The sequence below is a fragment of the Chenopodium album genome, chromosome 3, assembly GCF_948465745.1.
Source record: "Chenopodium album chromosome 3, dcCheAlbu1.1, whole genome shotgun sequence".
In the NCBI taxonomy this organism is placed as follows: domain Eukaryota; kingdom Viridiplantae; phylum Streptophyta; class Magnoliopsida; order Caryophyllales; family Amaranthaceae; genus Chenopodium; species Chenopodium album.
Genome location: NC_137836.1, coordinates 9,859,946 through 10,143,389, shown reverse-complemented (window position 1 = coordinate 10,143,389; position 283,444 = coordinate 9,859,946). Strand labels below are relative to the sequence as shown.

The window sequence follows — 283,444 nt, the reverse complement described above, 5'->3', positions numbered from 1 at the left end:
CCTTCTCTTCTCCAATTTCTCTTTCTCTTCGCCTCCTCTCTCCTCCTCCATATCTTTCTATCCACCATCTTCTCCTTCTTTCATCTGTTTCTTCATTTCTCTTCTCTTATTTGGTGTTTTCCATGGCCGAAATTAATGGTTTTTTTTGTCAAAATTTACCATGAAAAGTGTAAATCCACACTTTTCATGGTCGAATTTGGCCTATTTAAACCAAATTCAAGAATTCAAAGCCAATTTCAGTTAATAAGGTATGTTTTTCGAGTCTTTAATTTTTTTTTTTTTGTTTTTTTTTTTGTTAATATTTTCGGTTGTTGGCTGTTCGATGTGGTTGTGGTGGCTTGGTGCCATGGTGGTTTGGTTTTTTGGACGGATTTGGGTCGGTTAGGAGGGTGGGTCGGTTTTAGGGTTAGGTGAGTTGGTTTTTGGTTTGGGTGGTGTGGGTCGGTTAAGTTGGTGATTGGGTTGATTAGGGTGGATTTGGGTTTGGATGTAGGTTTGGTAAAGTGGGGTGGTGGGTTCGGTTAAGGTAAAGTGGGGTGGTGGGTTCGGTTGGGTGTAGGGGCCGGTGGTTGTGGGGGATTAGGGTCAGGGTTACAGGTTGGTGGTGGTCTGGTAGGGTGGAGGGGCTGGTGGTTGTGGGGGATTAGGGTTAGGATTACGGGTTGGTGGTGGGCTGGTGGGGTGGAGGGGCCGGTGGTTGTTTAGGATTAAAGTTAGGGTTAGGGGATGGTGGTGGTTTGATGAGGGTGGTGGAGGTGGTAGCATGACGTTTTTTTAATTGCAGAAAATAACTTTCCGACGGATTTTCCCAGTGCCTGAAAATCTCATAAGACTGAATATTCCGTCCAAAAAGTGTTTCCGACGGAATTTTGGTCGGAAAAGGTGGTTTTTCTTACCAAGCAGTTTCCGATTGACAACCACTTCCGACGGAATTCCGTCGAAAACCCCTTTTTTCGACGGATTTCAGGGTGTTTCTGATGGAATTTTTCCGTCGAAAATGGGTTGTTTTCTAGTAGTGATATTGGTTGCTATCGCACCCAATAGTTTGTGTGATTAAGTAAACATTGGGTATTACTTCGTATATGAGTGATATCACTATTATAGAAAAATCCACTAGATAGTAGATACCTTATATCTTTAATTTTTCATCCTAATCACACAACACAATTAACTATTTAAAGTGATGTACAAATAATATAATATCAATAAGAGTATAATTCTTAATTAGTGATTGTTTTCCAACGGAACATAACGACGGAATTCTGTCGAAAAGGTGATTTCTGACGGAATTTCATATTCCACCGACGGAATTTGTTCGTTGGAAATGGGCTTTATTCTAGTAGTATATATATACGGATAATGTCTTGTGATTTTATAAATGAAATGCTGGCCAATGCTCCTAAATACTACTCGTACGTATATTAAAGCCATGATTAATTTTACACTTTTTGGACCTTTTTCTCTCTTTATATAATAAGCCAATAATGCATATATATCTGATTTAGACTAAAACTTTAAATATTACTTCTAACAATGAGGAAAGAGAGATTAATTAGTTGAATAACGAAAAGCTTACTACTATAATATGCTTTTGCTTTTATACTGTATATGAATTTGAAGACAATGAAGATGAACAATTCTTTTATAGCCTTTTTAATGGGAGTAACTACCGAAATAATGAATCATGAGTCATGGCAGAATCATAATTAGTCACCTCAAACCTTTTTTCATTGCCATGTGACTCTTTAATTGATAACACAACCCAACTACTAGTCAACTAATTATCAATAATTATATGTTCACTAGCAATGATTCAAACTAAATTGCTTTTTTTTTTTTTCCACAAATATAATTTATCTTCATAACGGTTAATTTAGTTAAATTACAAAAATTACTAGCTACTCCATATTTTATCAAAACAAAAGTATTCATTGAGGCGAGCATTGTGCACTCGGAAGAATATAAAGCTAGATTCGAAGAACATGGATAAAATTCAACTAGCATAAGGCTAAACTAAAAGAAATGAACCCCAAAAACATAAGAGCAAATAAAATAGAATAAAAAACTTAAAAGAACATACTCTATTAAGTATAAATAATAGATAGTTTAAATTTAGACAAACTTTTTAAAAAAATCGGATGTATAATAAAATATTGTACCTCCGTTATAAAGTTACCCTAAAATGAGCAAAAGTTGCCTCTGAAATGAAGAAAAGTTACCCCAATATGAAACCCTATACATGTAAAAAATTTCTACGCTTTATTAGTAAAGAATCGCATTTTCTTCACCAAAAAAAAAAAAAGTAAAGAATCGCATTTTGAATGACTAAAAAACAATTATTAGTGATTGAATGTAATTAAATTGTCTTTATAAAATTTTTCTTGTTATCCATTTATATAAAAATTGTATTATGCTTAAAGTTATCCAAAAAAAGGCAAAAAGTTACCCTAAAATTAGCTAAAAGTTACCCTATATTAGGGGTGAGTAAAAATTCAGGGTACCCTGACCTGGAACCGGAACCTATTCGGAACCGCAGGTGTTTGGAACCTATAGATCAAGTTCCGGGTAATAAAATTGGGAACCTGTTGCAACAGGTTCCGGTTCCGGGTAATAAAATTTTGGATCCGGAACCTGTAGGGTACCCTGTTAGTACAGGTTCCCTATACGGTACACAAAATCAGAACCTATCATTTAAACCCAAATATAATGCCTTACATCAAAATTGTATAAAAGCCATTACATACCTCTTTAAAAGGTTTAGTTAATGGTATTAATACAAGTATTTATAATATTGTATAAAATATTCTAGACTATGAGTATTAGTTTGTTATATTTGTTGTACTATATTTAAGTTGTAAGCTTTTACTGTGAACATCCTTTTTTTTTTTTTTTTTTTTGTTAAAATTTATCAAGTAATTATTAACCTTACTTTGAAAGACAGGGTACCCTGTTGAGGAACCGAAACCTGCAGGTTTCGGTTATGGTTCCCAATTTTTAGGAACCTGTTGAACAGGTTCCGGTTCTGGTTCCTATCTTTAGTAACCTGTTGCAACAGGTTCCGGTTCTGGATCCTGAGAATTTTACAGGGTATCTTGCTACGCTCACCCCTACTCTATATTGCTCGATGTACACTAATATTAGTGTAAATCGGGTGTATACAAAAGTTTTTCTTAAATTTAAAGAACATAATTAAATCCATTTATAAAGGAACAAAGTTCATAATAAAAATAAAGTAATAGAACATATATATATATATTTCAATCATAAAAAAAAAATTAATTTCTCAAAATTTGAAGAACATAGATTGTAATTTTAAAATATATATACTTTGTACTATCTTCAACCCCTGAAACACAAACCAAAATAATAAATACTTTTTCGACCTGTTCACTTTTTATTCACATTTACTATTATATTATCAACGTGTAATCCCTATAACGCTAACAAAGTAACTCCTGTAATACTGACCAAGTAATCCTTGTAATACTGACGAACATGAAGGGTACAAATTAAAAACCTAAATTAAATTGAGAAATAAGGGTACAAATTAAAAACCTAAATTAAATTGAGAAATACTTTCTCTCACCAAGGGTGCGTTCGATTCACCTGATTTTTACTTATATGAACTAATCTAATTCTATCTGATTTTATCTGAACTTATTAACCCTTATTAGAACTTATTTTAGTTATAAATTAAACTTGGTAGCTATGATTAACCCTTGTCACAACTTATATGAACTTATTTTTCCTAAACTTATCTTATCTGAATTTATTATTCCTAAAATAAGTGGAAATAACCAGGCCTAACTAGCTCACCATTTGTTGGTATTTATTGGAATCGTCTCAAAAAATAGATTATTTATTTTCAATTGTTATATTATCAGCGTGTAGCCCCTAAAACACTAAACAAGTAACCCCTATAATATTGATTGAGTAACTCCTATAATCTTGACGAAATAACCCCTATAACTAGGGACGGAGCCACCGGGGGGGATGGTGGAGGCCCGGCCCCCCATGGCCCAACTGGTGATATATGTAATATATAGTATGATCCCCCCTAAAATAACTAATAAATAGCTAATATTTGTCCTACATATCATGATGTTAGTGATAGACCAGTTGGTTTGTTGGAGTTTTTCATCGCAACTTGGTGAGAGAGAGGTTTCAGGTACAATTCCCCACTTTGAGCATTTTTTTTTTTTGCTTTTTTTTTTGGGTAACAATATCGTTTCTTGGCCCCCATAGATTTTTATTCCTGGCTTCGCCCTTGCCTACAACATTGACCGAGTAATCCTTATAACACTAACGAATTAACTTCCATGGTAGCTGGCCACACTGTATGGCCAACCACATATCAGAATTTATGTCACATATAAGAATTTTATGTTATATTATATACTTTTTGATAGTTAAAGATATTATTGATCAAAGATTTGTATCGCATTACATGTTAAGGAGAAATAGAGCACTTATTAAAATACGACGAGAGTATATTAAAATACGACGAGAGTATTACATATACTTAGGCCCCCCCACAAAATGGATGATAAAAAAAATGAATAAAAAGTTGTCATATAAGGAATAAAGCAAAAGTGGGTAGAATAAAAAGTTGTCATACTCTCCGTATAAGGATTCTCATGTGAAGGGACATGATAGAGTATATAAATTGATAGTGCTTCAACCATTAGCTTAGAATTGGTCTTTTAACAAATATGAATCTAATCAGACCTGTTTTTTTTTTCCTTTATAGACTATTGTACATATAAAGTCAAAAAATTGATCAGAGTAGATAAGTTCAGATTAAGCTCCATAAACAAAAATAAAGTAAAATAAAGAAGGTCGAAATATGAGATTATTAGAGAGTATCACATTAATCGATTAATACTCGAATGTGGTAATCCAAATCTCCAATAAGCTTATTCAAGAAGTGATAATTGGTTATCCTATAGACCATGAAGTGTACTATGTACTCGTATGAAGTATTGTATGGAGGCAGGAGGGCAAGAGACAAAATAACAAAGGAATGAAGCAAGAACCAATGGAATAAGATGAATGTTCCACGAGATGCCGGGAAAAGCATGATTAAAAAATTGTGAAGACATAAATCAGCTTTTTCTTTCTTTACAAAAGCAGACAAATTAAAATTGACTCTCTGTAATCTTTAAACATCTGCCAACTGTGACTGTGACTGTTATTGTTACTGCTACTGTGACCAAACACTGAAATTGAGTCACTCAAGGCGGGATTGGCGTTCAAAAAGATTGCATGTCTTGAGTCTTGACAAAAGAATCACTGTTATTCTATAGAATCTATACGTCCAATTTTACCACATGCTTCATGCTCAATCTTTAGTTCTTTACCCGTGTGAAACTGTGAATCATTGTTGTATGTTGGTAAAAAGAGGGGTAGTTCTTGTAAAAACTAAAATAAGAGGGGCTATTTTCTATATTTTTTTCTTTTTTCTTATTTTTACAATGAGAACTTCATAAATAAAGGGCAATTACAACTTAATAGAGCTAAAACAAGAAATTAAAGACAACCAAATACATCTAGCTAAACACACAACTACAACAAGAAAAACCTTAAAAACTGAAGCAGAGCCCACATACCCAACCAAACCCATGTATAGGGTTTGCCACTTACCCTAAGAGGGAAACCGAAGTGAAAGAGTAGACCTAAGAAGTCGCGCATCAAACCAATTCCCATGGAACCTGGATAACCTACAGGTTCCTACCAAAACCTTTTCTTAGATCAATCGTCGCCCGAACCAAAACCACATAGATAGACAGAGAGTCGTGCAAGCCATCACTAAAGAAGGGAACCGAAACTTGCAATGACACCAATGCAAATTCACGAAGGACGTTATGTAGAGACAAAACACCCGAAAGTCGAAAGCACCCTGTTGCCAAAAAAAAAGACCCATAATTAACACGACTCCACTTCTAGGGATCGAAAAGCATAGCCACCTCCTAAGAGTTCAGGAGCCAAACCAAGAGAGCCATATTTTTTCACAACTCTGCTATGAGGAGCCTTGCACCATTACGCAGCTTCCTTTCCTGCAATTCTACGTATTCAAGAAAATTGAGGATTTTGCTTACCTCAAACATTAAAGATGAAGAGCCTCCTTCAATGTCGAAATTTTTAATGATGACTGACTTTGTCATCACCAACACCGACACTGGTATGATAGGAAGAGAACGAATACCCAAATTATCCCGCAACCAAGAAGCAACAGGAAAAGCAAACAAATCTACCCCCTCAAAACTACCTTTTCTCTACAAACACCAAAAGCAAGGAACACTTTCTACTTACACAAATAACTTCAGCCTCTAGAAACTAGCACACACACACACACACAGAGGACAATACCCATACTGCCAATGAGAGGAGCAACAAATTCAGTGTGACCACTCCTCGTAACACAAACCCACCCCGAAAGAGCAACCATAAGGACCAACAAGCCAAAACCCAAGTATTGTTAAACCGTACTACCCTTTAAATCCAAGGGCTTGAACAACCAACCAAACTCCGGAAACAACATACACACTTCATTAGCCTCCAAACAAACTAACCTAAGCAACCCCAACTCATAAACACATAGAGCAAGGGAATTATAGAAAACTAGAGACCCGAACAAGAACAAAAGCAAAGAAAGCGGTAAAAACATACTTAAACTAAGAAAAAAACAACTAAATAACAAACCAAAGCAGAGATAACAAATACTCACAAACTCACTAAGCAAACTCAGTGAGACTTAAGAAGAAGCAAAGTACCAACGGACAGCGTCACCGGCAGAACCAGAACCGACCACTACCACCCATCATCAAGGCCAACGCGAGAAGACCTCCTCACCTAAATCTAACCTTTGATTAAGGGGGGAAACTCTAGTCTTAACTTCATCTTTTTCGTCGGGAACAATTAACGAAATTCCTTTCAACGGCGGCGTTAAGAGTAGCATTGGCTCCTCGAATCATTAGAAAATTAGAATCAAAACACTTGATGACACCACCAAACTAGCTTAAACTTCCGATGAACTTAAAAGAACCAAACCAAACTGCAATCTTCTGTGCTTTCTCCACCAAGGAACCAAAAAAAAAATAACAAAAATACCGAAAGGAGAAGAGCTAGACTCGCCGGCGATTGCTAAGAGAATAACGCCGATCGTCGGCGAGCAGGGGAGAAGAAAGGTGGAAACAGTGGGAGGTTAAGAACAGGGGTATCAAGTTTCTAGAGAGAGAAGCGGTGGTTTTAGAATTTTTATAAAAACATATATAGTAAGATTCGATGTTTGGAATAAAGGTTAAGTGGGGCTAATTATAAGCACAATTAGAGAAATTATCTTTGGTAAACCTCTAATTTTTACTTTTCTTAGTGGTAAATTGCAAAAATTCTTATTATCCTTGGTAAACTTTAATTTGTTATATTTTTTCAATGGTGAACTTAATGAAGCAATTTAGTTAATATTTAACCATGGTTAACATTTTTTTTAAATAAAAAAAAAATCCTAAAATATCCTCACTTAACTCATCATCATCATCAAGATCACCAATTCATCATCTTCATCTTGTCATCATCGTCATCCTCAATTCCTCACCTTTCCAACAACCACCACAATACATTAAAACCACCCACCTACATTGTCCACCACCAGATTCATCGCCTCACGCCAACACCGAACAACCACCAGTTCAGCCACCACAATTAGCCACCTGCTACACCTTGTTGTGCGCTACACCACTTCAGCCACACCAATTTTACCAAAATAAATTCCCCCAAAATAATTCAAGAGGGTCGAAAATCTTGAGCTATTGAGCTTCCCATAGCTCAGATTTTCGGATTTCTCTAGAAGTATTTAGGAAGATTTAGTTCGGTTTAAAGGAATAAAATAATTGTGTAAATAATATAGAATAATTAATTAATTAAATACCAATTATTCACCAATAAATAACTAAGAAAAATCAAATTTTCCATACATGGAAAATTTGAAATCCCTAGCTAAATATTGGGAATTTTTGTCCATCTAGTGTAATTAATAAAATATTATTTTGCGTTAATTAAATTATCCGAAATATATAAATAATCTGGTTTTTAAAATAAGATAAATGGATAATAAATCTTATCCAAAATAATGATTAGTTTTCAAAATACTCTTGGCGCCAAAATTCAAATATAATTTTGGCTCCAAATATTAAATTTACTAAAATACCCTTTTTATAAAATAATTCCTAATTAATTAATTAGAAAATATGTATGAAAATACGGGGTATTACATGGCGTCCCTCCCTTCCCCCACCTTAAAACCACCCACCAAACCTTAAACCCCACCAAAAAAACACCCTAACGAATGAACATCAAACCCAGAAACCACTTTTTGGGTGGGGATTTCGACGACGAAAGACAAATTGCGAGGGAGGAGGAGGATGAGGGGCTGGGAAGGCCGGTGATTGTAGGAGAAGGGTTGTCGGCGCAAGGGAGGAGCTATTCGTGGTTGAATGCTTTTGGTAGGAAAACTAGAGTTTAAGATTAGGGTCAATTTAGTCATTTAGTGTTTAGTTAACTAGGGTTAGGCTTATAATTTCATTAATGTTACCATTGAAAAATTATAACTAATTAAAGTTTACCAAGGATAATAACTTTTTTTACAATTCACCATTGAGAATGTTAAAAACTAGAGGTTTACCAAAGAGAATTTCTCCCCAATTTATAATTAGACTTGGTTATATAATTAAAAAAAATAATTAGACTTGGTTATTGGGCAGGTTGGGTCATTATTGGTGTGAGACCATGAGTTGATAATAGATCAAGTCAAAACAAGACCATCTTAAATGGACAAAAACGGATTGGGCCATTACAGGTGGCCAATGAAAAACAAAAATAAATAATAAATACACATATACATATCAAATATGACTACCCAATTTGGTCTTATACGTTACTTCATATAATAGTATGGAGGAAGTAGACATGTGAGATGTTTTAACAATTGGTCTTGGCTGCACTCAGCCAAGATAGCTACAACAAGTGAGGCTCAAAACGCGCGGCCCAAATAAAAAATGAACATTTAGTTAAAAAATATGAACATGAAAAAAAACTGAATATTTAATAACAAAAAATGAACACCTAAAAAAATGAACATTTAATACTAAAAAGTATATATGTTATAAGGAAATGATCATTTATTAAAAATGAATCTGATTATCATATAATCATAAATTTGCTAGACCACGACCTTAAAAATGAACATTTAGTTAGAAAAATGAACACATAAAAAAAATATATTCAGTAATAAAAATGAACACGTAAAAAAAATGAACATTTAGTAATAAAAAGTGAACATGTCAAAAGAAAAAAAAATGAACATTTAATATATTAGAAATGAACATTTATCATACAACCATAAAATTGGGATCATATACATCAGAAATTCTCCAACTTAAAGGCAAATTCGTTGTAATATCATATACTTCTTCATCACTTCTTACTTGTTTCTTCACTAATTCAGAGTCTTTGTCTTCTACAAATACAATTAATCTGTACTCACTAAAATATAATAAATAATCAAAATTCATAACCATCACAACATATATTCATAATAATTATTTAGAATGTTAATAATATATAATCATCAATACAGAAGTTAAAAATATAAATAATAATATCTGGTCCAGCAAAAAAAAAAACTTTCTCTCTCTAAAAAACTTTCTCTCTCTCTCGACTTCCTCTGCCATGGCGAAGAAGAAAAAGGGTAAGCAGAGTTCGACGAAAGAGGAAGGCATTGATAGATTGAATTTGAAATCTGTAAATTATGGAGCTTGTTCTGGTAATCAGAAGACGAAATCGCGAGGAGATGTTGGACAAATTCCGTTGAATTTTGACATTGAGGATGAATTGGATAGGTGTATTCTGTCGCCTGAGCAATCAATGGAGGAATTGATTGTCAAATCTCATGAGAAATCGAAATTATCGGAATGGATGTCGAATTTGAAGGGAATTGAATCTGGGTCTTGTCGATTGGAAAACAGAGCATCTGGGTTTCAGGTATCTACTAGCTCAGTTCTTCCCTCTTTTTCTGCTCCTGCAGTCAAATTGCCAGATTGTGTGTTTAATGAGAATGAGAATCATTCATTGCATGCTGAACCACTGTTAAAATTGTCAATGGATGATATTGTGGATGAACTGGATTATTGGAAATTGGGGGTTGTTGCTTTTACTTTGGCTGCTAATCCTCATATCAAAACTTTTGAAGGGTTTTGCTGGAGAATTTGGGGTAAAACAAACATTGATAAAGTAATTCCATTAAAAAAGGGGGTCTTCTTGATTAGATTCTTGAATATTGAATCTAGGGATAAGGCCTTAAATAATTTGAACCTTTTAATGGATAAGAAACCTGTGTGTTTGAAGCAATGGGAGGATGGTATGGAATTAAGTGTGAATGATATCACTAAGTTCCCTGTTTGGGTGCAACTCCCTGGCTTACCTTTGAAGTATTGGGGGAAAGGCTGTCTTGAGAAGATTGTTGGGTTGATTGGGAATCCTATTAGGCCAGATAATGCTACTCAGACAAGGGAAAGGGTTTCTTATGTGAGGTACTTGGTAGAAGTTGAGCTTAAGCAAACTCTACCAGAGTATATTGAGTTCTATGATGAGAAGGGTGTTATCTTCCAGCAAGAAGTTTACTGGGAGTGGAAACCTGTGTGTTGTGAGGAATGTGGTGAGGTGGGGCATGAAAATGCATATTGTCCTAGTAAGAAGGTGAAGAAAGTCTGGAGGAAGAAAGATATTCAGGGAAGTCTTCCTGTAACTGATAAGGTGGATAAAGTGGATAAGATTCAAAATGACAAGGTGGTTAATGCCTTGACTGAGAATGATACTGTGTATCTTCCCCCTGAGAATGTGAGAAGAATGAGTCCTATTACCAGATCCCCTAAGAATGATGTTGTTCCAGTGCAGAATTCGTTTGGTGTCCTGGGAGATGATCCTGTAATGGTGGGCAGTGTTCCTTTGAAGGTTAATTCTCTTGGAAGTGAGCAGGGCATAACCCTTGAATATGGATAAAGTGCTGATATGGAATGTTAGAGGCCTTAATAGGCATGAGAAGCAGCTTGAGATTAAGAAGTTCTTGATTCAGAACCATATTGGTCTTTGCTGCTTAGTTGAGAATAAGATTGCTAATGAGAATTTTGCTGCAGTATATCAAAGAATGTTTAGTGGCTGGTGCATTACTACTAATTTTGATTCTATAAAAGGAGGTAGAATTTTAATAGCTTGGTTGCAGGATTTTTTAGTGTTGATATAATCTGTACTCTCCCTCAGGTTATCCACACTAGGATTCTCAATAAGACTCTACAAAAGTCTTTTGAGTATTCTTTTGTATATGGTTTTAATGATGCGGTTGATAGGTTGGCTTTATGGGGTCAGCTCCAGATGTTTGCAGATAATTGTAAGGGTCCTTGGATTGTTTCTGGAGACTTCAATTTCCCTTTACACATTGATGACAGGATTGGAAGAAGAGTTAGTAATTCTGAACTAGCTCCTTTTAGAGATTGTGTTGCTTATTGTGATCTTATGGATATGACTCAGATAGGGGCCAAGTATACTTGGACAAATAAACAATTGGGTGAGGCTAGGGTCTACAGTAAGATTGATAGGACTCTTGTTAATTTTGCCTGGGCTCTTGCTTTCCCTGGATCCTTTGTGCATTACCTTCCTGAAATCAGGTTTGATCATTGTCCAGCCATTATTTCTTTTGAGAATGAGGTTAAGAGTGGCCCGAGACCTTTTAAGTTCTTTGATATGTGGGGCAGCTATCCTACTTTTGGGGATATGGTTAAGCAAGCCTGGAATATCAATGTGGATGGGAAATTTATGTTTCAGGTTGCAAAGAAGTTAAAAGAGGTTAAGAAAGTTTTAAAAAAGTTGAATAGAATGGAATACTCAGAAATTGGTGCTAGATTTCTTGCTGCCAAAGATGAAGTGTTGAGTATTCAAAAGAAGATTCAAGCTGATTATAATGATGTTCACCTTCAGAATAAGGAAATAGAGGTTTTAGCCAATTATGGTAAGCTTAGGAAAGACTATTATTCTTTTCTACAGCAGAAAAGCAAGCTGACTTGGTTGACAGCAGGTGATGACAATACTAAGTTTTTTCATCAGAGCATTAAGATGAGAACTTATAAAAAAAAGAATTATTTCTGTCCAGGACATGAATGGTAACTGGTGCAGGGATAGTAATTCTGTCTCTGATGCTTTTGTTGGTTATTATAAATGGCTATTGGGTTCTCAGTAGGACAGTAATGTGAAAATTGATCAAAGTATTATTGCTATGGGTCCTTTGGTTAATAATGAGCATCATGTTCTGCTCCAGACTCCTGTTACTAAGGATGAGATTAAGAAAGCTGTTTTTGGTATTCTTGGAATAAAGGCTCCTGGGCCTGATGGGTTCAACAACTCTTTTTTTTTAAGATGTGTTGGGATATTGTAGGGGATGACATCTGTAATGCTGTTCTTCAATTCTTTGACACAGGGAAAATGCTGAAAGAGATCAACTGCACTAATTTGACTTTGATTCCTAAAAGTGATCAACCTGTTTCAGTCATGGATTTCAGACCAATAGCATGTTGTAATGTTGTTTATAAGGTCATTACAAAGCTTATTTGTTCTGGGCTTAAGAAAGTTCTGCCAGATATAGTTGCTCAGAATCAATCTGGCTTCATTACTGGAAGAAGAATTTGTCACAACATCTGTATAGTGCAAGACTTGATTGGTAGATATAACAGGAAGAGTTCCCCACCAGGTTGCATGTTCAAGGTTGATATTAGAAAGGCTTATGACTCTGTCAGTTGGTCCTTCCTGGAAGATATGCTGGTTTCTCTTAAGTTTCCTGCTCATTTTGTCAAGCTTATCATGGAGTGTGTTACCACTCCTAGCTTTTCCTTGCTTATTAATGGTGAGAATAAGGGTTTTTTTCCTGGCAAAAGAGGGTTGAGGCAAGGAGATCCTCTCTCTCCTTTGCTTTTTGTCCTTTGCATGGATTGTCTTTCTAGGATCCTTTTCAAGATTGGTTATCATTCTCTCTTCCAGTTCCATCCTAGATGAAAAGGTGTTAAGATCAATCATCTGGTTTTTGCAGATGATCTTATCATCATGTCCAAAGGTGATATAGATTCTGCTAGTCTTCTTATGAGGGGATTGGCTACTTTTGCTGCTACTACTGGTCTTGTTGCAAATGAAGGCAAATCAAATGTGTATTTTTGCAACACTTCTGAAGACATAAGGGAGAGTATCATCAGAACTTCTGGGTTCAAGGAAGGTAGTCTTCCTTTCAGATACTTGGGCATAAAGGTGAATGCTAAAAAGCTTTCCTCTGATGATTGTCAAATTCTTATTGATCAGGTGGTTGCTAGAATCAGAATATGGGGTGGGAAAACTCTTTCTTATACAGCTAGAGTAGTCTTAGCTAATTCTGTTCTGCTTTCCCTGCATACATACTGGGCTAATTTGTTCATTTTGCCAAAGAAAGTTCTAGATGGTGTGATGGCTGTATGCAGAAATTTCATTTGGGATGGCAAAGCTATTTTCTCTAGATCCCCTCCCATCTCTTGGGACATTATTTGTAGACCTAAGAAGCAAGGTGGGTTGGGCATTCATGACTGTTATACTAGTAACATTGCTGCTATGGGAAAGTACATATGGGATATTGCTCACAAGAATGATAGCCTTTGGCTAAAGTGGGTCAATCACCATTATATTAAAGATAGGAATTGGAAGAGAATTGGTTGTCCTAGTCAAGCTAGTTGGCAATGGAAGCAAATTTGGAAAGTGAAGGAACAAATCAAGGATGGTTTTGTCAGAAATACTTGGAAGCATGATAAGAAAGGGTATATTGTTTCTAGTGCTTATCAATGGTTAAAAAATGTGAATCCTGATGTTAACTGGTGCAATCTGGTTTGGAATAGATACAATATTCCTAAACACAGATTTATTATGTGGATGGCCATGTGGGGAAGGCTTCGTACTAAGGATAAGCTGCTGAAATATGGTACAGTTAGTGATGACCTGTGTCCTCTATGCAATGACAAGGAGGAAACTCTTGGTCATATTTTTTTTGATTGCCTGTATAGTAGACAGCTGAAGCAGATTTTGCAGGACAGAATTAATATTCAAATGCAGTTTCACAATTTGGAGGAGTGCAATGGTTGGTGTTGGAAAGCAAAGAACAGATTCAGGAAGACAGTCTATCAGAGCTTGTGCACAGCTTTGGTTTACAACATCTGGCAGCAGAGAAATGAAGCAGTTTGGAAGGGAATAATCTATAGACCTGATATAGTTGTCAATAGATTTTGTCTTGATGTGTATAATAGGATTAGTGGTATAGTTACTTGTAAAATTAGAGCTAGTGAGCTAGGATAGATAAAGAAGATTTGCTTAGGGGCTTAGTAGCCTCAGTGTAACTGTTTGTGCCTCTTTGTATTTAATAAAATTTGCCTTTTCTCAAAAAAAAAAAAAAATATAAATAATTATCACTCTATATGTCATATGTGTTCATAATCAATAACAGATATGTTCGTAATGAATAACGAAACATATATATTCATAATAAATTGTTCATAATTTCAACACTAAATGTTCGGATAATTTAACTTTCAACGTATTATATTTTACTTTCAACTTAATAAAAATGAACATTTAGTATTAAAAAATAAACACTTATAAAATGAACATGTAACAAAAAGTTATGAACATTTAGGATATTAAAATGAACATGATTTTCATAAAGGTTCAAATTCATTGTATATAATTATTAATGAAAAATAATGATAAAATAAATTGTTGAAATATGTTCATTTTTTATGTATTTAATATTCATTTTCGGTGTATTAAATGCTCATTTTGTAAAAGTTGTTCATTTTTAAATTCCTACGTGTTCATTTTTTTTACAGAAATTATATTCAAGATCGATTGTAATTATTGAAACTCTAAAAAAATTGAATATACACCTTAAATCTAATCTTGATTCATCATAGAGAAATTAATTATTGATTTGTAACATGATTAGAAATCAAAAGAAAAAGAGAGAGAGCGAGGGGGGGGGGGGGGAGAAAATAACTACAAATTAAGCAATACAATTGATATTCATTAACAATTAAGCAATTTAATTGATATTCATCATAAACTCATCATAATTTCAAACAATCAAACAATAAATCATCATGCATGGTCAACGAAATCATACAAAATACAATTACAAATTGATAAAATCTAACCTCTATTGTTTTCTTTGACCTTCAACTTTCTCTCTCCTCCATTTTTTTTCTTTCCTCTTTGATAAAGCCAAATGATTGAATCTGAAACTCATAGATTTAGAAAGAAAGAAGTATACCCATCAAAACACGAATTAGTAACTCAAAAATATATATAAAGAAGAAGAAAACTTTAAAGATTAAAGGGAAATGAGGTAAAGAGGAGAGAGAAAATGTTAAATTGAGAAGAAAGTTGAAGAGAGAGAAAAATAATAGAGCTAAGGAAGAAGAAGAAAGTGAATTAAGATATAAGGAAGAAAAAAAACGTATATTCATTTTAATGTACTATATGTTCACATTTAATAGTGTTGCAGCTAGCTTGGCTGCACTAGAATGCAGCCAAGAATTTGCAATGTTTTAATTCGATAGGGCCTTTTTCTAACCTACTTATCTACAAAAGAAAAAAGTCCTTGTACTGGTTTGAAAGACCATGTCATATAAAAACCCATTAATATTAGCCCAAGCCTTATACTCGTTGCTCTACTTCGTTTTTTTTTTTTTTTTGACGGGAACACTAATTCGTATCTAATAACAAGGTCTATTTATAACATATTCAGTTATTCACTATTAAATCTTGCACAAATGCACAACTGTCTATACATTCGTAACACTACTATTCAAGTTGGTAAAAAAAAAAAAAATCAAAAATGAAAGTAGGCAACAATTTGGTGATAAAAATAGTGAATGCCACAATTGTAATACTCCTTACTCCCTCCGTCCCATAATATAGTTCTTATTTGTGTTTTTTCTAAATATTTAAGAAATAGGAGGAGAAAGTGGATGAAATAAATTAATTAAAGTGAAAAGTACAATCATATACAAAAATTAGAGAGAAAAAGTGAAAAAAGTACAAAACATGTGCAAAATTCAAGGGTAAGTTAGGAAGTACATTGAATAAAGTTAAAAAAAATGAGAATATAATAGACTTTACATACTATCCAAAAATGGAAATCGAAGTAACATGTTGAATCTCCAAAATAGGAAAACAAAAACTATATTATGGGAAAAAGATAGTACAAAATAAATCCAGTGACAATTTCATGATAAAAAAAATATTATAAATGGTAAAATAACACTTAAATCTATATACTTGCTACCCTAGTTAGGAAATATTCTATATGATAAAAATCCATATTAGGGCTTGATTATTCACTTAGGGCTTGCTTAGTTCACCTTATTTTTGCTTATCTGAACTTATTAGATTTGATCTGATCTCATCTAATTGTCTGATTTGACCAAACTTTGACATTAAGTGTACGATAATATACAAGAAAAAATATATCAAGTGAGGTCTGATTAGATTCGTAATAATGTGTATTTTATTAATGTGTATTTCATAATTTTTTTCATTACAGAATTAAAGATAATTAGCAATAAAAAACTGCACATAAAAAGATGATCTGATTTGAATTTAATTTTCTGATCGTATTGGTCTGAACTTATTTTTTCTAATCTGAACTTATTTTTTCTAATCTGGACTTATTTTTTCTTAAATAAGTAAAAATAAAGTGAACTAAACACGACTTTAGTCTTATAATCAGATACTACAATAAACATACTGTAGTAAAAATATGACTTCCATTTCCAATTTGCATATAACTGGCCTAATGTAACTCGTTATCTATGAGTAGTGTAAGCACCAAGTGTTAATGTAACTCTTTATCCATGCTAAGTAGTGTAAGCACCAAGTGTTAATGTAACTTGCTATCTATGCTAAGTAGTGTAAGCTCCAAGTGTTAATGTAACTCGTTATCTATGAGTAGTGTAAGCACCAAGTGTTGTAGTATACACAGATGGTTAGACCAATGAATAGATTCATCTGAGTCATATAATGCGCATCAGCGCATGCCACATGTTATGGAAAACTACAGGACTGTTCTGTAAACTAGCAATTGAGATTCAATGCAGAAAGCAAATCAGACCAAATGAGAAAGTAAACTGACGAGCAAGCCAATCTTGCATCTTCCCTAGCGCATGAAAAATAGTATGCCTTGAAAGCATTTTAGTTAATACTCCGTAATGAACAAGCTTTTTTTTTTTTTTTGACAGCAAAAGAAAAGGGGAGGTTAACCCCTAGAATTTATAAATCTAACAGTAATACAATGAAAAATAGGCATAATCTTATTGATTCTTCTTTTTATCATCCTATCTCCTTGAATGCTTTTGTAATCAGGTTGCATCCATTTTAGGATATTTCGATCAGAGGACTCAATTCGCAGATGCCATAGTTTCAGTCTGATGGTTCCTTGCAGTCCTTCAGAAACAGTTTGTAGAAAATTTGCCTCTTTATTCTGTCTGGCCTGCTGTAACTCCCTTTTCTCTAGTGTAGACCCAGCCTGTTTCACAACCCAATACCAATTCAAATCTCTTCCTTTGCTCCTTTTGCGAAAGATTTCTAAGGTTCCAACATTGCAGACTCCATTCCCTGCTACTAATTCCAAACTTTTATGGTGGTGACCATCCTGCCCTGTACCCGTCTCCTTTTTCCTTTCAAACCCCGGTGGTTCGAGATGTCTCTCATTAGAGCTTTGCAGAGTCCTCCTGTCCATATCCCCCATATTGTTGTGTGTGTAGCTCACTCTTCGTTCCATGCTTAGGATGACAGATTCTGGACTTGTCACTGAATTTTTTAAAATTTTATTATTCCTTGCTTCCTAGATGCTCTCGAGACCTGCTAAGAAAAATTGATAGCTCAACCCTAAATCCCTGCTCTTATCACTTAGAATTCTCATCCAGTTGAAGATCCATTCTGATATTGGAATGTTATTTTGATTGCTCACATTAATCCCCAATCTACAGCCCTTCGAGACATGACTAGCAAAGCTACAGTCTCGAAATAAATGTTCCAAAGTTTCTAGATCACCTCTGCTAGAGTCCGCATCTATATAGCACAAAATGCAATGGTGATGCACCCCCAATCCCCTCTTCTTCCTTTCACTGCCCATTGAGAGTGCACCTTTCAAAATTTTCCATAGGAAAATCTTTTGTTTAGGGCTACCACCCTTTCTCCAGAACTGCTTCCAGTTGATGTTGTGCTTTACAATTGTTCCTTGTTTCTTGATCTGCCTGTGATTTTCCTCAAGGAGGGTTCTATAGCCACTTTTGACAGAGTATGAACCACCTCTATCTTCCTTCCAAATGATCAAATCATCATAGCCTTCATCCATGGCTATTATAGTTGATATTTTTTGTACTGAGTCATCACTGAACCATTCTTTGCATGCTTTCAGATCCCAATCTCCATTTTCTTTTCTTAGTTTGGCAACGTAGTCATTATTTGAACAGCCCTGATACCTCCAAGAAGGGGGAGTACCATAGACCCAGGGATGGTGAATCTTAGCATAGCGACGATCACCTATGGACCAAGCACAACCTTTCTTTAGCATCTGCAGTCCCCATTTGATACCATTCCAACCCCACGAGCCCAAACTTTTCCTACACCACGAGTCTTCAAAAAGAGAGTGTTTGTCAATGCCATATTTGGCACTGTAAGCTCTGCTGATAAGTGAATCTTTATCATGAATGATGCGCCACCCTTGCTTAGCAAGAAGGGCTTGATTGAAGAAACGCGCATCCAATATGCCTAGACCCCTTTTCTCCTTTGTCTGAGTAAGATGAGACAATTTTTCCAATGCACACCCTTTCCATTTTTATTGCCTAGCCACCAAAACTGTGCTACGATGCTGTTAATCCTCTTTAAAATTGAAACAGGGCACTTGAAAGCCGAGAGGACATAGGTTCCTAAATTCGAGAGGACTGATTTTATCAAAGTTAGTCTACCCGCATGAGAAAGGAAAAACGAGTTCCAGGCATTCAGTCTCTCTTTCACCTTGTCCACTATGTATCCGAAGATTTGTTGTTTCGAGACTCCAAACTCCGAAGGTATTCCCAAGTAAACACCAAAATTGTTGCTTCTAGTAATACCAAGAATCTCACTGAGCTTCTCTAAATCCTCTTCATTCGAGTTTGGGCTAGCTAGAAAAACCAACTTTTCCTTATTAATCACCTGGCCTGAGGCCTTACAGTAAATGTCTAGTACTCTTTTAAGAGTTAAGACATTTTCCTCCTTTCCTTGGAGGAAAAAGGCCGAGTCATCCGCGAAAAAAAGGTGACTTATTTTCGGAGCTTCTCGTGCAATACTAATTCTGATGATATTACCTTTTGCTTCTTCTTCGCGAATTAGCCCTGAGAGGCATTCCATGCATAAAATAAAGAGGTACGGGGACAAAGGATCCCCTTGCCTCAATCCACATTTTGGATTGAATTTTTCCTGAGGTGAACCATTGATGATAACAGAGAAGGACACCGTCCTTACACAACTCATGATAGTTTTGATCATAAGATCTGGTAAGCCAAACTTTAGGAGCACATGTTCTAAAAAATCCCAATCAATTCTATCATATGCTTTACTCATGTCTGTTTTTATTGCTAATTTCCTCCTTCCCCCTTTTTTTGTTTTCCTGATATTTTCAGCAATTCATGAGCTAAGAGTATATTATCTGAAATTGCTCTCCTTGGAATGAAGGCATTTTGGAATTGACTCACTAACCCATTAATCACTTTCCTTAGTCTATTAGTGATACATTTTGAGATAATTTTGTATACCACATTGCAAAGCCCAATTGGGCGTAATTTGTCCATTGTTTCTGGATTTTCGCATTTTGGAATTAAGGCAATGTTCGTACAATTTAATTCTCGTAGAATGTTACCTGATTTGAGGCTTGATAACACTGCCTCTGTGATATCATCTTGCATCCAACTCCAATTTTTTTGGTAAAAGCCGGCAGACACGTCATCCGGCCCAGGAGCTTTCCATGGCTTCATAGAAAATAACGCATTCCTCACCTCTTTCTTGGTATACGGTTTGGAAAGTAAATCCTTCTAATCCTCTGTTAATGAAGTCTTGATACCACTCAGGGCTTTCTTGAGGTCCGAATTTCTGTGTTGTGAGTGTTGCGAGGGGGCAGGGAGTTTGCACCTATATAAGTCTTTGAAGAAATTCCCAGCAATATCGGCGATGCTCTTTTCATCTGTAACCCAATTTCCCTGCTCGTCTCTAATTGCTTCCAATTTGTTCCTGGCCTTTCTTCCTTTAATAAAATTAAAAATATCGTGAACAAGTATCTCTTGCGTAATCCCAATTAATTTTCGCTCTCTGCCTCCAGTATATTGCCATATTCCTCGAAAACTCCTCAAACTGCTTGCTAACTCGTAGGAATTTCTCATCTTCTCCTTCATTTTCCAACCAAAGTTGGGCTTCCAAAATGTCCTTTTCGAACTTATCCCACTCTCCATTCCACTCCTCTCTTTTATCTAGAGTCCATTTCTTGATTTTTTTCCTTAGCCTTTTGTGTTTTTTTCACAAGCCTATACATAGGGGAGCCGTTTTGGTGTATATTCCAGCTATCTTGGGCAATTTTGGTGCATTCATAGTAATCTAGACTCCATTGCTCTATTTTATAAATGGTTTTTTTTCTCTTGATTTTTTGGGTTGTATGAAATAAGATTGGCGCATGATCAGAAATCTGTATTGGTTGGTGCACAATAAAAGCGTGAGGGAATTTAGTAAGCCAAGGGGAATTTGCGTAACCTTTGTCTAACCTTTCTAGTACTAGGTTTTCACCCTCCCTTCCGTTCGACCAAGTGAATCTAGGCCCTTCGTAGACTAGATCGTGTAGGTCATTCGACTCCTTCCACTCATGGAAGGTATGATAGCCTCTAATGTTGGAGGCATTGGTGCCTGTTTTGTCTAGATATGAATCGACTTGGTTAAAATCACCAACAATAGTTGTTGGCAAGTTGAGACTTGGGCTTGTCCAATGGTTGAGACAATCCCAGACATCCTTCCTTAGGGAGTTGCAAGGTTCCCCGTACACCAAAATCAATCTCCATTTTCCATTCATAAGGTCGTTTACATCCACTACAAGGAAATTGATACAAGCAAAAACTACTTCTAATAAATTTTTTGTTTTCCATCCTAATCAAAGGCCGCCGCTTAAACCTTTCGGGTTGACGCCTTTAAAGAAATTAAAACCTAGAGACCTAAGCCGATTAAAAACTAAGTCCGGATTGCTTTTTGTTTCTGAAAGGAAAATAAACTCCGGATCAAAAGACCCAACAAGTCTTTTAATTTTAGGAATTATCGGGGTTGTTGGGCTTTTTATCCCTCGATAATTCCAAAGAAGGCCAATCATTGGCCCGTAGGTGGTTGATTTGGGTCAACCACCTCAAACTCGTCACCTGCAAAATGTAAAACAATGTTAGCCTCGAATCCAAAATTCCTTGAAGGCCCAAGCCCAGATATTGAGGTAGACGGCCCTGCTCCATTAGTATCATTGTGGATTATGCTCTTCCCCTTTTTCTTCTTTCTTGACAACAACGAGTCAGCATCGTCTTCCTCGTCTTCAATAAATTGGATGGAAGCAAGATCTAGGTCAGAAATCGCCTTTCTCTTCAAAGGGCAGTTTTCCTGCTTAAAGCGTCTTTTTTCTTTTCTCCTCTTAAACCTCCTGTTCCTCACTAGCCTTCCTCTCCTGTCCTTTTCCCCCCATTTTGTGAAGAGGATCGCACCATCAGACATGGTTTCGGTGGGTGCCACTGATTGGAGCTCTCTATTCCCCATAATCTCAATTTCAACCTGCTCAATTCTGGGTTGCGGAGTAGCTTGAATCTCTAGTCGTGTTTCGACACTTCTTTGTTCCAATTGATCTTCCTCGTCAATGTCAACCTGTTGTTCTCCCACCCAAGGACTCATCGGATCTTCCGGTATTTGCCCCAACGGAAAGGCATCTCCCTCCTCCTCTCCTTGGTAGTCCATTGGTTCACCAATCGGCGAATCCGGTTCTCTAATTTCGACAGCCCTCGGGTAGCTTTGGCTATCGAATTCTATGAAGAATCTCTGATTGTACCCGGCATTGTCCACCCTTCTCCCAACAATTTCGTCGTTAGCTTCCACTCTCGATTGTATCGCCGTGTTCATCAAGATGTCAAAACGGAGGTTCTCAATCTCCGGGCCGTACCTGGGCACCATCTCTAAGTCCAAAATTCCTGTATTGTTATTCTGGATTGGAGTAGCCGCCGTCACAGCCCTGTACGGATCTTCTCCGATCCCGCCTCCCTGGTTGTTGTCATTGATGCCGCCACCGACCTGTTCAGCCCCTGTGATTGTTGGGCTTATATGAACCCCACCTTCTGCTTCTACCTCCACTTCCGCAACATCGGAGTGATTTTTGCCCTGAGACGGAGCACCATTGATCCCAACCACCGGCCCCCTGAAAGGGGCTCTCCTGCTATTGAATCTGTCACCTGATTAACTGTTCTGCCCCCCTCCTGAATTCCTAAATCAAAATCAACCATAATATCTGACGCTCTGAAATTCGGAGAAGGGGGTTGATTAGAGACAATTAGCCTAGCTCTAGTGGTTATGGTTCGTTCGGACGCAGGCGTAGCCCTCATATCCAAGTTAAACATGGAGAATCCCTCCTCTGTTTCGAGAGTTGGGACTCCCCGAGTTAAATAATACATCATTCTGTGATCAATATCTTGTTTAATATGATCTTCATGCCTAGTACACCTAGTATACTTGTGACCAATTCAACCACAGCGAACACAATATTTAAATAAATTCTCATACCTTAGTTGGATCCAAATCACCGAATCATCATCAAGTTTGAGGAAGAACCCCGGTACGAGTGGCTCTCCAAGGGTGAGTTTGACTTGGATCCGCAAATAGTCGTTACTTCCTTGGCACAAAGTTTGGCTCAAAGTCAACTTCGAAAGGCATGCCAAGCATTTCCCCAACAGTTTCCGCCATGTGTGAATTTAAATATTCACAGGGGAGCCCGCAAATTCTGACCCAAAACTTGGCACGTCTAAACCTAACCGTGTGTGGTACCTGATTTGGCAGCCACGGAGCGAAGACCATTAATGCTCCATCAAAATTCGCTTTCGTCATCTCTAGCATCTCTCTTTTGTCCTCTTCGTTCGAGCACTTGAAGACATAGAGATCATTCATTTTAAAAACATCAATGTACCCTCTTTTCCTCCACCTTGAATTAACAAAATTTCGAATTGAAGCAGGGCTTAAATTGCGGTAATCCATAAGATAGCCATACACACACAAACTCCAAAATGCCCTGTTTCCCTGTACTCTACTCGGTTCAATTTCTGCCAGGGCTGCAGCTCTATTAATGTTTCTGTTGACATAAGGAATATTATTCATGTTGAAAAAGATTGATTATGTTGATGAAAGAGTAAGATTTGAAGGGAAGTGAATGCACTGGTTGTGAGATAAGTTGTGCTTTTAAACTACCACCACAGCAGGGAGGCGTTTCAGCTTCTTGCCTCAATGCTGGCGACAAAACCATGCAGATAAACTTTGGTAAACACGAATTACTAACGTAATTAATTGGTTGGTTTAATTAACCAAGAAAGATCAAAATTAACTCTGTTAAACTAGAGCATCCGATTCTGTTAAGAAGGAGAAACTCCGTTAAACAAGAAAAGGCGAAAGAGTTAACGGAGGTATCATTTAGGATAACGGAATAAGAAGCTTGGGGAACTGACGTTACTAAGGTAATGATTGTAGGGTGGAAAGCTATTGGCCTTTCTACAAGGCACCAACCAGGCTTGCCACGTGGCGGCACAGGGTAAAGCAAGGCAAAGTAATTACTGTAGGTAATTCTTTCTCCCAGGACAAGTAATGATGAGATTTTGTTTTCCTAGTAAGCTAATTGGCGGACCTCCACCACCAAACCCCTAAAGAGGGTGGAACTCTATTTCTAGAGTGAGAGGCTCTCTATTTCCAGAGAGAGAAATTTTCTGAGATCAAGATCCGTAATGAACAAGCTGATGCACTGGAAGAAAGAAAAATAGAATCATATGCAAGAAAGAAAAATAAAATCATATCCAAGGAGAGAAAGCTCTTATAATTACGAAGAATACAATTTCCTTTCTTTTTATATTGGTAATAAAAGGTCTTCTCCAGCCATTTGTCAAAGCCCACAAGGTAACCAGTGTCCACGTGCAGGGGAGGGGTATAGGGGCACTCAGCGCAGTTGAGTCTCTAGGCGCAAGGGCTTAAGATTCTATGTAATAGTGGAGGTAACCATGGTGGAGGTTCTAAAAAACAAGGCACCAAAGGTGGTCTATACAGTACCTCACAACACTTGTGATTACCTAATTTAACCAGCCTATAAACTCATAGAAGTGTTGTTTTAAAATTGTGATTTTTATAGCTAATGTAGTGTCTAAGTGTCCTACCATATACGAGTGTCGAGGGTCCGACACGGCTATTTGAGGTGAAATGAAGAGTACGAGTAACATAGATTATAATGAGAAGCAAAACGTGAGAGGACAAAAATACTACAATATTTACATATCTTTGTTTCAGTAAGAACAAAATACTCAACTGTAGAAACTTTGTATCTTTTGAATGCAGAAACTTCCTTCGAATTGAATATTTACATATCTTTTTAGATTTCCAGCTCAAACAGGAAGCCTTTTAAGAATGAACCAATCAAGTTGTATCCACACACGTGAGAGGATCCCAAAAGATAGTGCATGAAATGCTTGTTTTGCAGCTGTCTGCCGAGCTTCCAATTTAAGGGGATCACTTAGGAGTTCATGGAGGGATTTTATTAGCTCTGCTTCTCCAGAAACCTGCATAAGACAATGAGAGATGAGCGAGCTTTTACAATCGTAGGTTCAAAAGGGTGGACGTCATAATAAGCTTTAAAAAGATTGAGATGTAAAGAGTTCGGAACGTCAAGAAATCAATTTTTCTGAAATTATATAATTGACATCAAAACAAAATAATATCTTGATAACCTAAGCCGATCTATTTTCCCTTGGCAACGTTCAACTCAGGTATAATTTTCTTCACATCAGTTAGTGAGCTTCCTAATGAATATATTGAGAAAAGAAAGGAGTCAGGACAGTACTAATGATAGAAGAATGCAATCATGTACTGGAAAGACAAGCTATTTAACCTATGAAATACACAAGATAAAATAAGTATTTCAAATTTCAATTGCTCTCATTTAACCTGTCTCTACATCAATCATGCTGATATCATTTTTTTTTTCCCTCAATGCATAATTATAGATACTTCATCTGAGATTGAATGGGGCATTATGCATCGGTATAGATTTCTCAATGCATAATTGATCGAGGCAGTGCAGGAATTGTCCTAATGAAGATAGGTCCAATAGCTTAATGCAATTTTAGTAAGATTAAGCTGAATGATAAAAAATGATAGACACAAACAACTAACAGATATTGATTCATTTCATTACTCCTTCCACCCTTCATTGTCCATGAATAAATTGTAAAGGTTTTAGTGGAAAACTCTAATAATTGCATTTAGTGATTGAGGTTGATAAGCATAACAAATATGTAGTATATAGAATCCAATATAATTCTTCCTTAATCTGCTCTTTGAAAAACAGTGTTTATAAAACCCTTCATTCATGCCATACACCAAATATCTAATAGATATTGATTCATTTCATTACTTCTTCCACCCTTCATTGCTCATGAACAAAATGTAACACTTTATTTGGATAGAAGGAAATGGAAGGAAAAGAAAGGAAGAGAAAGAGAGGGGGACAAACTCTCTTGTTTGGGTGAAGGATTGGGGGAAGGAAGGGAGTGGAGAGGGAAGGATTCTTATCCCTCTCTCTTTAATAAGCATAATCCCTCCAAAATTGCAGAGATTTGGAGGGACAATGGAACTCACCTCCCCATCCCTTTCTTCTCTCTTCCCTTCCTCTTCTATCCCTCCCCTTCCTTTCCTTCCTTGTTTTCTATCCAAACAAAGCGTAAATGTTTTGTGGAAAACTCTATAATTGGATATAGTGGTTGAGGTTGATAAGCATAGTCAACTTGTGGAATCCCAAATTATGCTTCCTTGTTCTGCTCTTTGAAAAACAGTGTGCATATAAAAGTCTACATTTACGCAATAGACCAACCAACTTGGACAATAACTAAAGTGGAAGTCATTCATTTTTAAAGACAATGTAGCCCTGACTGGATACATTAGGAAATAAAACACACTTCCAATGTCTGCAATTTTTCTCTGTTTCTCCCAAAGCTATGTCCGTCACTAAAACCTGTATAATTGAAGGGGTAACCCATTTCTGTACACATTCCAGTTACTTTTTACTTCCTCTGCCCCTTTTATTTGCTCCATTGGGGCGAAGTTAATTTTAAATTTTTGGCTCGGAGGAGTTGATGACAGAGAGATGTGGTGGGTCAAAATGTAGTGGGTTGTAGTATGGGCAAACTCAACGGGATAAACAATACGGTACACAGGGAGTATAAATCAGTATAAATCTTCCTAATCCATTGATCTTTACCATTTGAGAGACTTATAGTAACCAATTAATAGACAAAAAACCAACAATCATAAGGCTGAATAAATAACAAAAAAATTAAGCTCATCCAATGAAAAGCTACAAATAAGATTATTCTGTTTTTCGGGGATAACCAGTCACATGAAGTCAATATCTGACCTCAATTAGCTTCTCTTAGATCTAATTGGAGAATTAACACTGTAACACAGTGATACAAAGTATGTTGCACACACCTTAAATGATCATAAATTCTAGCCATCAGCCAATAAACATAAATTTTTCAAGAGACACAGAGCAACTAACAAGTTTGTTACACACACCTGTAGAATGGACAGAGGATTGAAGCTCTGCATTGCTGATACCATGTGTGAGAAGTGACCAACATGAGGACCTGGATTTAGAATACAAATGCTTTAATCACAGAAATAAGAGTTCTTTTTTTCAAGTAATGAAATTAATTACTTATTATAGTTAGAAGGTATCCCACATTACACTGACACTGTTATGGCCCAGATACTCGGATAGCTTCTGGACTTTTAAGCTTCTCTGATGTAGCTAAAAGTCTAAAACAACTGTCTATGTCCCAAAAACCTTGTTTGTCAAGAATTTGACGCATAATCTGGTGAATCATGAGTCACATATTCCGACTCAAACAATATTTTTTTGCGAAATAAAGTATACTAATCAAATTATTTTGCAATTTGTGAAAACATGTCATGACACTATAGGGTAACCAACAGCAGAATCAACCTGTGATAACTGCAGATCCAGCTGCCATGGCTTCTGCAATATTATGACCAGATGAAGTTGGTAAGAAAGACCCCCCAATAACCGAAATGGGCATCAACCTATAAAGCTCTCTTAGTTCACCTGCAAAATCAATCATTTCGAAAACAAATATAAATTTACTGACAGAGTGACACCCCTCTAGTCTCAGCTGTAAGCAAAGAAACTTTTCCTTTTTATGAGAACATATTGGACTACATCAACAAGCTTTGGAAGGTAATTTCAACAGTGAAATGGTCAACATCATGGTCGTAATCACAAAAGGACATGCAAAAACTGCAAGCTATGGAGAAAGTGTCTATACCCTCCGTTTTTAAAAGTGTTCTACTTTCAAAATGCGGCCGTTTTTTTTAAGTGTTACAGTTCCTCTTTTTTTTGGCAAACTCCTACCTTATAATACTATCTCTCTCTTCTCTCATGGTCCCCAAACATACCTACAACTACTAAATTTTTTTCACTCCTCACATCCCTTACTTTTAAATAAGCTATTACCTTCACTATTTATTCTTATAGCTTTTTAATACCCCAATGTAATGAACGACCTAGGGGAGGGGCATTAGTATAATAAGGGAAAATATGCAATGAAATAAGAGTGGCCACTTGTGCACATGAAGCAAAAGCTCAGTCTAAAATTATCCAAGGGTTTGAACCATGTAGAGAGAGAGAGAGAGAGAGAGAGAGAGAGAGAGAGAGAAAGAGGGGTAAGGAATAGGCAAGCCAATTATGAGCTACCTCCTAGGAGAGTTTTGACCTCAAGTGACTTTTTGGAGAGTGGTAGCCTTAAGCTACCGTTGTAAGAAACCTTTTGGCTTAAGCTTAATTTAAGACTCAATCTTTCCTTCCTAACTCTTATTATTTTCTTTGTTAGATCTTGATTATGAGCTTGAATCCATTACACCCAACTACCCACTTAGATCTTATTATATTAGGATAAATTAAACTACCTAAAACTATGTGACAGTCAAAGTGTAACACCTTTTAAGAAAAGAAGTATTTGTTACATCTTTCAAACACTTATTAAATTGCTTATGATCTGCTCTTAGAATTATTAATCTTTACCAAGCATGGGTATCATTCTCCTCAGTGTAAGAATGAACCAATCAATGAAATCAAGTATAACTTTTCCATAATATAAAACAAACCTGTAAAGTGATGAGGGAACTAGGGAATCTTGAAAGTTCAATGAAGATTGACAAATATTCCTTTGATTCTATTTTACCGTGATTTCATTATTTCAAACAAAGAAAAATGTTTGACAAAAATTTAGCTTATGGGAAGCAAAGTTTGGGGATTTTAGGTTTAGAACAAAAATAAGCAAGAAGTTGCTTCACTTATTCAAAAAAGGAGATCAAAATCACCCAAAAGCAAAATGTTTAAGTTTAAGACAACCTTACGATGATCATGATCACAACTCACCAGCAAAGATGTTCGAGTAGAATCCAGTGATTCTCAAATAAAAGTTACCATTTACAATTTTTGTTATTTGTAAGGACAAATAAAGGAAGTGAATCATCTCAACTATGGGACAATCCCACTCATTCCCATCCCAACCGTAAGTCATAAAAATTTTACACTCACCATAAAGGAAAATGTCCAATACTATCATAGTCAAGGAACTTGAGTGGAAGAACAAAAGAAGTAAGTCATGCACGTGTGCAATGTTTATGGTTTTGCCGGTGTTACATTAGCTCTAATTTGTAGGTGCAAAACTGATCTAGGAATTCAACAATCAAGATAGACTAATAGAGGAAAGATAATTAGCAGATTTTAACCATTAAATATCTTAAGTATGCTTTGTACAAAAAGAATTAAAGCTAGATTCAGCAGGCTACATTTCCATTTACGAGAAAGAGGGAAATGGTATAATAGCACGACTAGGAGGTTGCATTTCTATTTATGTAGAAGATGGGAAATGGTATTATACTATGGGTAAAGTGCAACGGATCAACCTAGGCCCTAATTCAATCAAAAAAGGTTGTAGAAAAGAAGCTTGAGAGGATGTTGCTATTGTTTCCCAAGGGGCATCTTATAGTAACACTGAGATCAGACCCATTTAATAAGCATGGAGGAGATGTGATCTTAGGTGATTTTGAAATGTGGCACAGTGAGACCAATGGAGGATCAAACAAATTTATATTAAATAGGTTTTTCAATTCCTCTTGTAAATTTGTGTGCTTTATGTTCTTTAGATACAATTTTACTAACTCTGTTTCATATTATGTGTAACAAATGAGCTTGCACGGACTCCTAGTAGGTGTTGATAATGATACATATGATGAGGAGAAAGATAGAGAGAAATGACAACTTAAAAAGGAAAGAAAACATTTGTTTTACACAATGTGTAACAACCACTTTTTGTAAATGTTGCACATAATATAAAACAAACGTACTATATGTTTTTATGTTTGCATGATTGTACATTGCCCAATGCATATAGAAGTAACTAGCTTGCTACTTGTTGCCATAAATCTTGATGTCTTTTCAATTCCCCCTTACGAGTGGGTGATAGATTAAAGGTCACGGACCTCACTATTACACTTTAAGGGGAAGACTTCTATGTAGGTTGAACACTTAATGGATTGAGAAAGACTTAATTAACATAAGATAGTTGTACCATGCTCTCAACTACTACAGTAGGCAAACATGGTTTTGAACTCTTGATCTCAAGTTTAAGCATTAGAACCTTAACCATTGAGCTATATCATAATATATGTCTTTTATTGCAAACAAAATAAATATATGACAACATAATAAGCATAAATCAATAAAAGTAGGATTGAATCATAAATTTCATGCACAATTATTGTAACACATGCAAGTTTATTCATGATTTCATGGTAATTAGTAAATAAGGAGTAAGGACAACATATTGAAGCCTTTTAAGAATAAGGGTAAGTGGAGGCAAACACCCTAAACTAGGGATGTCCCCGGCGGGGCGGGGATGGGTCTCGGTTTGGCGGGTGGTGGGGCGGGGATGGGGATGAAAACCATACCCGCCATGAGTGATGGGGCGGGGGTGGATTTTAGGTTGTACTCGCCCCATCCCCGCCCCACTTCGTATCCACCCCATCCCCACCTTGTACCCACATCTATAGATCTTTTAAAACAAAATTATATACTTTTATACTATTTTATAAAATATTTATGTAAAATAAAATATTAATTAATAATACTTTGTAATACACTTATATTAATATACAAAAAAATGTGTAATATTAAGAATGATTTTTTTTTTAATATAATCTATATTAATTATGTAGGATGTGTATTTGAAAGGTGGAGATTAGGTGGGTCTTGGGTGGGGATTAGGCAGGTCTTGGGTGGGGATTAGGCAGGTCTTTGGCAGGGATTAGGTGGGGGTGGATAGGGGTGGATATCTAAGTGGGGGATGGAGTGGGGATGGTTTTGAAATTGTACCCGCCGGGGCGGGGATGGGGATGAAATTAAGACCCGCCGCGGGGATGGGGATGGGGATGTGAATGCTAACATCTGCCCCACCCCGCCCCATTGACATCCTTACCCTAAATTAAGCCAGAAAGTTCCAACAAAAGTTGGTTTTATATCCTTTGGAGTTAGAGGTCATCTAATACTGTGGGTGAAGTGCAACAAATCAACCTAAGCACCTAATTCACTTATGCAAAGAGGAGACTCAAGGATAAAAAAAAGGAATCTAACTCACAATCAGAGTTAGTTATGATAATGTGATCAGCAGAAACAAAGGGAATCTACATCATAATCAGTGTTAATTATGATAATGTTATCAAGGATATCATTGGAGCTAGAGTGAGATTTCAAAAGTTGAGAGTATGGAGGTATGTGTGGGAAATGAAATAAAAGTATAGCATAATTTAGTGATAAGTCATTGGAAATTTTTGTAGAGAAAAGTAGCTTGGAAGAGAATCCACCTCTCAAATGTGGATTGTTGTATTTCGATTAATTACTCTAATGAATTGAATATCATTTTCCTTTTTTCAATAAATTCAACACAAGAAATTTACAAACACTCAAATCACCTATAAATGACCTGATTTAGGTGATTCCAACAAAAAAGTTCGATGATTGCATGTATTCAAGTATAGCTGTACAGGACATATGTGATTATGTGGATGATAGTGGCTTGACAACCCTTGGAAAAACTGAAAAACTTTAAATTTAAGTACTACTTTTTTTTTTTTTTTTTTTGGTAAGTGATTTACATGATAGACTATGACTTTCCAAATTTGCTCCACACCGAATGCATAATTCCCTTCATTGTCTATAACTAAGGTTTACAGGATCCAGTTGGCTAGTGAAGATGCATCAAAAGTCTTAACAAAAAATGTAAGTCTTAACAAAAAATGTATTAATGTGATTTTTTCGTTTGAAGTTGAGATCAGAGTTGGGGGGTGGGGGGGAGGGACTGAGGACTGCAAATGTAACTTCTAGGGTAAGTTTGAAGCACTATCACTTTGACAAAACTAGCAGGAAAAGCGAGAGCAAGTGTTCACCTAATGTATTAGCCACATAAATATTTGTTGCTGATGTAAGTTTACCACCATCAGACCTCAAAGCTACTGTTAACCATAATTTCTTTGATGCCTGCACATGATTGAAGCAACGGTATATTATTAGATAAAAGACGTAGATACACCTCAGAAGGATAATCAACTCCGCAAATATCGATCAAAATTTGAAACCTTGTATAGGTATGCAATTTGAGAAAGCAAAGGATTGAATCAGTCAAACTATAAAAATACTAAGCTCAACAATTAAACCTTTATATTTAAAACCAACAAATGTTAATCAGTCTAAATAGGTGATGGATGCAATTCAAAGATTACAATAGGTGATGGATGCAATTCAAAAATGACAACAGACATAAGAAAAATTTTCATTCTCAACCATGATAATGCTGGATGAAAAGTCAATGATGTTTGATCCCCAATAAAGCTTATGTTAATCCGTTTTTTGGCGGGACAATAAGTAGTGGAGTAGTGCATTATAAAATAGAAATTTTGTAAAAAAACACCCATCAAAAACACTTTTTTGTGAAAAACACCCACAATAAAAAAATGTTGTAAAACACCATCCAAATTAAAAAATGTTGCAAAAAGCCACCCACTGCCGAAAACAGGTCGTTGACCATCCTCCCCCGGCGTTGACCACACTCCACACCCCTAGAAAACCCCTACAATTCACCCTAAAAGTATGGCCGCCCTTCCCCCTCCCCCTCCCCCTCGAAAACCCCTAACATTCAATCCCCCTCGAAAACCCCTAACATTCACTCCCCCTTGAAAACCCCTAATATTCACTCCCCCCTCCACTTCGAAAATCACTCCGACCACATTTACCGGTGGTGGTCTAGGGTTTTTCATTGTTTTCAAGTGAATTTTAGGGGTTTATGAGGGGGAGGGGGGAAGGGCGGTCGGATGTTTTTCGGTGAGCTAGGGGTTTTTAAGGGGATGGGGCGGGTGGTCAACGCCATGGTAGGGCGGTCAACGTCGGCAAATATGGTCAGCAACCTGTTTCTGGCAGTGGGTGGCTTTTTACAACATTTTTTTTAGTTTGGGGTGGTTTTTTGCAACATTTTTTTTTTTTTTTATTGTGGGTGGTTTTTCACAAAAATGTCTTTTAAGTAGGTGGTTTTTGACAAAATTTTCCTTATAAAATATAGAATTAGATTTATATAAGAAAATAATATTTACATAATGCAATGTTTCAAGTGTCTTATATTATCCATGTGAAAATTACAAGAGTTGGGCACTTCTTGAAATTCATGGTCCAATCGAAGTGGTCACATAAAACAACCACAAGTAATAGGAGGATAGAGAATTACACATAGATAAATACTCCACCTTGGAAAAGTCTAACCCATGATGTGGATGTCGAGGCACGATAACAGTTAACAATTTTGGGTGGCTTTTGACCAGTGTTTTATGAACTCGAAGCATTACTGAAAACAAAAAGTCACAAGACTTAACACAAACAATTATGATAAAAGACATTTTTGGAGAAATATAATTCAAATGCATGTAGAAAGTAGTTAAGGAAATTTAAATATAAGTAAACCAACAAAAAAGCTCACTAAAAAGAGTATTGATTTTAACTTTCAAGTTCAACTCATGTTTGAATCAATTTCCCATGCAATTCCTCCAAGGCTAATCAACCAATTTCAATACATATTTGTTGCAACTCACAACCCGTTTTTATAACTATCTTTATTGCTTATTCCTAAATCTAAAGTGAGAAATTTTACATGTGAGTTTTTAATAAAAAATATATTAGGATTGTCTAGTTTAAGTTTTGCGGTGTCTTAACTAATTATAGGGCTACATTAATTCATTAGTTAATTAACTAATTTAGATTTATGTTCCCTACATACTTTGTATATTGTTTAATGTTAGCAATTATAGATAAAATTAGATTGTTGAGCTTTTGGTTGAAGAGAACTTTGTTAAGGTTTGAATTAGTTGTTAACTAGGGTTTTCGGATCATTGCTTTTAAGGTCAAACTTAAAGGTCATTGCCTTTTAAGAATATCCTTCGATTTTACACAGGTAATACCACTTAAATCTTTTTATAAATTTAAGGGTCATGAAGATCCACCACAAAATTGTTAGTTAGGAGTATGTTTTAGCTCAACAATATAATGTTTAAGACTACATAAATTTATAATTTTTTATCCTCACATTTTTTTCACAAAATATATATGAGTTGCTCCAGATTTAGAGATATGAAATTAAAGACATAAATTAATATACATTTTTAATAACTTTTGTCTCATGTTTGTTAGAACAAAAACATACTAATTAATTATTCTCATGGTGAATGTATACATTAAATGGACATGGATGCAAGTAATCGATACAAACAATGTTTGCAACATAAAAATGCAAGTCATTAGATGGATTAAATGCACTGCAAATAGTACTGTCAAATCGGTTTGACAGTTCGGTTTCGGTTCGGTTTGAAATCGGGTCGGTTTGAAATTGGGTCAGTTTGAAATCGGTTCAAGTTTCTTACAGCCGGTTTCAGTTCGGTTTAATTAATTATCAGTTTGATTCGGTTCCAGTTTATTCTTGAGTGGTTTTACTTCGGTTCGGGTTGTAAACGGTTCGGTGCAGACTGGTTGCGGATTGTTAACGGTTCGTTGCAGACTGGTTTTATATCGGTTCAAAAAGTCTGGGTTGGAAACGGTTTGGAGTTAAAAACGGTTCGGTTCTTTTTTCGGTTCAGTTTTATTTTAGTTCGGTTTATAACTGGTTCGGTTTGTTAGCAGGTTCAGATCTTATACGGTTAAACGTTATTCGGATCAGTTCCATTTCGTGTTTTTAAATTATGGTTCGGAACAATTTTTAACTTCAAAAAGTCGGTTTTTCATCGGGTCGTTTGGATTTGGGCAGTTAAACGATTTTGGTTTGAAATTTGATAGCTCTTACTTACCTTTTACTGGTTAACAAGTCTTTTATTAAGCCAAGACTTCATCACTTCATATTTAGGCATCATATTACATACAAATTCTCATTGATTTTATAAATACATATCATGTTATTTTCAAGTTTAGTCATACTCATCTTACTAGTTTATTACCAAGTAGATTATAAAAGTTTAGTGTATTGATGTATTATTATTGTTTTACTATCAGATTATTAGTTGCTTCTTATTTAATCATCTAATTGATATGTCATAATCATGATTTGATGAGTTCTTGAGACATCGAAATTACACTTTGATTTATAGACGGTATGGTTTTTAAGTGGTTCGATTTATAAACAATTCAGTGCAAACAGGTTGCAGTTTGTTAACGATTCGGTGTAAAATGTTTAACCTCGATTCAAACGGTTTGGGTTGGAAACGTTTTCTGGTTAGAAACGGTTCGGTTCTTTTTTGATTCGGTTTGAATTCAGTTCGGTTTAGCACTGGTTCGGTTTCTTAATAGGTTCAGTTCTTATACGTAACATTATTCAAATCGGCTCGGTTTCGGGTTTACTTAAATACGGTTCGGGTCGGATTTCGATTTTTAAAAAATATGTTTCTAATCGGTTCGGTTCTCATTTGGGTCGGTTGGTTTCGTCGGTTAAACGGTTTTGGTTTGAAATTTGACAGCTCAAACTGCAAACCATCATGATTCTATATTCAAGCCTACATGTTGGGGACATTAATGAATTCATTTGCAATGAAATCCCCACTAAGAATGGATCATGTAGGCATGTTTAATTGATGAAAAATATTTTAAACAATTCCCAAAAAAATTTCTAACGGGAACTACTTTTGATGATATTGACCGTCTAGTATAATCGTACACAAAATATGGATTCCATCAATGCGGTAGATAATAGTTTGGTGGTTACATAATTTAAAGACATGTGTTATATATAACCCACACATAATATTGGGAGAGTTACTGTAAATATGTGGAGAAGTAATTGTACAAGTATGTCACTACAGGACATGACCATGTAACTTTTACATGGAAGAAGACAATTCAACCACACGACATGATTAAGAGGTACAAATCGTACAATAACTAAGGATATATGTTTCATCCATCAGAGAATGTTAGAGAATATTTGAGTTTGGCTTGTAGCATCAATATCATTCATTTGAATTATATTGAACATGGGCGGTGTGACCGGCCACATGGCTTGAAAAATTAGGAACCCCCGGTAAAGGCAGTGTACAATGAAGCGGAAATCCCAGGATCGATTCTTGGGATTCCTTTTAATTTTTGTTTCTATTTTTTTTGCCGTAAAACTGTCCTATTTTATTGTCTTTTTCCGAAATATTTTAGCATATTCTGAACCATTCAATAACCACTTTTACTAACTTATTTTCTTTCTCAGAAGTAAGACACAAAATTTAAATAATTAAAATTACTTCGTCTACAACACAAAATAAGAAGCTCATATTATAATTATAAATTACTTTTATATTCCTTCTGTTTTCCCAAGTTCTACTCACTTCTATTAAAAAAAAAAAAAAATTCTACTCACTTTTACTTAATTCCTTTTATGACAACCTTTTATTCATTTTTTATCCATTAAAACTCCACTTTTTGGGGGCCTATTATTTTAAACAAATCCCCTACTCTCTATCTCTCCTCTCTTTAAAAGCAAAAGTAGTCACATGCAAGATCTACCATTTCCACTTTTCCTAACTCATTAAACGGAGGGAGTACTATCTTTATAATATTCAAACCATATTCTCCATGTTAGATTGATTCATGTTAGATTTCAGGATGGATTCATGTTAGATTGACATGTGGTTATATTCTCAATTAGCTTGGGGTTGTGCTAGCCAATAAAGTATATACTACCTCCGTTTTATATTTTTTGCAACTTTGGAATATTTTATATCTCACAAATATTACCCCAAAGTTGCAAAAAATATGTAACGGAGGTAGTATTTTTTTTTTTTATAGACAGTGATAAATTAATTTAAAGGGAATTTTAGAAAATAAAAATATTGGATTCTTACATAACATTTTTTTTCTCCAAGGTTTAAATTAAATCACCTCCTATAATTACTAACTTTTTAAGCTAATTGTGTTTTGTTACTTGCCCACTATAAAAACGTTCATTTCATCCCCATGCTTCTCAACCAACTTAGTATTAATGGATGCCTAAGTTTTAGGAGCACTAGCCATTGGTTGGGGGGATTGAAGGGGTTGGACTTTAGTTCATTCCAAATGATTCAAACTTTAAAGTCATTCCAAAAGGTGGAATAATATCACAAATACAATGAATATGAGATGAAGTCAAAATTCTGACCAACCTTCATGTTCACCTTTATGTACCGAAGAAGCCATCCAAACCTCCCTATGATTAAATTGTGCCAAAAACTGTTCAACGCCTTTCAAAGCATTAGTTGAAGTTGCGATTTCTCCAACACCTAACAAATGCACAATCAACACTAATAAAGCCTTAAAATAGCCCCCTTTTATCTATTACAAATTATAATATTTATTCCATTTTAGTCAGAAGCACATGCTGAAATAAATCGTCATTTTTATTCGTCACATAAAAGGAAAATAACCACTCCTCCAACACCTAACAAATGCACAATCAACACTAATAAAGCTTAAAATAGCCCCCTTTTATCTATTACAAATTATAATATTTATTCCATTCTAGTCAGAAGCACATGATGAAATAAATCGTCATTTTTATTCGTCACATAAAAGGAAATAACCACTCCTGTCCCATATTTAAGTGCCCGCTTCATAGAATTCTGCTACTTTCTTTATATTGCAAAATTATTGTGGTAACCCCCCCCCCCCCCCATCCCACATCCCACCCAACAGCTTTGGGGCCAACAGGAAGCAAACAGGAAGGGGAAAAAAAAAAAAGACAAACACAAACACTCACGAGTTACGACTAGGTAAATTAATTTGGAAGCTTCCAATATACCTCTTGAGCAGTGGCACACAAAAGGATGCTAAAGAAAAATTACAAGACTTGCATATATATATATATATCAACACAGATAATTTACCTTAAGACAAATAATCCAGTAAATCAAGGCAGGAGTATTCTTACAATATTTCAAGTCAGCCGATATGTTGACTATAAAAGGTGGTGCTTGCAGTAGCTGAAAGCGAATTGCCTCCGCCGTGCTCTGTGAACAAAGTTAAACTTGAGAGATAAAATGAGAGCAGGAAGTTGTTTTTAAACATAAAGTTTGATGGTATACCAATGGCATGATCAAGGAAAACTTCGACAGCATCAAGGCAATTAGCGGAAGAACTGCGGGTGCAGACCAATGTTTGAAAGATCTTTCAGACATTCGAGCATTTAGCAAAACTAATGCCATCTGGGAAAAAAAAAAAAAAAAAAGTTGAAATTTCAATGACATCATCATGTAAACACCAGATAATGATCAACTAAGATACCATATGTGGGCAATTAAATTTGTTTCCCAATTGTGTTTAATCTTTGTTTTTTTGCAAATGAACACAAGCAGAAACTATACCCCCATCTCTCCTCTCCTTTCCCATGGACAGGGACCAGTAGAACTATCACATAGAATTACTACATATTAACACTAAAACCCTTGATATATGAAATTACTTTAAAGTTTCGTGCAGGCCAATGCGTAACGTTAATCAAGGAGATGAACTTGGATTTACTCTATGAAAAACATGCAAGAAAAATAAAAATGTGAAAACTAGCATACAATATACTACAAATAGCCCTAAAAAAATTGTAAATCTAAAGCAAATTGCCAACCAATGATTATGAACAAACTTTCCAAATAACAATGAACTAACCTTACTTTTAGATGCAACCATTACAACATTTGGCCACAGTTCACTTTCCATGAGTATAACAGCATTTGGCTTCCAATAGCCAAGAAAAGCTTCCACAACAGCAGGTAAATCTAATGGAGCAAACTGGTATAAGGAGTAAGCATTGATTAACAAAGATGAATTATGATATTCGTCTCTGGACTTCTAGAAAGTAAACTAAAGATGGAAAAAAAAAAAAAACAAACAATTATTAATATAAAAATTGACCAAGAATATTAAAAGGATTGCAATATACTGATTAATTATGTTGATAATAAAAACAAGGCTAAAAAAAAGTTCTTCATTCTCTTTTAGTTGCAATAGTTTGACTTGTACACGACATTTCATAATTTCAGCCATTGATATCTCTAATTACAGATAAGTAAAACATAAAAAAATTTGATATTGTAAAAATATAAAAGACAAATATAATAAGATCCCACGTGACTATAATTTACCCAAATAGTAATTGTACAATTTTTCAAAGGAAAATTTGTCAAAACAACTGTTTAAAGCACCATTTTTTGCAAAATAAAACCAATTAAAAGGTTTATTGTAAAAGAAAACCCGATTGTGAATTTTTTATTTTATTTTTGCTGAAGACAACCTAGTACTTTTAATAATACTCTATTAACCTCTAATTTATTCTAATTACCCTCTAACCCTCACTTAACCATTTAATTAAATTAATTTATAATTAATAAAAAAAAAACTACCACGCCCTCTCTTAACAGCAACCTCCCTCCCCATGGTGCCGCCTAGAATCCCCAACCCCAGCGACCCCCTTCCCTTTCTTACAAACAACCCATGACCCGCCTATGTATCCTAGTACTTCTAATAATACTCAATTAACCTCTAATTTATTCTAATTACCCTCTAACCCTCACTTATCCATTTAATTAAATTAATTTATAATTAATAATAATAATAAAAAACCACCACCCCCTCTCTTTCCTCCTCTCTTAACAGCAACCTCCCTCCCCCAAGGTGCCGCCTAACCCTCAATCCCCAACCCTCTTCCCTTTCTTACAAACGACCCATGCCCGCCTATGTATCCTAGGTAAGTGGGAAGAGGCGTAATTATGTAACCTTGGTAAGAGATAAGTCTAGAGGCCGGGTAAAACGGCAAAATTTTTTGTTTTTTTTTTAAAAAAAAATACTACTGTTAGAGCTCTCGCAACGGAAATGTGGCTTCTACTAGATAATATGAAACCGATAGCTCACAAAGACAAATAATATTTTGGGATAGACAAATAACCATTATGAAGGAAATAATAAATATAAGAAAATAAACTTTCTTAATGCTAATAAACTTTTGACGTGAATAATGATTGAATAATACATGCATACTAAGAGCATCTCCTATGGTGTTTTCAAGGACTTGCTTGCAAATTTGAAAAATAATATAAAAGTGTTGCTTAACCATTGGAGCACTATTGAAATACTTGTTCTCTTGAGTACACTGCTTGGAAATTTTAAACATTTATAAAATTAAATTATAAATATCATTTTTTATCTTTTTCTATAAAATAAATATTAAAATATTATTTTCATTATTATCAACTGACATATAAGTAGGTGATATTGACTATTTTTTTTTAATTGACTATAGTTTACAAGATTATTTATTTTGAATAGTAGTTTACAAGATTATAGGTTTACACATTACACGTTTGTAATGTATGTTGTATGTTTCACTTTTCATTGATTTTTTTTTTTTTTGTTAGATTTAAAATTTTTGACTACTTTATATAATAACAAACTTGACTTTGTCAACATAAGATTCTAAAATTGCTTCAAAAAAAAAAAAATAAATAAGATTCTAAAATGTTAGCCAACGTACAATATTTGGTAACCATATTTAGCTTTGAATTATTAGCTAATGCATCTATAAATAAGTTTTTAAAAATTAAGAAAACAATCAGTATATTGTTTCATAAAAACATAATCTTAAAATACTTTCATATTTACGATTAGTTCCCCGTAAATTTAGATGGATGATACGGATAATCCATTTAGACAATATTTTGGTTTGGGAAATTCATCAAACAGCCACCTCCGAAAATTCCTACCATCAAACACATTACCACCTTGGCTATTATTATCCCAATACTACAATGCCTAATTTGCAAGACGTCATGTCAAGCTACTATCCTCAACCTCCATTTTCAAGTGAATCTAATGTGATTCATGATGCTACAAGAAGAAAAAGTGTAGGGGCCTCTAGCATGCACCAAGAATCATCACTCCAAAGGTCTCAAATGGAATCTAACACTCCTTAAAGTGATTATATACAAGAGGTAAATGCACAAGCTACTAGTAAGTCGTCAGATAAGCTTTCGTGGACCTAATACATGGATGAAGATTTATGTAATAGTTGGTTACAACCGATTCAATCAAAGGCACCAATCAAAGTAAGGCGGTTTACTGGAAAAAACTTGTAGAGTATTATAACAAGTGGAGAAGGGAAGGTCCTCCAATAACCATTGAGCAAGCCAAGTGGCAATGACGATGACCGCAAATGGTTAGTAATGCCCAAAAACCTTTTACTAGCAAAAGTGAAAACAAGAAGAAAAAAAAATACTTATTTACATTCCTGAAAAATTCTTCGAAATGCCCCAAAGTGGAAGGATTATGTTTCTACACAAAGTAGTTCTACAAAAAGAACAAAGATTTCTATTCCTACCGATAACACTACCTCTTCCTCAAATCCTAATACTAGTGAAATCGATAACGTGGAAATGGGAGATAAACGACCAATGGGACAAAAAGCAACGAAAGCAGTTGCGAGGAATAAAAGTAAAGTATAAGGCAAAATAGCTCATCTTGAGCGAGAAATGGGGTAATTATCAAGAAATACAGTAAAAAGACTTTCATTCAACAACAAGATTTCGTGATACTTTGCAAGGACACATCTAATATGGACGAAAAAGCTAAAATAAATCATGAGCAAGTTTGTGAAATCATTAAGGCCAAGTATGGAATGTCATAATCACAAATCAAATAAATATGATGACTATTAAGTCAAGTAATTTAAGTTATTGTTTTTATTAGAGGGGAGTAATTTAGGTGTTATTATGTTGAACTCAATAAACAAAACTTTTCCTTTTATTATGCAATGTTTAATTTATTATTAATGTTATGTATTAAGTTTCGTAGCATTCTTAACCTCTTTGTTATTTTTCTATCATTAGTTGTTAAAGCTTTGTTTTTAATTTGCTACTTTCTGTTTTGCCTTCAATATTTCATTTCAAAAAAACGAGTAAACTTTTGTATATATATAAATGAACCAACAACACTCGTGGCTAAACAATGAAAAGCACAAAAATTTGGAGAAAGAAATTGAATGGTTCATCATATCATCATTAGAAGAGTTAAGTATCAAACTTGGCATAAAGCTAAAATTGTGATTGGAGGGAATATAGAACTAACTTTAATTTATCATTTATATGCATTTTTACAAAAGTTAATTATATGTATACAAAAACTTGATTGAATACAAAACTTTATAACTATATATATATATATATATATATATATATATATATATATATATATATATATATATATATATATATATATATATATATATATACACAACACGAGTATATCTTTTACATTATTTATAATTTTTTTACGAGAGTATGCTATATGTATACAATGACATCTTTTTCGGTTGACACATTTATGTTTTTATGAGAGCATTATATATGTATACAACAATTTTTTTTTATTTTTTTTTATTTATTTTATTTATTTTTTTTTTATTTTTTTATTTTTTTTTGTGAAGATGTTTACAGCAACTTTAATTATTGCTCAACTAACTTTTGTTATTATAAATCATGCACGATAAATCTAAGTCATCAAGTAAAAATGATCGGGATAGTACTTAATTATTCTAGCTCATCCAATCCAAAGTAGAGTACATGGTCTTTAATTATTTCGTATAATTTTTAAGAAATATACATTTCATGTGTTAGTTATGCAAAAGAAATTATCGGGTCATAGAACACTATGTTTAGAGAACGAATTTACGTAGTACTAATTCCTCCCAACCCTTTTGTCTCCTAGATTTGTGGAGCTGAATTAGCACTAACATTTGAAGGAAATTAACTAACATAAAATGTATCTAAACAATAGTAAGTAGCATATATACTTGTATTAACGTGTATGTTATCAAGTTTATATTTTCTTGCATTTAATTTCATCATGTAAAACTTCATTCTATCATTTATTACTCCACTAATATTTACATATTCTACCAAATCAAAATGTTTGAAAGTCCTAATTTTACAAGGTAATAACTTTGTTTGGGATAAATTTTGGGAAGAGCACTTATTTGATGAATCACATGAAGAAATCGGGCGATACAAAGATTAATTTTCTGAATAGTCCGGAACATTTTTTTCGAAGACATTTTCGTATGAGGAGAGAGGTCTTCAATCGAATAGTGGAGGCCTTAAAAAATCATACTAAATATTTTCAACAAAGATTTGATGCTGCAAAAAGAATGGGTTTGTCCCCTCTTCAAAAATGCACTGCTGCTATCCGCATATTAGCTTATGGAACTTGACGAGTACATCAAAATTGGTGAGAGCACGACTATGGAGTGTCTATAAATTTTATTGTAGTGTTATTGAAATATTTCGAGAGGTGTACATGAGAAGTCCCATTGCTAATGATGTCCTTAAAATGCATGAGGAATACCATGGATTTATAGGCATGCTTGGAAGTCTGGATTGTATGCATTGGGCATGGAAAAATTACCCTAGTGGATGGAAAGGACAATATACTCGAGGCGATTATGGATATCCAACAATAATGCTTAAAGCTTTGGCATAAACTACCCTAGTGCAAGGAAAGATGTTGAAAGGGCATTTAAGGTACTCTAATCTCTATTTGCTATAGTTTGTGGGCCTACATGTTGTTGGCATAAACTCAATATCCACAATATTATGGATGCGTGTATTATATTACACAATATGATTGTTGAAGACGAGCGTCACACTTATAACAAAAACTTTTCTAACGATAAATTTTCACCGAGTGTTGTTGATGATGTGCATCAAGGACATGAGGAGAATTTCGAGTCATATCTTAAAAGAGATGCAACAATCCGAGATAGACAAATGCATCATAAGCTAAAGGCTAAAACTTGAAGTGCTCCTAGTTAAGTTTGATTTTATTTTATTTTATTTTATTTATATATTTTTTAATTTTAATTTTTTTAAGGAATGTTGTTTTGTTAATTAGTGTCATTTAGTGCATAGTCAAATGTTGATTACAAAATATGTAAATAATAAATTTAGGGAGAAAAGTTATCAAAAATCTTGATGAAAATATTTAATACTCCGTATAAGTTCAAATAATCAAATCGCAGGCATGTCATCTCATAGTATGAGTACAATACAACTTATATAAAATTATATTATTAGAGTAAATTTTAATATTAATAGTGGGCATAACTTGTGAAATTATATTATTGGAATTTTTTTGTAAAAGTAAGTAAATTAGCAATGAAATTTTCAGCTCACATAGTGTCGTAAATAAAGTATTACATGCAAGCTACAAAATTTTATAGCCAACCATTGGAGTACTTTGTAGCTTGAAATATTGATGTGGCAAATCAGGCTACAACTTCTTGTAGCTTACCATTGGAGTACTTTGTATCTTGAAAAGGTTGTAGCTTTAAAAGTTGACGTGGCAAAGCAAGCTACAAGCATTTGTAGCTTACCATTGGAGTTGCTCTCCAATGGTAAGCTGATTAGCAAATTAGCTTGTAATGCCACATAAGATTTTAAGCTAATATCTTTTGTAGCTAGTTTTTGCTCCAATTGTTAGCTAATAGTTTGTGATTTAATTGAGCCTTCATTTGCTAATTAACTAAGCTAATTTAATTTTTTTTAACTTCAATGGTTAAGCTAATAGTTAGGATATTTTCTAAATTGCAAACAAGTCCCTAACTACAACCATTGGAGTTGCTCTAAGCCTTTTATAATTTCTAAGGCACTAAATATAGAATGTCTACAAAAGGAATGAATAACGCACTTTTCTTTTTCCATCCTAAATTTTCTCCATCTCCTTAAAATTCTCCCTTACTTCCATCCTATTTTTGTTGAAACAAGAAAAAACCATTTCCGTGGTCATTAATATATAATCATATTTTACCATAATTCTCCACCTCGTTTATAATTTGAAAAATATTCAAATTTTGGACGAACGAATTTTTGTTATCCAAATCTGGTTGCACCATTTTTACAACGGCTATTTCACCAAGTACTTACAAAATTCACCAAATGCCATTAAAGTTTTCAAAATTTACCAAATGCCACTGACAAACAATACAATGACACCCCGTGCAACTAATAGTATATGGACGTTAGTTTTCTGTTAATGCAATTCTTATTTCACCGAATGTCATTATTTAGGAAAATTATTTCACCAAATGCCATTACTTTTTAAAATTAATACTCAATTATTATTTATTTTAATGAAGAAAAATAATACTTTTTTCGATTTCGTGTGAATATTGTTCGGATAAGATTTTAGGGTCATTTTGATCCTTGATGGATACAAATTAAACTCGAAATTGGAAAAAATAAATTAAAAACAAAAAAACAGGGAAATACCCCGTTTCGCTTTTATTCCAAAAAAAAAAATTACGATATCGACATACAAATGGGGCACATATGTTACTCCCTCCGTTTCATATTGTTAGTCCCATATACTATTCTGGACGTTTCAAAAACATCTACCCATATTGAATATATTTTATTTATAACTTGATTTTTTTTGGAATTAATTGGTTGTGAATTGATGACATGACTCTAAGTAAGGAAATATTTACCTTAAATTATGCAATTATGGCTTGTGCTTTCCTAATAAAAAATCAAAAAAGTTAAATAAGGTAAACTAATTATGAATTATGTTGTACTTTAATGTTAGATTCCAAATATATTTCTTTTCTTATTTCATATGATTGATTCCATATGGGACTAACATTATGAAACGGAGGGAGTATTTTTTAGTCAATTCCGGACTTAATTTGTTACCATAAAGGATCAAAATGACCCCAAAACCTTACCCAATCAATTTTGATGATTAAAAAATAAAGACACGCTAATCGAAATAATTTTCAACACACAAATCGAAGCATTTACCTTTTTTTTTTGTTAATTTTGAGCTTAATTTGTACCCATAAAGTATTAAAATGACCCCCAAAACCTTACCCGAACAATTTTGATGGTTAAAAAATAACGACATGCTAATGAAAATATGTTTCAACACACAAAACGGAGCATTTACGTTATTTTTTTGTCAATTCCGAGCTTAATTTGTATCCATAAAGGGTCAAAATGACCCCCAAAACTATACCCGAGCAATTTTTGCCACGAAAATGAACAAAAAAAATTTATTTTTATTAATTAAAATAAATAATTAAAATGGCCAATCATATTATGACACGTGTCAAGATTTAATCTTAATGACTAACGGAGTTAACGGCCGTTAGTCATTAATGACATTTGGTGAATTTTTTAAAAGCTCGATGGCATTGGGTGAATTTTGAAAACCTTGATGGCATTTGGTGAATTTTTTAAGCACTCGGTGGCATTTGGTGAAATAGCCGTTTTTACAATGACTAACTACATACCTTTGACGGGGATCAAACCAATCATAGTTCCACTTATTTCTTCATGTAACCTAACATGGGACAATGTTAAGCAATTCCAAACAATACTGGAACTTGCTTCCGGACACAACATTCATTAACATGTCTGCATGGTTCTCATTTGTATGCACTTTCACAAGAGATTTACTTCTTTTCTCTATGACATACCGTACAAAATGATACCTTACATCTATATGTTTGGTACGAGCATGATGAACCTTGACAAAGTGAATAGCACTATGGCTGTCATAATTTAGATTCACACTATCCGTAGCCTAGCTTGTAACAGTTATCGCGAACTAACTGGAGCACCATGTATCTTAAATAAATAACCAGTAGTAGATCGTCTTCTATCTAGATCACCACCATAATCCGAATCAACAAAGCCGCTTGTTTGACATGTATTTCCACTAAAATTTGTGTCAACTGTATCTTTCAAGTACCGTAAAATCCATTTCACTGCTTCCCAATGTGCTTTACCCGAGTTCTCCATGGCGTACATTAAACTGCCTACTGCACTAGCATAAGGCTGTTGTAGTCGGAGATTGTTTACCAGAGAGCCTAAAATGTGGAGCCCATGGAGTCACCACTGACTTAGTACCTTTCATTCCAGATCATCCTCCTCGTCTTGAGAAACACCAAAGATGCTCCACCTGAACATTCTAGATTCTATCTCCACCACTTAAGTATTTGTAGTCATTCCAACATCACCAGCATTAGGTACCATAGCTTTCAATAATGCTACCATAGATCTTTCATCCAAGGTCACATCCATGCTAATCACAAATTTAGAATCTTTTACACTCCAAAGACGATAACCTTAAACCCCTTTTAGATACCGCAAAAAAACTGCTTTCTTGGCTCTTTCATCAAGCTAACATGATAATAAACCGTGCACTCAAAGACTCGAAGTCTCGTGTAATCTACATGTTCCCCTAACCAGACCCTATAAGGCGTGTCACCATCTAAATAAGAATGTGGGGATCGATTTACTATAAAACAAGATGTAGCAACCGACTTTGCCCACCAAGCCTAATCTAGAATTAGAGCACATACACCTTGCCTTCTCAAGTAGTATACAATTCAATCTATACGCAACTCCATTCTATTGTGGTGTGTCTCTGACCATCCAGTGTCTCACAATGCCTTCCTGATCATAAAACGGAGCTCTCTTTGTGTATTCAGTACCACTATTAAACCGTACAGTTTTTAGCTTTCGACTAGTTATTCTCAACATTGCTCTCTACCGCTTGAAAATGTCGAATACCTCATTCTTATGCTTAAGAAAATAAATCCAAGCACATCTAGAATGATCATCAACAAATGTAACAAAATACCTGGAACCACCTTTGGAAGCAACTTCAGCCGGACCCTAAACATCCGTATGCACATAGTCTAACAATCCTCTACTCTTGTGCTTGCTTGTAGAGAACTTCACCCTGTATGCTTTTCTATACATACAATGCTCACAAAATTCCATTTATGGCTTTTTCATGTTCTTTAACAAACCTTGTCCACTAAGCAATGATAGACCCTTTTTCGACATATGCCCAAGACGCATGTGCCATATCCTCGTGCATTTTGTTTGGTCTTTACTTCCACTAATTTCAACTACTAAATCACCTGTAACAATTGTCCCCAAAAGAGGATAAAGATTATTGTGACGAATTCCCTTCATCACTACCAAGGAACCACAGACAACTTTTAAAACTCCATTCTCCTAAGACTATTTTGCAACCATTTTTCTCTTATAACCCAAGAGAAATAAGGTTCTTCCGCAAATATGGGATATGTCTCACATCCCTGAAGGTTATTATTGTTCTATAATGCATCTTGACTTGGATAGTATTTAACCCGATAATTTTAAAAATATGATCGTTTCCCATCAAAACAATACCACCATCCAAACTCTAGTAAGCTGTAAACCACTTCCTGTTTGGGCACATATGGTGTGAGATGCATCTGAATCAAGGATCCATTTACCGAATATCTCATTGCATTGTTCTTAAACTAAGATACAGTAATCATCCTCATCATTTGAGATAAAACTAGCTTCTTGTTTTTCATGTTGTTTTCCTCTGGAGTTGTCGTTGTTCTTTCCTTGAATATTACCTTCTTATTTAGGCAATTAGCTTTAAAATGACCAAGCTCACCACATTTGAAACATGGCCTTTCCGTAAGAGGTCTAGATATTTATCTAAACTTTCCTCCATTGCCTCGCTCTATATCATTAGTCCTTCCCCTGTTTGCAAACAATCCATGAGCTTGTTTGTTGTGTTCTCTTCCATTACAAGACATCATTCTACTTGTAGCAACCTTTCGAAGGTCATTCGCTAAAAGTGATGTTCTAGTCTCATCCATGGTTAAAGTATCACCCAAAAGCATCAATGTTGGAACCAGATTTTCATAGGATTTTGGTAATGAAAGCAATAATATGAGTACTTGGTCTTCCTCATTTACCTTCACAGCAATTCCTCGTCATTTGAGACTAGCTTAGAGACCTTGAAATAACATAAGTCATCGAAGTTTTGTTTGAAAAAAAGCATCTAAATAATACTTGTTCAATTCTCTTCTATCTTTTTCTCCTACAACAATTTTCCTGTGCTTAAAAAAGCCCTTTATATTGTCATAACACAAGAGTGCAACTCATTTTGGCCAAAGAAACTATCCAAAGATTTCCTAATATGATAATAATGACCACAAAAACTAATCAAGGTTTAAATTTCTTAGTAATAAACATATAATGATTCTAGACTGCTAATTATGAGAGATACAAACTAGCTTGCCTACAATTACAAATTTCCAAGGATAAAGCATCGAATAATTGTTTTTAAAATAATGAAGGGTTTTTTATTAGATTATACTCCAAAGTTCAAACCTACCTACCCCAAAATGGAGTTTATTTTTATGGAAACTGGTTATGAATGGTTTGACTATCAAGTCCAACTTGATACAACGAGGGGTGGACATCGATGGAGACTGTGACTCATGCGGCATGGAAGAAGAAGATATTCAACACATCTTTAGGTTTTTCTCTTTTACGAAGTATGCTTGGAAGAATTGCGCTTTGCATATCAGCTCTAAAATTGATTAATCTACTCCTTTGAGACATTGGATTCAGCAACATATCCTGCTTTTTCATAGCGAGAATGGGAAACAAAGTGATCGGATACATATTTTTAAAGAGTATTGTAGAGTCTTTAGTTAACAAGGAATGGGAGAGTCTTTAGAAATGAAAGGGGTTATCTTCACTACAGACATTTCAATCTCACAATGAATAGTCTTGAATCTTTCCTCAAACCAAATGTACGATCTAAAGGGGTCTTACGCAATTTGGATAGTAGGGGGGAGCAGCCGCAGGATTTAGCAGAAGGATCTCCCTCATAGCCCTCTAAAAGGAAATATTGAGGTGATTATTATGCTGGATGGGTCTTGGAAGAAAAATACGGGGCACACAGGTTTTGGATGAGCATATTCATCTGATGTTGTCAACTTCTTGGATGGAGGAGGAGAGTTTGGTATGGCTCTTTCGGCTTTACATGCGGAATTGTTAGCTTGCTTAAAAGCTACCAAATGGGCACGCTTAAAAGGTTATCAACGCATTACAATTTTCATAGACTCTATAGCTCTCATCCATCTTTTGCGTTGTCCTAATCGTAGGGAGGTGAGACTACTTTGGACTATTGGGGAATTATTGAAGGAAGGAGGACTCTTTGATATGTGCACTATTTGGAAAGTAAGTAGGGACCAACTAACAAAAGTGCATAATATTGTGGGTTGGTGTAGAAGCAATTTATTTAGCTTTTCGTTTAGTTGCTTTTGTAAAAAAAAAAAAAAAAAGAGTTTTTTATTTGTCCAACCTACCGGGAATAGAATTTTTTTTTTTTAAAGCTTGTCAATGTCAAACAATTGTCCATAGTAAAGGTTACTAGTATTAAGTTACCAAACAAGAGTTAAGATATGTCAGAACATTTCATGTAATGCATCATATCTAGGGGTGAACATGGTTTGGTTTGGTGCGGTTTGAGTCCAAACCAAACCAAACCGCAAAATGCGGTTTGGTAAATTTTTCAAACCAAACCAAACCATATTAGTATTGAAACCAAACCAAACCAAACCATAATAATACGGTTTGGTGCGGTTTGGTTTGCGGTTTATGATGTGATGATATTTTTTCCTCAAATATTGTCAAATAATATTTTATTAATTTATAATAAAGTTTAAATAAGTAGCCCAAACGGATTAAATTGTACTACAAAGTTACAATAAAAATAACAATCAACTAATCAAGTGCTAATACATAATAAAAATAATACATAACAATAAAAAATATTCATATAAATTACTATAAAGTTACAGTAAAAATAACAATAAATTAATCAAGTGCTAATACATAATAAAAATAATACATAACAATAAAAAATATTCATACGGAGTACTACATTATAGTCATTAATTATATAGTATTGACCATATAGTTTTTATTTATTTTTCATGGTATTTTTATTTATTCTTTAATTTTTTTTAATATATAATAAGTAATTTTTTATTTAAAAACTATATAAATTTTATAATACGGTTTATTGGTTTACGGTTTGGTTTGGTTTATAATTTTTGCAAAACCAAACCAAACCATAAACCATATTTACAAAAAAATCGAGACCAAACCATAATTTTATAAACCGTAAACCAAACCAAACCGCTAAAATACGGTTTGGTCTGGTTTGGTTACGGTCCAGACCAAACTGTGTACAGCCCTAATCATATCAAAGAAATCACACAGCAATGGATGATGTTAATTGTTAAATATATATCTTCTCCACATCTAGTTTCTTTTCCACGTCATTTAAAAGACACTTTTACCTTTTTTGAAAAAAAAAAAAAAAAAAAAAAAAAAAAAAAAAAAAAAAAAAAAAAATTTAAGGCATCCATCTAAAACATAACAAAGCACATATGAAACTATGGATAAAAAGATATACCTGATAGATTATGGTTAGAGGGAGCTTGTGTTTCAAAACCTCACTGCAACACAAGCAAGCAGCAAATTCAATCTTAGAGTTAAGTTAAATAAGCCAAAAAAAAAGTGAATATGTTAAAGTAATTTGTGCCAAGTCAAAGTTACATGTGTATTCTCAAAGTAAAAAAAAAAAATTAAAAAAAAAAAAAAAAAAAAAAAAAAAAAAGGCAATGTTACTTCTACCAATTTTAAAATATACTTGCAAGTTACATGGGTATTACCAAAGTGATTGTAACACTTACTCCATTTTTTTTTTAATAACTACCTCTGTTTCATATTATTTACAATGATTAGACATTTTTCCTCTTTACTTTATGTCAAATCGATGCAAATAATATGAAATGGAGGTAGTAGCAAATTTCTATGTATGGAAGTTTCTTGTTTATAGCAACGCCTTTTTTTCGCATATGAACTCTCATTACACATTTAAATCTCTCCTTATCACATGAGCTCCTTAAAGTTAGCCCTTACATTCTACTAGGTACAATATTGAAGAAGAAGGCAGTTAATAAAGAAAGCACCAACTTTTCTAGAATTCAAAGTATAAAGAAACATTCTGTCTCTAAAAAGAGAGCTTCTCTCTCTAGAATACTAAAGCCTCATCCCCAAAACCCCAACTTTTTCCACCGCCTTCCACCATCTTCCACTGTTTTTCAACTCTTCCATGACTTCACAAACCTCAAATTTTAATTACAAAAGCTAGGATCAGATTAAAGTTCACAAAAAACCTCTTTAGTTCTTCAATTCCATGTTCTTTTCGGTGATCCTCCTTCAAAATCATAACCCCTTTTTTATTTTCCCCTGTTTCGTTTAAGATGGCAGTTAATAAATTCGCTCATTCGAGCCGGCGACGCTCATCAACCAGCTATAATCCCTGTTTCCGCAATCATTTTGTACTGGGCAAGTTCATAGACTACAGAAATTTCTCCGAGACTCGAATCCAAAAGTGGGTTTCCAGCCAGTGGATTACCTTTGGGGAAATTAAAGTCCAGAAATTCAATAGTATTTTCTTGTTTCTTTGTGAGGACGTTCGTGATCGAGAAGCTATGCTACAACAAGGTTCCGCGGCGTACCAAGCAGCTCTCTTGGTCTTTACTCCGTGGACTCAGGGTAAGTCAATCAGAGATGTGAAATTTGACGAGGTTGCTATTTGGGTTCATCTTGATGAAGTTCCTTTGAACTTATGTGAGATTAATGTCGTTAATTCAATACTTACTACGGCTGGAAAGATTTTGTGTTCCGATGAACCTGATTCTGGATCAATTAGATGTGTGGTTAGAGTAAAACTTCACTTTCATGTTTTGGAACCATTATTTTCTGGATTTTACTTGGACCTTGGACATTCTGGGTTTAAATGGATTAATTTCAAATATGAGAATATGTTTATTTTGTGCTCTAACTGCAATAGAGTTGGCCATAAGAAGAATGCTTGCCCTTTGAATCATTATAGCCCTGCTCCTTTTGTTGTTGATAAGAATGGGTTGTGTAAGCCTGCTATTTTACATTCCCATAATCTCTTTAATTCAAATATTGGCCCGAAAAGAATTGAAAAAAATAGAACAACCATAGTGAATCTTAAGAACTTTTCTAAAAACATTTACCCACCCCAACCCCAGAGTAGTCAACCCTTCAAAAGACCTCCTGAGTTTACTACTCTATCTTTCTCACCCGTGAAAAAAAGGAAATCACAATCAGAAACAACAACACACATTGACCTTACTCCAAATGAATCATGCCAAACACCAAACCAACCTAAACTCTCCACCCACAAGCATCCCTTACACGATCCAGGAAAAAACAAACTTTGCTATGACTCTTATCAACCATCACCCACCAATACTACTACCCAACTTGCTCACTCTCCTCGACCCCTCGAGGGTCAAAAAGAGATTCTACCCGCTTAAACGGCCAAATTTATTTAGTACTTTGTCAGTTTCAATGAACAAGGCAGCACGATGCTCTTTGCCGTTACAGAGGATGGAATCAGTGTGTTATAAGAAGGGATCGGCTTCAAGATCCTTTATGGATTTTCTGTTCTGCTTTCGGGAAAAAGGTTCGGAGATTGTTGCTACTAGCAGTTTATCCTGCCTCCCGTTTAAGAAGCGTAAAGGAATTGGTACTTCTTTTTCACAACAGGTGTCTCATTCTGGTTCTTTTTCTGAGGGTTCGGTGGCCGCGCGTTCAAGGCCACCAGGTGATAGATGAAGACTATGGCGTGGAACTGTAGGGGTTTGGGTCAGGCGGACTCCCCTAAAGTTCCTTACATTGCGTCCTTAGTCCGCTCTTGTGGTGTAGATGTTATTTTCTTGGCTGAAACTATGGTGTCTGTAAATTCTGTAATGCATAAATTATCTTCCTTGTCATGTTCAGGTTTTGTAGGTATGGATTCGATGGGTATTAGTGGTGGGATTTGTGTGTTGTGGTTTGCCCAGTTTTGATTGACCCTCTCTTGGTTTCTTCGCATATAATATTGTGTCGAGTCGTGGAGAACTTGGTTATAAAATATGTCCTTTTTCTGTATGGTGCGCCTCAAGTTTCTGATCGTATGAATGTGTGGTCGCAAATTTCTGATATTTTAGCCTCTTACCCGAATGTTGTGTTAGTTGGCTATTTTAATCAGGTTGAATATTTATCAGATAAGGCCGAAGGTAATCTGGATATTCCTGGCCGTCATGATTTTATACAGTGGAAATTAGATAATGGGTTACTTGATATTCCGTTTTCTGGACCATCTTTTACTTGGACTAATGGGAGAACAGTTATGGACCCCACTTTTGAGAGATTAGATAAGGCATATGCTACTTCCCATTGGCTTCAGGATTGGCCGGTTTTTGTTTTCTGATCATGCGACAATTATTTTAAGTGACTCTTTGCCTTCTGATAGATACAAACGTCCTTATAGAATTGAAAACTGGTGCCTACACTCTGAGGATGTTGCTAATATGGTTCGGACTACTTTTGCTGAACATATCCCTGGGTCTCTTATGTTTTCCTTATCAAAAAGACTTTGTGTTCTTCGTCATCGTCTACTAGCTTGGTGTGTTTCTCATAAAAAGGCGTGGGGCATTGATTGGAAAGCTTTGGTTGCCGATGTCACTAATGCTTCTTTTAATCTTGATTCACGAAATAGTCGTTGTTTGTTTAGTACGTTTAGGAAGGAAAGAATAAAGGAGGCTGAAGCGGCATTTCTTTTTTTGGAGACAACGAGCAAAAGTGAAGTGGGATGCGTTTGGTGATGAGCATTCTAAGTTGTTTTTTTCTGTAGTTTAGGCCCAGCGGCGTCGGAAGAACACTATTATGGGGCTTAAGGACAATGAAGGTTCCTGGGTTTCGGATGCGGGGGATATTCGTTCTTTGGTTCTCAGTTTTTACAAGTCCTTATACAATAGGAATTTGGATCGACCTTCTGAATTCCTTGGGATTCCCTTCAGCTCCCTTCTTTGTCTGATAGGCATCGTCAGTCCATGCTAACCCCCTTTTCAGCTGATGATATTAAACAGGCGATGTTTAGTATTGCTGATGATAAGTCTCCAGGGGCCTGATAGGCATCGTCAGTCCATGCTAACCCCCTTTTTTCGAACCAATTGGAGTGAGGTGGGTGATCAGGTGGTGGTGGTGGTGGTGAATGTTGTCCAGTTCTTTTTTGCTCATGGTTATTTGCTTAAGGATTGGAATCGGACATTCTTAGTTTTGCTTCCTAAGGTAGATCACCCTAAACTTGTTTCTCAATTTAGACTGATAGGACTCTGTAATGTTCTTTATAAATGCATAGCTAAGTGTCTTGCTCGTCGTCTACGTTGGATACTTCCAAACATAGTTTCAGATTTTCAGAATGCCTTTGTTCCGGGTAGGTTAATGTCTGATAATTGTCTGATGGTGCACGAGATTCTTTCATTTATGAATGCTTCCAAAGCCAGGAAACGTTTTTATGCGGCCCTAAAGCTAGACATGAATAAAGCTTATGACAGAGTTGAGTGGGACTTTCTGTGTAGGGTTCTTCAGGTTTTTGGGTTTCCTCCCTACTGGATTCATCTGATTATGCAGTGTGTATCTACAGTGTCATACCAGGTATTGGTTAATGGGTCACCTACAGAGGGTTTTCGTCCTCAGCGTGGTCTACGTCAAGGAGATCCGCTATCTCCATACCTGTTTGTTTTGTGCATGGAGGTTCTTTCGGCTATGTTGCGTAAGGCAGAATCGGAAGATCTTTTTCAGGGTATTAAAATTGCTAGGGGGGCTCCTACCATTTCACACTTGTTCTTTGCAGATGACTCTTTGCTATTTTTCCAGGTTTCTCCTCCAGCTTGTGAACAAGTGTTGAATGTGCTTTCTGCTTTTTGTGATATTTCAGGTCAAATGCTTAATTTGCAAAAGTCATTTGTCAAGTTTAGTCCTAATACTCCTGAGGATTACCGAGCTTATCTATCTGGTTGTTTGAAGATGCGATCTGAATCTAGATTGGGTTCATATTTGGGGCTTCCTGTTGATTTAGGTCGTAGTAAATGCTCTGAGTTTGATTCCTCTTGGATAAGGTGGCCAAACGTCTACAGCTCTCCGGCTTTCGCCGGCGGCTAAGCTTGTTATTATTAACTCAGTGCTCATTGCCTCCTTTAATCACATCCTGTCTGTTTTCAAAATTCCTGAATCTATATGTTCCAAAATGGATAATTTGTTAGCCGGTGGAAATCTTCTTCTTCTAATCGAGGATTTGCTCTTCGGTCTTCGTCGTTGCTCCATCTTCCGAAGGGTTTAGGGGGATTAGGAATTCGTAGTATTTCCCCTTTTAACTCTTCCCTGTTGGCGAAGCAAAGTTGGCGACTTATTCACTGCCCTCAGTTGTTGGTTTCTCGGCTTCTGTCTGCGAAGTATCCAACTCTTTGTTCTACTAACTCCTTCTCGACTTCTCGTCCCTCGTGGGGTTGTAGGGGTCTTATTTCGGGGATGTCCTTGGTGTCGAAGGGTTTGTGTTGGAAGGTTGGTTCAGGTTCTCGAGTTCGTATTTTAGAGGATTCTTGGGTTCCGGGGGGGCCAATTCATTTTAAGAATCTTCCGTCCGAGTCGGTTCGACCGACTCTTGTTTCTTCTTTACTTGATCCGCGTTCTTGCGCGTGGGATGCTACTATTATTCACGGGTTGTTTGATTCTAGTTCTGCTGCTAGAATTCTTTCTTTGGATCGACCTGTGCGTTTAATGGATGATTTTGTTTACTGGAAGTTTACTAGGGATGGAGTTTTTACAACGAAATCTGCTTATGTTGTTCTTTGTGAGCCTAGGGTCATGGCTGGTAGTCCATCTCAAATCTCTCAAGCATGGTGGAGGAAGTTCTGGGCTTTACCAATTCTTCCTCGTTGGAAAATATTTGGTTGGAAATTGATGCACGACGCTCTTCCTTTAGCGACTACTCTCAATTCTCGAGGCCTCCCTGTTGATCGAGTTTGTGCATTTTGTCATGCGGATGTGGAATCTGTATCTCATACATTCAAAGATTGTCCTGCTATCTGTAGTCTTTGGTTATCTAGGGCGTTGGGAATCCAATGGGATCTTATGCAGTTTCCTTCGTTTAGTATTTGGTTCTCAGGTACAATTTCTCTTTTTTCGTCATCAAGAAATTGGAAGGGCATTGCTTCATTTTTTTTCTCTCCTTTGGGCGATTTGGATTTCTCGTAATCACTAGAGGTTTAGGAATGTTGTTTGGTCGCCTGGGTCAATTGTTGGTTTGGCGTCAGATTGGGTTATTCGTAATATGCAGGCTCTAGATTGGAAGAGGTTTACGAGGTCTTCTAGTTCGGTTAGTTTGGAGACTAGGCATGATGTCAAGTGGCTGTGTCTGCGGGGGTTACCTTATATTTCTCCAACGGCATGTTTGATTGTAGACGGGGCCTGGGATTGCTCTACTTATAGGGCGGGCTGGATAGTGCGTGATCTTCATTCTTCTGAGGTTGTGGGAGGTGGTTGTGGGAGGTAATTGTCGGGCTTTTATGGCAAGTTCAGCGTTGCAGTCTGAGATTCAAGCTTGTATATGGGGTTTGGAGTATGCTATTCGCAAAGGTTTTTTAAAAATCCGGGTTTATACAGATTGTGCTGCCCTCCTTACTCTTCTTCCTCCTTCTGGCTCAATGGAAATTTCTGCTTGGTGGCTTATCCAGGAATTGCGGGCTTGTGTTCAGTCTCTTTTGGCCTGTCATGTTCAAAAGGTTCCTCGTATGTGAGTTACTCCTGCTCACTGGTTGGCTGGTTGTGCTCGGCGGCGTCAGCTGTTATATTTTTTGTTTTAGTTTTTTTTTGGGTTGACATTTGTTGTTTTGGTTGTTTTTTTATTTGATAGCTCTTTTGTCAACAAAAAAAAAAAAAAAAAAAAAAAAAAAAAAAAAAAATGAAGAAGAAGAGGTAGCATTTTATATCATCTAATTCAGATCACCTATGAGCAAATTTAACAAATTTTCTTGTAGGGAAGTCATAGCATGTTCACTTTAGTCTCTTCCTTCAAAGAGAGACAAGTGTTCTCCTATTTTAAGTTTACCATGTCACATGAACAGCCGACTCTTTTTATGGTAATAGGCCTAGATCACACCTTCATCCAGCCCCTTTTTGCTTGTAGTTCTAGACCAATGGTTTGAATTAAATAGTTTACGTGGTATTCTTACTCGTGACCTTTTTATCCCCATCCATCCAATCGTATCCCAAGAACTCATACCCGTGACCTTTTCATCCCCATCCTTCCAATCGTATCCCAAGTTCTTTGGACTTTGGAATACGACCAATACTTTTGTTAATTTTGTCATTTCAAGAAACATATTGTAAGGCAAATGGTTTCAGGATCAAGCAAAGATGATGACTTAAAGTTTTATTTGTTGTATTAGTATATTTCCAAACAATTTCTATAGTTTGTAATGCATTATTGTTGATTGAGCAAATCTGAAAAAAAAAAAAAAAAAAAAAAAAAAGGTACTAATTAGTTGAGAAAATTAGTACTCCGTAACCCAAATGGTTTCCTTCTTAATGACTTTCAAAATTTCAACAAATTCATTCCAATTAGACTCCGAAAATGAATATTAAAACACAAAATTCAGAAAATTAACCTTGAAATCATAACCAAAATTAGATTTCACTATGCAGAATAAGATTTTCAGGCAATTGCAAAACATAAATTGGGTTTGAATGAAACTTACAATGCAGCAAGTGTAGTAGTAGTCATAAGAATGTTAATATCAGGTCGTTCTGTCAAACAACGTCGAATCACCGGAATCGCCGCCATTCCTTCTCCTATCCATTCATTCAACAAATTAAAAAATAAAAATCAAATTCAATTACAATAACATTTGTTTAATTCTTTGAACAACAATGGAGGAGAGAATAAACCTAGAGAAACGGCGTGAAACCAGAGAAGTGGACCAGGAGGGCGGTTGAGAGAAGGGCGGCCGAGACGCTCCGGCCATCGAAGAGAATGTTCTAGACCTCGGAATTTGCGAAATCGGAGATGAAGGTGGATTAATGGAGTTAGAGAAAAGGTTACTGCTCTGTATAATTTATAGATGAACTTTCCCTTCTCTCTCATCATCATCATCGTCGCCGATTTCATCTCCGACAATTTTTTGAATTTTGAGTGTGGGAGTGAGGAAGATTAACGGTAATGAAATGTGGATTTCTGAATTTTGAGAGAATGTGTTCGGGCAAATGCAGTTTGTGCATTTGGAATTTGAAAAGTTTCATTTTTATAGGAACCTTTGAGAAAGAATGAGTGTGTGTTAGTGTGTACAGTGACTACAGTTCAATAGTCCACTACAATAAATTTCAATTCAAACGGAAAACCTAAAAATGGATCGGACAAAAATGGATTCCATTCTACAAAAAAATGTAATTATTCGTGTAAAATCAAAGATACACCAGGTTAGGCTACTCTAAAGCATAACATATTTTATCGTAAAAAAAAAATTCATACCTAGGCACAACACGACACGACATGTTATTGTATGTGTCAAGCTTTTTATATGTGTGAATATTGTGTAAATATTTCCTAGAATATTTTGTGACTTATCTTAGGATACTTGGCCTTGCCCTCCAAGTATACCTAGCTATATATATTGTAGCCGCCGTATTATTGTAAATAAAAAAATATACAGAGAACACATTGAAATCTAAATTTAACAGTTAGGCATGTGCCGCCTTTACTTGAGAAGATACACGCTAAAAAAACTAAATTAATATAATTCAACATAGACATGCAGGCACAACATTGCCTAGTACGATGGCACGTGGGTTTGAGTTGTGCATGGGCCCCACCTTTTAAAAAATTTGGGGAAAGGTCTAATTAACCCCAAAGCATGTGGACTACGCACAACCATCTTTATAAAAAATGGTATGTATTTCGTGTAATATAACATGCTCATCAATCACAAGATTAACTTCCCATAAATGCAATGCAAGTGTTCACCAATTAGATAGAGCTATAATCAATTGGAGTTAGAAAATTGGATGTATAATACTTGAGTTGAAACTATAACATTTTATCTTCCATCCAATCTATACCAAATCTTTTTAAACTAATTTTAGACCTGTTTTTTTTTTTATTAAAATTATGTATCAAATCGTTCAAAATAGGTGAATTTATCCTCAAATATGCATGGAAGTTTTTATATTATGAAGTATTCAAATATGCCTTGAACAATTAGTTTTCTTCATTTTGTTTTTTCGGTTTTTCATATTGTTGTAATTTTTTAAAGATTCAAAATAGAATTTCTACTTCAAATCCAAATCGATTAGATCTAATCCTAGCATAATTAGTCCATTCTCTAAATTTTAAAATTTCAAATCATAAATCTTCAGTATGGTCTAATTCGATACATTTTTGGACTAGTAAATAACCCTATTTGGGTCACTTGGATTTGGAAAAGAAAAAAGTTCTTACATGTTCACCCCTCCAAAAAAAAAGTGACCCTTTGCAATAGGAAAAAGCATATATTGGAGTAAAATTTTTACACCTAAAAAAAGTAATATGGAGTACAATATAATTTTAACCCTTGAAAAAAGTATATACACTATGTTCGGAGCCATAAAATATTAAAATGACATTACAATTTCTTTAAATAAATAGAAATTATAAATCCTACGTTAAGTTAAAAAAAAAAAATTATACACATTCATGTACTAAAAATTTGAGATTACTAGGAGCTTAGGAGGGTTATCAACTTAATATACATTTATACACAAGACATGTAGGCCTTCAATAAACTGTAATTTCATAACTTCAGTTTTTTCAGTGTTCCACTATACACTGGTGAAACAAGACTTACAGGAGTATTTCATGGCTGGTAGAGTTAAAATCCAGTACAATAGAAGGCAATGACAAAGCTCCTTGCAAACCCCAATTCAATGCCTAAAGTAATCGGAATTTTATCATATTGTAGAACAGCAAAGACAGTTGAAAGAGGCTGATATCAACGATCTCCCATATTTACAGGCAGTGATCAAGGAAATTCTCTGATTACATCCTCTAGTCCCATTCCTTGTAGGCTTGTACCAAGAAAGGAGGTTTCTGTAGCACACAAGTTTTTTGTGAATACATGCGGAATCGAAAGACTCAGAAAGCTGGGATGATCCATTATCTTCAAGCCTGAGAGTTTTATAGGGTAAAATTATGACAGAATAAAATAAAGGAGCAGCAATATGAACTACTACCCTTTGGAGCAGGGAGAAGAATGTGTACAAGGAATCTGCTAGCTCAAAATAATGTTAAATCTCAGATCAGGTGCTCTACTGCGCAATTTTGACTGGAACTAGAAAGTTGAAAGCCCCCTGATACAATTGATTGGGAGGATAAGATCAGGTTGACAGCACGAAAACTTGTACAGCTGAAAGTGATACCGAGGAAGTATTATGTCTAACTAAATTGCACCAGGAAATGAGTCATTTCTGTAACGATCAAACTCTCGTCGAGTCCCAAAAGGAGTATGGAACATCAAAAAAGAACAAAATATACACTTTTCTCATTTCTTCTTACACCCTTTCCTAACATTCTTGTCTTTTCTTTCTCTACCCGATCCAATCTTAATTCTACTTCTAACAATGGTTTTCAAGTCACGTGACAATTCCAAGTGTGAATATCAATTTAGGATCAAAAGAGTAATAAATTAGGCAATCACAGGTTTGACAGGGGATAAGTGCTGAGCCTATCTAATTGAGTTATGTAAGCTACAAATTTAAACATGTCGAAATTGCTGAAGATGCAAGTTATAACAATAAAAATTGAGAATTATGCGTCTACCTTGACATGGTCTACATTTACTAGTTTTCATTCCACATAATAAGACTATGTTTGCACCAACTCCTCTCCCTTTGTTCTATTAAACCATGTCTACGGTTTCTTCCTTATAAAGAAAGTAAAAGGCAAAAACATAATGCTCTTTTAGGCTTATAGCTTTCCCTTAAAAAAAAGTGATCTTTCACATAATTATCAAGCAGATAAAGAAAATTGGCATTTACATTTCAAAAGATAAAATTAGGGGCATGTAGTAATTCTAGTAATTTTGTAAGACATTTCCGCTTCAGAGCTCTCTGCAACAAGCTTTAATACACTTAAGGTCCATAAACAAATAGTATGTCTGGTTAATAATTGACGGAAAGGGAGGAGAAGGATGGGAGAAGTAGGATTGTATTTCCCCTTGAATTTTCTTTCTTCTTCTCTTCCCCAATAAATATCCAAATACAGAAATTTAGATCTGTCAATACACTTCCTCTTTCTTTCCCTTCAAGCACAATTATCCAAAGACATTATAATATACAAAGTATGAGTAGAAACATTCTTTAAAAAAAAAAAAAAGTATTTATAGAAACACTCAGGTCCATGACAATCCAAAACTAAACTAACCAAAGAACAAGACAGCTAGGAGACCAACAACAAAGATGAGTAGCTATCTGAAAAATGCACTTCTCTTAATGAGAACCATAATGGTCTTCATCAGCAAAAACTTAGTACTAAAAACAGCAGTCAAAGTTGGGACATGTGAACCTACAAGGCAGCTCACAAAACTCATTATACCATCACCAGACAGAAGGCATTTTTGCCTCAGCACAACCACTAAAGGACTGAACGCTAAAACTGAGATGGCATGTGGAACAAGCCTTATATGATGTAGGTCTACAACAGAAACAAAAACCACCACTCAACATCCGAGTTTGAAAATTAAAAAGACATTCTATTCCTATCAAATGAAATGTGGCCTTCTCCCCATCTCCACCTTCCAACAAAAAAAATCAGCCTGTTTTACCCATCACATTAAAAACATTCAACCAACAAAATTATATATATTCAAATGAGAAATAAACTGAATTTGACAAGATAAGAGCAGAAAAGATGAAAATCTGCATAGTAGAAGCCAGACTGATACTTACACAAGTAAAGGATGTAAAGGAAGAAGACATCAAACTTAAATTCTGAGGTTACACATCACACATCTCATGTTAAATATAAACTATGCTTTACAACAGTCTAATATGATGGCAAGAAGAACAAGTTATGCAATCTAAGATACAGTTAAACAATGTATAGCTATTGTATAAAAAGATGGTTAACTCATCTGCTATTTCTGATGGATTCCTCGTTATGTGAAACAAAGGTTTCTCCATACAACTGAGTCCGGCATGGCCCTTTACCAACTTATAGTGAAGCTTCCAAAAATACAGCACTTCTCTGTATGTGTACCACTATCATTAGATAAACCAAGAAGGTCTGCCCCAATTTTATCAAGCATTGCAAGCAATAGTATCTGCCTGAATTGCATATTCATCATAAACTCGGTTACCACTCGCTTCCAAGAAAACCATCTCATTCACGTCTCTGCCAAATCTGTATAGATAGTTCAAACCCAACAAAAGTTCGATAATTGCAGCTTCAGCCTTTGATTGATTTGCAAAATACAAAGTCTGCACTAGAAGAAGATTCCCACGGGAAACAATATGCTGCTTCTCATAATTCCTTTCAGAGTGCCATCTAACTGTGTTATGCGCAAGAGGAGAAAGCCATTCTAACATTCTTGCTATAGCCAGACTCCATTCCGTAGCAAGGGCAGAATCATAGGCTGAGGAAGCAAAGGATTTGGTGTAAAGTTTTAGTCTAGCCCTCAACATGCTCCTTATGCTTGTTGTTAACATATCGTACAGATCCTCCCTTGCATCATGGGAAATCAGGTGAGGCGATGAAGCAAGCTTTTCAATTAATATAATAATATTTGCATAATGGAGACTTAAGGCAGCACTTCCCAGAGAACATGGAGGAGTATTTGACAATATACACTGTGAAAGATAAACGGAGCTACTTGTGGGAAATGTGCTGTCATGAGAAGAAGGATCCAAATTGTTCAATTTTCCATCCACATCACTCAACACAATAGCTGCGGAACTTGAAGGCCCACTGCTTGTTGGCATACAGCTCTCAACTACTGGAGAATTACTTCCACCAATCATGCATCCTTTAAATGGTCCTGATTGAGCAAATCGTTTTGTGTTTAAAAATGGGAACTTTTTGTGTGGATTATGTTCATTCTGAAGAGTCTGTCTCTGTTGCCTTTTGCTAGCTCTCTTACTTCTGGTTGGCAATCCCAGTAAAGAGCTCGATCTAACCAAAGGTCCTGAATAAAAGATAGAGCTATGAGTTTCAGAGGGATAAACAGAAGATTGTACAAATGATCGACTCCGTATCAGGGATCCAGCTGTAGGCTGAAGCCCTGTCGTGTGATTTCTGTCCAAATATATCACTTCATTAATTCCAAGCAGAAATTTAAGCCTCTCAATTATAGTAACTAGACATCTTGAAAGAAGCTGCACTATGTAATCATATGTCCTAGACCAAGGGGACATTTCTCGTAAGTTTTTCACCTCCTGACGCTGCCAAATGACCTTCTGCTGAAATTCAAGCAATTTTACTCGACTGGTTTCTGGATTGCACTGCATTCTTCTCAATGTTTGTTCAAGCTCCACCAGCACCTCCATCTCTTGATGCAATTGTGAAGTAGCAGCAACAAAACTCTCCAGTTTCTTAACTTTCTTCTCCATCTTCTTCCATCTATATTCCCATCCATACAATTCGGTAGAGTTCTCAAGAGGGCTGCTTAAAAGTTGGTCCAAACGATGATATACAGGATTAGAGCATTTCTTTCCTAACCTAGTGACAGAGTGTGCAGCGTACCACAAATTCTCAACGATTTCCGCAAAAGCAAGGTTCATGAGAAAGTTTTCATCATCTGATACAAGTTTTACAATCCCAGGCGAGTTAATAACATCTTCCCTCAACTGCGATATATGATTATCACTCAAACAATTCCATAAGTTAGCAACCTTAGACATCAAAGTCGACACCTCAAAAGCTAGAATTCCCATTACAGCTTTCTCAGAATGCGAACCATTTCTTCGTGAAATCCCCCATAAACTACTAAACCAGGACTCTTTCACTCCACCTCCCATCCTACACAAGCATACCAAAAACAAATTGAATTTAGTATGCAACAACAACATAAATGTGAAGGTAACGCATAAAAAAACATGATTTATGCCCTAATACAGTCACTTTGCCAATATATGACCCTTATTAACTACTCAAATGCCTACCCACAGTCTTGCAGAATACCAACCACAGGTGTTTTTACTTGTAGGGCCAATGTATATGTAACTACAAAGTGCAAACTACTTACATGTCTCATAAACAAAAACACGAAAATGGATCGAATTTAACTTATTCCTATCAACCCAAATCTCTTCGAAAACATACCAGAACATATCCTAAAATCCAACAAAGGCAATAGAATACCCAGGGGCTCAAAGTGTTGCATTCAAGTTCAACAAATTGGTAAAACCCATAAATTTATGGACATAATATAATGAAATTATGAAAACGAGCTTTGACAAAATCAATAATTCAATGGCATTTCATGACAAACAGAAATTACTACCTAGTTCACTAGTTGAGCCAAATGAACAACTTTGACAATGCAACATAATTACTATCCAACTTACTTCAAATTAATTCTAATTCATGATATCACTTTAACCAAATTCAAATAATTAAAGGGGACAAAATTGAAAACATAGAAAACCCAAATTATTTCTTCAACCCCACAATAAAAAAAGCTTTCTTTTAAATCAAAGCAAAACAGTGACCATTCAAACACACAAGTGAAAAAATAAACCAAAACAAACACCATTATTAGCAAAAACAAGCATAAATCTGAAATTAAACAAATTAACAACCAAAACTAGTACTGTACTAAAAATGAAGTGAGAAAAAGACTAACCCAGAAAAGAAGTGTTCCTGAAGAGAGAGAAAATGGGATCCGACCCAAAAACAAGAAATGGGTAACCGTGTGGGATAATGAATTAATAATTGCAAAGTGAAGGAGTGTGTGAATGAGTGAGAAGTGATGATATGATACTGCCAACTTTATTATTGTTGCGTTCAATTTTGAATGAAAGGGAATGAAATGAAATGTCGTCCAAATTGTAAGGCCCACATCTATCTGTCTTTAAGCTTATAGGTTCATCTCTTTTTTTTACAGTAAAGCTTTATAAAACCAGGGGGTCACCGCGTCAAAGTATATCCCTTTATTTGGATATAGGCGGCCACAGCTGCTCACAAGGCTCCAATTATCTTCTTACTCTTTTCTTCTCGGATTAGTTTCACTGATTATATTGATAAAGACTCAAATTTGGTCCATTTGATTGTGTATGTATGCAAATATGCAATTACTTCCTCCGCTCATTAAGCTAGGACATGTTCGGTGTTAGCATTTGAGTAGCTTTTAGTGGTTTGGTCAAATCACTACTTAAAAAAAAATGTAAGAGCACCCACAATGGTGGGGTGGCTCACAATTTTCTCTTCCCTACTTTTCCCCCTCCACATCATATTCCACTATCTTGAGTCACTCCCTTTATTTTTCCTACAATGGTGAGTAACCCCATTGTAGGCGTCGCTCGAAGTGCACCTACGTTAAAGCATGTGTCAATATGTTTGGCACTCATAGGAAGTGGGAATTGACATATATGATTAGGGACGAGGAAAGTAGGGAGCCGCCAACAAGTTTTTAAGGAACTTGTAAACCGTTCACGGATCATAAAAGGCAACCACGATTAAGAGACAACGATTGACCCGTGAAGGTTACACCCCATTCATAAACCATGAGATTACTAACTCCATATGGTTCGGAACCACGAAAGGAGGATCGGGGATGATGGTACGAAGTGAGTTATGGAGTCACATTCGCCCGTATTGGCCTCTACTCGATTCTTATAGTGAAAAGTGATTCCTGCGATCTCAAAGGCATACAAACAAAATATTCAATTTGCTCCAAACTATTATTAGGCTAAATTGGTTAAATATTAATGCAACACATAATTCTAAAATATTTGTGATCACTTGAATTAAAATAACAAGATTAAAAAGGAACCTAAACCGGTTGTCCAAATTATTTTATTAGGCGTGATTTTCAATTACATATTCCCTTTAAACATGCAATATGGTGATCAACAAAAATAATAGAATAAACATTAATATTGGAAGCAATTCAACAATAATAGTGTTAGTCAAATCAAATAATAATAAACCTAATCATGATATTAGCAATATTAAAAATAAAATAAGTAATTAAATTAATTAATTACTCACATTCCGCGCCTTCCTTTAAATCGCTACATTATGAATAAATTGTTAGTAACTTCAATAAAAAATATAAATCAAATAGAAATTAAATTAATTTAAATAAAAAGTAGAGTTGATTTGGTCCAAACCCTCAGTTATGTGTACCTTTCACGCCTTGGTTTAAGGACGAAACCTCGGGTTAAGTATGGACTCCTTGGAGTGCTTAAGGGAAGAATGGTGTAATTAGGAATATAGGTTTAAAGCTTAGAATATGGGAGAGAGAGAATATAATAATTTTTGGTGTAAAAGAGAGAAAGAGAGAAGGATTTGATGCCCCGAACTGTAGAAATGGGGGTTGTATTTATAGGAAAATTGAGTAGAGGGAACACACGGAACCCTAAAAAGATAAAAACCCTAAAAATTAACACCGCGACACGTCAGAAAACACCATGACACGGTGCCAGGCACCGTCAGACGGGGGAAAATCCCGCGACGCGGTGGACAACTGGAGTGACATGGGAAATATTTGACCTACGGGTAGTGAAAACGCGTGAAGGGTTTACGCGGAAAAGACACGAGAAAATTCCATGACACGACACACGTACCGTGACACGGCAGTGTCCATCGTGGCACGGTACAGTACACCATGTCACGGTATGGGAAAACGCGGAAATTACATTGAAAAAGCACCGTGACATGAGAAATATCGTGACACGGCAGCAGGTACCGTGTCACGATAACAGGTACCGTGCCACGGTGGAATTTGACGCAAAAAAGCTTCAAAGATGGCACCGTGACATGATGTACAGTACCGTGTCACGGCACCAGGCACCGTCAGACGGGGGAAGGCACCGTCAGACGGGGTACACTCCCGTGACACGGTGCTTTTGCACTGTGCGGGATGATTCCAGTTTTTTTTACCCATTTTAAAAATATTATAACTTTTGATCCGTAACTCGGAATAAGGCATATAATACATCATTGGAAATCTTATCAAGTCTACTTTCCAACCCAATTAAAATCAGGTCAAAATAATTTGTAGATTTTAAGATATGGCCATTTTAGTGGAAAGGTGTCAGTTTTGGGCCGAGTTTAGTGTTTTGCTCATATCTTTTTCGTTATAGCTCGGAATTGGGCTTATGATATATGGTTGGAAAGATTATTTCAAGGACTATCCAACAAAATAATAATTGGATCAAAATTATATATCCATAAAGTCAGTTTCTCTCGGTTTTGCGATGTGGACACGAAAAGTGAAAAATAGGTTATGGTTTAGGGAAATGAGCTAGAAATTGGATTGGTTCATGAAATATATTGGATAGAACATGGATTTAAGCACTCCAAAGATTAAATACTCAACTCGATCAATAATGGCGATGAAAGGTGTTTATCATCGGGTTTGGTTTTGGGGAGACATTTTTAGGTGTCTACACCCACCATTCTCTCTCCTACTTTTATCAATACCCCACCATGTTTTGTCTCTCTTACCAATGGAGTTTATGTTTAATTATTCTTCTAATAAACATATTAGTCGAACTAATGACATCTATAAGTTCTTGAATTTGTCATTGATTATTTAGTTTACGTAATAATTATTTGTAATAATTATCAAAGTATTCGTAATAATGACATGATTAATTTAAATATTATTAAAAAAAATATATTAAAGACTTAACTATTATTACTCGTAAAATAACAATATCACATTTAATTTATGTATGGAACTGAAAAGAACACGGGAAAACATAACAATGAAAAAAAAATATTACATAAGAATAATTATCCGACTACTTGATATCGTCATTCATTACCAAAACGACTCCATACGTGCTCAACCAAGTCTTTTTTCAATGACACATGAGTCTCCCTGTCTCGGACATTATTTATGTTTGTCATGTAACTCGCTAAACTGAGATTACGTAGTCGTCCTTCTCTCACAGTGAATGGTTGGTTAATATCTTGGTTTGAAGACCCGGCTATATTTTGAGGTTGATCAGTGATAAATTCAGATGCATCGTAATGCAAATAGTTCTCTCGCTCATCTTCAACAATCATATTGTGCATGATAATGCATGCCATTATAATTTTCCATAGGATTTATGTCAACCATGCGAGAGCTGGTTGTTGTATTATTGCGAATCGAGCTTGTAACACTCCGAAGGCATGCTCAACATCTTTGCGATAACTTTCTTGCTTCCTCGTAAATAATCTTTGCTTAGCAGTTTGTGGAAGCTTGATGGCTGGGATAAATGCTGCCCAATTTGGATATATACCATCTGTAAGGTAGTATCCCATATTGTATCTATTTCCATTCACATTAAAACTCACCTCTGGGGCTCGACCTTCACAAATATCATTGAACATTGGCGACCGTTGGAGGACATTTATATCATTTAGTGAACCAGGTGTGCCAAAAAAAGCATGCCATATCCACAAGCCTTTGGAAGCAAGAGCTTCTAAAATTATGGTCGCAGTTTTACTTCTTCCTTGGTACATTCCTTTCCATGCACGTGGACAATTTTTCCACTCCCAATGCATGCAATCAATGCTCCCCAACATATTGGGAAATCCACGAACATTACTTTCATGAAGAAGTCGCTCTACATCTAAAGGTGTTGCCCTCCTCAAGTACTCTCACTAGGTGAAAAAGGGGCTTTGGCAGCGGTTCAAACCCGGTCTAAGGCACCGGTTTGAACCGCATTCTATGTGGGGGTGCCAAATACCCCCCTTTTTAGCACCGGTTCAAAACCGGTGCCCTATACCTGATTTGGCACCGGTTAACCGGTGCCTAAAATAGTCTCTCGCCATTTTTTTTTGGTGGTACCTAGTTTTGGCACCGGTTAACCGATGCCTTTTTACTCAAAATTATTTTTTTCCATTTTTTCGTGCAATAATATTTAAAAAAAAAACTTGTTCCCAGCAATAATAATAACCTGTAATTCTAGCAATTATATTAAATAAAATAATTATAATAATTATATATATATATATATATATATATATATATATATATATATATATATATATATTCCCAAACGCAATACAATAAAAAAAAAAGTGTTATATATATATATATATACAAATGATAGTAAGTAAATAATATATAATGAATAATAATATACATAGTTCAAAAGTTAGCATGTCACGAACTTCATTAAGCTCCTTGATTGTCAACGGACCATCCTTTTGGACCTTGCAAAACTTCAAATACAAAAACATTATGTTAGAATTAATTAATTAGGCAAAACAATATGTATTTTATCAAATATTACCTATATGACTTCTATGTAACCCATTTCCTACATTACTTATTGTAGACACCTAAAAATGTCTCCCCAAAACCAAACCCGATGATAAATAACCTTTCACCGCCACTATTGGTCGGGTTTAGTATTTAATCCCGAGAGTGCTTAAAAAATCGTATTTTATTAAATTCATATTTTTGAATGGTCCATGGATTAGTCTTGTTGTTTGGTAAAAGCATAGTTTTAATTTCAGCCCAACTTATTTTAAGACCAAACCTTTTTATTTTATTGTTTTATTATTTATTTTTGGCCCAAACCTTTTATTTATTTTTATTTAATTATTTTCTTATTTTAGCCCGAATAATAAAAGTCAGAAAAAGCCCGAAATTATCAATCGGCACTTAAAAAGCCGAAAGAAATTAGGGTTAAAAATGAATTTAGACGGAAAATGGACTGAAAAATTCCCGCGCCACGGCAGACTGCCACCGTGTCACGGGAATGCTTCCCGTCTGACGGTGGGACTTCCCCTACCGTGACACGGGACGTTCCGTGTCCTTTCCGCGTAAACCCTTAACGCGTTTTTCATCCCGTTTTCTGAAAATTTCCCGCGTCACTCCAAAACTGTACCGTGTCACGGGAAAGTGTACCGTCTGACGGTACAGTCTGACCGTGTCACGGTACAGTCTGACCGTGTCACGGGATACTTTTTTAGGGTTTTTATCATTTTAGGGTTCCGTGTGCTCCCTCAACACATTTTTCCTATAAATACCCCCTCATTTCTGATGAACGGGGCACCGAGAATTTTATTATTTTTACTTTCTCTCTTCTATGCTATTAACCTAAACACTAGCCTACCCTTTTCACTTAAAAATTCCTTCTTCAAGCACTCAAAGGAGTCCATATTTTACTCGAGGTTCTGTCCTTAAACCAAGGCGTGAAAGGTAGAATTGTTTGAGGGTTTGGCCCCAAAATCAACTCTATTTTATTTTATTTAATTTAGTTATTGTTTTATTTATTTCCTTGAAGTTACTAACTCGTTTATTATTTTGTAGTTGCAAACAAACATAATCAAAGTAAGAGTCATGCTCCTTTTATTTTTATTATTTTTCTAACGATTTTATGTTGTTGGAATTGTGATTAAATTGGTTTTAATATTAATGTTATTCTATTATTGATCACCATATTGCATGTTTAAAGGGAATATGTAATTGAAAGTCACGACTAATAAGATAATTTGGACAACCGGTTTAGGATCCTTTTAATCTTATTATTAATTGAAGTGATCACCAAATTTTTAGAATTATGTGTGCATTAATCTTGAACCAATTTAGTTAAATAATAGTTTGGAGCAAATTGAATCTTTGTTTGTATGCCTTTGAGATCACAGGAATGCTTTTCAATATAAGAATCGAGTAGAGGCCAATACGGGCGAATGTGACTCCATGACTCACTTCGTACCATCATCCCCGATCCTCCTTTCGTGGTTCCGAACCATATGGAGTTAGTAATCTCATGGATTATGAATGGGGTGTAACCTTCACGGGTCAATCGTTGTTGCCTTCGTTGTCCCTTATTCGTGGTTGCCTTTTATGATCCGTGAACGGTTTACAAGTTCCTTAAAAACTTGTTGGCGGCTCCCTACTTTCCTTGTCCCTAATCGTGTCCCTTATCGTATATGTCAATTCCCACTTCCTATGAGTGCCAAGCATATTCACAACATGCTTTAACGTAAGCGCACTTCGAGCGACGCCTACACTTATCAAATGAACTATTTCTTTCTCATAACATGTCAATGACACCTAGTTTTATGTGTCTAAGCCCTAAAATTGAATCAAAAGAGCATTTTATTAAGGTTTAAGACGCTTTTTACTCAAAATGGCCCGAATATGGCCTATATGACTTTACTTTGCCCATTTCCTACATTTCTTATTAAATGAACTTTATTTATCTCATAACATGTCAATATTATCTACTTATAGGTGTATAAGGAAAGAAATCACATCAAAAGAGCATATTAACACAAAATGGCCCAAATATGGCCCATATGACTTCTATTCAGCCCATTTTCTACCTTTCTTGTCAAATCACCTTTTTAATTCTCATAACATGTCAATGTTGGGTAATATTAGGTGTCTAAGGCTAAAAATCACATCAATATATCGTTTCAATAAGTTTAACAACGCATTTTACTCAAAATGGCCCAAATATGGCCTATATGACTTTTATGTAGCCCATTTCCTACATTACTTATCAAATGAATTGTTTCTTTCTCATAACATGTCAATGACACCTAGTTTTATGTGTCTAAACCCTGAAATTGAATCAAAAGAGCATTTTATTACGGTTTAAGACGCTTTTTACTCAAAATGGCCCGAATATGGCCTATATGACTTTACTTTGCCCATTTCCTACATTTCTTATTAAGTGAACTTTATTTATCTCATAACATGTCAATATTATCTAGTTATAGGTGTATAAGGAAAGAAATCACATCAAAAGAGCATATTAATACAAAATGGCCCAAATATGGCCCAAATGACTTCTATTCAGCCCATTTTCTACCTTTCTTGTCAAATGACCTTTTATTTCTCATAACATGTCAATGTTGGGTAATATTAGGTGTCTAAGGCTAGAAATCACATCAATATAGCATTTCATTAAGTTTTAGGACTTACCTCATGTAGGCGTCGTTCGAAGTGCGCCTACGTTAAAGCATGTGTGAATATGCTTGGCACTCATAGGAAGTGGGAATTGACATATATGATAAGGGACAAGGAAAGTAGGGAGCCGCCAAAAAGTTTTTAAGGAACTTGTAAACCGTTCACGGATCATAAAAGGCAACCACGAATAAAGGGACAACGAAGGCAATAACGATTGACCCGTGAAGGTTACACCCCATTCATAAACCATGAGATTACTAACTCCATATGGTTCGGAACCACGAAAGGAGGATCGGGGATGATGGTACGAAGTGAGTCATGGAGTCACATTCGCCCGTATTGTCCTCTACTCGATTCTTATAGTGAAAAATGATTCCTGCGATCTCAAAGGCATACAAACAAAATATTCAATTTGCTCCAAACTATTATTAGGCTAAATTGGTTGAATATTAATGCAACATATAATTCTAAAATATCGTGACCACTTGATTAAACAATAAGATTAAAAAGGAACCTAAACCGGTTGTCCAAATTATCTTATTAGGCGTGATTTTCAATTACATATTCCCTTTAAACATGAAATATAGTGATCAAGAAAAATAATAGAATCAACATTAATATTGGAAGCAATTCAACAATAAATTGTTAGTCAAATCAAATATAAAATAACCTAATCATGATACTAGCAATATAAAATAAAATAAGAGTAATTAATTTAATTAATTACTTACATTCCGCGCGTTCCTTTAAATTGCTACATCATGAATAAACTTTTAGTAACTTCAATAAAAATATAAATCAAACGGAAATTAAATTAATTAAAAAGTAGAGTTGATTTGGTCCAAACCCTCAGTTATTTGTACCTTTCACGCCTTGGTTTAAGGACGGAACCTCGGGTTAAGTATAGACTCCTTGGAGTGCTTAGGGGAATTATTATGGAAGAATAAGGAGGCTAGAAATTAGGTTAAAGAGGGAGAAAAGAATGATATTTGGTGTAAGGTGAGAGAGAATGATTATTGGTGCCCCGAACTGCAGAAAGGGGGGTCCTATTTATAGAGAAAATGAGCAGAGGGAACACGCGGAACCCTAAAAAGATAAAAACCCTAAAAAATAATATCGTGTCATGGCAAAGAGAACCGTGACACAGTGACAGGCACCGTCAGACGGGGGAAGATCCCGTGACACGGGGAAAAACTGAGTGACGCGGGAAATAATTAGGTTACGGGAAGTGAAAACGCGTTTAGGGATTACGCGGAGAAAACACGGAGCAATCCCGTGGCACGGGATGTGCACCGTGACACGGGAAGAAATTTCGTGACACGGCATTGTCCACCGTGGCACAGAGCAGTATGCCGTGTCACGGTGTAAAAAGTACGCGGAAATTACACAGAATATCCCCGTGTCACGGAATGGGCACCGTGACACGGGAAATTGCACCATGACACGGTGAAAAATCCCGTGAAACGAGAGAAAATTGTGCAGAATTAAAAAAATGGGCACCGTGTCACGGGAATAAGCCCCGTGACACGTCAGCTTTTGCCGCGTCGCGGCATTTTTGCTGTTGCGCGGTAATTTCAGATTTTTACCCGTTTTTAAAATAATCATAACGTTTGATCCGTAACTCGGAATAAGGCATATAATATACCATTGGAAAGCTTATCAAGTATACTTTCCAACCCAATTAAAATAAAGTCAAAATGATATGTATATTTTAAGATATGGTCGTTTTAGTGGAAGGGTGTCGGTTTTAGGCCGAGTTTAGTGTTTTGCTCATATCTTTTTCGTTACAGCTCGGAATTGGGCTTATGATATATGGTTGGAAAGATTATTTAAAGGCCTATCCAAAAAATAATAATTGGATCAAAATTTTATAGCCATAAAATCAATTTCTCTCAGTTTTGCGATGTGGACACGAAAAGTGGAAAATAGGTTATGATTTAGGGAAATGAGCTAGAAATTGGATTGGTTCATGAAATATATTGGATAGAACATGGATTTAAGCACTCCAAAGATTAAATATTCAACTCGACCAATAATGGCGATGAAAGGTGTTCATCAATGGGTTTGGTTTTGGGGAGACATTTTTAGGTGTCTACACCTCATCAAGCTGTTGGGTGTCTGTACAATGAGTCACAATGTCAAGCATGAATCTCATCACATACAAAGCACAATCAAGTCCAGTTTCTTGTTGTGCGCACTAGCATATGACAAACAAATCACATCAGTGAAACATGCAAAAGAAATTAGCAAATATTTACTAACATAGATTTTAAAGATAATCACAATATCATGTAAATTACCAACGGTGACTTCCATGTTGGACCCTTTGGAGCACGACAATGTAGCTTCTTCATAACACTGTAGTAAATAAAGTACATTCAAATTTGATTAGTCGTATGACTACTAAATTAGTTATTATTAGCAATAATCATCACTAGGTAGCTATATATATTTACTTTTGCAATATAGACTTCACGATCCACTTCTCTGATGATCGAGCTGAATCAAGGTGATAAATTGTGTTATTGGAATTACAAATCACCATGAGGCTCTATAGGCGTCGCTCGAAGTGCGCCTACGTTAAAGCATGTGGTGAATATGCTTGACAATCATAGGAAGTGGGAATTGACATTACGATTAGGGACAAAGAAAAGTAGGGAGCCCCCTACAAGTTTTTAAGGAACTTGTAAACCGTTCACGGATCATAAAAAGAAACCACGATAAAGGGACAACGAAGGCAACACCGATTGACCCGTGAAGGTTACACCCCATTCATAATCCATGAGATTATTAACTCCATATGGTTCAGAACCACGAAAGGAGGATCGGGGATGATGGTACGAAGTGAGTCATGGAGTCACATTCGCCCGTATTGGCCTCTACTCGATTCTTATAGTGAAAAGTGATTCCTGCAATCTCAAAGGCATACAAATAGAGATTCAATTTGCTCCAAACTATTATTAAGCTAAATTGGTTGAACATATTAGTGATCACTTGATTTAATAACAAGATTAAAAAGGAACCTAAACCGGTCGTCCAAATTATCTTATTAGGCGTGATTTTCAATTACATATTCCCTTTAAACATGCAATATGGTGATCAATAAAAATAATAGAATAAACATCAATATTGGAAGAAATTTAACAATAATTCTAATAATACAAAATCGTTAGAAAAATAATAGAAATAAAAGGAACATAATTCTTACTTTGATTCTGTTTGTTTGCAACTACAAAATAATAAACGAGTTAGTAACTTCAAGGAAATAATAATAAAACAATAATTAAATTAAATTAAATAGAATTGATTTAGGGCCAAACCCTAAAGCAGTTTTACCTTTCACGCCTTGGCTTAAGGACAGAACCACGAGTAAAGTATGGACTCCTGAGAGTGCTTGAAGAAGGAATTTTGAAAGAATAAGGGTAGACTAGTGTTTAGGCTAGAGCATAGAAGAGAGAAAAAACAAGAGAATTAATTGATGCCCCGTACATCGGAAATGAGGGGGTATTTATAGAAAAAATGTGCTGAGGGAACACACAAAACCCTAAAATGATAAAACCCTAAAAAAGTATCCCGTGACACGGCAAAGTGTACCGTGATACGGGAAATCCCACCGTCATACGGGAAACATTCCCGTGACACGGTGCACATTTTGTGTGACGTGGGAAATATTTAGTGAACGGGGGAGAAAACGTGTTAAGGGTTTACGCGGAAAGGACACAGAAATTCCCGTGTCACAGCAGATTTCCCGTGTCACGGGAAATCCCACCGTCAGACGGGAAAGATTCCCGTGACACGGTGGACTGTTGCTGTGACGCGGGAATTTTCAGCCCGCTTTTCAGTCTAAATTCATTTTTAACCCTGATTTCGTTCAGCATTTTAAGTGTCGATTGATAATTTTGGGCCATTTTATGATTTTATTATTATTTAGGCTAAAATAAATAAAAATTTTGGGCCAAAATAAATAATAAAACATTAAAATAAAAAAAGGTTTGGGCTAAAATTAAATAATAAGTTTGGGCTGAAATTAAAAATATGCTTTGACCAAACATCAAGACTAATCCATGGACTATTCAAAAATATGAATTTAATTAAATACAATTTTTTAAGCACTCTCGGGATTAAATACTGAACCCGACCAATAGTGGCGGTGAAAGGTTGTTCATCATCGGGTTTGGTTTTGGGGAGACATTTTTAGGCTCCAATGCTCCCTACATAAGTTCACAATAGACAAGCAAATTAATATTTAGGAGTCAACATATAATGAGGCCAAATCGATTGAATTTGACATGGTTAGACTTACTCTTTATAACATGGGGCGAATATGAACTTGTCTCCCGCACGCGCTGATTCCCTGATACTTTGCTCAGCATAGTACAACACGTCATGGGGGTTGCTTATGATTCTAGTAGTGGATAACTTCTCGGGGCATAACCACCCAACTTTACAAGGAGAATCAATTTCAGTTAAGTGCTCATGTAGTACTCTGCGTGCATGAACATTGAATAATTAATCACATGTAGGATAATCCCCATAAATTTGAATAACTTGAAAAAAGTGTAGATTATGTGGGCATTGAAGTACCTCATGAATGTTTGGATGAGGGAAATGTTAAGCTTTGTACCACGTAGAAATTCCTTCACATTTTCTTTGCTGATCCATGCAACTGCATCCTCATGATAGTGGAACATTGCCTTAGGAAGTGCAACTTCCATGGGATCGACCAAATGACAAGCACGGTTGTGAAGAAAGGTCATGTCAGCAGAGAGCGATTGAAGAACAATGTCTTCAACTAGTGGTGTAGGTTGCATGGGTGAACCTTTCGAAGAGTGCAACTTCGACGCTTGTTCACTCTTGGACCTTTGTTCACTTAGCTTCTTCTTAGGTTGATCAATGTGCTTTTAGGCTTGTCCACCCTCTTTCTCTTTGAAGTTTTGCTTCCATGCGAAATCTGAAATAGTTTGAGAAAGAATAAGTTTATAAGTTGAGAAATGAAGAAAATACGCATATTATAAGTTATTTCGGCTCAAAATGGCTTTATTTTGATGAAATGGGCCCAAAAACTTTAGAACTTTGCTTCTTTTATGTAATTTCAACTCACAATCACTTATAAATATGTAATTATGATATGGTTTGAGAATGAATAAGTGTATAAGTTGAGAAATGAAGAAAATAGGCAAATGAATAAGGGTCATTCTCCACACTTGGTTCAAATTTGCCCTCCACTAGCTCTTGAGTGTGCTCAAGCTATAACAAAAGGAAAAATGAGGTCAGTAAGACAGTTAATTGTTTGTATAGTGATTTAGATGCAAAAGTGACTTAAAATTCAACAGTTCATATATAGGTAACTTACAAGCTTATCTGCCATTTTTTTGGTTTCCGGACCCTTAATGACCCATTTTCCGGTTTCCTTATCAAACGTATGGAGAGAACAAAAGAAATCACCAACACGACTCACCAAAGTAGTGATCGTGGAACTAGAGGGTTCCTTCGATGTCACTAGAAGCGATTTAGGGTATAAACAAAGGAGTTGGGTTAAGTAGAAGCTATTTAAGCCATTTTCACCTACTTATGGTCCTATAACCTTGTATATGCATGATAATGAGTACACTTAGACAATTTAAAACTACAAACATGTTAAATATAATGAACGTAGGTTGTTAGAATGAATAAATGTTAGTTCATACACAAAACAAAGGAGTTGGGTTAAGTAGAAGCTATTTAAGCCATTTTCACCTACTTATGGTCCTATAACCTTGTATATGCATGATAATGAGTACACTTAGGCAATTTAAAACTAAAAACATGTTAAATATAATGAATATAGGTTGTTAGAATGAATAAATGTTATTTCATACACAAAACAAAGGAGTTAGGTTAAGTAGAAGCTATTTAAGCCATTTTCACCTACTTATGGTCCTATAACCTTGTATATGCATGATAATGAGTACACTTAGGCAATTTCAAACTACAAACATGTTAAATATAATGAATATAGGTTTTTATAATGAATAAATGTTAGTTCATACACAAAACAAAGGAATTGGGTTAAGTAGAAGCTATTTAAGCCATTTTCACCTACTTATGGTCCTATAACCTTGTATATGCATGATAATGAGTACACTTAGGCAATTTCAAACTACAAACATGTTAGTTTATGGTCATTTTCGCCTACTTATGCTCCTATATACATGGTAACTAAACTATATTTGCAATGAAACCATTACTAACTTTTAATCAAACTACCTCAATATGAAATTCCTTCGTTGTGGTCTGATCGTATATAACCTGCTTCGTTGTCTATGTCATTTAGTACAACAGGTCTAGGAACAGTGAAAGGTGCTAAATCATCAAACGCATCATATTCTTCCTCATCCTCAACATCTCCAATGCCTAGGATTCTTCTTTTGTCAGCTAGCACTATAAGCCATTTTGAATCCACTGGGTCAGTTACGTAGAACACTTGCTTAGCTTGAGATGCAAGGATAAATGGTTCCGCACTATCATTCAAGTGGCCAAGATCTACAAGAGTAAAGTCCTCATATTTGACGTTATGCCAGATATTATCAACCCACTTACACTTGAAAAGAGCAACCGTGAAGTCACAATAATCAAGCTTTCATATTTCTTAAATTCGACCATAGTATGACAACTCTGCATCGACAGGTGATTTATCCTTAGAACTTGCAAACTCCCTTGACGACGCCACAAGCGTTACACCACTGTTTTGGGTGGAGGAAGATTTCAAATCACGACCCTCGGTCCAAAAAGTGTACCCATTGATGTCATATCCCTCAATGGACGGACATCATCCCTAGGACCGTACGCAAGCCACCGTACTGTATCGGTCACATTAGTATCATCCAATCCACTCATTACTCGATCACGAAACCAATTAACAAACCTCTTATTATGCAACTGCATAAGTGCCCTTTCAACTTTCGATGGAAATTAGTCACGCAAACTAGCCATGTGCTCGTCTAAATATGGGTGCACATCTGAAACATGGTGCAACACATAAAGGTGTGCTTGTAAGAACTGATCTCGGTCTGGTGACATTTGTTTCGACCCAATTGTGCCATGACCATCAAGTCTACCTTCATGTCGAGAAGTAGGAAGACCAATAGGTTGAGCAAGGGTTATGTAGTCCGCCACAAAGTTACCTATCTCCTCACCCACTGTCCCTTGCATCATACTTCCTTTAGGGTGAGCCCGGTTCCGAACTTTATCTTGTAATGTACCCATGTGTCTTTCAAAAGGGTAGCACCACCTCATGAACACTAGACCGCACAACTTAATCTCATGCACCAAATGAAGAACCAGATGAACCATTATATCAAAAAATGAGGGTGGGAAATACATCTCAAATTTGCACAAAGTCACAACCATATCTGCTTGCAAAGCATCTAGTGTACAAGGATCAAGAACTTCGCTACAAATTGTATTGAAAAACGAACAAAGGCTTGTAATCGCTTCCCTCACGTGTTTTGGTAGAATACCATGGATTGCAATCGGTAGGAATACTTGCATCATAATGTGACAATCATGGGATTTCATACTTGTCTGCTTCAATTCTCCATTTAAGGTTACAAATATTTTCATGTTAGATGAGTACCCTGATGGAACCTTAATGCCGTACAGACATGCACAAAACATACGTTTCTCTACCCTTGACAATGTATAGCAAGCCGGGGGTAAATAATTCTTTTTATCCTTCCCTTTACCCTCAACTTTCTTCTTTGACGCATCTTTGGCCTTTCCCTTTCCCTTGCTCTTCTCCTTCCCTTTTTTCGAAACATTTTCATCTTCTTTTCTCGGTTCCTTCCCCTTTATAACCTTTTCTTGAGGCCACAATTCTGGACGAATCCCCATCCCTTTCAAATCTAACCGTGCACCCTTTCCGTCCTTTGTTTTGCCTTGGATATTCATAAGCGTTCCCAAAAGAGCATCACACACATTCTTCTCTATATGCATCACATCAAGACAATGCCTAACGTCATGTTCTCTCTAGTACGGAAGCTTCCAAAAGATTGATTCTTTCTTAAACAGAGCAGCCGAGACCACAGTTTTTTTCTGATTTTCCAAACACCGTTCGTATCCATTTCACCTGAGCACAAATCTCAGCACCAGTCAATGGTCTAGGCGCAATATCCTCTTCCACGGTTCCATCGAAAGCCTTTATCTGCCTACGATACGGGTGATCATGCCTAAGGAACCTTCGAGTCTGTAGGTAGACATCTTTGTGAGAATGAGTAAGGTATACGCTTGATGTGTCATCAATACATATAGGGCATGCTTTTTTCCCTTTGACCTTGTACCCACACAAGTTTCCATATGCAGGGAAGTCATTCATGGTCCACATAAGGGCTGCACGCAATGTGAACATCTCGTTCTGATGAGCATCGAAAACGGAAACCCCTTCGTCCCACATCTTTCTCAAGTCGTCTATAAGCGGCGCAAGGTAAACATCTATGTCGTTTCCAGGTTGCTTAGGACCAGTTATTAGCAATGAAAGCATTACATACTTACGTTTCATGCACAGCCAAGGAGGCAAATTATAAATCACTAAAAGTACCGGCCATGTGCTGTGTTGGGTACTAAGAGTGCCAAATGGATTCATCCTGTCCGTGCACAACCCAAGCCTTAAATTTCTAACTACATCACCAAATTCCTCAAACTTCAAATCAATGTTCTTCCACTGTGGAGAGTCAGCTGGATGCTTCAGCATTCTGTTTTTCTTTCTTCCCTCTGCATGTCACCTCAAGTTTTTAGCGTCTTTTGGTATTGAGAACAAACGCTTAAACCTTGGAATAATGGGAAGATACGACAACACCTTATCAGGAGGTCCCTCCGTGCCAGGATTGCAACTCATGCGCTTGTAGCGCGACCGCTTGCATTGTGGACACTCCTGCAGTTGTTCATACTCATTTTGATACAGAATACAGTCATTAGGACATGCATGTATCTTCTTATACTCCAAACCAAAGGGACACATGAGCTTCTTTGCGTAATAGTAAGACTTAGGAATTTCATTCCCATCAGGCAACATATCACTTAATGCGGTCAACAAAGAAGTAAAACTAATGTCCGTCCACCCATGCTTCGACTTAATGTTGAAAAGTGTTAGCACGACCGATAGTTTGGAGTATTTTTTGCACCCGGGATACAAAGGCTTTTTGGAAGCCTCCGATAATAACTCAAATACTCCACCTTCAACACCATGCAACATCTCTTCCACTTGTTCATCCTCGACCTCATCCGCCTGATCATCATCGGCTCCATCCTCACCATTATCAACAATATAGTCATCATTCTCGTATTCCTCGTCCACATGAATCTCATTGCTTCTAACACGCACATCATTCCGATCAAGATCCCCACTGTACTCTCCACTTTCTTCGTGCCAAATCCACACATGGTATAAATGCCTAAACCCACGACATAATACATGATCTCTAATGATTTCAACACTATCGACCACATTCACATTATTACAATCAACACAAGGACAATAAAGGCCTTTGCCACCCAGTTTGCGTTGATAAGCTAAAGCCCTCTCGCAAAACTCTTGAACCCCATTCCAAAATTCCAATGTATCGCGTCTACCATACATCCAACCACGGTCATTCTCCATTTAGTAAATTGTCTCTAAACATATATAACAACATATAATGAATAATGTGTAATTGCTACATATTTTATGTAAATCAAATTCAAGTACAAAACGTGAATATACCATTCATATAGTGAAAAAATGCATGTTTCCAAAGGGTCCTTATCACTCCAACCTAACCCATCCTTGAATATCTACTCTCACTAGTGAATGTATGTCAACTTTCCAATTTTAAGGAAAATCCGACAACATTTCCCCTAGTTCTCCAAGTACACGATGTAGATAATTAATTACCCACATATGTACCCAGAGAACATAGTGAGGAAATGGTAAGCCAAGATGTTCCTTAAAGTCGAAAAGAAAACATACATTCACCACCTAAGTGAGAGTACACATTCAAGAACAGTCCCAACCGGGGACTATTCAAGACTTTCTCCTAATGAGAAAGCCTTGAACGGGTATCTAGGCATATGATGATGCAAATATTCTATATATTGTTGAATTTATTTGCAATTAAACAATACACAAGTTGCAATTTCATGAATAAACTTTTATTAAATGGATAAATAGAAAGAAATATAGCTAAGTAAAGTTTATAAGTCATACCAATATAGCAACTACCCACTTGAGCTCAATATGTAGTCCTCAAGCTAAACTCGTGCTTCAATTCACAAATCTATTAAAAAAACAAAAATTAGCAACGTCACTAATTCTCTAATATATTCACAATTCTCTAATGTATTCACAATTCTCTAATTTATTCACAACTAATTAAGTGGAAATATCACTATTTCTCTAATTTATGCACAATTCTCTAATTTAATCACAATTCTCTAAATTATTCACAATTCTCTAATGTAATCACAATTCTCTAATTTATTCACAATTTTCTAATTTATTCACAACTAATTATTAACAAGGTCACTAATTCTCTAATATATTCACAATTACCCATTAAAACAACCTAAAATTACACATAATAACATACCAAAATTCAACTAATTAAGTAACATTTTTACTAATCTCTACTATATTCAAAAGTACTAATTAAATCAACCTTAAAATAATCCATTAAAACATACAAAATTTTCAACTAAGGAACAATGTAATGCAAAATTACTCTAATTTACAATATGTATTCAAAATTTCTAAATAAACAACCAATTCAAAAATTAGGGTAAAATTATATACATTCCTTGACTTTAATTTTCTTAACAATAATTGTTCAAAATGCTATTTAAAATAATAGAATTACATATTTCAAAATAATTGTTCAATTTTTTAACAAAAAAATAAAAACTTACCCTAAACTAGTTGGAGGTGGAAGAAGCTAAGGGGAGGAGAAATTGAGGACAACCCTTGGTGGTGGAGGAAGCAGCGGTGGTGCGCAATGGTGGAGGCAGCGCTGCGGTGGAGTGGTGGAGGCGGTGCGCGGTGGTGGAGGTAGCAGCGATGGTTGTTGTTTTCGAACAATGCTAAGGGATTGAAAGAGAAAGAAAGGGAAAACAGAAGGGCAGGGGAGGATTGAAAGAGAGGGGCGGTGGTTTTCGACACCTTTGGTGGCCGGTGAAGGTGGCGGCTGTGGTGGAGGGAAAAGGGGAAGGGTGTTTAGTTCGCTCTAATGAAACAGTGAAGCTAAGGGATAGAATGAAGGGAATGAAAGAGAAAGAGAGGAAGAAGAAGGAAAAGGCCGCGTTTTTTTTAGAATTTGGCACCGGTTCAAATCGGTGCCTTTTTTATTTTTGGCACCGGTTCAGGCCAAACCGGTGCCATATCTCTTGTTCTAAAATCCCGCCCATTTCTAGACCGGTTTTGGCCACTGGTTTGGCCTGAACCGGTGCCATATGGGGGCTGCCTATTGCTATTTTTCTACTAGTGTCTTGTCCAAATTTAGAGATAACCCCTTCAACAAAGTGTTGGAGACAATCTCTTGCTGTACTTGCCGCAATTTTGAGGTATTCATCAACTGCATCGGCTGCTATAACATAAGCCAACATCCTCATTGCCACAGTGCATTTTTGAAAAGTCGAAGCACCAAGTCTTCCTGTGGCATTAGCCCTTTGTCTCGTTACTTTCGCTTAGCTCCTCAACAATGCGCGTGAAAACGTGTTTACGCATGCAAAATCTTCGATGAAACATATCGTCATTATAAAGTGGTTTGGGACTGAAGTAGTCGTTATATAACCGTGTATCAGCATCTTCACGATCTCTTGGTACGTACCACCTTTGCTTCTTAGGATTGGGAGTGAATGGGACCTGAAAAGTAGAGGTGACAAGGGGGGACAATAGCTGAATTGATCGCTTCCTCAATTAATTCCTCTTCCTTACGCCTCTGAGTAATTGATTCGTGCCACTCAGCATAGTCATTCACCATATAATCGAAAATACCTGAACTTGATGAACTAGATGAATTTAAGTCAGAATTCCTTTTTGGGTATATATGGTAAGAGTAGTGTTTAATGTGAGACTGTTTTTGTGAGGAAGAGTATTTTTGTTTGTGTGTTGAACTACAAAGTGAATAGGCCTTACATAGAAATTTGTAAATGATTTAAAAACAATTACAGATGAGATAATGTATGGGCACAAAAAGTAGAAGACGAGATTTCTGATAAGGTTTTCAGATTTCCATCCAATTACAAAACAAAGCATGTATTGGCACACAACTCTAGATGATGAGATGTTCTGATCATTCTGATCATATATCCTGATTTCTATCCAATTACGAATTATTATATAGGCACGCAACTCTAGAAGATGATATTACTGATAAGGTTTGCAGATTTCCATCCAACTGCAAACCAATGTTTGTGCCCATATCTCTAGAAGATGAGATTAAAGAGTTTCTTCATTGACAAGTCAATGACTTTAATTATATTTAAATAGCATTAATTAAAACAAGTTTTACATATGATCAGAAAACAATTGTTAAATCATACCAAATGAACAACAACATAAATTAAGGCAAACGTTGAAGAAGCTTAAACTAACTTAAAATAATATTAAACTAACAACATGAATAACTAGCCTAAAAGGTGGCTGAACTCCTCTTTCAATTTCTGAAATAGTTGTTGGTCGTCCTCGGAGAGGTTTGGTTTTGCAAGTAGAACACTAAATAACTTGAACCTCTTTTCCTCCTCTTTCCTCTTTTTCTTCTTAACATCTCGCTCCTTTTGATAATCCAACATTTGTTGCGCTACATTAGCTCGCTTCTCATCAACACTTTTGTATTGCTCCTTCATCACATTCATCTCTAATAGGGCTTGAGTAAACGAATCTAAACTACTAATTCCAGAACTAGCTACAGATTTATCTTTTCTTTTTGCCTTTTTCACCCCATCTAGACGTCCACGCCGACCTACTTCCGTTGGAGTATTTGGTTATGAACTTTTGGAGCTATCACTTTCACTAGTATTCGGCACTTGCTTGTTTGTTAGCCTCCATTTATCAGATTTTTTTAACACATCCCATATACTGATTAAAGTGAACCGGGTTCCGTTACATGATGCACTATACATTTCTTGAGCTTCAGTCATGACATTGTAAGTGTTGGTACCACTAGCATTTCTACGTTGTGCCGCAGCATAGCACCCAACCCATAGGTTCACATCTTTGTCTATTCTACCCCAACGACCTTTCATAGCTCTCAAGGTTCTGCGGCGGATAGTGGAAGAATTGTCTTTCCTAGCTTGATCATACAAATCATATATGGATTTCCACATCATAGCCAATCTCTGATCAGTTGCTGTCTCTGGATCTTCAATCGCACATTCTATCTCCAAGCTGAGACAAGTGCGTCGTCTTCTTGTGCACCCCACTTTGAATTTGACGAGGTGGTGTTGCTATATTGCGGATCTTCACCATCAACGTCATCATCGTCATTTTCATCATCATTGGCATTTCTCTCAGGAGGAGTTTTGTTGCTACTTCCGTCTCCCCCAAGAGTTGTTGGACTGTTCTCCACTTGGTTTCCAACGTGTTGAGACATTGGGAACATTAAACCAGAAGAAAATTTTTGGGGAATTTGATTCATGAATTGTTGTTGGAATTGGTTAGGAAATTGTTGTTGAAACTGGTTAGGAAACTGATAATTAAGATTTATAATTGGTCGGTTAGGAATATTATAATATAGCATTCTTTGAACATTTGGATTAGCAAGACCATTTGAATCAAAGTGGAGATTAGCTTGAAAATTTGGAGAATAGGAACTAATTTGGTAATTTGGATTATTTGGGTTATGTGGGGAGTAGAACTTATTTCCTTGATTATTAGGAATATTAGGATCCATAATTAGGACTACTATTATTTTTTTGGGTTTAGATAATATATAACTTAGCTTTTGTGGGTTAGTAGAGGGATGGTAAAAAAATTAAGTGTGAATAATATAGGCAATATTGGTCTCTTTTTATAGGCAAAAATATAAGAAAGCCTTTGGTAAATTTTTTTTTTTTTTTAAATTCAGAGCAGATTTTTTTTATTACTGTTGAAAGTTTTTTAAGAGATAAAAATCATTTGAAAATATAAGCTCCAACAGCTATAAAATCAATGGCTTCAATTTAATCAACACAAAAGTAAGTGGACACATGGCGAAAATCTGGCGGACCGCATCCTCCCTGACGCGCGTCAGAAATTTCAGATTTTTTTTTAAACAATCAAACGGTACCGTTTTTCAGCAATAAATGGCAAAAAAATATGAAACGCAACATTCAACTTCACGTGGGTCGAGGCGTCAAGTGACCCGCCAGAGAGGGCATCCCCAACCTATGGGTTACCCATGAGTCACCTCCTACAATGGTGAGGTAGCTAAAATGGAGGAGAGAGAGAGAGAGAGAGAGTTGTGGGGAGGGTGCTCCCCACCATTGTGGGTACTCTAAGTGTTTGGCAAAGTAGTGGTTAGGGTAGCTTTTAGTGGTAATGGTAGTTTTTATGAAAAGTTAGAAATATTAGCTTTTGAAATTAGAGGTAGCTTTTGAGGTAGTTGTTGAAAATTTAATCTATAGTATTAAATATGAAATATTGATTTTTAAATGTAACATCTAGTCAACTGCTACTTTACCTAACACTCATACCTAAATTTTCTAACTTCACAGCTAACAGCTTGTTGACAATTGACAGAGTGACAGCTACCTACACAACTGACAGCTACCTACACAGTTGACAACTACCTTCACAACTATATTTTGCCGAACACGCTCTTAGTGGGGAAAAAAATACACCTTTTAACTTTAAGATTAGGGATTCAATCCTCACATGAAACAATTTATGGGTGAGGATCTGTTATACTTCCCCTTTTACTATCAAAATATCTAACCTGCAATTATCAGATAAAAAAACCGTGAAAGTTAAGGTACGGTTAGAGTCTTTCTCATCCATTTAAAAAAAATACAAGTGGTTTGAAGGGGAGAAAATGCGCGCTATACTATTATTTCTTTTGACCCTGCCTTTGTCCCAACTGATTCTTTTTCCTTCACTACGTTATTATCTCACGAAATTGTTCCTCGAAGGGTTTTAAAGTTCAAAAACTTATTTTGGTATTTACTGTTGGATATTTATTCTGTAAATATTTTTTGTATTAATGAAGAATTACTTACCTAATGTAGAGTCGTGTTGTATGATAATTTGTATGAATATTGGATTGTATATTTGGATAATTGTAACTTTTCATTGATAATTGCTAATGTGAATAGTTGTGTTATTTTATTAACTCTTTAGTAGTTATAATGAATAATTGTGTCATTTCATTACTTATACCTTTTCATCCATGTTTCTTTGTCTATATATAATTGTTGGTTGTTTTGGTTTATGGGGATTGAATATATTAGTTTTTAATTAATCTATCTAAATGCACATGCATATAGTTGCGGTTACTCTAAACTAGTTTGTTCGCTGGTTTCTTATAATTACAATACCATTTTATAAGAAACGAAACCCGTTATATCCTGGGTGACAAATTTTGCCTTTTTTTATTTTATATCTTTGTTGCTTTTCGTATTACAATATATTATAGTTTCTAAAGTTCATTGATGAATTAGTAATAGGAAAAATTGACAAGAATAATCCCAACTTTGCTCAATTCGCCCAAAATAATCCCAACTTTTGATTAACTTTTAATAATCCGGACTTTAATGTGCATCTTCTTCCAATGGTCCCAAGTAACCTTTAACCTGTTGAATAGATAATTTTTTTATATATATAAATTTAATTTACACGTGTCATTAATTGATTGGTCGAAAATAAATTTTTTTAAGAATAGATAACTAATTACTAATTGTAGACACCCATTTGTGTCTCCCCAAAACCAAACCCAGTGATGAGTACCTTTCGCGTCGAATCATAATTGAATGAAGTGAAAGTGTGGAAAGTCTAGTGTTGCGGATAGTTTTAATTTCTTTTATCTTCTCTCTGTTTTTGAAAACTTATTTTAAAACAGCCAATCCAGTTTGGTTGGTCCATGATATGGGTCCAATAGTAGTGTAGTTGGATGGGGCTTGCAAAGACCTTTCCAACGATATATTATAAGCCCAATTCCGATGAATATTGAGGAAGTTATGGCCAATTTACTAAACTGGGCCCGGTTTGAGCTTTATGTACGACCCAATGATCTAGGGGAGGGCCTAATATGATTTATCATTCCTAATGCAATTAGGAATGGTTTTAGTCTTCTAGATTCTTCTAGAAGGTTCTTTTCATTCCTAATTCAATTAGCATTGATAAATTGACTTTTGTTGACTTTTCAGAGTTTTAATCAAAATCGAATAGCATTTTCGAAGAAATTATATTATTTTATCCTCCAGTACGGTAAACTTATCGGATTTTCGAAAACGCGTTGGAATCATGCTTGGCGCTTAACCCCAGGCCTTGACGCCTGGAACCAGGCCTGGCGCTAGCCATTGGCGCCTGGCGCTAGTGTTGGTGTCTGGCGCCAGCTAGCCAGGGTTGGCGCCAGCCCTGTTTTCTGAGCGTCAGACTCTGTTTTGTTAATTTATCTTTTTGGCTGATTTTCTCTATAAATGTCGTATTAAAAACTCCGTTTTCATGGACCAATTGTTTTCATTCATCATCAACAATCATTAATTCTTTAGCATTCTCTTAAATCAATCATCTTTCTAAAAACATTCAATTCTTTCTTTCTAACTTTGCTTTTTTTATACAAAATTCCGCATTCGCAAGATTTAGAAACACCTAGCCATATTCGAAGTTGCCTTCGCCCTAGACGTGAAAGAAAGAGGTACGAGGCATCAAAGTAAGTACTTTAATTGATTTATTGATATTATGATGTAGAAATCATGTTTATATTGTTATTATGATTCCTAGTATCATGTCTAGGGTAATTTTAATATTGAATATGATTGTTACGATGCTTCCTATGTTCTTCCTAATATTTATTCATGTTAGTATCATGTCTAGGATCTTGCTATTTTTATTATGCTTTAACATGATTATTATAATTATTATTATTTTGATGATGATTATTTTATAATTCTATTATTCATGATATTGATTATTTATTATGTTGCTTGATATATATTTTTTATTGCTTGATCACGCCTTTTATGCATGTTAAAGGGAATTTGGTACTTGTAATCACGCTTAATAAGATATTTAATAATCTTGTTTAGGGTTAATTGTGATTATAATTCAAGTGATCACCAATAATAGTTTATTTGTGCATTAAATTCAACCAACATAGATTAAACAGGTTTAGGGTTAATCCTATTGATTGCATGTTAATTAAAAAGCGCACATGAATACGATCAGAATAAAGTAGAGGCCTATTATTAGGGCAGAATCAATCTCTTTTAGGTTGGATTTGTACCATCATCCCCGAACCCTTATATGGTTCATGACCTTATGGAGTTGACGATCTCTTGGATCGTTAAGGGGTGTAACCTTCACCTCGTGAACGGTTTACAAGTTCCTAAAAAAACTTGTTGGCGACTCTTTTGCTCTATCTTCTTCCCTTTTGGACGCCACCGTACTTTAGTGTATGATCACAGTGGGGTTCAAGCTAGTGGGATTAAAGCTTGAAATTATTCCCTACACTAATTAACTTTTAACTAACAATTTTAAAACTAAATTTTTCTAAAAATAATAAAAAATAACTAATTTAAAAATAAGTAAAAAATAAAAAGGAAAAATGGAAATAAACAATCCTACCTTTCCCCGAACTGAAAATAACAAACCCCCCTTTTGATATTTACGAGGCAAACCCACCTTTGTATGTCATCTTCTTTTAATGAACCTTTTTACCTACAACCTATTAAACAAGTTAAAATGTTTTATTTATTTTTTATTTTTTTAAGCCACGTGTCGCTCAATAATTGGTCCAAATAAAAAAAGTTAAAGACAAAAAACAAAAAAAAAAACCCACCACCCACCAGCCGCCCCCAAGCCACCGCGAAACCCTAGCCCTTACCCTAGGCCCACCTAAAACCGGCCGGTTGCCACCCTAACCCCCTAATACAAACAACCACCTCGCTGATCACCCCTAAGGGCCCTAACCTAAATCCTACCCCCAGCTCGTAACCACCATAACCACCACCCTTAAAACACCAGCTAGCCCTGAAAAACTCCTCTAACCTTCACAAACGGCCGAAAACATCCATCCCATCCCCCGATTAACCTTCTAACCTTCGCAAAACGGCTGAAAACCTCCATCACATCCCTGATTAACCCTCTAACCTTCGCAAAATGGCCGAAAACCTCCATCTCAGCCCCGATTAACTCCTATAACCCTACGCAAATCAGCCGAAAACCTCCATCCCAGCCCCATAAACTTTTCTAACCTTTAAAAACAGCCGGCCGATTTTTGGCGGTGGCTGGGGTTTCAAGGTGGCTGGTCGGACGAAGTTGGTGGCTGGGTTTTTTTTTAAAAAAAAAAAAATTCTATTTTCTATTTTTTTTATTAAATAATGAAATTCACCAATTAAGATTTGACACGTGGCATACAACCCTCTAAACTCGGTCACCAACAGGTTAAAGTTCATTAAAAGAAGATGGCATATAAAGGTGGGTTCGCCTCGTAAATATCAAACGGTGGGTTTGTTATTTTCACTTCGGGCAAAGATGGGATAATTTATTTTCATTTAAACCATCTCCACCACAACCAGCATCCACCTCAATACCCCAGCCATCCCCCGCCCCAGTGACCAGCCACGCCGACACCCAGATTCACCATTTCCACCGTCAGCCAACCTACCCCTCCCTTTCCCCCTTACCCTACGCCCACAGCCATTGTCGTTGCCCGAGCTTCCCTGCCAACGCACCGATCACCTTCTAAATCACCACCAAATTAGCCACGCACAAACACCAAGTATCATCATTGCAGCTTAACAGTTCTCGCACCAGCATCCACGCATAGCATCGCAGCTTAGGGGAGGGGAGCTATTCGTGATGGAGAAGGGAGGGGTGGGTAATTGGGTATTAAGGGATTCGAGTTTGGTAGGGTGGTAGCGCGGCGAGAAAGGAGGTCGGGGATGGAGAAAGGGTGGTGATGGGTCTTAGCCGGCGTCGGAGGTAGGGGAGGCTGGTCGGCAGCGGTAGCAGCAAGAAAGGAGGTATGGCTGGTTGGGGAGGGTGGTGGACTGGTGGTACCGGTTTTATTTTGTTAATAATTAAGATTTTTTAAAAAAATTCTGTACTTTTATTTTAGATTTTATTTATTTTATTTTTATTTTTTTGAACCAGTCACATGCTGACACATGTCAGGTGACTTGTGATAACAAGTTATATAATTGGTTAGGACCATTAGAAGCAAATGCACATTAAAGTTCGGATTATCTACGTCATTTGGTCCAGATTTTCTAAATTTCGTGTTAGAAGATGAGCCTAAAACTTTTAAAGAGGTCATGTCGTCTCCAAAATCTTTTCATTGGAAAGAAGCTGCCAATAGTGAAATCTATATACTATTTTAAAACAAGAACATTTACAAGAAATCTAGAGTATCACGTGGCTTTTTCCTAAAAATTTTATTTCTTAAAAAAAATTAATTTTTTTTTTTATAAAAGACATAACTACTTTTTTTGTTTTTTGTTTTTTTTTTTTTTGGTGGGTGTTTCTTTTTTATAGTAGTATTGCATAGTATCGATTTCCAATTTCCATTCCAAACAAAAAACTTCATTTTCCAATTTGGAAATCTCTTTCTTTCCCTCTTGCTTCTTCCTCTCTTCTTTCTCTTTCTCTTCAATAATTTTATAATTTCGATCAAACCACGTGATACATTTTAAATTATTATTCCTTGCAAAGTGGCTACGACGACTCCTTAGTTTCATAAAGCACTTGCGACAAAGTTCCTATTCAGCTAAGACGACTCCTTAATTTCTTTGCTGTCGTTGTTATATGATTTCTCAAATTGCAATTCAGGTACTAATTATATGGTTGAATCAGACAAATTTGTTGGTTTAAGTTTGGGTCTTAAAAAAATATATAAAAATGTTATTGTTGCATTGAAGATTTAATTTGTGGTCATCACTTAGTGTACTCATACTTTTTTAATGGATAATTATGTATCCAGTATTAATCGTCATACTTTCGGATAAAATTATTTTGTTCAACAAATTATATTTTGTGCTAAAATGGATTCTTTCATTCAAGTATTTTACATACCGATGTTGAAAGTTCCATATTTTTTAAAGTTTTGGTTCACATATCAATTAATTTATATTTCATTTTGAAATATAATCAATTATCATTGGCTTTTTTTTCATTATTAATTTGTTACAATTTGCTTAATGTTGGATTTTTTGGGTTTATATTGCATTTTTTATTTTTATGTCAAATATCTTCATTAACCAAGCCAATTTTAAAACTATAGTTAATCAGTACGTAACTTGTTATTTGATGCTTCATATAGGACGTATCAATTTATGGTTATGAGAATTTTGATTAGTTTTTAATAAGTTTTGTTTGTATGAATTGAGTATAAATATCTATAGAAATATTTGACATTTTAATGGTATTAAAGTGTATGGATTTAAATTGTTGTAAGTATCTGTATGAAAATAGATGTTCAATTAAATTCGATAACCATATGAAACAAACATTAATATAAGTATAATTGCACATGGTTTTAATTTGTTTCATTTCGCAGCCAATGAGCATTTTAGAATTTTTTAGTTTCATTTCGCAACCAGAGGGTTTTTTAATTTAACACTACTATTATAATTTTTTCTACTATTCTTATACGAAATTGAAATACTAGGCAAAAATACAAATACAAAAACAATTATTATAATACATTAAACCGTCGTGCATCACACTGATTTAAGACTAGTTGAATCCATAATGCACAATAAATACTTGGGAATTAACAAAAATTTGTTCTCTGGTGTTAAGCCCTTGAGTTGTAAATGGATTTTTACGAATAAGAGAAAAGTTTATGGATCTATTGACAAATACAAGGCAAGACTAGTTGTAAAGGGTAACAACCAATGAGAGGGACTTGATTATTTCGATACCTATTCTCCGGTTACCCGAATAACATTCATTAGAATGTTAATTGCTTTTGCAGCATTGAGTGGCCTTGAAATACATCAAATGGATGTTAAAACTGCATTTTTGAATGGCGATCTAGAAGAAGAGATTATATACAACAACCGGAAGGGTTTGTTGTTCCCGGACAAGAAAATATAGTTTGTCATCTTGTTAAATATCTGTATGATTTAAAACAAGCACCGAAACAATGGCATAAAAAGTTTGATGATGTAATAATGTTGTCAAATGGGTTCAAACTTAATGAGTGTGAATGTGTTTATATTAAGACAACTTATAATGGATATGTTATTGTGTGCTTGTATGTTGATGACATGCTTATAATATATAGGTAGTGATATTTATCATATTAATGTCACTAAGCGCGTGTTGACTAATAGATTTGAAATGTAAGATATGGGTGTTGCAGATGTAATTTTAGGGATTAAAATTCATAGAAAATTTGATTGTTTAGCTCTTTATCAATCTCATTACATTGAGAAAGTTTAGAGCAAGTTTAAGGGTTTAGGCATAAATCCTAGGAGGAAACCCATAGACATTAATTTACACCTTGCCAAGAACAACAACTAAAGTGTATCTCAAAAAGAATTTGCTCGTATTTCAGACATTTTAATGTACATCATGAACTGTACTATGCCTGATATAGATTTTGATGTTAGTAAATTAAGCCGTTTTACGAGTAATCCAAATGGAGATCACTGGAAAACACTAAAACGTGTATTGATTTATCGAAAACAAACTCAATATTTTGGTTTGCATTACACTAAATATCTTGCTGTACTTGAAGATTATAGTGATGCAAATTGGATAACCGGCTCCAAGGATACGAAATCTACCGGTGGATATTTATTTGCACTAGGTGGAGGGGCAATGTCTTGGAAGTCATCTAAGAAAACTTGTATTGCTTGATCCACCATGGAGTCTGAATTTATTGCTTTAGATAAAGCTGGTGAAGAAACTGAGTGGCTTCAAAATTTTCTAGAATATATTCATAATTAGCCAAAACCTATGCCTGCTATTTGCATACATTGTGATAGTCAAGCTGCTATTGGAAGGGCAAGAAATGTCATGTATAATGGAAAGTCTAGACATATACATCGTAGACGTGATACCATTATACAACTACTCTCTAGTGGAATTGTCATGATGGACTTTGTAATTTAAGGTCAAAGGATAATATTGTGGATTCGTTAATAAAAGGTTTAACTAGAGAGCTAGTGGATAAGTCATCATAGGGAATGGGGTTAAGACCTATCAATTAGTTATTGTAGCGGCTACCCAACCTAGTTGAATGGAGATCCCATGATCTAGGTTCAAAGGGACAACGTAACCAAGTTAACTGTTAAAGCACAATAGAGTACAAAAACTCTAATCATTCCTATATGTGACATTAGTGCTTATACGAGAAATGTTAAGTTTAAGCTTAATAATAAGCTTAGATTTTTAATGATTTCTATTGGAAGGAATAGAACTCACCTATATGAGTGTGAGGACGGGCCGCCTCTATGAAAATTTTGAGGTCAAATTTTCTAAGACACTTGCAGAACCAGGAGGTCCATGCCAAAACGGACACGAACATAAGAACAAACTATTTTAGAGAAATATTTGTGTGATTTCTATTGTATTAGCTTACATTTAAAAGTTGGCTATTCAAAGTTGAAAAATACTACTAATCGACTGAGTAAGCTCGATGGACTTCACTAGGGGTGGTTCAAAGTCTTTGACTACTATCCCAATGCACATATTTTTCGTTCAGTAACCGCAATTATTGCATAACATATTATCATGTTTCATAATGAGCAGGGGCGGACTATAGAAGGGGCATGTAAGGGCTTGGACCCTGATACATTTGGAAGAACAAAATTTGCACCGAGTAGGAGTATTATAAAAGCTTTAAGTGTGAGCTCTCAGTCCAATAAGGTAAAAGAACGTGTAAAAAGCCCAACAAATTGCATAATGAGTATGACTAAATTCCTTTAAATTTTACCTAGGGAACCAATTCCATTTCCCAATTAAAAAGTTTGACACATACTTGATATGTTAATTTTATATGGTATTTTACTCCCGTCCCTTGGTCGTAATTAGTAGTGTTTTTGGCTCGTTAGAGCCACTTTTATTACTAATTGGTGTTTTCATAGTTTTGGTTTAGTTTTGTAGGGAATTGCATCTTTGGAGATTTTTCCCGGGATTATTGCGGCACAACTACGAGCATTTGAAGGCATGAACGATTGGTTTTGGACACCGAGTATTCAAGACCCGAAGTGGAGATTCGAATTGGGCCAAGAATGGAGCCCAATCCAAGTCCAGCATATAGCCGGGCCCGATCGAGCGAGCTTTAGCCCGAGCGGGCAGATGCCCAGAACAAGAGGGTGAAGAAAAAGGCGGGCCCGATCGGGCGGCCCTTCGCCCGATCGGGCGCGTGTTTCTGGGGAGGCTTCTTCTACGATTACTTAGTTTCTAATTAGGAGTAATTTTGGGTTATTGTATAAATACGATTTTAATGCTTTTTCTAAGTACCTCTCTTCTCTTATACTTTCCCTCTCTAATTAGCTTTAGATTAGTTTCTCTCTCTACAACATTGTTCTCGATTTTTATTCTTAATTCAAATCCTTAATTACGATTACCTTGGTAACGATTTCTTCTACTTTAATCTCATTTATTACTTTATTTCTTTCATCATGTTTTCTTTAATTGCTTTTTTTAGTTTATATTCAATTATGTCTACGTAGTTTTCTTTCTAAGGTTTATGGGGATCCATAGATAATATGAAGGGGTAATTTGTTATTGTTGATTATCAATGCTTGATTAATTTCCTATTGATTGATTTAATGCTATGCAATTAGATTAGGCCTGGTTTAATTATATCAGTTTAGCAATATTGATTCGAGATTCGAGAGATGAGAATTGATGTTTAGGCTTAGTTTCAATAGGCGGACTAAATTATAAATGGTTAAGTCGAGATTCGAGAGATGAGATTTAATACCGGTAAATTAACTCTGTGATTGTAATACGTAGCGAAAGCCCATTATGATCTGATTAATTATGCATTGATGATTGATTGTTATGTTTTATCCTGGAATATTATTTATTGGTGAACCTATGCCCTATGTTTTTATTTCCTTGATTTCCCTCCTACTTTTATTCCTTCCCACTTTTACTCTTAGTAGTTTAGTTCCCTTTTATAATAACAATTTGGTTACTTTATAATTTAGATTATTTTGATTAATTAGGAATAATTTAACTTGTTTCCCTTTGGTTCGACCCTTCTTCCCTATCTGCATAGTTAGTGGATTTTGGTATTATTTTTTATTGGGTGATTACAACTTTAGCCTATCAAAATTTGGCGTCGTTGCCGAGGAAACGAATTTATTTTTATTTTTTGATTATTTTTGTAGTCTAGATTATCCCCTCTTGTCTCAGAGAACGTTATTTCTTTGAGGCAATTCTCATACTTGTCTTTTAGTTCTTTGTTTATGCCTAGGTGTTCCAGATCAGGTTACATTCCATTCGATCCTATGATCGAGCGCTCTTTCCATAGACAAAAGAATCTCTACAGACAAATCCTGGCGGGCTCCGAGGAAAACAATAATCCAAGAGATCCTCCAACTGATTCTAGTGATTCAGAAATCCCTTCAGATTCAGAATCAGAGATGATAGCACCTAAGAAGCTCAACGATTATTTGCAGCCATCCCTGATAGATTTTCCTCACCTTACTCCTACTCCAGCCCTTGATGGAGTGCAATTTGAAATCAAACCCCAATTTATCACAATGATAGAGTGGAAACAATTCAGTGGAGCTAAGGGTGAAGATCTAATCTTCACATTGTAGATTTCTGCCAGTATTGCAACACCATTAGACAAGTTGGGGTCACGCAAGACCAAATCAGGGAGATTCTTTTTCCCTTTTCATTATGTGGAAAAGCTAAATTGTGGTTTAATGGTTTGAATAGAACTGCACTTGGTATTACTAACTGGGAAACTCTTGCCTTGAATTTTTATAATAAATATTACCCTGCAAAGAGAACAACTTTACTAAGGAGTGCTATTCAGAACTTTGCCCAAGAGCCAGATGAAACTCTATATGAGGCTTGGGAGAGGTTCAAGGATCTACAAAGAGAATGTCCCCACCATAATCTGGCACAATGGCAGTTGATCCAAGCCTTTTACAATGGACTTGGAAATTCATCTAGATCAATTCTAGATTCTGCAGCTAGTGGGAGATTCATGAATCTTAATGTGGAAGATGCAGGTCAGGTTATCGAAGATATGGCAATACACAATTCCCAATACGGGAATCCAAGAGGGTTTACTAACAAAGGAAAATATAATGTTGATTCCGTATCCGTTTTTGCAAGCTCAGTTAACATCTATTTGTTAGAAACTAGATAATCTTACTGTTGTTCCTAACTCTGTAGCTAATGTTTCTGCTGTTGCTAACAATGAAGCTTTTTTGTGAAAATTGTGGAATTGTAGGGAATTGGGAGCAAGATTGTAGGAGTTCCATAGAGGAAGTGAATGCCTTTCAAACCTATAAGAAAAATAACTCATACTCCAACTCTTATAATCCTAGCCTCCGGAACCGCCCATATCTTTCCTACTGGAGTACCAATGTACAAAACCCTCCACCTCCACAACAAATACAACAACAACCCCCACCACAGCAAAAATATTACCATCCTAATTCTGGCAAGAAAAACCAACCACAATCCTCCTCATCTTCTGACCCTGCTATGACAGAAATTAGAGCAATGCTTTTAAGTAGGGTTGTGCACCGGTCCAAAATCGGACCGGGACCGGAATGGACCGGAACCCGAAATAAGCAATTTTTAAGGACCGGAGACCGGACCGTAATCTACCGGTCCGGTCCCGGTCTGGACTTGTTTAATACGGTCCGTTCCGATTTTGGACCGGTTAGGACCGACTTTATCCTTTTTTTTCCTGCATTTTAACAGCACTGCTTCGAGTGCTTCCTGCTATTTTTTAACCTGTTTTTTAACAGCGCGGTGTCTATTTTTTTCCAAAAAATATATAAAATACAATACATAAAAAAAAGGCAAAAAACAACACACTCAATACATCCGATTAATCTGAATACAAACCAAAACAAGTCCCAAGTTAAATATAACACCAAAATAATTCAAGTTTAATGAAAATGAGCTATGTTCTTCAATCTTGATAATTTCTCATCTCCATTTTCTATCAATTCTCCATCACCCATATGCCATATGCACCTCTAGGCTCTAGCAAAAAGTAAAAAAAAAATAATAAATAAATCATCAACATTAAATATTAGAACTTTAAAGATACTTTAAATGAAAATAAAAGTTGGAAACATTACCTCCAAATCTTAAATTATGCAAAATAGTCCACAAAAATGACCTCATGATCTCCATCATCAACTTCCACCTCTAATCAAATGTAAAAATAAACATTAAAATTTTCAAAAAAATAAAAAATGCAAGTAATAGTGTAGGAAATTTGAAGAGAAATGATACCTTTCTCAATCTCCTCTAAATCTTTTACTTTTTCTTCAACATCAACTTCCATCATTCCCTTTGGTTTAAGCCAATCTTGAGAGCAAATCAAAGCTTGAACCATCTTTCATATACAAAGAATAAAAATAAAAAATTAAATAAAAAAACCAACATAGAATATGAGATTATAAATATGTAAAAATAAAATTACTTAAAGCAAAAAACATTACCTTAGGTGTCAAAGAACTCCGAAAAGGATCGAGATGGCGACCTCCCGTACTAAAGGCGGATTCCGATGCAACGGTAGACAATGGAATGGCTAGTATGTCACGTGCCATACGTGAAACAATAGGATAACGATGTCCATTAATGTATCTATCAAACACTATTTGCAAATGCACTATCCGCTCTCATCTTTTTATTAACTCTACCCTTAACTTTTGCAAAATAAGCCTTATTCTTACTCTTATCCACCACATCAACATCTACATCAATAGGCACATGATCTTCACTATGGCCACTTTGAGGAATGAAGGAAGAATACAAATTTTTATACTCTTCAAATAAAGAGTAAGTAAATTGCTTTACTTTAACACCAAGTCTTGTCCCCTCTTCCTCTCCATACATATCCCTAAGTATTTCCTCAACAATACGAAATTTGGATTGATGATCAAGAATGGCAGTAACATATATAAACATATTCATATTGGCCACTTTTCCCCAATATTTATCAAATTTTTTCTTCATTGAAATGGCCATAGCTTGAAAATCCAAATCATCACTTTTTTTCCCATTCATTTAACAAATCATAAACATATGCAATGTCAAACAAACCTTTATTACTTGTCACATAAAGAGAACCAGAGATATTACGAGTCAAATGATAAAACTCCTCCAAAAACAAAACTAACCTTCCCACCTTAACCCAATCATCATGGTCAGGAGGGTTTTCATTATCCTTCACACCTTCTCCATCGGGAAGTGACACACCACCAATAACTTTTTGAAATTTCAAAGTTGTTTCCAACATCATGTAAGTTGAATTCCATCGAGTAGGGACATCAAAGCGTAAAGAAGATTTGCTTTGTATATTAGCCTTTTGAGCAAGATCTTTGAACCTAGCAATTCTAGCAGGAGAATTCTTGATATATTTTACAGCATGTCTAACCCTATCAATGCACACACCATGCTCCCTAATACAATCCCAAACAATAAGATTAATAATATGAGCTATGCATCGAACATGAAGAGAATTTCCATTATTAACACATCCAGTTCGTTGAACCATTTTTTTCAAATGTGCACAAGCAAGATCATTAGAGCTAGCATTATCAACTGTAACAGTGTACAACTTATCCTCAATACCCCAATACTCTAGACATGCCTCAACTGCTTTACCAATTGCCTCACCCTTATGACTAGAAATAGGACAAAAATTTATAATTTTTTTATTCAATTTCCAATCACTATCTATGTAATGAGCTGTGAGACACATATAGTTGATTCTTTGAATTGAGGTCCAAGTATCAGTTGTGACACAAATTTTTTGACAACCCTCGAATGATTTTTTAAGTATTTCTTTTTCACGATAATAAAGGCGTAAACAATCACGAGCAATAGTAGTAAGACTAGGAATGGTAAACCCAGGACAAGCTACTTCCACAAAATACTTAAAACCAGGTTTTTCAACATGTTTGAATGGCAGTTCATCAGTAATGACCATACGAATCAATGCTTCTCTAACCTCTTTAAAATTTACAACCCCACACTTCATTTTTCCAGCCTCATTTTCATTATCCCCGTGTTGAAAATTCAATTGTCTTTGCTTACCCTTACCCTTGTCTTTATTTTCAGGATTACCAAAGCAATTTTCAGAATGGTTTTTAACATTTTTAGTACCATTAACATTGCCATTAGCAGCAAAAGTTTTTGTACAAAACTTACATTCAGCACGTAGTTTGCCATCATCATCTAAGTACTCAATGTAGTTCCAATATTCAGCCTTCCTCTTGGTTTTTGTTCTGACCAAATACTTCCGTTCCTCCATAAGTGTCTTGTCCGGAGGCAAGGATTGCCGCAATAAATCAATGTCAGTGTTATTAGCAGCATCCGAAAGTGTATGTGCCGTTTGATTAGAAGAGTATATAGGTGCCCTTTTGGATTGGGAGCTCGCCATCTACAACATTATAGTTAATTCTATGTTAAGAATAGAATGAAATTAAATAGATGATAAATTAAAATCCCAGAAAAAAAAAGCATGAATTTAGACCCATATATCCCAGAATATACAGCTTGAATGTAGACCCATAAATTTCAGAATTATGACAGAAATCAGTCAATCACAGAATCATAACTTCATAAGAATAGAAATAAATGAAAAATCAAAAACATTTTTAAAAACAAAAGAACCCGCAAGCAACTTACATTGCATGAGTATGAATCCGTTGTTGTATTCTTGTTATCTTGTATACTTATACTTGAACAATTGAATAGCAATACTCTGGAAAACAAATTAAATACACACAATGACACAAATACACAATTACATCCAAAATTGCCTATCAATTTATGAAGCAACAAAAACGAAAAAAAAAACACACAAACCTGACTTCCGAGTAGGAATGACTTCCGGTGAGGGTCGTGAGGCGGCGACGGTTGGAGTGATCGGAGCTGCAGGTTGCGGCAATCGGAGGAGGCTGATTTTAATTAATTTTAATTAAACAAAAAAAATTTAATTAAACAAAAAAAAACGAAGAGGAGGCTGGAGGACATACCTGGACTCTTGGAGGCTGGAAGTCGAAGAGGAGACGGTGATGATGTGCGACGGAGCTGCGGCAAACGGAGGTGAGGAGTAGAGGAGGAAAAAGAGTGAGTCAGTGAGAAGAGGAAAGAGAGTGAGAACTGAAAAGAGGCGTGGTGTCGGATTGAATTTTAGGGTTTTTAGGAAATTAAAAAAAAAAACACTTTCCCCGGGTTTCCGGTCCAGACCGTAATATTCCGGGTTTTGCCCGAACCGAACCGGAAACCCGGAATTTCTCTTTTCTAAGGACCGATCCGGTATCCCACGGTCCGGTCCGGACCCATTCGGTCCCGATCGGTTTTTCGGTCCAGGTCTTAAAATGCACACCCCTACTTTCAAGCATGCAAAAGCACATGGAGAGTAGGGATGCACAAATTGATTCAATTATAGCCCACAATAAAATCATGGGTAATCAAATTGCGAAGATTTCATCTACCCTACAAACCCGTCTGCAGGGAGCTCTACCATTGCAACTAATTCATCCCACATATCATGCCAATGTAATCACTCTGAGGAGTGGTTCACATTATGATGGACCTCCTTTGCCAAAGGAAGATGAACCTGTTCTTGTTCCTGATCTTGATTCCTTTATACCAAATGTTAATCCTATTAACCCTGCAGGGTTACAAAAAGATACTAACCCTTCTAATGTTTCTTTGTAGGGTAAATCTCAGGATAAGGGAGGAGAATAGGAGATGTTCAGAGCCCAGTTATCAAACTACCATTCCCCAATAGACATATGAAGAGTAAGTTTGATAAACAATTCGGTAAGTTTTTGGAGGTTGTGAAAAACTTGCAGGTAATAGTTCCTTTCACTGATTTAATCACTCAGGTTCCTGCGTATGCTAAATTTATGAAAGATATTTTGACTAGGAAAAGGGCCTTTGATGAGGTAGAAACTGTAGCTTTTACAGAGGAATGTAGTGCTTTATTGCAAAATAAATCCCCTCCTATGTTAAAGGATCCTGGTAGTTTTTCTATCCTTTGTCATATAGGTAATGCCTTCATTGATAAAGCATTGTGTGATTTGGGTGCTAGTGTCAGTGTTATGCCATCGTCTGTATGTTCTAAACTTAATATGGGTGATTTAAAAGTTACTAATATAACTTTGCAAATGGAAGATCGTTCTATTAAGTACCCTTTAGGTATTTTGGAGGATGTCCCTGTCATAGTTGGTAAATTTTTTATCCCTGTTGATTTTGCTGTTTTAGACATGGCCGAGGATACAAAAATTCCCATTATATTAGGTAGGCCTTTTCTCCATATTGCAGGAGCCATTATTGATGTTAAAAATGGTAAACTAACCCTTTCTGTTGGAGATGATAATATCACATTTAATTTAGGGAAAGTTTTGAAAGGACCTATGCTAGAGGAAAATTGTTTTGATTGATGTGATTGATATAATGGATGATATTTGCGATGAAAGCTTGCCACAGGTTCTTGTAAGGGATCCCTTGGAGGAAATTCTTTGTGGAGATTTATCTGCAGATAATGCAAGTATCTGGGGTAATGAGGTGGATGTCATTGAAAAAGCTCTTTCCTTAGAAGAGATAGACCCAAAAGAAACCATGAAGGTAGTGAATTAGTTCAGGAATCAAAACCTGCAGAGGTTAAGAAACCTGAACTAAAACCTCTCCCTTCTCATTTAAAATATGTTTTTCTTGATAAGCAGGAACTATACCCTGTGATCATCAGTACTGCACTTGATGACCCACAAACTTCCCAACTTCTAGAGGTTCTTCGAACCCACAAAAGAGCAATTGGGTACAGTATTGATGATCTTAAGGGTATTAGCCCTGATTTTTGTATGCACATGATACATCTAGAGGACAACTATAAGCCCTATATTCAACCACAGAGAAGGTTGAATCCTAATATGCAGGAAGTAGTCAAGAAAGAGGTTATGAAATTACTTGATGCAGGTATTATCTGTCCTATTTCTGACTCAAAATGGGTAAGTCTTGTTCAGGTGGTTCCTAAGAAGGGTGGGATGACCGTAATTAAAAATGATAAAAATGAATTGATTCCCACTAGAACTGTTATAGGGTGGCGTATGTGCATTGACTATCGTAGATTAAATATCGCCACTAAAAAGGACCACTTCCCTCTCCCCTTTATTGATCAAATGCTTGAGAGGTTAGCTTATCATAAGTTCTTTTGTTACTTGGATGGGTACTCAGGATTTTTCCAAATTCCGATTCACCCTGAAGATTAAGAAAAGACTACATTTACATGCCCTTATGGTACTTTTGCATATCGTAGAATGCCCTTTGGTTTATGTAATGCACCTGCTACTTTTCAACGTTGCATGATGAGTATTTTTTTCTGATTTCATAGAGTCCATTATGGAAGTCTTTATGGATGATTTTAGTGTGTATGGGTCTTCATTCGACGCATATTTAATAAATCTCGCTAAAATCTTGAAAAGATGTGAAGAATGCAATTTGGTCCTAAATTGGGAGAAGTGTCACTTTATGGTGACAGAGGGAGTAGTTCTTGGTCACATTGTATCTGATAAGGGTATACAGGTAGATAAAGCTAAGATTTCTATGATTGAGTAATTGCCTCCCCCTGTTAATGTTAAGGGGGTTAGAAGTTTTTTAGGTCATATGGGGTTTTATCGTCGCTTTTTCAAAGACTTTTCTAAAATTGCTAAACCACTGACCCAGCTTTTACTCAAGGATGCCCCTTTTGATTTTACTGACGAGTGTCTTGAGGCTTTTCACAGGTTAAAGCAGGCATTGATATTGACACCAATCATATGTGCACCAGATTGGACTCTTCCCTTCGAAATCATGTGTGATGCAAGTGATTTTGAATGCTATTTATTATGCAAGTAAAACTTTGGATGAAGCACAAGTCAACTATGCCACTACGGAGAAGGAGTTTCTTGCTGTGATTTATGCTTTAGAAAAATTTAGATCATATCTAGTTGGTTCTAAAGTTATTGTTTTTGCTGACCATGCAGATCTGAAGTATCTGATAGCCAAGGCAGAATCAAAGCCTAGGCTACTCCGTTGGGTTCTCTTACTCCAGGACTTTGATGTTGAAATAAAAGAAAAGAAAGGTGCAGAGAAAGTTGTGGCAGATCACTTGTCACGTATCAGGTATGATGAGGGTAAGAATTCTCTTCCTATAGATGACTCTTTCCCTGATGATCACTTGTATGCAGTTGTAGAGCAGCACCCATGGTATGCCGATTTTGCTAATTATTTAGTGGGTGGTACTCTACCCCCTGATGTATCCTACCAAAAAAAAGAAATTCCTTTATGATGTTAAACATTATTTTTGGGATTATCATTTTTTGTTTTGTGAGTGTGCAGATGGATTATTTCGCAGGTGTGTTCCCGAAAGGGAAGTCCACGGCATTCTTACTATTTGCCAAACTTCACCTTCCGGTGGACATCATGGCTTTACCAAAGCGGTTCCTAAGATTAATGAGTCAGGTTTCTATTGGCCCACCATGTTCAAGGATGCTAACACTTTTGTGCAGGCTTGTGACTCTTGCCAAAGGACTGGCAACATTTCGCGGCATCATGAGATGCCTCAAACCGGGATTTTGGAAGTAAAAATTTTTGATGTTTGGGGTGTTGATTACATGGGACCGTTCCCTTTCTTCACATGGGAATCTCTATATACTTGTCGCCGTTGACTATGGATCCAAGTGGGTTGAAGCCATTTCCACCCCTACCAATGATGCCAAGGTGGTCCATAGACTTTTCAAGAAGACCATCTTTCCACGATATGGAGTACCTAGAGCTATAATCAGTGATGGAGGATCTCACTTTCATGAGCGGAAGTTAGACACCCTTCTCAAGAAGTATGGTATATACCACAGGACAGCTCTAGCCTATAATCCCTAAACTAGTGGCCAAGTTGAAGTTTCCAATAGGGAAATCAAGGTCATATTAGAGAAGGTGATAGCCAAATCAAGGAAAGATTGGAGCGATAAGTTGGATGATATCCTTTGGGCATACAGAACTGCATTTAAGACCCCAATAGGTACTACCCCCTATAGACTTGTGTACGGTAAAGCATGTCATCTTCTGGTGGAACTAGAATACAGGGCATATTGGGCTATTAAGGAGCTCAATTTGGATGCTAAGATAGCGGGAGAAAAGAGGTTACTTCAACTTAACCAACTCGATGAGTTTAGGTTGATGGCCTATGATAGTGCACGAGTTTACAAGGAGAAGACCAAGAGATGACACGACAAGATGATCCTTCCAAGAGAGTTCAAAGAGGGTGACAAGGTGTTGTTGTTCAACTCTAGACTTAAACTTTTCCCAGGAAAGTTGAAATCAAGGTGGTTGGGTCCCTTTACTGTAAAAAGGGCTAATAAGTTTGGTTCTGTGGAATTGTTTGATGAGCAAGGTAACGAGTTAGAGGTTAATGGTCAAAGAAACAGGCTATACCATGAAGGGGCTACGATCGGTACGGTTGACCTAGTTCACCTAACCGGTTCCCATTCATCTTGAGTTACATTGTGGTAAGAGGGTCATGCGGGACCTAGATAAACCAGCACTTTGCGGGAGGCAACCCGTATTTCTTGCTTTCTAGACTAATTTTATCTTTCTTTTATTTATTTTTTATTTATTTTTATTTTGAGAGGTGAGGAGAGTGCAATTTTACCTTTCAAAGTGTTTTTTGCATAGGTTTTGAACGGGTACAAAGTATTCAAGAGAAAAATTTAATGAAGATTGAGTGTCCCGAGCTAGGCAGGGGCCCGATCGGGTGGACCTCGCCCGATCGGGCGCGAGAGTAAGGTTCAGATCGAGCCTTATCCTCGCCCGATCGGGCTATCACACCCGATCGGGCGCGAGAGTGAGCAAAAAATCGCCCGATCGGGAGACACCTGCCCGATTGGGCGGGCAAGTGAAGAGAAATCGAGTGAAATTTCTCCTGATTGGGAAGATGCGCCCGATCGGGCGCAAAATCGGAGAAATCGAGTGCAGAAAATAGAAATCTCGGGAGAAGCTTGCCTGATCGGGCGAGGGAATCAAGCAAAATTCGACCCCCTCTCGCCCCTGATCGGGCGGAGCTCGCCCGATCTGGCGCGCAGGCTGAGAACAGGAATGCTGAAGATTCGCCCGATCGGGCGCGCCTTTTACCTGGGTTATCAAACCCTCCTTTCCCCTTTTTATTTTCACATTCTTCCTTATTTCTCCTCCTTCAAACACTCTTTCTCTCTCTAAACTCCATTTACAAACACTCCAAACTCACCTTCTCTCCAAGATCTCCTCAAATTCTTCCATCCAAACTCAAATATTTTTACATGTTCTTAATCCTCTCACCTTCCTTTACATTCTCCATATATTTTCCACTACTTTCTCTCATAATTTTTTAAAACCCTAAGAGAGAGAAAGCTTCAAAGTTTGTCAATTCACCTTCAATGGCTCTCAAGCGATTAAGAACACAAAGGGGTGAGAGTTCAAGGCAACAACAACCACCTATGGTTAACCCGGAGCTCCAAATTCCGGGGTGGAGCGAGGTGGTGGTCACTTCCGCCGAAAAAAAGGCTAGGATGCTCAACCTCATTACGAGGTAGGTAATTTCTACCCATTTTGTTCATCATCCCACTTTAATTAGCTAGATTAGGAATTGATAAACCTGTGGAAAAATTGTTTAAGGGTATTGGCATGAGTGGTTTCTTTCAAATGCATTATGATACATATGATTATTTGACCGTGGAATTTATTTCTAGCTTTAATGTGATTAAATCTAATGCTATTATTACTCACGTTCAATTTCGATTGCTTAACAATGATGTGAGAAGGACCTTGAAGGAATTTGGTAAATTGTTTGAGTTAAAATCAGATAAACCCATTGAACCATCCCAAGACCATATTGTCGTGGTCTATCAAAAGCTCACGAGGGAAGGTTTAATTAACCTCCAACATGCCAAGGGAACTTGGATTCAACATCCCGTGCCAAAATTTTGGCAACGGTTTGTTGGCCTCACCATCTTTGGGAGGCATGAACCGGCCAATGTAAGGAGGGACGAGCTAGAGTTGTTGGCCTCCTACGTGATCCCTAGAGGTCAGAAATTGAACATCCCGTATAGGATAGCCCAACACTTCCAACGGGCGGCTAATGTGGCCGAGGGTGGTAGTGAAGGAGTTATGTCTTCGTCGTGTGCAATTACTAGATATATAATTGGATCAAATAATGGAGATAATTAAGTTCATACATTTGGGTCGTCGTTTTGCCATAGCTAGAGGTACTAACGATCTTTGGACTAGTAAAATAGCCCAAAGCCCAATTGGACGGATCCTATAAGGTCACATAAAGGGGCTAGATCGAGCATTAAAGGACGAGGCCCATCACGGGCCTCATCACTCTAGGTGGTCGGCCATGTAGTGGATTAGAAAGAGTTTTGGGCTTCGTGCCCTAGTCTAATTATAATGAGATTATAAATAGACTAGGTGCCTAGGTTTACAGTGAGGAAGGAATTAACTGATCAGTGTGATCAAACCCTAATTAGCAAACACGAAACCCAACCCCTCTCATAGTCCTCTCTCTCACGGCTCTCTCCTCCTCCTAGGCGCCGGAGGTGTGTCGCGGTGGTGGTGGTTCGTGCGGTGGTCAGTTGTCCATAAAGGTGGTGATCACGGTTTTCCTCAATCACTCGACCAATTTACTATTGGTGGACGGCTCGTTCGAATCTCGTGGACTAAGTAGAGGAGCAACGCTTAGGGCTCTATTCTCTCCCTGATTTGCCTGTTGAATAGCTTCGTGGAATTCACGCGTCAAAGGTATGATTATGTGTCTTGTGTGTTATGCATGTGATTCTTGGGAATGGTACTTATTTGAATATGATTCATGTTATTTCCGCTGCGTAGTACCTATAAACTCCTACAGTGGTATCAGTTAGCCTCTTGCATGAACGCGCTAGATCATAATAATACGATTATTGATGTCCACGTTAATTTTATAATCAATTAAGAGGGAGAAATTAATTTAATTATGGTTCAATTATTATATTTAATGTGATTAAACTTTTGAAATCGATTAAATGTGATTTAATTATGCTCAAAATAGCCATGAAGACACCGAATTTTATCCCTAAATTGTTCGAAAATTTCGAACCTCATAAACCCTATTTTTCGAAAATCCTAGCCCTAAAATATGATTTTTGTGCTTGATTTTGATTTAATTCGATTTATTTTATGATTCATAATTTTAATCGGATTGATTTATGCATAAAAGTGTTTTGTGTATGATTATCAATTTAATTTAAAAGTTAGAATTAAATTGGGATTAATTTTATGGAGAACCCTAATTTTAAAGTTAAATGTGATTTAATTTTAATCTTTTGGACTGATTTAATTTAATTTTAATAAGTGTTATTTTAATTAAATTAAAACACAACAAAAAAAATTGTTTCAGGTGGCCGGCAACCGCGGCTGGGTGGCGCAGCCACGGCGACTGCCAACCAGGTGGCAGTCCGAGAGGGAGGGAGGGAGGGCAGGCGGTCAAGGGTGGTTGTGGGCAGCAGTGTGCAAGTGTTGCACGGCTGCTGCCACGGCTGTCAGAGCAGCTGCCCGCTGCTGCCTTGCGGCAGTGGCTGCTGTTATGGCAGCTAGCCACCGTGGCTAGCTTCGGCTAGCCAACCACGGTGGCCGACGGTGGTGGCTGGCGGTATTTCAAAAAAAAAATTATCTTATTTTAAAATTATTTCAAGATAATTATGAATTATTTTGGGATAAAATCAGTTTTATTTTGGATAAGTTAAAATATTTTGAAAATATGATCTTTTATTTTTAAAAGATTAAATTGATTTTATTTGGATAAAATCTTTTATTTTAGGATAAAATCAAATATTCAAAAGTTGTTATATTTGATATTATCCATATTTAAAGTTGTTAAATTGGTAATTATCCTAATTAAAGCGGTTAATTTTGGATAAGATTGACTAGGATATTATGAGCATATTCCAAAAGGATAATAATTGATTTAAATAATGTGATTATCGCATAATTAGATTAGAATATAATTGATTTTAAAATTATTTGATTGGCTAGTAATTAGGATAGAATCTCCTAAATTTGTTAGGATAATCATGAAAGATTAAATATGATTTATCTTTCTAGATTAAAATATGATTTGATTCTATCTCATGACTAAATTAAATATATGATATTTTGTGAACGGTCATGAATAATATATGATATTATCTAATTATGATTAAAATATGAGATATTTTAGGAAATGCGTTGACTTTATTATGAACATTCGATGTTGTAGTTTAGACAAGCATGTTGAGTGATTTATTATATGGCACTTTTATAATATATGATATTATGTTGCTATATATAGACTAGTATGGCCCATAGATTCCTAAATACGATCTGCGCATCGTGATGTATTTTTGTAATCTAAATACGGTCTGCGTACCGTTAAGTATTTTTGTAACTTTTATTTAAAGTAAATAGAATAGTTATTTAAATAGTGTTAGTCCAAAGAAGCCCATGAAGTGAAGGCTCAAAGGAGCAAGGTGGATGGAGATCCATGACGATTCAAGTAGGAGCTTTTTCATTTCTAGTTTTCTTAGGACTAAGGGGTCATACTATGTCATGATTTATTGCATTAGTAGATTATGCATGTTAGATTTTATTTATGTTTATTGATGATGCGCTAGAGTTCACTAAATAATCACAACATAATAAATCTAGGTCCCAGTAATATTGAGATTGCTTTTCCAATTAAAAACCCGATGAAACCTTTGATATTTATGATGGGTCATGCCAAAGCTGGGTGTCATATTATATTTTAGGGGAGTGGGGGTAAAACAAATTTTACACTTTTAATTGGTTATGCTCAACAAGGTTACCTAAAGAGTTTAGAATCTTGAAGCAAAGGGAAATAATTAAACATGTGATGATTAATTATTCAACCAAGAGTTACAAGAGTTGTAATCAGTAAAGAGTTTACTCACCTTGAAAATGTAATGGTTGATGGTAGGGCCAAAGTCCAGTCAATTATTGAACAAATAAAGGATCTTGGAATCACTTAAATTCAATTGGGATCAATTAATTATTGAATAAAGTGTTTTAAAGTTACCAAATGGATGCGTTGATGGTACTTTAATTTTAAGTTAAACATAATTATTGAACTTTGCCTTATTTTGACATAGATGGGTAGCCGTAATCACAATGGCAACAACGTTTACAACCTTCGACCATTCCTTGAGAAGGATAGGTTGACAGGGGATAACTTTTCCACTTGGGAAAGAATGCTAAGACTTGTTATGAAATCTGAGGGTAAAGAGGATATCATTGACACCCCATTTCCAGGACCTTTGTCAGAAAATCCAACTGCGGCAGAGATCAAGAAGCACAAGGAAGCTCATGACAGAGCTATACCTATCACTTGCTTAATGATTGCTACCATGGAGCCTAGTCTTCAAAAGCGTTTTGAGGACCAGGATGCCTACTCAATCATGCAAGAACTCAAAGCTTTGTTTAAGAAACAAACTAGAGTTGAAAGGTATGAGCTCCATCGTGAGATTCTGGATTGTAGGATGGAGAAGGGAGCCACAGTTCATGATCATGTTTTCAAAATGATCGGCCTAATTCAAAGTATGGAAAAACTAGGGCACCCATACAGTGATGATTTGGCAACAGACATCATTCTCCATTCACTACCAGAAAGTTTCAACCAGTTTATCATGAAAATTAACATGACTTCCACTGCAAAGACTATGAATCAATTGCATGCAATGCTGGTTAGTGCTGAGAAACAAATCCCTAAGGAACCTAAGAAGGAAGTTCTTATGATTCAAAAGGGAAAGGAGTTCAAGAAGAAGGGGAAAAAGGCTAGTGCCAAGAGCAAGGGCAAGCAAGTTGCCAAGGCTCCTGAAAAGCCTAAGACGACTCCAAAGCCCAAGGCTGCAAGTGAAAGTGAATGCTTTTACTGCAAGAAGAAGGGGCATTGGAAGCGAAACTGCCAGAAATACCATGACTTCCTCGAGAAGAATGGAGCATCAACCTCAGGTATAATGTTATAAACATTTTAACTTTCACTTAGGTATGTGATACCAAGTTGCAGAGCTTAACATAGTGATGTTGCGCAGGAACTGCAAATAAGTGAAGCTAGCATGGAAATGGAGCTTGAAGGTGCACTAGAAGTGTTAGAGTGGCCAGAGATAGCTTCATAGTTTTAAATCTTAATTAGTTTATCATGATTTTAGAACAATTTCCAGTTTTGATGAGACAATGTTTCGGTTTTCTTGTTTTAAATACTGAATTTGGTTTACTTGGCTTGGACAAGTATTGATCCATGACCAAAGTAATAAATTGTTTTCATTTTGCTAGACATGAGTTAATTTTGTTTTATGACATTGATATAAGTAGATCAAAAAATAATTTAGATGATTTAAAGTACACTTACTTATAACAAAGTAAGGTTGGGTCACATAAACCATTTGCACATCCAAAGTTTTGGATGGACTCTCATTCTTATATGATTATGAATCACTTGAGAATTAGAAATCATGCTTGATAAGTTAAGATGACCAAGTTGCCTTTTAGTAGAAAGGGTAAAAGAAGCTAAATGACCTTTTGGAACTCATACATATGATGTATGTGAACCAATAAGTTCAAAACTAGCAAAGGGATTTAACTATTTCATCGCTTTTACTGACGATTTAAGTAAATATATCGATAATTACTTAATGAAGTAAAGCTTGGAAACATTGAAATGTTCAAAATTCCAAAAATGAAATGTAAAATCAGTTTGAGATAAACAATTTAACACCACAATATGATTGTTGTGATAAATATTTAACTCAAAAAGGAATGATCATCTAAAGGGAATTTTTGAATTAATTCACAATCCAAAAACATTACAATTAAAGTGTATGTTTATGAAGAATGAATCAAACTTTGCTTGCCATTGTTCGATCCAAGATTTAATGATTTACAAATATCACTTTGAGGATATACATTACAACAACAATTGCGAATATACTAAACAGGAAACTTAACCAAAGCAGTAGAAAAGATGTCATAAGAGTTATGATTTGGAAATGTTCCAAAAGTTATCTTTTCTAAATAGGATTAAGGGTTATGAAATCAATGTAAAATGTTTACAAAGATAACATAATACACCCTAAATCAGAAAAGTAGTTCTTCATGGGTATTCTCATGGAAACTAAGAGGTATTATTCCTACAATCGCGTAGAAACAAAATGTTTGTTGCTTGCGATAGTGTCTTTATAGAAAGAATGTCTTCCTACAAAGCGAAGTGGGAGTAAAGTTAGATCTCGATGAGATTCGAGACGAGCAACAAATGGATGTGGATAACACTACATCAGAGACGAAGGCATATGAAATCAGCTAATTTGATAAACCATGTGTCGAAGCAAGCTAATTCCACTAGTGAGACTTCTATTGTCCCACTAGAATGAAAGGCTTCAAAGAGTTGAAGAGAATAATTCTATTGTCGCTCATACCTATCGTAGGTGACTTGGGATCAAAACAAACAATTTGTTGAAATTCTGAGAAAAGGTGGATTCTAAAATTTTCCTATTGGAATGGTTGGAACCCATGCCTACAAGCAAACTTTGGATAAGTGCCAACTCAGGAAATGGCTTAAAGCCATGAAATCCAGTATGGACTCCATGTTTATAAAGATGTGTTAGTCCATAATAGTCTTACAAATAGGGTCAAACCTATTAGTTGGGTAAGCCTATTCTGATTATTCTAGTTATGGATATCAAAATCACTTTCATGAAATGTTCTTGATAGTGAACATGTATATGATACTTCCTAAGAATTTTGAAATCCAAAAATTCCTAGAAAGTTTTTGCAAACTTCATAAATTCATTTTATGGATTGAAGTAAGCATCAGGGAGTTGGAACATTCGTTTTGATTAGGAAATCAAACAGTTTGATTTCCTTAGTAGAACAAAAGAATTCTTGTAGAGACAAGAATTTTAGTGGGAGAAATTAGTCTTTTAGTCTAGTATGTAGTTGACATACAGTTCATATGAAATGATATATCAATGCTTGAATAAGTCAAGCAGTGGTTAGAAAGATTGTTTCAATATGATAGACTTAGGAGATGTTGAGTACATATTGGGAATTAAGATCCATGAAGTGAATCTTGAAGATTGATTGGAAAGAATCAATAGACTTATGTTGATAAGGATCTTGACAAGTTCATGAAGCAAGACTCTAAGATAGGATATCTTCCCATGTTTCATGGTAATACACTCAGTAAGACTCAGTGCCTTCAAAAGCTAATAGAGTTGAGTTGTATGGATAATGTACCTTATGCTTCTGCAAAAGGATCCATTACATGTGCCATGAAATGTACAATGCAAGATGTTGCATATGACTTGTACATGTGTAGCAGAATTCAAGCAAATTCAGAATAAGCATACGAAGAATTCCCAAGAACAGATCCTTGAGTACTTGAGAAGCACTAAAAGGAATTCTTCTAGCTATTGTATTAAATAGTAATTTAAGCAAGTTGTCAAAAGGTTACACGAATGCAAGTTTTTCAAACAGGCAAGATGATTCTAGATGGTGATCTAAATGCATATTTGTGTCTGGATGGAAAAGGACAGTGAGCTTGAAGAGTTCAAAGCAGAGCACTGTTGCATACTCAATGTCAGAATATGTGTATTAAACTATAGTAATATAGTTAGAGAGAAAGTTCGGATTAAAATGTCATGAGACTAACAGGTCACCTTTGCCCAAAAACAAAGGAGCCAGAGTCACATCACAAATCCAAACAAAAGGATATGAGATATCACCTCAATTATGAGATCATTGACCAGCGGAAGGTCGTGTTCTGCAAAGTTTTATTATGAGTGAGAAATCACTAAACCCCTTCCATGGACTAAGATATGAGAGTCATATTAAAGTCTTAGGATTGAAGCAAGTTATGTAATTTAAGTTGTATATGTTTTGAGAAAACATATTACATGAGAAATGCATCAATTTGCAGAATTATGTTTAAAATAGAAATTATTATTTCTCTTATTTAATTATGGTTTTGGAAATTAAATAAAATGTCCAAAATAATTATGAATTGATGGTCTCATCAGGTTGATGACCTGGTGAATTGAAACCCCACAGGTGAACAAAATTCATATATTATTTAAAGTTCCTAGTTCGAGATCATTAAAGTGGACATAAATGATTTCAATAAATGAAATAGCATGTAAGATTGATTGGATAGCGCAGTTTCATGGGCTATAGGGGCATGGTGATACTCGGTCAATCACTTGGATATGCATGAATGATGCATGATCGAACTATTGACCTACTTTGAAGTTCAAGTATAGAGCTTCCGTATATATTAGTGGATTCCTTTGACATGAGTGGAACATTGATTTCATTCAATGGATGTTGTGACTGTGGTACACTCAAACGTCTAGCCGTAACTGGAGATTATAAAGGGTGTTTTCCCGGTTATTTCAGAAGTTGAGTGGGAGTCATGTTACCACAAGATTGGATAGAGTCTACCTATTAAATTAGGAAATGTGTCATGGCCGCTTGAAGAGGGAGAATTCAGAAAATACGTGGCCGCGTTCAAATGCATTACACATTAATCATTTGGTTTTGTAATTCTAACTCAGATTTCAAGAAACGATTTGTAAATTAATATGATCTCGACATGTGATGCAATCATATTATCAAATCGACACATATATTGACTTAAGGAATTTGCATATTGCACCCTTGTCTCAGACAAGTGGGAGATTGAAGGAGTTATGTCCTCGTCGTGTGCAATTACTAGATATATAATTGGATCAAATTATGGAGATAATTAAGTTCGTACATTTGGGTAGTCGTTTTGCCATAGCTAGAGGTACTAACGATCTTTGGACTAGTAAAATAGCCCAAAGCCCAATTGGACTGATCCTATAAGGTCACACAAAGGGGCTAGATCGAGTATTAGAGGACGAGGCCCATCACGGGCCTCATCACTCTAGGTGGCCGGCCATGTAGTGGATTAGAAGGAGTTTTGGGCTTCTTGCCCTAGTCTAATTATAATGAGATTATAAATAGACTAGGTGCCTAGGTTTGCAGTGAGGAAGGAATTAACTGATCAGTGTGATCAAACCCTAATTAGCAAACACGAAACTTAACCCCTCTCATAGTCCTCTCTCTCACGGCTCTCTCCTCCTCCTAGGCGCCGGTGGTGTGTTGCGGTGGTGGTGGTTCGTGCGGTGGTCGGTTGTCCATAAAGGTAGTGATCGCGGTTTTCCTCAATCACTCGACCAATCTAGTATTGGTGGACGGCTCGTTCGAATCTCGTGGACTAAGTAGAGGAGCAACGCTTGGGGCTCTATTCTCTCCCTTATTTGCCTGTTGAATAGCTTTGTGGAATTCACGCGTCAAAGGTATGATTATGTGTCTTGTGTGTTATGCATGTGATTCTTGGGAATGATACTTATTTGAATATGATTCATGTTATTTCCGTTGCGTAGTACCTATAAACTCCTACAAGTAGGTCTAGGGAACCTATATATTTTGGTGGGTTGGTCACTTACATTGCGGTCAAACATTTAGGTTTCACCCCTACCGACCATAGGAAAGTAGAAGGATCTACCCTTATGGATCTTGCTTACCTAGGAGGCCTTAATTGGATCCAACCCATTGGTGGCGAGACGTGGTGGATAATCCACCGAGAGTCGGGTAAGAGGGACCAAGCCTTTAAGCTACCTAACCCCGCCTTGACTAAGTTTGAGAAGGGTAAGCCTTCCTATACATTCGAGTTAGATGGTCAAGGGGAGGCTCAAGCGGCTCACCATACACCACCCCACCCACAACCTTAATTCCATCCACCACCCCAACCCTACACACATGACATCCTTACCTCTTCCGTAGATTATATCATTGATCCTAATGCCCCATATGACTTCTCGGCTTTTAGGAGCCAACTTGATAGGATTGAGAGGGGACAAGGAAGAGTAGAGGGTTTTGTGCAAAACCTTGACACTAGAGTAGGTTCTCTAGGTAGACGGGTTGGGTATGTGGAGAGAAACCTAGAGAGGGGTTTATACCCCATGTATGATGACTATGCTCGCCAAGGGGCTATTCCCCCCGAGGATCTTGTTCTTGATTGGTTTTAATACCCCAAAGGAGGGTATTCAACCCCCGGTGCCTATGGTAGTTATGTGGACTATTCTTCGATACATGGTTATGGGGCCGATGCTCCTTTTGGTGGGATTGGGGGGAATGTGGACCCTAACTACTTTACAGGTGGTTCATGTTATGGTGGCATTGTTTTGAGCCATGGAGGTGCCGGCTCTAGCCATGGAGGTGGCTATTCTACCATGGATGGGGATGATGATGAGGAGTAGCTACTCCTAGCTACACCCCCAAGTCAATGAGGGCATTGCTTTATTTGGCTTAGGGGAGATGATCTTGTACATATGGTAACTCTCTCTTTTCTCTATTTAATGCTTTCTAGTATAGATTTATTTGCTTTCTAGAGTAGTTTTATTGCTTTCCTATATGAAAAATATAAAAAATAAATAAAAATCCAAAAATACGTTCCAATGAATTGTAAACCATGCTTCCCTGTGCCCCATACTTGAAAAATATTGTTTTGATTCTTGGCATATGATAACGAGCATTGTGAATTTGTTGATCATGATTTGAAGTTTGATTTCTCGGATGCCTAAACATGCGTCAATTTTGCCCAACTACTTGTGAATATAGTGCTTGACTAGTTGATTTGGTTAGGAATTGTGTGATAGTTCCTGGTATGTCAATGAATTTGAGTATTGGTTTGCAACTATGAGTAATGTTTGTATGGCTCAATATTATGCACATTGAAGAGGACGAAGGCATTTATTCTTTTAGGTAGCTTTCAAACGATATTAGATACATTTGTTCTCTTCTTGCTACCCATGTTGTTGCTTGTGCCCTTTTTATTGATTATTTAGACACATTACAAGCCTATATGAGCCTCATTGGTTACTAGTCCCAAGCTTGGCTTGGGGGAGCTATTAGTTGGTGAGGTGAGGGAGTTGTGGTGTGCATATTATTTGCACAATGTGGGAATAAAAGAAGAGTGATTGTTCTTTTGATTTTGTGGTTGGAAAAATTGTTGATAGTTTGTTGTTCAAGATTGAAAAAATTTCCAATGTGAGATAAAAAGAAAAAAAAAAGAGCAAAAGGAAAAAAAATTGTTTCAAATGTCCTATGTGAAGGTTGCTCAAGAAAAAAAAAATTCATGACAAAAAAGAAGTTCAAGTTTGAAAAAGAAAGAAAAAGAATGAGTTCAAAGTTTGTTTTATTTCACTCTAATTCTTTATTATCATATTTTTGTGAGTGAATTTGTAAGTGATGGGATTGTTGTTATGTTTGGAGTTATTTGGTGAATTTTTGGTGGAGTTGAGTATGATGGAGATGATTGGTCATCATTTTATTTTTGATCATTGGTTTTATTAGGTGTTGCTCCCTTAAGCATGGCTTTTCTCCCACATTTTCCTAAATATTTCCTACCCTTTACCCTAACCTTACATTACAAGCTTTAAAGACCTTCCGACCGTTGTGCATAGAGTTGTATGAATGTGAAAGTGTTGTTTATCAATGCAAGTTATGATTTGTCATATTTCGAGTCGACTAGTAGGTTGAGTGTATGTCTTTTTAAACACACGAGAGTGTGAGTTGGGAGGGCATTGTTCACATTAAAGGGGTTGGGATGGAGAGCGATCAAGTACATCTTTTACTCGCCACATATATGAGAGTTAAGTGTGTGAGTACTAGTCTTGAATTCTATATGCTCATGTGGTTTGCTCTACTTGACAATTGTTGGGGAGAATGAAATATTAGATGAATGAGATTGATTGACATTGAAGCATGTTTATTAGATTTGCCTTGAATTGTTTGTTCTTGATCGATTTTGATTATTTGGGGTGAGGCATGTTTTATGTATTCATTGATGAGCTCTTTGCTTAGGGACAAGCAAAGGTTCGGCTTGGGGGAGTTTGATATGTCTATTTTATATGGTATTTTACCCCCGTCCCTTGGTCGTAATTAGTAGTGTTTTTGGCTCGTTAGAGCCACTTTTATTACTAATTGATGTTTTCTAGTGTTTTCGTAGTTTTGGTTTAGTTTTGTAGGGAATTGCATCTTTGGAGCTTTTTCCGGGATTATTGCGGTACAACTACGAGCATTTGAAGGCATGAACGATTGGTTTTGGACACCGAGTATTCAAGACCCAAAGTGGAGATTCGAATTGGGCCAAGAATGGAGCCCAATCCAAGTCCAGCATATAGCCGAGCTCGAACGAGCGAGCTTTAGCCCGATCGGGCGGATGCCCAGAACAAGAGGGCGAAGAAAAAGGCGGGCCCGATCGGGCGCGTGTTTCTGGGGAGGCTTCTTCGACGATTACTTAGTTTCTAATTAGGAGTAATTTTGGGTTGTTGTATAAATACGATTTTAATGCTTTGCTTAGTACCTCTCTTCTCTTAGACTTTCTCTCTCTACTTAGCTTTAGATTAGTTTCTCTCCCTACAACATTGTTCTCTATTTTTGTTCTTAATTCAACTCCTTAATTACGATTACCTTGATAACGATTTCTTCTACTTTAATCTCATTTATTTACTTTATTTCTTTCATCATGTTTCCTTTAATTGCTTTGTTTAGTTTATATTCAATCATGTCTGAGTAGTTTTCTTTCTAGGGTTTATGGGGATCCATAAATAATATGAAGGGGTAATTTGATATTGTTGATTATCAATGCTTGATTAATTTCCTATTGATTGATTTAATGTTATGCAATTAGATTAGGTCTGGTTTAATTGTATGAGTTTAGCAATATTGATTCGAGATTCGAGAGATGAGAATTGATGTTTAGGCTTAGTTTCAATAGGCAGACTAATTTATAAATGGTTAAGTCGAGATTCGAGAGATGAGATTTAATACCAGTAAATTAACTCTGTGATTGTAAAACGTAGCAAAAGCCCTTTATGCTCTGATTAATTGATGCATTGATGATTGATTGTTATGTTTTACCCTGGAATATTGTTTATTGGTGAACCTATGCCCTAGGCTTTTATTTCCTTGATTTCCCTCCTACTTTTATTCCTTCCCTCCTACTTTTATTCCTTCCCACTTTTACTCTTAGTAGTTTAGTATCCTTTTATAATAACAATTTGGTTACTTGATAATTTAGATTATTTTGATTAATTAGGAATAAATTAACTCTTTTTCCCGTGGTTCGACTCTTCTTCCCTATCTGCATAGTTAGTGAATTTAGGTATTATTTTTGATTGGGTGATTACAACTTTAGCCTGTCAGTACTCTTCCCTCTTTGCTTCCTACTACTCTCACAAATCAGTATATTTTTTGTCCACTTATCCCAAAATTGCACTCAAGTATTTACCATCAATTATTAACGGAACAAGTATTTATTTTCTTTAATCAATTTCAATATTTTTTTTTGTTTTTTTTAATTGATAATTTTAGGTGACGCGACATTATCAAAATTTATCAATATCTCACATAAAAGTATAGAGTAATATCTATTATGGAGTAGTTGACAGCGTGTTTTTAACTTTTTCAATACTTGTGAATTAAATCGTGATGCATAGATGGTAAATAAATTAAGGCATTAACCTATGACAAATTCATTGAAGACACAACATCTGACGAATATAGTCATCCAATTAAGTTGAAAATTATCGGCCCCCAAAAGAAAATTTTTCAAGATCCGCCACTGATAATGAGTCTTTTTCATTAATGTGGGGGATGATAAATTTCAATTGTTTGTGAATGAGAAATTCTTCATTAATGTGGGGGATTGTTGGAAATTTTTTTTTGTAAATATTTTGTATGAATGAAGAATTACATATCTAATGTAGAGTTGTGTTGTATGACAATTTGTATGACTATTGGATTGTATATTTGGATAATTATAAATTTTCATTGATAATTGTTAATGTGAATAGTTGTGTTATTTCATTAACTCTTCAGTAGTTATAACGGATAATTGTGTCATTTCATTACTTGCACCTTTTCATCCATGTTTCTTTGTCTATAAATAATTGTTGGTTGTTTTGATTTATGGGGATTGAATATATTAGTTTTTAATTAATCTATCTAAATACACATTTATATAGTTGCGGTTACTTTAATCTAGTTTGTTTGTTGGATTCTTATAATTACAATACCATTTTATAAGAAACGAAACTCGTTCTATCTTGGGTGACAATTGCTTAATTAATAACCTTGGGTATCATAGAGGTAGAAAAATTTTCTTAAGGATACAACGTGATTTGTTGGGCTCGAGTCATAATAATTTACATTTGAATCAAGAATAAAGGTATATGTTATGTTTTATTTGTTTTATATAATAGATATATTATTATTTGATTTTTTAACACTAAGTTTCCTATAGTATCAATAACAATTACACTTTTCTACTCCTATGAACCATTTTTTTTATAAGGTAAAGAGAAATATCTTGACCGTATCTCAACCCTCACGGTTTTTTTGGTTTTGGTCTTTGCGAGTTAGACACCTTGAGAGTAAGGAAGATATCCCCACTCTCCAAGCATCTCTAGTGAGAACTAAACCCGCTACCTAAAGATTGAAAGATACTTCCTCTGTTTTTTTTTTTTACTTGACCTGTTTCTTTTATCACGCTTGCCAATGCAAAAATTTAACGGTCAATAACTTTAATTCTCCATAATTAAAAAATATAAAAGTTATATGTCATGATAGTTCTTATTGAGACGAATTCAAATTGATCTAATATGAATATGTTTTTCCTTACATATTAATCACAAAACACGGTCAAAGGAGAGGGGTAAATAATGTAAAAGTTAAAGCGGGTCAAGTAAAAAAAAAATGGAGAAAGTACAATTTTTACCAGTAAACTAAACTTAGCTTGATTAATCTTACAAATATTACCTAAGTCCTTTTTTACATTTGACTGAATCCTAAATTTAAAATTTCAAACCATAATAACCCTCACTGAAATTTCCTTCTTCCAAAGTCCCAGCCATAAACCCTAAACCCTAAAATCCAATTTCTCCAATTCATTTCTCAGCAATTGTTCTGTAATCTTAACATCATCAATAATGGCGTTTGCTCAGAATCTTCGTCAAATCTTTAGCAGAGCTTCTTCTTCTGCTTCCCCGATTCTATCGCAGCTATCTTCAATTCGCCTCAACACCACACTCACTTCTCCTAAGCTCTTCGTCAGCGGTATGATAAACTTTTTTTTTTTTTTTTTCTCAAAAATAAATTAATTCCTCTGTTTTTTTTGGTAAATGATCAATCTTTGCTTTTGTTTAAAGTTCATTGCATTACTTATTTATGTGTAGACTGATTTATTCTTTTCCATTTACTATGAATCGATGGATTGTAGGTGTTGAGACCACTCGACTAGCTTAGTTGATTAAAATCTTAGGGTAGTATTCGAGACATGGCATCGATTCCGGTCTATACCAAAACCTTTGTGGCTCATGGATATGTTAAAGATGCACTTGAATGGAATAGTTAATTGCTATTTTGGGTTGGCACTTGGTAAATGTAAGGATAGCGAGAAGAAGATAATTTTAAGCGTAGCTTAGAGTTTGGTTGATAAATAGGAATATTTAACAATTTCAAAATTACATTTTTAAACATTGGATTTGGATTTTCAGTTTCAATGGAGAAATTTAGAACTATGCAAGATTCAAGATATTTCGGTTTCAATCGAGTAGATTCTCGTTATATATGTTTGATTAGGAGAATATATGTGTGATTTAGGATTTGAGTTGTGTTTGAGAAGTTATGAGAGAAAGAAGGGTAAGTTCAGATGCATTTGGTTTCTTAATTCTCCGCTTTTGTACATTTTGATTTCATAATTTCTAATTGGAAAAGGTGTGGGATGAGTAAAAATGCAATGGACATAACAAGCTTGATTGCAAGAGATTGCAATATCACTACAATAATTTTAAATTTGGTGCTTTTTTGGACTTGTTAATTGTCTCTAGGATATTTGACAAAGGAATACTGTTAAGTTGAAGTGCAAAAATTATTAGGTTTGGACTTCAAAAGGTTTTTTTTCTTCTTTCTTTCTTTATAGCCTCATTTTATTATTTGTGTGTCACTCTGTTATCGCCTAATATCCTTCCTGCATCAACATGGTAAGGAATATTGCACTTGTGTTATTTAGTGAAATTACTGAAGTTCTGTGCCATAGCTTTAATATGCAAACATACGGTCTTTGTAATTTTCATATTTATTGTGAATTTTATACGGTCACTTGTTTTTCTTCTTCTAAAAGCGTAAGGAATGTTCTTTTTAGTAAGCAAATGGCACATTGGCAATCATGGAACATTAGCAAGAAGTATCCTCTCAACCCCAATAAAAAAAGGGGGAAGTTGTGGGTCAATGCATATATATTAATTATATAATGTTCTTGTGCAAATTTCAAATTTCAATTAAATAACCCTCATAATAAGAATAATAGTTACCCACCCTCCCCCTAGTGTAATAGTTCCCCATTCTTCACTTATTATCACCACCACTACATAAAACTCCTTACAATCACACCATCACTATCTCCTCCTCCCCTATATTTACGTTCATTTTGTTTAGTTCGACTTTTATTACCCTGGTAAAAAGTAATACATTACTCTCAATCCAAGCATGTCAATATATGAACTTATAAGAACAGTTTTTCCTTGAAAAAAGAGAACATGGCAATAATCAACTTTGAGGAATTTTGAGGCTATTAGGTTATTGTTGTAAAATTTAAGAAGAGTCCTTGCCTATTTTTTTGGTTTGTGTATTTCAGGCAGCCTTTGAAAGGAATGTTGCCTTTCTTAGCATAGCCAGCATCAACGTTAAAGATGTTATATCTGTCAAATTGCAGCTGTTCTTAATACATAAAGAAAAAAAAAAAAAAAAAAAAATCACCTATTTCGTGCTTGTCATTAGTTATAATACACTCTATGATAGCTCGTATAATTGTCTTCATTCTACATTTCATTGTGAAGTTAATGTATAACAGTGAGGTAGTTTATTGACCATTCCATGATGATCATACTAGTACCAACATTTTAACTTGCCTGGTTGTAAGGACTCATTTTTATTATCAACGATGAGCTAATTGTGTATATGCTAGCATCTAGGTTTCTGTCTGACACTCTTACAGAGTTACAGCTTGTGCCACAATGCAGAACCAGAAAGCTACATACTCTTGATCAACTGATTGTTATATTGATCTCCTAAGTTGATGTGATCACTTGCACTTTGTACTGTTGTTGCATGCAACTCATTATGAACCAATGTACTAAGCAATCATATTTAGAGAAATTGAACAATATGTACAACTCCCTCCATACTGTTGTTGACCAAGTTTTATGTTAGACCATAGAGTCACTTTTCTTTTCAACAATAGTTGCTAACTAACTACGGAATATATTAACATGTTCATTAACTTAATATCACTAAAGTAATGGAAAGGTGGCAATTTTCTCTTTGCAATGTCCCCAGTGCCACACACCAATCTACAATTTACTTAATTGAGGATTTTTTATTATTATTATTATTATGAAAAAAAATTTAGAATTCGTATTCACTGACGACTAATCACTAGGTGTTGGTTAACTAAAAAATTTAAAGAATTTTCTTTTCTCAGTATTTGATATACCTATTTTTAGTGAATGACTAATTTCATGAGTTTCCAATTTTGGATAAAAATATTGAAAGTTACAGCTGCTAAAAATTGTATTTATTGGCTATATCAATTTTGAGAGTGTTTATCTTTGGACTTTGTGGTACAGGACTTAGCAGAATGACTACAGATGAAAAATTCACAGAAGCATTTGCTCCCTTCGGGCAACTTGTTGAAGGTATCTTTGAACTTTTGAAGTTGCTTGTCTGAATTTCAATCAGGTTCTTGGTGTTTTTGTAGTTGGCAGTTAATCAATTCTTTATGATGAATGCAGCAAAAATCATCGTAGATAGACCTACAGGAAAGTCGAAGGGATTTGGTTTTGTAACATATGCCACTATAGAAGAAGCCGAAAAAGCACGTGAAGCAATGAACGCTAAGTTTTTGGATGGATGGGTTATCTTTGTCGATCCTGCCAAGCCAAGGGAGCCTAGACCGCCACCTCAACACGAGTCGCAACCTCAGCACGAGTCACAACAAAATGGCTATTCTGTAAACAAGACTGTCGGATATTACAGGCAATAGAAGTCTGCTTATAATCACAAGCAGAATTAAATTAAAAAGATAGTATATAGCCAAGGTACTGATGCATTATTGGAAATGAGGGGCAAAAATGCCCCAATCATTGTTTGATGATTCATTTAAAGTGTACACTAAAACAAATTCGGTCAGTTTAGGCCCTTTGCTGTATAATTGTTGAACCTTTTTCGGTTTTTTTTGGTATCATTAATGCCTGCAGTTGCACCATGTACTATACTAACTGTATGTTGTTGCTGATAACGTATGTCGACTGGCAGGTGATGGTTATGAGAAACAGGTTAGCTAATCCTCGCTAAATTAGGTCTAAATTAGGTAGTAATTAAGCTTTAGTATCTCTTTTATACTTGTGGACTAGAGCTTGGATCCAGAATTGAATTCATTTGTAATCTACTCGGCCTACTTGATTACGTGTATGAACTACACAATCCAAGCCTACTTAGACACATAGCAATTGAAGTCATATGATTTGATTTTGCGTTGAGTCTAAGTCTACTAGGTTACTAATGATTCAATTCAAAAATAACAATGGATGGATAGGTCATGTTAGCAATTAGACTATCGTGAGCAAGTAACGCGCGCACCATAGCTAGCTGTATTCGAAACTCCTTCGGTTTGACTTTACTTCACAAATTTATTTCTTGGCACCATTAATGGGAAAAAAAAATTAAACTAATATGATTAGGGGTGTAATTGTCCATGCAATATTCCTAAGAGTACAAAAAAGGTAATTATCACTAATAAGGGTAAATAAGTAAATAATCTTAGAGGGTATAATTGTCCTATCACTATTCATTACACAAAACTTGTACATATTAATGAGGGTATATATATAAATATATATGTGTAAGGGTATATTGGCAGCATACTATTCATCAGAGTAATCTTGTACTCTCTCCGTTTTTTTATTATTTGCATTACTTTTCTTTAGTGGTTTTTATTTTATTTTATTTTTTAATTTATTTATTTGCATTACTTCTATATATGGTAACTTTATACTATATTTTATATTTCTCTATCTTACTTTAAACCCAATTTATCATTTCTCTCTCTCTCTCATGGCCCTTACAACTCTCTCTCACATACCTTTACTTTCATGGTCACCACATTACTTTTACTATAATATATTCATCCACTCACATTATTGATTAACTTGGAACGAATTGATTATTGTTTATATGTCTTTTAGGTGGCAGTTAATACATTTCGAGTAGAGGTTAATACGAACGAATTGACTTAGCGACTTAATCCATACCAACATCTCCAAATATCGATCCAGTCATGATTGATGACCATTATGGAATTAATAATCTCATGGATTATGAAATTGGGGTGTAACCTCATGGATCAAATTGTTATTGCCTTCGGTTTGTCCCTTTTTGTGGTTGCTTTAATGATCTATGAATGGTTTACAAGTTCCTTAAAAAAAACTTGTTGGCGACTCCCTATTTTTTGTCATTTTCATTATATGTCAAGTCCAACTTCATATGATTGACAAGCATATTCACAACATGCTCCACGTAGGCGCCATTCGAGCGATGCTACATTTAGCAAGTAAGAATTGGATTATGGAAACTAGTGGATTGCCAAATGATCATAAAAGTGAATTAATAAAGGAAATAAAAGCATACTTGGAAAATAAGTATAGGAAATTTAGAATCAAAATATATATGATCTAATATAACTAAGATTTTCTTTTCAAAAAAAAAAATATAACTAAGATTTTATTGTATGAAAAAAGAAAAACCTAGGAATTTAATTAATTGGAATAATTGTCTGGAATAATCTCAACTTTGCTCTATTCGTCCAAAATAATCTCAATCCTTGATATTTTTTAAATAATCAAAACTTTAATATAAATTTGCTTCCTTGATCCCAGATTACTAGTACCTATTGAATAGGTAAATTTTTTTAGGAAATTTGAATTTAACACCAGGAAAAGCACAAATTTGATTTTTAACACTACAAAAAAAAAAAAAAAAAAAAAGTTTAATTTTAACACCAACAAAATTTTTAAAAATTGGCTTTTGCCACCACTTAACTGATTCATGGATGAAATTCGTTAGTGGGGCTTATAATGCCTAAGTGTCAGCATATTATTGGTCCAAAAATAATAATTACTTTTTAATTAAAAAACCCTAAAACTACCTAGCCACCCACCCCCACCGTCAGCCCCACGTCACCCATCCTAGTACTACTCTCGCACAAGCACGCTTAACTGTGGAGTTCTGATGGGATCCGGTGCATTAGTGCTGGTATGATCGCACCCATTTACTTATAGCGCTAATTTGTATATATACCCTTTCCGTACCTGATTTCCTTCGTAATGCCTTAACTTTGTGCCCGATCGTCAAAATTAAACATTTTTTTTTCAAACTTATTATTTTTTCGAGATCTACGTGCCTCAAACCATTTCTCATCTCCAAATAACCAAAAACAAATTAAAATTCACAATTCGGCAAAAAAGAAGTGCAACAATAGGACTTCTCAGAAGGTCACCCATCCTAGTACTACTCTCGCCCAAGCACACTAAACTGCGGAGTTATGATGGGATCCAGTGCATTAGTGCTGGTATGATCGCACCCATTTACTTATAGCGCTAATTTGTATTTATACCCTTTCCGTCCCCTGATTTCCTTCGTAATGCCTTAACTTTGTGCCCGATCGTCCGAATTAAACATTTTTTTATTCAAACTTATTATTTTTTCGAGATCTACGTGCCTCAAACCATATCTCATCTCCAAATAACCAAAAACAAATTAAATTCCCAATTCGGCGAAAAAGGGGTGCAACACGAGGACTTCCCAGGAGGTCACCCATCCTAGTACTACTCTCGCCCAAGCACGGTTAATTGCGGAGTTCTGATTGGATCCGGTGCATTAGTGCTAGTATGATTGCACCCATTTACTTATAGCACTAATTTGTATTTATACCCTTTCCGTCCCCTGATTTCCTTCGTAATGCCTTAACTTTGTGCCCGGTCGTCCGAATTAAATATTTTTTTTCAAACTTATTATTTTTTCGAGATCTACGTGTCTCAAACCATTTCTCATCTCCAAATAACCAACAACAAATTAAAATTCCCAATTCGGCAAAAAAGGGATGCAACACGAGGACTTCCCAGGAGGTCACCTATCCTAGTACTACTCTCGCCCAAGCACGCTTAACTGCGGAGCTCTGATGGGATCCGGTGCATCAGTGCTGGTATGACCGCACCCATTTACTTATAGCGCTAATTTGTATTTATACCCTGTCTGTCCCCTAATTTCCTTCGTAATGCCTTAACTTTGTGCCCGATCGTCCGAATTAAACATTTTTTTTTTCAAACTTATTATTTTTTCGAGATCTACGTGCCTCAAAACATTTCCCATCTCCATATAACCAAAAAACAATTAAAATTCCCGATTCGTCAAAAAAGGGGTGAGACACGAGGACTTCCCAGGAGGTCACCCAAGCTAGTACTACTCTCGCCTAAGCACGCTTAACTTCAGAGTTCTGATGGGGTCCGGTGCATTACTGCTGGTATGATCGCACCCATTTACTTATAGCGCTAATTTGTATTTATACCCTTTCCGTCCCCTTATTTTCTTCGTAATGCCTTAACTTTATGCCCGATCGTCCGAATTGAAATTTTTTTTTCAAACTTATTATTTGTTCGAGATCTACGTGCCTTAAACCATTTCTCATCTCCATATAACCAAATAAAAAATTAAAATTCCCAATTCGGCAAAAAAGGGGTGCAACACGAGGACTTCCCAGGAGGTCACTCATCCTAGTACTACTCTCGCCCAACCACGCTTAACTTCGGAGTTCTGATGGGATTCGGTGCATTAGTGCTGGTATAATCACACCCATTTACTTATAGCGCTAATTTGTATTTATACCCTTTCCGTCTTCTGATTTCTTTCGTAATGCCTTAACTTTGTGCCCGATCGTCCGAATTAAACATTTTTTTTTCAAAATTATTATTTTTTCGAGATCTACGTTCCTCAAACCATTTCTCATCTCCATATAACCATAAACAAATTAAAATTCCGAATTCGGCAAAAAAGGGGTGCAACACGAGGACTTCTCAGGAGGTTACCCATCCTAGTACTACTCTTGCCCAAGCACGCATAACTGTGGAGTTCTAATTGAATCCGGTGCATTAGTGATGGTATGATCGCACCCATTTCCTTATAACGCTAATTTGTATTTATACCCTTTCCGTCCCCGAATTTCCTTCGTAATGCCTTAACTTTGTGTCCGATCGTCCGAATTAAACATTTTTTTTTCAAACTTATTATTTTTTCGAGATCTACGTTCCTCAAACCATTTCTCATCTCCATATAATCAAAAACAAATTAAAATTCCCAATTCGGCAAAAAAGGGGTGCAACACGAGGACTTCCCATTAGGTCACCCATCCTAGTACTATTCTCGCCCAAGCACGTTTAACTGCAGAGTTCTGATGGGATCCAGTGCATTAGTGCTGCTATGATTGACCCATTTACTTATAGCACTAATTTGTATTTATACCCTTACCGTTTTCTGATTTCCTTCGTAACACCTTAACTTTGTGCTCGATCGTCCTAATTAAATTTTTTTTTTCCAAACTTATTATTTTTCGAGATCTATGTGCCTCAAACCATTTCTCATCTCCATATAACCAAAAACAAATTAAAATTCTCAATTCGGCATAAAAGGGGTGCAACACGAGGACTTCCCATGAGGTCACCCATCCTAGTACTACTCTCGCCCAAGCACGCTTAACTGCTGAGTTCTGATGGGATCCGGTGTATTAGTGCTAGTATGATCGCACCCATTTACTTATAGCGTTAATTTGTATTTATACCCTTTCCGTCCCCTGATTTCCTTCGTAATGCCTTAACTTTGTGCCCGATCGTCCGAATTAAACATTTTTTTTTCAAACCGATTATTTTTTCGAGATCTACGTTACTTAAACCATTTCTCATCTCCATATAACCAAAAACAAATTAAAATTCCCAATTCGGCAAAAAAAGGGTGCAACACGAGGATTTCCCAGTAGGCCTGTTCACGGATCGAATATCCGATCCGAAATCACATTTCGGATCGGATATTCGAACCTTCGGATATCAGATTTTGATATCCAAATCCGATCCGAAAATTTCGGATATCCGATATCCGAAATCATTCGGATCGGATGTTTCGGATATCCATTATCCAATATGAAAATTGATTACAACTATTTTACAAATCACATTAATTTTTATTGCTTTATGTATCATTAAGCTAAACAGTATGCTATCCGAAATCATTAGGATCGGATGTTTCAAAGTCTAATCAATTTTCACAAATACAAAACGCCTACTCCATTATCCTTCAAAAATAAAAAATAACCTTCTCCATTACAGTAGCATGCTAGCAGCTTTTTCATTTGGCGAGAAGACCAACAAATTGGCAAGCAAGCCCATCATCAGAGGAGATCGACACATACACATATTGAAAATAAAAATTCCCAACAACTAATGAATCCTTTTAACCTTTATTAGAGGATACCAATGAATGACGATTTGGTGAGCAACGGAGAACAAATTAGCAATTGGCTACGGCTGAACGAAGAAAATCAAAAATTAAAATAGAAAATTAGGACAACGACTGAACAAAAAAGAAGATATGAGTGGTGTGAAGTGTGAGCGCCGTGAGCAGGAGCCGGTGGCTGTGAAGGGTGGGGTGGCGGCCAACATAGAGAGAGAAAGAGGACTTTAGGGTTTTTTAGTGAGAGTGAGAAAGTGAAATCTAGAGTGTCGTTTTGGTTTTATTTGGTTTTATTTTTTTAAGAATATCATAATTTTTTTAATGAAAATATATTTATATTTACTGTTGTAGCCTTATATTTCGGATATTAGTCCAAAAATTTGAAAACAGTATCCGAATCCGTATCCGATATCCGATTTTTCGGATCGGATATCCGATCCGAAATGAAAACTCGGATCGGATATCTGTAGACACCTAAAAATGTCTCCCCAAAACCAAACCCGTTGATGAACACCTTTTACCGCCATTATTGGTCGAGTTGAGTATTTAATCTTTGGAGTGCTTAAATCCATGTTATATCCAATATATTTCATGAACCAATCCAATTTCTAGCTCATTTCCCTAAACCATAACCTATTTTCCACTTTTCGTGTCCACATCGCAAAACTGAGAGAAATTGATTTTATGACTATACAATTTTGATCCAATTATTATTTTGTTGGATAGGCCTTTAAATAAGCTTTCCAACCATATATCATAAGCCCAATTCCGAGCTATAACGAAAAAGATATGAGCAAAACACTAAACTCGGCCTAAAACCGACACCCTTCCACTAAAAAGGCTATATATTTAAATCTACACATTATATTGACTTGATTCTAATTGTGTTGGAAAGAAGACTTGATAAGCTTTCCAATGATATATTATATGCCTTATTCCAAGTTACGGATCAAAAGTTATGATTATTTTAAAAACGGGTAAAAAATTTAAATTACCGCGCAACAGCGAAAATGCCGCGACGCGGCAAAAGCTGACGTGTCACGGGGCTTATCCCCGTGACACGGTGCCCATTTTTGTAATTCTGCACAATTTTTTCCCGTGTCATGGTGCAATTTCCCGTGTCACGGTGCCCATTCCGTGACACGGGGATATTCCGTGTAATTTCCGCGTACTTTTTACACCGTGACACGGCATACTTCACTGTGCCACGGTGGACAATGCAGTGTCACGGAATTTCTTCCCGTGTCACGGTGCACATTCCGTGACACGGGATTTCTCCGTGTTTTCTCCGCGTAATCCCTAAACGCGTTTTCACTTCCCGTAACCTAATTATTTCCCGCGTCACTCAGTTTTTCCCCGTGTCACGGGATCTTCCCCCGTCTGATGGTGCCTGTCACGGTGCTCTTTGCCGTGACATGGTATTATTTTTTAGGGTTTTTATCTTTTTAGGGTTCCGCGTGTTCCCTCTGCTCATTTTCCCTATAAATAGGACCCCCCTTTCTGCAGTTCGGGGCACCAATAATCATTCTCTCTCACCTTACACAAAAAAATCATTCTCTTCTCCCTCTTTAACCTAATTTCTAGCCTCCTTATTCTTCCATAATAATTCCCCTAAGCACTCCAAGGAGTCTATACTTAACCCGAGGTTTCGTCCTTAAACCAAGGCGTGAAAGGTACAAATAACTGAGGGTTTGGACCAAATCAACTCTACTTTTTATTTAATTTAATTTCCATTTGATTTATATTTTTATTGAAGTTACTAACAATTTATTAACGATGTAGCAATTGAAAGGAACGCGCGGAATGTAAGTAATTAATTAAATTAATTACTCTTATTTTATTTTATATTGCTAGTATCATGATTAGGTTATTTTATATTTGATTTGACTAACAATTTATTATTGAATTGCTTCCAATATTAATGATAATTCTATTATATTTTTTATGATCACCATATTGCATGTTTTAAGGGAATATGTAATTGAAAATCACGCCTAAGAAGATAATTTGGACAACCGGTTTAGGTTCCTTTTTAATCTTATTGTTAATTCAAGTGATCACTATATTATAGAATTATGTGTTGCATTAATATTCAACCAATTTAGCTAAATAATAGATTGGAGCAAATTGAATATTTTGTTTATATGCCTTTGAGATCGCAGGAATGCTTTTCACTATAAGAATCGAGTAGAGGCCAATACGGGCGAATGTGACTCCATGACTCACTTCGTACCATCATCCTCGATCCTCCTTTCATGGTTCCGAACCATATGGAGTTAGTAATCTCATGGATTATGAATGGGGTGTAACCTTCACGGGTCAATCGTTGTTGCCTTCGTTGTCCCTTATTCGTGGTTGCCTTTTTATGATCCGTGAACGGTTTACAAGTTCCTTAAAAACTTGTTGGCGGCTCCCTACTTTATTTGTCCCTAATCGTATTATGTCAATTCCCACTTCCTATGAGTGCCAAGCATATTCACAACATGCTTTAACGTAGGCGTACTTCGAGCGACGCCTACAATTTGGCGACTCCACTGGGGAGGATTCTTGGTTATTTATCGATTTGAGTGATCGCTATCTAATTAAGATGAGTGGATGAGACTTGAAAGATTCTTGAAAAATATTCCTGTGATTAATTTGGCATTTTTGCATAAGCATAGACGTTTTAACGTTGCGTTTAGGTCTGTCCCGTAGGAAAAATTGAATAACTTGATTGCGTATGAAGGAAAACAGGGCACCGGTCAGATTTTCTGACTGCCGTGCCACGACAGAATCTACCGTATCACGGTGCAGTACACCGTCTAACGGTGTGCAGTACCGTGGCACGAGAATATCTGCCGTGTCACGGTAGTCCTAAAATCAGTCCGGTGGCTTATTTTCTCTTCTCACAGTCAACTTTCTTCGATTTTTCTGAAAAAACGTGTGTGTTTTACATACGTCTTAGCCCCGGGGGATTTAAGCTCTATCAACCCAAAAACGCTCATGGCAATAAGGGTTCATCCGAGTTATTAAATCCACCCAAACCATGGAGTCAAGTTCGATTTCATCACGAACTCGCGGAGCCGCCCGTTGGCATACACCCTAAAGGGAGGCTGCCTTGCTAACGCGTCCAAACTCTTAACCATGGTACCCTATTGACACCAAATAAACTTGACCATAGTCGAACATAAAACTTGACCTTAGGTTGCGAACTATTCTTTGCACCATTGTGCCTACGTGTTTTATGTTTGGTCGTTTTGATCCTAACCTTAACGATCTTTCTTTGTCTATGGTGGATTATTTTATGACTAGCTGCCAATGGACCGTACTCACTTAGTAATTAGCAAAAAAAAAAAAAAAAAAAAAAGAAAAAAAAGGGGGAAGGGTTGCCGCGACACGGGACTGTCCACCGTGTCACGGCACATTCCACCGTGGCGCGGTGGACCTGCAGCAAAAAAAAAAAAGTCTGCCGCGCCACGGGAAACTCTACCGTGTCACGGAAAATTTTCACCGTGACACGGTGGATTTCAAAAAAAAAAAAAAAAAAAAAAAAGTCTGTCGCGCCACGAGAAACTCTACCGTGTCATAGCAAATTTCCACCGTGACACGGTGGATTTCCGAAAAAAAAAAAAAAAATTCCCGTGCCACGGTGGCAATTTCCACTGTGACATGGTGGATTTCCAAAAAAAAAAAAACCACCGCGTCACGGCAATTTCCACCGTGACACGGTACAGTTTTCCGTGTCACGGTGCCCTTGAAATAAGTCCAGTCAGCTTTTTTAAGCCTTCCGTGTTAATTTGGTCCTCGCGTCAGTCATTTTGGTTATTATTCACATGTCTAGCCATACGATCATACCACGAGTCTTATAACATCACTTAGTCACTCACGAGTCAAGTATAGTCCACACACTTTCTTTATGTTCCGACTCGAGTCGTGCACCAGGTCGTTTATGATCATATACTAGGTTCATGCACCCTTTTTTCGTCATAATAAAAAAATGAGTGGAGTTTTCTCACCTGTTTTCAAATGTCTATTTTTTCCTTCCTTTCCTATCTTGAGCAATAAATTAAGTGAATTATTTTATTTCACAGTACTTGGTCAAGGAACAGGGATAGATTAATACGGTTCGAGTCATTACCGCAACAATCTATCAGATCTAATAGGCGTTCAAAGAGAACTTTGCCATCTCCACATTACTTATCACCTTTCAATGGCCACTAAAGAAGACATTGAGAACATCAAAAAATCCATCGAGACACTGTCTTCCATGATGCAAACCCTTACCACTAGGGTCACTACCATGGAACAAAACAAGGTCACTGTTTCCACCCTTGACAAACTGAAGGAACAAATGAGTAAGATTTATGAGGATTTCACTTATGTGGAACGGCCTCCCACTCCTTTGGATGTGAAGGACAGACTCCCTGAAAAGTTCTCCACTGCTGATATTCCAAAGTTCAAGCCTACTGACAATCCAATATTCCATTTGAAGGCGTTCTCTGCAACCCTGGCTCTTAAGGGATTGGACGTAACACTCTTCCCTACGGTGTTCCCTCTCTCCTTAGAACATGCTTGCCAACAATGGTTTTATTCCTTAGATGCCAAGCATACTTCGACTTGGCAAGATGTCACCGACAGTTTCATGAATCGTTACAAATGTAACATTCAAACCAAAACTTCTGAACGTGAACTCTCCATTCTCAAACATAAAGAGAATGAAGGCTTCACCGCTTACCTGAACAGGTGGAGGGAAACAGCTTCACTCTTGGTAGATCCTCCCAAAGAAAGAGAGATGGTTCGCCTCTTTATTCAAAATCTGACTTATAAATATAGGGAACACCTCAAAATTCTTCCACTTAACACTTTCAAAGCTGTATACGACATCGTCTTCTAAGCACGAAAATACTACCAACAATATAAGCTAAGTTGATCTCAATGAAGTGTTAGCTCTTGATAATCCATTGCCCAAGAAGAAAAGAACTTACACTCCTTTAGGAATGACTTATGATGCGGCCTTTGATCGCCGTTACAGTCAAGGCTTGATCACACCTATTGGGCCATTTCCAGAGCTAAAACCTGAAGAAAGGAGCGCCAAATGGAATCCCATTGCCCATTGCAAGTACCATCAAGGAAGGGGCCACACTACGGAGCAATGTTGGAATTTGAAGGACGTCATTCAAGACTTTGTGGATTCAAACAAACTTCCTATCCCTCCAGGCGGCAAGAAGTAATGAACACAAGGCGCACAGCAGATCCTTCGTGCAAGATTTCATGATTTCTTTCTTTTTCATCTCCATTCCCCCATTCATGTCTAGCATAGGTTTTCCATTTTGAATTTTTATACGTTTCATGTGTTTCGTTCACCTTTTCCATTAATAAAATGATCAAATTTCCTTCACATCTTGATCATAGAATTTTTCATTCATTCATTCATTCTCAAAAAATAAATATATAAAAAAAAACCAATTACCGAACTACACCCAAGGTACACCAATGACTTGAGGCACCTTTGCAACCCTGTCATTCCCTGTTAACCGTTCAATCACATTCCATTTCTTCATCAACCATTTTGAGCCTCGTCTAACGTTTGGCCTTCATTTCTTCAACCCACATTTACTTAACCCTGGGATTGGAAGATGTGTAACTGTATAACATTCAAAAAGCAAGTAAAAAAAAAAAGCAGCAAAGCAACAATAAAACAATGTCTAAAGGAAAGTGTTCCAATGTCTTTGATATGAACACGTCTCAAATTGCATCTCTCATCGAGTGCTTGGCACCGTGCCCGAGAAACATGAATGCTAAGTGAGTGATGGACCGCATGATCTGAGATTGCCTTCATTGATTCAAAAGAATGAAAAAAAAAAATAATCAAATAAAAAAAATGTGTTGAAAATAAACTTGCAAAATTCAAAATTTTCAAATTCACAATTACACATCTTGGGGGCTTCTCTCGGATCTTGAGCCTTTTACCTCATTCTTCCTTATACCATCAACTTAACCACATTAAAACCCTTGAAAGACCTCTTTGAGGTGTACATACACTTGTGTAAAGTTCGGTTAGAGCTACGTTCGGCCTGATTCCTAACGGATACGTAGGCAACCTCACATTGAGGTGCGGCCACATTCATATTCATATCTATGCATGATCGAGTAAAAGAATATCCAATGCTTATCTCTATATCCCTACCCATTTAGAGCTAGACTTGGGGGCTTGAACCCAAATCACATTAGCTTACCCAGCCTGAAGAGTCATCATCTTTAACTCTTCTCACATCTCTTTCCATCGCCATAACCCTTGCAGCCAGCCTTAGTATAACATTCAAACACTTCACTCACACATCCATTTCCATATCAATCATCCTTCCCTTTAAGAGCCCTTTATCATGAAATCTTGTTTCAACACTGTGCATGTTTCATCATATTTAAAGACAACATTCATTAGAAGAAACATTGTATACTTGCTTAGCTTCCTGACTTGAGCAATATTCATTGTTTCATGCATCGCATAATGTGCTAAGAAACATTTATATATCAATGATTTTTAATCATACAAAGCATATCGTGCTTAGCTCCTTGACCTAAGCAACGTTCATTATGCAATAATCACTTCATCTTTATACGTGCTTAGCTTCCAGACCTAAGTGATGTTCAAGATCGCTTCTTTACACCATATATGATGCTTAGCTCCATGACTTAAGTTCATTTATCTATCGTGTCACATGATGTAATTGTCCTTAGCCTCCTGGCCTAAGAACATGCATCATGCATACATTATTTTCAGGACAAGCAATTCAATCCATACGATTCATTTTGTCTTGCTCAAGGAGGAAGTTCAAAACTTCTTTCCTTTTTAATTATTTTATTTTGGGGAAGTTCAAAAACAAATCCGGTGCATTAGTGCTGGATGATCGCACCCATTTACTTATAGCGCTAATATGTATTTATACCCTTTCCGTCCCCTAATTTCCTTCGTAATGCCTTAAATTTGTGCCCGATCGTCCGAATTAAACATTTTTTTTCGAACTTATTATTTTTTCGAGATCTACGCGCCTCAACCATTTCTCATCTCCATATAGCCAAAAACAAATTAAAATTCCCAATTCGGCAAAAAAGGGGTGCAACACGAGGACTTCCCAGGAGGTCACCCATCCTAGTACTACTCTCGCCCAAGCACGCTTAACTGAAGTGTTCTGATGGGATCCGGTGCATTAATGTTGGTATGATCGCACCCATTTACAATAGCGCTAATTTGTATTTATACCCTTTCAGTCCCCAGATTTCCTTCGTAATGCCTTAACTTTGTGCCCGATCCTCTGAATTAAACATTTTTTTTTTCAAACTTATTATTTTTTCGAGATCTACGCGCATTAACCATTTCTCATCTCCATATAACAAAAAACAAATTAAAATAACCAATTCGGCAAAAAAGAGGTGCAACACGAGGACTTCCCAAGAGGTCACCAATCATAGTACTACTCTCGCCCAAGCACGCTGAATTGCGGAGTTCTGATGGGATCCGATGCATTAGTGCTGGTATGATCGCACCCATTTACTTATAGAGCTAATTTGTATTTATAACCTTTCCGTCCCCTGATTTCCTTCGTAATGCCTTAACTTTGTGCCCGATCGTCTGAATTAAACATTTTTTTTTTCAAACTTATTATTTTTTCGAGATCTACGCGCATCAACCATTTCTCATCTCCATATAACCAAAAACAAATTAAAATTCCCAATTCGGTAAAAAAGGGGTGCAAGATGAGGACTTCCCAGGAGGTCACCCATCCTAGTACTACTCTCGCCCAAGCACGCTTAACTGCGGAGTTCTGATGGGATCCGATGCATTAGTGCTGGTATGATCGCACCCATTTACTTATAGCGCCAATTTGTATTTATACCCTTTCCGTCCCCTGATTTCCTTCGTAATGCCTTAACTTTGTACCCGATCTTCTGAATTAAACATTTTTTTTTCAAACTTATTATTTTTTCGAGATCTACGCGCCTCAAACCATTTCTTATCTCCATATAACCAAAAACAAATTAAAATTCCCAATTCGGCAAAAAAAGGGTGCAACATGAGGACTTCCCAGGGGGTCACCCATCCTAATACCACTGTCGCCCAAGCACGCTTAACTGCGGAGTTCTAATAGGATCCGGTGCATTAGTGCTGGTATGATCGCACCCATTTACTTATAGCGCTAATTTGTATTTATACCCTTTCCGTCCCCTGATTTCCTTCGTAATGCCTTAACTTTGTGCCCGATTGTCCGAATTAAACATTTTTTTTCAAACTTATTATTTTTTCGAGATCTACACGCATCAATCATTTCTCATCTCCATATAACAAAAACAAATTAAAATTCCCAATTCGGCAAAAAAAGGGTGCAACACGAGGACTTCCCAGGATGTCACCCATCCTAGTACTACCCTCGCCCAATCACTCTTAACTGCGGAGTTCTAATCGGATCTGGTGCATTAGTGCTGGATGATCGCACCCATTTACTTATAGCGCTAATTTGTATTTATACCCTTACCGTTCCCTGATTTCCTTCGTAACACCTTAACTTTGTGCTCGATCGTCCTAATTAAACTTTTTTTTTTCCAAACTTATTATTTTTCGAGATCTATGTGCCTCAAACCTTTTCTCATCTCCATATAACCAAAAACAAATTAAAATTCTCAATTCGGCATAAAAGGGGTGCAACACGAGGACTTCCCATGAGGTCACCCATCCTAGTACTACTCTCGCCCAAGCACGCTTAACTGCGGAGTTCTGATGGGATCCGGTGTATTAGTGCTAGTATGATCGCACCCATTTACTTATAGCGTTAATTTGTATTTATACCCTTTCCGTCCCCTGATTTCCTTCGTAATGCCTTAACTTTGTGCCCGATCGTCCGAATTAAACATTTTTTTTTCAAACTGATTATTTTTTCGAGATCTACGTTACTTAAACCATTTCTCATCTCCATATAACAAAAAACAAATTAAAATTCCCAATTCGGCAAAAAAAGGGTGCAACACGAGGATTTCCCAGTAGGCCTGTTCACAGATCGAATATCCGATATCCGAAATCATTCGGATCAGATGTTTCGGATATCCATTATCCAATATGAAAATTGATTACAACTATTTTACAAATCATATTAATTTTTATTGCTTTATGTATCATTAAGCTAAACAGTATGCTATCCGAAATCATTCGGATCGGATGTTTCAAAGTCTAATCAATTTTCACAAATACAAAACGCCTACTCCATTATCCTTCAAAAATAAAAAATAACCTTCTCCATTACAGTATCATGCTAGAAGCTTTTTCATTTGGCGAGAAGACCAACAAATTGGCAAGCAAACCCATCATCAGAGGAGATCGACACATACACATATTGAAAATCAAAATTCCCAACAACTAATGAATCCTTTTAACCTTTATTAGAGGATACCAATGAATGACGATTTGGTGAGCAACGGAGAACAAATTAGCAATTGGCTACGGCTGAACGAAGAAAATCAAAAATTAAAATAGAAAATTAGGACAACGACTGAACAAAAAAGAAGATCTGAGTGGTGTGAGGTGAGAGCGCCGTGAGCAGGAGCCGGTGGCTGTGAAGGGTGGAGTGGCGGCCAACTTAGAGAGAGAAAGAGGACTTTAGGGTTTTTTAGTGAGAGTGAGAAAGTGAAATCTAGAGTGTCGTTTTGGTTTTATTTTTTTCAGAATATCATAATTTTTTTAATGAAAATATATTTATATTTACTGTTGTAGCCTTATATTTTGGATATTAGTCCAAAAATTTGAAAACAGTATCCGAATCCGTATCCGATATCCGATTTTTCGGATCGGATATCCGATCCGAAATGAAAACTCGGATCGGATATCTGTAGACACCTAAAAATGTCTCCCCAAAACCAAACTCGTTGATGAACACCTTTTACCGCCATTATTGGTCGAGTTGAGTATTTAATCTTTGGAGTGCTTAAATCCATGTTATATCCAATATATTTCATGAACCAATCCAATTTCTGGCTCATTTCCCTAAACCATAACCTATTTTCCACTTTTCGTGTCCACATCGCAAAACTGAGAGAAACTGATTTTATGACTATAAAATTTTGATCCAATTATTATTTTGTTGGATAGGCCTTTAAATAAGCTTTCCAACCATATATCATAAGCCCAATTCCGAGCTATAACGAAAAAGATATGAGCAAAACACTAAACTCGGCCTAAAACCGACACCCTTCCACTAAAATGGCCATATATTTAAATCTACACATTATATTGACTTGATTCTAATTGTGTTGGAAAGAAGACTTGATAAGCTTTCCAATGATATATTATATTCCTTATTCCAAGTTACGGATCAAAAGTTATTATTATTTTAAAAACGGGTAAAAAATTTAAATTACCGCGCAACAGCGAAAATGCCGCGACGCGGCAAAAGCTGACGTGTCACGGGGCTTATCCCCGTGACACGGTGCCCATTCTTGTAATTCTGCACAATTTTTTCCCGTGTCATGGTGCAATTTCCCGTGTCACGGTGCCCATTCCGTGACACGGGGATATTCCGTGTAATTTCCGCGTACTTTTTACACCGTGACACGGCATACTTCACTGTGCCAAGGTGGACAATGTAGTGTCACGGAATTTCTTCCCGTGTCACGGTGCACATTCCGTGACACGGGATTTCTCCGTGTTTTCTCCGCGTAATCCCTAAACGCGTTTTCACTTCCCGTAACCTAATTATTTCCCGCGTCACTCAGTTTTTCCCCGTGTCACGGGATCTTCCCCTGTCTGACGGTGCCTGTCACGGTGCTCTTTGCCGTGACATGGTATTATTTTTTAGGTTTTTTATCTTTTTAGGGTTCCGCGTGTTCCCTCTGCTCATTTTCCCTATAAATAGGACCCCCCTTTCTGCAGTTCGGGGCACCAATAATCATTCTCTCTCACCTTACACAAAAAAATCATTCTCTTCTCCCTCTTTAACCTAATTTCTAGCCTCCTTATTCTTCCATAATAATTCCCCTAAGCACTCCAAGGAGTCTATACTTAACCCGAGGTTCCGTCCTTAAACCAAGGCGTGAAAGGTACAAATAACTGAGGGTTTGGACCAAATCAACTCTACTTTTTATTTAATTTAATTTCCATTTGATTTATATTTTTATTGAAGTTACTAACAATTTATTCACGATGTAGCAATTTAGAGGAACGCGCGGAATGTAAGTAATTAATTAAATTAATTACTCTTATTTTATTTTATATTGCTAGTATCATGATTAGGTTATTTTATATTTGATTTGACTAACAATTTATTATTGAATTGCTTCCAATATTAATGATAATTCTATTATAATTTTTATGATCACCATATTGCATGTTTTAAGGGAATATGTAATTGAAAATCACGCCTAAGAAGATAATTTGGACAACCGGTTTAGGTTCCTTTTTAATCTTATTGTTAATTCAAGTGATCACTATATTATAGAATTATGTGTTGCATTAATATTCAACCAATTTAGCTAAATAATAGATTGGAGCAAATTGAATATTTTGTTTGTATGCCTTTGAGATCGCAGGAATGCTTTTCACTATAAGAATCGAGTAGAGGCCAATACGGGCGAATGTGACTCCATGACTCACTTCGTACCATCATCCTCGATCCTCCTTTCGTGGTTCCGAACCATATGGAGTTAGTAATCTCATGGATTATGAATGGGGTGTAACCTTCACGGGTCAATCGTTGTTGCCTTCGTTGTCCCTTATTCGTGGTTGCCTTTTTATGATCCGTGAACGGTTTACAAGTTCCTTAAAAACTTGTTGGCGGCTCCCTACTTTATTTGTCCCTAATCGTATTATGTCAATTCCCACTTCCTATGAGTGCCAAGCATATTCACAACATGCTTTAACGTAGGCGTACTTCGAGCGACACCTACAATTTGGCGACTCCACTGGGGAGGATTCTTGGTTATTTATCGATTTGAGTGATCGCTATCTAATTAAGATGAGTGGATGAGACTTGAAAGATTCTTGAAAAATATTCCTGTGATTAATTTGGCATTTTTGCATAAGCATAGACGTTTTAACGTTGCGTTTAGGTCTGTCCCGTAGGAAAAATTGAATAACTTGATTGCGTATGAAGGAAAACAGGGCACCGGTCAGATTTTCTGACTGCCGTGCCACGACAGAATCTACCGTATCACGGTGCAGTACACCGTCTAACGGTGTGCAGTACCGTGGCACGAGAATATCTGCCGTGTCACGGCAGTCCTAAAATCAGTCCGGTGGCTTATTTTCTCTTCTCACAGTCAACTTTCTTCGATTTTTCTGAAAAAACGTGTGTGTTTTACATACGTCTTAGCCCCAGGGGATTTAAGCTCTATCAACCCAAAAACGCTCATGGCAATAAGGGTTCATCCGAGTTATTAAATCCACCCAAACCATGGAGTCAAGTTCGATTTCATCACGAACTCGCGGAGCCGCCCGTTGGCATACACCCTAAAGGGAGGCTGCCTTGCTAACGCGTCCAAATTCTTAACCATGGTACCCTATTGACACCAAATAAACTTGACCATAGTCGAACATAAAACTTGACCTTAGGTTGCGAACTATTCTTTGCACCATTGTGCCTACGTGTTTTATGTTTGGTCGTTTTGATCCTAACCTTAACGATCTTTCTTTGTCTATGGTGGATTATTTTATGACTAGCTGCCAATGGACCGTACTCACTTAGTAATTAGCAAAAAAAAAAAAAAAAAAAAAAGAAAAAAAAAGGGGGAAGGGTTGCCGCGACACGGGACTGTCCACCGTGTCACGGCACAGTCCACCGTGGCGCGGTGGACCTGCAGCAAAAAAAAAAAAGTCTTCCGCGCCACGGGAAACTCTACCGTGTCACGGAAAATTTTCACCGTGACACGGTGGATTTCAAAAAAAAAAAAAAAAAAAAAGTCTGTCGCGCCACGAGAAACTCTACCGTGTCATAGCAAATTTCCACCGTGACACGGTGGATTTCCGAAAAAAAAAAAAAAAAAATTCCCGTGCCACGTCAGCATCCACCGTGGCACGGGAAAGTTCACCGTGTCACGGCAATTTCCACTTAGACATGGTGGATTTCCAAAAAAAAAAAAACCACCGCGTCACGGGAATTTCCACCGTGACACGGTACAGTTTTCCGTGTCACGGTGCCCTTGAAATAAGTCCAGTCAGCTTTTTTAAGCCTTCCGTGTTAATTTGGTCCTCGCGTCAGTCATTTTAGTTATTGTTCACATGTCTAGCCATACGATCATACCACGAGTCTTATAACATCACTTAGTCACTCACGAGTCAAGTATAGTCCACACACTTTCTTTATGTTCCGACTCGAGTCGTGCACCAGGTCGTTTATGATCATATACTAGGTTCATGCACCCTTTTTTCGTCATAATAAAAAAATGAGTGGAGTTTTCTCACCTGTTTTCAAATGTCTATTTTTTCCTTCCTTTCCTATCTTGAGCAATAAATTAAGTGAATTATTTTATTTCACAGTACTTGGTCAAGGAACAGGGATAGATTAATACGGTTCGAGTCATTACCGCAACAATCTATCAGATCTAATAGGCGTTCAAAGAGAACTTTGCCATCTCCACATTACTTATCACCTTTCAATGGCCACTAAAGAAGACATTGAGAACATCAAAAAATCCATCGAGACACTGTCTTCCATGATGCAAACCCTTACCACTAGGGTCACTACCATGGAACAAAACAAGGTCACTGTTTCCACCCTTGACAAACTGAAGGAACAAATGAGTAAGATTTATGAGGATTTCACTTATGTGGAACGGCCTCCCACTCCTTTGGATGTGAAGGACAGACTCCCTGAAAAGTTCTCCACTGCTGATATTCCAAAGTTCAAGCCTACTGACAATCCAATATTCCATTTGAAGGCGTTCTCTGCAACCCTGGCTCTTAAGGGATTGGACGTAACACTCTTCCCTACGGTGTTCCCTCTCTCCTTAGAACATGCTTGCCAACAATGGTTTTATTCCTTAGATGCCAAGCATACTGCGACTTGGCAAGATGTCACCGACAGTTTCATGAATCGTTACAAGTGTAACATTCAAACCAAAACTTCTGAACGTGAACTCTCCATTCTCAAACAGAAAGAGAATGAAGGCTTCACCGCTTACCTGAACAGGTGGAGGGAAACAGCTTCACTCTTGGTAGATCCTCCCAAAGAAAGAGAGATGGTTCGCCTCTTTATTCAAAATCTGACTTATAAATATAGGGAACACCTCAAAATTCTTCCACTTAACACTTTCAAAGCTGTATACGACATCGGCATCAATATCGAGGATGAGCTAATAAAGACTGCTGGTAGTAACAATAATAACACTTGGAAAAACAAGAAGAACGACCATCCTTCTTCGTCTTCTAAGCACGAAAATACTACCAACAATATAAGCCAAGTTGATCTCAATGAAGTGTTAGCTCTTGATAATCCATTGCCCAAGAAGAAAAGAACTTACACTCCTTTAGGAATGACTTATGATGCGGCCTTTGATCGCCGTTACAGTCAAGGCTTGATCACACCTATTGGGCCATTTCCAGAGCTAAAACCTGAAGAAAGGAGCGCCAAATGGAATCCCAATGCCCATTGCAAGTACCATCAAGGAAGGGGCCACACTACGGAGCAATGTTGGAATTTGAAGGACGTCATTCAAGACTTTGTGGATTCAAACAAACTTCCTATCCCTCCAGGCGGCAAGAAGTAATGAACACAAGGCGCACAGCAGATCCTTCGTGCAAGATTTCATGATTTCTTTCTTTTTCATCTCCATTCCCCCATTCATGTCTAGCATAGGTTTTCCATTTTGAATTTTTATACGTTTCATGTGTTTCGTTCACCTTTTCCATTAATAAAATGATCAAATTTCCTTCACATCTTGATCATAGAATTTTTCATTCATTCATTCATTCTCAAAAAATAAATATATAAAAAAAAACCAATTACCGAACTACACCCAAGGTACACCAATGACTTGAGGCACCTTTGCAACCCTGTCATTCCCTGTTAACCGTTCAATCACATTCCATTTCTTCATCAACCATTTTGAGCCTCGTCTAACGTTTGGCCTTCATTTCTTCAACCCACATTTACTTAACCCTGGGATTGGAAGATGTGTAACTGTATAACATTCAAAAAGCAAGTAAAAAAAAAAAGCAGCAAAGCAACAATAAAACAATGTCTAAAGGCAAGTGTTCCAATGTCTTTGATATGAAAACGTCTCAAATTGCGTCTCTCATCGAGTGCTTGGCACTGTGCCTGAGAAACACGAATGCTAAGTGAGTGATGGACCGCATGATCTGTGATTGCCTTCATTGATTCAAAAGAATGAAAAAAAAACAATAATCAAATAAAAAAAATGTGTTGAAAATAAACTTGCAAAATTCAAAATTTTCAAATTCACAATTACACATCTTGGGGGCTTCTCTCGGATCTTGAGCCTTTTACCTCATTCTTCCTTATACCATCAACTTAACCACATTAAAACCCTTGAAAGACCTCTTTGAGGTGTACATACACTTGTGTAAAGTTCGGTTAGAGCTACGTTCGGCCTGATTCCTAACGGATACGTAGGCAACCTCACATTGAGGTGCGGCCACATTCATATTCATATCTATGCATGATCGAGTAAAAGAATATCCAATGCTTATCTCTATATCCCTACCCATTTAGAGCTAGACTTGGGGGCTTGAACCCAAATCACATTAGCTTACCCAGCCTGAAGAGTCATCATCTTTAACTCTTCTCACATCTCTTTCCATCGCCATAACCCTTGCAGCCAGCCTTAGTATCACATTCAAACACTTCACTCACACATCCATTTCCATATCAATCATCCTTCTCTATAAGAGCCCTTTATCATGAAATCTTGTTTCAACACTGTGCATGTTTCATCATATTTAAAGACAACATTCATTAGAAGAAACATTGTATACTTGCTTAGCTTCCTGACCTGAGCAATATTCATTGTTTCATGCATCGCATAATGTGCTAAGAAACATTTATATATCAATGATTTTTAATCATACAAAGCATATCGTGCTTAGCTCCTTGACCTAAGCAACGTTCATTATGCAATAATCACTTCATCTTTATACGTGCTTAGCTTCCAAACCTAAGTGACGTTCAAGATCGCTTCTTTACACCATATATGATGCTTAGCTCCATGACTTAAGTTCATTCATCTATCGTGTCACATGATGTAATTTTCCTTAGCCTCCTGGCCTAAGAACATGCATCATGCATACATTATTTTCAGGACAAGCAATTCAATCCATACGATTCATTTTGTCTTGCTCAAGGAGGAAGTTCAAAACTTCTTTCCTTTTTCATTATTTTATTTTGGGGAAGTTCAAAAACAAATCTGGTGCATTAGTGATGGATGATCGCACCCATTTACTTATAGCGCTAATATGTATTTATACCTTTTCCGTCTCCTAATTTCCTTCGTAATGCCTTAAATTTGTGCCCGATCATCCGAATTAAACATTTTTTTTTCGAACTTATTATTTTTTCGAGATCTACGCGCCTCAACCATTTCTCATCTCCATATAACCAAAAACAAATTAAAATTCCCAATTCGGCAAAAACGGGGTGCAACACGAGGACTTCCCGGGAGGTCACCCATCCTAGTACTACTCTCGCCCAAGCACGCTTAACTGCATAGTTCTGATGGGATCCGGTGCATTAATGCTGGTATGATCGCACCCATTTACAATAGCGCTAATTTGTATTTATACCGTTTCAGTCCCCTGATTTCCTTCGTAATGCCTTAACTTTGTGCCCGATTCTCTGAATTAAACATTTTTTTTTTCAAACTTATTATTTTTTCGAGATCTACGCGCATCAACCATTTCTCATCTCCATATAACCAAAATAAAATTAAAATTTCCAATTTGGCAAAAAAGGTGTGCAACACGAGGACTTCCCAAGAGGTCACCAATCATAGTACTACTCTCGCCCAAGCACGCTGAACTGCGGAGTTCTGATGGGATCCGATGCATTTGTGCTGGTATGATCGCACCCATTTACTTATAGAGCTAATTTGTATTTATACCCTTTCCGTCCCCTGATTTCCTTCGTAATGCCTTAACTTTGTGCCCGATCGTCTGAATTAAACATTTTTTTTTCAAACTTATTATTTTTTCGAGATCTACGCGCATCAACCATTTCTCATCTCCATATAACCAAAAACAAATTAAAATTCCCAATTCGGTAAAAGAGGGGTTCAAGACGAGGACTTCCCAGGAGGTCACCCATCCTAGTACTACTCTCGCCCAAGCACGCTTAACTGCGGAGTTCTGATGGGATCCGATGCATTAGTGCTGGTATGATCGCACCCATTTACTTATAGCGCTAATTTGTATTTATACCCTTTCCGTCCCCTGATTTCCTTCGTTATGCCTTAACTTTGTGCCCGATCGTCCGAATTAAACATTTTTTTTTCAAAATAATTATTTTTTCGAGATCTACGCGCCTCAAACCATTTCTTATCTCCATATAACCAAAAACAAATTAAAATTCCCAATTCGGCAAAAAAGGGGTGCAACACGAGGACTTCCCAGGAAGTCACCCATCCTAGTACTACTCTCGCCCAAGCACGCTTAACTGCAGAGTTCTGATGGGATCCGGTGCATTAATGATGGTATGATCGCACCCATTTACAATAGCGCTAATTTGTATTTATACCCTTTCAGTCCCCTGATTTCCTTCGTAATGCCTTAACTTTGTGCCTGATCTTCTGAATTAAACATTTTTTTTTCAAACTTATTATTTTTTCGAGATCTACGCGCATCAACCATTTCTCATCTCCATATAACAAAAAACAAATTAAAATTCCCAATTCGGTAAAAAAGGGGTGCAACACGAGGACTTCCCAGGGGGTTACCCATCCTAATACCACTCTCGCCCAAGCACGCTTAACTGCGGAGTTCTAATAGGATCCGGTGCATTAGTGCTGGTATGATCGCACCCTTTTACTTATAGCGCTAATTTGTATTTATACCCTTTCCGTCCCCTGATTTCCTTCGTAATGCCTTAACTTTGTGCCCGATCGTCCGAATTAAACATTTTTTTTCAAACTTATTATTTTTTCGAGATCTACGCGCATCAATCATTTCTCATCTCCATATAACAAAAACAATTTAAAATTCCCAATTCGGCAAAAAAAGGGTGCAACACGAGGACTTCCCAGGAGGTCACCCATCCTAGTACTACTCTCGCCCAAGCACTCTTAACTGCGGAGTTCTAATGGGATCCGGTGCATTAGTGCTGGATGATCGCACCCATTTACTTATAGCGCTAATTTGTATTTATACCCTTTCCGTCTCCTGATTTCCTTCGTAATGCCTTAACTTTGTGCCCGATCGCCCGAATTAAACATTTTTTTTTCAAACTTATTATTTTTTCGAGATCTACGCGCCTGAAATCATTTCTCATCTCCATCAAACGAAAAACAAATTAAAATTCCCAATTCGCCAAAAAAGGGGTGCAACACGAGGACTTCCCAGGAGGTCACCCATCCTAGTACCACTCTCGCCCAAGCACGCTTAACTGCGGAGTTCTAGTAGGATCCGCTGCATTAGTGCTGCTGTAGACACCCATTTGTGTCTCCCCAAAAACCAAACCCACTGATGAGTACCTTTCGCGTCGAATCATAATCGAATGAAGTGAAAGTGTGGAAAGTCTAGTGTTGCGGAAAGTTTTTATTTCTTTTCTCTGCTCTCTGTTTTTGAAAACTTATTTTAAGAAAACAGCCAATCCAGTTTGGTTGTTCCATGATATGGGTCCAATAGGTGTGTAATTGGATGGGGCTTGACAAGAGCTTTCCAACGATATATTATAAGCCCAATTCCGAAGAATATTGAGGAAGTTATGGCCACTTTACTAAACTAGGCCCGGTTTGAGCCTTATATGCGGCCCAATGATCTAGGGGAGGGCTTAATATGATTTATCATTCCTAATGCAATTAGGAATGGTTTTAGTCTTCTAGAATCTTCTAGAAGGTTCTTTTCATTCCTATTTCAATTAGCATTGATAAATTGACTTTTGACTTTTCAGAGTTTTAATTAAAATCAAATAGCATTTTCGAGGAAATTATATGATTTTATCCTCCAGTACGGTAAACTTATCTGATTTTCGAAAACGCGTTGGAAATAAGCTTGGCGTCTAACCCCAGGCCTTGGCGCTTGGAACCAGGCCTGGCGCCTGAAGCTAGTGTTGGTGCCTGGCGCCAGTTAGCCAAGGGTGGCGCCAGCTCTGTTTTTTGTGCGTCAGACTCTGTTTATTTATTTTATCTTTTTGGCTGATTTTCTCTATAAATATCGTATTAAAAACTCCGTTTTCATTCACCAATTCTCTTCATTCACAAGTTTTCATTCGTATTCTTTAATTCATTCATCTCTTTCATTCATCTCTTTCTTTCTTTCTTCCAAACTTTGTTTTCTTATACAAAATTCCGCATTCACAAGATCTAGAAACACCTAGCCATATTCGAAGTTGCTTTCGCCCTAGGCGTGAAAGGTTTTAATTTCTGAGGGTTTGGTCCCAAATCTCTCTTTCAATTATTTAATTTAATTGTTTTGATTATTATTTTCCTTGAAGTTACTAACGTGTGTATTTTGTTATTAGAAAGAGATACGAAGCATCAAAGTAAGTGCTTTAATGGTTTTAATTGATATTCTGATGTAGAAGTCATGTTTATATTGTTATTATGATATTCCTTGTATCATGTTTAGGGAAAAGGTTATAATATCAAATATGCTTATTATGATTCCTGCGATGCTTCCTATGTTCTTCCTAATATTTATTCATGTTAGGGTTCAAGCTTTGATTTTTAATGCTTAGTGACATGCTAGGGTTTGTTATTAATCTTGTTAGTATCATGCCTAGGATCTTGCTATTATTATTATGCTTTAATATTTACATGAACATGATTATGATTGTTATAATTTATTATTATTTTGATGATGATGATTATTATTAAAATTTATTATTATTATGATATGATTATAATTATTACTCATGATATTTATTTATTTATTATGTTGCTTGATATTTATTTTTATTGCTTGATCACACCTTTTTATGCATGTTTAAAGGGAATTTGGTACTTGTAATCGCGCTTAATATATAAGATATTTAATAATTTTGTTTAGGGTTAATTGTGATTATAATTTAAGTGATCACCAATGATAGTTTATTTGTGCATTAATATTCAATCAACATAGATAAACAAGTTTAGGGTTAATCCTATTGATTGCATGTTAGTCAGAAAGCGCACATGAATACAATCAGAATAAAGTAGAGGCCTATTATTAGGGCAGGTTCAATCTCTTTTAGGTTGGATTTGTACCTTCATCCCCAAACCCTTATTTGGTTCTAGACCTTATGGAGTTGACGATCTCTTGGATCGTTAAGGGGTGTAACCTTCATCCTATGAACGGTTTACAAGTTCCTAAAAAAACTTGTTGGCGACTCTTTTGCTCTATCTTCTTCCCTTTTGGACGCCACCGTACTTTAATGTATGATCACAGTGGGGTCAAGCTAGTGGGATTTAAAGCTTAAAACTATTCCCTAAAGCTGGTATGATCGCACCCATTTACTAATAGCGCTAATTTGTATTTATACACTTTCCGTCCCCGTATTTCCTTCGTAATGCCTTTACTTTGTGCCCGATCGTCCGAATTAAACATTGTTTTTTTCAGACATATTATTTTTTCGAGATCTACGCGCATCAACCATTTCTCATCTCCATATAACCAAAAACAAATTAAAATTCCCAATTCGGAAAAAAGGGGTGCAACACGAGGACTTCCCAGGAGGTCACCCATCATAGTACTACTCTCGCCCAAGCACGCTGAACTGCGGAGTTATGTTGGGATCCGATGCATTAGTGCATGTATGATCGCACCCATTTACTTATAGAGCTAATTTGTATTTATACCCTTTCCGTCCCCTGATTTCCTTCGTAATGCCTAAACTTTGTGCCTGATCGTCTGAATTAAACATTTTTTTTTTCAAACTTATTATTTTTTCGAGATCTACGCGCATCAACCATTTCTCAGCTCCATATAACCAAAAACAAATTAAAATTCCCAATTCGGTAAAAAAGGGGTGCAACACGAGGACTTCCCAAGAGGTCACCCATCCTAGTACTACTCTCGCCCAAGCACGCTTAACTGCAGAGTTCTGATGGGATCCGATGCATTAGTGCTGGTATGATCGAACCCATTTACTTATAGCGCTAATTTGTATTTATACCCTTTCCGTCTCCTGATTTCCTTCGTTATGCCTTAACTTTGTGTCCGATCGTCCGAATTAAACATTTTTTTTTCAAACTTATTATTTTTTCGAGATCTACGCGTCTCAAACCATTTCTTATCTCCATATAACCAAAAACAAATTAAAATTCCCAATTCGGCAAAAAAGGGGTGCAATACGAGGACTTCCCAGGAAGTCACCCATCCTAGTACTACTCTCGCCCAATCACGCTTAACTGCAGAGTTCTGATGGGATCCGGTGCATTAATGCTGGTATGATCGCACCCATTTACAATAGCGCTAATTTGTATTTATACCCTTTCAGTCCCCTGATTTCCTTCGTAATGCCTTAACTTTGTGCCCGATCCTCTGAATTAAACAATTTTTTTTCAAACTTATTATTTTTTCGAGATCTACGCGCATCAACAATTTCTCATCTCCATATAACAAAAACAAATTAAAATTCCCAATTCGGTAAAAAAGGGGTGCAACACGAGGACTTCCCAGGGGGTCACCCATCCTAATACCCTCTCGCCCAAGCACGCTTAACTGCGGAGTTCTAATAGGATCCGGTGCATTAGTGCTGGTATGATCGCACCCATTTACTTATAGCGCTAATTTGTATTTATACCCTTTCCGTCCCCTTATTTCCTTCGTAATGCCTTAACTTTGTGCCCGATCGTCCGAATTAAACATTTTTTTTTCAAACTTATTATTTTTTCGAGATCTACGCGCATCAATCATTTCTCATCTCCATATAACAAAAACAAATTAAAATTCCCAATTCGGCAAAAAAAGGGTGCAACACGAGGACTTCCCAGGAGGTCACCCATCCTAGTACTACTCTCGCCCAAGCACTCTTAACTGCGGAGTTCTAATGGGATCCGGTGCATATGTGCTGGATGATCGCACTCATTTACTTATAGCGCTAATTTGTATTTATACCCTTTCTGTCTCCTGATTTCCTTCGTAATGCCTTAACTTTGTGCCCGATCGTCCGAATTAAACATTTTTTTTTCAAACTTATTATTTTTTTGAGGACTTCCCAGGAGGTCACCCATCCTAGTATTACTCTCGCCCAAGCACGCTTAACTGTGGAGTTCTGATGGGATCCAGTGCATTAGTGCTGGTATGATCGCACTCATTTTCTAAAAGTGCTAATTTATATTTGATACCCTTTCCGTCCCCTGATTTCCTTCGTAATGCCTTAACTTTGTGCCCGATCGTCCGAATTTAACATTTATTTTTTTCAAACTTATTATTTTTTCGAGATCTACGCGCCTGAAATCATTTCTCATCTCCATCAAACCAAAAACAAATTAAAATTCCCAATTCGCCAAAAAAGGGTGCAACACGAGGACTTCCTAGGAGGTCACCTATCCTAGTACCACTCTCGCCCAAGCACGCTTAACTGCGGAGTTCTAGTAGGATCCGGTGCATTAGTGCTGTTGTAGACGCCCATTTGTGTCTCCCCAAAAACCAAACCCACTGATGAGTACCTTTCGCGTCGAATCATAATCGAATGAAGTGAAAGTGTGGAAAGTCTAGTGTTGCGGAAAGTTTTTATTTCTTTTCTCTTCTCTCTGTTTTTGAAAACATATTTTAAGAAAACAGCTAATCCAGTTTGGTTGTTCCATGATATGGGTCCAATAGGAGTGTAGTTGGATGGGGCTTGACAAGAGCTTTCCAACGATATATTATAAGCCCAATTCCGATGAATATTGAGGAAGTTATGGCCAATTTACTAAACTGGGCCCGGTTTGAGCCTTATATGCGGCCCAATGATCTAGGGGAGGGCTTAATATGATTTATCATTCCTAATGCAATTAGGAATGGTTTTAGTCTTCTAGAATCTTCTAGAAGGTTCTTTTCATTCCTATTTCAATTAGCATTGATAAATTGACTTTTGACTTTTCAGAGTTTTAATTAAAATCAAATAGCATTTTCGAGGAAATTATATGATTTTATCCTCCAGTACGGTAAACTTATCTGATTTTCGAAAACGCGTTGGAAATAAGCTTGGCGTCTAACCCCAGGCCTTGGCGCCTGGAACCAAGTCTGGCGCCTGGCGCTAGTGTTGGTGCCTGGCGCCAGTTAGCCAAAGGTGGCGCCAGCTCTGTTTTTTGTGCGTCAGACTCTGTTTATTTATTTTATCTTTTTGGCTGATTTTCTCTATAAATATCGTATTAAAAACTCCGTTTTCATTCACCAATTCTCTTCATTCACAAGTTTTCATTCGTATTCTTTAATTCATTCATCTCTTTCATTCATCTCTTTCTTTCTTTCTTCCAAACTTTGTTTTCTTATACAAAATTCCGCATTCACAAGATCTAGAAACACCTAGCCATATTCGAAGTTGCTTTCGCCCTAGGCGTGAAAGGTTTTAATTTCTGAGGGTTTGGTCCCAAATCTCTCTTTCAATTATTTAATTTAATTGTTTTGATTATTATTTTCCTTGAAGTTACTAACGTGTGTATTTTGTTATTAGAAAGAGATACGAAGCATCAAAGTAAGTGCTTTAATGGTTTTAATTGATATTATGATGTAGAAGTCATGTTTATATTGTTATTATGATATTCCTAGTATCATGTTTAGGGAAAAGGTTATAATATCAAATATGCTTATTATGATTCCTGCGATGCTTCCTATGTTCTTCCTAATATTTATTCATGTTAAGGTTCAAGCTTTGATTTTTAATGCTTAGTGACATGCTAGGGTTTGTTATTAATCTTGTTAGTATCATGCCTAGGATCTTGCTATTATTATTATGCTTTAATATTTACATGAACATGATTATGATTGTTATAATTTATTATTATTTTGATGATGATGATTATTATTATGATATGAAAATAATTACTACTCATGATATTTATTTATTTATTATGTTGCTTGATATTTATTTTTATTGCTTGATCACACCTTTTTATGCATGTTTAAAGAGAATTTGGTACTTGTAATCGCGCTTAATATATAAGATATTTAATAATCTTGTTTAGGGTTAATTGTGGTTATAATTTAAGTGATCACCAATGATAGTTTATTTGTGCATTAATATTCAATCAACATAGATAAACAGGTTTAGGGTTAATCATATTGATTGCATGTTAGTCAGAAAGCGCACATGAATACGATCAGAATAAATTAGAGGCCTATTATTAGGGCAGGTTCAATCTCTTTTAGGTTGGATTTGTACCATCATCCCCAAACCCTTATTTGGTTCTAGACCTTATGGAGTTGACGATCTCTTGGATCGTTAAGGGGTGTAACCTTCATCCTATGAACGGTTTACAAGTTCCTAAAAAAACTTGTTGGCGACTCTTTTGCTTTATCTTCTTCCCTTTTGGACGCCACCGTACTTTAATGTATGATCACAGTGGGGTTCAAGCTAGTGGGATTTAAAGCTTAAAACTATTCCCTACAGCTGGTTTGATCGCACCCATTTACTAATAGCGCTAATTTGTATTTATACACTTTCCGTCCCCGTATTTCCTTCGTAATGCCTTTAATTTGTGCCCGATCGTCCGAATTAAACATTTTTTTTTCAGACTTATTATTTTTTCGAGATCTACGCGCATCAACCATTTCTCATCTCCATATAACCAAAAACAAATTAAAATTCCCAATTCGGAAAAAAGGGGTGCAACACGAGGACTTCCTAGGAGGTCACCCATCATAGTACTACTCTCGCCCAAGCACGCTGAACTGCGGAGTTCTGATGGGATCCGATGCATTAGTGCAGGTATGATCGCACCCATTTACTTATAGAGCTAATTTGTATTTATACCCTTTCCGTCCCCTGATTTCCTTCGTAATGCCTAAACTTTGTGCCTGATCGTCTGAATTAAACATTTTTTTTTTCAAACTTATTATTTTTTCGAGATCTACGCGCATCAACCATTTCTCAGCTCCATATAACCAAAAACAAATTAAAATTCCGAATTCGGTAAAAAGGGGTGCAACACGAGGACTTCCCAAGAGGTCACCCATCCTAGTACTACTCTCGCCCAAGCACGCTTAACTGCGGAGTTCTGATGGGATCCGATGCATTAGTGCAGGTATGATCGCACCCATTTACTTATAGAGCTAATTTGTATTTATACCCTTTCCGTCCCCTGATTTCCTTCGTAATGCCTAAAATTTGTGCCTGATCGTCCGAATTAAACATTTTTTTATCAGACTTATTATTTTTTCGAGATCTACGCGCATCAACCATTTCTCGTCTCCATATAACCAAAAACAAATTAAAATTCCCAATTCGGAAAAAAGGGGTGCAACACGAGGACTTCCTAGGAGGTCACCCATCATAGTACTACTCTCGCCCAAGCACGCTGAACTGCGGAGTTCTGATGGGATCCGATGCATTAGTGCAGGTATGATCGCACCCATTTACTTATAGAGCTAATTTGTATTTATACCCTTTCCGTCCCCTGATTTCCTTCGTAATGCCTAAACTTTGTGCCTGATCGTCTGAATTAAACATTTTTTTTTTCAAACTTATTATTTTTTCGAGATCTACGCGCATCAACCATTTCTCAGCTCCATATAACCAAAAACAAATTAAAATTCCGAATTCGGTAAAAAGGGGTGCAACACGAGGACTTCCCAAGAGGTCACCCATCCTAGTACTACTCTCGCCCAAGCACGCTTAACTGCGGAGTTCTGATGGGATCCGATGCATTAGTGCTGGTATGATCGCACCCATTTACTTATAGCGCTAATTTGTATTTATACCCTTTCCGTCCCCTGATTTCCTTCGTTATGCCTTAACTTTGTGCCCGATCGTCCGAATTAAACATGTTTTTTTCAAACTTATTATTTTTTCGAGATCTACGCGCCTCAAACCATTTCTCATCTCCATATAACAAAAAACAAATTAAAATTCCCAATTCGGCAATTAAAGGGTGCAACACAAGGATTTCCCAGGAGGTCACCCATCCTAGTACTACTCTCGCCCAAGCACGCTTAACTGCGGAGTTCTGATGGGATCCGGTGCATTAGTGCTGGATGATCCCACCTATTTACTTATAGCGCTAATTTGTATTTATACCCTTTCTGTCTTTTGATTTCCTTCGTAATGCCTTAACTTTGTGCCCGATCGTCCGAATAAAACATTTTTTTTTCAAACTTATTATTTTTATCGAGATCTACGCGCCTCAAACCATTTCTCATCTCCATATAACCAAAAACAAATTAAAATTCCCAATTCGGCAAAAAAAGGGTGCAACACAAGGACTTCCCAGGAGGTCACCCATCCTAGTATTACTCTCGCCCAAGCACGCTTAACTGCGGAGTTCTGATGGGATCCGGTGCATTAGTGCTGGTATGATCGCACCCATTTACTTATAGCGCTAATTTGTATTGATACCCTTTCTGTCCACGTATTTCCTTCGTAATGCCTTTACTTTGTGCCCGATCGTCCGAATTAAACATTTATTTTTTTCAAACTTATTATTTTTTCGAGATCTACGCGCCTGAAATCATTTCTGATCTCCATATAACCAAAAACAAATTAAAATTCCCAATTCGGCAAAAAAGGGTTGCAACACGAGGACTTCCCAGGAGGTCACCCGTCCTAGTACCACTCTCGCCCAAGCACGCTTAACTGCGGAGTTCTAATAGGATCCGGTGCATTAGTGCTGGTATGATCGCACCCATTTTCTAATAGCGCTAATTTGTATTTATACCCTTTCCGTCCCCGTATTTCCTTCGTAATGCCTTTACTTTGTGTCCGATCGTCCGAATTAAACATTTTTTTTCAGACTTATTATTTTTTCGAGATCTACGCGCATCAACCATTTCTCATCTCCATATAACCAAAAACAAATTAAAATTCCCAATTCGGCAAAAAAGGGGTGCAACACGAGTTTAACTGCGGTGTTCTGATGGGATCCTGTGCATTAGTGCTGGTATGATCGCACTTATTTACTTATAGCGCTAATTTGTATTTATACCCTTTCTTTCTCCTGATTTCCTTCGTAATGTCTTAACTTTTTGTCCAATCGTCCGAATTAAACATTTTTTTTTCAAACTTATTATTTTTTCGAGATCTACGCGCCTCAAACCATTTCTCATCTCCATATAACCAAAAACAAATTAAAATTCATAATTTGGCAAAAAAGGGGTGCAACACGAGGACTTCCCTAGAGGTCACCTATCCTAGTACTAGTCTCGCCCAAGCACGCTTAACTGCGAAATTCTGATGGGATCCGGTGCATTAGTGCTGGTATGATCACACCCATTTACTTATAACGCTAATTTGAATTTATACCCTTTCCTTCCCCTGATTTCCTTCGTAATACCTTAACTTTGTGCCCGATCGTATGAATTAAACATTTTTTTTTCAAACTTATTATTTTTTCGAGATCTACAAGCCTCAAACCATTTCTCATCTCCATATAACCAAAAACAAATTTAAATCCCCAATTCGGCAAAAAAGGGGTGCAACACGAGGACTTCCCAGGAGGTCACCCATCCTAGTACCTCTAGGGAATAATTTCAAGCGTTAACCCCTAGCTTGAACCCCACTGTGATAATACACTAAAGTACGATGGCATCCAAAAGGGAAGAAGATAGAGCAAAAGAGTCGCCAACAAGTTTTAGGAACTTGTAAACCGTTCATAGGATGAAGGTTACACCCCTTAACGATCCAAGAGATCGTCAACTCCATCAGGTCTAGAACCAAATAAGGGTTCGGGGATGATGGTACAAATCCAACCTAAAAGAGATTGAACCTGCCCTAATAATAGGCCTCTACTTTATTCTGATCGTATTCATGCTTCATATTCAGCAGCATTGTTGGTAATGTCAGGGAAGTCTGGCGCCAGGCACCAATTTCATCGGCTGGCGCTGATGGTTGTTGGCTGGCGCCAGGTTCTACTCTGCGACGCCGATATTTTGCCGATCTTCTGTTTAATTTTTAATTAATTCTAGGACGCGGGGATGTCGAAAAATAAGGTGGCCGCACTCGTATAGGGTTGCCTACGTATCCTTTCTTAAGGAATCAGGCTGAATGTAGCTCTCTTGAGTATCCTACTCAAGTAATTATGGGTAGTATTTCTTACGTTGGTCAAGATTTGTCATGTTCGAGAATTCATTGCCATCCATATCAGTTAGTTTTGCTGCTCCTCCTGACAGGATTGTTTTGACAATGTAGGGTCCAGACCAATTAGGTCTAAATTTACCCCTTGGATCTAAAACATTTTTCCTTAGTGCTTTTAACACCAAGTCTCCTACTTTGATGTTTCTTGTCTTGACCTTATTATTAAAATGCCTAGCCATACGAGTCTGTTAACACTTAGCGTGATGTAGAGCTTCTAGTCGTTTCTCATCGAGTAGAAATAATTCTTCATATCTTGCCCTAGTCCATTCAACTTCATCGAGTTTACTCTCTAATGCAATGCGTAGAGATGGTATTTCTAGTTCGACAGGTTGTACGACATCCATTCCATATACCAAGGAAAATGGCGTATTTCCTGTTGATGTACGGATTGACGTGCGGTAACCCCACAATGCAAAGTGAAGTTTGTCAAGCCAATCCTTATAATTCTCCGTCATTTTCTCGATGATAGTCTTTAGGTTTTTATTAGCCGCCTCGACTGCTCCATTCGCTTGAGGTCTGTAAGGGGAAGAATGATGATGTTGAATGCCGTATTTTTGTATCAATTCTTCACATTCGGCTTGAAAGTGAGTTCCATTGCCACTTATCATTTCATGTGGGACTCCGTATCGACAAATAATATTTCTCTCGATAAAGAGTGCTACATGTTTTGCAGTGAGTTTAGCGTATGATTGCGCTTCGACCCACTTTGTGAAGTAATCAATTGCTACTAGGATATATTCGTGGCCTCCTGTTTCTGGGGGAGTGATTTTGCCAATGATGTCAATTCCCCATGTAGAGAATGGCCATGGCGATGTGTAGAGCAAGGATGGAGGGATATGTTGTAAATTGGCATAAATTTGGCACTTTGGGCATCTTTTTACGTATTGATGGCAATCCCTATTCATTGTAGTCCAATAATATCCTTCTCGCATTATCTTTTGGACTAACATCTTGCCATTTATATGAGTGCCACAGATTCCTTCATGGACTATTCTCATTGCTCTTTGTGCATCCTTCTTTCCTACACATAAGAGAGCTCGACCCTTAGGTACCCTTTTATGTAGCTCGTTGTCTATGAGTACATATTGGGAAGCCAAAAGCCTTAATGCTCGCTTTGCTCTTTTGTCAGCATGCGGAGGGTATTCTCCTTTGGTGACATAATTGAGTATGTCCGTGTACCACGGTTCTTCTTCTTCTTCGCCTTGGACTACTTCGTCGTCTTCTATAGCCTGGATGTATGCTGGTTTGTGTCTTTTTTCTATAGTTAGAGGCATTTGCTCGATATCCGTGGGAATCCTAACCATTGAGGCTAATCTTGCCAAGGCATCAACAAATTGATTTTCCTCTCTAGGTAGATATGTATATTCCACCTTGTCTAACTGATCGGTAAGAGTTTCCAGATAGGTTTGGTAAGGGGCTAGACTTTCGCTCCTTACTTTCCACCTTTTAGATATCTGATTGATAATCAAAGAAGAGTCTCCGAATATCCTTAACTTTTTTACTCCCAATGCCAAAGCTGTTTCAAGGCCTACCACGCATGCTTCATATTCAGCAGCATTGTTGGTAACGTCGAAATCAAGCTTTATGGAAATTGGAACATGTTCTTCTTTAGGTGATACTAGTAACACTCCAACGCCACATCCCTTTTGGTTCGAGGCTCCGTCGAAGTACAAGGTCCAAGTATCATCTTCAGTTACCATTAGGTCTTCGTCTGAAAATTCATTATTTTGTATTGGCGTCGAGTCTTCTATTGGAAAATCTGCTAGAAAGTCTAACACCACGGATCCTTTGATAGCTTTTTGTGGCATGAACCTTACATCAAACTGGGCTAGATTGACTATCCATCTTGATATGCGTCCGTTGAGTGTAGATTTCTCAAATAGATACTTGAGTGGATCTAATCGGGAGACTACGAAGACGGTATGCACCAACATGTAATGTCTTAACTTGGTTGTGGCCCACACCAAGGCGAGGCACAACTTCTTGAGCGGTGTATAGCGTGCTTCGTATTCGAGCATCTTCTTGCTTAGGTAGTAGATTGCGTTCTCTTTGCCTTCTACTTCTTGTGCTAGCATAGCTCCCATTGTCTCTTTGGTAACCGTCAAATATAACCTAAGAGGTATTCCGGGAAGTGCTGGTGCTAATACGGGAGGGTTTGCGAGATAGGCTTTGATCTTTTCAAAGGCTTTTTGACAATCTTCATCCCATATTATTGGTACATTCTTCTTGAGTTTTTTGAAGATTGGTTCACATATTGTCGTTAATTTTGATATAAACCTACTTATGTATTGCAACCGGCCAATAAATCCTCGAATTTGTTTCTCGGTCTTGGGCGGTGGCATTGACATGATTGTTTTGATCTTGGTTGGGTCTACCTCTATTCCTCTAGAGCTTATGACGTAACCCAAAAGCTTGCATGAGGTGACTCTAAAAGCGCACTTAGATGGATTCAACCTCATATTATATTTTCTTAGCCTTTCGAAGAATTTCCTTAAGGCTATTTGATGGCCTGGACGGTCTTTTGATTTTACAATCATGTCGTCGACATATACCTCGACTTCTTTATGCATCATGTCATGGAGTAAGGCAGTTGTTGCACGTTGGTAAGTAGCACCCGCGTTTTTCAACCCGAATGGCATTACCGTGTAGCAGTAAGTGCCCCATAGTGTTATAAAAGTTGTTTTTTCCATGTCTTCTTCTACCATGAGAATCTGGTTGTAACCTGCGTACCCATCCATGAACGAAAGAAGCGCGTGATTTGCTGTGTTATCTACCATAATATCGATGTGTGGCAAAGGGAAGTCGTCCTTTGGACTTGCCTTATTTAGATCTCGATAGTCGACACACATTCTTACCCTCCTGTCTTTCTTCGGAACTGGGTCGACGTTGGCGACCCATTCGGGGTATTTGGATACGTTGATGAAACCTGCAGTTATTTGTTTTTGAACTTCTTCTTTTATTTTAAGAGCTACGTCAGGTTTCATTCGACGTAACTTTTGTTTTACAGGTTTCATTCCTGGAATTAGTGGTATAGTGTGTTGAGCTATTTCTCTATTAATGCCTGGCATATCTTCATATGACCAAGAAAATACATCGATAAATTCTTTAAGTAAGTTAATTAAATTGGTTCTTTCTTGTTTATTCAGTGTTAATCCGATTTTAACTTCTCTTTTATGAGTTAAATCATTTGAGATATCAACTGTTTCAGTTTCTTCAATTACTGGTGTTTTCTTTTCGAGTGTTTCCATTGCTTTAATAATTTCTTTGTCTTTTTCAGTGTTAGTTAAGCAATGCTCGTCATCTTGGGTTAGAGAAGAACACGAGAAGTAAGGAGGATGAGAAATATTATTATACTCTGAGATCATTACATCAAAGAGTGATATGTCCTCAGGGACTGGATCACTAACTATCCTAGGAGAAGAAATAGGAGGGGGAGGTGTTACTACTAAAGACTTAGAAGACTTTAGAGGGAGAGACTCCGACTCAGACTCTGACTCAGACGACTCTTCAAACATCGGTCCTTGCCCTGTCGTGATGGATATCTTCCTTCCGCTTGGAGTAGTTACCTTGATAGTCTTGCGCCACCCTTGTAGGGATCCTTCAGCTGGAGTGATTAGCTTCGAGGGATCGAAGTTTTCACTTTGTAGGACTGTTTGAATGAGCGAGGAGTTATCCTCTTTACAGGTTGGCTCATTCTTTTCTTGCCCAAATAGTAATCCCATGACATTAAAGTCAAAGCATGGGGGTGCTTTCTCCTTGTAGACGGGAGTTGGGATTTCATCAGTGAAGTAGCAATCCAAGAAAATCTCGAACCCCGGTTGTCTTATGCCGTTTACAACAAATGGCTCGGGAAATTCATGGCATGGATAGTCCTCTCCTTCTTTTATAAATTGACCATTAAGCGTAATAGGGTACTGATCCATTGGGATTGCTTTCTTTTGAATGCGAGCATCTCTACGTGCTTTTGACTTTTCCTGGGCTCGCTTGATATCTTTCCGAGTCGGTTCAAAACCAAGTCCGAAAGTGTCTAACTTAGGGAGGCCAGGTGACTCCAACGGTTTTGCCATTTCTTTCTTCTTTCCTAGGGTCATCCCAGGAAAATGTCCTTGTTTCTTCAGCGTGGCATTTACAATCATGTTGGAATGGGGGTCATGGTAAAGAGGGGTCCTTTCATCCTCCTGGATTAAGGAAACTTCTTCGTTAAAGCCCCATAAATCTTCATCATCCTCGTCGTGCTCCACATTAATGATTGGATTCTCTATAGATTTGATCCTCATAGGCGAAGCATCGATGGTGATTGGAATTCCTCCAACTATAGCTTTTACTTGTTGGTGGAGAGATGAAGGGACGGCCTTTAGATCATGAAGCCAAGGGCGTCCTAACAACAAGTTGAACGAAGCTTTAATGTCTACTACTTGAAAAGTAGTAGCATGTTCTATTGCTCCTGCCATTATATTTAGGGTAATTTTGCCAAGAGCTTGACGACGAGTGTTGTCGTAGGCCCTTATTCCTTGTGTAGATGGAGTTAAATCTTTGTCCCTTATGCCTAGAATCCTCACAGTTCTAAGTAGAAAAACGTTGATGGCCGATCCATTGTCTACAAGAGTCATAGGAACATTCATCCTCTTGCAAACTACTGTGAGGTTTAATGCCTTGTAATGTTTGTCACCTTCTGGGGGTAAATCTTTGTCAGAAAAGGTGATCAAATTAATTGAACTAGGAAGGTCACTTGTTAGGAAGTTGGCTAATCCCTCAGGAGTAGTGTCAGAATCTATCCCAATTTTGTCCAAGGCATTCATTACAGCCAGCCTATGTTCTCGAGATTTTGCCAAGAGTTTCCATACATTCATCTCGACTTTTGTCTTCATAAACTGTTTAACAATATCATTGTCTTCAATGATAGGTATGGGAACCTGTTGTATGGTTGGGATAGGTTGTGTTGAAACGGGAGGTTGCATTCTCCCAGATCTTGTGAGGACATCTATGGATGAGTCTTCTCAGCCCAAATGTCATCTGTGGTGTATGACACAGAAGGTGGAGGTCCTACTAGGTCCTTTAGATAGACATCTTCTTCATCACTATCCCAAACTCCATTAATGGTTGCATCCTCTTCTTATTGAACTTGGACTAGTATCTTTTCATCAATCATTTTCTGAACCAAATCCTTGAATTTGAAACAGTTTTCTATAGTGTGACCCCTTGATTGATGATAATGACAGTAATATCTTTCTGTTCTTTTCAACGATTTGAATGGTCTCGGTTCGAGAGGTTTGATCTCGCCACTCTCGGAGAGCATTTCGAACATTTGTGCATGTGGGATCCCAATTGGAGTGTAGATTCTATTGCTCTTCTTTGGTTTTTCAGTGACTTGTAAAGGAAAATGCTTTGCCTCATAAGTCGTTCTCACTGGTGTGAATTCCCTTTTAGGTTCATCTTTCGGAAGTGGAACCTCATCACATTTCTTTTGGGATTCCTTTATAGCCTTGAGAGCTTCACGTAGTAGATGCGATACCTCCATCATAGACAGTGTAAGCAATTGTATATCTTCCTTACTTGCCGGTTCTGGAAGGTTATCCTTGACATCGAAAAAGATTTCCTCTTCCTTTTCTGCAGCATGGATTTCTTTGAAAGGTCTAATGAGAGATGAGGGGTCAACCTCGTTTTCCTCATCAGAGATAGCCAGGGTATGAGCGAGAGGTTCATTGTCAATGCTTGGCTTCTTACTGGCAGGGGACAACGGCAGCTTGTTGTTGTCGATTAAGTCTTGGATGGCTTCCTTAAGCTTCCAACAGTTTTCAGTGAGATGGCCCCTACCTTGGTGATACTTGCAGTGTGCATTGGGGTTCCAATTAGCCGACCTCTTCTCAACTGGTGGGTCCCCAAATGGTCCAATAGGAGTTATAAGACCTTTTGCATTTAATCGATCAAATGTAGTGTCATAACTCATGCCAATAGGAGTGAAGTTCCTCCTAAATGGTTTCTTCTGTCCTTGATTGTTCATAGCAAGGACTTCTCCTAAATTAAAAGTGCTAACATTGTTTGAGTGGGCACTTTTGGAAGAAGAAGGATTGTCGTTCTTCTTTCCTTTCCAGCCACTATTGGAGTTATTGTTGGCAGCTTTTAACTTAGCCAACTCGTCTTCAATATTGATCCCAATGTCATAAACGGCCTTGAAGGTATGGAGATTATTTTGATACTTGAGATGCTTGGAATATTTTTCTTGAAGATTTTTTATGAACAGCCTCACAGATTCTTTTTCACTTGGCACCTCAATCATCTTAGCTGAGGTTTCCCTCCATTTGTTAAAGAAAGAGGTGAAGCCTTCATTCTCTTTCTTCTTGAGGATTTCAAGTTCCCTATGGTCAGTCTCAACTTGAATGTTGCACTTGTACCTATCAACGAAAGCGTTTGCTATGGACTCCCAGGTAGAGGTCTTTTCTTTCTCGAGAGAAAAGAACGATTGTTGGCAAACGGTCTCGAGGGATAGTGAGATTAGAGAGGGGGAAACCTTCTTATCGATACCGTTAATACTCGTTATTGTTTCGAATGCTCTTAAATGAAAGTAAGGGTTGTCAGTTGCTCTGAATTTTGGGATGTCATTGGCGTTGAACTTCTGCGGAAGAAGATCTTTGTCCACCGAGACCCCTTGTGATGTAAGTTCTTGAAACTTGTAGTTGCTAGACAGCTTGCTTAGACTCTCTTGCATGAGGTCCATTTGTTGTTGCTTCACGGGATCATCGATCTTGAGTGCGAGAAGCTTCAGTGTCTCAGTCACGGTAACCAGTTGGTTCCTAAGATCATTGACTTCTTCTTGTGTCGCCATTATAGTCTTAGCTTTCCTTTTACGAGCTATGGGTTTGTCGAAAAGTTGGACTTGTACAAAGAGGTTGTCTTTGATTAACCGTCCTTCCTTTCTTGACCACGCGCTGTAAATTAAACCATTTTGCGTTTTAATTACTTGACTCGAATCAACTTGACTTTACGGTTTATTTTAAGGAGGAAAAAATAATAAAGTAAAAAAGGGTGCATATTTTTGGCAAAAATAATGTACAATTTATTAGGGAACTAAGTATACTTTTTTTTTTATTGGAGGATTAATATCCGACTTACCCCCCCTAAAAAAATGACGGAAAAAATGCGCACACAAGACTCTCTTAAACATGGTCAAAGTATGTGTATTGGTGTGTGCGTTGAGTGTAAGTGACATGCTTGAACTCTTGTGTAAGACCATGAGATTTAGTGCCTAAACTCGATCATCGACTCAAATAAGTACTATTGACAGCAAAATTTAACCGAATTAGTTAGAAAACTGATTAATTAGACTCTAGGTGATGACTCGACCAATAATCCGAACCGTCGGCCAAACGACAGGACTGGCGTCGCACTTTGGAGCTTGGCGCCAAACGACAGAGCTATCGTCAGGCGCCACACTCCATAATGTGGCGCTACAGCTCAGACCTTGGCGCCAATGTTGGAGCTTCGATCTGGGATTGTTTTCGGTGTTATTAGTCAATTGGGGTATGCCTAAAGTCGTACTAGGTCAATTCCGATTAAAATATTAGACTTTATTGACTCAAATTAATTAATTAATTAATTAGGCAAAGTTCTTTAGGTCATTAATTTATTCTCAACACAAGTCAAACAAACGGTTAAGAGAAACACAGAATATATGCACAACAAATAATGCACAATTAGTCAAGTAGGCACAATATGATGCAATGCGTTTGCAACCTAACCATGGCTCTAGTTCTCTAAAGTTTGGTCTATGGGTTAGTCAATAGAGGGTCCATGGTTAATTGTCCGCATGCACCGCGCGGAAGCCTAACCGTGAAGGGTTGGCGCGAGTGGATGGGACACCGCGAGTTTAGAAAAACTCGCTTCCATGGTTTGGTGAATTTAACATCTCGGATGTACCCTTTGTTGCACGGAGCGTTCAATCGGGTAGATGGAGCATGAATTCCCAGAGGGTTATGTCCATATGTAGAACACATATGGGTTTCGGAAAAGTGAGAAAAAATTCAATCAGGAAGTAGGATCGAGCAAACAATACGAAAAACCGGTCGAAATTAGAACGCATATTTCTGGCTCGGTATTGGGGGAAATTGGCGCCAACAATCAGAGACTGGCGCCAGATTTTAACTGTAGCGCCTGGCGCCAATATTGGCGTCTGGCGCTACGACTAAAATGCTGGCGCCAAGCTCTGGCCCCTGACGCTACTTCCCACATGCCTCAGCAGCTTTCTGTGCTCGATAAAATTTTCCAGTTTCGCGCGGTGTTATTTCGGTCCTAGTTGTGAAAGATATTTCTCAAATTTCCTACGTGTAAAATCCTATGTTTTTAACTCATTACGGATGGTCATTCCAATGAGATCTTTTTTATGCATATGACAATAATGTTAATCAAAATTACGCACATGAAATACTTAGAACTTTTCGAGTCTCATCCACTCATTCTAAATCATTGCCGAAACAAATTCAGGAATTAAAATAGAAATCATCCCCAGCGGAGTCGCCAAAAAACGGTAGGGAATAATTTCAAGCGTTAACCCCTAGCTTGAACCCCACTGTGATCATACACTAAAGTACGGTGGTGTCCAAAAGGGAAGAAGATAGAGCAAAAGAGTCGCCAACAAGTTTTAGGAACTTGTAAACCGTTCATAGGATGAAGGTTACACCCCTTAACGATCCAAGAGATCATCAACTCCATAAGGTCTAGAACCAAATAAGGGTTCGGGGATGATAGTACAAATCCAACCTAAAAGAGATTGAACCTGCCCTAATAATAGGCCTCTACTTTATTCTGATCGTATTCATGTGCGCTTTCTAACTAACATGCAATCATTAGGATTAACCCTAAACCTGTTTATCTATGTTGGTTGAATTTAATGCTCAAATAAACTATTATTGGCAACCACTTGAATTATAATCATATTAACCCTAACAAGATTATTAAATATCTTATCAAGCGTGATTACAAGTACCAAATTCCCTTTAAACATGCATAAAAGGCGTGATCAAGCAATAATAAATATCAAGCAACATAATAATAATAACGCGTTTATCTATGTTGGTTCAAGGCGCCAAGCCTAAATTTAACGCGTTTTCGAAAATCAGATAAGTTTTCCGTACCGGAGGATAAATCATATAATTTCCTCGAAAATGCTATTTGATTTTAATTAAAACTCTGATAAGTCAACAAAAGTCAATTTATCAATGCTAATTGAATTAGGAATGAAAAGAACCTTCTAGAAGAATCTAGAAGACTAAAACCATTCCTAATTGCATTAGAAATGATAAATCATATTAAGCCCTCCCCTAGATCATTGGGCCGCATATAAGGCTCAAACCGGGCCCAGTTTAGTAAATTGGCCATAACTTCCTCAATATTCATCGGAATTGGGCTTATAATATATCGTTGGAAAACTCTTGTCAAGCCCCATCCAACTACACTACTATTGGACCCATATCATGGACCAAACAAACTGGATTGGTTGTTTTCTTAAAATAAGTTTTCAAAAACAAAGAGAAGAGAAAAGAAATTAAAACTATCCGCAACACTAGACTTTCCACACTTTCACTTCATTCGATTATGATTCGACGTGAAAAGTACTCATCACTGGGTTTGGTTTTGGGAAGACACAAATGAGTGTCGACAGTACCGATCTCGCCCAAGCACGCTTAACTGCGGAATTCTAATAGGATCCGATGCATTAGTGCTGGTATGATCGCACCCATTTACTTATAGCGCTAATTTGTATTTATACTCTTTCCGTCCCCTGATTTCCTTCGTAATGCCTTTATTTTGTGCCCGATCGTCCGAATTAAATATTTTTTTTTCAGACTTATTATTTTTTCGAGATCTACGCGCATCAACCATTTCTCATCTCCATATAACCAAAAACAAATTAAAAATCCCAATTCGGCAAAAAAGGGGTGCAACACGAGGACTTCCCATGAGGTCACCCATCTTAGTACTACTCTCATCCAAGCACGCTTAACTGCGGAGTTCTGATGGGATCCGGTGCATTAGTGCTGGTATGATCGCACCCATTTACTTATTGCGCTAATTTGTATTTATAACCTTTCCGTCCCCTGATTTCCTTCATAATGCCTTAACTTTGTGCCCGATCGTCCGAATTAAACATTTTTTTTAAACTTATTATTTTTTTGAGATCTACGTGCATCAACCATTTCTCATCTCCATATAACCAAAAACAAATTAAAATTCCCTATTCGGAAAAAAAGGGGTGCAACACGAGGACTTCCCACGAGGTCACCTATCCTAGTACTACTCTCGCCCAAGAACGCTTAACTGCAGAGTTCTGATGGGAACCGGTGCATTAGTTCTGGTATGATCGCACCCATTTACTTAAAGCGCTAATTTTTATTTATACCCTTTCGGTCCCCTAATTTCCTTCGTAATGCCTTAACTTTGTGCCCGATCGTCCGAATTAAACATTTTTTTTTCAAATTTATTATTTTTTAGAGATCTACGCGCCTCAAACCATTTCTCAACTCCATATAACCAAAAATAAATCAAAATTCCCAATTCGGAAAAAAGGGGTGCAACACGAGGACTTCCCAGGAGGTCACCTATCCTAGTACTACTCTCGCCCAAGCACGCTTTACTGCGGAGTTCTGATGGGATCCGGTGCATTAGTGCTGGTATGATCGCACCCATTTACTTATAGCGCTGATTTGTATTTATACCCTTTCTGTCCCCTGATTTCCTTCGTAATGTCTTAACTTTGTGCCCGGTCGTCCGAATTACATTATTTTTTTCAAACTTATTATTTTTTCGAAATCTGCGCGCCTCAAACCATTTCTCATCTCCATATAACCAAAAATAAATTCAAATTCCCAATTCGGCAAAAAAAGGGTGCAACACGAGGACTTCCCAGGAGGTCACCCATCCTAGTACCACTCTCGCCCAAGCACGCTTAACTGCGGAGTTCTAATAGGAACCGGTACATTAGTGCTGGTATGATCGCACCCATTTACTTATAGCGCTAATTTGTATTTATACCCTTTTCGTCCTCTGATTTCCTTCGTAATGCCTTAACTTTGTGCCCGATCGTCCGAATTAAACATTTTTTTTTCAAACTTATTATTTTTTCAAGATCTATGCGCATCAACCATTTCTCATCTTCATATAACCAAAAACAAATTAAAATTCCCAATTCGGCAAAAAAAGGGGTGCAACACGAGGACTTCCTAGGAGGTCACCCATCCTAGTACTACTCTCGCCCAAGCACGCTTAACTGCGGAGTTCTGATGGGATCCAACGCATTAGTGCTGGTATGATCGCACCCATTCACTTATAGCACTAATTTTTATTTACACCCTTTCCGTCTCCTGATTTCCTTCGTAATGCCTTAACTTTGTGCCCGATCGTCCGAATTAAACATTTATTTTTTTTCAAACTTATTATTTTTTCGAGTTCTACGCGCCTAAAACCATTTCTCATCTCCATATAACCAAAAAAAAAATTAAAATCCCCAATTGGGCAAAAAAGGGGTGCAACAAAAGGACTTCCCATGAGGTCACCCATCCTAGTACTACTCTCGCCCAAACACACTTAACTGCGAAGTTCTTATGGGATCCGGTGCATTAGTGCTGGTATGATCGCACCCATTTACTTATAGCGCTAATTTGTATTTATACCCTTTACTTCCCCTGATTTCCTTCGTAATGCCTTAACTTTGTGCCCGATCATCCGAATTAAACATTTTTTTTTCAAACTTATTATTTTTTCGAGATCTACGCGCCTCAAACCATTTCTCATCTCCATATAACAAAAAAAAAATTAAAATTCCCAATTCGGCAAAAAAAAGGGTGCAACACGAGGACTTTTCAGGAGGTCACCTATCCTAGTACTATTCTCGCCCAAGCACGCTTAACTGCGGAGTTCTGATGTGATCCGGTACATTAGTGCTGGTATGATCGCACCCATTTACTTATAGCGCTAATTTGTATTTATACCCTTTTCAAACTCTGATTTCCTTCGTAATGCCTTAACTTTGTGCCCGATCGTCCGAATTAAACATTTTTTTTTTTCAAACTTATTAGTTTTTCGAGATCTATGCGCATCAACCTTTTCTCATCTCCATATATCCAAAAACAACTTAAAATTCCCAATTCGGCAAAAAAAGGGTGCAACACGAGGACTTCCCAGGAGGTCACCTATCCTAGTACTACTCTCGCCCAAGCACGCTTAACTGCGGAGTTCTAATGGGATCCAGTGCATTAGTGCTGGTATGATTGCACCCATTTACTTATAGAGGAGATTTGTATTTATACCCTTTCCGTCCCCTGATTTCCTTCGTAATGCCATAACTTTGTGCCAGATCGTCCGAATTAAACCTTTAATTTTTTTTAAACTTATTATTTTTTCGAGTTCTACGCGCCTAAAACCATTTCTCATCTCCATATAACCAAAAACAAATTAAAATTCCCAATTCGGCAAAAAAGGGGTGCAACACAAGGACTTCTCAGGAGGTCACCCATCCTAGTACTACTCTCGCCCAAGCACACTTAACTGCGGAGTTCTAATGGGATCCGGTGCATTAGTGCTGGTATGATCGCACCCATTTACTTATAGCGCTAATTTGTATTTATACCCTTTCCGTCCCCTAATTTCCTTCGTAATGCCTTAACTTTGTGCCCGTTCATCCGAATTAAACATTTTTTTTTCAGACTTTATATTTTTTTGAGATCTACGCGCATCAACCATTTCTCATCTCCATATAACTAAAAACAAATTAAAATTCCCAATTCGGCAAAAAAGGGGTGCAACACGAGGACTTCCAAGGAGGTCACCTATCCTAGTACTACTCTCGCCCAAGCACGCTTAACTGCAGAGTTCTGATGGGAACCGGTGCATTAGTGCTGGTATGATCGCACCCATTTACTTATAGCGCTAATTTTTATTTATTCCCTTTCCGTCCCCTGATTTTCTTCGTAATGTCTTAACTTTGTGCCCGATCATCCGAATTAAACAGTTTTTTTTCAAACATATTATTTTTTCGAGATCTACGAGCCTCAAACCATTTCTCAACTCCATAAAACCAAAAACAAATTAAAATTCCCAATTCGGCAAAAAAGGGGTGCAACACGAGGACTTCCCAGGAGGTCACCTATCCTAGTACTACTCTCGCCCAAGCACGCTTAACTGCGGAGTTCTGATGTGATCCGGTGCATTAGTGATGGTATAATCGCACCTATTTACTTATAGCGCTAATTTGTATTTATACCCTTTCCGTCCCCTGATTTCCTTCGTAATGCCATAACTTTGTGCCAGATCGTCCGAATTAAACCTTTTTTTTCAAACATATTATTTTTTCGAGATATACGAGCCTCAAACCATTTCTCAACTCCATATAACCAAAAACAAATTAAAATTCCCAATTCGGCAAAAAAGGGGTGCAACACAAGGACTTCCTAGGAGGTCACCCATCCTAGTACTATTCTCGCCCAAACACACTTAATTGCGGAGTTCTGATGGGATCCGGTGCATTAGTGCTGGTATGATTGCACCCATTTACTTATAGCGCTAATTTGTATTTATACCCTTTTCGTCCCCTGATTTCCTTCGTAATGCCTTAACTTTGTGCCCGTTCATCCGAATTAAACATTTTTTTTTCAAACTTATTATTTTTTTGAGATCTACGCGCATCAACCATTTCTCATCTCCATATAACCAAAAACAAATTAAAATTCCCAATTCGGCAAAAAAGGGTGCAACACGTGGATTTCCCAGGAGGTCACCTATCCTAGTACTACTCTCGCCCAAGCACGCTTAACTGCGGACTTCTAATGGGATCCGGTGCATTAGTGCTGGTACGATCGCACCCATTTACTTATAGCGCTAATTTGTATTTATACCCTTTCCGTCTCCTGATTTCCTTCGTAATGCCTTAACTTTGTGCCCGATCGTTCGAATTAAACATTTTTTTTTTTAAACTTATTATTTTTTCGAGATCTACGAGCCTCAAACCATTTCTCAACTCCATATAACTGAAAGTGCAGCTGGTACTCAAGAAGGGGGGGTTGAATTGAGTACAGGGCAGTGTTAGAAATTATTGGATTTTCTTCTATTTATGTAGGGGGACCAGATGATGAACTGGTCCTGCAGCGGAAACAGAAAATACAATAAATAATCAACACAAAGATTTAACGAGGTTCAGCTCAACTCTGAGCCTACGTCCTCCACTACCCTAATTACTTTTATTAATCAACTCTGAAAAACAAAAGCAATTACAAATGATCACACTCGTGATCCCCACACCTAACTCTAGGTGTCACTTCGCACTTGAACTCACAAGCACTTGCACTCACACTCGTAAATGCTACCCAATCACTAACCTCTTAGTGATTCAATACAAACCCTTTGTTTCCCTCTAAATTCTTCCACTCAAAGCTTACAAGAGATAATTACAAAACAATTCTTACTGTGTGCATAAATAGTTTGTAAGAGATGAACTAACTATTTCCCTTAGAGTGTATTTCGAGCTTTCAAAGATAGAGAATTTTTTTTCAGAAAAGCTCACTCGAAATTCTGATCGAGTTTATGCTTTTATAAGGTTGGGAGATGAATTCTTTCGTAATCTTTTCAGATCATAACTTAGGTAAATAGAATATCTTTTATTTTGTAAATAAGAGATATTCTAAGATATTATTCTACTTTCCATAAATGGGTAGAATAATATATTCTAAGTTATATGCGAAATAATTCATCTCCAACTCTGCATAAACTGAATCAATTAGTTTAGTAAATATTCTCTAAGGATAGGAAATATATATTCCAGAAAATATTTACTGAACTAATGTCCAGGTTCATGAAACAAGCTACGAAGCAGCTGTTTCCCAACCTGTTAGTGTCCTAGAGATCAGGTCAACTTTTCCTGATCTCTACAACACTAAATATTCTAAGTAAGGGATACAGATAGCTCACGTACAAACATCCATGCACACTTAACATTATAAAGACTACACAGATCAACTATCCTAATCTGAGAGACTTCATAATCTTCAAGTCTTGACGGCCTTCCTTGATAGAACATTCTGATACAGATTTCTTGAATGCTTTGATTCAAAAGAACTTCATATTGCCTCAAGTACTTGGGATAGCTGTTCCTGTTCAAAATGTCAGTTGATATAATATAAAACCAACAAGAACCAGCTAGTCAGCTGTTTGTCATCACTCAAAACCTTAAGTGACTCAACAATAACCAAAAACAAATTAAAATTCCCAATTCGGCAAAAAAGGGGTGCAACACAAGGACTTCTCAAGAGGTCACCCATCCTAGTACTACTCTCGCCCAAGCACACTTAACTGCGGAGTTCTGATGGGATCCGGTGCATTAGTGTTGGTATGATCGCACCCATTTACTTATAGCGCTAATTTGTATTTATACCCTTTCCGTCCCCTGATTTCCTTCGTAATGCCTTAACTTTGTGCCCGTTCATCCGAATTAAACATTTTTTTTTCAAACTTATTATTTTTTTGAGATCTACGCGCATCAACCATTTCTCATATCCATATAACTAAAAACAAATTAAAATTTCCAATTCGGCAAAAAAGGGGTGCAACACGAGGACTTCCAAGGAGGTCACCTATCCTAGTACTACTCTTGCCCAAGCACGCTTAACTGCAGAGTTCTGATGGGAACCGGTGCATTAGTGCTGGTATGATCGCACCCATTTACTTATAGCGCTAATTTTTATGTATTCCCTTTCCGTCCCCTGATTTTCTTCGTAATGTCTTAACTTTGTGCCCGATCATCCGAATTAATTAGTTTTTTTTCAAACTTATTATATTCTCTTAAGAAATGATGTCTTATCTCAATATGCTTTGTCCTGGAATGCTGCACAGGATTCTTAGAAATGTTAATAGCACTTGTATTATCACATAAAATAGGTACATTTTCATAGAAAATACCAAAATCTTTCAACTGGTTCCTTATCCACAACAGCTGGGAGCAGCAAGCTGCAGCAGCTATGTATTCAGATTCTGCTGTGGATAAAGCAACAGAATTTTGTTTCTTTGATCCCCATGAAATCAAGCAGGGACCTAAGAAGTGTGCCATACCAGATGTGCTCTTTCTGTCTACTAGGAATCCAGCATAATCTGCATCTGTGTATCCTAATAGTTCAATTGAACCACCTTTGGGGTACCACAAGTACAGATCATCTGTTCCTACTAAGTATCTAAATATTCTCTTGACAGCCTTTAGGTGAGATTCTTTGGGATTGCTTTGAAAACGTGCACACAATCCCACAGAAAACACTATATCTGGCCTACTAGCTGTCAAGTAGAGAAGAGAACCAATCATACCTCTAAACAGTGTAGCTTCCACACTCTCTCCTTTATCATCACTGTCTAGCTTTGCATTTGTAGGTATTGGAGTTGCATATGATTTACTGTCTTGCAATCCATACTTCTTGATTAGTTCCTTTAGATACTTCTGTTGATGTATCATGATCCCATCAACTGTTTGCTTGATCTGCAATCCTAGGAAGAATCCTAGTTCTCCCATCATGCTCATCTCAAATTCACTTTGCATCAGATCTGCAAACTCACTACACAACATTTGATTAGTAGCACCAAATATTATATCATCTACATATATCTGTACTACAATCAAATCAACATTCCTGGTTTTGATAAAGAGGGTCTTATCAACCGTTCCTCTTCTATAGTCATGTTCCATCAGAAAGTTGGACAGCCTTTCATACCAAGCTCTAGGAGCTTGTTTAAGACCATAGAGTGCCTTGTCCAGCTTATATACATGATTTGGGAATTGACTATCAGCAAAGCCAGGGGGCTGCTCAACATATACTTCTTCTTTCAAATAACCATTAAGAAATGCTGTCTTAACATCCATTTGAAAGAGCTTAATGTTCTTATGAGCAGCAAAGGCAATCAAGATCCTTATTGCCTCAAGTCTAGCTACTGGGGCAAAGGTTTCATCATAATCAATGCCTTCTTGCTGATTATAACCTTGCACGACCAGTCTAGCTTTGTTTCTGACTATAGTACCCAGATCATCCAATTTGTTTCTGAAGACCCACCTGGTACCTATGACTGACCTGTTCTCAGGTCTTGGCTCAAGATGCCACACTTTATTTCTTTCAAATTGATTTAATTCATCTTGCATAGCCAAAACCCAATCAGGATCTTTTAAAGCCATCTTGTAGTCAGTTGGTTCTATATTAGATAAAAATGAGAAAAATGCACAAAAGTTTTCATAAACTGCTCTCCTAGTCTGAATGCCTTTACTGATATCACTCAGAATTTGTTCAGTAGGATGAGAAGATTTATATTTAAAAATGCTAGATCTAGGTGCATTCTCATTTAATCCATCAGAACCATCATGCATCCCTGGTTCATTTGTGCCATCGAATTGGTTTTGCACAGATGGACCAGTATGCTGAGATGTTCCCCCTACCTCCCTTACCTGGGTGGAAAACTTGTCCTGAAAGTTTTCTGTTCCCCCTGAGGTGTTGCTTTCTCCATTTACTTGGGGGCCTTCATCTCCATCCTCATGAGTATCCACTTGTTGAGGATCTCCTTCATTGTGACCAAGTCCTTCACCAGCAGCATCTGGTGAACCAGTATGTGAACCTGGTTTTTCTAAGGAAACATCAGTTGATTCTCCTGTAAAATACAAAAGTCCTATCTCATCTAAGTCATCAACCTGCACATTCTCACAACACATATTAAATTCATCAAAGACTACATGAACACTTTCTTCAACACACAAAGTTTTCTTATTGAATACTTTATATACCTTACTGTGAGAAGAATAACCAAGGAAAACAGCTTCATCACTTCTTGGATCAAATTTATCCAAGCTGTTCTTACCATTATTATGCACATAACACTTACAACCAAAGGTTCTGAAGTATGCTATGTTTGGTTTCCTTCCTCTAAGAAGTTCGTATGGAGTCTTCTTCATTTGAGGCCTTAACATCAACCTATTTAACATGTGACAAGCTGTATTTACAGCTTCTGCCCAAAAAGACTTGGGGAGACAACTCTCAATGAGCATTGTTCTTGCCATTTCTTCCAAAGTCCTGTTCTTTCTCTCAACTACTCCATTTTGTTGAGGAGTTCTTGGGGCAGAGAAATTGTGAGAAACTCCATGTTCCCTGCAGAACTCTATGAAGCTAGAGTTATCAAACTCTGATCCATGATCAGATCTTATGGCAGCCAGTTGATGATTGATCTTGTTCTGAACCTGCTTTACTAATACAATAAACTCATCAAAAGTTTCATCTTTAGAAGACAGAAATAGAGTCCATGTGTATCTGGAATAATCATCAACAATGACACACACATATCTAGAACCATTTCTACTTTGGACTCTCATGGGTCCACATAAATCAATATGAATAAGTTCTAGAGGTCTGCTGGTACTGATAGTTTTCTTTGGCTTAAAAAAGGATTTGACCTGTTTCCCTTTAGCACATTCTTCACAAACTCTATCTGCTTCAAACTTGATGTTAGGCAGGCCTATCACCAATTCTTGAGACCTGAGTTTGTTAAGAAGTCTAAAGCTGACATGTCCCATCCTTTTATGCCAAAGCCACTGGTCCCTATCAGAAACAGCACTCAAACAGATGGACTTGTTCTCAGGGATTTGGTTTAAATAAGTAATGTAAACGTTTTCATGTCTGAATCCCTGGCAGACAAGTTCATTTGTTTGCAAATTCACTATGTGACAAAGGTTGTCTTTGAACTCAACTTTATTACCTTTATCACATAATTGTGAAATACTCAAGAGATTATGTTGTAAACCATCAACATAATATACATCACTAATAGCATGGGAAAGTGACTTACCAACCTTACCAATTCCAAGAATGGTACCTTTGCTGTTATCACCAAAAGTCACCTTTCCCCCTTCATGAGCTGTAAGTGAGAGAAACTGTTTCCTATCCCCTGACATGTGTCTTGAGCAGCCACTGTCCAAATACTAGTAGGTATTGTCTCTCACTTCAGCCTGCACAGGAAAAATTTAAACATTAGCTTTAGGAACCCAAATCTTTTTGGGTCCCTTTCCAACAACAGATTCAAGCAAGTCTTTTCTAACCCAAATCTGTTTAACATTTTTCTCATTTTTATCCAATCTACTTTTCCTGTCTTTACACTCATATTTCTTATGGCCATTCTTGCCACAATGATAGCACACATGTATGTCTTTTGCTAAGACATACTTACCTTTCTTATACTCCTGTAACCATGTAGTATCTCTGGGAGACCAGTTCCTCCTGTTCCCCTTCCCAGTATAACCAAGTCCCCTTCTACCACTGTTTCCAGCAGTTAAGGTTAACTGGTTCAATGAGTTCTGGGATTGGAGGACTTTATCCATTCTCTTCTTAAATTCTATGAACTCTCTGTCCTTTAAATTCATTTTCTCATGCAGGGATAAATTCTGGTCAACAACTATCTCAAAGTCAAGCTTAGCTCTTTCAAGCTCAGCTTGCAATTTTGAAATACTTGAATCATGCAAAACTACAGGATCACATGAATTAGTCTTTCTAAGCTGGGCTAACTCAACCTGTAAGCTACAAATTTTAGCTTCACATTCATCATGCATATTACTAGAAACAGTTTCAGAACCAGTACTTTTGCTGTCCTTAACTAGGACATATGCTTTATATAGTTTCTCTACATCATCAACTAACAAGTTGAATCCTTCTAACAGTTTAGACCTATTCAGAGCACTTGCCCTAGATTTTATACTATCAAAGTCGTACAAGTCATCATCACTATAATCAAGCACGTTAATGACACAACTTGTAAACTGTTTCTCACATTCATCATCACTGTCATCACACAAACCCATATCAGATTTTATCTTCTGAATTTCAAGTTTGCTTTGATCTAAAGCAATCTCTAGTTCAGCTACTTCCTGCTTCAAGTTAGCACAGACACTTTCCAACAAATCACAACTTGAATTAGCAATATCATATTCTTTAGACTTTTCTTTAAACTTTCTCTTAAAATCATGATAAGCAATTCCAAGTTCTAAACATTGATCTGAAGCACTACTAGCACATTCCATCAAGTTTTCTCTATCATAAAAGAGCATATCCTTTTTGATCTGATCAATGTTTACCTGATGTTGATCCAAGGGGTGCTTCTTTGCCATGAGGCAGTGGACATCTGAGCTGGTTCCTTTGCTGTTCCTGGTACCTTCTTCTGAACTTTGATTCAGTATTGCTGTCATACATACATCTGACTGACTTGAATCATCTCCCTCTTCATCACTGTCTGTATCTCCCCAGACAGCAGCAACCATGGCCTTTTTGTAGGCCATCTTGTCTGCTTCCTTGGACTGGTTGTCCTTCCATTGAGGACAATTATTCACAAGGTGTCCCTTCTCACCACACTTAAAGCATCCTGTTGCAGAGAAGTTGTTAGATTTTTTATTTGATGCATTATTAAACTTACCCTTGATGAATTTTCCCTTCTGGTTTCTGAAACTTCTTTCAAACCTTCTAGCCATCATTCCTATCTCATCATCCTCATCTTCGACTGTTCCCTTTAGTGCAATTCCTTTTGCTGGTACCTTCTCTGACTTAGATCCAACCAGCATTTCATGGGTCAAGAGGGAACCTATCAACTGTTCAACTGATAGAATTGAAAGATCCTTTGCTTCATAAATGGCTGTAACCTTGGGAGTCCATTCACCTGTCAAACTTCTCAAAATCTTTCTAACAAGATCTTCATCAGTAAAGCTTTTACCAAGAGATTTTAAATCATTTACAATAGTCATGAATCTACCAAAACAAGTATTAATATCTTCATCCTTAAACATATTAAAAGATTCATATTTTGACATAAGTAAATCAATTTTAGACCTCTTTACCTCATTGGTACCCTCAAAGGCAAGTTCAAGGGTATCCCAGATCTCCTTGGCAGTGGTGCATGCTGAGATCCTGTTTGTCTCATTCTCAGCAATAGCCTGTTGCAGTATTGACATAGCCTTAGCATTTTTCTCCAGCTTTTTGTAATCAGTGGAGATGTATTCATCTTCAGTCTTTGGGACTAGCTTCCCTTCTGGATCAGACTTCTCAATGGTCAAGGGACCATTCTTAACAACCAACCAGCATTCATAATCAATGCCAATGATGATGTTCTTGATTCTGTTCTTCCACCATGCATAGTTCTTCCCATTGAACTTTGGTGTCTTGTTGTCATATCCCATAGCATTCATTTCCTGAGTACTCATGATCTACTTCTCTAGGTGTTACCCTTACAAGAAGCCGAGGCTCTGATACCAATTGAAAGTGCAGCTGGTACTCAAGAAGGGGGGGTTGAATTGAGTACAGGGCAGTGTTAGAAATTATTGGATTTTCTTCTATTTATGTAGGGGGACCAGATGATGAACTGGTCCTGCAGCGGAAACAGAAAATACAATAAATAATCAACACAAAGATTTAACGAGGTTCAGCTCAACTCTGAGCCTACGTCCTCCACTACCCTAATTACTTTTATTAATCAACTCTGAAAAACAAAAGCAATTACAAATGATCACACTCGTGATCCCCACACCTAACTCTAGGTGTCACTTCGCACTTGAACTCACAAGCACTTGCACTCACACTCGTAAATGCTACCCAATCACTAACCTCTTAGTGATTCAATACAAACCCTTTGTTTCCCTCTAAATGCTTCCACTCAAAGCTTACAAGAGATAATTACAAAACAATTCTTACTGTGTGCATAAATAGTTTGTAAGAGATGAACTAACTATTTCCCTTAGAGTGTATTTCGAGCTTTTAAAGATAGAGAATTTTTTTTCAGAAAAGCTCACTCGAAATTCTGATCGAGTTTATGCTTTTATAAGGTTGGGAGATGAATTCTTTCGTAATCTTTTCAGATCATAACTTAGGTAAATAGAATATCTTTTATTTTGTAAATAAGAGATATTCTAAGATATTATTCTACTTTCCATAAATGGGTAGAATAATATATTCTAAGTTATATGCGAAATAATTCATCTCCAACTCTGCATAAACTGAATCAATTAGTTTAGTAAATATTCTCTAAGGATAGGAAATATATATTCCAGAAAATATTTACTGAACTAATGTCCAGGTTCATGAAACAAGCTACGAAGCAGCTGTTTCCCAACCTGTTAGTGTCCTAGAGATCAGGTCAACTTTTCCTGATCTCTACAACACTAAATATTCTAAGTAAGGGATACAGATAGCTCACGTACAAACATCCATGCACACTTAACATTATAAAGACTACACAGATCAACTATCCTAATCTGAGAGACTTCATAATCTTCAAGTCTTGACGGCCTTCCTTGATAGAACATTCTGATACAGATTTCTTGAATGCTTTGATTCAAAAGAACTTCATATTGCCTCAAGTACTTGGGATAGCTGTTCCTGTTCAAAATGTCAGTTGATATAATATAAAACCAACAAGAACCAGCTAGTCAGCTGTTTGTCATCACTCAAAACCTTAAGTGACTCAACAATAACCAAAAACAAATTAAAATTCCCAATTCGGCAAAAAAGGGGTGCAACACAAGGACTTCTCAAGAGGTCACCCATCCTAGTACTACTCTCGCCCAAGCACACTTAACTGCGGAGTTCTGATGGGATCCGGTGCATTAGTGTTGGTATGATCGCACCCATTTACTTATAGCGCTAATTTGTATTTATACCCTTTCCGTCCCCTGATTTCCTTCGTAATGCCTTAACTTTGTGCCCGTTCATCCGAATTAAACATTTTTTTTTCAAACTTATTATTTTTTTGAGATCTACGCGCATCAACCATTTCTCATCTCCATATAACTAAAAACAAATTAAAATTTCCAATTCGGCAAAAAAGGGGTGCAACACGAGGACTTCCAAGGAGGTCACCTATCCTAGTACTACTCTTGCCCAAGCACGCTTAACTGCAGAGTTCTGATGGGAACCGGTGCATTAGTGCTGGTATGATCGCACCCATTTACTTATAGCGCTAATTTTTATGTATTCCCTTTCCGTCCCCTGATTTTCTTCGTAATGTCTTAACTTTGTGCCCGATCATCCGAATTAATTAGTTTTTTTTCAAACTTATTATATTTTCGAGATCTACGAGCCTCAAACCATTTCTCAACTCCATATAACCAAAAACAAATTAAAATTCCCAATTCGGAAAAAAAGGGGTGCAACACGAGGACTTCCCAGGAGGTCACCCATCTGAGTACTACTCTCACCCAAGCATGCTTAACTGCGGAGTTCTGATGGGATCCGGTGCATTAGTGCTGGTATGATCGCACCCATTTACTTATAGCGCTAATTTTTATTTATACCCTTTCCGTCCCCTGATTTCCTTCGTAATGCCTTAACTTTGTGCCCGGTCGTCCGAATTAAACATTTTTTTTTCAAACATATTATTTTTTCGAGATCAACGAGCCTCAAACCATTTCTCAACTCCATATAACCAAAAACAAATTAAAATTCCCAATTCGGCAAAAAAGGGGTGCAACACAAGGACTTCCAAGGAGGTCACCCATCCTAGTACTACTCTCGCCTAAGCACACTTATCTGCGGAGTTCTGATGGGAACCAGTGCATTAGTGCTGGTATGATCGCACCCATTTACTTATAGAGCTAATTTGTATTTATACCCTTTCCGTCTCCTGATTTACTTCGTAAGTCTTAACTTTGTGCCCGATCATCCGAATTAAACATTTTTTTTTTCAAACTTATTATTTTTTCGAGATCTACGCGCCTCAAACCATTTCTCATCTCCATATAACCAAAAACAAATTAAAATTCCCAATTCGGCAAAAAAGGGTGCAACACGTGGATTTCCCAGGAGGTCACCTATCCTAGTACTACTCTCGCCCAAGCACGCTTAACTGCGGAGCTCTGATGGGTTCCGGTGCATTATTGCTGGTACGATCGCACCCATTTACTTATAGCGCTAATTTGTATTTATACCCTTTCCGTCCCCTGATTTCCTTCGTAATGCCTTAACTTTGTGCCCGATCGTTTGAATTAAACATTTTTTTTTTCAAACTTATTATTTTTTCGAGATCTACGAGCCTCAAACCATTTCTCAACTCCATATAACCAAAAACAAATTAAAATTCCCAATTCGACAAAAAAGGGGTGCAACACGAGGACTTCCCAGGAGGTCACTTATCCTAGTACTACTCTCGCCTAAGCACGCTTAACTGCGGAGTTCTAATGGGATCCAGTGCATTAGTGCTGGTATAATCGCACCCATTTACTTATAGCACTGATTTGTATTTATACCCTTTCCGTCTCCTGATTTCCTTCGTAATGCCTTAACTTTGTGCCCGATCGTCCGAATTAAACCTTTAATTTTTTTTTAAACTTATTATTTTTTCGAGTTCTACGCGCCTAAAACCATTTCTCATCTCCATATAACCAAAAACAAATTAAAATTCCCAATTCGGCAAAAAAAGGGTGCAACACAAGGACTTCTCAGGAGGTCACCCATCCTAGTACTACTCTCGCCCAAGCACACTTAACTGCGGAATTCAGATGGGATCCGGTGCATTAGTGCTGGTATGATCGCACCCATTTACTTATAGCGCTAATTTGTATTTATACCCTTTCCGTCTCCTGATTTCCTTCGTAATGCCTTAACTTTGTGCCCGATCGTCCGAATTAAACATTTTTTTTTTCAAATTTATTATTTTTTCGAGATCTACGCGTCTCAAACTATTTCTCATCTCCATATAGCCAAAAACAAATTAAATTTCTCAATTCGGCAAAAAAGGGGTGCAACACGAGGACTTCGCAGGTGGTCAACCATCCTAGTACTGCTCTCGCCCAAGCACGCTTAAATGCGAAATTCTGATGGGATCTAGTGCATTAGTGCTGGTATAATCGCACCCATTTAGTTATAGCGCTAGTTTTTACTTACACCCTTTCCGACCCCTGATTTACTCCGTAATGCCTTAACATGTGCCCGATCGTCCGAATTAAACAATTTTTTTTCAAACTTATTATTTTTTCGAGATTTACGCCCCTCAAACCATTCGGAAAAAAAGGTATGTAACACAAGGACTTCCCAGGAGGTCACCCATCCTAGTACTATTCTCGCCCAAGCACACTTAACTGCGGAGTTCTCATGAGATCCGGTGCATTAGTGCTGGTATGATCGCACCCATTTACTTATAGCGCTAATTTGTATTAATACCTTTTCCGTCCCTTGATTTCCTTCGTAATGCCTTAACTTTTTGCCTGATCCTCAGAATACAAAAAAAAGTTTTTCAAATTTATTATTTTTTCGAGATCTACGTGCCGAGGTAACCCATCCTAGTACTACTCTCGCCCAAGCACGTTTAACTGCGGAGTTCTGATGGGATCCGGTGCATCAGTGCTGGTATGATCGCACCCATTAACATATAGCGCTAATTTGTATTTATACCCATTCCGTCCCCTGATATCTTTCGTAATGCCTTAACTTTGTGCCCGATCGTCTTTATTAAACATTTTTTTTTTCAAATTTATTAATTTTTCGAGATCTACGCGCCTCAAACTATTTCTCATCTCCATATAGCCAAAAATAAATTAAATTTCCCAATTCGGCAAAAAAGGGGTGCAACACGAGGACTTCGTAGGAGGTCAATCATCCTAGTACTACTCTCGCCCAAGCACGCTTAACTGCGAAGTTCTGATGGGATCTGGTGCATTAGTGATGGTATTATCGCACCCATTTACTTATAGCGCTAGTTTGTATTTACACCTTTTCCGACCCCTGATTTCCTTCGTAATGCCTTAACTTTGTGCCCGATCGTCCGAATTAAACAATTTTTTTTCAAACTTATTATTTTTTCGAGATTTAAGCGCCTCAAACCATTCAGCAAAAAAGGTTTGTAACACAGGGACTTCCTAGGAGGTCACCCATCCTAGTACTACTCTCGCCCAAGCACGCTTAACTGCGGAGTTCTCATGAGATCCGGTGCATTAGTGCTGGTATGATCGCACCCATTTACTTATAACGCTTATTTGTATTTATACCCTTTCCGTCCCTTGATTTCCTTCGTAATGCCTTAACTTTGTGCCCGATCGTCCGACTTAAATTTTTTTTTTTTCAAACTTATTATTTTTTCGAGATCTACGCGCCGAGGTAACCCATCCTAGTACTACTCTCGCCCAAGCACGCTTAACTGCGGAGTTCTGATGGGATCCGGTGCATTAGTGCTGGTATGATCGCACCCATTAACATATAGCGCTAATTTGTATTTATACCCATTCCATCTCCTGATATCCTTCGTAATGCCTTAATTTTGTGCCTGATCGTCCGAATTAAACATTTTTTTTTTCAAATTTATTATTTTTTCGAGATCTACGCACCTCAAACCATTTCTCATCTCCATATAACCAAACAAATTAAATTTCCCAATTTGGCAAAAAAGGGGTGCAACACGAGGACTTCGCAGGAGGTCACCCATCCAAGTACTACTCTCGCCCAAGCACGCTTAATTGCAGAGTTCTGATGGGAACCGATGCTTTAGTGCTGGTATCATCGCACCCATTTACTTATAGCGCTAATTTGTATTTATACGCTTTCCGTACCCTGATTTCCTTCGTAATGCCTTAACTTTGTGCCCAATCGTCCGAATTAAACATTTTTTTTTCAAACTTATTATTTTTTCGAGATCTACGCGCCTCAAACCATTTCTCATCTCCATATAACCAAAAACAAATAAAAATTCCCAATTCGACAAAAGAGGGGTGCAACACGAGGACTTCCCAGAAGGTCACCCATACAAGTACTACTCACGCCCAAGCACGCTTAACTGCGGAGTTCTGATGGGATCCGGTGCTTTAGTGCTGGTATGATCGCACCCACTTATAGCGCTAATTTGTATTTATACCCTTTCCGACCCCTGATTTCCTTCGTAATGCCTTAAATTTGTGCCCGATCGTCTGAATTAAACAATATTTTTTTCAAACTTATTTTTTTTTCGAGATCTACGCGCCTCAATCCATTTCTCATCTCAATATAACCAAAAACAAATAAAATTCCCAATTCGACAAAAGAGGGGTGCAACACGAGGACTTCCCAGGAGGTCACCAATCCTAGTACTACTCTCGCCCAAGCACGCTTAACTGCGGAGTTCCGATGGGATCCGGTGCATTAGTGCTGGTATGATCGCACACAATAACATATATCGCTAATTTGTATTTATACCCATTCCGTCTCCTGATATCCTTCGTAATGCCTTAATTTTGTGCCTGATCGTCCGAATTTAACATTTTTTTTTCAAATTTATTATTTTTTCGAGATCTACGCGCCTTAAACCATTTCTCATCTCCATATAACAAAAACAAATTAAATTTCCCAATTCGGCAAAAAAGGAGTGCAACACGAGGACTTCGCAGGAGGTCACCCATCCAAGTACTACTCTCGCCCAAGCACGCTTAATTGCGGAGTTCTGATGGGATCCGGTGCTTTAGTGCTGGTATGATCGCACCCATTTACTTATAGCGCTAATTTGTATTTATACCCCTTCCGACCCCTGATTTCCTTCGTAATGCCTTAACTTTCTGCCCGATCGTCCGAATTAAACAAGTTTTTTGTTCAAACTTATTATTTTTTCGAGATCTACGCGCCTCAAACCATTTTTCATCTCCATATAATCAAAAACAAATTTAATTTCCCAATTCAGCAAAAAAAGGGGTGGAACACGAGGACTTCCTAGGAGGTCACCCATCCTAGTACTACTCTCGCCCAAGCACGCTTAACTGCGGAGTTCTGATGAAATCCAAGCATTAGTGCTGGTATGATCGCACCCATTAACATATAGCACTAATTTGTATTTATACCCATTCCGTCCCCTATTATCCTTCGTAATGCCTTAACTTTGTGCCCGATCGTCTGAATTAAACATTTTTTTTTCAAATTTATTAATTTTTCGAGATCTACGCGCCTCAAACTATTTCTCATCTCCATATAGCCAAAAATAAATTAAATTTCCCAATTCGGCAAAAAAGGGGTGCAACAAGAGGACTTCGTAGGAGGTCAATCATCCTAGTACTACTCTTGCCCAAGCATGCTTAACTGCGGAGTTCTGATGGGATCCGGTGCATTAGTGCTGGTATGATCGCACCCATTAACATATAGCGCTAATTTGTATTTATACCCATTCCGTCACCTGATATCCTTCGTAATGCCTTAATTTTGTGCCTGATCGTCCAAATTAAACATTTATTTTTTCAAATCTATCATTTTTTTCGAGATCTACGTGCCTCAAAGCATTTCTCATCTCCATATAACCAAAAACAAATTAAATTTCTCAATTTGGCAAAAAAGGGGTGCAACACGAGGACTTCGCAGGAGGTCACCCATCCAAGTACTACTCTCGCCCAAGCACGCTCAAATGCGGAGTTCTGATGGGATCCGGTGCTTTAGTGCTGGTATGATCGCACCCATTTACTTATAGCGATTATTTGTATTTATACTCTTTCCGACCCCTGATTTCCTTCGTAATGCCTTAACTTTATGCCCGATCGTCCGAATTAAACAATTTTTTTTTTAAAACTTATTATTTTTTTCGAGATCTACGCGCCTCAAACCATTTCTCTTTTCCATATAACTAAAAACAAATAAAAATTCACGATTCGACAAAAGAGGGGTGCAACACGAGGACTTCCTAGAAGGTCACCCATCCTAGTACTACTCTCGCCCAAGCACGCTTAACTGCCGAGTTCTGATGGGATCCGGTGCATTAGTGCTGGTATGATCGCACACAATAACATATAGCTCTAATTTGTATTTATACCCTTTCCGTCTCCTGATATCCTTCGTAATGCCTTAACTTTGTGCCCGATCGTCCGAATTAAACATTTTTTTTCAAATTTATTATTTTTTCGAGATCTACGCGCGTCAAACCATTTCTCATCTCCAAATAGCCAAAAACAAATTAAATTTCCCAATTCAGCATAAAAGGGGTGCAACACGAGGACTTCGTAGGAGGTCAACCATCCTAGTACTACTCTCGCCCAAGCACGCTTAACTGCGGAGTTCTGATAGGATCCGGTGCATTAGTGCTGGTATGATCGCAACCATTAACATATAGCGCTAATTTGTATTTATACTCATTCCGTCTTTTGATATCCTTCGTAATGCCTTAATTTTGTGCCTGATCGTCCGAATCAAACATTTTTTTCAAATTTATTATTTTTTTGAGATCTACGCGCCTCAAACCATTTCTCATCTCCATATAACCAAAAACAAATTAAATTTCCCAATTCGGCAAAAAAGGAGTGCAACACGAGGACTTCGCAGGAGGTCACCCATCCAAGTACTACTCTCGCCCAAGCACGCTTAACTGCGGAGGTCTGATGGGATCCGGTGCTTTAGTGCTGGTATGATCGCAACCATTTACTTATAGCGCTAATTTGTATGTATACCCTTTCCTACCCCTGATTTCCTTCGTAATGCCTTAACTTTGTAACCGATCGTCCGAATTAAACAATTTTTTTTTCAAACTTATTATTTTTTTGAGATCTACGCGCCTCAAACAATTTCTCATCTCCATATAATAAAAAACAAATAAAAATTCCCAATTCGACAAAAGAGGGGTGCAACACGAGGACTTCCCAGAAGGTCACCCATACAAGTACTACTCACGCCCAAGCACGCTTAACTGCGGAGTTCTGATGGGATCCGGTGCTTTAGTGCTGGTATGATCGCACCCACTTATAGCGCTAATTTGTATTTATACCCTTTCCGACCCCTGATTTCCTTCGTAATGCCTTAAATTTGTGCCCGATCGTCTGAATTAAACAATATTTTTTTCAAACTTATTTTTTTTCGAGATCTACGCGCCTCAATCCATTTCTCATCTCGATATAACCAAAAACAAATAAAAATTCCCAATTCGACAAAAGAGGGGTGCAACACGAGGACTTCCCAGGAGGTCACCAATCCTAGTACTACTCTCGCCCAAGCACGCTTAACTGCGGAGTTCCGATGGGATCCGGTGCATTAGTGCTGGTATGATCGCACACAATAACATATATCGCTAATTTGTATTTATACCCATTCCGTCTCCTGATATCCTTCGTAATGCCTTAATTTTGTGCCTGATCGTCCGAATTTAACATTTTTTTTTCAAATTTATTATTTTTTCGAGATCTACGCGCCTTAAACCATTTCTCATCTCCATATAACAAAAACAAATTAAATTTCCCAATTCGGCAAAAAAGGAGTGCAACACGAGGACTTCGCAGGAGGTCACCCATCCAAGTACTACTCTCGCCCAAGCACGCTTAATTGCGGAGTTCTGATGGGATCCGGTGCTTTAGTGCTGGTATGATCGCACCCATTTACTTATAGCGCTAATTTGTATTTATACCCCTTCCGACTCCTGATTTCCTTCGTAATGCCTTAACTTTCTGCCCGATCGTCCGAATTAAACAAGTTTTTTGTTCAAACTTATTATTTTTTCGAGATCTACGCGCCTCAAACCATTTCTCATCTCCATATAATCAAAAACAAATTTAATTTCCCAATTCAGCAAAAAAAGGGGTGGAACACGAGGACTTCCTAGGAGGTCACCCATCCTAGTACTACTCTCGCCCAAGCACGCTTAACTGCGGAGTTCTGATGAAATCCAAGCATTAGTGCTGGTATGATCGCACCCATTAACATATAGCACTAATTTGTATTTATACCCATTCCGTCCCCTATTATCCTTCGTAATGCCTTAACTTTGTGCCCGATCGTCTGAATTAAACATTTTTTTTTTCAAATTTATTAATTTTTCGAGATCTACGCGCCTCAAACTATTTCTCATCTCCATATAGCCAAAAATAAATTAAATTTCCCAATTCGGCAAAAAAGGGGTGCAACAAGAGGACTTCGTAGGAGGTCAATCATCCTAGTACTACTCTTGCCCAAGCATGCTTAACTGCGGAGTTCTGATGGGATCCGGTGCATTAGTGCTGGTATGATCGCACCCATTAACATATAGCGCTAATTTGTATTTATACCCATTCCGTCACCTGATATCCTTCGTAATGCCTTAATTTTGTGCCTGATCGTCCAAATTAAACATTTATTTTTTCAAATTTATCATTTTTTTCGAGATCTACGTGCCTCAAAGCATTTCTCATCTCCATATAACCAAAAACAAATTAAATTTCTCAATTTGGCAAAAAAGGGGTGCAACACGAGGACTTCGCAGGAGGTCACCCATCCAAGTACTACTCTCGCCCAAGCACGCTCAAATGCGGAGTTCTGATGGGATCCGGTGCTTTAGTGCTGGTATGATCGCACCCATTTACTTATAGCGATTATTTGTATTTATACTCTTTCCGACCCCTGATTTCCTTCGTAATGCCTTAACTTTATGCCCGATCGTCCGAATTAAACAATTTTTTTTTTAAAACTTATTATTTTTTTCGAGATCTACGCGCCTCAAACCATTTCTCTTTTCCATATAACTAAAAACAAATAAAAATTCACGATTCGACAAAAGAGGGGTGCAACACGAGGACTTCCTAGAAGGTCACCCATCCTAGTACTACTCTCGCCCAAGCACGCTTAACTGCCGAGTTCTGATGGGATCCGGTGCATTAGTGCTGGTATGATCGCACACAATAACATATAGCTCTAATTTGTATTTATACCCTTTCCGTCTCCTGATATCCTTCGTAATGCCTTAACTTTGTGCCCGATCGTCCGAATTAAACATTTTTTTTCAAATTTATTATTTTTTCGAGATCTACGCGCGTCAAACCATTTCTCATCTCCAAATAGCCAAAAACAAATTAAATTTCCCAATTCAGCATAAAAGGGGTGCAACACGAGGACTTCGTAGGAGGTCAACCATCCTAGTACTACTCTCGCCCAAGCACGCTTAACTGCGGAGTTCTGATAGGATCCGGTGCATTAGTGCTGGTATGATCGCAACCATTAACATATAGCGCTAATTTGTATTTATACTCATTCCGTCTTTTGATATCCTTCGTAATGCCTTAATTTTGTGCCTGATCGTCCGAATCAAACATTTTTTTCAAATTTATTATTTTTTTGAGATCTACGCGCCTCAAACCATTTCTCATCTCCATATAACCAAAAACAAATTAAATTTCCCAATTCGGCAAAAAAGGAGTGCAACACGAGGACTTCGCAGGAGGTCACCCATCCAAGTACTACTCTCGCCCAAGCACGCTTAACTGCGGAGGTCTGATGGGATCCGGTGCTTTAGTGCTGGTATGATCGCAACCATTTACTTATAGCGCTAATTTGTATGTATACCCTTTCCTACCCCTGATTTCCTTCGTAATGCCTTAACTTTGTAACCGATCGTCCGAATTAAACAATTTTTTTTTCAAACTTATTATTTTTTAGAGATCTACGCGCCTCAAACAATTTCTCATCTCCATATAATAAAAAACAAATAAAAATTCCCAATTCGACAAAAGAGGGGTGCAACACGAGGACTTCCCAGGAGTTCACCCATTTTAGTACTACTCTCGCCCAAGCACGCTTAACTGCGGAGTTCTGATGGGATCCGGTGCATTAGTGCTGGTATGATCGCACACAATAACATATAGCGCTAATTTGTATTTATACCCATTCCGTCTTCTGATATCCTTCGTAATGCCTTAATTTTGTGCCTGATCGTCTGAATTAAACATTTTTTTTTCAAATTTATTATTTTTTCAAGATCTACGCGCCTCAAACCATTTCTCATCTCTATATAACCAAAAACAAATTAAATTTCCCAATTCGGCAAAAAAGGAGTGCAACACGAGGACTTCGCTGGAGGTCACCCATCCAAGTACTACTCTCGCCCAAGCACGCTTAACTACGGAGTTCTGATGGGATCTGGTGCTTTAGTGCTGGTATGATCGCACCCATTTACTTATAGCGCTAATTTGTATTTATACCCTTTTCGACCCCTGCTTTCCTTCGTAATGCCTTAACTTTGTGCCCGATCGTCCGAATTAAACAATTTTTTTTTCAAACTTATTAGTTTTTGGATATCTACGCGCCTCAAACCATTTCTCATCTCCATATAATAAAAAACAAATTTAATTTCCCAATTCGGCGAAAAAGGGGTGCAACACGAGGACTTCCCAAGAGGTCACCCATCCTAGTACTACTCTCGCCCAAGCACGCTTAACTGCGGAGTTCTGATGGGATCCAAGCATTAGTGCTGGTATGATCGCACCCATTAACGTATAGCGCTAATTTGTATTTATACCCATTCCGTCCCTTGATATCCTTCGTAATGCCTTAACTTTGTGCCCGATCGTCCGAATTAAACACTTTATTTTCAAATTTATTATTTTTTCGAGATCTACGCGCCTCAAACTATTTCTCATCTCCATATAGCCAAAAACAAATTAAATTTTCCAATTCGGCAAAAAAGGGGTGCAACACGAGGACTTCGCAGGAGGTCAACCAGCCTAGTACTACTCTCGCCCAAGCACGCTTAACTGTGAAGTTCTGATGGGATCCGGTGCATTAGTGCTGGTATGATCGCACCCATTTACTTATAGCGCTAATTTTTATTTATACCCTTTCCGTCTCCTGATTTCCTTCATAATGCCTTAGCTTTGTGCCCGATCGTCCGAATGAAACATTTTTTTTTTCAAACTTATTATTTTTTCGAGATCTACGCGCCTCAAACTATTTCTCATCTCCATATAGCCAAAAACAAATTAAATTTCCCAATTCGGCAAAAAAGGGGTGCAACACGAGGACTTCGCAGGAGGTCAAACAGCCTAGTACTAATCTCGCCCAAGCACGCTTAACTGCGAAGTTCTGATGGGATCCGGTGCATTAGTGCTGGTATGATCGCACCCATTTACTTATAGCGCTTATTTTTTTTTATACCCTTTCCGTCCCCTGATTTCCTTCGTAATGCCTTAACTTTGTGTTGATCGTCCGAATTAAAACTTTTTTTTTTAAACTTATTATTTTTTCGAGATCTACGTGCCGAGGTAAACCATCCTAGTACTACTCTCTCCTAAGCACGCTAAACCCTAAACATTTTTTTTAAAAATTTATTATTTTTTCGAGATCTACGCGCCTCAAACCATTTGTCATTTCCATATAACCAAAAACAAATTAAATTTCTTAATTCGGCAAAAAAGGGGTGCAACACGAGAACTTCGCAGGAGGTCAACCATCCAAGTACTACTCTCGCCCAAGCACGCTTAACTGCGGAGTTCTGATGGGATCCGGTGCATTAGTGCTGGTATGATCGCACACAATAACATATAGCGCTAATTTGTATTTATATACCCTTTCCGTCTCCTGATTTCCTTCGTAATGCCTTAACTTTGTGCCCGATCGTCCGAATTAAACATTTTTTTTTTCAAACTTTTTATTTTTTCGAGATCTACGCGCCTCAAACCATTTCTCATCTCCATATAACCAAAAACAAATTAAATTTCCCGATTCGGCAAAAAAGATGTGCAACACGAGGACTTCCCAGGAGGTCACCCATCCTAATACTATTCTTGCCCAAGCGCGCTTAACTGCGGAGTTTTGATGGGATGCGGTGCATTAGTGATGGTATGATCGCACCCATTTACTTATAGCGTTAATTTGTATTTATACCCTTTCCGTCCCCTGATTTCCTTTGTAATGCCTCAACTTTGTGCCCAATCGTCCGAATTAAACATTTTTTTTTTAAACTTTTTATTTTTTCGAGATTTACGCGCCTCAAACCATTTCTCATCTCCATATAACCAAAAACAAATTAAATTTCCCAATTCGGCAAAAAAGGGGTGCAACACGAGGACTTCCCAGGAGGTCACCCATCCTTGTACTACTCTCGCCCAAGCACGCTTAACTGCAGAGTTCTGATGGGATTCGGTGCATTAGTGCTGGTATGATCGCACCCATTTACTTAGAGCACTAATTTGTATTTATACCCTTTCCGTCTCCTGATTTCCTTCGTAATGCCTTAACTTTCTGCCCGATCTTCCGAATTAAACTTTTTTTTTTCAAACTTATTATTTTTTCGAGATCTACGCGCCTCAAACTATTTCTCATCTCCATATAACCAAAAACAAATTTAATTTCCCGATTCGGCAAAAATGGGGTGCAACACGAGGACTTGCCAGGAGGTCACCCATCCTAGTACTACTCTCGCCCAAGTACGCTTAACTGCGGAGTTCTGATGGGATCCGGTGCATTAGTGCTGGTATGATCGCACCCATTTACTTATAGTCTAATTTGTATTTCTACCCTTTCCGTCCCCTGATTTCCTTCGCAATGCCTTACCTTTGTGCCCGATCGTCCGAATGAAACATTTTTTTTTCAAACTTATTATTTTTTCGAGATCTACGCGCCTCAAACCATTTCTCATCTCCATATAACAAAAAACAAATTAAATTTCCCAATTCGGCAAAAAAGGGATGCAACACGAGGACTTCCCATGAGGTCACGCACCCTAGTACTTCTCTCGCCCAAACACGCTTAACTGCGGTGTTCTGATGGGATCCGGTGCATTAGTGTTGGTATGATCGCACCCATTTACTTATAGCGCTAATTTGTATTTATACCCTTTCCGTCTCCTGATTTCCTTCGTAATGCCTTAACTTTGTGCCCGATCTTCCGAATTAAACATTTTTTTTTCAAACTTATTATTTTTTCGAGATCTACGCGCCTCAAACTATTTCTCATCTCCATATAACCAAAAAAAAATTAAATTTCCCGATTCGGCAAAAATGGGGTGCAACACGAGGACTTCCAAAGAGGTCACCCATCCTAGTACTACTCTCGCCCAAGTACGCTTAACTGCGGAGTTCTGATGGGATCCGGTGCATTAGTGCTGGTATGATCGCACCCATTTACTTATAGTCTAATTTGTATTTATACCCTTTCCGTCCCCTGATTTCCTTCGTAATGCCTTAACTTTGTGCCCGATCGTCCGAATGAAACATTTTCTTTTTCAAACTTATTATTTTTTAGAGATCTACGCGCCTCAAACCATTTCTCATCTCCATATAACCAAAAACAAATTAAATTTCCCAATTCGGCAAAAAAGGGGTGCAACACGAGGACTTCCAAAGAGGTCACCCATCCTAGTACTACTCTCGCCCAAGCACGCTTAACTGCGGAGTTCTGATGGGATTCGGTGCATTAGTGCTGGTATGATCGCACCTATTTACTTATAGCGCTAATTTGTATTTATACCCTTTCCGTCCCCTGATTTCCTTCGTAATGCCTTAACTTTGTGCCCGATCGTCCGAATTAAACATTTTTTTTTTCAAACTTATTATTTTTTCGAGATCTACGCGCCTCAAACCATTTATCATCTCCATATAACCAAAAACAAATTAAATTTCCCAATTCGGCAAAAAAGGGGTGCAACACGAGGACTTCCCAGGAGGTCACCCATCCTAGTACTACTCTCGCCCAAGCACGCTTAACTGCGGAGTTCTGATGGGATCTGGTGCATTAGTGCTGGTATGATCGAACCCAATAGCGCTAATTTGTATTTATACCCTTTCCGTCCCTTGATTTCCTTCGTAATGCCTTAACTTTGTGCCTGATCGTCCGAATTAAACATTTTTTTTTCAAACTTATTATTTTTTCGATATCTACGCGCCTCAAACCATTTCTCATCTCCATATAACCAAAAACAAATTAAATTTCCCAATTCGGCAATAAAGGGGTGCAACACGAGGACTTCCCAGGAGGTCACCCATCCTATTACTATTCTCGCCCAAGCACGCTTAACTGCGGAGTTCTGATGGGATCCGGTGTGTTGGGCCCGTATTACCATACGACCCATTACATTTAGGGCATCAATCCAAGGCCAATAAGTCAGCAAAAATATGCAAAACAGCTTGAAAGCATTGAAAGCAACATCTGCAAAAAAGAGTTCAGCATAGCAATCAGAGGGTCAGCTGGGCCAAGAAAAGTTGAGCATAGCAGAAGAAAAAGAAGCTACAGAAGTCCAGTTGAACCCCAAACATTCAGATTAAAAAGTCAGAATAGGATCGGTGTTGAAGGCAGAACTCAGACAACAAGTTTACGACTTTCTAGACGAAGAGAAAGACGTGTTCGCTTGGACCCATGAAGACATGAAGGGCATCCCTCCAGACGTAATTACTCACAAGTTAAACGTGGATCCAATGCATATACCAGTAAAATAGAAGAGAAGGAAATTTGCGCCAGAAAGGAACAAGATTATCAATTAGGAAATTCAAAACCTACTGAAGACTGGGAAGATCAGAGAGGTAAAGTACCCAGAGTGGCTCGCCAACGTAGTGGTAGTCAGGAAGAAAAATGGAAAATAGCGAATCTGCATAGACTTCACAGACATCAACAAGGCGTGCCCAAAAGATTCTTTCCCTCTGCCTCATATTGATGCCATGGTAGACGCCACAGCAGGGCACGAGCTGCTATCCTTCATGGACGCCTACAGTGGTTACAACCAGATCCTCATGCACAAGGATGACCAGGAGAAAACCGCTTTCATTACCAGTCAAGGAATATATTGCTATAAGGTAATGCCTTTGTGATTGAAGAACGCAGGAGCAACATACTAGAGGTTGGTGAACAAGATGTTTGAAGAGAAGATTGGGAACACAATGGAAGTCTACATTGATGACATGGTAGTTAAGTCCAAAAAGGCAGAAGATCACGTCAAGGACCTTAGAGAAGCATTTGCCATCTTGAAGCGGTACGGCATGAAGTTAAACCCCACAAAATGCACATTTGGAGTACATTCAGGAAAGTTCCTAGGATACATGGTCACTCAAAGAGGAATAGAAGCCAGCCCAGACCAAGTCAAAGCCATCCTAGATCTAGAGCGACCAAAGTCCAAGAAGGATGTACAAAGCGTAACAGGGAATATTGCAGCATTGAACAGGTTCATCTCAAAATCTTCAGACAAGAATAAAGCCTTTTACGAAGTATTGAAGAAGAATAAGGAATTCAAGTGGGAACAAGAGCACGACGAAGCATTCCAGAAACTGAAAGAATATTTAGCCAACCCGTTGATTCTCTCCAAACCCAAAGAAGGAGAACCACTTCAGTTGTACCTCGCAGTGTCTGAAGGGACAGTCGGCGCAGTTCTCGCAAGGGAGGAAGACAAAGAACAGTTCCCAATCTACTACGTAAGCAAAACCCTACTTAGTGCAGAAACGAGGTACGCATCATTAGAGAAAATCATTTTAGCCTTATTCATTGCTTTAGTAAAGCTACGCCCATACTTTGAAAGCCACTCCATACGAGTACGTACCAACTATCCCATCAAAGCTATCATGAGAAAGCCAGAGATGTCTGGAAGGATGGAGAAATGGGCCTTACACTTGAGCAGGTACGATATACAATACGAACCCAGGACGGCAGTCAAATCACAAGCCTTGGCAGACTTCGTAGCAGACTTCAGCCCTACCCTTGAGGAAGAAGCACAGAAGGAAGTACTGACGTTACAAGAACCGAAAGCTACACAGAAATGGATACTCCACACAGATGGCGTAGCAAACATACGTGGAGTGGGCTTGGGAGTCGTACTGACATCACCCCAAGGAGACAAGATAGCACAAGCAATAAGGTGCAACTTCAAAGCTACCAATAATGAAGCTGAATATGAAGCACTAATCACAGGATTAACCATTGCAAAGGACATGAAGATACAACACCTAGAGGTAATTTCAGACTCCTTGCTTATGGTAAACCAAATCAACGGAGAGTATGCAGCAAAGAACGCCAGAATGATAGCTTACCTGGAAGTCGCAAAGAAGCTCATTAAAGAGTTCAAGGAATTCAAAATAGAACAAGTGCCCAGAAACTTGAACACTGAAGCAGACGCCCTGGCAAACTTGGGATCGAACATCAACCCGGAAGAATTTGGAACTATCCCTCTAGTACACGTACTCTTTCCGGCCATAGAGAAAGAATCAACAATGAGTGTTTCTGAAGTTCAAGCAAACTTTACAGAAGAGGAAGACAACAGCTGGATAACACCATTGAAAGAATACCTCTTGGGCAAGACAAAACCAACAGGGAAGGTAGCAGCTCAAGCGTTTGCTCAGAAAGCCTCCAAGTATTGTCTGATCAGCAATGTACTCTTCAAGAAATCTGCAGCAGGACCTTTCTTACGATGCCTAGAAGAAAAAGAATCTCAGCAAGTCCTACAATCCTTACATAGCGGAGAATGTGGAAATCATTCCGGAGGAAGGAACCTAGCCAACAGAGCACTCAGAATGGGATACTACTGGCCCAGCATGAGAAAGGACGCAGCAGAGTTCGCCAAGAAATGTCTAGCATTCCAAAAGCACGCACCCTTGACACACAGGCCATCGGAAGAGTTACATCCAACATTGACGCCTTGGCCATTTATGAAGTGGGGAATGGATATAGTAAAGCTACCTCCATCATCAGGACAGAGAGTATACTTCTTAGCAATGACAGATTACTTTTTGAAATGGATCAAAGCAGAAGCATACAAGGAAATCAAGGATAAGCATGTCATCTCGTTTATAAAAAGAAACATTCTAAGTAGATTCGGGGTACCAGCAGAGATCATCACGGACAATGGATCCCAATTCATCAGCAATAAGACCACCAAGTTCTGTAAGGAATGGAACATCTCCCTCATCACATCCACACCCAGGTACCCACAAGCAAATGGACATGCAGAATCAAGCAACAAAGTCCTTATAGGTAACATGAAGAAAAGGCTAGAAGGAGCCAAAGGGAAATGGGCAGACGAACTACCCAACATATTGTGGGCAAATAGAACAACTCCAAAAGGCGCCACAGGCCACACTCCATTCTCATTAGTGTACGGATGTGAAGCAGTGATCCCAACAAAGGTAGAAGTCCCCACAGCAAGGTATGGGTTAATGACAGAAGAAAGGAACCAAGCAGAATTAATCCACAACCTAGATACAGTAAAAGAACTTAGAAAAGATGCACAAATGAGAATGGCAGCATACCAACAAGAGGTAGCAAGATCTTTCAATAAGAACGTCAGAACAAAAGTCTTCAAACTAGGAGATTGGGTTCTTAGAAAGGTATACGAAAACACCAAGGAAGTAAACGCAGGGAAGCTAGCACCCAACTAGGAAGGACCCTACGAGATCACTAAGGTAGTAGGCAATGGAGCTTACAGACTCAGAAATGCAGAAGGAAAAGAAGTACAGCGAAGCTGGAATGCAACACATTTAAAGCTATATCATTTCTGAAGAAGCGAAGGTACGTAGTTAGCATTTCAATTTTGTCTTGTTTTTACCAAAAACAAAAAAAAAAGAAGAAAAACACAAAAATCTCCAACAACCAAAATCAGCACGAAAGGTACTTCTCTTTACTTACACTTTGTCAATTCAATTTATGATCATTACGAGTACTGACTTTGGCATCGGAGGGCCGTTGGGGAAACCCACAGCCACCCCTCACCTTATTCTGTTTTGCAAGGAACATTACCTACATTACTAGGCAAAAGCACAACAGACCAGCACAGAGCAAAGGTTAACCATCCCTGCAAGAAACAAACCAACTATCCTCGCAGAGCAAGCAAACACATGTAAGCAACACTACATTCATATTACAACTGTAATACAACTGCAATACGATTATAAGACAACAATGAGACAATAAGAAGCATAAATACAAATCCGCATAGCAAAAAGGAGACAGAAATACTTAGTTGCAGAGCAACAAAATAAACAAAATATCCAGCTACAGAAATGTAGCACAAAGACAAAACAAATTATCCAACTGCACCAAGGCAGTAAAAACAAACATCCTTCAAATTTAACAAATTTTTAAAGGTGACACAGCACCATTGAAACTAATTCTCATCATTGTTGTCAGCAAGGACCACTTCCTCAGCAACAGGCTTCGTACTCTCTGGGACATCCTTAACCTCGGTGTTGTGAGGAGAATTCACTTCCTCATCAGCATAACTCAGCAACAATGTGCCAGGAGCAGCAGTCCCTGCAGGAAATGCAACCTCAAAAGCAGCCTTGTCAGCCTCATAATCCCAGGCCTCATGTTTTCCTTGCTGAAATTCCTCCATCATTTCAAGACGAGCTTTCCCAAAGTAATACGCTGCAGCATCAACAGCCTCGTTTCCAGCCTCCTTCAAGGTCCTCTTCAGCCCGTCACGTTCAGCAATGCAATCCCTGTGCCTAGCACGTTCAGTCTTTAAAGCCTCAGTAGCAGCCTTGTACTTATCAGAAAGAGCATCACACTCCTTCTTCATAGCCTCATACGCTCGAGTAAACTCAGACACTTTGCCCAGTACGCCCAAGCAAGACTGAAGGCTCTGCAGAACACGGAATCAAGTAAGGAATGCACAATCCGTTTCTAATCATGTTTATTAAATTTCTTTTTTTTCGGAGTATACCATACCTGGAAAGACTGCACAGCAGCCTCTTGAGAAAGATCAGCAAAGGTCTGCGAGGATTGGCGATCCTTGAAGGACGGAAATAGCAAGGTGTCCACATGCGGAGCCAAGGAATCAAAAGAGAAATCAGAAGCATCAACATCAATAGGCACCCCCAGCTTCCTCTTGAGGCCGGTACGGGGTGGAGGCGGAGGAGCACCGCTCTTTGGAGCCACCGTATTGAGAGGAACAGCCTCAGTAGTTGGAGGAGAAGAGCGGCGTTTAAGGCGGCCCAGAAGGGAAGATGAGCTAATAAGGTCATGAGACCTTAGTGACCTCGAAGTATCTGCAAGGAACATGGCAGAATTCAAAAGGGGATGTAACAGGGAACATGACAAACGCACACAACAAGGAATACAACAAATATACTCAACAAAACAGATAACCACCTCAGAAAGGATAAACAAATTAAGAGCCAAATAAATATTTAACAAAGGCAAAACAATTTTGCAACAGGACACATCCACAGGAAGCAACACAACAAAAACCACAAACAGAAAAGGAAAAAAGAAGAACATACCTTGAGACATAGTTGGGGCAACTTTCTGCTCAGAATCAGAATCGTCCAAAGACTTGATCTGGATAACCGCCTCTGATTGCGTCAACTTGATGAAGGATCTCTCGTCTACACTCAACTCGTACAACTTGTCTATCAGGGACGGAGATTGAGAACGCTGCTTCAATTTACTCACTGCAACCATCAAGCAAATAAGCCCAAATCAACAAAGAAGGAGAGCAGAACATAGGAGAATAAGAAAACAAAATACCTTCAGCCTCAAAAGTGTCAATAAAAAAATCACAATCATCACCCAACGAGTCAATCCTCGTAAAGAAGAACTTGTGATACCACTTCTTATCAAACGCCTTCTCCAAGTCAATCACCAAAGGACCAACGCCATCCTTCAAACGAATACCAACCCGACCCTTACCACTGGTCCTAATAGTGTAAGGATAACACAAATCCCTTACATCAAGCTCTATACCCAATTTTGCACTTAGCAAGTCCAAAATTCGCAAAACCCTCCAAGTTTGGGGCAGTAACTGACAAGGTGAAACCCTAACCCTAGAAAGAAATTGACGAACGAGAGCAGAAAAAGGGAAAGTATGCCCAATTACAAAAGGGTACTCGAAGAAACACACCCAACCAGGGGCAGTCCAATCAGCCCTCTCCCTAGAAGATGGGATCTTCACCACAACCCCATCAGGGAATCGCGCAATAGCAGCGATGTTCTGCACTTCCTCTTTCGTGATGGTAGAAGGATAGACATCCTTAGCAGGGAAGACGTTCTGCGCCACCAAGTTAGGCTTTTTCACACCCTCATCCACCCCAGCAAACACCACTTTCACATGACCACCCATCGCAAAACAAAAAGAAAAACAACGAAGCAAAGAAACAGAGGAAACAGAGAGAGAAGAGAAAATACCTGGTGAAAACCGAAATTGGGGCAAAGCAATGAAGTGATTAGACAAGAGCCTGCACACCCAATAAATACCAAAAAAGAAATAAACCGCCACGAACGATTATCGAGGAAGTTGCCTTAAACTGCCATCACGTTTCCTATTTTGCTAACCATTGAAGTTATTTATGAAAATTTCAAAATCCTCCCAACGACTTTTTAAGTAATTTTCACTTCCAAATAATTGAAAATAAAAATTAGGGGCAATTGTTGGGCCCGTATTACCATACGACCCATTACATCTTGGGCATCAATCCAAGACCAATAAGTCAGCAAAAATATGCAAAACGGCTTGATTGAAGTAAACAAGGAAAGCAGCATCATACATATCAATCAAAGAGATACTTGCCAAAGATACACCTACAGAACAGGGAAGAAGATAAATCAAGAAAATCTTCCTAATTTCAAATATATTCTGAAGATATTTGTAAACCCTAGTGATCCCTAGGTATAAATAAGCATAATTAGACATTCTTAGCATTCATGTACTCACGCATACACTTAAATATAATAAAATTACTCTGCTTTTATCTACGAAATTGCATCTCTACTGAACAGGAAGGCCTGTCCTTACTCAGTATTGTATCTCTAAACTCATCTTCTTTATATAATTGAATATTTATTGCCTACTTGTTGATTCAATATCGTTCTTAATTATTTCATATGCTATTGGTAGAATAATTGTTATTACCCCTCAAACCTAGCAAATTCTTAAATGTCCTTATTGAGATTTGCCTAAACAATTTGGCGCCCACCGTGGGGCTGATAATCAATTAACCTACCAATCCGTCAATAACCAAGACAAACACCATGACTGGGCACCAAGTACCCTTTACCATAGCCGAAATCAATGAGGGAATGAATGCATTCCGTCAAACCCTAGACCAGCAAAAAAGCCAAATTGAAACACTGTTGGCCCAAAAGATTCAAACTGAAGCCAAACTCACCAGTCTCACCAAACAAAATGAAGCCCTCCGTAGCCAAATACAATCAGTGGCTTCTAAAACCGTTAACACCAGAAAGAACACTGAAAGTATAGCCATGCAGCTTGATATGTCAGGAACTTTTCACACCCCTAACAGGGGGAAAAAGGATCTAACACTAGGGAAACAGCCCTGGATCTAGACTCTTTGGATGCAGGAACTCACAAGAAGAGCATCCAGGAAGGACCCGAGGAAGGAAAGATAGAGAAGGTGGTCAAAGAGTACCTTAAAGCAATTGAGGCCAAGATCGCCAAGATTCCCGGAATGCCAAAACCCATGGAGGAAGAGGCGTCAGATGGCTATATAGAGTCTCCTTTCTCAGAAGAGATCGCCATGGTAGAGGTGCCAAAGAGGTTCAACACACCCAACATGGCTATGTACGATGGAACAACAGACCCAGATGAGCACGTGTCCCTCTACAAGCAAAAGATGATGACAAGCTCAATCCATAGAGACATCAGAGAGGCTATCACGTGCAAAGGCTTTGGAGCCACATTATCAGGTCCAGCTCTAACTTGGTTCATTAATTTAGATAATGGGACAATCCGATCTTTTGCAAGAATGGTGAACCTATTCAAGATCCAGTTCGCCAGCAGCAGGAAAATAGAGAAGCAGTCTTCAGATCTATACCGTGTTGTGCAAAGACACGGTGAATCCTTGAGGGATTATGTTGTAAGGTTTTGATGATTGTGAACAAATGATGCTTATCTAACTAACATGTGTATTGAGATGTGCATGAACAAGTCATGAAGCAAGAAGATGATTGAGTACAGGTTAGATCATTATTGAAGATGGTTCCAACATACAATGTATGGATCGTGCTTAAGTTCCTCAGGGGGAACACAAAGAGAAGAAGAGTTTCCAAGGGGGAACACAAAGAGAAGAAGTCTAAACGTACAAACGTATTGTTAGACTTTGTATGCAGTTCCTAAGAAGAATGAGAAGTAGTTCTTTGCAAGGAATAAGCAGCAATTCGTAAGTGAAGACAAGAGAAGAGAAGTTCCTTTGAAGGAACAGAAGCTTTGGAGTAGAAGCTTCAAGACAGAAAAATAGGAGCATATTTTTCTAGGAATCATGTAAGTATGTTGGACACGAGAAATTGTTTGGAACATGCCTATGGAACTAAATTGGAACTTCAGTCTCGAAGGAACTGACAGTCTGGAAGGAACTGGGTGTTGCTGACCAGCCAGTTCCTTACGGGTGAGTCTAAAATTCGTGTATAAGAGAAACACACGTTTACACAGCACTAGAAGTTAGTTTTCCATGTTAGTAGTCATTGCATTATCTTTGCCTACTTTCTAGGTAATTAGTTTTGACTTGGTATAATTTATTTTAAATAGATTTTATTTTATAAAAGATAAGTTTTTAAAAAATAAAATCTGATTTTCTTTTTAGTCAAAATGATATTTTATTCTCTTTATTTTCTCCTATATTTTAGGGATATGTTTTAGGTTGTTTCCTATCTAATCTCTAATTGGTTTAATATTTCAAATTAAATAGGATAGTTATTTTGGGATAAAATATTTTTATAAAATATTTATTCTTAATGAATAAATTCTGAATCAGTTTTTAATTGATAAAAATCTGATTTGGTTAGTATTTTATTTTCTTGTATTTTCTATTTTTATTTATTAAGTTTTTGGAAAAATAAAAATTACTTTTCACGTTTAATTTGAAACAGCTTTTTACTGGAGAAAAATAAGGAGATCATGGAGAACATGTTTTTAACTCCAATCCATGTCTTCCATTACTTCTTATGTTCATGGAGTTAATGGAGATAATGCCTAGAATTTAGGAAGCACTACTATTATGGTTGAAGATCATGGGGTGAATGGGTTTGTCTTTGAAGCACTATAAAAAGAGAAGTTTTCATTCATTCCAAACTGTCTGGCTTAATTGAGTCATTCCATAATGGAGTTTATCCAAAGTGGTAGAGCAGTAGAAAAGAAATATATTTTCTCTCCACGTTGGTGAGCCAGTTCCTCCAGGTTCCAAGTTCCTTACATATCTCAAAGTGTCCAACATATTAGTTTTATACATTATATCTTTTATATGTATTTGAGAGTTGTTTAAGGGTTTGAGTGAACTCTTGTAATGGGGAATTAATAAGGGTTTGAGTGAACTCTTGTATTGGGGTGAGAACTTGAGTGAGTTCTTTGTATGTAGAGAAGGGTTTGAGTGAAGCTTGAGAGAAAGAGAAAAGAGTAAGGTTTTGAGTGAAGTCTTGAGTGAGAAGAGAGGTCTTTAAGGGAAGATTTCGAGCTGCAACTATTAGAGGGAATAGTTGTTGGGGATATGAGTTCGTTGAGGAATTGAACTCGGTAGAGGCTCAAGTTCCTCATAGGTTGTAACAGAGTCGTTGGCCTATTTTAGTGGAATGTTTTGAGTCAAAATCCCTTTGGGTCGAGGTTTTTCACTTCCTATTTGGCCTAGGAAGTTTTCCTCGTAAAATTTCTCTTGCACTATTTCTCTATTGCGTTAAGTTTCTTTTAATTCCGCAAAAAGTGACTAGCAATCTCCATACTACAATTCACCCCCCCTCTTGTAGTATTTCATCTAAATAACAGATTATCTCAACAGGTTCAACAGGGAAAAGATTGGGATACACAAGTGTGATGCTCCCACAACAATTGAAGCATTCAGAAGAGGGTTGCTAGATCACAGTGAGCTCTACAAAGAATTGACCAAGTATCCCTGTGCAACCTTTGAAGATGTGCAAGCTAAGGCTATGGCTCAAGTCAGATTTGAGGAAGACGTGTATGCAAGAAAGACTCCAGAGCTAAGAAAGGATGAAGACCGTCAGTCAAGAAGGAGCAATAATTTTCCTAGAAGAGATCATCGATTCAAGCCGTATCAGCGTTCACGCTTCGATGAGGGATCAGTCAATGCTGTTGAGGAAGAATTTTCTGATTGGAGGGAAGATCCTGAACTCCCACCTAAGCTACATAGTACTACTTCAATGTTAATCCTGCAGGAGTAATAAGGACCCTGAATAAGATGGGAGATACTGTGCAATGGCCCAGAAGGAGTGATAGGCCTGGAGAGAAGAAAGATCCATCCAGATAGTGTGATTTCCATTCAGATATCGGTCACACTACTGATGAATGTGTCGCGCTCAAAAAGGAAGTCGCATACTTGCTAAAGAAAGGCTACCTCAAAGAGCTCCTGTCAGATAGATCTAAAGCTTCAGGGAAGGAGAGAGATTCTAAGCAAGGAGGTCCCCCTCCTCCGCCTCCAATCGTCAAAACCATCTGCTTCATATCAGGAAGGTCTGAAGTGTGCGGTTTAACATATTCAGCAGCAAAGCGACATGCAAAGGAAAGTAACAAGGAGCAACCAGACAAGAAGGAGAAATCTAAGATAGACATCCCCATCATGTTCGAAGAAAGCGATGCAGTAGAAGGCCATCATGACGGTCTAGTGATTTCACTCCCAGTGGGAAACTGCATGATCAAACGAATCCTAGTTGACAATGGAAGCTCTGCAAATATCATCATGCTTGACATCCTGAAACATATGAACATAGATGAGAAGAACATCTTTAACAAGTCAACAATGTTAGTGGGATTCAGTGGGGAAACCAAAAAGACAAGTGGAGAGATCACATTGGCAACATACGCAAAAGGGATCAACCTACAGGTCAAGTTCCTAGTGATTGACACTCTATCTTCGTACAATATGATTTTGGGCAGACCCTGGATACACGAGATGAAAGCCATCCCTTCTACGTACCATCAAGTCATTAAGTTTCCTACTAGGTGGGGTATTCAAGAAATCAGAGGAGATCCTAGGGAAGCTAAAGAGTGTTACAAGATAGCATTGAAAGCAACGTCTGCAGAAAAGAGTTCAACATAGCAATCAGAGGGTCAGCTGGGCCAAGAAAAGTTGAGCATAGCAGAAGAAAAAGAAGCTACAGAAGTCCAGTTGAACCCCAAACATTCAGATTAAAAAGTCAGAATAGGATCGGAGTTGAAGGCAGAACTCAGACAACAAGTTTACGACTTTCTAGACGAAGAGAAAGATGTGTTCGCTTGGACCCATGAAGACATGAAGGGCATCCCTCCAGACGTAATTACTCACAAGTTAAACGTGGATCCAATGCATATACCAGTAAAATAAAAGAGAAGGAAATTTGCGCCAGAAAGGAACAAGATTATCAATTAGGAAATTCAAAACCTACTAAAGACTGGGAAGATCAGAGAGGTAAAGTACCCAGAGTGGCTCGCCAACGTAGTGGTAGTCAGGAAGAAAAATGGAAAATAGCGAATCTGCATAGACTTTACAGACATCAACAAGGCGTGCCCAAAAGATTCTTTCCCTCTGCCTCATATTGATGCCATGGTAGACGCCACAGCAGGGCACGAGCTGCTATCCTTCATGGACGCCTACAGTGGTTACAACCAGATCCTCATGCACAAGGATGACCAGGAGAAAACCGCTTTCATTACCAGTCAAGGAATATATTGCTATAAGGTAATGCCTTTTGCATTGAAAAACGTAGGAGCAACATACTAGAGGTTGGTGAACAAGATGTTTGAAGAGCAGATTGGGAACACAATGGAAGTCTACATTGGTGACATGGTAGTTAAGTCCAAAAAGGCAGAAGATCAAGTCAAGGACCTTAGAGAAGCATTTGCCATCTTGAAGCAGTACGGCATGAAGTTAAACCCCACAAAATGCACATTTGGAGTACAGTCAGGAAAGTTCCTAGGATACATGGTCATTCAAAGAGGAATAGAAGCCAGCCCAGACCAAGTCAAAAGCCATCCTAGATCTAGAGCGACCAAAGTCCAAGAAGGATGTACAAAGCTTAACAGGGAATATTGCAGCATTGAACAGGTTCATCTCAAAATCTTCAGACAAGAATAGAACCTTTTACGAAGTATTTAAGAAGAATAAGGATTTCAAGTGGGAACAAGAGCACGACGAAGCATTCCAGAAACTGAAAGAATATTTAGCCAACCCGTTGATTCTCTCCAAACCCCAAGAAGGAGAACCACTTCAGTTGTACCTCGCAGTGTCTGAAGGGACAGTCAGCGCAGTCAACCCGCTGGTATGATCGCACCCATTTACTTATAGCGCTAATTTGTATTTATACCCTTTTCGTCCCCTGATTTCCTTCGTAATGCCTTAACTTTGTGCCCGATCGTCCGAATTTAACATTTTTTTTTTCAAACTAATTATTTTTTCGAGATCTACGCGCCTCAAACCATTTCTCATCTCCATATAACCAAAAACAAATTAAATTTCCCAATTCGGCAATAAAGGGGCGCAACACGAGGACTTCCCAGGAGGTCACCCATCCTAGTACTAATCTCGCCCAAGCACGCTTAACTGCGGAGTTCTGATGGGATCCGGTGCATTAGTGCTGGTATAATCGCACCCATTTACTTATACCGCTAATTTGTATTTATACCCTTTCCGTCCCCTGATTTCCTTCGTAATGCCTTAACTTTGTTCCCGATCGTCCGAATTAAACTTTTTTTTTTCAAACTTATTATTTTTTCGAGATCTACGCGCCTCAAACCATTTCTCATCTCCATATAACAAAAAACAAATTAAATTTCCCAATTCGACAAAATAGGGGTGCAACACGAGGACTTCCCAGGAGGTCACCCATCCTAGCACTAATCTCGCCCAAGCACGCTTAACTGCGGGGTTCTGATGGGATCCGGTGCATCAGTGCTGGTATGATCGCACCCATTTACTTATAGCGCTAATTTGTATTTATACGCTTTCCGTCCCCTGATTTTCTTCGTAATGCCTTAACTTTGTGCCCGATCGTCCGAATTAAACATTTTTTTTTCAAACTTATTATTTTATCGAGATCTACGCGCCTCAAACCATTTCTCATCTCCATATAACCAAAAACAAATTAAATTTCCCAATTCGGCAAAAAAAGGGGTGCAACACGAGGACTTCCCAGGAGGTCATCCATCCTAGTACTACTCTCGCCCAAGCACGCTTAACTGCAGAGTTCTGATAGGATCCGGTGCATTAGTGCTGGTATGATCGCACCCATTTACTTATAGCGCTAATTTGTATTTATACCCTTTCCGTCCCCTGATTTCCTTCGTAATGCCTTAACTTTGTGCCCGATCGTCCGAATTTAACATTTTTTTTTTCAAACTTATTATTTTTTCGAGATCTATGCGCCTCAAACCATTTCTCATCTCCGTATAACCAAAAACAAATTAAATTTCCCAATTCGGCAAAAAAGGGGTGCAACACGAGGACTTCCCAGGAGGTCGCCCATCCTAGTACTACTCTCGCCCAAGCACGCTTAACTGCGGAGTTCTAATGGGATCCGGTGCATTAGTGCTGGTATGATCGCACCTGTTTACTTATAGCACTAATTTGTATTTATACCCTTTCCGTCCCCTGATTTCCTTCGTAATGCCTTAACTTTGTGCCCGATCGTCCGAATTTAACATTTTTTTTTTCAAACTTTTTATTTTTTCGAGATCTATGCGCCTCAAACCATTTCTCATCTCCATATAACCAAAAACAAATTAAATTTCCCAATTCGGCAAAAAAGGGGTGCAACACGAGGACTTCCCAGGAGGTCACCCATCCTAGTACTACTCTCGCCCAAGCACGCTTAACTGCGGAGTTTTGATGGGATCCGGTGCATTAGTGCTGGTATGATCGCACCCGTTTACTTATAGCGCTAATTTGTATTTATACCCTTTCCGTCCCCTGATTTCCTTCGTAATGCCTTAACTTTGTGCCCGATCGTCCGAATTTAACATTTTTTTTTTCAAACTTATTATTTTTTCGAGATCTACGCGCCTCAAACCATTTCTCATCTCCATTTAACCAAAAACAAATTAACTTTTCTTTTTTAAAGCGAATTTCCTTGTCATTTGTGGAATTTTTTTGATGAAGATTATAAAATGTAATAACTTTGTCTTCGGGTGTCTGAATTTACTAATTTTTTTTTCAAATTGTGTAACTTTTCGATATCTATGCAATGAAAACCATCGTAGGGGGTTTGGCCCAACAGAATTGCGAAAAAAGAACTCTTGCATGGTAAAAAAACTGTTTTTCAAATCTATGTCTTTTTTATAGAGCTTATTTTTTCCCTCTTTCATCATTTCATCATCAACCTCGCAAATGATCCATATCTGAACCTAACTCATGATCTTTCTTCCTTAAGATATATCATTGTGAGGAAACATGGGATACTTACTGAGTTAGAACATTCCCTGGACGTCGAATTCTCTACAAACCTAAGAGTTAAAAAGAATGGACGTCGTTTTTTCTGTCATGGGGTTCCAACGAATGATAATGGTAAAGAAAAAAGAGTTGAAAAGGCTCCTATACCTAAGTTGAAGAAGAATTTTTGGGTCAAGAAGAAGAGCAAAGAGGAAAGCTCTAAGGTTGTTGAAAATACTGTAATGGAAACTACTACTCTGTCTACTGTGACAATTGAGGATATAATAAAACCTTAGAGTGTTACACAGTTATTAGTAGTTTAATTTTTGAATAAAGTGTAATCACTACCATGTTTTTTTAATTACTTATTATCTAGTTCAATAATGTTTTCTTGAATTTTGATTGGAATAAAGAATGGGCTTTTTTTTTTACATGACAGTATCATAAAGATTGCCTACGTATTCGTAATATGAAATGAGGCTCTAGCATGCAAAAAATTATTATTATTATTATTATTATTATTATTATTATTATTATTATTATTATTATTATTATTATTATTATTATTATTATTATTATTATTATTATTATTATTATTATTATTATTATTATTATTATTATTATTATTATTATTATTATTATTATTATTATTATTATTATTATTTGTAATTTTTCTTTAATCCCCCTTGTAGAAATTAAGTGAAAAATTAATCAAACTTTATTTAATGACTTAAATCAAATTTTAAATTTTGTTTTCCGAGTTTGTATGAGGTTTGAAAAACACCCTTCTTTTATCGCTAGTAAAAATCAAAATCTTATTCGAGCGTAAAATTCTGGGTTCGTAATTCGTCATCAGGTGGCGTGCGCAACTAATTTAGTTGTGCGCGACACCTGTGCTACGAGTGTTATTTTTTTTTTTAATCAAGTGTTATAATTCAAGTGTCAAGAGTTTTTTTTCATGATGTTCGAAAAAATCAAAACACTTTGAACAACATGTGTTTTTTTTTATTACCCCCCAAGTGTTATGGAATTTTACCGTGTTATTAGGTAAAGTGCATAACAATTAGAATCTTTATTTGAATAAACGAGTTTATTAATTGACGGATTTCATCACCACCAATATCCACTAATATGACGGTTCCTCCTGATAGAATTTCAATTACACGGTATGGTTCTATCCAATTAGGTTTGAATTTTCTTCTTGGAGCAGCTGGTGGACCTCTAACCTCTTTTAGTACAAACTCACCTTCTTTAATGTTCGGGGGTCTCACCATTTTATTAAAGTGTCGCGCAATACGTCGTTAGTAGACTTCTACATGATGCAAAGCATTTAATCATCGTTCGTCGAGAAATAAAATCGTTGTTCGGTGAGAAATAAAACCTATTCAGCTTCTGGTAGCTTACTTTCGAGTAAGATGCGTAGGGATGGTATTTATAGTTCAACTAGTTGAATTGCGTCCATTCCGAAAACTAAGGAATATGGAGTTACCCCTATTGATGTTCGTATGGATATTCAATAACCCCATAGGGCGAAGTGTAGTTTATTCGGCCAGTCTTTAAAATTTTTTGCCATTTTCTTAATGATGACTGTTATGTTTTTATTTGCCGATTCTACAACACCGTTCATTTGAGGTCTATATGTTTTACTTTAACGTAACAAGCGGCCTCAATCCACTTAGTAAAGTAATCGATGGCTACTAGTACGTACTCGTGTCCTCTTGTTCTTATTGGAGAAACTTTACCAATTATGTCAATTCCCCAAGTCAAGAAAGGCCATGGGGAAGTGAGGTTTTACAGTTCGGATGGTGGAAGGTGTTGTAAGTTAGCGAACATTTGGCACTCTGGACATTTTTTGACATATTGTATGCAATCGTGTTCTACAGTGGACCAATAGTACCATTGTCGTGAGATTATTTTAGCAAGCATTTTTCCGTTTATGTGAGGTCCACAAACACCTTTATTAGCGTTTTCCATAAGGTGTGTGGATTCTGGTTGGTCTATTAGCGTTTTCCATTAGCGTTTTCCACAAACACCTTTATTAGCGTTCTTCTATCAACGTATAATGGCATCATATTTAATTAAGTGACATGGAATGTTGATCATTGAGGCGAATTTTGCTAATTGGCAAATTGATTCTCATCCCTTGGGAGATATTTGAAATCAATATAATCAAAATGCTCGATGAGTTTCTCGGCAAATTGATTCTCATCCCTTGGGAGATATTTTTAAAGTGGACTCGACTATCTCGCCCATTGGCTTATATGATAAAAATGATGATTAAGGATCTGGGTGAACAATATTATATTTTTAAACTAGAAAACATCAGCAAAACTGCAGTTAATATCCAATTTATAGGAAACAATAAATTACTAGATGTAGACACCTAAAAATTCTCTCCAAAACCAAACATGATGATGAACAACCTTTCACTGTCGTCATTGTTTGGGTTAAGTATTTAATCTTTGAGTGCTTAAATCCATATTCAATCCCAATACATTTCATACACCAACCCAATTCCTAGCCTATTTCCATGAACTATAACTTATTTTTCTCTTTTGTGTCCACATCACAAAACCAAGAGAAATTGATTTTGTGTCCCTATAATTTTGATATAAATATTATTTGGTTGGATAAGCCTTGAAATAAGATTTCCAACGATATATCATAAGCCCAATTCCGATTTAAAACGAAGAAGATATGAGACAAATACTAAACTCGGCCCAAATTTGACACCCTTTCACTAAAACGATCATATCTTAAAATTTAGAAACTATTTTGACCTGATTTTAATTGGGTTGGAAAGTAGGATTAATAATATTTCCAACCATATATTATATGCCTTATTCTGAGTTACAGAACAAAAGTTATCATAGTTTAAAAAAAGCGTAAAAAACTTGAATTACCACGCAACAGTGTCAAACACCGGGCCGCGGTATAAGATGACATGGCAAGGTGCTTTATACCATGACATGGTATTCTTCACCGTGTCATAGTGCGTTTTCAGTATCTTTTTCGCATTTTCTCACACGCTTATGAATTTGGACGTAATCTAGAAAAACTTGAAAGGAATGTTGTCCTTGGAACAAGTGTATTATTCCGATAGAGGGTTCGAAATTATTAGAAAGCTAATTATTCAGTGAGGTCAAGTGATCAGAATGCCTGAGTGGAGGCCACTTTTGATAAGTAATATTAATGTATAATAAGTATTGGAGCCTAATCTTGACTGAACCCTTCGGGTCACACCCAAAAAACTAACGAACTGACGCGACGAATTAATTCAGAAGGAATAAATGAGTCACCCGAGTAATTAATATTTATACGTCAAAAATTTTAGCTTGGAGCGTCAAAACCAAGCGCTGGAAGTCGAGTCAAAAATAATAAAAGACGAGACGAGAAAATAACTAATAAATTAACAAAATTACTAAAATACCCCTAGCATCGGAATGCCTTGAGCAAACCGAGTGCTAGGGGCATATGGCCTAGCAAGGTGGTGAGCAATGTGTGCTAGCGCACCATGGCTAATAAGTCCAGCTAGCAGCCCGCACCATGTGCGAGGCATGCTAGCAGTTGGCTGAGGCTGGCAGCCCGCACCAAGTGCGTGGCATGCAAGCAAGCCAAGGCCAGCAGCCCGCACCAAGTGCGAGGCCTTTTAGCAAGCTACAGCTAGCAGCCCGCACCAAGTGCGAGGCATGATACCATGTTGCAGCTAGCAGCCCGCACATGGTGCGTGGCGTGCCATCAGCATGCCTCGGCTAAGCAGCCCACACACTTGGTGGGTGGCCTGCTGGGCCGAAGGGCATAGCAGCGGCTAGCAGCCCATACTTGGGTGCCTTGGAGCCCAAGTGTGGGGGTGCCACATGGCACTCTTTGATTGGCTTGAGGGAATGTGTTGGTCGGCTATGGGAGTTTGGCCACCATTGTGAAAACCTTTGAACTCATTAATTACTCGGGTTTTGGTCGGCCCTTGCTAACTCCAGGGCATTAGACCCTTGTCGATGGTCGGGTTGTGGGTGGACTTCTGTTGGAGGTTTTCGTACTTTCGAGACTTGCTTTCGAAGTAAGATCCCCTTAAGGTGGGGCGAAGCACGCGACAAAGGTATAGTTATTCTCTTAATCTTGTCATTAAGTTAATTATGCTTTATGGTTTTATTTATTACGAGTGCGGTCTTATTTTGGGTTTGTTCCGCGGTGAGTCAGACTCACCAAATCCCAACAGGCCAACAGTGGCTGCCAAGTGGGTTGCCCGAGCTTGCGTGTACCTTCTATGCGTGGCTACTGCTTGTGCCGGCATCATGGCGCGCCATGGCATCCAAGCTAAGGGCAGCAACATGGTGCGACAATAGTATGGTGCTGTGCGCATGCACCATGCGTGTAGCTATATGGTTGGTTGTGGCTGGTGCGTGCATCGAGCATGGTGTGTGTGCGCTTCTTGGTTCTTGGTGCAAAGGGGCAAACAACCTTAGTGCGTTTGCCTAGCACCAGGTAACCCGTAGGAAACGCTACTAGGCTTGGCCTAGTTAGTGTTACGTAGGGTGGTGGAGGCACATGCACCAAGCCGTATAGTCCAGGGTTGCTAGACGACCTTGGCTTGCATATGACACTTACTTAGTGCGTGAGCCACTTGAATGCGGTTGGCTTCATGTTTGCTTATTTAGCCGTTTTTAATAATTTTATTAATTTAATTTGGTTTTAATTATTTTAATAAATGTTGAAGGCTAGGCCTCGGTCTTTTTAGCGGCATTTGCAAAGTTTAATTTTGGCAAATATTTGGGTTTACTGGCTTAATTAATTGTATTAATTAAGATAGATGCGGAATTTAGTGGGAGCTTCAATTATTAATTGCGTTAAATACATAATCAATTAAACAACTTTGACTAGTTTTAATAAGGCATGTTAATTGGATTAACAACCAAAATTAGTTACTATTTTACGCGCGTTTATGCATTGTTACTTGTTTTATCGTTGTAAAATGCATGGGTCATTCACAAATAGTGAATGGATGAATGGAATGTATATTCTCTCACGGGTTTATAAAATGGCAACTAGTGGGGCCCGATTAGGATAGAAAATACGAACTGCGATCCGTGATGTATTTTTGTAATACGGTCTGTGAACCGTTGAATATTTTTGTACCTTAATATTTAGATTAGTTCTAATCATAGATACTAGTATTTGCATAATTATGGTTATGTCTTGAAGACAGAGGTTCTTGGAAGACGAAGCAATGAAGTTGCAAAAGCCATCCCTTGAAGACTCAAGGGGTCATGCTAGTTGCCAAATGCATCTATATTAATGTTTAAGATATATATGTATTTATGAGTATTTATATATGAATTATATGTTAGTTACATGTTTAGGATTTCGAATGTTGTGATGATTAATTAAGTTCACTTAAATCAACCAACATAGAAACCCTAGGTCCCTAAAATATTGAGTGAAATTTCCATTCCAAAACAACACTTATCGACCTATTGAGAGTAGTGATGGGCTACGCCAAAGCGAGGCATCACTATTACTCCATAGGATACATAAGGCATACTGGGTATGCAAGTTGGTTTTGGTTGTATTCAACGATATGAGTGATGGAGTCCTAACATGTCGTGGCAAAGTGGATAAGTTGTTGAGAGAGCATTAGATGCGACGATTTATCCAACTAAGAGTGGCTTGGAGCCATTAGCAAAGCGTTGCTTACCTTCGTAATTGCTACCTAGAGCATAACTTAGATACACCCATCCCGGGTTTTTACTTAAAAGGGGTTATGAGCAATGAAGTTCATGAGGAGTGGAGTTATGATTGCAACAGCGTCTCGAGACTCATGACAAACTCCATTCCGGAACAGTGGAAGCAAAAATTCTCCAACTACTTTCCGGATGTAATCCTCAAGGCTCTAGAGGATGTGGTTAATCTGAGGGTCACAAAGAGCATCAGGGGAAACTATGACGGGCTTGTGGAGGAGGTGATTAGGTCACTCTATAACATGAGGATCAAGCCATCGCAAGATGGGTGTCTCACCAAAGAGAGGCAAGAAGTATGGGCTAGGGTCTATAGTGCAAGACTTAGGCCCGGGATGCCACTTCAAGCCCATGTGCTCAAGATGACAAGGTTATTCAACCACTTGGAGCTGAATGGTAGACCGGTGGAGGATGAACTATTGGCTCATATGATTTTAAGCTCACTCCACTTGGGGTATGTTGCAATTAAGATGCGACTTACCAACAATCGGAACAAACTGTCCTTGAAGGAAGTTGTCCAAGAGCTCCAGAAAACCTATTCTTGCAAGGCGGCTAAGTTTTCTCTGACGCCTAAGAGGAAGGAGTTCAAGAACAAGGCTAAGATGCGCTGATTCTATTGTAGTAAGCAAGGACACTACAAGAGAGAATGTAGCGAATATTTGGAAGATGAGGCAAGAGGAAAAGGAGCCTTAATCTCAAGTATCATCTTTACACTTGAATATATGCAATTTATAAGGTATTAGATACCGGAATATTGACTCACTATGTGCTCTTATTTCAGGAACAAAGTGAACGGTGCTTTTCAAGTTGATATGAGTACTCAAGTGGAAGATGAAGATAATCTATCCAAGGAAAGCTTGTAATCTCATGGTTTTGTTTAGATTTAAAACGTGTTTAGTTTTATCAACCATACTTTGATCTCTTGGCGTTGGACGTCATTTTGACTTTGATCACAAGACGACTTTTGTTTTATGTCTTGCTAATATTTATGGAATGACAAGTTTGTGTGTGTTTAGACAAAAATTGTTTATAATGATACCAAAAGAGCTAAGACCATGGAGTCATTAGACGTACTTGTGGCATTGTTATCTTGGCCACATTAACATCTAATGCATCAAGAAACTTCTACAAGAAGGTGTTCTTGATTCTTTTGATTTAGAATCGTTTGAGAATTGCGAAGGATGTTTATTAGGCAAGATGATTAAACAACCATTCTCCAAGTTGGGAGAAAGGGTAGGAGTTTTATGGGGTCTAATACACACCGATGTATGTGGACGAATGAGCTCCACTATAAGAAATAAACATCGATATATTATCACCTTCACAGATGACTAAAGTAGATATGGCTATGTCTACCTTATGTCGCACAAATTTGAATCGTTTGAAAAGTTTAAAGAATTTCAGAGTGAAGTTGAAAATCAGCTTGGCAAGAAAATCAAAGCCCTTTGGTCGGATCGAGGTGGTGAATACTTGAGCCAAGAATTCGATGACCATCTTAAAGAAAAGGATATACTTTCAGAATTGACACCTCCAGGAACTCCAAAATAAAATGGAGTATCCTAAAGGAGAAATCAAACCTTGTTAGACATGGTACGATCTACAATGGGTACTAGTGACCTTCCTATCTCTTTCTGGGGACACGCACTTCTAACTACGACACTAACACTGAACCGTTATAGACATCTAAAAATTTCTCCCCAAAACCAAACCCGATGATGAACAACCTTTCACCGCCATTATTTTTTGGTTGAGTATTTAATATTTAGAGTGCTTAAATTCATGTTTCCATTCAATACATTTCATAAACCAATCCAATTCATAGCTCATTTTCTTAAACCATAACTTACTTTCCACTTTCCGTATCCACATCACAAAACCGAGAGAAACTGATTTTGTGGCCCTATAATTTTGATATAATTATAATTTTGATGGATAGGCCTTGAAATAAGATTTTCAGCAATATATCATAAGCCCAATTCCAATTTAAAACGAAGAACATATGAGCAAATTACTAAACTCGGCCCAAAACCGACACCCTTTCACTAAAACAACCATATATTAAAATATAAAAATTATTTTGACCTGATTTTAATTGGGTTGGAAATTAGACTTGATAAGATTTCCAATGATATATTGTATGCCTTATTTTGAGTTACGGATAAAAAGTTATCATAGTTTTAAAAACGCGTGGAAAACTGGAAATACCGCACATTAGCTAAATTGTCGTGTCGCGGGGGATGGTGACGTGACACGGGGCCTGGTACCATGACACGGTATTTTTCACCGTTTCACGGTGCTTTATCGTGTCTTTTTCACATATCTTTCCCCATGCGCTCAAGAACCTGGACGCAAATTTTGAAAAAAAATGTACACCATGACACAGCACCGCTTGCTGCGCCACGGTGGACATTGCTACGTCGCGGCATCCTTTGCCGTGTCACGGTACACATGCCATGACACAGGATTTTTCCGTGTTCTCTGCGCGTACACAACTGCACACGCTTTATCATTTTAGGGCAAAATAATGCACCGCGACACGGTAATTTGTACCATGTCGCGGCACCCTCTGACCGTGTCACGGCAGAAACTGACCGTGTCACGGCAGACACTGACCGTGTCACGGTGCCCCAAATTAGGGTTTTTATCCTTTTTAGGGTTTCGTGTGTTCCCTCTACTCATTTTCCTTATAAATACCCCCTAATCTCTATAGTTCGGGGCACCAAATGATTCTCTCCTCCTCTCTTCTACACTAGAAATTATTCTCTTCTCTCTTTCTCATACTCTAAGCCTTAAACTTATATTTCTAATTACATAATTCTTCCTTAAGCACTCCAAGGAGTCCATACTTAAACCGAGGTTCCGTCCTTAAACCAAGGCGTAAAAGATATAATTGAGTGAGGGTTTGGAATAAATCAACTCTACTTCTTATTTAATTTAATTGTTTCAATTTGATTTATATATTTATTGAAGTTACCAACAGTTTATTCATGATGTAGCAATTCAAGGAAACGCGAAAAGTGAGTAATTAATCACTTAATTACTCTTATTTTTATTCTTGTTGCTAGTATCATGATTAGGGTTATAATTTGATTTTTAAATTGCTTCCAATATCAATGTTTGTTCTATTATATTTTTTACGATCACCATATTGCATGTTTAAAGGGAATATGTAATTGAAAATCACGACTAATAAGATAATTTGGACAACCGATTTAGGTTTCTTTTAAATCTTATCGTTTAAATAAGTGATCACAATATTTTAGAATTATGTGTTGAATTAATATTCAACTAATTTAGCATAATAATAGATTAGAGCAAATTGAATATTTTATTTGCATGCCTTTGAGATCACAGGAGTCACTTTTCACTATAAGAATCGAGTAGAGGCCAATACGGGCGAATGTGACACCATGACTCACTTTGTACCGTCATCCCCGATCCTCCTTTTGTGGTTCCAAACCATATGAAGTTAGTAATCTCATGGATTATGAAAAGGGTGTAACCTTCACGGGTCAACCGTTGTTGCCTTTTGTTTTCCTTTATTCGTGGTCGCCTTAAATGATCCGTGAACGGTTTACAAGTTCCTTAAAAACTTGTTGGTGGCTCCCTACTTTCCTTGTCCCTAATTGTATAATGTCAATTCCCACTTCCTACGAGTGCCAATCATATTCACAACATGCTTTAACGTAGGCGCACTTTGAACGATGCCTACAATTTGGCGACTCCACTGGGGAGGATTCTTGGTTAGTATCGATATGAGTGATCAGTATTTAATTAAGATGAGTGGATGAGACTTGAAAGACTGACATTTTTGCATATGCATAGACATTTTAAAGTCGTATCTCAGGTCTATCCTGCAGGAAAAAGTAGATAACCTGGTCGTGAACTAAGAAAACAGAGACACCAGTCAAATTTCCTAACTGCCGCACCATGGCAGAGCTTGCCGTGTCATGCCACTGGGCGCTGTCACGCGGTGTTTGGCATCGTGACACGGTAGATTCTGCCGTGTCGCGGAAGTCCTGGAACCCTTCTAGTGGCTTTATTTCTCTTCTCACAGTCAACTTCCTTCGATTTTTTTTGAAAAAATATGTGTGTTCTACATACGTCTTAGCCTTGGGGGATTTAAGCTCTATTAACCCAAAAACGCTCATGGCCATGGCAATAAGGGCTATCCGAGTTTTTAAATCCACCCAAACCATGGAGTCGAGTTCATTTTCATCACGAACTCGTGGAGTGGCCCGTTCGCATACACCCTAAAGGAAGACTGCCTTGCTAATGCGTCCAAACTCTTAACCATGGTACCCTTTTAGCACCAAATAAAACTTGACCATATTGGAACATAGAACTGGACCTTAGGTTGCGAACTATTCTTTGCATCATTATACCTACGTGTTCTATGTGTGTATATTTGATCGTTTTGATCCTAACCTTAATGATCTTTCTTTGTCTATGGTGGATTATTTTATGACTTACAATTACCAATGGACCGTACTCCTAAGTAATTAGCGCAAACTCTAAAATTGACAAAAAAATTGAAAAAATCACATAAAAACCTAGAACTGATTACCGTGCCATAGCAAAAAAACTCCGCGTCACTGCAATCAGTACCGTGTCACGGCGTCCTGTATTGCTCCACGGTGCAGGTTTTTCGTGTCACGATGATTGCGCCGCGACACGGTGCCCAAGTTTAACTCCAGTCAGCCCCTATTTTGGTCTTCCATGTTAATTTAGTCCGCGTGTCGGTTATTTTAGTTACTGTTTACATGTCTAGCCATACGATCATACCACGAGTCTTATAAAATCACTTAGTCACTCACGAGCCAAGTATATTCCACACACTTTCTTTATGTTCCTACTCAAGTCGTGCACCATGTCGTTTATGATCGTATACTAGGTTCATGCACTTTTTTTCGTCATAATAAAAAAAATGAGTGGTATTTTTCTCACCTGTTTTCAAATGTCTATTTTTTTACATTCCTTTCCTATCTTGAGCAATGAGTCAAATAATTAAGTGAAATGTTTTATTTCAGTACTCGGTCAAGGAGAAGGGGTAGATTAATACGGTTCGAGTCATTAACACAACAATCTCTTAAATCCAAGTGGTGTTCAAAGAGAACTTCACCATCTCCACATTACTTATCACCTTTCAGTGGCCACTAAGGAAGATATTGAGAACATCAACAAATCCATCGAGGCATTGTCTGCCATGATGAAAACCTTTACCACTAGGGTCACTACCATGGAATAAACCAAGGTCACTGTTTCTACCCTTGACAAATTGAAAGAACATATGAGTAAGATTTATTAGGATTTCACTTATGTGGAACAACCTCCCACTCCTTTGGATGTGAAGGACAGGCTCCTTGAAAAGTTATCCACTGCTGATATTCCAAAGTTCAAGCCTACTGACAGCCCAATATTCCATTTGAAGGCGTTCTCTACAACCATGGCTCTTAAGGGATTGGACGTAACACTCTTCCCTACGGTGTCTCCTTAGATAATGCTTGCCAACAATGGTTTTATTCCCTAGATACCAAGCGTACTGCGACTTGGCAAGATGTCACCAACAGTTTCATGAATCGTTGCAAGTGTAACATTCAAACCAAAACTTCTGAACGTGAACTCTCCATTCTCAAACAGAAAGAGAATGAAGGCTTTACTGCTTATCTGAATAGGTGGAGGGAAACAGCTTCACTCTTGGTAGATCCTCCCAAAGAAAGAGAGATGATTTGCCTCTTCATCCAAAATCTAACTCACAAGTATAGGGAACATCTTAAATTTCCACTAAACACTTTCGAAGCTGTATACTACATTGGCACCAATATCGAGGATGAGCTAATAAAGACTACTGGTATTAACAATAATAACACTTGGAAAAACAAGAAGAACGACCTTCCTTCTTCTTCGTCTTCTAAGCACGAAAATATTACCAACAATATAAGCCAAGTTGATCTCAATGAAGTGTTAGTTCTTGATGCTCCATTGCCCAAAGAAAGGAGAACTTACACTCCTTTAGAAATGACTTATGATGCGGCCTTTGATCGCCTCTACGGTCAAGGCTTGATCACACCTATTGGGCCATTTTAAGAGCCAAAACCTGAAGAAAGGAGTGCCAAATGGAATCCCAACGTGCATTGTAAGTATGTAGGCACCTAAAAATGTCTCCTCAAAACCAAACCCGATGATGAACAACCTTTCACCGCCGTTATTGCTCGGGTTGAGTATTTAATCTTAGAGTGCTTAAATCTATATTTTCCTCATAAAAAACCCAATTCCTAGCCCATTTCCTCAAACCATAACTTATTTTCCTTTTTTCGTGCCTTTAAACCCAAAATAATTCATTTCGTGTCCTTTAAAGTCATTCATTTCATGTCCTTTTTATAAAAACATTTAGTCCAGTCCATAATATGGGTCTAATGATTTAATAGTTGGATGGGGCTTGAAAAGAGATTTCCAACGATGTATTATAAGCCCAAATCCGAGTTATAACGAATAAGTTATGACCAAAATATTAAACTAGCCCAAACCGAACCTAAGCCCACCTTACCTACGACCCAATGATCCTGTGAAGGGTCCAAAAGCTTTAATATCAATCATAAACCAATTAGGATTATTAGAAGCTTCTATAAGTTTCTAAAATATCTTAATTATCCTTTTTAAAAAGATAAGATTAAAGAGTTTGAAATTGAATAAAACTCCTTTTTTTTAAAGTCCTAATTCTATCCGAATTGAAAGACATTCAAAGATAGACAGATATTATTTTCTTCCCTCATAGTTTTTATCCAAACATCTAATGTTTGGATAGCCCTTGAAATTATATTTCCAATGATATATTATAATATCAATTCCGAGCTATAACGGAAAAGATATGAATGAAATACGAAACTATATCCAAAACTGACACCGTCTCACTATTTCGGCCATATCTTTTAATATACAAAATATTTTAATCTAATTTTAATTGGGTTAGAAATTATACTTCAAGATCTTTCCAACGACATATTATTTATCTTATTCCGAATTTTGGATCAAAAGATATGATAAAACAAAAACAGCAAAAACTACTGTCTATCGCAAGAGTTTTATCTGATTCGAATACTTATCTTTTCTTAATTCTCCGACCCTTCTTTTTCCTTATAAATAGAGGTCATATAGCCCCTTTTTCAATCATCAACAAGGTTGATCACAAATAATTCTCTTCTCCCTCTTTATCCTAGATACTAGCCAACCTATTCTCTCAAAATACTTCCCCTAAGCACTCCAAGGAGTCCATACAATACCCAAAGTTCTATACTAAAACCAAGGCATGAAAGGTATAATTAACTGAGGGTTTGGACCAAATCAAATATAATTTTTATTTAATTTAATTGTTTCAATTTGATGTATTTTTATTGATGTCGCTAACATTTTATTCATGATGTAGCAATTCAAGGAAACGCGGAAAGTGAGTAATTAATCACTTAATTACTCTTATTTTTATTCTTGTTGCTAGTATCATAATTAGGTTTATTATTTGATTTGACTAACTCTATTATCGTTGAATTGCTTCCAATATTAATGTTTATTGTATTATAATTTATTGATCACCATATTGCATGTTAGAGGGAATATATAATTGAAAATCACGCTTAATAAGATAATTTGGACAACCGATTTAGGTTCCTTTTTAATCTTGTTGTTTAATTAAGTGATCACAAATATTTTAGAATTATATGTTGCATTAATATTCAACCAATTTAATAATAGTTTGGAGTAAATTGAATATTTTGTTTGTGTAGGGAATATTTCAAGCATTACCCCAAACTTGAACCCCGCTTTGATCATACACTTAAGCATGGTGGCGTCCAAAGGGAAGGAAGCTAGAGCAAAAGAGTCGCCAACAAGTTTTAGGAACTTGTAAACCGTTCACAGGGTGAAGGTTACACCCCTTAACGATCCCAGAGATCGTTAACTCCAATAGGTCTGGAGCCATGACTGGAAGTTCGGGGATGAAGGTACAAATCCAACCTAAAAGAGATTGAACCTGCTCTAATAATAGGCCTCTACTTTATTCTTCGCGTATTCATGAGCGCTTTCTGACTAACATGCAATCATTAGGTTAACCCTAAACCTGTTTAATCTATGTTAGTTGAATATTAATGCACAAATAAATCTATTATTGGCGATCACTTGAATTATAATCATATTAACCCTAAACAAGATTATTAAATATCTTATTAAGCGTGATTACAAGTACCAAATTCCCTTTAAACATGCATAAAAGGTGTGATCAAGCAATAACAATAAATATAATCAAGCAACATAATAATAATCAAAATAATGATCATAACAATTATAATCATAATAATAATAACTATTATAATAATCATAATCATGTTAAATATAATAAAGCATAATAATAGCAAGATCCTAGGCATGATACTAACAAGATTAATAACAAACCCTAGCATGTCAGTAAACATTAAAAATCAAAGCTTTAGGCCAAACATGATACTAACATGCTATTAAGAAAGAAAATAGGAAGCAACACATGAATCATAATTGATATAAGCAAATCACCCTAAACATCATATTAAGAAAAGCATCCTATCATGATACTAAGGAAGACATCCTAACATGACACTAGGAATCAAAATAATAACCTAAACATGATTTCTATATCATAATATCAATAAAAACAAATAAATCACTTACTTGGATGCCTCGTACCTCTTTCTAATAACAAAATACACAGTTAGTAACGTCAAGGAAAATAATAAAACAAAGAATTAAATTAAATAATTGAAATAGAGATTTGGGACCAAACCCTCAGAAATACCAAACCTTTCACGTCTAAGGCGAAGACAACTTTGAATTATTCTAGGTGTGTCTAGATCTTGTGAATGCGGAATTTTGTTTGTAAAAAGCTAGTTTTAGAAAGAGAGAGAGAAAGTATCAAGATTTTGTTGATGAGATTTGGTAATTAAAAACAGAGGTTTAAGGAGGCTATTTTTAACGAAAACAAGCCAAAACATGATAAAAAAGAATCGGAGTTTCAAGAAGAATAAAACACGACGCTGGCGCTGCACTAGCCTCTGTCGCCGATCGATAAGCGTGTCACCGCGCGTCAGGCCTGTCGCCAACATGTGGTGCGGTGCTGCAAGCAGTTTTTTACACGTTTTCATATTTTTGATAAAATTAAGCGTACGACGGGTAAAACTGTAATTTCATTCAAAACACTTCTTTTATTCTAAATAAAACTCATAAAACTCAATTATCAATGCTAATCACATTAGGATTCAAAAGAACCTTATAGAAGATTCTAGAAGACTATAATCTATCCTAATTGTATTGGGAATGATAAATCATAATAGGCCCTCCTCTAGTTCATTGGGCCGCATATAAAGATCAAACCGGGCCCAGATAGTAATTTGGCTATAAATTCCTCATTATTCATCGAAATTAGGCTTATAATGTATAATTGGAAAGCTCTTTTCGAGCCTAATCCAAATACACTTTTATTGGACCCTTTCCATTGGCTATTTTCATAAAATAGGTTTTCGAAAACAGAGAGAAAGAAGAGAATTTTAATAAAGACTAATCGCAACACTAAACTTTCCACACTTTCACTTCATTCGATTATGATTTGACGTGAAAAGTATTCATCACAGGGTTTGCTTTTGGGGAGACACAAATGGGTGTCTATAGTTTGCATGCCTTTGAGATCGCAGGAATCACTTTTCACTATAAGAATCGAGTAGAGGCCAATACGGGCGAATGTGACTCCATGACTCACTTCGTACCATCATCCTCGATCCTTCTTTTGTGGTTCCGAACCATATGGAGTTAGTAATCTCATGGATTATGAATGGCGTGTAACCTTCACGGGTTAATCGTTGTTTCCTATTGTTGTCCCTTTCTGTCGCCGCTCCAACGTCGTTGTCGCTGCATTTTCTTTCTGTCGCTAGGTGCTGCACTATGTTGCGCAGCGACAGAGTTTTCTTGCGATGCTGCTGTTGGGATTTCTGAATAAATCCCCTTTCTTCCTCATTTCGCTGTTACTGCTTATTTTCATTCGAGTTTCGCCACGAAAACTTCGAATTGTCCGTTCTTGCTTGTTTCTCAACCAAATTCGCTCAAATTTTTTGCAAATTGAAGTTTTGTTCATATAATTTGCTGATCTATGTAATTTTTTTCCAAACTCACTCGATTTTTGGTGAATTTTGCACATTTTATTCACGAATTTCTTGAAAATTCGAAACTTATATTGCACAATTTGCTTTGTTTGTCAATTTTTATGCCATGAAATTGCTTGATTATGTTTGTATATTGCCTTGGGAGTATTTTGAGACTTGTTTGACTCAATTTGGTGAAGAAACGAGCGATTCAACATTGTTGAACCTCTTAAGGTCGGGAGAACAATGTGACTCGTTCTTAATGTTTTTGCTAGCAATTCTTGTCCAATATGTCACAATAATTATCATAATATTGCAAGAAATTGTTTGGTTGCTTGAAAAAAGCCATATATGCTTGAATTGTAATTGTGCTCTGTTTTAGTACTACGTACTTTGTTTTTTGCAAACATAGTATCATGCGGCTAGGCGAACCTTAGATACTATAGAGCCTTAATTTTTGTCAATTTTGCACAATGTAGTATGGCTAGACAGCGAGGTTCCGGTTCTCGGTCCCAAGACACATGACGGGAGCACGAGCCCGTTCAGGAGGACGCGGATCCGTCCACCTCTCTCGATCCCTTCCCTGAGTGGGACGAGCGGACGTTGTTCTTTGCCCCAAAGCAACATATTTCTGAGAGGGTGCGTTGGGGAATGTTAGTGATAGGACGCGCAGCCATGGCTCGGGCAACGAGACCCTAGGCAAGCTGTACATCAAGTATTTTAGCGGCGATGAGGGGTTGCGACTGCTTTGGGAGTCTTGTGGGCTGCCTCTGTTCCGGGCTACACAGGCCATGTACTCGTTCGACGCGGGCCACCACGTGGTTTGCGCTTTGGTGGAGTTCTTCTAGGACACCACCAACACTTTTCATTTTCCTTGGGTTGAGATGACTGTCACCCCAGCCGACTACAGTCTTATCTCGGGACTGGAGTTTCGCTCGACTACGCTGCCGTTTGACAGCTCTATTGGTGTTTTCTCTCCTGTGGTCGATGAGCTATTGGGTCCGATCGCTGTTCGGGCCCGTGCTGAGGTGGAGCCATCACGATTTAGCTCCAGGTGCATTCACCAGTCGACTTTGGCGATGGCTTTTGAGGACGATGCGACCACCCGAAAGCAGCGGGTGCGCATCTTTGCACTTATTTTGCTGTCAGGGACCTTTTCCCCTGACAAGGGTAGTCGGGTGCTGCTTTACTACCTTCTTTCTCTCCGCGATCTTCAGCTGATCGGGACTTACGTTTGGGCTAGCTTGGCCTATGCTGACTTTCTGCGGGGATTGCGAGACTCTTGTCGACACCGGTTCTACACAGGAAACATCGCTCTCTTTAGAATCTGGAGAGTTGTAGACGTATACTTTATTTCTGTAAAAGTTAGCCCTAAACTCTTATTAGCACCTTCTGATATCTTTTTATCTTTGTAGATCTTGCTTTACGAGTACTCCCCTTCGCTTGCGCCGGCGAGACCATCTCCTCGCGAGCTCCCTGTTGGCGCCTGTTGGAGAGGTCATTTCAGTGACCAGGCGACTACTGCCCATGTCCGAGAGCTGATCCTCTTGGTATGTTCTTTTTGAATTGTTGACATCTTTGTATTGATTTTGGTAGGAGCTTTATCTTACAGACATATCCTGCAGGAGCCTGAGGTATTATACCGGCCGTGGGACGGTCTGGTTATTCCTGCGCTGGCTGCGCAGTACACCGCTGAGCGTCGCTACTTTAAGGGGACGTATGAGGCGGCGGTGTACCCAGGAGAGAGAGTTGCTATTCAGCACTCCTCAGAGATTTTCATCGTCCCTGCTGCTCCGCCTCGCCACATGTTCCATGATGCGATGCTGCTCAACTTGGCGGAGAGGTCGCCTGCTGGTACTCCTTGGCGATCTTATGCTAGCTCGGGGCGATGCTACGAGGAGGATTTGCTATCGTTGTTAGCTCCGGCCCCTGTTTTGTCTGAGGAGGCGGTGGTATGATTTTTTGTCTTTTATTTCTTTGTTAAGTAGCCCCAAGTCGATCGACAGACTCTGTTGTTTTGCGCTGCAGTCTGTCGGCCACCGACAGACCTCTTTCTGTGGCGCTACTATTCTGGTGAATTTCTATTGCTTCTGGGATGCGAGGTTTGCAAAATTTAAAGTGGCCGCACCCTGTAAAGGGTTGCCTACGTATCCTTTACTAAGGAATCAGACCAAACGTAGCTCTCTTGAGTGTCCTACTTAAGTATTTATGGGTAGTATTTTTTAAGTTGGTCAAGGTTTGTCATGTTTGAGAACTCATTGCCATCCATGTCAGTTAGTTTTGCTGCACCTCCTGATAGGATGGTTTTGACGGTATATGGTCCGGCCAATTAGGCCTAAACTTGCCCCTTGGATCCAACACATTTTTTCTTAATGCTTTTAACACCAAGTCTCCTACTTTGATGTTTCTTGTCTTGACCTTCTTATTAAAGTGCCTAGCCATATGGGTTTGATAACATTGGGTATGATGTAGAGCTTCTAGTCGCTTTTCATCGAGTAAAATTAGCTCCTCATATCTTGCTCTTGTCCATTCGACTTCATCGAGTTTACTTTCTAATGCAATGCGTAGAGACGGTATTTCTAGCTCTACAGGTTGTACGACATCCATTCCATGCAATCATCGGAGGCGACAGGAGTGCTTTCATCAAATGAACCAAGGAGAATGGCGTATTTCCTGTTGCTGTGCGAATTGACGTGCGATAACCCAAAGTGCAAAATGGAGTTTGTCAGGTCAGTCCTTATAATTTTCTGTCATTTTCTCGATAATACTCTTTAAATTTTTATTAGCCGCCTCAACTGCTCCATTCGCTTGAGGTCTATAAGGGGAAGAGTGATGGTGTTGAATACCATATTTTTGTAACAATTCTTCACATTCTGCTTGCAAGTGAGTTCCATTGTCACTTATCATCTTATGTGGGACTCCGTATCGACAAATAATATTCCTTTCGATAAAGAGTGCTACATGTTTTGCAGTGATTTTAGCATATGATTGTGCCAACCCACTTTGTGAAGTAATCAATTGCTACTAAGATGTATTCGTGACCTCCTGTCCCAAGAGGGGTAATTTTATTGATAATATCAATTCCCCAGGTAGAGAATGGCCATGGTGAAGTGTAGGTGTAGAGTAGAGACGGAGGAACATGTTGTAAATTGGCATTTAGGGCATCTTTTTACATAATGATGACAATCTCTATTCATGGTAGTCCAATAATATCCTTCTCGCATTATCTTTTGGACTAGCATTTTTCCATTAACATGGGTTCCACAAATGCCTTCGTGGACTATCCTCATAGCTCTTTGGGCGTCTTTTTTCCCAACACATAAGAGAGCTCGACCCTTAGGTACCCTTTTGTGTAACTCGTTGTCTATGAGTACGTATTGGGAAGCCAAGAGTCTTAATGCTCGTTTTTCTCTTTTGTCAGCATGAGGAGGATATTCTCCTTTGGTGACGTAATTGAGTATATCCGTATACCACGGTTCTTATTCTTCTTCTTGGACCACTTCATCATCTTCTATGGCTTGAATGTAAGCCGGTTTATGCCTTTTCTCTATGGTTAGAGGCATTTGCTCGATTTCCGTAGGAATCCTAACCATTGAGGCTAGTCTTGCAAAGGTATTGACGAATTGGTTTTCCTCTCTAGGTAGATAGGTGTATTATACCTTTTCCAGCTGGTTGGTGAGAGTTTCCAGATAAGTTTGGTAAGGGGCTAGACTTTCACTCCTTACTTTCCATCTTTTGGAAATTTAGTTGATGATCAACGAAGAGTCTCCGAATATTTGCAATTTCTTTACTCCCAATGCCAAATCTGTTTCAAGGCCTACCACGCATGCTTCGTATTTGGCAGCGTTGTTGGTAACATCGAAATCTAGCTTTATAGAGATTGGAACATGCTTTTCTTTAGGTGATACTAATAGTACTCCAATGCCACACCCCTTTTGGTTTGAGGCTCCATCGAAGTATAAGGTCCAAGTATCATCTTCTGTGACCATCAAGTCTTCGTCTGGAAATTCATTGTCATGTACTGGCGTTGAATCTTCTATAGGGAAATCTGTTAGGAAGTCCGAGACCACAGAGCCTTTGATATCCTTTTGAGGCATGAATCTTACATCGAACTGGGCTAAATTGAATATCCACCTTGATATGCGCCCATTGAGTGTAGACTTTTCGAATAGATACTTGAGTGGATACATTCGATAAACTACAAAGACTGTATGCACGAGCATGAAATATCTTAGCTTGGTTGTGGCCCACACCAATGTGAGGTACAATTTCTCAAGAGGTGTGTAGCGTACTTCATACTCGAGCATTTTCTTGCTTAGATGGTAGATTGCATTTTCTTTTCCTTCTAATTCTTGTGCAAGCATGGCCCCTGGCCCATTGTCTCCTTGGTGACTGTTAAGTACAACCTAAGAGGGATCCCTGGAAGCGATGGTGCTAATACGGGAGGATTTGTGAGATAGTCTTTGATCTTCTCAAAGGCTTTTTGACACTCATCATCCCATATTATTGGCACATTTTTTTTGAGCTTCTTAAATATTGGTTCGCATATCGTTGTTAGCTTTGATATGAACCTACTTATATATTACAAGCGGCCAATAAATCCTCAAATTTGTTTCTCGGTTTTGGGCGGTGGCATTGACATGATCGCCTTGATCTTGGTTGGGTCTATCTATATTCCTCTAGAGCTTATTACATATCCCAAGAGCTTACCTGAGGTGACTCCGAAAGCACACTTAGATGGATTCAACCTCATGTTGTATTTTCTTAGCCTTTCGAAAAATTTTCTTAAGGCTACTTGATGTCCTGGGCGATCTTTTGACTTTACAATCATATCGTCTACATACACTTCGACTTCTTTGTGCATCATGTCATGGAGTAGGGCTATTGCTGCTCGTTGGTAAGTAGCACTCGCGTTTTTCAACCCGAATGGCATTAGTGTGTAACAGTAAGTACCCCTAGGTGTTATGAATGTCGTTTTCTCTATGTCTTCTTCTGCCATAAGAATCTGGTTGTATCCCGCGTATCCATCCATAAATAAGAGAAGCGCATGATTTGTTGTATTATCTACTAAAATATCAATGTGTGGTAAAGGGAAGTCGTCCTTTGGACTTGCCTTATTTAAATCTCGATAGTCGACACACATTCTTACCCTTCCCTCCTTCTTCGGATCTGGGACCACATTTGCTACCCATTCGGGGTATTTGGATACCGTGATAAAACCTGAAGTTATTTGTTTATGAACTTCTTTTATTTTAAGAGCTACGTCGGGTTTCATTTGAGGCAGCTTTTGTTTTACAGGTTTCATTCCTGGAATTAGTGGTATAGTGTGTTGAGCTATTTCTCTATTAATGCCTGGCATATCTTCATATGACCAAGCGAATACATTGATAAATTCTTTGAGTAGATTAATTAAATCGGTTCTTTCTTGTTTATTAAGCGTTAATCCGATTTTAACTTCTCTTTTAATGGTTGAACCGTTTGAGATATAAACCGTTTCAATATCCTCAATTATCGGTGTTTTCTTTTCAAGTGTTTCCGTTGCTTTAATAATTTCTTTGTCATTTTCATTGTTAGTTAAGCAATGCTCGTCATCTTGGGTTAATGAAAAACAAGAGAAGTAAGAGGAAGAAGACATATTATTAAATTCTAAAATCATTACATTAAATAAAGAAATGTCCTCAGGGACTTGATTGCTAACTATCCTAGGAGTAGAAATAGAAATAGGGGTGCTATAGCTAAGGACTTAGGAGACTCTACAGGAAAAGACTCTGACTCTGACTCGGATGACTCTTCAAACATTGGTCCTTGCCTTGTTGTTATTGAGATTTTTCTTCCACTCGAAGTAGTCACCTTGACCGTCTTGTGCCATCCATGCACTAAACTCTCCGCTAGAGTGATGAGCTTCAAAGGGTCAAAGTTCTCGCTTTGTAGGACCGTTTGGATGAGCGAGGAATTATCCTTTACATATTTCGGCTCATCCTTTTCACGCCCTAAGAGTAGTCCCATGACATTAAAGTTAAAGCATGGGGGTGCTTTCTCCTTATGAATAGGAGTTGGGATCTCATCTAGAAAGATTTCGAACCCAGGTTTCCTTATGCCATGTACAATAAAAGGTTCAGGAAATTTATACCATGGATAGTCCTCTCCTTCTCTTATGAATTGTTCGTTGAGAGTAAGAGGATACCGGTCCATTGGGATTGTTTTATTTTGGGTGCGAGTGTTCCTACGCACCTTAGACCTTTCCTAGGCTCGCTTAAGATCTTCCCGAGTCGGTTTGAAACCAAGTCGTATCTATCTTAGGGAGGCTAGGTAATTCCATTTGTTTTTCTATCCCCTTTTTCTTTCCTAGAGTCATTCCGGGAAAGTGTCCCTGTCTTTTGAGAATAGCCTTTACCGTCATATTGGAGTGGGGGTCGTGACAAAGAGGGGTCCTTTCATCCTCCTGGATTAAGGAGACCTATTCATTAAAGCCTCACAAGTCTTCATCATTCTCATCGTGCTCCACATTAATGATCGGATTTTCAACAGCTTTAATCCTTATAGGTGAAGCATCGATTGTAATAAAGATCCCTCCAACTATAGCTTTTACTTGTTGGTGAAGAGATGAAGGGACGGCCTTGGGGTCATGTAGCCAAGGGCGTCCCAACAATAAGTTAAAGGAAGCCTTAATATCTACTACTTGGAAGGTAGTGGCATGTTCTATTATTCCCGCCGTTACATTCATAGTGATTTTTCCAAGAGCTTGGCGACGAGTATTGTCGTAGGCTCTTATTCCTTGCGTTGACGAGGTTAAGTCTTCATCCCTTATGCCTAGAATTCTTGCAGTTTTGAGTGGGACAATATCTACAAGAGTCATTGGGACATTCATCCTCTTACAGACGACCGTAAGGTTTAGAGCCTTGTAGTGTTTATCACCTTCCGGAGGTAAACCTTTGTCAGAAAAAGTTATCAGATTGATAGGACTAGGGAGATCACTCATAAGAAAATTAGCCAATCCCTCAGGAGTGATGTCGGAATCTATCCCTATCTTATCCAAGGCATTCATTACCGCTAGCCTATGTTCTCGAGATGTAGGTAGAAGTTTCCATACATTCATTTCGACTTTGGTCTTCTTGAGTTGTTTGACAATATCATTGTCTTCTATAATTGGTATGAGAACTTGTTGCACGGTAGGAATGGGTTGTGTAGAGATGGGAGGTTGCATTCTCCCAGATCTTATGAGGACATCTATGGGTGAATCTTCTTCATCCCAAAAATTCCTTACAGGATATATGACTGAAAGTGGAGGTTCTTCCATATCCTTAAGATAGATGTCTTCATCATCGGTGTCCCAAACCCCATTGATGCTTATATCTTGTTCTTGTGGGATTTGAACTAGCTTCTTGTTATCAATCATCTTCTGAATTAAATCTTTGAATTTAAAACAGTTTTCAATGGTATGTCCCCCTGATTGATGGTATGGACAGTAGAATCTATCTGTCCTCTTTAATGACTCAAATGGTCTCGGTTCAAGAGGTTTGACTTTACCACTCTCGGAGAGCATTTTGAACATGTTAGCATAGGAAGTCCCAATTGGAGTGTAGAGTTGATTACTTTTCTTGGGTGTGTCAATTAATTGGAGAGGGAATGGCTTCTTCTCCATAAATGGAACTTTATCATGCTTGCTTTGAAGCTCCTTTCTTTGTTTCTTCGCTAATTCAATAGCTTCACGTAACAAGTCTATTCCTTCCCACATTAATCGTATAAGAATCCATACTTCTTCCTTGGTTGCAAGTTCTTGTTCGAAAGGAAAATCATCCATGGCATCGAAAAAGGTTTCCTCCTCTTCTTTGATAGCATGAATTTCTTCAACAGGTTTGATAAGAGATGATGGATCAACATGGTATTCTGCATCAGAGATAGCCAAGGAATTATAGAGAGGTGCATTGTTAATACTTGGCTTCTTGCTTGCAGGGGGAAATGGTAGCTTATTGTTGTCAATCAAATCTTGGATAGCTTCCTTAAGCTTTCAACAATTCTCAGTGAGATGGCCCCTACCTTGATGATACTTGAAATGTGCGTTGGGGTTCCAATTTGCTGTCCTCTTTTCAACAGGTAGATCCCCGAATGGTCCAATATGAGTTATAAGACCTTTTGCATTTAGTCGATCGAATGCGGTGTCATAACTCATACCAATAGGAGTAAAGTTCCTCCTAAATGATTTCTTTTGTCCTTGGTTGTTCATAGCAAGGACTTCACTCAAATTAAAGGTGCTAACATTATTTGAGTGGGTGGTTTTGGAAGAAGAAGGGTTGTCGTTCTTCTTGCCTTTCCATCCATTGTTGGAGTTATTGTTAGCAGCTTTTTGTTTAGCTAGGTCATGTTCAATGTTAATCCCAATGTCGTAGACGACCTTGAAAGTATGAAGATTGTTTTGGTACTTAAGGTGCTTGGAGTACTTTTCTTGGAGGTTCTTAATGAACATCCTTACAGATTCTTTCTCACTTGGTACTTCAATCATCCTAGCAGAGTACTTCAATTATTCTAGCAGAGGTTTCTCTCCATTTATTGAAGAAAGAAGTGAAACCTTCATTCTCTTTCTGTTTAAGTATTTCAAGTTCCCTATGATCAGTATCAACTTGAATATTGAATTTATACCTATCAATGAAAGCGTTTACAATTGATTCCCATGTAGAGGTTTTCTCTTTGTCAAGGGAGAAGAACCATTATTGGCAAACGGTCTCAAGAGATAAGGAAAATAAAGAATGAAATACTTTTCTATCAATACCCTTAATATTCATTATTGTTTCAAAGGCTCTTAAATGAAATTAAGGGTTATCAGTTACCTTAAACTTTGGGATGTCGTTGGCATTGAACTTCTGCGGAAGAAGCTCTTTGTCCCCCGAGACCCCTTGTGAACTAATGCCCTGGAACCTGTAATCATTAGATATCTTGCACAAGATTTCTTGCATGAGCTCCATTTGTTGTTGCTTCACAGGGTCATTAATTTGGAGAGTTAGGGTCTTTAGCAGTTCAGTAACACCAGCCATTTGCTTCTTGAGCTCATTAACTTCTTCTTGACTCGCCATTATCTTCTTGGCTTTCCTTTTTCGACTGATTGGTTTGTCAAAAAGCTGTACTTGAAGGAAAAGGTTGTCTCTGATCAAACGCCCTTCCTTTCTTGACCACACACTATAAATTAAACCATTTTTTTAATTTAATGACTTGACTCAAATTGACTTTGACTTTACGGGTTTATAAAGAAAAATAAAAAAAAAGAAGCAAAAATAGGGTGTATATTTTTGGGAATCAAGTATATGGGTATATGTTTGGGAATCAAGTATACGGGTATATTTTTGGGAATCAAGTATATGGGTTCAAACAAGCGGTTTAATTGGAGGATTGATATCCGACTAACCCCCCTAAAAAAATGACAGAAAATACGTGCATGCAAGACTCTCTAGACATGGTCAAAGTGTATATACATATTAGTGTGTGCTTTATTTGTGAGTGTAAGTGACATGCTTTGACTCTTGTGTAAGACCATGGGACTAAGTGCCTAGGCTCAGTTAAGGACTAAACAAGGGTAGTGTTATTAACAAAATAATCGAACTAATTAGCAAACTGTTAATTTAACTCGTCGTGATGACTCGAGCAAAATCCTGAACTGTCGCCGCACATTGCAGTACAGCGCCAGACGACAGAGTTGTCGCTCAGCGTTGCACATCAGCGTTTAGCGCTGCAGCCCAAATTTTTGCGCCATTACTGGAGCATTAATCTGGGACTGCTTTCAGTATTTTTACTCTACGGGACATGCCTAAAGTCGTACTAAGTCAATTCTGATTAATTTATTAGACTTTAATTACTCAAATTAATTAATTAATTAATTAGGCAAAGTCCTTTTAGTCATTAATTAGTTTATTTAAGGCTTAAACATAAGTCAAACAAACAGTTAATAAAAACATATAGAGTATGCACAACAAATAATGCACAAATAGTCAAGTAGGCACAATATGATACAATGAGTTTGCAACCTAACCATAGCTCTAGTTCTCTAAAGTTCGGGATATGGGTTAGTCAAAGAGGGTCCATGGTTATGAGTCCGGATGCACCGCGCAAAAGCCTTACCTTTGGAATGGTTGGCACGAGTGGATGGGACCCCGCGAGTTAAACTCGCTTCCATGCTTTGGTGAATTCAACATTCTCGGATGTACCCTTTGTTGCCTAGAGCGTTCAATCAGGTAGATGGATCATGAATTCTCAGAGGGTTATGTCCATATGTAGAACACATATGGGTTTCAGAAAAGTGAGAAAAACTCAATCAGGAAGTAGAATCGAGCCAACAGTGCTAGAACTGGTCGAAATTAGAACTCATATTTCTGGCTCGGTATTGGAAGAACGCAACGCCAGCCAACAGGGACTGTCGCTGCGATATAGCCCTGTCGCCTGGCGACAGAACCATATCTTCGGCGACAGGCTCTGTTTGCTAGACGCCAATTCCTACACGCCTCAGCAGCTTTCTGTGTTTGTAAAATTTTCCAGTTTTTCGCAGCATTATTTCGGTTCTAGTTGTGAAAGATATTCCTCAAATTTCCTAAGTGAAAAAAATCCTATGTTTTTGACTCATTACGGATGGTCTTTCCAATGAGATCCTTTTTTATGCATATGACAATAATGTTTACCAAAATTATGCACATGAAATACTTAGAACTTTTCGAATCTCATCCACTCATTCTAAATCATTGCCGAAATAAATTTCAGGAATTAAAATAGAAATCCTCCCCAGTGGAGTCGCAAAAACCTGTAGGGAATATTTCAAGCGTTACACCAAACTTGAACTCCACTGTGATCATACACTTAAGCATGGTGGCGTCCAAAGGGAAGGAAGCTAGAGCAAAAGAGTCGCCAACAAGTTTTAGGAACTTGTAAATCGTTCACAGGGTGAAGGTTACACCCCTTAACGATCCAGGAGATCGTTAACTCCAATAGGTATGGAACCATGACTGGAAGTTCGGGGATGAAGGTACAAATCCAACCTAAAAGAGATTGAACCTGCCCTAATAATAGGTCTCTACTTTATTCTTCTTGTATTAATGTGCGTTTTCTGACTAACATGCAATCATTAGGTTAACCCTAAACCTGTTTAATATATGTTGGTTGATTAAATCTATTATTGGCGATCACTTGAATTATAATCATATTAACCCTAAATAAGATTATTAAATATCTTATTAAGCGTGATTACAAGTACCAAATTCCCTTTAAACATGCATAAAAGGTGTGATCAAGCAATAACAATAAATATAATCAAGCAACATAATAGTAATCAAAATAATAATCATAACAATTATAATCATAATAATAATAACTATTATAATAATCATAATCATGTTAAATATAATATAGCATAATAATAGCAAGATCCCAGGCATGATACCAACAAGATTAATAACAAACCCTAGCATGTCACTAAACATTAAAAATCTAAGCTTTAACCTTAACATGATACTAACATGCTATTAAGAAAGAAAATAGGAAGCATCACAGGAATCATAATTGATATAAGCAAATCACCCTAAACATCATATTAAGGAAAGCATCCTATCATGATACTAGGGAAAACATCCTAACATGATACTAGGAATCAAAATACTAACCTAAACATGATTTCTATATCATAATATCAGTAAAAACAAATCAAGCACTTACTTGGATGCCTCGTACCTCTTTCTAATAACAAAATACACAAGTTAGTAACTTCAAGGAAAATAATAAAACAAACAATTAAATTAAATAATTGAAATAGAGATTTGGGACCAAACCCTCTGAAATACCAAACCTTTCATGTCTAGGGCGAAGGCAACTTCGAATTATGCTAGGTGTGTCTAGATCTTGTGAATGCGGAATTTTGTTTGTAAAAAGCTAGTTTTAGAAAGAGAGAGAGAGAGAGTATCAAGATTTTCTTGATGAGAGTTGGTAATTAAAAACGGTGGTTTAAGGAGGCTATTTATAACGAAAACAAGCCGGAACATGATAAAAAAGAATCGGAGTTTCAAGAAGAATAAAATACGACGCTGGCGCCGCATTAGCCTATGTCGTCGCGCAATAGGCTTGACGCCAGGAGACACCCTGTGGTGCAGTGCTGCAAGCAGTTTTTTCACACGTTTTCATATTTTTGATAAAATTAAGCGTACGACGAGTAAAACTGTAATTTAATTTATAACATACTTTTTTTTTATTCTAAATAAAACTCATAAAACTCAATTATCAATTCTAATCATAAAAATCAATTTCATTAGGAATGATTAACCATAATTGGCCCTCCTCTAGATCATGGGGCCGCATATAAAGATCAAACCGGGCCCAGTTTAGTAATTTGGCCATAACTTCCTCATTATTCGTCGGAATTAGGCTTATAATATATCGTTGAAAAGCTCTTTTCAAGCCCAATCCAACTACACTATTATTGGACCGTTGCCATTGGCTGTTTTCATAAAATAGGTTTTCGAAAGCAGAGAGAAAGAAGAGAATTTTAATAAAACTAACCGCAACACTAAACTTTGCACACTTTCACTTCATTCGATTATGATTCGACTTGAAAATATTCATCATCGGGTTTGGTTTTGGGGGGACACAAATGGGTGTCTACAGTTTGCATGCCTTTGAGATCGCAGGAATTAATTTTCACTATAAGAATCGGGTAGTGGCCAATACGGGTGAATGTGACTCCATGACTCACTTCGGTTCCGAACCATATGGAGTTAGTATTCTTATGGATTATGAATGGGGTGTAACCTTCACGGGTTAATAATTGTTGCCTATTGTTGTCCCTTTCTCGTGGTTGCCTTATAATGATCCGTGAATGGTTTACAAGTTCCTTAAAAACTTGTTGGCGGCTCCCTACTTTCCTTGTCCCTAATAGTATATGTAAATTCCAACTTCCTATGAGTGCCAAGCATATTCACCACATGCATTACGTAGGCGCACTTCAAATGACGCCTACAATTTGGCGACTCCACTGGGGAGGATTCTTGTTTATTTATCGATTTGAGTTATCGGTATTTAATTAAGATGAGTGGACGAGACTTGAAAGATTCTTGAAAATATTCCTGTGATTAAATTGGCATTTTTACATATGCATAGACGTTTTAACGTCATATCTCAGGTTTGTCCCGTAGGAAAAATTGGATAACCTGGTCGTGAACAAAGAAAACAGAGGCACCGGTCAGATTTCCTGACTGTTACGCCACGACAGAGCTTGCCGTGTCACGGGGCTGGGAACCGTCACGCGATGTTTAGCACCGTGACACGGTAGATTCTGCCATGTCGCTGCAGTCCTGAAATCTTTCCAGTGGCTTTATTTCTTTTCTCACAGTCAGCTTCCTTCGATTTTTCTGAAAAAACGTGTGTGTTCTACATACGTCTTAGCCCCAGGGGATTTAAGCTCTATCAACCCATAAAGGCTCATGGAAATAAGGGTTCATCCGAGTTTTTAAATCCACCCAAACCATGGAGTCGAGTTCGATTTCATCACGAACTCGCGGAGCCGCCCGTTCGCATACACCCTCGAGGGAGGCTGCCTTGCTAACGCGTCTAAACTCTTAACCATGGTACCCTTTTGACACCAAATAAAACCTGGCCATAGTAGAACATAGAACTAAACCTTAGGTTGCAAACTATTCTTTGCATCATTGTGCCTACGTGTCCTATGTGTGTATATTTGGTCGTTTTGATCCTAACCTTAACGATCTGTCTTTCTCTATGGTGGATTATTTTACGACTAACAACTGCCAAGGGAACGTACTCACTTAGTAATTAGCACAAACTCTAAAATTGAGAAAAAAAAACTGGAATTGATTACCGTGACATGGCAAAAAACGCCGCGTCACGGCGGCCTGTACTGCGCCACAGTGCAGGTTTGACGTGACACGACAGTTGCGCCGTGACACGGTGCCCAAGTTTAAGTCCAGTCAGCCCCTATTTTGGTCTTCCGTGCTAATTTGGTCCACATGTCAGCCATTTTGGTTACTGTTCACATGTCTAGCCATACGATCATACCGCAAGTCTTATAACATCACTTAATCACTCACAATTCAAGTATAGTCCACACACTTTATTTATCTGACTCAGTCGTGCACCATGTCGTTTATGATCGTATACTAGGTTCATGCACCTTTTTTTTCGTCATAATAAAAAAATGAGTGGAGTTTATTCTCACCTATATTCAAATGTCTATTTTTTCCCTTCCTTCCCTATCTTGACAATGAGTCAAACAATTAAGTGAATTGTTTTATTTCACAGTACTTGGTCAAGGAGCAGGGGTAGATTAATACGGTTTGAGTCATTACTGCAACAATCTCTTAAATCCAAGAGGCGGTCAAAGAGAACTTTGTCATCTCCACACTAATTATCAACTTTCAATGGCCACTAAGGAAGATATTGAGAACAACAACAAATCAATCGAGGCACTGTCTGCCATGATGGAAACCCTTACCACTAGGGTCACTACCATGGAATAAAACAAGGTCACTGTTTCTACCCTTGACATATTGAAGGAACACATAAGTAAGATTTATGAGGATTTCACTTATGTGGAACAGCCTCCCATTCCTTTGGATGTGAAAGACAGACTCCGCTCCCTGAAAAGTTCTCCACTGCTGATATTTCAAAGTTCAAGCCTAATGAAAATCCAATATTCCATTTGAAAGCGTTCTCTTCAACCATGGCTCTTAAGGGATTGGACGTGACACTCTTCCCTAAGGTGTTCCCTCTCTCCTTAGAACATGCTTGCCAACAATGGTTTTATTCCTTAGATACCAAGTGTACTGCGACTTGGCAAGATGTCACCGACAGTTTTATGAATCGTTACAAGTGTAACATTCAAACTAAAACTTCTGAACGTGAACTCTCCATTCTCAAACAGAAAGAGAATGAAGGCTTCACCGCTTATCTGAACAGGTGAGGGAAACAAATTCACTCTTGGTAGATCCTCCCAAAGAAAGGGAGATGGTTTGCCTCTTTATTCAAAATGTTACTCACAAATATAGGGAACATCTCAAATTTTTTCCACTGAACACTTTCGAAGTTGTATACGACATCGGCATTGTAGACACCTAAAAATGTCTCCCCAAAACCAAACCCGATGATGAACAACCTTTCACCTCCATTATTGGTTGGGTTAAGTATTTAATCTTTGGAGTGCTGAAATCCATGTTCTATCCAATACATTTCATAAACCAATCCATTTCCTAGCTCATTTCCTTAAACCATAACTTGTTTTCCTCTTTTCGTGTTCACATCGCAAAACCGAGAGAAACTGAATATTAAGCCTAATAAATCCAATTAATATTTTTTTGGATAGGCCTTGAAATAAGCTTTCCAACCATAAATCATACGCCCAATTTAGATTTAAAATGAAGAAGATATGAGCCAAACACTAAACTCGGCCCAAAACCGATACCCTTCTACTAAAACGACCATATCTTAAAATCTCCATATGATTTTGACCTGATTTTAATTGGGTTAGAAATTAGACTTGATAAGATTTCCAATGATATATTATATGCCTTATTCCAAGTTATGGATAAAAAGTTATGTTATTTTTAATAATGCATAAAAAAAAACTGGAATTGCCGCGCAACAGCAACATTGCCGCGACGCGGCAATATCTGACGTGGCACGGCATATAGCACCGTGTCACGAAATTTTGTACCGTGTTGCGGTGCATATACCGTGACACAGTGCTTTTCCCGCGTCATTTCCACATGCTTTTTTCACCGTGACACGGTGTAATGTACCGTGCCACGGTGGACTTTGCCGCGTCACGACAATCTGTACCGTGTCGCAGTACACATACCCTGACACGGTGCTTTTTCGCGTCCTTTCCACGTCCGTTTTTCACCGTGATACGGTGTACTATATCATGCCACATTGGACTCTATCGCGTCATGGTATGTGTGCCGTGTCACATAATTTCTCAGTGTCTTTTCCGCGTAAACCCTTCACGCGTTTTTACTCCCGTAGGTCAAATGTTCCCGCGTCACTCCATTTTTTCCCACGTCACTCCAGTTCCCCCCGTGTCACGGTATTCTTTGCCGTGTCGCGGTGTTCTTTTCCGTGTCGTGGCAACATTTTTTAAGGTTTTTATCTTTTTAGGTTCTGTGTGTTCCCTCTGCTCATTTTCCCTATAAATACCCCCATCCTTTCTACAGTTCAGGGCATCAAATCCTTCTCTCTTTCTCTCTTTTACACCAAAAATCATTCTTCTCTTTCTCTCATATTCTAAGCCTTAAACCTATATTCCTAATTACACTATTATTCCCTTAAGCACTCCAAGGAGTCTATACTAAACCCGAAGTTCCGTCCTTAAACCAAGGCGTGATAGGTATAAATAACTGAGGGTTTGGACCAAATTAACTCTACTTTTTATTTAATTTAATTTCCATTTGATTTATATATTTATTGAAGTTACTAACGGTTTATTCATGATGTAGCAATTCCAGGAAACGCGGAAAGTGAGTAATGAATTCACTTAATTACTCTTATTATTTTATATTGCTAATATCATGATTAGGGTTTTTATTATTATTTGATTTGACTAATGCTATTATTGTTGAATTGCTTCCAGTATAAATGTTTATTCTATTACTATTTTTTATCACCATATTGCATGTTAAAGGGAATATGTAATTGAAAATCATGCCTAATAAGATAATTTGGACAACCGGTTTAGGTTCCTTTTTAATCTTGTTATTAATTAAAGTGATCACTAATATTTTAGAATTATATGTTGCATGAATGTTCAACCAATTTAGCTTAATAATAATTTGGAGCAAATTGAATATTTTGTTTGTATGCCTTTGAGATCGCATGAATGCTTTTCACTATAAGAATCGAGTAGAGGCCAATACGGGCGAATGTGACTCCATGACTCACTTCGTACCATCATCCCCGATCCTCCTTTTGTGGTTCCGAACCATATGGAGTTAGTAATCTCATAGATTATGAATGGGGTGTAACCTTCACGGGTCAATAGTTGTTGCCTATCGTTGTCCCTTTATCGTGGTTGCCTTTTATGATCCGTGAACGGTTTATAAGTTCCTTAAAAACTTGTTGGCGGCTCCCTACTTTACTTGTCCCTAATTGTATTATGTCAATTCCCACTTCCTATGATTGCCAAGAATATTCACCATATGCTTTTACGTAGGCGCACTTCAAACGACGCCTACAAGCATCAATATCGAGGATGAGCTAATTAAGACTGCTGGTAGTAACAATAATAACACTTGGAAAAACAAGAAGAATGACCATCCTTCTTCTTCGTCTTCTAAGCACGAAAATACTACCAACAATATAAGCCAAGTTGATCTCAATTAAGTGTTAGCTCTTGATGCTCCATTGCCCAAGAAAAAAAGAACTTACACTCCTTTAGGAATGACTTATGATGCGGCCTTTGATCGCCTTTACGGTCAAGGCTTGATCACACCTATTGGGCCATTTCCAGAGCCAAAACCTGAAGAAAGGAGCGCCAAATGGAATCCCAATGCCCATTGAAAGTACCATCAAGGAAGGGGCAATACTCCGGAGCAATGTTGGAATTTGAAGGACATCATTCAAGACTTGGTGGATGCAAACAAACTTCCTGTCCCTCCAAGCGGCAAGAAGTAATGAACACAAGGCGCACATCAGATCCTTTGTGCAAGATTTCATGATTTCTTTTTTTTTTCTTTATCATTCATCTCCATTCCCCCATTCATGTCTAGCATAGGTTTTCCATTTCGAATTTTTATATGTTTCATGTGTTTCGTTCACCTTTTCCATTAATAAAATGAGCAACTTTCCTTTACATCTCGATCATAGCATTTTTCATTCACTTATTCTCCGAAAAAAAAAACACAAAAAAAAACTATTACTGAACTAAACAAAAGGTACACCAATGACATGAGGCACCTTTGCAACCCTGTCATTCCTTGTTAACCGTTAAATCACATTCCATTTTTTCATCAACCATTTTGAACCTCGTCTAACGTTTGGCCTTCATTTCTTCAACCCACATTCACTTGACCGTGGGATTGGAAGATGTATAATTGTATAACACTTAAAAAGAAAGTTAAAAAATAAAAAAAACGCATCAAAGGAACAATAAAACAATGTCTAAAGGCAAGTGTTCCAATGTCTTTGATACGAACACGTCTCGAATTGCGTCTCTTATCAAGTGCTTGGTACTGTGCCTGAGAAACAGGAATGCTAAGTGAGTGATGGACCGCATGATCTGAGATTGCCTACATTGATTTAAAAGAATAAAAAAAAGAAATTCAAAAAAAAAATGTTGAAAATAAAACTTGCAAAGTCTTATACATAATTGCATATCTTGGGGGCTTCTCACGGGTCTTGAGCCTTTTACCCCTTTCTTCGTTGAACCATCAGCTTAACCACATTACAACCCTTGGAAGACCACTTTGAGGTGTACATACACTTGTGCAAAATTCGGTTAGAGCTACGTCCTGCCTGATTCCTAACGGATACGTTGGCAACCTCACATTGAGGTGCGGCCACATTCATATGCATGATCGAATTGAAGAATATCCAATGCTTACCCCTATGACGCTATCCATCTAGAGCTAACTTGGGGGCTTGAACCCACATCATTTAGCCTACCTAGCCTAAAGGGTCACCATTTCAACTCTTCTCACATCTCCTTACATCACCATAGCCTTTGCAACCTCACTTTAGTATCACTTTCACACATACATAGCCATATCATCTTTCCCTTAGGAACCCTTTATCGTGAAATCTTGTTTCCCCACTGTGCATGTTTCATCATCTTTCAAGATAACATTCATTAGAAAAAACATTGTATACTTTCTTAGCTTCCTGACCTAAGCAATATTCATTGCTTCATGCATCGCATATCATGCTTAGCTTCAAGACCTAAGTGACGTTCAAGATCGCTTCTTTACACCATATATGATTCTTAGCTCCATTACCTAAGTTCATTCATCTATCGTGTCACATGATGTAATTGTCCTTAGCCTCCTGGCCTAAGAACATGCATCATGCATACATTATTTTCAAGACAAGCAATTCAACCCATACGATTCATTTCGTCTTGCTTAAGGAGGAAGTTCAAAACTTCTTCCTTTTTTCATTATTTTCTTTTTCAAAATTTTTTATCGAGGGAAGCTCGAAAACAAAACTTCATTTTTCACGTCTTTCTTTTTCGGGAGAAAGTCAGTACCTTCCACTCGTTTCATGACAAAAATGATAGAAAATTTTTGCTTTTGCATTTTTCTGTTGCTTGTATTTGCACACACATACCATATACACACACAACCACAAGTTGTATACATGTCATGTCGTGTCAAGTCAAACTTGGTCAAGTTAGTTGGTCAAGTCAATCATAGTTTATACGAGTCCCTTGGCAAATTTTATTTTGCAGGTCTCAATTACAGCCCACGTTCGGGGACAAGCAGACCATATATATCCCACGTCCGGGGACAAACAGACCATCTACAGCCCATGTTCGGGGACAAGCGGACCATCTATAACCCACGTTTGGGGACAAACGAACCATTTACAGCCCACGTTCGGGGACAAGCAAACCATTTACAACCCACGTTTGGGGACAAGCGAACCATCTACAGCCCATGTTCGGGGACAATCAAACCACCATCATTTCACGATGCAAGGTTCTCGATACAAAGAGACTTGCAATCTCATCATCAGATAAGTCTTTCCTCAAGAATGGAAAGTGTCATCCGGTGGATTTCTTCAAGCATAGAAAGCCGCCAAATTTATATGTCGACTTTCCTCAAGCATGGAAAGTGTCATCCGGTGTATTTCTTCAAGCATAGAAAGTCGCCAAATTCATATGTCGACTTTCCTCAAGCATGGAAAGTATTATCCGGTGGATTTCTTCAAGCATAGAAAACCGCCAAATTCATATGTTGACTTTCCTCAAGCATGGAAAGTATCATCCGGTAGATTTTTTCAAGCATAAAAAGCTACCAAACTCATCATTCAAATTTCCTTAGGCATGGAAAGTATCTCAAAAAAACGTCATCCGGTGGATTCCTTCAAGCATAGGAATCTACCAAACTCATTTGTCACTGATACACTGGTGTCAGATAAGCATTCTATCCCTTTACTTTTTTATCTGTAGAACTAACATTTTTCTACAAGTGTCGGCGTATAGAAAGTGATTTAGGATCGCAGAACATCTTAAATTATTCTCCGTTCCTATCGACTACTTTGACTATCGTTTTCGAAACTGACGTTTCTACAAACTCAGTCAAAGTGGGGGCTTCTGTAGACACCTAAAAATGTCTCCCCAAAACCAAACGTGATGATGAACAACCTTTCACCGCCATTATTATTGGTCGATTTAAGTATTTAATCTTTGGAGTAATTAAATCCATGTTTCCATTCAATACATTTCATAAACCAATCCATTTCCTAGCTCATTTCCCTAAACCATAACTTGTTTTCCACTTTTCGTGTCCACATCGCAAAACCGAGAGAAACTGATTTTTGTGGCTTAATAATTTTCATCCAATTGTTATTTGGTTGGATAGGCCTTGAAATAAGCTTTCCAACAATATGTCATAAGCACAATTCCGATTTAAAACGAAGAAGATATGAGCCAAACACTAAACTCGGCCCAAAATCGACACCCTTCTACTAAAATAGCCATAACTTAAAATATACAAATTATTTTTACCTGATTATAATTGGGTTAAAAATTATACTTGATAAGCTTTCCAATGATATATTATATGTCTTATTCCGAGTTACAAATCAAAAGTTATCGCAATTTTAAAAACGCATAAAAAACTGGAATCGTCGCGCAAGCAACAAAACCACCGCGTCGCGGGGGAAGTGATGTAGCACGGTGTTTGGTACCGTTTCATGGCAGTTTGTACCGTTTTGCGGTACACATAATGTGACACGGTGCTTTTCCGCGTCATTCTCCTCGTGATTTTTTCACCGTGACACGGTATACTGTACCATGCCACGGTGGACTTTGCCACGTCACGGTACACATACTGTGACACGGGGCAGCTCCGTGTCCTTTCTGCGTAAACCGTTCACGCGTTTTATCTCCTGTAGCCTAATTATTTCCCGCGTCACACAATATTCCCCCGTGTCACGGAATTTTCTGTCGTGTCGCGGCAATTTTCTGCAGTGTCGCGGCATTATTATTTAGGGTTTTTATCTTTTTAGGGTTCCGTGTGTTCCCTCTGCTCATTTTCCCTATAAATACCCCCCTCCTTTCTACAGTTCGGGTCATCAAATCATTCTCTCTTTCTCTCGTTTACACCAAAAATCATTCTCTTCTCTCTCTCTCTCTCATATTCTAAGTCTTAAACCTATATTCTTAATTACACCATTCTTCCTTAAGCTCTCCAAGGAGTCCATACTTAACCCGAGGTTCCGTCCTTAAACCAAGGCGTGAAAGGTATAATTGACCGAGGGTTTGGATCAAATCAAATTTACATTTATTTATTTTAATTTCAATTTGATTTATTTTTATTGAAGTTACTAACAGTTTTTTCATGATGTAGCAATTCAAGAAAACGCGGAAAGTGAGTAATTAATCACTTAATTACTCTTATTTTTATTTTATATTACTAGTATCATGATTAGGTTTATTATTCATATTTGATTTGACGAACAATTTATTGCTAAATTGCCTCCAATATTAATGTTTGTTCTATTATTTATTATGATCACCATATTGCATGTTTAAAGAGAATATGTAATTGAAAATCACGCCTAATAAGATAATTTGGACAACCGGTTTAGGTTCCTTTTTAATCTTGTTATTAATTCAAGTGATCACAAATATTTTAGAATTATGTGTTGCATTAATATTCAACCAATTTAGCTTAATGATAGTTTGGAGCAAATTGAATATTTTGTTTGCATGTCTTTGAGATCGCAGGAATCACTTTTCACTACATAAATCGAGTAGAGGCCAACACGGGCGAAATGTGACTCCATGACTCACTTCGTACCATCATCCCCGATCCTCCTTTCGTGGTTCCGAACCATATGGAGTTAGTAATCTCATGGATTATGAATGGGGTGTAACCTTCACGGGTGAATCGTGTTGCATATCATTGTCCCTTATCGTGGTTGCCTTTTATGATTTGTGAACGGTTTACAAGTTCCTTAAAAACTTGTTGGCGGCTCCCTACTTTCCTTGTCCCTAATCGTGTGACTGGTCCTATTGTTTGACCAATGCGGACAAAAGAGAGCAGGAATTGTTTCATGTCAGAGGCTTATAAGCCTTAAGGCATGTAGCAATTGAATATGATTTTCTTAGGGCAGCTATAGATTATTGGAGTCCAGAAACTCATTGTTTTAAATTTGATTATGATGAAATTTGTCCCCTGTCGGAGGAATTCGGTGCCATCTTTTGTTTTCCTGATAGAAATCTCATTGCAATGCCTACCCTACGTGAGTATTATTACCAAGACTTTGAACGCCATCTGAATCTGACAGATCCAAAATTAAATAAAATTGTGTGTGGTAATGAAGTGGATCTAGAAAAGCTTGCGAATTTATATTTCAATCGTCATGTCTCTAAGTCTTATCACGTATACCGTAGAAGGGATTATATTTTTTGCATGTTTAACAAGCTTTTATTTGCAAACGGTAGGGTAGGACATGCTTGTTTAGCGTCTGTACTTGAACATGTTGAATTTGGGAGATCTCCTATGCCTACTTGCCTTGGAAAAACTTTGCGTGGCCTTGACGAAGCAAAAGCTGACCGAATCCATTAGGAAGGGCTCTCTAGTACTGTTGCAGGTAAAAACGCCCCCCGTGACACATACCAGGCACCGTGTCATGGTACATATCTGCCGTGACACGGTGCATTCTGCCGTGTCACGGTGCTGTTCTGCATTATTTTCGACTGATTTTTTTTTTTCAGATTTGGTTGATGGAGCGTTTATAACTTTTTTATGCCCCCGACGATATTGAAAGTATAGTCCCAATGATCTGGTCCGTAAGAAGAAGAATCTCTGCAAACATGTCATATGATGATTGGAAGGTCTTCTTTGCAAAGAGAGAATTTTCCATTCGTTGGGTGGTGCCTTGGTGCACTACTACAAAATCGGCCAAAGAGACCCGTCCAAATTAGCCAAAGAGACTGCCTTAGAGGCGGTCTCTAGCTAAGCGGTCTCTTTGGCTAAGAGACTGCTTGTGTATAAGCGGTCTTAAGTTGCAATACAAAAGACCTATTATCAAAGAAAAGCGGTCTCTTTAGGCTGTTGATATTTTAATATTGTTAAAGCGTAAGAGACGGTTTTTGTCAGAAAAGCGGTCTCTCTTTTTCAAAAATTAAGACCACTTTTAAAGATAAGTGGTCTCTCTTTTTGAAAAAATTATACCACTTTTAAAGAAAAGCGGTCTCTGTTTCATTTTTGAATTGCATGTGTGGAGACCACTTTTAATGATAACCGGTCTCTCAGTACCTTTTTTTTTTTTTTTTTTTATCGAATTTTTAAATCCCCTGCTGAATTTAATATATTTGCGCCAAAATTTCCTGAATAGCTGTATATATATATATATATATATATATATATATATATATTTATTTTTTTTTTTGTCCACAACCTGTATACATCCTATCCCATATTATAAAATTGCACCAAAAATCCTTGAACCTGCTAATATATATATACATACAAATAGCATTCATAAAAAATATATATGCATACAAATAAATTTGTACTCCAAAATCTAAGATGCATACAAATATATATATATATATATATATATATATATATATATATATATATATATATATATATATCCAACACAGTACTAATATATGTACACTATCTAATAGCCAATGTATCAAAATACAAAATGTAGAGATTTGTCAAGTATTATGACTACCCTAATCTAATTTTATACTCATCATGCTGAAATCACCAATCACTAAGGTTCTTCTGGCTCATCATGATCAAGAACATATTGAATCCATAAGTCTCTAATCTCGTCAATATCTTCCGAAGAATATGTGCAAGGGTCTTTGGGAAAAATCTACAACATATGCCATTGCTAAATGAGTAAAGAAAGATAATTGCATAATAATTATGAAATAACAACAAATTAGATTTCCAAATGAGTAAAGAAAGAAAATTACATAAGAGTTATGTATTCATATCACTCTTGCTAACTAATAACATAGTATCATGACTAACACTAATCTAATTTACTAGCTAGGTTATGTATGCACAAAAGAAGTAGCAGCACAAAGGGCAGTAGCAGCACAGTAGCATAGAATCAAGAAAAGGGCAGCAGCAGCAAAGTTTAAACCTACTGGGTAGTTCAGTTTGTCTGCAGCAGCTATTAAGCTCAGTTATCAAGAAAAAGGCAGTAGCAGCATTGCATGAGTATATTGCCAAAGTTCAGTTTATATTGACTAGCTGCTCATCATTGCATGAGTATATTGCCAAAGTTCAGTTGCCCAGGCCAGTTGGTGTTTATATGTCCAAAGACCAAAATATACAAGTGAACTGACTATATATATACTGATCATGTGCATTATTCTCTAAAATAAGTACTGTGACAGAACATTTTCATGCATAATTTTGGGACATTTTCATGCAGCCTCTAATAGTTGTTGTCGAAGAGAATACAACTGTTCTCAGTGACACACCTGACATTCTTCAAAGTGAAAAAGTATGCACTATGCTGTTCATTGTTTGCAAATCATTACGCTTCATTTATCTTTCAACTTTACTATGTTTGCTAAAAAAAAAAAAATTAACCACCAACTACACTTCAATTTTACTGACTCATGTGAGCTGAATTTCAAGCACCTATTGAAGCACAAGCAACCACAGCAGCAACAAGCAACCATTGCAGAAGCTAAGCTGCTGGATGCCCTGTGCGTGCATCAGTGCTAGCAGCTAGCATTGTCAATGTACTCCCTCTTTTTTTTATTAGGTAAAACATTCCTCCTAGGCACGTATGTGAATTCAAAACATTGGCCAATAATGTATTTGATTATCAACAACAACAACAATCAAACAGCATATAGGAAACACAAGAAGAAGGGGCAGACATAGGGGTTTACATATAGGCTTAAATAATACCAAGTAAAATGACATGTACTATGAATATACCTGCTCAGAAATCCATAAAACTCTGTTCTGTATAATGTCCAGCATATAGCGACATACAAAGTATCCACAGTGCTTTGTGTATGCAGATTGTACAGGACACTGTCACAAAAAAATAAACATCAACACAATTTTGGATTTTATTATTGCACTACTAAGTATCAAATATGCTAACAATAATAATAACTTACATGTGGTTGCTTCCACCCAATTTTGGGATTTTTTTTAATTTTCTTGATATCTTTTCGATGCTTAATACTGAATTTAATTATTCCCCTACAAAATCATTTTTATTAGATAATAAGAAAAACACAATTTAATCAAATGAATATTTTAGTAATACATACTCATTGATGATTTTTTTGTGCAAATGAGTTGATTTCGTTTTCTGCTCCAAGTGGATCTAACCAATACACCAACCCATTCCATGGACTAATCACCGCTAACGTCCAATGCAGACTAGACATTGTAAAATAAATAATAGTATCAATTAAAATTTGTGGATTTAACATAACACATTAAAACAAAAAGGAACACTTACTTATCATTAAAAGGAGCAAAGAATAACGGATTAACATTCTTCCCCTCATTGGTTCCAAAAACATGAGCTAAGTAGTTACATCGAACTTGCTCGTCTGTTGTCGGTGTCAATGGTGAAAGCACATTACAGTCACAAAACCCATACATTCCTGAGATACCTTCTTTTTCACATCGTTCTTTTAGGTGCCTAATCCCATGAGAAGCCATATCAATATTATTAGTTAAAGGGCCAAAAAAAATCAACATTAGAATTAGAAACGAAACTCTATGGAAACTTACTTCATGAAAACAGTCATTTGCGATTCCCCGACCTCCTTTTGGAAACACCAATCAAGCAAGTCTTCAAAGTCAAGTGAAACATCCAAACCATTTTCGTTAAGAAACATGCTTTCTGGGATAGTTATGGAGATGGTATCACCCGTCTTTTGCATTCCCATAGCTTTTTTTCTCATAACACGCATCCAAGTAGACGTTACCATCTCACGATCCTTGTCGGTAACAACATAGCTACGAGTGGTTGATGCTCGAGAGGATGTTGATCGTGGGGATGGTGTGGTCATATTCAACTCCTTATCTACTTGCTTATCCGCCTTAATAATATGGTTTCACACAAAAATAACACGCATGTAAGCTTTAGAAGAAGAAAACTTGCACATGAATCTAAAAGGGAAGATCAACAAATTTGTGAAAATCAACAAATTGACTCTTGTATTGGCATTCATATAAGTTTAAAAACTATCCATTTTTTTTTTTGGCTTTTTTTTTTTTTTTTTTTTTTTTTTTGCAAAGTATTAGTAGAATGCAGAATGCAGAAGCAGTAGCAACAGCATAGTAGCAAAAGAATGCAGATTTGCTCCTTTACCTGTGGGGGGAGTATCAAATGATTTGGCCAAGCTGTGAAAGCCTTCTTAGCTTGACAAAAAAAGATCAATTCATCATTGGGACATGGCAAGGGAGCAGAAGGCATTAAATCTTTAGTAATGGTTACTCGACGATGACCATGGGGCAACGACATGGTATGATTACTAAGAACTTCTGTGTTGTTTTCTATGTAGACTTTTCCATTAGCAACAACTTAGTAGCTCTTTGTCGCTTCCCTCAATTGCCAAGCGGCAATCACTCCATCCCTGAAAACAAAAGGCTCAACCAGATATCAAACATGAAATCTCGCTTAAATGACCTTAGCATTATATGAGACTTGAAAACAAAGCCTTGCATTCAAGCTGGTAATACCTCGGGAAATGTATAGTTGTTGTTGGTATTCACAACTTGACTTTGATGTGGGGGGATTGGAGTATGCTCAACTGGATTCATGTGGTTCACCTCAGGCCAAGGAACATGGTATGCCTCTGCCTCTGCCGCTGTCTCGAGGTTCTGAAGTTGGAATGGTCCATGATTGGGCTTTTTGTGTAATGAGGTTCTGGGTTTGTCGCAATTCTTTGCTCAGTGTATGCTTGTTTGTGAGAATTATCCACAGGTGAATCATGTCCAAAGTGATGCCCTTCAACGTCATGCCTTTCCATACCTCCCATCAAGAGTTGTGTAAGGGGGACACCATTACCAAATGAGCTGTCTAAATGAGCTGCATCCAACCCATTTCCAGCTGCCCCTTGGCTACTAGAACCACTGATGTTACCAGAACCAAAAAGGTTCCCAAAAGCACCAAGGAAACCACCCGAACCAGCTGCCTCCCCACCAAACAGCCCACCTGAATTTGCAAGATCGCCACCAAAAACACCTTGCTGAGCACCACCAGCTATGAATGCTCCTAGTTGCTCTTGGGTTAAGCATGACATCATGAAGGAAATTATAAAGTTTTGCTGCTTGGTCATTGTTGCCATCCTTGAGTTCATTGCATTCATTCTAGCATGTAATTCGCTAGGTGTGGTTGGTTTGTTGTATCCAAAGTATTCCTTGTTAGTTATGCCTGAACCAACAGCCCTAACAGAACCTCCATGCTCTGGTTTGTTTAAAGCTCTTGCCAAAATATCATCTCGACCTGTAGCAACTATTTCACCTTTTTGTACTTGGGCCTCCAATCTAATCTGTAAAACGAGGTCAAGATCATAAAGGGTTAGTATCTATTTTTAGCCGAAAAGGAACTTATATTACATGCAAGTGTTTACCAAAACACCAAGAAATTGCATCAGATTGTTTGCTAACTTACTATTGCATCATGGATTTCTTTATCAGCAGGATTGTCAACGGTCAGAACTCCATTCTTGACGTGAGAATGAGCTTTAATCCAAGTCAAATGTCGAGGCACGTTTGAGACATGTATTCCTTGCTTTTCGAGATCTTTCTCCTACATTGTGAAAATACAAAATCATAAAATAAACTACTTTGAAAAAGGTATATACCTAACACAGACATGCAATTATCACTAAGTTGGAACTATATTTAGTTACATTAATTAGGTGAAAATAAATCTAGCAGTTGTACAGTTACATACTTGTGCATCAGTATCAGCAAGAAACTTGTGCATCAGGATGTTTTATTATCAGAAACTGGCATGTTTAATTTCAGAATGACAGTGGTGCTACTATTTAGTTTGGCATATTGACCAGTCTTTTATCATTTTGTTTTTGTAGATACATTGCTCATCTGGGTTCCTTGGTTGCTCAAATTAAGCTAGATTAGAGATTAATACAGTTGGAGTTGCAATTTTTCTGTTTCAGGTAAACACACTAATATTTTATTTTTATGGTGTCTTTTTTTTTTGCCCTGTGTTTATATGGGGTGGGTTTTGAATTCTATTTTAAGAATTTCCACTGAATTGAATTATAATTTTAATGCTAGGGCTGTGATATGTGATAGATGATGATCTAGAAACAAATAAAGTGTCAGAGTAGTAGGAAAAACGATAAAGTCATGAATTTGATTAAGCTTTGATTAATTTAATTGCTGTAACTGACCATTGTTTCACTAAGAAAGAAAAAAAAAAAAGAAAGTCTTCTAGGGATCATGTTATTGAATGTAAAATTTAGTTCTTAGAATCCAAAGTAAATGATTAAGCCCCTTGTAAGGTATTATTCTTAAGGCTGACATATGTACTCTCTTGACTGGTATGGTAGAATATGAAGGCTGAAAGATTTGGAGAGAAAAGCAAGAGAGTTAGGTTGGTAAAGCTGGGTAGTTTTTGGGAAATACAGAGTAGGTAAAAGTGTAAAAATCAAGCCCTTGAATTGGGTTATCTTAGCTTGCAAACTATCAAGTATGTGAAAAAATTAAGGAAAATCGCAGGGAGTCTTTAGATGTGTGAATCATGCCAATTGATAAACAAAAAAAAAACTCCTGAATATTCAACCCATGTAACCTGATTGCATTTTATGAAAAACTTCATAGAATAAAATGATGTCAGACTCAGATATCTATCTTTATTTATCATCACTTATTAACATATCATTCTCAAATCGTTTCTTCAATCTGTCTCTTGCTCATAACTCAAACGCACAGTTTATTTATGCTATGCACTATGAATAACAAAATCGATGAAAATTCTCATAACAGAAAGGACCCAGAGGCCAGAGGCTGCGGATCAGGTTAGTCAAGCTGGCGCTAGCCTATCCACCATATAACTCCATCAAACACCGATGAAGTGATGTACATAAAGAGAAACAATATCAATCTAGTACCTAAGTCATGATAAAAAGGCTTCAAAACCGCCTTAACTCATGGTTAAATAGATTCTAACTAGCTTCAAGTTGATCAGAAACAGTCAAAAACTAGCAGCTACTAATTCAAATAAAGTGATAAGCTTGTCCATGCAGACAAAAAGTATAATAATGGGCAAGGAATAGTTTAAATTAAGTTAGCTCATCTAAGTAAACAAAGTTATTATAATTAATGGGATGAGCCCATAAGCAGCAAGGACAACCAATTATTTTTATCAACTGATTTCAAGAATTCTACGCGAAATTGAGTAAAAAAAACTCCTCAGTCTATATATTACATTCAATTCTTACAATTGTTACAAAATACAAATATAAAAAAGAGCAAAGGGAGTCAAATCAATTCTCTATCCTTATCAATAATAGAACTAGTCATAATGCATATATCAGCGTTTTTAAGCCAGGCATAATAATGTATTTTAACAGTTTGTAACATGTGCAACAACTTTCAGTCACTAGTCTCCGATTAATTTCTCTCCCCTTACTTTATACCTAGCCTCCCCAACTAATTCTTGATAGAAGGTTAACATCAAGACATAATATTTACAACTTCAATCACCTTCATTTTTAAGAAAAATATTAATGATGTATATTATTTATTCAAGTCTTGTACACACTTCATATATGGCAACATAAGAAAACCTTAAATATTCACCTAAACAAAAGGAAAGAAGCTTAAAGCTAATGTAAGACGCGTAATAAGGTGATTTGAAGCAACAAGCACTGCAAAAAAAAAAAAAAAAAAAAAAAAAAAAAAAAAAAAAAAAAAAAAAAAAAAAACCTAGTCTTCACTCTTCAGATTGTCATAAGCTTAAGACACTAGCAGATGTACTGGATCCCCAGATCAGTGAGGTTGTCAAGGTTTTTGATAAAATCTGCACAATTTCATCCATAATAAAAGGGCGTTTTCCTGGATCTTTTCTCAAGCAACTATCAACTAGCACAAGCTTAGTATATGCAATATCAGTAGGGTAATCCTCCCCAAGGGAAGAATCCATAAATTCTTTCAAGCTCAAATTCCCATCCTCACTCAGCACAGGGCTTAAAATTTCTGACAAATGAACCTTAACCCCTTCATAAAGACTAGCAACATCCCTCCCAGTGAGCATCTCTAAAAACAGAACACCAAAGGCATAAACATCAAGCATAGGAGAGACTACTCCGTTTTCCAGTTTATTAGTGAAAACCAGTTTCAATCTGTGCAAATCAGTTTGATCAGTTCAAATTAGTTGATATGTTTAAGTTCAGTCTTTAAATGATAAGCAGGCAATAAAACACAAAGCCTTAATGGATTTACTGTACATATTAAAGAGTTTGAAGGAAGGACCTACATATTAAAGATTAAAATCACAGCAGGCACTTTAGTATAGACCAATATCAAGGGCAGAATAAAAGCAACATATACTTACAATTTCTTCTTCAAAATATTGATAGCCAAGTCTCCCACCTCGATATTTTGAGGTCTTCTTTTTAGACCTTTCACGATTACTTTCACTCAATTTCTGCAATTAAGTTCACATTCAAAGTTATTTTACATAAACATTAAATTTATAAAGGCATGCAAAAAATAAATTAAAAAGGTAATGCCATAATGATGAACTAGCACCTTGAAGTCATTAGAACTACAAGCTGTGATGAATGCCCCCCAATCATCCGGAGTTATAAAAGGATATTTCAAAGGTGGTGTATTGTTAATTGATCCATCTTTGAGATACAACCACCTAAGTCTTAGTCTAGTCTTGAAAGCTCTCCATCGAACACAAGCTCGATTTAGTATCCATCGTTTGCGACCTTCAAGGACATGAAACCCCCTCTACATTCATATAATGTCATATGTTATATATATATATATATATATAAGTAACCTTAAACTTTTTTCTTTTATTTAACATATGAACTTAGTTTACTTACCGAGATATTCTCATACAAATGATCTAGGACTGCTCGTGGAACATCTAACCACTTGTTGTATGTGATACTTACTCTTTCACGCACAACTACACCAATATAGGTGGAAAAATGACCTCTATGACTTCCAATAGGGATTCTTTTGGTTGGATGCCATTGTAAAGGGATTTTGGAGCCAGCATGGATAGCTTTCCCAACCATTCTAAGCACTGTACGACCTCTTTCTTCCTCGCATTCGGTGTTGTCAGAATTGTCGGTTTCACGCACTCGCTTTCTTTTCCGAGCCATCAACCTGTTGCAAAGATAAAAAGAAAAAATATAATTGGTTAGTTAAACTAAATAAAATACTATAAAAACAATAACCTTAATTAAATATTAATATATGGATGGTAATGAGAAATGATTTTGACAAGCACACATTTATAAATCAAGTTGCATAAACAAATAAAGACTCGTAAAAATTAAAGTTACCAACTACTAAGTGAAACACACCTCAAATACATAAGGACTATTTATGTCCACGCTTTCGCTTTTTCCCCTTTTTTTCTTTCTCAACCCACTCGCCTTCATTGTGGTCATCTCTAACATATATTGAAATATCATCTGTAACATCAACCTCAATGTGTCCTTGCTCCATTCTCCTAACATAACCATCATCCAACACACTATCTTCGCCATAATCATCAACAACATGTCGAGGCTTTGGTGCTATAACTGCTGACATTCTCTTGTTCGATGGGTCGGTCATATAAAAGACTTGTCTTGCTTGACTTGCTAGGATGAAAGGATCTTCTTTGTGACCAACTTTTTTCAAATTAACCAATGTAAGCCCAAACCTATCATGTTCAACCCCATTGTTATTGTCGACCCATTGGCATTTAAATACAGGTATTGAAAACGTAGAGTAATGCAGCTCACAAATCTCTTCGATGACCCCATAATAGTTCATCATACCACACACAGGATTCTTGTCTTTAGCACTAGCAAAATGCATAGCTTCAGCCTCTAAAGTAACCCCACTATTCTGCATAGTACTAAGTTCATCTTGAAACCTCGTGTAAAATGTGCAACCGTTAATAACATAAGCTGAATAATAAGTTGCACTAAAATCGGGTCCAAATGCCAAACTCTTTAGTCGATCAGAAAAAAAATGGAGTCGAAGAATCTATGAGCTCTTTCATTACATAATCCTTCAGCCAACTAATAAATGATCTACTATGTCCTGTTGCACTTCCTCAAGTAGCTCATGTGTTTCTCAACATACGGCATAACTTCATCCTCATTATGAAGAATGTATAAATGAGCCTTATGCCAATCAACATAGGAAAGGTCACGTTCTTTGCGGCCTATTGTCCCCTCACCATCCATTCTTCCACTATCACGAGATGTAGGAAGCCCTATCCGTATTGCATTTAACACATAGTCATTGGAATAAGCAAGAACTTCTTCGTAAAATAGTCGTTCGGCAATACAACCTTCAGGATGAAAAGCGTTCTTCACATATCCCTTATAGGTTCTCATTTGCCTTTCAAAACACCATTGATTTCTCATGTGAACTGGACCACAATATCTTATCTCTCTAACCAAGTGAACCGGTAAATGGATCATGATATTAAAAAATGATGGAGGAAAAAACATCTCTAACTGACACAAAACTGCAACAATTTCATCCTCTAATGCAGTCAACTCTCTTGGATCAATGACTTTGCTATAAATCGCATGAAGGAATCCGCAAAGTCTAATAATAGCATAACGAACATTTTTAGGCAGAATAGAACGAATTGCTACAGGTAACAAGTGCTGCATTAAAACAAGGCAATCATGAGACTTAAGGCCTACAAGTTTCAAAGTTTCCATGTTTACAAGGCTACGAATATTTGAAGAAAAACCTTCCGGCACTTTCACTCCAGCCAAGCTTTCACAAAACTCGATTTTTTCTTTTCTAGACAATGTGTAAGCAGCAGGAGGCAAGTATGCTCGACCTTTCTCATTCGTAACAGCATGCAATTCATCTCTAATCACCATATGCACCAAATCATCTCTAGCCTTTTTACCATCTTTAGTCTTACCAGAGATATTGAGTAATGTACCAATTAAACTATCACACACATTCTTCTCAATATACATAACATCAAGTGAATGTCTCACAAAAAGGTATTTCCAATAGGATAGTTGCCAAAAACATGAACACTTTTTGAAACCCTGCGTAGGAAGAGCTTTTCTATGTTTCTTTCCAAAAGTAATTTCAATGTCCTTCACCTTTTCAAAGACCTCTTCACCTAACATGACTTTTGGTCGCCCTTTAAATTCTTGTGTCCCATCAAACGCATTCTTTCTCCTTCGATATGGATGATCAGACGGCAAAAATTGACGATGAACTGGATAAACATGCTTTCCAGATGCATTTAACCATTGTTCCTTGCAATCCTCCATACCGATAGGACAAGCACTTTCCCCTTTCACAGTATACCCCGAAAGATTACCATAAGCCGGAAAATCTTGAATGGTGCAAAATAGCATTGCTTTCAGATTAAACTTTTCATTGCGATGTGCATCAAACACTTCCACACCTTCTTCCCAAAGCATAATCAAATCGTCAATAAGAGGTGCCAAATACACATCAATGTCATTTCCCGGTTGTTTTGGCCCTGAAATTAGCAACGAAAGGAACATATACCTTCTCTTCATGGACAACGATGGGGGTAAATTGTAGGTCACCAACATAACGGACCAAGTGCTATACGTACTACTCATGGAACCAAATGGATTGAAACCATCCGTAGACAATGCAAGGCGTAAATTACGCTTTTCATGCGCAAACTCGGGGAATTTTGCATCAATAAACCTCCACTGCGGAGAGTGTGTCTAAGCATTCCATCGTCTACTCGACCATCAAAATGCCATGTCAACTTCTTTGCATCTTCTGCTTTTGAAAACAACCTCTTAAACCTTGGTACTATCGGAAAATACCATAATGTTTTGGCAGGTACTCCCCGATCCCCTTTCTTATATCGTGAGGCATTACAAATTGGACAACTCTCTAACGATTCATATTGATTACGATACAATACACAATCATTAGGGCAAGCATGCATTTTCTCATAAGGTAAACCCATAGAGCTTAGTGCCTTTTTCGCCTCATATGTACCAATAGGAAGGACATTGTCTTTGGGAAGCATGTCTTTCACCAATTCCAATAACACATTAAAACTTGTGTCTGTCCAACCATGACCAGCTTTGAGGTTGTATAATTTGAGTATGGCTGATAACCTTGTGTACTTGGTGCAACCTTCATACAATGGTTTTTCAGAGTCGTTTAACAAGCTCTCCGGGTTGTCTTCAAATTGATCCTTAACTGCATGCAACATATCCTCCAACCGATCACCCTCATTATTATTATGAACTTCGCGCACATCATCCCTTTTCTCACCACTACCAATATCTTGTCTGTCCCTACACTCTCCATGCCAGATCCAACGGGTATATGTTTTATCAAATGCCCATTTACTCAAATGATTGAGAATTTCATCGGGTCTCTTATGCAAAAAATTATAGCACATAAAACAAGGACAACGTAGCTTGGAGCGACCTCCACTATTTTCTACTGCAAATTTAATAAATTCCTTAACCCCTGCTTCATATTCAGGGTCACCTGGTTTTGATGTTGATATCCAATTTCGATCCATGTCTAACCACCAAAAACGAGTCCTCAATTCTTAAATAATATAAAAAGGCAATTTGGAATATAACCACAAGATTTACAACATCTATAAAAAAATATATAAAACAATAGATAAAACAATACATATAAAAAGCAATACATATATAAAAAAATAATTGCATGAGTATATTAATACTTATATACAACAATATATAAAACAATACATATATAAAACAATAATTGCATGAGTATATTGTTTAAAAGTCAAAAAACAAGATTGAGATAAATTAACTTACCTATGCAAAAGAATAGCACCTCAAATACTCAATAACGGATCGAGTACGCGCTTCAAACAAACATTTACTTGAAATTGTACTCCCTTAAAAAAACAAATACGATACTCATTAATAAATAACAATTTTGGGATCCAATTTTCTATCCTTTTTTTAAGCATAAACAATATACAATACAAAGTAAAGAATAGAAACATGGGACCACTAGTCATTTACTACTTTGTTTTTGAATGTGAGCAGTGTAAACATCAATTTTGGGAGCTTCCATGTTCATGTTCTGCCATTTTTTATAGCCCACATTTTTAGCCATGCAAATACTTTATCCTTACACGTGGGGTTAGCTTGTATACTTTATTATATAAACTCCTTTTACAAAGGTACAAAACGGAACTTTTGCGGGAAAATCAAATTCATAACAGGTACTATATATACGTACTACTAGCAGCTCATAACTTACACAAAGCTATACTCTAAGCCAAAACAACTAACTAGTAATATAAGAAGACGATTGACATACAAATTTTATGCAAACAAATAAAATAATACTGAAAAGAAATTGAAATTATTATTGCAAACACACAAATTGCGAACTTCAAACACACAAATTTCAAACTTCAAACACACAAATTGCGAACTGCTCGCTAGTACTGGAATTTTAATTTAGCAAAACAAACGAAAGGCAACCTCAATGAAACGGTATAATATGAACAAAAATCAATCAATTTTATGAATTATATGTGCTACATACAATTGCAGAATTGTGAATTATATGTGTTACAAAAAAAAAAAAAAAAATACCTTCTCCAAAGTTAGGGTTTTAATCGAACAGTGGCAGAATTCTCAACCTCCAATTTCTGAATGCAAAATCGGCACTTGAGTGGTGGAATTGCTATTGCAAAATCGCCGGAATGTGGAATGTGATGAGTGCAGTGACTATGGTGTATGATGCAATGCGGTGGGGTAAGCGAATGAGGGGGATATCGCGGCGGTATAACGCGGCAGCAGCCCGCAGGGGGGAGGTGGAGGAACGCCGGCAGGACTTGCGGAGGAGGATGTGTGTTTGAGTGATGTATGAGAGGACTGATCGACTGATCGACTGATCGGGCAAAGCAATGCAAGCAATAAGGAAGAACGAGGGAGGCAGCAACTCTGAAAAATAAAAAATTTAGGGACTTTTGGCGGTTTAGAATGAGGGAAAGCAGAGACCGGTTGTTATTTTGCACTGGTCTCTGCCAATTTTTAATTTAAGAAATAAAATAAAAAAAACATCAAGAGACCTGTTTTCTAAAAGAATTGGTCTCAAGCTTTTTTAATTTTTAAAAAAAAAAAAACTCTAAAAAACCACGAGAGACCCGTTATCTTACAAAAATGGTCTTTTGAATTTTTTTTGGGACCGGTTTTTAGTGATAAACGGTCTCTCTAAACAAAGAGACCGCTTATGTAGTTAACAGGTCTTTTATATTGGGTCTCTTTGGCCGATTTTGTAGTAGTGGTGGAGGCTTACTAGGATGGTTGGCACGAATGATACTCCGTATTATCGCATTTCTAGTATTTCAAAGTTGACTTTTTTATTTTCCTTCCCGATTGATGTGACAATATGGACTTGAACAAGTAGTTCAACGCTATAACGATAGTCCTCGTGAAGTTTCGTTGCACGAAAGTAATGTTCACAAGTACGAGACTTATTGGATTAGAAGGCCTTTGTGGACCGTTTCTGCGAGTAACCAAGCTCCTCCTCCCTTATCTAGTGCATACAAGGCATGGTTGAATCCTAGAAGTAGAAGGGAGCGAGTCGGATCACGCAACTTTGATGTGAAATGACGTCTTGGAAGTAAGAAGGCGCCTCCTAAAGATTGTTTAGGTCCGAGAACACAAGGAATTGAGTTTAAGACTCCTATAATGCCTAAAAAGAAGAATTATGTGAAAGGAAAGGGTAAAGAAAACATGGTTTATAGAGAGAAGCAATTGAAGAATTCTAAGAAAGGTGAAAGGGGTGAAAGTTCAACTAGAGGTGTGACGGTTCGGGCTACAAAAGACACATTAATGGTGAAGGTTGACCTAGTTTAAAAAGAGAAGGAGGTTCCTAAAGTAAAGAAGGATTAGATCGATATTGCTTTTCTTATATGATTTAAATTTTTAATTTTTAAATGAGGCGCATGATGCCAATAATTGTAGTCGCATTTATTTCAATGATAATAGCATATTTATTTTCGCCTTAAATAAAAATTGCAATGAATTTTTTTTTAATTTTTATTATTATCAAAGTCAAGAAGTCGGACGCAATGGAAGAATAATAACAATCGCCAAATAAAATATCCGTAAAACAATAAAATGCAAAGTCAAGGGTCTATCGCGCCATAGAAAAATATGTCGCGTCACGCTGGAAAATACCGTGACGCAGGGCTTTTTTGGTGTAATTTGTAACTGGAAATCCACCGTGTCACGGGAGAATATAAAGTCACACGGTGACAGTTGCAGTGGCACGGAAAAACCTGGCGTGGCGCAGCATTTTTTTTTGCCGTGCCACGGGGTATTCTGCCGTGGCACGGTGGATACTGACGTGGCGCGATAGTTGAACTGTAGGATTTTCTTGATTTTAGCTTCATTATGTTGTCTTGTGTGTTATACTTGGTCGACAGAGGAAGGATTTTTATTTTTTAAAGTTATCGGGCCCCCTTATGAGGTTGCCTACTGTAGGGAATATTTCAAGCATTACCCCAAACTTGAACCCCACTGTGATCATACACTTAAGCATGGTGGCGTCCAAAGGGAAGGAAGCTAGAGCAAAAGAGTCGCCAACAAGTTTTAGGAACTTGTAAACCGTTCACAGGGTGAAGGTTACACCCCTGAACGATCCATGAGATCGTTAACTCCAACAGGTCTGGAACCAAGACTGGAAGTTCGGGGATGAAGGTACAAATCCAACCTAAAAGAGATTGAACCTGCCATAATAATAGGCCTCTACTTTATTCTTCTCGTATTCATGTGCGCTTTCTGACTAACATGTAATCATTAGGTTTACCCTAAACCTGTTTAATCTATGTTGGTTGAATAATAATGCACAAATAAAACTATTATTGGTGATCACTTGAATTAAAATCATATTAACCCTAAACAAGATTATTAATTATCTTATTAAGAGTTATTACAAGTACAAATTCCCTTTAAACATGCATAAAAGGTGTGATCAAGAAATAAGAATAAATAAGCATCAAGCAACATAATAATCATCATCATAATTATAATCATAAATCATAAAAATAATTAAAATAATCATGTTAAAGCATCATGATAGCAAGATCCCAGGTGTGGGGAATAAATTTCAAGCGTTAAACCCCTAGCTTGAACCCCACTGTGATCATACACTAAAGTACGGTGGCGTCCAAAAGGGAAGAAGATAGAGAAAAAGAGTCGCCAACAAGTTTTAGCCAATAATTGTAGTCACTTTGCTCATCTCTTTAATTATATTTGGGTTAACCTAAGGCATAGTGTTTCTTGAATCATTGACTTGACATGACTCAAGGTATGACGACTCACTTCATGTGACTCGTGTGTGCGTAGACTTAGTACTCAATGTGATAACACGACATGAATCAATGTGTACATGATATAGAGTTTAGGAGAAGAGATACTTTTCTCATTAAGGAGTTAAGCCTTTATATAGGCAATTACAAGAGAGGTTACAGTGGGATTTGAGAGAATAAAATCCCCTAAAATTAAGCTTATACATAGGAGCAATACTAGGAATACTAATAAGTAAACTAAGAACCTGTACAAGCAAATTGACTATATTCTACAATATACAATAAAATAATATCCCATAATTTGGGTGATTGATTTTGACTAATTTATATCTTCTACATACCCCCGCAAGATGGACGGCCGTTTAGCAAGTCCAATCTTGGTAAATAAGTCATGAAATCGAGACCTTGCTAGAGGCTTTGTGAGACCATCGGCTAACTGATCACGACCTGAGATATGTTGTACACGAAGTGTACCTCTTTGAACTTGCTCTCGTACAAAGTGGAAGGAAAATGCTAGATGCTTCATATGAGAATGAAAAACCGGATTAGCCGCATAGTGAGTTGCTCTCAGATTATCACAATAAATGCTAGGAGCTTTGTTAACATGAACCTCTAATTCTTGGAGAAGAGACTTAAGCCATATGACTTCAGCACTAGTGGTTGCCATGGCTCGAAATTCAGCTTCCGTCGAAGACCGAGCTAGACTATTTTGCTTCTTTGAACTCCAAGATAAAGGATTTCTGCCTAAATAGACAATGTAACCAGTGGTTGAGACATAATTATCTCGATCACCTGCCCAATCCGCATCACAAAAAGCATGAAGTTTTAATGAAGATTGACGATGAATAATAATACCATGATGTGAGGTACCATTAAGGTAGTGAAGTAGCCTTTTTAGTGTAGCATAGTGTAGGTTTGTAGGCTTGTGCATGTATTGAGATAGCTTGTTTACCGCAAATGCTACATACGGCCTTGTTAAAGATAAATACTGAAGGCTACCAATTAACGCACGATAATAAGTGGGATTAGATAGTGGTGAGCCATCAGTGAGATTGAGAGAAGGATAAGTAGCCATAGGTGTTGGAACCGGCTTCGCATCGGACATCTTGGCACGTTCTAATAAGTCTTGTATGTATTTCTTTTGACTTAAAAACATCCCATGCTCATGAGGTAGTACCTTGACACCAAGAAAATATGACAGGGACCCCAAGTCTTTGAGAGAGAAGCGGGATTCCAAACTAGTAATAAAACCTTGTAGAGCGGAAGATGAAGGACCCATAATAATAATATCATCAACATATACCAATAGATAAAATGTGACATTATTTTGCTTATAAATAAACAATGAAGGATCAGCAATTGAATTACAAAAACCATACGAAAGAAGATAGGTACGGAGTTCTTGATACCAAGCTCTTGGAGCTTGTTTGAGGCCGTAGATAGCCTTATGGAGCTTGCATACACGAGTTGGATTATCCTTATCCAAGAAACCTGGAGGTTGTGACATAAAAACATCCTCATTAAGATGTCCTTGAAGAAAGGCGTTGTTAATATCAAGTTGCCGACTGGTCCACCCATTTGTGACTGCAAGAGATAACATAAGACGTACAGTTGTTGGATTAATAACCGGGCTGAAGGTCTCGGAATAATCAATCCCGGGCCTTTGATGAAAACCTTTAGCAACAAGACGAGCCTTGTAACGCTCAATTTCACCTGTAGGCTTATACTTGACTCGATATACCCATTTGTTGCCAACTACATTTTGAGATGGGTGAGATGGAACAAGCTCCCAAGTAGCATTTCGTACCAAAGCATCATATTCCTCTGTCATTGCATGACGCCACTGAGGATCTTTTAGAGCTTGGGTAATGTTGTGGGGCTCAAGCGATTGAACTTGAGTGGTGGTGGGATTAGCAAACTTTGGATTTGGCTTAACAATATTGTTTTGTAGTCGTGTGACAATGGTTCTAGTGGGAGGTGGTGGTGGGGAAGGAGAAGAAGACGACATAGTGGTGGTTGGTGTAATTGGGGTTGATGGTTGGGTAGGTGAAGGTATGATAGGAGTGGATATAAGTGGTGATTGAGTCTCAACATTGGGTTGCACAGTGGGCGGCACTTCAATGGGAATAGCCACTGTACACCATTCGTCCACATTAGAAGGGGATGCGGGAGTAGATGTGGGACTAAAAGTGGGGAAAGGGAATACATCATCTACAAATTTTACATGTCTAGAGACATACACTCTATTGGTGGGAAGATGTAAGCAATAATATGCACTTTGTGATGGAGAATAGCCAACAAAGATGCATGGAAGAGATCGATTATCAAGTTTATGACTAGCATATGGCCGAAGCCATGGATAACATAGACTACCAAAATTTTGCAGCTTTGAGTAGTTAGGTACGACACCAAAGAGACGAAGATAAGGTGAATCATTGTGAAGAGTTTGGGTTGGGAGACGATTTATTAGATAAGTGGCTGTAGAAAAAGCATATGGCCAATATTTTAAAGGCATTTTGGCATGAGAAAGTAAAGCTAGTCCTGTTTCAACAATATGCTTATGCCGACGCTCCGCAAACCCATTATGTTCCGGGGTATGAGGAGGAGTAGTAAGATGAGAAATGCCATGAGTAGCAAAGTAAGGTCTAAGTTTCTCGTATTCCCCTCCATTATCACTAAACACTTGAATTATGGGCCTTTTAAAATATTTTTCCACTAGGGCCCTAAAATGATGGAAAGTATTCTCAGTGTCCGACTTTCTTTTGAGAGGATATAACCAAGTGTATCTTGTAAAGTGATCAACAAAAATTACATAATATTTGTAATTGTCATGTGATACCACTGGACTAGACCAAACATCAGTAAAAATGAGATGAAGAGGAGAATTTGAAGTAAGAGTGGAGTTAGAGAAAGGCAACTTGTGGCTTTTATTAATATTGCATGAATTACAATATGACATAGAGAGGTTGGAGATAGCTAATGAAAACTTGGAATTTAAAATCTTAAGGATAGAACTAGATGGATGCCCAAGCCGATGGTGCCAATCATGAATGGGCTTTTTGAAACTTGTATAGACTCGAGGAGTTGACGGGTACCATTCATAAACTCCAGCTTTAGAAGGCCCCTGAAGAAGAGTTGTGCCCTTCAACTGTTCCTTGACACGAAAAAAAGAAGGTAAGAATTCAATGGAAGTATTGTTTTCTTGACAGAACTTGGAAATAGACAGAATATTTCGTGATATAGATGGAACATGTAAGACATTAGAGAAAGTAAATAATTTAAAAGGAGTTGTAAGAGAGAAAGAACTAGTGTTTGCTATCGGAAGAGATGAGCCATCACCAATCACAATTTCATCCGAGCCATCATAAGGTGCATGTAGAGAAAGATTTTTGAGATTATTTGTGACATGATGAGATGCTCCACTGTCTAAAAGCCAACCATTATTAGTCGAGGAGCCGGGATTAACTGAGTGCACCATATGAGCTTGGGGTAGAGAATGGGAATGTTGACCTATCTGACCCGTTTTAGCATAGACCGGATTTGGTACGACAATGTTAGGAAATAGATTCTTGAATATATTGCATTTGACGAGAGCATGACCGGTAGCACGACACCATTGACATTTACCCAAAAAAGGGCGTTGTGACTTCACTGAAGAAGGAGAGTGAGGAGTAGGAAGCAAGCCCGGTGAAGAAGAGTTTGATTGCTGACCCTTGTGATAACCTTTCTTGTATTGAGTATTATGCACAGTGGTCGGGTATTGGGTGGGGGAGGGTGTATTAGCAACAACCACCTCCTTAGTAATGAGTTTTTCATGAAGTTCTTCAAATGAAATGGCGGTGTCTCGCGCATTGACAGCATCAATGACAGATTTGTACACCTCATAATCAAGTCCATGGAGCACCTTGTCAATGATATCCTCATGGTCCATAGGCTTTCCCATAGCGGCAAGACGATCGGTGTGCCTCTTGATGTCCTGCATATACTCATGAATTGATTGGTTGGTATGAGTAATTTTGGAGAGTTGAGCCTTGATTTGTTTGAAGTGCCCATGAGATGGACTAGCATAAGTAGAGGAGAGGATGTCCCATGCCTCCTTGGAAGTACCGGTTTGAGAGACAAGAGGGACAAGGTCCTGGGAAAGAGATCCAACTAGAGCACCAAAAACAAGCCCATCTTGTCGGAACCAAGTTAAGGCTGCTGGATTGGAGACAGATGAGCCATCATCATTAGTGATAGAGGTAGAAGGAGAGGGAAAAGAGCCATCAACATATTTCCACAGGTCATAGCCTAGAAGAGTTGCTTGCAATTGAGTCTTCCAGGCTATGTAATTGGTGGGTGCCAATTTGATGGTATTTTGTAATTGTAAAATGGTGAATGGTCTGACAGGCTCATTAGCATTAGGAATAAGGGACTAATCATTAGCCATTGGAAGAGAGAAAGAAATTTGAATAGAGTAGAATCTTTAGGCGACTGATACCATATAGAGTTTAGGAGAAGTGATACTTTTCTCATTAAGGAGTTAAGCCTTTATATAGGCAATTACAAGAGAGGTTACAGTGGGATTTGAGAGAATAAAATCCCCTAAAATTAAGCTTATACATAGGAGCAATACTAGGAATACTAATAAGTAAACTAAGAATCTGTACAAGCAAATTGACTATATTCTACAATATACAATAAAATAATATCCCATAATTTGGGTGATTGATTTTGACTAATTTATATCTTCTACACATGACTCTTGTGAGAATTGTATTGTGATGTGCTTGACTCAAAATGCGAAAAAGCAAAAAATTTCCGTCATTTTTGTGGAGGGTACTGACTTTCTCCCAAAAAAGAAAGATGCGAAAAAGAATTGAAGTGTTTGAAGGTGTATGTCGAATGAGCTTAATCTGTTAACGTTGTCTCTCACATTACAAGGATTGTAACATCTTAGACTATTCTAGTTGACTTGATAATGAAAGTATTTAAGTGACTTAGGCGCGAAGGCTAAGTACTTCATACTTTGTGATGCAATGATGATTGATGTTGATATGACAAGGCATGCTTCAGCGTTGTGTTAAGATTTTATGACAAAGGGTTCCTAAAGGAAGTTATTTGGTCATATATCTGTGATGTGTGTGATAGTGACACTAAAGTTAGGCCGCAAGGGCTAAGTGTGTGAGAAAAATATATTGAAAAGAGTCAAATAATTGTAACTCTTAAGCTAGGTAAGCTAATGATGTAAGGATCAAGCCCCCAAGTCTAGCTCTACATGGATAAGGATGAGAATTGGATATCCTTTGATATGTGAGTGTGTGAATGTGAATATGAATGCATGTTTATTACGGTCGCACCTCGCTGTGAGGTTGTCTACGTATCCGTTAGGAATCAGGCCAAACATAGCTCTAGCCGAACCTCGCACAAGTGTGTATATACCTCAAAGAGGTCTTTTAAGGGCTGTAACGTGGTTAGGCTAAAGATTTGAAGAAGAAGGGGATAAAGGCTCAAGACCCTAGATAAGCCCCCAAGGTGTGCAACCTTGCTTTTGAATCTTTGTATTTTTATGCTTGAGGCTTTTAACTCTTTTTTAGCTCTCTGTTGTTTATAGTTTGCTCTTTTTTTTTTTGCTTTTGAATTTTTTTATTTTGATAAGTGTGAGCAATCCCGATCATGCGGTCTATCACTCACTTGGCAGTCATGTTTCTCAGGCACGGTACCGAGCACTCGATAAGAGACGCAATCTTAGACGTGTTCATATCGAAGACATTTTCATATCAAAGACATTGGAACACTTGCCCTTTTGTACACTTTTATTATTTTTTATTTTGTTATTTTAATCTTTTGGATTACTCAAGATTTTGTTCTTTGAAAATTGCATAAGTTACACACCATCCCATCCCAAGGTTAGGTAGATGTGGGTTGAAGAAAGAAAGGTCTATCGTTAGACGAGGCTCAAAGTGGTTTATCAAAATAGGGTTGCATATTTGAAGTGTGAAAGGTGATATGATGTGGCTACAAGGGTTGCCTCAAATCATTGGTATACCTTATTTTAGTTCGGCATGAATTTTATTTTTTATTTTTTATTTTTTTTTAATGCGATGTAATGAAATAATCATATGCAAGAAAATAAATGCTCATTTTTATTAAAGGAAAAGAAAGAATGATCCTACAACATAAATCTAAGGAGAATAAAAAGGTGCCTATGCTAGACTTATTGGGGAAAGGAAAAAATGAAAAAGAAAAAGAGGTCATGAAATCTTGTCGTTAAAGCTCGCCTCTTGTCTTGTGTCGTTTGCTTTATCATCACTCGCTCTTCTTGCTAGCCAGAGGCATGAGAATCTTGTTATTATCGACCAAATGGTGGATAGCCTCTTTTAGCTTCCAACAGCTCTCAGTAGTATGACCCCTACCTTGATGGTACTTGCAATGTGCATCTGCATTCCAACTAGGCAATCTCTTTTCAGGCGCGGGATCTTAAATAGGTCCAATGGGAGTAATGAGTCCCTTAGTATGGAGTCGATCGAAGGCAGCATAATAACTCATCTCAATGGGGGTGAAGTCTTTCCTTAGTTTCTTCTTAGATCCTTGGTAATCCATGGCTAAAACTTCACTGAGATCAAAGGTACTAACATTGTTACTAGAGTGGGAATTTTCGGGAGAAGAAGGATTGTTGTTCTTTTTTCCTTTCCAGCCACTGTGGTTATTATTGTTAGTAGCTTTTAGCTTTGCGAGGTCATCTTCGATCTCGATGCCTATGTCATAGACAGCCTTGAAAGTATTCAATTTGGTTAATATTTTAAGTGCTTTGAATACTTTTCTTGTAAATTTTTTATGAACATCCTCACGGATTCTTTTTTAGTAGGGACTTCGATCATGTTAGCGGAAGTTTCTCTCCACTTGTTGAAGAAGGAGGTGAACCCTTCATTTTCTTTTTGTTTTAGCATTTCAAGTTGTCTATGGTCGGTTTCAATTTGAATATTACACTTATATCTATCAATGAAAGCATTTTTTATTCCATCCTAGGTAGAAGTCTTCTCTCTATCAAGGGAGAAGAACCAATGTTGACAAATGGTTTCAAGATATAGTGAGAACAAAGAGTGAAAAATATTCTTGTCAATCCCTTTAACGTTCATTACAATTTCAAAGGCCCTTAAATGAAAGTAAGGATTGTCAGTTGGCTTAAACTTAGGGATGTCAGTGGCATTAAACTTCTGTGGAAGAAGCTCCTTGTCCACTGAGACCCCTTGCGAGCTAATGCCTTGGAACCTGTCATCATTAGATATCTTGCTCAAGCTCTCTTGCATGAGCTCCATTTGTTGTTGCTTCATAAGGTCATTTATTTGGAGGGTTAAGGTCTTTAGCAACTCCACACCAGTCATTTGCTTCTTGAGCTCATTGACTTCTTCTTGACTCGCCATTATCTTCTTAGCTATACTTTTCCGACTAACTGGTTTATCAAAAAGTTGAACTTGAACAAAGGTGTTGTCCTTGATTAATCGCCCTTCTCACCTTGACCAAGTACCGTGGAAAGGGAAATTAGGGATATTCACTGTTAATTATTTGACTCAAACTCTATTCAACATGCAATAGATGGGAGGAGGTTGGAAGAATGAATATTGTGATATGGGGAAAGCATGTAAAGAATGGAAAGATGATGTAGATGGAGAGATATGAAAAAATTAGGAATAGAATGTACCCCCAACTCAAATGACGGAAACAACCGACTCATGCATGAACCTAAGACGTGATCATGGTAACATATACACGAAGTGTGTGCTACGACTAGTGAGTGTAGGTGACATGCTTTGACTCTTGTGTAAGACCATGGGACTAAGTGCTTAGACTCAAATAAGGACCAAACACGCTTAACTGTGGAGTATCTTAGCAAAGTAGTATATCAAATCTTTTTAAAGCAATCATGAGGGGTATTACATACACCCCCACTTGAGAAGACAACGTCCTCGTTGAGCCTGGAAAGCTAGGGACTCCAGTATTACGCCTAATGGCAGCTGGGTAGCCAAAGTCGTTCGGCGTTGCATAACAGCGTTTGGCGCTGTAGCCCAAATTTTTGCGCCATTACTAGAGCATTAATTTGGGACTGCTTTCATTATTTTTACTCTACGGGACAGACCTAAAGTGGTACTAAGTCAATTTTGATTAATTTATTAGACTTTAATTACTCTAATTAATTAATTGATTAGGAAAAGTCCTTTTAGTCATTAATTAGTTTATTTAAGACTTAAACACAAGTCAAACAAACGGTTAGGAAAAACACCTAGAGTCTGCACAACAAATAATGCACAAATAGTTAAGTAGGCACAATATGATGCAATGAGTTTGCAACCTAACCATGGCTCTGGTTCTCTAAAGTTCGGGATATGGGTTAGTCAAAGAGGGTCCATGGTTATGAGTCCAAATGCACCGCGCGGAAGCCTTACCTTTGGAAGGGTTAGCGCGGGTGGATGGGACCCCGCGAGTTAAACTCGCTTCCATGGTTTGGTAAATTCAACATTCTCGGATGTACCCTTTGTTGCTCAGAGCGTTCAATCAGGTAGATGGAGCATGAATTCCCAGAGGGTTATGTCCATATGTAGAACACATATGGGTTTCTAAAAAAATGAGAAAAACTCAATCAGGAAGCAGATCGAGGCAACAGTTATAGAACTGGTCGAAAGGTAGATCTCCAAGTCCTTCTGCGCAATTCTCTCACTTCGGGAAGAGCGGACGGATGGGCGAACGACGGGGATTGAACCAGCGCGTGGTGGATTCACTTTTTTCGGTTCATTTGATATTGAGTCTGACCCTTACTCTTTTTTTTCTGGTAGCTGGTAGATGAAAGGCGAGGCCAGCCTATTCAGCTGACCTCATAGGCTTCCAGTCATCCGCGAGAAAAGACTCAAGACGGGAAGTGGTGAACCCCTACCAGCTTGAGACACCTTCTCGCGCTATACCTATACTTGACGGTGGCTCCATACGGTATCAAAAAATTCTCGGAATGATCGGTCGGACAGAGGCTAGGGCTACCAACAACTAGGGTTCGACGTAAAAAGTTAGAACTCTTATTTCTGGCTCGATATTGGAAGAACGCAGATCGAGCCAACTGTCGCCTGGCGACAGAATTGTCTCTCGGTGACAGAGCCATATCTTTGGTGACAGGCTCTATTTTCTAGACGCCAGTTCCTACATGCCTTAGTAATTTTCTGTGTTCGTAAAATTTTTCAGTTTTTCGTAGCATTATTTCAGTTCTAGTTGTGGAAGATATTCCTCAAATTTCCTACGTGTAAAAGATCCTATGTTTTTTACTCATCATTACGAATGGTCTTTCCAATGAGATCCTTTTTTATGCATATGACAATAATGTTAATCAAAATTACGCACATGAAATACTTAAAACTTTTCGAGTCTCATCCACTCATTCTAAATAATTGCCAAAATAAATTTTAGGAATTGAAATAGAAATCCTCCCCATTAGAGTCGCCAAAAATTGTAGGGAATATTTCAAGCATTAACCCAAACTTGAACCCCACTGTGATCATACACTTAAGCATGGTGGCGTCCAAAGGGAAGGAAGCTAGAGCAAAATAGTAGCCAACAAGTTTTAGGAACTTGTAAACCGTTCACAAGGTGAAGGTTATACCCCTTAACGATCCATGAGATCGTTAACTCCAACAGGTCTGGAACCAAGACTGGAAGTTCGGGGATGAAGGTACAAATCCAACCTAAAACAGATTGAACCTGCCCTAATAATAGGCCTCTACTTATTCTTCTCGTATTCATATGCGCTTTCTAACTAACATGCAATCATTAGGTTTACCCTAAACCTGTTTAATTTATGTTGGTTGAATATTAATGAACAAATAAACCTATTATTGGCGATCACTTGAATTATAATCATATTAACCCTAAACGAGATTATTAATTATCTTATTAAGCGTGATTACAAATACAAATTCCTTTTAAACATGCATAAAAGGCGTGATCAAGCAATAACAATAAATAAACATCAAGCAACATAATAATCATAATCAAAATAATAACCATCATCATAATCATAATCATAAATAATAAAAATAATTATAAAAATCATGTTAAAGCATAATAATAGCAAGATTCTAGGCATGATACTAACAAGATTAATAACAAACCCTAGCATGTCATTAAACATATAAAGATCAAACCTTTAACCCTAACATGATACTAACATGAATATCAAGAAATAAATTAGGAAGCATCATAGAAATCATAATTGATATAAGCAAGTCACCCTAAACATGATGCTATGAAGCAATAAAACATCCTAACAGGATACTAGGAATAAAAATAACAATCTACACATGATTTCTATATCATAATATCAATTAAACAATTAAAACACTTACTTGGATGTCTCGTACCTCTTTCTAATAACAAAATACACACATTAGTAACTTCAAGGAAAATATAAAATCAAACAATTAAATTAAATTATTGGAATAGAGATTTTGGAAAGTTTAGACTAGATTTGGGACCAAACCCTCAGAAATATCGAACCTTTCACACCTAGGGCGAAGGCAACTTCGAACTTGGCTAGGTGTGTCTAGTGCTAATGTATAAGGAATTGTGTTTGTAAAAGGCTAGGCTAGAAAGAGGGAGAGAGAATCAAGAAATTCTTGATGAGAGTTGATGATTAAAAACGGAGGTCTAAGGACGCTATTTATAACGAAAACAGTCCGGAATATGATAAAAAAGAATCAAAGTTTAAAGAGTAATAAAACATGACGCTTTCGTTGCAATAGCTCCTATCGCCGCGCGACAGAGTTAGTCGCCGCGCGACAGAGTCAGTCGCCGCGCGACAGGTCTGTCGTCCGGCGCTGCAAGACAGTTTTTGTGGATTTTGTTTTTATCATTTCTTTTGATCCAGAAGTATAAATAAGGCATATAATATTTAGTTGGAAAGCTCTTGAAGTCTACTTTACAACCCTGTTGAAATCAGATTAAAATCTTTTGTAGATAAAAAGATATGGGCGAAATAGTTGAAGGGTGTCAGTTTTGGATAGAGTTTCATATTTCATTCTTATCTTTTTCGTTATAGCTCGGATTTAATATTATAATATATCATTGGAAAGATAATTTCAAGATCTATCCAACCGTATAAGATTTGGATAAATATTTATGAGGCACAAAAATAAAATTTGAATATATTCCATCTTGTACAAAACAAGGATTCTCAAAAGGAGCAATTTTATTCAATTTCAAACTCTTTTAAACATAATTATCAATCCTAACTCCATTAGGATTTTAAGAGAACCTTTTAGAGTATTCTAGAAGACTATAATCAATACTAATAGCTTTAGGAATGATAATTAATAATCGGCCCTCATCTAGATCATTGGCCGCATGTAAGAACCAAACTGGGCCCAGTTTAGTATTTTGGCCATAACTTCCTTATTATTCATCGGAATTGGGCTCATAATATATCGTTGGAAAGCTCTTTTCGAGCCCTATCCAACTACACCATTATTGGACCCATATCATGAACCAAACTAAACTGGAATGCACATTTTTCTTAAATAGGGTAAGAAAAGAAATATTTTCAAAAACAGAAAGAAGAGATATTTTAATAAAAACATCCTCATCACTAGACTTTTCACACTTTCGCTTTGCTCGATAATCAAATGAAATGAAAGGTATTCATCACTGGCTTTGGTTTTGGGGAGACACAAATGGGTGTCTAAACCTACGTATCCTTAAAAAAGGAATCAGGCCAAACGTAGCTCTATCGGGTCATGAACCCATGCAACTAGGCATAAAATTTCTCGAGTTGATCCAAGTTGGTTAAATTGTGCAATCCATTACCGTCCATGTCTACCAATTGTGCCGCTCCGCCAGACAAAATGGATTAAACAATGTACGGGCCTGACCAGTTTGGTCTAAATTTTCCTCTTGGATCCAACACATTTTTGCGAAGTGCCTTAAGCACCAAGTCACCTTTTTTTATGTTCCTAGTCTTGAATTTTTTATTGAAATGTCGTTCCATATGCTATTGGTAGGTTTGGACATGATGCAAAGCTGCCAAGCATTTTTCGTCAAGTAAGTCTAGTTCATCATATCTTGCTCTTATCCAGTCGACTTCATCTAGTTGGCTTTCTAACGCGATTCGGAGAGAAGGGATTTTGAGCTCTATTGGTTATGCAGCTTCAACTTCATGGACCAAAGAGAAAGGGGTAGCCCCCGTTGATGTACAAATAGAGGTTCGATAACCCCAAAAGGCGAAATGTAGTTTACTTGGCCAATCTTTGTAATTTTTCGTCATCTTTTCGATGATATTTTTTACATTCTTATTGGCCGATTCAAACGCACCATTTGTTTGTGGCCTGTACGGTGATGATTTGTGATGCTTGATATGATATTAAAATTAATAGTTCTTTGCACTCGGCTTGGAAATGTGTTCCATTATCACTGATCATCTCATGAGGTACCCCATAGCGGCATATGAATTTTTTCTCAATGAATTGAGCTACATGTTTTGACGTTAGCTTAGCATATGAGGCAGCTTCAACCCATTTGGTGAAGTAGTCGATTGCTACAAGGATGAATTCATGTCCCCCTTGCCCTGGTGGTGTTATCTTTCTAATGATGTCAATACCCCAAGTAGAGAAAGGCTATGGAGAAGTATATGTGTAGAGAAGCGAAGGTGGAATGTGCTGCAAATTTGAGTAGACTTGACACTTCATACATTTCTTGACGTATTCGTGACAGTCTCTCTACATGGTAGTCAAATAATAACCTTGTCGTTGAATTTTTGGGACAAACATTTTAGCATTCATATGCGTTCCACATATTCCGGCGTGGAGGTTTTCCATGGTTTTGCGCGCTTCACTCTTCGCTATGCATAAGAGATTTCTCCCTTGAGCGGTCCTTTTGTGGAGTTCTCCTCTAATGAGCACATATTGTGAGGCCAGGAGCCTCAAAGCATGGCGTGCCCTTTTATCAGTATAAGGAGGGTATTCTCCCTTCGTCACGTAATTAAGGATATCTGTATACCATGGCTCTTCATCTTCTTCTTGTGCTTCTTGTTCAAGTGCGTGAACATAAGCCAGCTCACATCTTCTTTATATGGTCAATGACATTCTGATTGTGTCCATTGGAATTTGTACCATTGATGCTAATTTAGCTAGCGCGTCGACAAACTGGTTTTCTTCTCTAGGCAAGTACGTATATTCCACTTCATCTAGTTGCTCCGTGAGAGTTTCCAGATGAGCTTGATACGTAGTGAGACTTTCACTTCTCACCTTCCACCTTTTGGAGGTTTGGTTGATGATTAGTGACGAATCGCCGTATATTATGAGTTTCTTAATTCCAAGGGCCACAACAGTTTCCAATCCTAAGATGCATGCTTCATATTTTGCAGCATTATTGGTGACATCAAAGTTGAGCTTCATGGAAATCGGAATAGAGCGTCCAACTATCATCTTCGGTCATGAGTAGATCTTCATCAGGGAAGTCATACTCTTCTTCTTCTTTCTCAACTTCTTCTAATGGGAAATCTGCTAGGAAGTCAGAAACTGCAGAACCTTTAATAGCCTTTTGTGGTACGAATTTTAAGTTAAACTGAGAAAGGTTGACTATCCACCTCGATAATCTACCATTGAGTGTTGCTTTTTTGAATAAATACTTGAGGGGATCCATCTTGGATATAATACAACATGCACTGTATGAGTGAGCATGTAATGTCTTAATTTTTGTGCAGCCTACACGAGTGCAAGACACGACTTCTCAAGTGGTGTGTACCTGGTTTCATAACCCTGAAGCTTTTTACTCAAGTAGTAGATTGCAATTCCCTTACTTTCAATTTCCTATGCTAGCATTGCCCCCATTGTTTCTCTTGTGACCGTAAGGTAGAGTCGAAGAGGAAAGTCAGGCATTGTTGGTGCTAGCACAGGTGGGTTTCCCAAGTATTCCTTGATCTTGTCGAAAGCTTTTTGACAATCATCATCCCATGTAACTGGAACATTCTTCTTGAGCTTCTTAAATATAGGTTCACATATCACATTGAGTTTTGATATGAACCTACTTATATATTGCAATCTTCGGATAAATCCCCGAATCTCCTTTTCAGTCTTGGGTGGTGGCATGGCCATGATTGCTTTAACTTTTGTGGGATCAATTTCAATTCCTCGAGAACTGATCACATAACCAAGTAGCTTGCCAGATGTAACTCCGAATTCACAATTTGTTGGATTCAACCTCATATTATATTTGCGGAATCTTTCAAAGAATTTGTAAAGTGCAATGATGTGGCCTGGCCGATCTTTTGATTTGACGATCATATCGTAAACATACACCTCCACCTCTTTATGCATCATATCATGTAATAATGTTGTGGCTGCTCTTTGGTAGGTAGCACCTGCGTTTTTCAACCTGAATGGCATTACCGTATAGCAATATGTACCCCATTTTGTGATGAATGTGGTTTTCTCCATGTCTTCCTCGACCATTAATATTTTACTATATCTAGTGTAGCCGCCCATGAATGATAGGAGTGCATGGTTTGATGTGTTATCGACCAGAATGTCAATGTGAGGTAGAAGGAACCCATATTTCGGGCTTGCCTTGTTGAGATCCCTGTAATCAACACACATTCTGACCCTTCCCTCCTTTTTTGGAACTGGAACCACATTAGCTATCCATTCTAGATACTTGGATACTTTTGATGAAACCTGCAGCCAATTGCTTTCTGATTTCTTCCTTGATTTTGAGAGCCACATCTGGTTTCATACGGCGCAGCTTTTGTTTGACAGGCTTCATACTTGGAATGAGTGGTATCGTATGCTGAGCTATATCCCTGTCAATTCCTGGCATATCTTGGTATGACTAAGCAAATACAAACCGGTCGTCCAAATTATCTTATTAGGCGTGATTTTCAATTACATATTCTCTTTAAACATGAAAAATGGTGATCATAAATAATAATAGAATAAAAATTAATATTAGAAGAAATTTAACAATAAATCCAATAATATAAAATCGTTAGAAAAATAATAGATTTAAAAGAAACATAATTCTTACCTCGATTCTGTTTGCTTGCAACTATAAAATAATAAACGAGTTAGTAAATTCAAGGAAAATTAATAAAACAATAATTAAATTAAATTAAATAGAGTTGATTTGGGGCCAAACCCTCAAACAGTTCTACCTTTCACGCCTTGGTTTAAGGACAGAACCTCAAGTAAAGTATGGACTCCTTGGAGTGCTTGAAGAGGGAATTTTGAAAGAAGAAGGGTAGGCTCGTGTTTAGGCTAGAGAATAGAAGAGAGATAAAGAGAGTTAATTGATGCCCCGTACATCAGAAACGAAGGGGTACTTATAGAGAAAATGAGTAGAGGGAACACACGGAACCCTAAAATGGATAAAAACCCTAAAAAGACTGTCGCGACACGGAAAAATATGTCGCGAAACTTGAGCCCCACTGTGATCATACACTTAAGCATGGTGGCGTCCAAAGGGAAGGAAGCTAGAGTAAAAGAGTCGCCAACAAGTTTTAGGAACTTGTAAACCGTTCACAGGGTGAAGGTTACATCTCTTAAAAATCCAGGAGATCGTTAACTCCAATAGGTCTGGAACCATGATTGAAAGTTCGGGGATGAAGGTATAAATCCAACCTAAAAGAGATTGAACTTGCCCTAAAAATAGGTCTCTACTTTATTCTTCTCGTATTCATGTGCGCTTTCTTACTAACATATAATCAATAGATTAACCCTAAACCTGTGTATCTATGTTGGCTGAATATTAATGCACAAACAAATCTATTATTAACGATCACTTGAATTATAATCATATTAACCTAAACAAGATTATTAATTATCTTATTAAGCGTGATTACAAGTACAAATTCCCTTTAAACATGCATAAAAGGCGTGATCAAGTAATAACAATGATAAATAATATCAAGCAACATAATAATCATAATCAAAATAATAATCATAATTAAAATAATCAAGTTAAAGCATAATATTAATAGCAAGATCCTACGCATGATACTAACAAAATTAATAACAAACCCTAGCATGTCACTAAACATTAAAAATCAAAGCTTTAGCCCTAACATGATACTAACATGATATTAGGAAAGAAATAGGAAGCATTATTTTAATCATACTTGATATTAGAAATATTAATTAACCCTAAACATGATAATAGGAATCAATAAAACAATCTAAGCATGCTTTCTATATCAAATGAATAATAAAATTATTAAATTACTTACTTCGATGCCTTATAGCTCTTTCTAATAACAAAATACACACGTTAGTAACTTCAAGGAAAATATAAATTAAAACAATTAAATTAAATAATTGAATAGAGATTTGGGACCAAATCCTCGGAAATATTAAACCTTTCACGTCTAGGGCAAAGGCAACCTCAAACTTGGCTAGGTGTTTCTAAAGCTAATATATGAGGAATTTTGTGAGAGGGAAGGTTTAGAAAAAGAAAAGAGACAGACAAAGCTTCTAGCTTTTAAAGAGAGAATTCTAGGTGTTGATGATTGTAGATGTGGACGATTTTAAAACAGGGAGATATGACCCCTATTTATAAGAAAATAGCAGGGGATTAAAGAAAATCATATTCAGAATAAAACTCCTCCTGTCGTAAACTACAAGAACCATCGCCAAACAACGAGCTCATTGCCAAACGACGAGCTCGTCGCCAGGCGACAAGGGCCAGCACCAGGCGACGAAGGTCAACGCCCGGCGACGACATCGTCGTCTCGCATTGGTCCAAAAGTCAACGCTCTTTGCCACGCGTAATTACCTTCAACACCAGTTGTAGGTAATTATGCGTCCGAGCAGTTTTTGAAATCAAATTTAATATATTTTATTCAAAATAAAACATTCTTTTAAAATAATAGTTAATAGGCCCTCCTCTAGATCATCGAACGACCTTTAAAATCATTAGGCCTAATCTAATTTAATCCATAAATTCCTTGTAAGTCATCAGAATTGGACCTATAATATATCATTGGAAAGCTCTTTTCGAGCCCAATCCAACTACACTATTATTGGACCGTATTATGGAGTAAACCAAATTGGAGTGGCTATGTTTCATAAATAGGATTAAGAAAAGAAATATTTTTAGAAAACAGAAAGAGAAATATTTTAATAAAAACGTCCTCATCACTAGACTTTCCACACTTTCACCTTGTCTGATAATCAAATGACGCGAAAGGTATTCATCACCGGGTTCGGTTTTTGGAGAGACACATTTGGGTGTCTACAATAAGCAACTAATTTCACATTCACAAAACTCTATGCACAAAGGTCGGAAGGTCTTTAAAGCTTGTATTGTAAGGCTTAGGGTAAAGGGTAGGATAAATTTGGGAAAATGTGAGAGTAAAGCCATGCTTAAGGGAGCCAAAATTCTAATAAACATAGGTAAAAAAATAAATAATGACCAATCATCTCCAAATTAACTCAACTCTACCAAAAGTTCACCAAACATAAAATCCAATCATATCAGACATTCCTTATACTTACAATTTCATCACCGGGTTTGGTTTTGGGGAGAGACATTTGGGTGTCTACATAAGCCCCCATTTTGACTGAGTTGGAGAAACTTAAGTTTCAAAAACAAAAGTCAAAGTAACGATAGGGATAGAGAATGATTCAGAACGTTCTGCAATCCTAAATCATTCTTGTAACACCGATACCTGCAAACTAGCGTTAGTTAAAACATATAAGAGAGTTAAGAAACGCGTATCTTGCACCGCCGAGCACACGTCTTTGAAGTAACCAATTTGCTGTTGTTCTTATTGTTGTGACAACCTTCCACAAGCTAGGGAACGCCATCTCGTTGCTCTTTTGTTGATGATATGCCCACGCGTCTCTGAGCAAAAGGACTTTGGTTTGTTCGACGATCTCCCTCAAGCTAGGGGATACCGCTTGAAGACTGCTACGCCCGTAACTGCCTCAAATTTCCGCTGTGATAGTCTTCTGCAAGCCAGAGAACACTATCGAAGATTGTTTCACCCGAAACGATCTTCCAGCGCCTTGTGACCATCTTCCGCAAGCCAGGGAACATGATCGAAGACTGCTTTGCCCGAAGCTATCCTTTGTTGTTGCGATAATATTCCGAAGAAAATTACCGAAGATCAACACCCGTCGATCTTTAAAGCTCGCTTGAATTTTGTTGTTGATGCTTTGGGTGATGACGATCCTATCTTCTTTAGGAACAATTGTCAACACAACTCTTGAATAATGTAGACAATCCGATTTAGGGAAAATTGTCAATGCTACGTAACAATTCGTCCTTGCAAATGTTGCCATAATAAAGCGACAATCCGTATCTCGGAAATTTTGCCAAAATCCATTTTTGGGAAAAGTAGCCAATGCTTCGTAACAATCTATCATAGAACCTCGCTGCGATCGACAACCCACATCGTAGAACAAAACTCTTGAAAGCAATCCACCTCTGAAATTTTCCAATGCTATGCGATAATCCTTTTAGGAAAATGTTACCACAATTGACAATCCGCGTCTTGGAACTTTTGCAAACAAG

The 283,444-nt window shown here is 37.4% G+C and overlaps 7 protein-coding genes, 1 long non-coding RNA gene, 92 other non-coding genes and 11 pseudogenes across 100 annotated transcripts; 3 read left to right on the top strand and 108 right to left on the bottom strand.

Annotated features, from left to right (window-relative positions):
• The first annotated feature begins 9,726 nt into the window (after positions 1-9,726).
• LOC145624823 (uncharacterized) lies at positions 9,727-14,409 on the top strand. The gene is made up of 7 exons (XM_081677910.1): positions 9,727-11,023; positions 11,079-11,188; positions 11,314-12,124; positions 12,223-12,227; positions 12,287-12,404; positions 12,524-12,946; positions 13,130-14,409. The coding sequence occupies exons 1-7, from the start codon at positions 9,727-9,729 to the stop codon at positions 14,407-14,409; spliced, it is 4,044 nt and encodes a 1,347-aa protein (XP_081534036.1).
• A 3,544-nt stretch (positions 14,410-17,953) lies between these two features.
• LOC145624821 (uncharacterized) lies at positions 17,954-19,713 on the bottom strand. The gene is made up of 2 exons (XM_081677909.1): positions 19,129-19,713; positions 17,954-18,904 (listed from the first exon to the last, which is right to left on the bottom strand). Exons 1-2 carry the CDS (start codon positions 19,711-19,713, stop codon positions 17,954-17,956), a joined length of 1,536 nt encoding a protein of 511 aa, XP_081534035.1.
• A 4,843-nt stretch (positions 19,714-24,556) lies between these two features.
• Positions 24,557-59,046, bottom strand: LOC145611454 (putative 3-deoxy-D-manno-octulosonic acid transferase, mitochondrial). Its single transcript, XM_081666787.1, has 12 exons — positions 58,750-59,046; positions 58,560-58,653; positions 51,353-51,395; positions 38,687-38,809; positions 38,110-38,229; positions 37,956-38,034; positions 37,192-37,308; positions 33,274-33,371; positions 31,927-32,017; positions 27,404-27,523; positions 26,974-27,044; positions 24,557-24,959 (listed from the first exon to the last, which is right to left on the bottom strand). Exons 1-12 carry the CDS (start codon positions 58,967-58,969, stop codon positions 24,786-24,788), a joined length of 1,350 nt encoding a protein of 449 aa, XP_081522913.1. The 5' UTR covers positions 58,970-59,046; the 3' UTR covers positions 24,557-24,785.
• A 3,728-nt stretch (positions 59,047-62,774) lies between these two features.
• LOC145623819 (uncharacterized) lies at positions 62,775-65,872 on the bottom strand. Its single transcript, XM_081676689.1, has 2 exons — positions 65,673-65,872; positions 62,775-64,846 (listed from the first exon to the last, which is right to left on the bottom strand). The coding sequence occupies exon 2, from the start codon at positions 64,843-64,845 to the stop codon at positions 63,130-63,132; it is 1,716 nt and encodes a 571-aa protein (XP_081532815.1). The 5' UTR covers position 64,846; positions 65,673-65,872; the 3' UTR covers positions 62,775-63,129.
• A 32,175-nt stretch (positions 65,873-98,047) lies between these two features.
• On the bottom strand, positions 98,048-98,154 carry LOC145626030 (small nucleolar RNA R71). The gene has a single exon (XR_014110913.1). It is a non-coding gene; the product is annotated as a small nucleolar RNA R71 (small nucleolar RNA).
• Positions 98,155-122,241: 24,087 nt separating this feature from the next.
• On the top strand, positions 122,242-125,649 carry LOC145611444 (organelle RRM domain-containing protein 2, mitochondrial-like). Its single transcript, XM_081666778.1, has 3 exons — positions 122,242-122,475; positions 125,046-125,114; positions 125,211-125,649. Exons 1-3 carry the CDS (start codon positions 122,349-122,351, stop codon positions 125,459-125,461), a joined length of 447 nt encoding a protein of 148 aa, XP_081522904.1. The 5' UTR covers positions 122,242-122,348; the 3' UTR covers positions 125,462-125,649.
• Positions 125,650-127,939: 2,290 nt separating this feature from the next.
• LOC145625637 (5S ribosomal RNA) lies at positions 127,940-128,058 on the bottom strand (annotated as a pseudogene).
• Positions 128,059-128,256: 198 nt separating this feature from the next.
• LOC145625598 (5S ribosomal RNA) lies at positions 128,257-128,375 on the bottom strand. The gene has a single exon (XR_014110524.1). It is a non-coding gene; the product is annotated as a 5S ribosomal RNA (ribosomal RNA).
• Positions 128,376-128,572: 197 nt separating this feature from the next.
• Positions 128,573-128,691, bottom strand: LOC145625863 (5S ribosomal RNA). Its single transcript, XR_014110762.1, has one exon. It is a non-coding gene; the product is annotated as a 5S ribosomal RNA (ribosomal RNA).
• A 199-nt stretch (positions 128,692-128,890) lies between these two features.
• Positions 128,891-129,009, bottom strand: LOC145625623 (5S ribosomal RNA). The gene has a single exon (XR_014110547.1). It is a non-coding gene; the product is annotated as a 5S ribosomal RNA (ribosomal RNA).
• A 198-nt stretch (positions 129,010-129,207) lies between these two features.
• Positions 129,208-129,326, bottom strand: LOC145625609 (5S ribosomal RNA). The gene has a single exon (XR_014110534.1). It is a non-coding gene; the product is annotated as a 5S ribosomal RNA (ribosomal RNA).
• Positions 129,327-129,524: 198 nt separating this feature from the next.
• On the bottom strand, positions 129,525-129,643 carry LOC145625635 (5S ribosomal RNA; annotated as a pseudogene).
• A 198-nt stretch (positions 129,644-129,841) lies between these two features.
• Positions 129,842-129,960, bottom strand: LOC145625636 (5S ribosomal RNA; annotated as a pseudogene).
• A 196-nt stretch (positions 129,961-130,156) lies between these two features.
• LOC145625758 (5S ribosomal RNA) lies at positions 130,157-130,275 on the bottom strand. The gene has a single exon (XR_014110663.1). It is a non-coding gene; the product is annotated as a 5S ribosomal RNA (ribosomal RNA).
• Positions 130,276-138,062: 7,787 nt separating this feature from the next.
• Positions 138,063-138,181, bottom strand: LOC145625619 (5S ribosomal RNA). The gene has a single exon (XR_014110543.1). It is a non-coding gene; the product is annotated as a 5S ribosomal RNA (ribosomal RNA).
• A 197-nt stretch (positions 138,182-138,378) lies between these two features.
• Positions 138,379-138,497, bottom strand: LOC145625622 (5S ribosomal RNA). The gene has a single exon (XR_014110546.1). It is a non-coding gene; the product is annotated as a 5S ribosomal RNA (ribosomal RNA).
• Positions 138,498-138,695: 198 nt separating this feature from the next.
• On the bottom strand, positions 138,696-138,814 carry LOC145625969 (5S ribosomal RNA). The gene has a single exon (XR_014110859.1). It is a non-coding gene; the product is annotated as a 5S ribosomal RNA (ribosomal RNA).
• A 198-nt stretch (positions 138,815-139,012) lies between these two features.
• Positions 139,013-139,131, bottom strand: LOC145625624 (5S ribosomal RNA). The gene has a single exon (XR_014110548.1). It is a non-coding gene; the product is annotated as a 5S ribosomal RNA (ribosomal RNA).
• Positions 139,132-139,326: 195 nt separating this feature from the next.
• Positions 139,327-139,444, bottom strand: LOC145625633 (5S ribosomal RNA; annotated as a pseudogene).
• Positions 139,445-139,642: 198 nt separating this feature from the next.
• Positions 139,643-139,761, bottom strand: LOC145625563 (5S ribosomal RNA). Its single transcript, XR_014110503.1, has one exon. It is a non-coding gene; the product is annotated as a 5S ribosomal RNA (ribosomal RNA).
• Positions 139,762-147,578: 7,817 nt separating this feature from the next.
• Positions 147,579-147,697, bottom strand: LOC145626014 (5S ribosomal RNA). Its single transcript, XR_014110899.1, has one exon. It is a non-coding gene; the product is annotated as a 5S ribosomal RNA (ribosomal RNA).
• Positions 147,698-147,894: 197 nt separating this feature from the next.
• LOC145625620 (5S ribosomal RNA) lies at positions 147,895-148,013 on the bottom strand. Its single transcript, XR_014110544.1, has one exon. It is a non-coding gene; the product is annotated as a 5S ribosomal RNA (ribosomal RNA).
• Positions 148,014-148,210: 197 nt separating this feature from the next.
• Positions 148,211-148,329, bottom strand: LOC145626085 (5S ribosomal RNA). Its single transcript, XR_014110953.1, has one exon. It is a non-coding gene; the product is annotated as a 5S ribosomal RNA (ribosomal RNA).
• Positions 148,330-148,527: 198 nt separating this feature from the next.
• Positions 148,528-148,646, bottom strand: LOC145626063 (5S ribosomal RNA). The gene has a single exon (XR_014110934.1). It is a non-coding gene; the product is annotated as a 5S ribosomal RNA (ribosomal RNA).
• A 196-nt stretch (positions 148,647-148,842) lies between these two features.
• LOC145625577 (5S ribosomal RNA) lies at positions 148,843-148,961 on the bottom strand. The gene has a single exon (XR_014110510.1). It is a non-coding gene; the product is annotated as a 5S ribosomal RNA (ribosomal RNA).
• Positions 148,962-149,156: 195 nt separating this feature from the next.
• Positions 149,157-149,274, bottom strand: LOC145625782 (5S ribosomal RNA). Its single transcript, XR_014110685.1, has one exon. It is a non-coding gene; the product is annotated as a 5S ribosomal RNA (ribosomal RNA).
• Positions 149,275-149,472: 198 nt separating this feature from the next.
• LOC145625641 (5S ribosomal RNA) lies at positions 149,473-149,591 on the bottom strand (annotated as a pseudogene).
• A 2,191-nt stretch (positions 149,592-151,782) lies between these two features.
• On the bottom strand, positions 151,783-151,901 carry LOC145625631 (5S ribosomal RNA). The gene has a single exon (XR_014110555.1). It is a non-coding gene; the product is annotated as a 5S ribosomal RNA (ribosomal RNA).
• A 198-nt stretch (positions 151,902-152,099) lies between these two features.
• LOC145626074 (5S ribosomal RNA) lies at positions 152,100-152,218 on the bottom strand. Its single transcript, XR_014110943.1, has one exon. It is a non-coding gene; the product is annotated as a 5S ribosomal RNA (ribosomal RNA).
• A 198-nt stretch (positions 152,219-152,416) lies between these two features.
• On the bottom strand, positions 152,417-152,535 carry LOC145626097 (5S ribosomal RNA). The gene has a single exon (XR_014110963.1). It is a non-coding gene; the product is annotated as a 5S ribosomal RNA (ribosomal RNA).
• Positions 152,536-152,730: 195 nt separating this feature from the next.
• LOC145625597 (5S ribosomal RNA) lies at positions 152,731-152,848 on the bottom strand. The gene has a single exon (XR_014110523.1). It is a non-coding gene; the product is annotated as a 5S ribosomal RNA (ribosomal RNA).
• A 196-nt stretch (positions 152,849-153,044) lies between these two features.
• LOC145625600 (5S ribosomal RNA) lies at positions 153,045-153,162 on the bottom strand. The gene has a single exon (XR_014110526.1). It is a non-coding gene; the product is annotated as a 5S ribosomal RNA (ribosomal RNA).
• Positions 153,163-153,271: 109 nt separating this feature from the next.
• LOC145625640 (5S ribosomal RNA) lies at positions 153,272-153,391 on the bottom strand (annotated as a pseudogene).
• Positions 153,392-153,591: 200 nt separating this feature from the next.
• LOC145625642 (5S ribosomal RNA) lies at positions 153,592-153,710 on the bottom strand (annotated as a pseudogene).
• Positions 153,711-155,885: 2,175 nt separating this feature from the next.
• LOC145626051 (5S ribosomal RNA) lies at positions 155,886-156,004 on the bottom strand. Its single transcript, XR_014110923.1, has one exon. It is a non-coding gene; the product is annotated as a 5S ribosomal RNA (ribosomal RNA).
• Positions 156,005-156,201: 197 nt separating this feature from the next.
• On the bottom strand, positions 156,202-156,320 carry LOC145625591 (5S ribosomal RNA). Its single transcript, XR_014110517.1, has one exon. It is a non-coding gene; the product is annotated as a 5S ribosomal RNA (ribosomal RNA).
• Positions 156,321-156,516: 196 nt separating this feature from the next.
• LOC145626039 (5S ribosomal RNA) lies at positions 156,517-156,635 on the bottom strand. The gene has a single exon (XR_014110916.1). It is a non-coding gene; the product is annotated as a 5S ribosomal RNA (ribosomal RNA).
• A 197-nt stretch (positions 156,636-156,832) lies between these two features.
• LOC145625695 (5S ribosomal RNA) lies at positions 156,833-156,951 on the bottom strand. The gene has a single exon (XR_014110603.1). It is a non-coding gene; the product is annotated as a 5S ribosomal RNA (ribosomal RNA).
• Positions 156,952-157,149: 198 nt separating this feature from the next.
• On the bottom strand, positions 157,150-157,267 carry LOC145625605 (5S ribosomal RNA). Its single transcript, XR_014110530.1, has one exon. It is a non-coding gene; the product is annotated as a 5S ribosomal RNA (ribosomal RNA).
• Positions 157,268-157,466: 199 nt separating this feature from the next.
• Positions 157,467-157,585, bottom strand: LOC145625638 (5S ribosomal RNA). Its single transcript, XR_014110557.1, has one exon. It is a non-coding gene; the product is annotated as a 5S ribosomal RNA (ribosomal RNA).
• A 200-nt stretch (positions 157,586-157,785) lies between these two features.
• On the bottom strand, positions 157,786-157,904 carry LOC145625589 (5S ribosomal RNA). Its single transcript, XR_014110515.1, has one exon. It is a non-coding gene; the product is annotated as a 5S ribosomal RNA (ribosomal RNA).
• Positions 157,905-158,369: 465 nt separating this feature from the next.
• On the bottom strand, positions 158,370-158,488 carry LOC145625604 (5S ribosomal RNA). The gene has a single exon (XR_014110529.1). It is a non-coding gene; the product is annotated as a 5S ribosomal RNA (ribosomal RNA).
• Positions 158,489-169,279: 10,791 nt separating this feature from the next.
• Positions 169,280-169,398, bottom strand: LOC145625677 (5S ribosomal RNA). Its single transcript, XR_014110586.1, has one exon. It is a non-coding gene; the product is annotated as a 5S ribosomal RNA (ribosomal RNA).
• Positions 169,399-169,593: 195 nt separating this feature from the next.
• Positions 169,594-169,712, bottom strand: LOC145625569 (5S ribosomal RNA). Its single transcript, XR_014110507.1, has one exon. It is a non-coding gene; the product is annotated as a 5S ribosomal RNA (ribosomal RNA).
• Positions 169,713-169,909: 197 nt separating this feature from the next.
• LOC145625646 (5S ribosomal RNA) lies at positions 169,910-170,028 on the bottom strand. The gene has a single exon (XR_014110558.1). It is a non-coding gene; the product is annotated as a 5S ribosomal RNA (ribosomal RNA).
• A 197-nt stretch (positions 170,029-170,225) lies between these two features.
• LOC145625596 (5S ribosomal RNA) lies at positions 170,226-170,344 on the bottom strand. The gene has a single exon (XR_014110522.1). It is a non-coding gene; the product is annotated as a 5S ribosomal RNA (ribosomal RNA).
• A 198-nt stretch (positions 170,345-170,542) lies between these two features.
• On the bottom strand, positions 170,543-170,661 carry LOC145625841 (5S ribosomal RNA). Its single transcript, XR_014110741.1, has one exon. It is a non-coding gene; the product is annotated as a 5S ribosomal RNA (ribosomal RNA).
• Positions 170,662-170,863: 202 nt separating this feature from the next.
• On the bottom strand, positions 170,864-170,982 carry LOC145625610 (5S ribosomal RNA). Its single transcript, XR_014110535.1, has one exon. It is a non-coding gene; the product is annotated as a 5S ribosomal RNA (ribosomal RNA).
• A 199-nt stretch (positions 170,983-171,181) lies between these two features.
• Positions 171,182-171,300, bottom strand: LOC145625599 (5S ribosomal RNA). The gene has a single exon (XR_014110525.1). It is a non-coding gene; the product is annotated as a 5S ribosomal RNA (ribosomal RNA).
• Positions 171,301-171,499: 199 nt separating this feature from the next.
• On the bottom strand, positions 171,500-171,618 carry LOC145625713 (5S ribosomal RNA). The gene has a single exon (XR_014110620.1). It is a non-coding gene; the product is annotated as a 5S ribosomal RNA (ribosomal RNA).
• A 201-nt stretch (positions 171,619-171,819) lies between these two features.
• LOC145625614 (5S ribosomal RNA) lies at positions 171,820-171,938 on the bottom strand. The gene has a single exon (XR_014110539.1). It is a non-coding gene; the product is annotated as a 5S ribosomal RNA (ribosomal RNA).
• Positions 171,939-172,135: 197 nt separating this feature from the next.
• On the bottom strand, positions 172,136-172,254 carry LOC145625592 (5S ribosomal RNA). The gene has a single exon (XR_014110518.1). It is a non-coding gene; the product is annotated as a 5S ribosomal RNA (ribosomal RNA).
• Positions 172,255-172,452: 198 nt separating this feature from the next.
• Positions 172,453-172,571, bottom strand: LOC145625601 (5S ribosomal RNA). Its single transcript, XR_014110527.1, has one exon. It is a non-coding gene; the product is annotated as a 5S ribosomal RNA (ribosomal RNA).
• A 197-nt stretch (positions 172,572-172,768) lies between these two features.
• Positions 172,769-172,887, bottom strand: LOC145625593 (5S ribosomal RNA). The gene has a single exon (XR_014110519.1). It is a non-coding gene; the product is annotated as a 5S ribosomal RNA (ribosomal RNA).
• A 196-nt stretch (positions 172,888-173,083) lies between these two features.
• LOC145625590 (5S ribosomal RNA) lies at positions 173,084-173,202 on the bottom strand. The gene has a single exon (XR_014110516.1). It is a non-coding gene; the product is annotated as a 5S ribosomal RNA (ribosomal RNA).
• A 1,413-nt stretch (positions 173,203-174,615) lies between these two features.
• Positions 174,616-174,734, bottom strand: LOC145625829 (5S ribosomal RNA). Its single transcript, XR_014110730.1, has one exon. It is a non-coding gene; the product is annotated as a 5S ribosomal RNA (ribosomal RNA).
• Positions 174,735-174,931: 197 nt separating this feature from the next.
• LOC145625612 (5S ribosomal RNA) lies at positions 174,932-175,050 on the bottom strand. The gene has a single exon (XR_014110537.1). It is a non-coding gene; the product is annotated as a 5S ribosomal RNA (ribosomal RNA).
• A 6,843-nt stretch (positions 175,051-181,893) lies between these two features.
• LOC145625817 (5S ribosomal RNA) lies at positions 181,894-182,012 on the bottom strand. Its single transcript, XR_014110719.1, has one exon. It is a non-coding gene; the product is annotated as a 5S ribosomal RNA (ribosomal RNA).
• A 197-nt stretch (positions 182,013-182,209) lies between these two features.
• On the bottom strand, positions 182,210-182,328 carry LOC145625611 (5S ribosomal RNA). Its single transcript, XR_014110536.1, has one exon. It is a non-coding gene; the product is annotated as a 5S ribosomal RNA (ribosomal RNA).
• A 198-nt stretch (positions 182,329-182,526) lies between these two features.
• Positions 182,527-182,645, bottom strand: LOC145625805 (5S ribosomal RNA). The gene has a single exon (XR_014110707.1). It is a non-coding gene; the product is annotated as a 5S ribosomal RNA (ribosomal RNA).
• A 198-nt stretch (positions 182,646-182,843) lies between these two features.
• Positions 182,844-182,962, bottom strand: LOC145625621 (5S ribosomal RNA). Its single transcript, XR_014110545.1, has one exon. It is a non-coding gene; the product is annotated as a 5S ribosomal RNA (ribosomal RNA).
• Positions 182,963-183,159: 197 nt separating this feature from the next.
• LOC145625613 (5S ribosomal RNA) lies at positions 183,160-183,278 on the bottom strand. Its single transcript, XR_014110538.1, has one exon. It is a non-coding gene; the product is annotated as a 5S ribosomal RNA (ribosomal RNA).
• A 199-nt stretch (positions 183,279-183,477) lies between these two features.
• On the bottom strand, positions 183,478-183,596 carry LOC145625615 (5S ribosomal RNA). Its single transcript, XR_014110540.1, has one exon. It is a non-coding gene; the product is annotated as a 5S ribosomal RNA (ribosomal RNA).
• Positions 183,597-183,798: 202 nt separating this feature from the next.
• Positions 183,799-183,917, bottom strand: LOC145625770 (5S ribosomal RNA). The gene has a single exon (XR_014110674.1). It is a non-coding gene; the product is annotated as a 5S ribosomal RNA (ribosomal RNA).
• A 199-nt stretch (positions 183,918-184,116) lies between these two features.
• LOC145625630 (5S ribosomal RNA) lies at positions 184,117-184,235 on the bottom strand. The gene has a single exon (XR_014110554.1). It is a non-coding gene; the product is annotated as a 5S ribosomal RNA (ribosomal RNA).
• A 155-nt stretch (positions 184,236-184,390) lies between these two features.
• Positions 184,391-184,509, bottom strand: LOC145625606 (5S ribosomal RNA). Its single transcript, XR_014110531.1, has one exon. It is a non-coding gene; the product is annotated as a 5S ribosomal RNA (ribosomal RNA).
• Positions 184,510-184,593: 84 nt separating this feature from the next.
• Positions 184,594-184,740, bottom strand: LOC145625645 (5S ribosomal RNA; annotated as a pseudogene).
• A 199-nt stretch (positions 184,741-184,939) lies between these two features.
• LOC145625632 (5S ribosomal RNA) lies at positions 184,940-185,058 on the bottom strand. Its single transcript, XR_014110556.1, has one exon. It is a non-coding gene; the product is annotated as a 5S ribosomal RNA (ribosomal RNA).
• Positions 185,059-185,214: 156 nt separating this feature from the next.
• LOC145625616 (5S ribosomal RNA) lies at positions 185,215-185,333 on the bottom strand. The gene has a single exon (XR_014110541.1). It is a non-coding gene; the product is annotated as a 5S ribosomal RNA (ribosomal RNA).
• A 111-nt stretch (positions 185,334-185,444) lies between these two features.
• LOC145625644 (5S ribosomal RNA) lies at positions 185,445-185,557 on the bottom strand (annotated as a pseudogene).
• A 204-nt stretch (positions 185,558-185,761) lies between these two features.
• On the bottom strand, positions 185,762-185,880 carry LOC145625617 (5S ribosomal RNA). Its single transcript, XR_014110542.1, has one exon. It is a non-coding gene; the product is annotated as a 5S ribosomal RNA (ribosomal RNA).
• A 198-nt stretch (positions 185,881-186,078) lies between these two features.
• Positions 186,079-186,197, bottom strand: LOC145625928 (5S ribosomal RNA). Its single transcript, XR_014110820.1, has one exon. It is a non-coding gene; the product is annotated as a 5S ribosomal RNA (ribosomal RNA).
• Positions 186,198-186,391: 194 nt separating this feature from the next.
• Positions 186,392-186,510, bottom strand: LOC145625898 (5S ribosomal RNA). Its single transcript, XR_014110793.1, has one exon. It is a non-coding gene; the product is annotated as a 5S ribosomal RNA (ribosomal RNA).
• Positions 186,511-186,707: 197 nt separating this feature from the next.
• On the bottom strand, positions 186,708-186,826 carry LOC145625666 (5S ribosomal RNA). The gene has a single exon (XR_014110575.1). It is a non-coding gene; the product is annotated as a 5S ribosomal RNA (ribosomal RNA).
• Positions 186,827-187,027: 201 nt separating this feature from the next.
• LOC145625627 (5S ribosomal RNA) lies at positions 187,028-187,145 on the bottom strand. Its single transcript, XR_014110551.1, has one exon. It is a non-coding gene; the product is annotated as a 5S ribosomal RNA (ribosomal RNA).
• A 198-nt stretch (positions 187,146-187,343) lies between these two features.
• On the bottom strand, positions 187,344-187,462 carry LOC145625629 (5S ribosomal RNA). Its single transcript, XR_014110553.1, has one exon. It is a non-coding gene; the product is annotated as a 5S ribosomal RNA (ribosomal RNA).
• A 200-nt stretch (positions 187,463-187,662) lies between these two features.
• On the bottom strand, positions 187,663-187,781 carry LOC145626003 (5S ribosomal RNA). The gene has a single exon (XR_014110891.1). It is a non-coding gene; the product is annotated as a 5S ribosomal RNA (ribosomal RNA).
• A 201-nt stretch (positions 187,782-187,982) lies between these two features.
• On the bottom strand, positions 187,983-188,101 carry LOC145625946 (5S ribosomal RNA). Its single transcript, XR_014110837.1, has one exon. It is a non-coding gene; the product is annotated as a 5S ribosomal RNA (ribosomal RNA).
• Positions 188,102-188,298: 197 nt separating this feature from the next.
• LOC145625595 (5S ribosomal RNA) lies at positions 188,299-188,417 on the bottom strand. The gene has a single exon (XR_014110521.1). It is a non-coding gene; the product is annotated as a 5S ribosomal RNA (ribosomal RNA).
• Positions 188,418-188,613: 196 nt separating this feature from the next.
• Positions 188,614-188,732, bottom strand: LOC145625735 (5S ribosomal RNA). Its single transcript, XR_014110641.1, has one exon. It is a non-coding gene; the product is annotated as a 5S ribosomal RNA (ribosomal RNA).
• A 199-nt stretch (positions 188,733-188,931) lies between these two features.
• On the bottom strand, positions 188,932-189,050 carry LOC145625811 (5S ribosomal RNA). The gene has a single exon (XR_014110713.1). It is a non-coding gene; the product is annotated as a 5S ribosomal RNA (ribosomal RNA).
• A 194-nt stretch (positions 189,051-189,244) lies between these two features.
• LOC145625886 (5S ribosomal RNA) lies at positions 189,245-189,363 on the bottom strand. The gene has a single exon (XR_014110782.1). It is a non-coding gene; the product is annotated as a 5S ribosomal RNA (ribosomal RNA).
• Positions 189,364-189,560: 197 nt separating this feature from the next.
• Positions 189,561-189,679, bottom strand: LOC145625653 (5S ribosomal RNA). The gene has a single exon (XR_014110564.1). It is a non-coding gene; the product is annotated as a 5S ribosomal RNA (ribosomal RNA).
• Positions 189,680-189,880: 201 nt separating this feature from the next.
• LOC145625625 (5S ribosomal RNA) lies at positions 189,881-189,998 on the bottom strand. Its single transcript, XR_014110549.1, has one exon. It is a non-coding gene; the product is annotated as a 5S ribosomal RNA (ribosomal RNA).
• Positions 189,999-190,197: 199 nt separating this feature from the next.
• On the bottom strand, positions 190,198-190,316 carry LOC145625628 (5S ribosomal RNA). The gene has a single exon (XR_014110552.1). It is a non-coding gene; the product is annotated as a 5S ribosomal RNA (ribosomal RNA).
• Positions 190,317-190,516: 200 nt separating this feature from the next.
• On the bottom strand, positions 190,517-190,635 carry LOC145625992 (5S ribosomal RNA). The gene has a single exon (XR_014110880.1). It is a non-coding gene; the product is annotated as a 5S ribosomal RNA (ribosomal RNA).
• A 201-nt stretch (positions 190,636-190,836) lies between these two features.
• On the bottom strand, positions 190,837-190,955 carry LOC145625934 (5S ribosomal RNA). Its single transcript, XR_014110826.1, has one exon. It is a non-coding gene; the product is annotated as a 5S ribosomal RNA (ribosomal RNA).
• Positions 190,956-191,152: 197 nt separating this feature from the next.
• On the bottom strand, positions 191,153-191,271 carry LOC145625594 (5S ribosomal RNA). The gene has a single exon (XR_014110520.1). It is a non-coding gene; the product is annotated as a 5S ribosomal RNA (ribosomal RNA).
• A 196-nt stretch (positions 191,272-191,467) lies between these two features.
• Positions 191,468-191,586, bottom strand: LOC145625724 (5S ribosomal RNA). The gene has a single exon (XR_014110631.1). It is a non-coding gene; the product is annotated as a 5S ribosomal RNA (ribosomal RNA).
• A 199-nt stretch (positions 191,587-191,785) lies between these two features.
• Positions 191,786-191,904, bottom strand: LOC145625921 (5S ribosomal RNA). Its single transcript, XR_014110814.1, has one exon. It is a non-coding gene; the product is annotated as a 5S ribosomal RNA (ribosomal RNA).
• Positions 191,905-192,102: 198 nt separating this feature from the next.
• LOC145625746 (5S ribosomal RNA) lies at positions 192,103-192,221 on the bottom strand. Its single transcript, XR_014110652.1, has one exon. It is a non-coding gene; the product is annotated as a 5S ribosomal RNA (ribosomal RNA).
• Positions 192,222-192,420: 199 nt separating this feature from the next.
• On the bottom strand, positions 192,421-192,538 carry LOC145626027 (5S ribosomal RNA). The gene has a single exon (XR_014110910.1). It is a non-coding gene; the product is annotated as a 5S ribosomal RNA (ribosomal RNA).
• Positions 192,539-192,736: 198 nt separating this feature from the next.
• On the bottom strand, positions 192,737-192,855 carry LOC145625582 (5S ribosomal RNA). The gene has a single exon (XR_014110514.1). It is a non-coding gene; the product is annotated as a 5S ribosomal RNA (ribosomal RNA).
• Positions 192,856-193,054: 199 nt separating this feature from the next.
• LOC145625608 (5S ribosomal RNA) lies at positions 193,055-193,173 on the bottom strand. Its single transcript, XR_014110533.1, has one exon. It is a non-coding gene; the product is annotated as a 5S ribosomal RNA (ribosomal RNA).
• A 290-nt stretch (positions 193,174-193,463) lies between these two features.
• On the bottom strand, positions 193,464-193,582 carry LOC145625701 (5S ribosomal RNA). The gene has a single exon (XR_014110609.1). It is a non-coding gene; the product is annotated as a 5S ribosomal RNA (ribosomal RNA).
• A 201-nt stretch (positions 193,583-193,783) lies between these two features.
• LOC145625639 (5S ribosomal RNA) lies at positions 193,784-193,902 on the bottom strand (annotated as a pseudogene).
• Positions 193,903-194,100: 198 nt separating this feature from the next.
• Positions 194,101-194,219, bottom strand: LOC145625981 (5S ribosomal RNA). The gene has a single exon (XR_014110870.1). It is a non-coding gene; the product is annotated as a 5S ribosomal RNA (ribosomal RNA).
• Positions 194,220-194,417: 198 nt separating this feature from the next.
• On the bottom strand, positions 194,418-194,536 carry LOC145625874 (5S ribosomal RNA). Its single transcript, XR_014110772.1, has one exon. It is a non-coding gene; the product is annotated as a 5S ribosomal RNA (ribosomal RNA).
• A 197-nt stretch (positions 194,537-194,733) lies between these two features.
• On the bottom strand, positions 194,734-194,852 carry LOC145625607 (5S ribosomal RNA). Its single transcript, XR_014110532.1, has one exon. It is a non-coding gene; the product is annotated as a 5S ribosomal RNA (ribosomal RNA).
• Positions 194,853-195,050: 198 nt separating this feature from the next.
• On the bottom strand, positions 195,051-195,169 carry LOC145625689 (5S ribosomal RNA). The gene has a single exon (XR_014110597.1). It is a non-coding gene; the product is annotated as a 5S ribosomal RNA (ribosomal RNA).
• Positions 195,170-195,367: 198 nt separating this feature from the next.
• Positions 195,368-195,486, bottom strand: LOC145625958 (5S ribosomal RNA). Its single transcript, XR_014110848.1, has one exon. It is a non-coding gene; the product is annotated as a 5S ribosomal RNA (ribosomal RNA).
• A 199-nt stretch (positions 195,487-195,685) lies between these two features.
• On the bottom strand, positions 195,686-195,804 carry LOC145625793 (5S ribosomal RNA). The gene has a single exon (XR_014110696.1). It is a non-coding gene; the product is annotated as a 5S ribosomal RNA (ribosomal RNA).
• Positions 195,805-195,995: 191 nt separating this feature from the next.
• Positions 195,996-196,113, bottom strand: LOC145625643 (5S ribosomal RNA; annotated as a pseudogene).
• A 6,880-nt stretch (positions 196,114-202,993) lies between these two features.
• Positions 202,994-207,021, top strand: LOC145624820 (uncharacterized). The gene is made up of 4 exons (XM_081677908.1): positions 202,994-203,216; positions 203,324-203,639; positions 205,747-206,114; positions 206,249-207,021. The coding sequence occupies exons 1-4, from the start codon at positions 202,994-202,996 to the stop codon at positions 207,019-207,021; spliced, it is 1,680 nt and encodes a 559-aa protein (XP_081534034.1).
• A 1,411-nt stretch (positions 207,022-208,432) lies between these two features.
• LOC145626045 (5S ribosomal RNA) lies at positions 208,433-208,551 on the bottom strand. The gene has a single exon (XR_014110919.1). It is a non-coding gene; the product is annotated as a 5S ribosomal RNA (ribosomal RNA).
• Positions 208,552-208,749: 198 nt separating this feature from the next.
• Positions 208,750-208,868, bottom strand: LOC145625910 (5S ribosomal RNA). The gene has a single exon (XR_014110804.1). It is a non-coding gene; the product is annotated as a 5S ribosomal RNA (ribosomal RNA).
• Positions 208,869-209,067: 199 nt separating this feature from the next.
• LOC145625852 (5S ribosomal RNA) lies at positions 209,068-209,186 on the bottom strand. The gene has a single exon (XR_014110751.1). It is a non-coding gene; the product is annotated as a 5S ribosomal RNA (ribosomal RNA).
• Positions 209,187-209,385: 199 nt separating this feature from the next.
• LOC145625626 (5S ribosomal RNA) lies at positions 209,386-209,504 on the bottom strand. Its single transcript, XR_014110550.1, has one exon. It is a non-coding gene; the product is annotated as a 5S ribosomal RNA (ribosomal RNA).
• Positions 209,505-209,703: 199 nt separating this feature from the next.
• On the bottom strand, positions 209,704-209,822 carry LOC145625603 (5S ribosomal RNA). The gene has a single exon (XR_014110528.1). It is a non-coding gene; the product is annotated as a 5S ribosomal RNA (ribosomal RNA).
• A 40,229-nt stretch (positions 209,823-250,051) lies between these two features.
• Positions 250,052-251,594, bottom strand: LOC145611437 (uncharacterized). The gene is made up of 3 exons (XR_014106381.1): positions 251,520-251,594; positions 251,332-251,430; positions 250,052-250,243 (listed from the first exon to the last, which is right to left on the bottom strand). It is a non-coding gene; the product is annotated as an uncharacterized LOC145611437 (long non-coding RNA).
• A 7,068-nt stretch (positions 251,595-258,662) lies between these two features.
• Positions 258,663-261,133, bottom strand: LOC145624819 (uncharacterized). Its single transcript, XM_081677907.1, has 2 exons — positions 260,293-261,133; positions 258,663-260,095 (listed from the first exon to the last, which is right to left on the bottom strand). Exons 1-2 carry the CDS (start codon positions 261,131-261,133, stop codon positions 258,663-258,665), a joined length of 2,274 nt encoding a protein of 757 aa, XP_081534033.1.
• Positions 261,134-283,444: the final 22,311 nt, after the last annotated feature.

Bases quoted from the DNA above. Each gene is read 5' to 3' on its own strand.
- LOC145611454 (XM_081666787.1), bottom strand. From the start codon at position 58,969: ATGAAATCGGCGACGATGATGATGATGAGAGAGAAGGGAAAGTTCATC. The intron at 58,654-58,749 runs GTTTATTCTCTC...ATGAATGGATAG, and splicing joins GTTTCACGCCGTTTCTCTAG to GAGAAGGAATGGCGGCGATT. The intron at 24,960-26,973 runs GTGTGTGTAACA...TGTCTTATGCAG, and splicing joins ATCCTCTGTCCATTCTACAG to GTTTCTGGAGAAGCAGAGCT.
- LOC145623819 (XM_081676689.1), bottom strand. From the start codon at position 64,845: ATGGGAGGTGGAGTGAAAGAGTCCTGGTTTAGTAGTTTATGGGGGATT.
- LOC145624819 (XM_081677907.1), bottom strand. From the start codon at position 261,133: ATGGATCGAAATTGGATATCAACATCAAAACCAGGTGACCCTGAATAT. The intron at 260,096-260,292 runs GTTTATTGATGC...TGCTAATTTCAG, and splicing joins ACACACTCTCCGCAGTGGAG to GGCCAAAACAACCGGGAAAT.
- LOC145624823 (XM_081677910.1), top strand. From the start codon at position 9,727: ATGGCGAAGAAGAAAAAGGGTAAGCAGAGTTCGACGAAAGAGGAAGGC. The intron at 11,024-11,078 runs GTGAGCAGGGCA...GGAATGTTAGAG, and splicing joins GAAGGTTAATTCTCTTGGAA to GCCTTAATAGGCATGAGAAG. The intron at 12,405-12,523 runs GTATTCTTGGAA...TCTTTGACACAG, and splicing joins GATTAAGAAAGCTGTTTTTG to GGAAAATGCTGAAAGAGATC.
- LOC145624820 (XM_081677908.1), top strand. From the start codon at position 202,994: ATGACTGGGCACCAAGTACCCTTTACCATAGCCGAAATCAATGAGGGA. The intron at 203,217-203,323 runs GTATAGCCATGC...CTTTGGATGCAG, and splicing joins CACCAGAAAGAACACTGAAA to GAACTCACAAGAAGAGCATC. The intron at 206,115-206,248 runs GTACTACTTCAA...ATTTCCATTCAG, and splicing joins ACTCCCACCTAAGCTACATA to ATATCGGTCACACTACTGAT.
- LOC145624821 (XM_081677909.1), bottom strand. From the start codon at position 19,713: ATGAGTAAAGCATATGATAGAATTGATTGGGATTTTTTAGAACATGTG. The intron at 18,905-19,128 runs GTGAAAGAGAGA...CATCTTACTCAG, and splicing joins TCGGATACATAGTGGACAAG to ACAAAGGAGAAAAGGGGTCT.
- LOC145611444 (XM_081666778.1), top strand. From the start codon at position 122,349: ATGGCGTTTGCTCAGAATCTTCGTCAAATCTTTAGCAGAGCTTCTTCT. The intron at 122,476-125,045 runs GTATGATAAACT...TTTGTGGTACAG, and splicing joins TCCTAAGCTCTTCGTCAGCG to GACTTAGCAGAATGACTACA. The intron at 125,115-125,210 runs GTATCTTTGAAC...TGATGAATGCAG, and splicing joins CTTCGGGCAACTTGTTGAAG to CAAAAATCATCGTAGATAGA.